Here is a 288,358-nt window from a genome sequence, read left to right on the forward strand (position 1 = left end):
GGCCCTGAAAGTGGGTTATTTGGCTCATTTTTACTAAGCTGGGCTTGGATGCAATTACAACAGCAGTGCTGTGGCAGAGGCAGCCCTCAGTCAGCAAAGAGAGGGTTACAGGGAGCTGGGGCTGCCTGGAGGCATCACCTCCTCCCCTGGCCCCAGAGTACCTGGAAAGGGTGCACAGACACCAGGTGAGCCTCGCTGGGGGAGCCCAGTTCAAACTAATTACTTCACAGGCAATCAAACAATCATCAGCTGATAACCACTTTTGGATATGGTGGATCTGACTGATTCACACAAGAGAGCAGAGCTGAAACTCTCTGTAGTCAATAATCAAAGCTCTGAGCCAGCTAATTCCCTTCTGTTAACACTGCCTACGCGTGCACAAACACATGCACATGTTTTCTCTCTCTTTTCCCTTTGTCTGCCACCTTGAGCTGTAGCTGCAGTTCTGAGACAGGGCAGGGAGAGCACTCTGTATCCTGTGCTATTATCCTGACATGCAGGGAGACCCACCTCTAGGTATTAGGGCCTGTAACATCACTGATGGTAGCAAAATCAAAAGGTTGATGCTATATTTTTATAACCCAGACAAATCAAAAGCACCTGTATAGTGAAAAAAACCTTTACAACATATAGCATCAAAAAAATGAGCATAAGTTATATTAGTAGGCTTATTCTTTTAAAATGCAATCACAGGGGCTCTTGTACATGCTTGCAAAGCAGACCACTTAGCATTAAAGATTGTGCTGTGATTGAGCAAGAATAAACAGGTCATTCTTTACTTTCCCATGACATGATTTCCAGCCCTCATTGTCTACCACTTTCTGGATAGTAAATTACTGCTTATTTAGTAAAGATTCAGGTCCACAGGCCTTAGCAGCCCCCTCTTAAACTTTCAACAGCATATTTAGAATAAATCTTATAATAAAAGTTACATAGTGTAGTACCACCCAAGTAACAATGTCATTACTTCCACATGGCCAAAACTTTTAGAAAAAGATTTGGTTTTTTAGAAGGATTCAAAATTCAGCCACAAAAGTGAGAAGCAGCCAACAGTTCTTACAGCAAAGAGGGACTCTGGGGGATGACTATTGAAAGTCTCAGCTGTGGACTGAACAGGAAACAAGTGCAGAGCTTCAGCAGCTAGGAAAAATGCAGGCATGTCCTCAAAGAATTTAACAGGTAATCTTGGTAAACTTCAGCTGAAGTTAACCACAAAGCACTCAGACTTGCATCCCAAGTCTCTTGTCCTGCAGAAATGAGCTGGAATGCCAGAAAAGTCAGGAAAAGTCAGGAAGGAATGAAAATGCAGTGTCTTTTTAGTCATACTAACAGAGCTGGCCCTATCACTGGTTCAAACCCAAAGAAAATCAACTCATATGATGGTTGCAGTTGTCTGTGCTAGAAAGGAACACAACAATCCACGAGGTCACTCTCAACTCAGTATCATTTTATCTGTGCAAGCTTAAATTTACTTACTTTGAGTCTGTGACTCGTTTAAGCATGTTGCTATTGCTTTTCAGGACGAAGGGTAACTGGTTTAATTCTGCTTAATTAAAAGTAACCTTAGACTTACATAGATTTGTACAGAAATAAGATAGTCCTAAATTACTGAATCAAACAGGCATTGCAATACTTGAAATAGAGAGAAAAAAAGTTAATTTTTCAATGAAACATCTAAAATAGTCATTAAAATAGATAAAAAATTACCAGCAGGCTTTAGAAAAGAAAAATAAATATTTACCAGCAATGCTTAAATAGAAGACATTTATTTGTTTAAGTAGGGATTCATCAATTTCCAGCAACTTTTCCAAAATCATTTAAGTAACTTGGGAACTTAAGATTATTAGATGGTTTTGGAAAACTTCTTATTTGAAATCAGATTGCACAAAAATCTGTGAAAGTTTCAAGGGATGTACAGACCAATGTCCAAATTGGTTTCTTTTCTGCATTCCTTGCTTGTAGCTTCTCCCTCTGTTGCCCTTTTTGCAATCACTTTTTTGGGAAATAAAAAAAAAATAAAAGAGAAAGGAAAAAAGCAGTGCTCAGACATGCAGCCTGGTTCAAAGCTCTGGTGGGTAGCAGGGAAATACTTTAGAGATCAGGTGAAATGAATTCAAGATGAGTGAAAATGGTCTTTGGTTCTGCTCTGCTACCTTTTACTGAAGATTCACTGCAGAGACGTGAATCATCTCCTTCCACGCTGTGCTTTGCTTCTCGCAGGCATTTTTCACAGATCCCTCCTGCTTCTTTTGTCTCCCAGTGTCAGACACAGTGATTTACCATTGGTCATTGTGGCATTAAGGGTTTACTACCAGTTAGAGCAAGTGTGAAGCGAAAGGAACCTGCTGCAAAATAAATAAACAACATAAGGGCAGACGCTTTGTAATAAGGAATAACAATTAGGTAATAAAGACAAGGGAAAATGGGAAAGCACAGCTTCTGTTCACTCGCCTTACAGCAAAAACCAACATTTTTTACTCTAGATCAACTAAAATCTCTGCTTAAAGCAAACTGAGAATACAATTAGATTCAGGCAACTGGGCCCTTTGTCTTTCTAGAAAGAAATCTCCTTCCCAGCCAGAATGAACAATGAAATAGAAATATGGTAAAAAAGTATTTTTTTATGAATGCATTAATAATCAAACAGATGTAATTGTACAAGACACTAATGGAAACCATTGTTCACAGAAGACAAATATCAACATGATAAAATGCTGGTTTTATAAGGTATTGACACTTCAGCTCTCTTCTCCAAGCTATCCCCTTAAAAAATAAATAAAGATCATGTACTGAATATAATAACTTTGATTCTATTTAGAAAATCAAAATTACTGGTTTTTAGAGAATTCAAAAAATCTAAGAGTGGTACCTGCTGTCTTAAATTTTATGTCTTCCTTCAGGTACTGTAAATAGTTTTTGTGTTTTATGCTAAAAGAGGTAGCAGCAAAAAATGAGGAATATGTAGGAGAAATAGGCATATTTTGAAGTTATATATTTTACCTGAAAAGGAGTTTTGTCCTCTTCATTTATATATAATAGTCCAGAGATCCCATATATATTTTATTAAATTTTAATGCTAATAGTATGCTAAGAAAAGCATGTACCACTAACTTACTATATACACTATAGTACAGAAGAGAACCAAATCACAGTTAAAGATCCCCCCATTTTTTCCCCAATACTTTGTACTTTGGTTTAAACTCTTAGATGTGACTCTGAGGTCTTTAAAACTCTCAAAAAAGACTTCAGCCAGTTACACAAGGGCCTGAGCATTGAGTAAAACAAATTTATTTAAAATTAAATTATAAATCATTAAAAAGTAAATAAAAAAATTAACTCAAACTAAACCAAATATAGCAAATTATTTCTAAAACTTTTTAAAATTCTGTTGGATGATACCAGAATCTGTTCCAACAAACATCACATTAATGGACTTTGTGATAGTGTTTAAAACATTTTCTGATTTTTCAAAGAAGCCTATTAGTACCAAGGGCCAGTGCTTATTTGTTGTTAGTAACATGGCTGTTATTTTCTGGGCAACTTACTGTGCATGGGATGGTTTTGGAGCATATTTTCCAAAAGATATTCCCCAAACTGTCATTCCAAGTGAAAAAATGTTGGAGGTATGAAAGCAGAATTATTTTCTTATAACTTCTATCACTCATGGTTTGTACCCAAGGATTTAGTTTATTCTCTCCCTAAATTAGGTGATATTCGTTGGCAATAGCCTGCTACCAGGCACCCAAGGAAGGCACTCACTCTCCTCTGCAGCTGGACAGAGGAGAGAAAATTTAATGAAGGGTCCACGAATTGAGATAAGGCCTGGGAGGGATCACTCTCCAAATACCATCACAGGCAAAACAGGCTCAACTTAAGAGACGTAAAGTGAATTTATTACTAACAAAATCAAAGCAGGATAATGAGAAGTAAAATAAGACCTTAAAAACACCTTCCCCCATCCCTCCCTTCTTCCAGCTCTACCTCCCACCCCAGTGGTGCAAGGAGACTGGGAATGGGGGTTATGGTCAGATCATCACCTGTGGCTTCCCCTGCTGCTCAGGGAGAGGAGTCCTTCCCCTGCTGCACCGTGGGGTCCCTCCCACAGGAGACAGTTCATTAACTTCTCTGCCCTCTATTCAGGGATCTCCCATGGGTCACTGCCTCCTCTCAGGCATCCATTTGTTCTGGTGTGGGTCTCCTCCATGGGCTGCAGATGGATCTCTGCATCCCTGTGGTTCTCCATGGGCTGCAGGGGCACAGCTGCCTCACCATGGGCTGCACCAGGGGCTGCAGGGGAATCCCAGCTCTGGTGCCTGGAGCAGCTCCTGCCCTCCTTCTGCACTGACCTTGCTGTCTGCAGAGCTGTTCTTCTCATGTTCTACCTCCACTCTTCTCTAGTCACTACTAAAACTGTGCCACCAATTTTTGTTTTGATTTCTTCTGAACTACATTACCACAGAGGCATTACCAGCCTCTCTCATTGGCCCAGCCTTGGCCAGCAGCACATCTCTATTTGGAGCCTCCAGGGATTGGCTCTGCTAGACATGGAGGAACCTTCCAGCAGCTTCTCACAGAAGCCACCTCTGTGGCCTCTCCATGCTACCAAAAAACAGGCCATGCAAACCCAATACAAGGGAAAGAAACCCCTTTCATTACATAATTCCAAGGGATCTCTGAGAAGAGATGCTGCACTGAAAGCCAGTAACTTTTCTTGCTTTTAGACCAGTCTTTGGCATAGTCTGGGCATAAGCATGATTCAAGACACATCAGCCAGCCAGAAATTTTTGAGGCAGCCTCTCTGTTTCAGCACATGATAAACTTCTTTGGTTTTTGTTTATTTTTTTTTCTTTTAAACATCATGGACACAAGCTGCTATATGCACATACTCTTATGTGAAGAACAGCCCTGGGAACTTCCCTCTTAGTAGTACAACTATGGTCAGAGGCCCCCATACACCACAGCTAAGGCTTTCCTTCGAGACATGCCTCCTGGGAAGAATTTGTGCTGTTCCTCCCAATAACTCTTCACTTATTTTTTTTCCTGTGGACTACAGGAACTATTGCTGAAGGCTACCACTCCAGGTTCTGCTGTGGAGACAGATCTGAGCCTCTTGTTCAGCCATGGAATATATTGCTCTTATTTTAGATAATTTTCAAATTATTTCCTAACAGCAGGAAAAGCAGAGGATGGAGACTGCAACACATGGCACGTGTATATCCACTTTCGATCCCCAGGACCCCTTTTGCAAATGAGATCTTGTACTTTATAGAGCTTTGTTTCCCCAGTAGTAAACTATTTAAATGGATAACCACATTTAAGCTACTCCTGGGGAAGAGCCAATTTAAGAAAAATCATCCAGGAATTCACTGCAAATGAGATGCAGCCTCTCCAAAGACTCTGTTCCTTGCCATCATGGTGACATGCTTGGGATTGGCTTCTAACAGAGAATACCAGAAAGATGGGAACTTCCCCATTGTAACTTAAATTAAGATGGTTGAAACTACATAGACAAAAAGGGTTCTTCCCCCCAGTTTTCCCCTAGAAAACTCCTCCAAAACTACCCTATGCATCTTTCATGGCAAATAAAGAACAGTAACCATGCTATAAATACCAGCTACAGCAAGGTGATTAAGATGCAACTCCTTGGGGGTTCTTATGGATTCTGTATTGCACTTCAGTCACAGAAAGGTGGTTGATGCCCAAAGCCTGTCAGTACTTCAGAAGAATTTGGAAAATGCCCTTAACTACATGTTTAACTGTCAGTCAGCCCTGAAGTCACCAGGCAGTTGGTCTAAATTATCTTTGTACATCCCTTCCAACTGAAATATCCTATCCTACATCTAGTTTTCTTTTTATAATTTTTATTAGACAGGATATTGCAATACTTTTATTATCATTATATATGTATTTATACTCCAGTTGAAGTCAGCAGTAAAACTGCTATGGATTCATTATCAGGAATTTTGGGATATCAGCTTTAAGATGTGTTTTGCATCCACAGTTGGGTCTATTCACAGGTGTTCACAGGCATTAAATCTTATAAATCTACTCACAACAAAAAATTAAGACTACTATTCACACAGCAAGCGTTCAAGCATTTAGTTGCTTGAATTGTTACAATGCAGAGGAAAATGCTGGCCAACAGAATCAAAAAATACTCCCAAGGAGTAACTTGGCTTTTTCTCTTGGGAGAACGTATGTAATGCTCATAGAGCAGTACCTAGAAACTGATGGACAGAAGAGTTGCTCTGAGTGGTCAAGAACACCCACAATTGCAAAATATGTCTAGCCTGGAAAGTGAACTGAGGTATAAATATCTCTTTGAAACACACAGAAAACTCTCTGCTACATGATGGGTTTTGTGACCTCTGTAGGTGTTGCCCATCCACTCAGCTTCCTCTTAGTGCATACAGGAATGTGTTACCCAAGAAATGAGAATGCTATCTACTGCAATGGTGAAGTGCCTCAAATTAGCCCAATGGCTTTAACTTTCTCTTCTGGTTGTTCTAAATTCAAAAATCACCAACAATGGACATATTTATTTTTGATGGATTCAGTAGTCATTACTATTGCATTCATCAATTGGAGGCATTTCCAGAGCACTGAAGTATATTAAATTGAAACAAGTTAAATCAGCAGTCATCTCTGGAATTATTCCTTTCATTTTCTTTCTTGAACTAGTTGGCCTTGATGTCTTTTAATTGAATTGCCTGAATAGTATTTCATTGGTATTTCTAATTTATTCCACTATTCTGTTAACAGCTATCCATAAATGGTCAGGGCTAATTTCCATCTGTGGACATTTTAGCAACACTCCTTTATTCTTTATTGTTTGCTCTTCAAAGAGTGAAGGTGCTTCTACAATGGTTTGCAAACTCTGGAAGCTTGCCAGCCTTACTCAAATTTTCAGCACTCTTAATGTGAAGAAGAGTTGGGTATAGTGAATGAATGTATGCCAAAATGGCTGGAAATCCACAGAGATTAAAGAAACTTGTAGGTCAATTTTTAAGTAGTTCAAAGAACCCTTTATTTCTGCACTTTTGAGATTTTGCTTACAGCTTCCTTATCTACCAAACTGAAATCCCATTTGGTACAAGCAGAACTTCAAAAAATAGAGCTCCTATTTGGGTCCTAGAAATAACATCTTTCCTTCTTTGGCAGCTACTGACCTGCTGGCCCTAGTGTCAGGAAGAAGTATTAATTATATTGCCACTTTTAATCGCATCAAGGGAGAGGTCAAATCTTAAATAGCACCATAAACAGCTTTGCACAAATCAAAGCCTCCTTCTTTTAGAACCTGTTAAAAACTTTAAGTAACAAATTCACAAAATCTATTTTGTTTCATTGTGGTGGGAACTTGGGAATTTTGCTATATCACTGCAAGTTATTTGAAAATCAAAATAACACAATTTAGATCTAGAGTAGAGTGCTTGTCTACTGGCATACTGTGACAGTTAGCTAAGGATTCACCAGCCTGGCCAAAGTCAAGAACCATCCTTGGAATTTAAGAACCTTTTTGAAGTTGCCATTTGACTGACCTTTCTTGTCTTCTTAATGTCACGCAAGCCAGTGAACTGGAGAGTAAAGTTCAGCTAAATTCAAAATTGGGCCAAGAGCCCTACACATGCACTTCCTTCAATTTGCTTTTCTTCCTGTCGAGCATGGCAAATTAATAGAGCCCTCTGAAGTTTACTGATGCACAGCACTCAGTTGGATTCTCTTCTGAATTCAAATAACAGTATTCTCTAGATCTTGATAATTTTTGAGAAATTATGAAATTACCACCCTTCTGGTTTCTCTGAAATAAAGGTGAAACCAATTCAGAAATACATGTCTCAGCTCTCCATGCCAAAGCCATTCAGTTTTCTTGCCAATCACTGGGATGAGAGCTGATTTCAAGACCTCCCACATCACATACAATATAATCACAGCTTATTCCTTGTCCAATATGGTAATTGCAGGCACAGAACTGCAGACACTGACTGGTAGAAACAACCATTCTGTATGGACCAATCTGGGAGGACACACACCCAGTCTGAGTACAGAAACTGTCAGTCTACCTGCTAGCATCACACTATGCCCAGTAAACCTTGTATTGCAAACACTGGTTTTTTTTCCACTGGTTATGTCTTCTGAAGTATCCTTTAAAGGATGAAGCCAATATGATTAAGGCTAGAGAAATTAGATATTCAGCTACTGTTTCGGTGTGACAGCCAGATACAGGACTAAACTACACAAAACCATCTGAAGTTTCACTGTTTTATTTCTGCTTCATGCTGCTTTTATCCGTCCATACTTGGGTATTTGGACTTGAGACTGAATTCTTCTAAGGTGTTGGAGAAGACAGGGCATGGGGAGATTGAGTCAAGAGCATTGGTCAGATATTTTGTTCCAGTTAAAGAACCTCCATTATACAGGTGTCACGTTACAGTGAAATATTAATGTCACCACATGAATGTTTTGATTTTTAAGAGAAAGAACCGCATGCCATTTCTCCCACTCTCAAATTAGTTTAACCCCAACCCATCAAATAAAAAAAACAAAACCAAAACCAAAAAACCACACTTATCCATAGAAATGTAACCATTTGAAAGGCAGTTTGTACAGTATCCTAGATAGAACAGGAGTGATTATTCCTCCCATTGGAAAGGTGGTATCTGTCACCTTCAGAAGGCATATACACTATGGTCTCATGAGAGAATTCAAGGTTCAGAATAACAAAAGTCCATATTGGGTTTAGATTTCCCCATTAATTGTATTCTGGGCCCTTACTGAACATCTCAAGAACAGGTCACAGAGCAGACACCTTGTTCCTCTATGTCCTCCTTGCTGACTCCAGCCAACAAGGAGTAGCTGTCCAAAGGAAGACCTGTACACAAGTTGCTGGATTTCGTAGTATTGTAGTTGACCCAAAAACTAAGTTGTAGATAATTCAAATTGGATGCTCAGAATTATCACACATCAATGACAGCAATTTATCTCTATTTCTCTCTATAAAAAGATAAGAATACCAACCTCTCTCATGTGAAAATACATTAATTCTTATTTGAAAGATACATGAAACAACAGTGATAAACACCACTGGAGAGACCCAATGGAATTAATAACTATCTCTCCATAACAAGACTTGGTGAGCCAGCAATAAGTGAGACCTAAGAGTATCAGTAACAGGAAAAATACTCAACAGCTACTTCACATGCATACAGGACTGGGGGTGCCCATGGGCTGGGTTAAAAATGGCCATGCCTGTGAATTGAACACTCTTATCAGGATGGACATACACACTAAAGCCAAGCTAAAACTGTACAGGCAACCTTAATTGTGTCTTTTCCTGACTTTGAAACTAAAAATGCAGAACGAGATTAAAAGAGCATTATTAAGATCTCAATGTCATTTGACAGTGGCACCATGAAATAAACAGGCACTATGATACAAAATGAACTTGATCTTAGCAGAAAAGAGAATCATAACACAACATATTTGGATCATTGTATTTTTTGTAATCATAAATATAGATGAAACAAGTACCAAAATTTAATAAAAATTGTTAACTATAATAAAGAAACTATCTTATAACCAGCAATCTCTATACATCTGCTTTTTTAGTTAATTATTACTTTGTAAACTATGTTTTCATTGCTTATCTATTCCACTTAGATGTAGTGTCGTCTGGTCTCCTAGTCAATCCATTCTTGTTTTCTGCATTTTCTACCTAAGTTTTTGGTGGAAGGCAGAGTCAACACACAGATATTTTTAAAACCTTAATGAAATAAAAACATTGCTTGATGCACCAGATTTATTTCCCAAACCTTACTTAAGCTATTCACCAAGTTCAACTGCTCATTCAGTACAATATAGTCTTAGTACTGCTTGAAAATCCTATACACATTAGAGAAAACAAATCCTCCCATGCCATTCTTGCCCTGGAACAGCTAGGAATGGACAGGTGTTTTTTAAACACCCATAACCACCTCCAACTCAGCCATCAAGAGCACCTATGAAGGGTTGTAACTACACTCTCTCATATCTAAGGCTGTATGAAACAATGGAAAGAAGAAATCTTTCCATCAGTTTTGGAAGAATCTGAAGGAGGACATGAGCCTGAACTGATGGCTTCAGAAACACACAGCCATGGCAAGAAGGTCTAAGAAGAAGCTGCAACCATTAAAACAGTCTGCAAATAGAAAACCTGAGACATTCCTCGCATTGCAGCAATTGGAGCATAGAAGAAAACATGGAGATTAACAAGGGAGTATCTGAAAAGAGGAGGGTCAGAAAATCAGACTCAGATAGGAAACAGCTATGCATTCTTTGCAAAGAGGACTGAAAAGATAATTGTACATGAGATAAGCCTTAATGGCTTAGGCAATAGTATCATAGCATAATTGCAGACTTATGTAAGAAAACATCGAATTTACAATTCATAACTATTTCCTTGTTCCAGTATGAATTATATATGCACATGAATTGTATAAATTATTGGGAAAACTTATGGACTTCTAGATGGACAAGAGCTTATCTAGAAACATGTATAAAATTTTAGAGCATTTTCCTTATCTAGTGCAGTTGTCTGCTACTACTAGGCCGATAAACAGCCCTAGAGATTAATTTAAATTAGGTCAAAAGCTGGACTTTTAAAATGGAAGATTATTATATAGTGTAATATCATTGTAGCAAGAATCCATTCTGAGGAATTATTTGAAGCATACTGAAATCACAAGAAATGTTTCCAAAGGTTTCACTGAATAACAGCTATTTTCCTCAGTTTCTGCTGCTATCATGTCCAGAGAAAACGTGCAGGACATGTTCAGTATAGCTGTCAGGTAAGAATCCAGTCAAACCAGAATTTGTCTCAAGATTATATGATTATGTGCAAAACATGCCTCCCTCTCTGGCTGCTCCTGTATCCTCCCAGGAACAGGTTGAAAATACATTTCAAGTTGAATGGCTGACTTTGTAGGAGAATAAATTTTTTTAAGTAATTAAGCTTTGTATTTTGTTGTTTCTCCTCCTCTGCAAATTAACCAGGAGTAGCTTAAAATTGTTATGTTTTCATTTAAATCATAATTCAGATATATAGTCTGATTCTAAGCAAGTTCAAAAATTCATTTATTGGATTGTTTTGGGTTTTTTTCTATTATCTGAATGGTTATACGTATTAGGATAATTTTACATTTGAAAGAAACCCCTCCTAAAACTATTTCCACAAATACTTACTTACATGTATTTAACATTTACTGTTTCTATGAAAAATTCTGCCAGCAAAGCTTTGCACAAAAGAATGTCCAAACTGGATGGAGGGACACAAACACGGAATGCAAGTAAATACCTGAAAGCATTTTCATGCTGTTCACCCACATTCCCTTAAAGGCAAGGGCAGGAGCCATTGTGTCAGCCACTTATAGCAATCAAGTATAATTTGTCACAGATGTCCTGGCAAGTTTTGATACAATATGAAATCAGTCAAGCTTCAAACAGGTCCTGGTCACTACTCTAAGGCATCCTTTAGAGACTTGCAGTTTTCATTGGCTTCATATCTCAGAAAATAAGTATTTCACTTAGTCTTTTACATCACCTAGCTATCCTTGCTCATTATCTACCTAGGTGTGTTAACCAGCATTTCTTATATGAAATAAAAACATGTTATTCTGACACTGCGGTTACTGTCTCCTAGCAACAGAACTTCTTCTTAATAAGGCACTTGTTATTTTCAGGGGTCTATCATGAATACTTTAAATAGTCTTAGTTTTCTGTATAGATTCCCTAACCTGATGAACTATTTTCTTCATAAGTTTGATGACCTATGAAAATGTTTTATAATTACCATAATAGAACAATAACATGATCTCTAAAACACAAATATCTTTGTACTAATGTTTCATTTCAACACTGCAGTTAAATTAAGTGAAAGAAAGTTATTTCTCACATTACCGGGGATTTCAGGGATTTCTGTTTAGCCAGTTTTATTCTCATGAATAAAGGTTCTCATAAGCATATTTGTAAATTATTACAGTAGATCACAAATAAGCACACCATCAAAAGAGATGACAGATTCATGTTGTACTAGTTCTTTTCAAATAAAAACAGTGATCTTTCTGGCTTTGATCAAGACATAAAGAGTAGATGTTTAAAGGTAAATTACAGTAGACAAGAAAGAAAAGCAAAAATCTGAGAAAATAATGGGAAAAGACCAACTGAAATTACTTAATATTTTGTTTTAAATTCACTAGATATCTAGTTTGCAAGTCTAAGGTAGCAGAACACAATATAATTTGTATCTGATGGACCATTTCATTCCTGTAAACCTTTTTTGTTCTTGTCAATCTTATAAAATTATATCTTCTCAGGGTAATTGTTGAATTCATGCAGAAATAAGTGCAATGAAATTTTACTTCTAAAGACAAATCATTCATTTGTGAGAAGTGAGTTTGAAAAAATATAATGAAGGTATTTATTACTTCAATAATTTTTAAAATTGGTCAAGGTGTTCTAATGTTCATATTTTGGTGACAATGTAGACATCACTGCAATTGTCACCTGCCAAAGACTGAACACACATATTAAAGTTAAGTATTTCACTAATGTACCGAGTTGCAATGTCAATTTGCAAGCTGTCTGACTGATGGTTTGTCTTCTCAGGTGGACCTAAGGAATGTCAATATACAGAATGAGTCATCTAAAGAGAGCAAAAAGCAGCCAGAGGACAGAATTGAACTACTGTCCAGCTCCAAATACACTGACCTACCACAAGGCCACAAAAGCCTGCTTGGGAAGAGCAGGCAGGACATTTCACAGGCAGAACAGTTTTCTTGGTTCCAGTACTGAAAAAGGTGACAAAGAGGAGTCCCTCTGGCAGCAGCTTCCCTTGGTAGTCTCTGACATCTTACTGATATGTGTTCCCCTGATCCTGGAAGACCTCAGGAGGGGAATATCTGGAAAGCTATGCCATAAATGTCCCTTTTTCCTCAAGAACCAGGAATTTGCTAAATCTGTAAGGCTAGCTGTGGGTGAGCTAAAATGTCACCAGGGGACTGAGAGGGAGGTTTGAGATGAGAAATACTGAAAAGCCTGCTGTAATAGAGGAGTTTCATGCTTCAGCTGGCTCCATCTTTCTCAAATCTCACTCTCCAAAGTCATAAACTTGACTGGGGAGCCCAAAAGGTTTTTCATTCAATAGAATAACTGGCACAAACACTGTGCTATGTGAGCTAGTCTCAGAACAACATAAATCCACTCCATGGAACTTTTCAAAGAACATACTTTAAAAAAAATTGCCCAACAATGAACACTAGTTGCCTAAGTGACAGGTGACACAAACCGAGGATATTAATATAGAGAGGAAAAAATCCCTAAGTATTGGAAATACAACTGAAACCCAGTGGAATGAATTGTAATATTAAGACTATGGAATTCAAGTTTACCAGTGACACGGTACATCACTGTGTCTACACCAGCTTTTCAGCAGATTATGTGGAATTTAAGAACTGCAGCACACAAACCAAACAGGGATACTGCAGGTCATCCACTCCTTTCAAGTAGCAACTATCACCAGAAAAATGAAATCTTTCTCTAATGGCTGCCTATGTTGGGGAGGATTGGACAAAACATTCTTATGCTGAATATCATTCAATAATAAACAGTTAACACTCAGATTTTTAAAAAAGCACACAATTTGTTTAGTGAGCATATGTGGCAGCAATAGAGATAAGGCAATACTGAGTTCCACTGATAAAAGAGTTAAAAACTGACTTTAAAAGTTAGTGGCTGGTTTGAAGAACAGTTATTATGTTGTGTTTCTTTCCTTCAAGCAGCATGTGGTACAGCAAATACTAAAGAATATAGCAAAAGTTTGTAAAAGGTAATGTTTCTGTCATGACTATGATCTGATACTTAAATAATAATTATTATTGTGATTATTGATATTAAAATTGCTTTGAAAGGACTGATGAAGGCCACAAATAGATAAATAATTAGAAAGTAATGGCAGCAGAATCTGCTATTTTCTAAAGGATACAGGGCTTTCCAAAATGTTATTAATTATTTATAAATCTGTTGGAAAAATAAGGTGATTTGTAAATGATTACAAAAACATAAAAATTGGTTACATTTTAAAAGTCTATTAAAAGTAAAATAAAAAAAGGTGGGAAGGTGGTTCTTATATGGCTCCTAAAATACCTAAACAGATAATTCAAGAATAGAGACTATCAACAACAAAAAATAGATGTTAAAATATAGAACTATTTCAGTCAACAAATTCCATGGTAACTAGGTGTTCCCAATTGAATCACTAACCTTTTCTGACAGATATTAGTTTAGTAATAACATTTCTGTTAATAAAACACTCAGATAAAAAATGAAATTGCTTAATATTACATGACATCTTGATTTTAAACTCTGTTTTAAGAATGACAGTACATACAAGTAGCAACATCTGACTTGTACTGAGGGTCTCAAAAACTACTTTACCAGCACATCCAAAAACCAAGTGACTGAACATCGATGAATTGGACAACTAAACCTTGAAGTTCTTTAAAGATCTTTTCAGGGTTAATTCTCATCAATATTTTTAATCAATAATTTGAGGATATTTTTGATGAATGAGAGTAGAAAATCTTTGGTAGCTAAATATATTAGTTGACAGGGATTCAAGGAGTGGTAAGTAATGAGGGAACTGCTTGCTGCTACAAACAATCTGAATCACTTGCTTAAGTGGACACAATTCATGAAAATGCTTTAAATAGATTCCTCCCCCCCCCCCCCCCCCCAAATTCCTCTGTAAAGAAACAACACAGGTTACAGTTAAGGGATTTTCTCTATTTTCTCTGTTCACTCCTTTTACTGAGGAGAAGACAGAAAGGATCTGGTTTTACAGGGTGGGTTTTTGTCTCATTTTAAAAATCAATCTACCCGCAAGGAGATTACATTCAGACAAACAAGGAGAAAACTACCCTCAGTGACTTAAATCTGAAGGGAGAAAAAGAAAAACTTAATAGTCCCTGCTCAACAGTGCAGTTTCCCCAGCTTCCCATTTTCCAAGTCTGGTGATGTTCTGGCTACCTTTCTTTTTGGGGGAGGGGGGAGGAAAATGGGCATTTTTCTCCTAAAACTTTGGTTACCTATTCCTGTGTTTTTGTCAGCCACAGAAGAGCCAGGAGTTGTTCTGCTGAGAACAGAACTCTGCACAGATTTCCTGTTCAAGAGCAGGTGCTCCAACCAGCCAGTGCTCAGCCTGAGACAAGTTGAGAGCATTTCCAGGTGAGTGCACAAGAGCCCACCACTAACAGCACGTCACAGCAAGGACAGGATGAACAATGGGTGGAGGCCCAACACACAAAAACTCAGTCACAGAATCATGCAACTGTTTGGTTTGGAAGGGACATTTAAGACCATACAGTTCCCAACCCCCCTGCTATGGGCACGGATGCTCAATATCAAGGGCAAAAAATACCCCTGCAGTGCACTAGGCCCAGACACCTGAAGTACTAAGTGACCAGGAAACAATATACTTGAAATTTCACTTTACTATTACTTCACTACTGTCTAGTTAATTGCAAAGACATAAAAATATCATCTTGTGCATGCTGGCATCAATACTGCTCTTACAAATGTATTTGCAAAACAGAGAAGTTTATGATGAGAGACTTGAAAAAGTGTCTTTTTTCATATTTTAATGAGAAATTCACATTCTAAGTCAGTTTGCAAGGTCCTGAAACTTGGCAAACGTAAAAGTAAGTAGTATTAACTGCAATAGTATTTGGCAACTTCTGTAAGCTGTCAGCAGTTTGAAATCTTCAAAGGAGTAAGAAATAGACAGAAAGCATACAACATAACCAAGTTCACAAATACAATTACTGGAAGGCATGTCTACAGTATGAGTGGATATCTATATTAAATATCTAAGCAAGCACCTTACCATGCTCATTTGTTTACTTTGCACAACAAACCCAGGTGAACTAAGCCATGACCAAAAATGTCAGTGCAGCACTTCTCTTCAGCCAATAAACCCCCTCTGGCAGAGCCTGGTAGCCCAGGTGCAGAGCTCACGTCCTTGCCCATCTCACTCCCACCCCTGGTACTATCTCAGACTTTCCAGGGGTGTCTCTGCCCTGCAGGAGGTTTATTGACTTGATCTAGAGGTGTTGTGACTTACACTATTAAGCACCAGCTGTGAAAGAGAAGGATGTTATTCTGATCCTCAACCTAAAACCTAGACCTGCTTTCCTGTCTTTCTGTGAGCATGGCAAGAAAAAAGCAGAGCTGTGCCACATCCATGTAGCTGACATTATCCACTGGGAAACAAAACATACACACTGATGGATGCAGCCATCATTAGCTGCATCTGAAACATTCTTCCTTTTGAATTAAAGACAATGTCCAGTTTCATTCCTGTGTTTAAATACTTCTTTATTTGCCTCAAACACAAACAAAAAAATACCCCAACACTGCAGAGGTGAGAAGGTGGAGGCAATGTGGAACAATCCAGAAATTATTTATTAACAAGAACAAAATTCATCAAATAAGTGTGTTATACTACAAATTTCTCTACTCTGGATGAGAATCATTGCAAAAATACTCATGTCCTTGAGTCAGCAGAAGCTTTCTCCACCAAAAACAGTGGTACCAAGGTTTAACTCAGAATGCCTGTTAATCACATGGACAGAGTAAGATTTATCGCATCTTTTATTTCTCACTTTTTAAGACTTTGGGATTAGTTTTCAGGGAAGACACTCAATTTAGGGGACTGTTACTTAGCAACCATAATCTGTTTTAAAACAAAGCTGTAGCCTGTGCTTTTTTTTTTTTTTTTAGCAAGGAAATAATAGATCTCTGTCCTTATGTGCTTCCTACCAAATAAATAGCTAAGCAAACACCTAGGCTGAACATCAATGGGAGGCTGCAAGCAAGCTGATTGTCAAAGAATCTTTACATTGCTTGACCATTTCCTCATTTTTTCAATCATGGCAAAGAAAGCCTCAGTTCTTACAAAAAAAACCCCAAAAAATTATTTGAAAAAAATGTTCTCCAGACTGGTTTCTGGCTTATTCAGAGCAGCCATGCCTACAGATATGGGAAATATGCTTTTGAAAAAAAATGGGAAAAATAGATACCTGGTGGGCTTTGTTCTCTGCAATAAAAATGCAGAAGATAGCGAGAAAAGCCAGGGAATATGTAGTGCCTAACTCTTAAAATCAAATATCAGACCAGAACAACTTTCTTCCTCTACCCATCTGAGACTCGAGCAGTGACTCCACAAAGCTGCCAAGCATATTGGAGCTAAGCTGGCCCCAGTTGTACACTCTGAAAGATTTTGATGCTCCTAATCATCATACATAACATCCTGAGCTACCCAAAGGCTTCAAGAAAAGGACAAGGCAACAACATATGGCCTAAACAGACTGTTCCTATCTTCTCCTAAACAAGGCACAGCTTCACCTTAGACTGACCTTGCAATTACAGGCTATGGGGAACAGTTAGGCACTTGAAAACAGTCAGCACAACAAATGGCAGGGACAGGGAAAGACTCAGCAATAGTGACTGCAGAGAGCCCTCGATAGGTAAGCTGTGAATTCTGGCCACAGTGTCTCAGACAATCCTGCTCCACTCAGACCACTTGCTATTGGAATCTTAAAATACAGCCTGGAAGCAGAAGAATCCTTTACACTATCCCTTCCTTTGCAGATGAAACAATGATAAAAGTTCCTCCAGAAATGAGCTTTTTGCAATTTGAGGACATAATTCTGAAAAAAAACCTCTCCAATGCTAGAAATTTAAATAAGTGCAAAGTAAGCAAAGTGGGTTAACATCCCAGCTTCCTCCAGCAGCCAGAACAGAATTTGAACAGTTTTTCCAGAGCAATTATTGAGTAGCTAAGGAAAAATTGCAATGCCACCTCAAATAACTCATGTCTATGTGACTCAGTTCAGGAATATTAAAAAAATCCACACATACAGAGCCTGAACTGATTAGAGTTTAGGAGATACTGGATTATGAGCAATAACCTCCCAAATTTACCGTAACTATTCTGCACCTAGTGTCATTCATGTGGGGCAAAAATAACTTGTCAACTTTTGACAAACCCCTAAATCTTAGAAATATGCTATTTTAAACTGTGAATTTGTTTTGGCTTTCTTAACTAGTCTTGAGCATAAAAACTTAGGGATAAGAATGTCCTTGTATCACTCCTAGACCAGAAATTGGAGTTGATGTATGATTTCTTTTAAAAGTACAACCCTTAACATACATGTATCTGATGTGCATCAAAAATAAACATAATGATTATTTGCAAATATGCCAAATTCCAAATTGATATTGTAATTTAGTGGAAAAAATTATATACACTGACCAATCTACAGGACTACAATTAGTAACAAATATGACAAGTAATTTGCATTTCTTCCCAGAAAACTAATACCCTTCTTTTACCCCCTCTAAATCAGAACTGAATTTACATCAAGTGCTAGAGCTTAGGAAAGCTAAAATATGTTTTCCTCTATCTCATCCTTGTGTTTCACTGTGAAGGGGTTATTTCTCCCAGAAACACAGTAACAGCTGCTGGCTCTTTCCTCCATGATTTCACATGACACATTTCTCACTGGAGCTCTCAGCAATTTATTCTTATTGCCTTACTGCTTTAAGGTTTTTTTTTCAACAAGTTCAGTGTTGTGTACATAAAAATTAGATATGATGAGTGTGGAAAACTCCCTTGAATTAAACAGATTGCTTGAAATGCCTCTATGACTGAAGATGCTACAGCCATAGCTGAGTTTTGGGTGCAGGGAAAACATTTATTTATTTTATTTTTTACAGGTGCAATATGTCTAGACAATGTCCATGTGGCGATTTGTGATTTTAAAATGGCCATTCAGTTTCCCACCTCCATCAGATCAGGTCAAGAATCTTGGAGAATTTACCTCAATGAGACAGGAAAGAAGTCACCCCATGGGGAAAGTAAGCCTGTAAAAAAGATTGCTACACAATCACACTGCTGCTAACAGAGGCCATTAGCCAGGGTTTGCTCACATTAATATGGCTAAAAAGCAAGGGGATAAAATTCAACCACTGATACAGCACCCGGATTTAACTTTCACAAGTTTCTGACTGTAAAAAAACATCAAGTGTTCACATTTTTACATCCTAAAATTAACATAACATCAATTAATTACAGTTTCAGCTTTGAGGACTCTGAGCTGTCGCAGCCAAAGACAAGAAAGGAAACCCCAGGAGACCACTCAACCCTTACTTGATCTTTCAGAACATGAACACTAAATCTCATTGATCTTCTGATCACTACAAATTATTGGTAAGCTCTGCATTAAACCAGGCTGTTGTAAATTGGAGTTGACAGTATTATCACTGACAGAAATGCATAAACTCTGTGTTTGCCAAAGTGTGACCTCCTGGAGAAGTGGTGTAGCACTGTAGCACTACAAGGAGTGAGATTTTTAATCCATCTACCACTGTCATGCAAATTATTTCAATCACACAATTAACTTTGCTAAATAAAAATTTTCAGACTAAACATGCAGTGCAACTTAAAAATTAAATAACCCAGAAGGATATCAGTGCAATATTCCCATCTTCAGGTGCAGGCTCAAAAGATTCACCAGCATCAGGACATTAATGCCCTTCCAGCCAGCCTCCTTCAGTGAAACCATCCTCTACAGGCATTCTCACACTAGCTTGCATGCCAACAGGATAAAAATTTGAAAGAACAAACCCAGAAATTAAATGTGAGTGTTTAGACCAGAGAAGAAACCCTATTAACAAAGTGAGCGATAAGAACTTTTATATTACAGCAAGTAAAGAGATTACAGAACATAACTGGCAACTGATTTGGGAAGCTGGCATGATTGCTGAGTTTGTAACCAACTGTATATGAACAACTTTCTCTGGTTTTGTCATGTTGTTGGGAGGTATTTTTGAGTACTTGAAGATTACACACATTGTTTCTTAGTCAGGGTGCTGTGTGACCTCAATGGCAAAGAATTACATAAGAAAATCAAGAAGGACAGAAGACAGAAAGAAAGAGTTACTGAATCCTCTGAAAGCTTTTTGTTGGCATGGACCAAGGGTAACATTCAACATGAGGCAAATTACATGGCTAAAATTATAAACAACAAAAATTCCTTTGACAACCAAATCTTTTATGGAAATGTGGGAACTGGCATACCATGTCTGAAAGGCAGGCCCATACCTGGGAATAAAGTGTGGACACTTAGAGGAGTTCCAGTTGTAGAAATTTGCCATTCTTGTATATTATTTTCCTTTCAAAACAGTTAATAGGAATGATGTGGTGTATTTACATACAAACATATTCATTTGATTAGTGACATGTTTATCTTATGTTATCTTATAATCAAAATAGCTCACTTCAGTGTGAAAACCCAGAAAAAATCCTCTTGACAAGCAACCTCAAGATATATCTACAGATGAACTGAAGAATTTTTTCTTTGGTTTGTAGTTAAGGGATAGAAACAGTGAGTGCCTTGGGAGTTTGAAAGATTGGCACCACAGCCCCCAGTTATTTTAGGCACCTGTGTTACAAAGGAGAGTTGGGATCCTCACTCTGGGCACACCTCCCTCCCATCCTTGAAGGATACCCTGATCAGAGCCTCCCAGACATCCCAAATGACAGCCAGTGGTACTTATGCAAAAATTATTCATCTCTTTGGGCCACAAACAGCAGTCAGAAAACAGGGCATGACTCTGCAGGCACAGAGTAGGAGGTATGGTCTCATCTTCTGGCTCCTGCTGCTTTGTGTTAGAATAAAAATACACCTGGTTTAATAATCTATTTCCTGCTATGTTCAGTTGGCCACAATTAGAGGAGAATATAAGAAATGGGATGAGAATAAAGTGATCCTTCCTGGACATATAATGTTGATTGCCCCAAGTTAGAAGAGAAAGGACTTTCTTAGTCAAAGGTTACAACTGTGGCAACTTTTAACGGCCAAAGCACTCTGCATGAATTCTTCACTAATTCCATTATTTTGTCTCTCAGACCATAATATATGACCAAGTTTCAAAATTTCATCTGTGCACAGTAACATTTTTCTAAATCTGGTTGCCTCTCAATTCTTTAAGTGTGAATAGTGAAGAGTAACCCTTTCCTCCCTTTCATGTTTTTTTTTCTTTGTAGGACCCTGTCAAGCACAGTAGTAGCTCCTTAACTCTTGATCATCTCTACTACCCTTCTCTAGTTTATGTAACATCTCTATTGAGACCAAAGCTGAGTCCAGCATTCCAGATATGATACACTGCAGATTTATACAGTGAAATAATAAGGTTTATTGTTTTGCTCTTCATTCACAGATGAGTATTTCCTAACATTTGTCTTTTTAAGCTTCTGTCTTTTTTAACCTTTTCTGAGCAGTAAGTTCAGTTTGTGAGGTGAAGGGGAAGACCAAAATTTCCTTTTCTGTACTCTTTTCCACATCTCCCTCCCTCTTTATCTTTAGAAAAATGTGCTAGAACAAAAAGAAAAAAGAAAAAGGTCAAATACTCTCTTCATCCTGAAATTCAAAAATTCACTACTGAAATAATGAAATAACAGCCCCCACAAGCAGGAAAGCAAGTAATTCTGATAATTTCTCTTTGTCAAACTAAGGAGCAATTTATAGTGATAGTCAGACATTACCTGATAGAGCACTTTTCTGTAGTAAAACGAAAACTCAACACTCAGATTTCTCAGAAAAAAAAAAAAAAAAAAACAGGGGGAGGTGACCCAGCTCCTACTTCTGCAGCTATTTCACAGCTCATTCAGCAAAAGATCCAAGGACAAGATACAGATTCCATCACATTTCTAGTGATACCAGATCTAAAAACTTCAGAAAACACCCAGTTTAAATATTTCCCAAACTGATTTTAAAACAATAGTTAAAAAAAAAACCAAACTCTTTCCCACTGAAATTTTGGACCTAAGTCTCGTTTTGGGTACAAGTTTTAGAAACATCAAGATTACAACAGGTGGCTTGACTGATCTCTTTATGAAGCTAAAGGAGAAAGTCAAGCCCATATTAGACTCATGCATCTAGTCAGGAAGCCATTTGGAGCACAACAACAACTTTATTGACTCATTCTGGACAATGCTGCATACATATATATTCTCCCTTACAGGTCAGTAGATGGCACTCTCTATATTTACTATCTAAGTATTTTGCACGCTTGTCAAAGAAATGCTGCTTCTCCTGGAACTGCACTAGATCACAGGTCCTCAGACAGCTTCTCTTAGAAGGGAGCTCTGTGCTTTACCTACTCCTTAGTGCAGATTTCAGTTTTCCCATGGCACATAATCTGGTCAAGTCTGTTGGTTAGGACCTGCAAACCCATGGAAAAATGAATTGCACATATGGTCTGTACTTTATGCAGCTAATGGACAATCCCACCTACAGTGGGACCTAAATGGCCAAAAATGGTTCAGCATTAACAAAGCATCTACATATGACAGCAAAATGAGGTCTATGTTAAAACAGAGACCTCTTCATTTACCTGGTCAGATCACTATCTATTTAAAGTCATATTGGCTTCATTTAATTGTTTGTCTTTCATATTTGTAAAGCCAGCAGAGTCATAGGAAGGCAGACCTAATGCCTTTTCTGTGCACATCATGTACATAAAGATCCTTCAAACGGAAACCACTAGAAAAAAATTTATTTACAAAAAGAATAATAAACTAGTGGGAAGGAAAGCTAACAGTTCCACAAGACACATTAAAATCCAAAAATAGTCCAGAAGAGAAAGCTTCTCTAGGGCTGACAGCTCACAGGGCACCTGGAGAAGGCAGGCAGCTCTGGATTCCCTGAGCATCAGCACCCTGCTGTGCAGAGCACTACTCTCATCTGGTCAGGCCTGCAAAGCATCACACCACTAAAGGAGTCTCACATGGGAGCACTTGGTTTCTATAAAAGCCCACTTCACACAGCATGAATACTGAGCAAGTCTAACCCCTTGTTTATTCCTTACAGATCAGAAGGGATCAGAAACAGAGATGAGAAGAAAATACACATTTCTTTTTTTGTTGTGCACTGTTATAGCAAGCACCACCCCATCAACCCAATGGTATGAACACATAACACCAATATAGTCCCTTAATACTTCCTTTTTGGAAAATGTTTCTAAACTATAATAATATATTAAATTTGATAAATACAATTACTACCAGCATTTAATTGATTCTTGATTACAATCAATTATATTTCTGAAACAATCAAGTAACCTGCAATTTAAAGTAATTTATTCATTAGCACACCCCTACTAGACAATTACACAAATGCATTATTTATGTAATTAGATACAAATACAATTCATTATTCCACTTTTTATTCTGTTGTTGCAAAGCTACACATGCAGAATCTTGCTTTATAACTCTCCTTGCTTTCTATTGACATGGAGATTGCACTTACTTTATTTACCCAATTTCAGCTTAGAAATCAAAACTGGAAAGAGATTCAATCCCTATTAAAAACAGTATTAAAACTCATTTGTCATTTGGGTGAAAAGTAAAGGTAACAAAATATTTTCTAGGGAAAGACTTCCTATTTGAGTTGAAAAAATCAGCTGTAAATTTTTAGAGGTTTCAAAATGGAAATTGTAATTTCTATGTGCTAAGGCTCTTATATGAGAATATGAGGGTAAGCACAAAAGAGGAGTTAGTAAAAAATTACTATGATTAGAGCTGCTTCCAAAACCAAAACTAACTTATGGCACATACTCTATTATGGCATAAAAACCAGATCAGAATTTAACAGTCATACCCATGAATTATGGATCTGATTTCCAGATGTTCTAGTTCTCTACATTTTTTACAATTCCACTTCTGGCTGCGATTGTCCAAGCTTGCTAAGAAAATATAATAAAATCCACAAACCAAAGCTCCACACCAAAATAATGTAATATTGTCATAAAATCCACACTACAACACCACAGCCACACCTGTTTACACCAAAGAAGAAAGGACAGATTTGTGAGAACTGGTATCTCTGGCCGGAGAGGAGAGGAGAGGAGAGGAGAGGAGAGGAGAGGAGAGGAGAGGAGAGGAGAGGAGAGGAGAGGAGAGGAGAGGAGAGGAGAGGAGAGGAGAGGAGAGGAGAGGAGAGGAGAGGAGAGGAGAGGAGAGGAGAGGAGAGGAGAGGAGAGGAGAGGAGAGGAGAGGAGAGGAGAGGAGAGGAGAGGAGAGGAGAGGAGAGGAGAGGAGAGGAGAGGAGAGGAGAGGAGAGGAGGTATACTGGAAGCTCACTGAGCAAGGCATGGTAACCTGTCTGCTAACTGATAAAAGTACTGCAATAGTTCCAGAAAGAAAAGAAATTAATGTAGAGAAATGCAAAGACCATTCCCCTGCAGAAGACTTAAAAAAAAAAGACCTGTTGCAATGGGGCTCTGAAGTAATGGCTATTAAGACCTCCCTTCTGATCCTTCATGTGGGGTGACTGCCACAGAATCTAAACCCCAAGATTCTAGAAACAGTGACCACATGAAAAACTCAAGCAACAGAAGTCTGCAAGTTTCTATGCTTAAGTTTCAGCAACCCACATTTTTCGACAGCATTACTTTACTTTCACTTACTTCATACAAATGTTTTTAATATTTATCATTACAATTATCATTAATAATTGCTTATCATACACACACTGGCATTAAAAAAAAATATTAGAAGAGTGAAGAGTTAGTATCTAACTGTTGTTGGTTTCAATTTTCTTTATGAAAGCTATGTAATAAAGCTCCCAGGGTTAATGGAGAAAACTGGCTTTTTTGGTAGGGCTCCCAGGCAAACCCCTGCTCTGATCTTCTTCTGGTGCATTCCTCAAGTGATCTCACTAAGCTTCCACTCTCATTTGCTGGACAAATGACTGAGCAGAAAGATATTCAATAATTGCTCATGCTTGCATTGTTTGAAAGTTTCGTACTGGGAATGGCAGGGAGTGTGTCAGGAAATAACTGATTGTTGCTCCATCCATAGAGACAGTTGAAGATGTAGCATCCTTGATGCAATCATCACAAATTATTCTTTCTAATTTTTAAGACACTCTGATGATGCTAAATATTCATTCATTCCTTCAAGCCTTGATGAATAATCTAGAATTTTGGTTTTCTTGCTTTGTTACACAAGCCAGTCAACCACAGTCAGAAGCAGACACCTGGAGAAAAAAAACCAGCAGAACTCAAGATAAAGAGAATAAATCAATAGTCAATCAATCATCATCATAGTTCTTCAGCAGCCTTGGTGCTGAAAGATAAGCCCCTACTTAGTCTGACAGTCAACCAGGAAAAGTATCATGGCAAAGAGAATCCTAACAGCTGTATTTATTTTATAACAATAACAGATGTGAAATGGATAAGCTACTTGAAAACAAATCTTGAAATGAAAAAGAACAGGCCAGCTACACACAGCAGAATCTGTTCATATATTACTCCTCTATCACACACTGCAAGTCCAAAACAATTGAGGTCAGAAAGGCAATCAAGAAAACCCTCAGGCACAACAGAAGCTTTCAGAGAATCAGCTAAGTTATAAAACAATGACTACAAAACCCCAAACAGGTATATTTAAATGATCATATGTTCATTCTTGAGCCTTCTGCATGGTATTTGACTGAAAAGGACAGATGTTATGCCGGGTATATGTTTATATGTGTCCAGCTTTTTTGATTGATTTGTCTCCACACTCTTCAAAAGTTAAATGCTTCCCTCATGCTTATTTCTCTACGGTTTCTCCATGGTTAGTAAAGCAAAGGAAGAAAACTATCTACCTCACTGCAACCTTGCTTTAATTCTGATGTTTAGACTGAGTAGGAATTTCTAAGCCCCACTGTGTATCAGTAATACAGCTCCAATGAAATCAAAACACACTAGTCTAGCCTGCAGTCCAATGTTATTCCTCATTGCATCTGGTCTCACTTACAAAACACTTCAAACTTCATCTGCAAAGAAGCACGGCTGCCTTCAAAGTCATTAAGTCTTAAAAATCAGAGGAAAGTTCTTCCAAGCGTGTTTATTTGATCCAAAACATTAACATGCTGACAGCTGTTGAGCTGCTTCATTTAGCTGTCACAACAGACCATGGAGCACCATAGTGAAATGGACACTTCTGTGTCTGACATCTGCCACTCTTCCATTAACTGCTGCTTCACCACAAACATTTTACCCAATAATTGATTTGGCGAGGTGTATGCAACAGAGTGTCTTTTTTTTCAATGCATTAAAACATCTGGGGTTTTGCACTGAAAGGTTCTGCCTAAAGTAATAAAGTCCAAATAGAAGATTTTTAAACTGCCAGTTTTTGGCTATGACACGAGAAGGATTCCCACAGAGAGGTAACATGCCTCATCTACTTAGGAAAGCATACCTTCTGTAACAGAAGTTGAAAAGCCTAAAAATATTAACATCCTAAGCTTTAATAGAAATGAAAATTCTTAGGAAAGCTTCATCTCTACAGGACTGTTCTTAAATCCAAAGTATCTGCAACTCAGTGGGAAACACAAGTCATATGAAAGCAATTCATAATGTTCCACAGCAGAGGCAAAATAGAGCAGTCTTATTATCCAGGAGGGAAAAATCATCACAGTAGACAGCTTTCCAAAACTTAATCCTGAGAAACACAAAGTTCTCAGGACTCTAAGAAGAGTCTCTCGTGCTTGAGAATCAACAGTTCTCAAAAACAGAATGAAAGTCAGGAGCCCTCCTGCTATCAAAAAAACCTAATGTCTGGGTTTGGAATTGACTAAAGTTAATACAAAAAGTCTCCTTGAACCAAGTTTGCCAAATTTTCAAGGTAAGTCATGGAATGCCTCTGACATACCTGTAGAACCTTAAGACTGCATAGCAAGAAACAGCCTTTGACTCTCACCTAAGATGGCAAAAGAATGGCTCTGTTTACTTTCTCAGCATTATAGAAAGCATATTTGTATTCCCAGATTTAGCTGAGTATCTGAAACTAAAGCATTGCCTTTTAAAGACTAAAATAACATAGGCTGAAGGAATAACTTAAAAACATAAGTTCTCTGTTATTTGCTATCTGTCTTATCCAATGGACACATATGAACTATCACTTTTGGCTTTATCCCAATGCCTGCCATTAATCTCCAAGATAACAACCTTCTTTGGAAACAGAAACTAAATAGAGAAAACTTACACTCTGCACCTTTACAAATTTTATGGAATTGTTTCAATCCCAAATGAAATTAAAAACAATGAAAAGTATTCTTTCACAGCAGAGCAAAACATACTTGGCTGGCAGTGCCTTCGGAAGGCATCCCTCAAACACTGCTATGTGATATCCCAAGGGTGTAGTACCTGATTAGGCTGTTGGAATCATATCCTTTGGGAGTTTGCAATCAACTCAGATGGTAATTCCAAAATGGGAACTCTGAAGAAGCTGATTTACTGTGGATGGGAAGAAAAAAGGATGAGGAAATAATGAAGACTGGGATTGCTGACTTGTACATCCCACACATGACAACTTTTCTGGCTCATTTTAGCTATGTTCTACATGACACTGGACCTAAACAATCTCATATGCCTTCAAAGTCAGATCTGCTCTGGGCACATTAAGCTAAGTGATCTCTAGAGCCTCCTTCTGGGGAGCATATAATAACAGGTACCACAGATTGAGGCCTCCAAACAGGAAAGTAGTTCCAGTTACAATTCTTAAGTCTTATCAAAGTGCAGCTTTGATCTAGAGTCAGGTGTTATTTAAAATAATTTATGAGAAATAGGCATAGCAATACTGGGAGCAATGCATACAGACAGGTGGGACTATTACTTGATTACTAACAGCTTCCTATTAAGAATATTTTCATCCCTTTTTAGTAGGCTGAGATCATTGCCTAAATTTCCTCTATGAATAAGTACTTTCACAGGGCAATTCATCATCAACATGCTAGGACAGGTGGGATGACTTGCTCTGTTCAGCTGGCCCTGCCTCTATGATGACTACAGAAGGAAGAGAAAACTACTTCAGTCCAGAAGTCTGGATTTGAGACAGACCAAACTCAATGACAAAAATCCCATAAGTTACTGACCAGGGAGGAACCAGTAACTACTCACTGGAATAAGGATCTCCACCCCTCTCCTTTGCACAGCTCTGAAGGTGGCAGAGAAACATAAGCTCCACCCAAGAGCTATAACTAGTCAATATTTAGAGGTAGAAGGAAGAAACATGGCTGTTGTGGGTTTAACTTGTGAACTGTTAACTGTGAGTACATTACAAAGCCAAACTATTCAGAGCTACAATATGCACATCTTTCTTATCTGCCCTGAAAATAATTTTCAGGGTTAAATTCTCCAAAAATACTGACAGAGGCAACTCCAAGTACCTTTAATATCTTCTTAGACTATTAGTTCTTATTTTACCTAATTTCAGTTTTCCTCAGAAGAATCACATCAGAGATATGCAAGGTACATTATGTTTATCAATTATATTGCCACTGAACTGTTTTATCTCGACAATTTAATGGAAAACTGAATTACAGTGGCTTAGAGTGGACTTTGAAAATGTTCCTAAGCAACTTACAGGTTGAAGCTTCAGGAAAAAACCAAATTAGTTAGTTTTGTTTCTTAATTAACTTTTGTGCTTTTAAAAAACCAACAAAGGCAGTGTAGGTGTTGCACAAATCTCTGCATCTACCAACATAAATGATGACTCTCTTATTTTGGTGATATCATCTGCTTTAGTACAGTCTTGCTACACACGTTACTGCCACACAGGGACAGATCTAGCCCCAAGGTAAAAGCAGTATGCTAGGCTGCCTGATGTGAAAAGGACATTTTAACTTTCTTAGGCACTCCCTCCCTACAAATCCAGGCCCATTTAAATGATAAAAAAAACCCACTAGTTCAAGTGCATTTATGAAAATTATTCGACAGTCATCAATGAAATAATTTGAGGTTTATGGCACACATCAGAGTAGAAACTGCTCCAATGTTTTTCAAAGATAAACAGAGATGGAGTTCTGCATTCACACATTTTAAAGGCGCTTCTTAGAGTGGAGATTTTCATCAGCTGCACAGCTCAGCAAGTTGGCATGAGTTCTTATTATACTGCCACGGGCTAAATTCAAAATCCTAGCTCAACACTGATGGTAAACTACAATTAGTAGTTACTACACTGGGAAAAAAAAATCATGAAATCCATAATTTTCATGGCCACTTAAAATTTTACCAGGAAAATGTTCAAGTCTTCTGACTTCTGTTCACTTCTTTTAATTTCCTTCTTTGGATTTCATATGAACTGCTATATTTTATAAAAGGAAAAAGAGCAGCCAGAAAAATTTGTGTAGAATTTTACATTGGGACAAAACCTGTAAGTTCTGATTCCTCTACACATTCATGGAAACATCAAACCAAATATACAAACTATCATTCCAGACAACAAATAATGTTCATCTAATTAAATATTTTGATCTGGACATGACCTAGCATCAGACATTCAGAAAACAACAGATTAAATCTATACTTTAAAAATGTATGTTTTAGATATTTGTGTCTGGACATAGAAAAAGAATTTATCCAGTGCAAATGCTCCCAGTATTCCCACAAAAAAAATAATACACTTCTGATCCCTGCTTCAATATCATCCTGCAATGAGTTACATTACTAAAATAAATATATTACAAGAAATTAAATAACAGCAGTAGAATATTTTATCTTAATTTTCTAAATTTGCTTCAGATTACCTTGAGTACTCTCTAAATTCCTGGTAATTTACCAAATAATATTCATCACAACAGTGAAGCCAAAGTATTTTAAAAAGAAAAGAGTTTGCACAGTAAAAGCCCTTTAAGTGTTGTTTGAGTGTCTTGTAGTAATTAAGGTAAAGTTCCTTATCACATAATCAACTTGTAGGTCTAAATATGTTCTTTTACGCTTGGAAGTTCACCTCTAAGATCATACATGAACATTTAGATAATAATTGGCTAATTATACATAATTTTAATGAAAGTCTTCTATATTCTTCTTCACTGATACAGCCAGATCTTCTTTTCCAAATTCTTCTTGAAAATACACACAGGTAGAGTTCAGTATACCTCGCTACATGTTTGGAGGAGAAGAAAATGGGAAATTCATCAGTTTGCAACTAACACTAACTTATTAATAGCTTTCATACTGTGATGGGTTTGAACAAACAATGGAAGAATGCCTAAAGGGGATATATGGAGAAGTCATTAAATTTTGTAATACACAGAGGAGCAGTGACCACTCTGTTCTGTGTCTACCTGCAGCTGTGAGCCATGCTCAGGCAGGAATACCAATATCTTGCCCATAGTTGTGAGCTGCACTTGAAAGAAGAGACATCTACATTTGTGCTCCAGTAAAGGCCATGAAGGAGATGTTTGGTTCGATGATACCTGTTGGTATGAAGCAAGGAGAGTTGAAAAGTAAGTCAGAGGTGTATCTGTGATGAGGAGGATGCCAAAGGACACAAAAGTCACTATAACAAATCACTTGAACTATACAGAACAGCACCTAGCCATAAAGATTAACCCAACAGCTCACAAGGAAGAAGCTGGCTGCTACTATTATATGAAAGCCAGGCAATGTTACAACCAGAAGCCATGAGTTTAAGAGCAAATACTCTATTCTACATAAAATTGGGACTGTACCCTATGGACGCATCTGACCTTTAATTCTTGAAATCAGGCATTAATGCCATTCCCAATGCACAGAAAAAAAGTAAAATAGAGTTGACAGCATGAGAGAGAACTAATAACTGAGGACAAAAATTCTCCCCATTTCCATGTAAAAGGACAGAAGCATTGTAAGAGATTAGCCTTGATAGATCATGACTTTCTCACTGACCTCAAACACAGGAAAGGAGCTTACCAACTAGGTCAGATCACTAAAGAAGAGCATAAAAGAATGGCACAAACAGCTGGAGCACAAGCAAAGAGGTCAAGACACAGAACATGACAATAAGAAACAAAGGAACCACATGATCACAGCTGAGCAGAGATCAGGTCAGGAAAACTTCTGAAGCCAATCTGCCAATAGCCTGCCCTTAAAGTGAGTGCTCCAAATCACCAAGAACTTGCAATATCTAAACATGAAGTAGAACAGTGTATTTTTTTTTTTTTTAAGAGCGAAGTCTCAGACTGGTCAAATAAGATAGATACAAAAGAGCTTTGAAAATTAAATCCCTTTCTCCCTGCCACATCTTTACATTTTTCCCGGTCTGTCTTGTTTTAATCCAGCAGCCACTCTGCCCTTCCTAGGTGTGTGAATACTCCAGCCTCCTTCTGACCCCTGTGCCTATCACCTGCCTGTCTCCTAAGCTTCTCTCTCCTCATTTGACCTGTTTCAAAACCAAGACACCACAGTCTACTTTCAAGAAACATATCCCTTCTAAGCATGCTCCTAGGAAAGGACCAGTATCCTTCTCCAGAAATTCCAAGTTCAAGCAACCACAAGAATTATGCAAGCTATTAAACACACAGTATCTAGGCAGTAAGCTGTGAACAAATAAATCAGGGTCTACAACTATAAAGATTGCATTAGCCAACAGCTCAGAGAGAATGCAGAGAAGATGCAGAGAGAGCCAGAGAGCTCTCCTTGCATTAGTCTATATGAACGAGATCTATTGTGTCAAGCTGAATTAACAGCAACAACAGTCAGAGCTCAAATGAGAACACAGATTATTAATTACATTTTTCAAATTTAATTGGCCTGACAAGTATCAGTAAAGATATATTAAAAAATAGTTGAACTGACACGAGGACTGACAGCAGTTCTGTGCAGTCTCATGTCCGTGCTTAGAAAAGCAGGAAAGAGGAGCTGAGAAACCACAGACAAGTCAAACTGAACCTCATATTCAAGAACATTTCTGGATGAAGCAATTGTGTTGAGCTATATCATAACACAGACATAAGTGACAATCAATATGAATTTGTTAAGAACAAACTGACAAAACAATCCAATTTCTTCCTGTGTTGTGGCTAAAAGGCCTTTTTAGAAGAAGAAGAGTGATTGTCATTCATCTTGACTTCAGTAAGTCACAATGAAATCTGAAAACAGAAATTTGATCACTGTACCCACAAAGGACCAATGTTTCACTGTCAATAGAAAGATGCATTGTATGTGCTTCAGAGAGTCTGTCCAGGGTCTAGTCTTTTTTCAGCATTTCTCTTAACAATCGAGATGAGAGAAGAAAATATTCCTGACAATAATAGGATTGCAAATATGTTGGAGGACATATGTTGGTGAAAGAGTCAAACATGTTTTAACAAGCTGAAGAAACAGCGCTTACTCAAGATAAGATAAAAATAAGCCAGTTAGTAAAAGTTCTGTTACTAACTAAAAGAAGTGGGGGGTTACACCTGGGGGCTATTTCTGATCTCTGAATCATAATCATAACACTGCACAATGATTTTAGATATTTAAGGAAATGCACAAACAGGAGATGTTCAAAAGAAGATCAGCAAGAACTATCAGAGGTAGAAAACCTTAGGCACAAAACAGAAAAAAAACAAGAAAAGAATCTGTTCTCCATATGTGTGATGGACAGAACAAGCAATAATGGGCTCAAATACCAACTAGAAAGATCCAGCATAGATTTTAGGAAAATCACTCAATTGAGACTAATAATGAAATACTGGAATAGACTGTCATCATCACTGATGATCTACAAAATGCAACCGGTCAGGAAAATCTGATTCTGCATGGTGCACAAGGATGGCTTCTCCAAGTCTTTTCCACGGCAGCTTTCCAAAACAATAAACAACTATTTCCTGTCTTAAGGACATCCTATCAAACAACTAAATTTCCTTTGTATAAACATGATTTATTTTACAACAGACACTGATGCAAAATTTCTTGTTCTAAATGAGTTTATGGATAGGGTAGTCCCAAATATGAGAAAACATTGGTGGCATCTTTGAAAGCAAAAGTAGGGGGGAAAAAAACCCACACTAAAAAATAAACTAATCAGGAGACACATTTTAGTTTTGATCTTTTAGCAGAATTAAATTTATCCCACATCCATTTCTCCCTTTCTAGTAACATGCTTTCTAGTAAGGGTTTGGTTCTAACTGTGAAGTGTGAATCTCCAACATGATTCAAAGTTTCCAGCCATAAAATGGGATCATTAATAGACTTTACCCAGAATTTTCCCTGATGATGACCTGTTGCTATAGAAGTCAACCTCCAGAGCAAAACTGGAAGGAAGAAGTATTATATCATTAATCACATCTCTAACACAGCCCTAATAAGCTGAGGTTTATAACCTCTGGACGCTCATGGAATCAGACAGACCTGCTCTGACCAATGTTTTAATCAACTGCAATGTTTGCTGAAGGCCATGGTAGTGTAGCTTATAAATATATATGTGCTTTATTACTTTACAAGGGAAAACACAAAATAAGAACTGAACAGACTCAATAGAAAAACTGCTAACTTCAATCCTTGAAATGTATCAAAGCCAAAGGAATTTGCAGGCAATGATGAGATGCTCCAGCAAGCTTCCTTACTTCACTAAAATTGTTGCGAAATAATTTCCAAGTATCAGGGAGATACAGTGCCATTCCTTGTTAAGCTTCAAGACTTCTGTCACAGAAGATTTGTGCTATATATCCTGTGCTATATATCCAATTAAGTTTGTGGTATATATAGTGTGTGTGTATATATACACATATATTGAAGTTCAGTACACCACCATTCTGCATTGTGGCACCCTTGCTGAGTACATCTTAGCATGCAATAGCATGGAAGCTCAAAATAATGCAAGATAATAACAGATTACAGAGAAGACATGACAGGTGAAGTCTCCAATCAGAGATTTTCAAAACAATTACACTCGTTATTCACCCACCACCAAAGCATCTGCTGAAAAGGAGAAGAATCCTTAGGTAAAACAATTTCTATTGCTTGTAATTGCTTACGTTGCTTATAACGTATCAGACTAGAACATGCCCTGTCACAAACACACACTTATTCTCACACTGGTTTTCCTTGCCATAAATGATCTGAGTAGCAAGCCTCCTTCTGAAGACTGTATCATTCGATATTAAGTTTTTCCCTTATGTTTTGCTGATGACAACTGAATTTTCTTGGGTAATTCTCTATTTTGATTTTAAAAAGATGACAACTGGATTTTTTTCCCATAGCCTAAGTCATATATAAAATTATTATTATTATAAAATCTCTTGTCAAAGGCAAAACTATATAATCTCTTGTCAAAGTCACAATTATGAAATAGCTTATTCAATTTATTTAAATGGAGAAGTGGCAGTAACATGTCTTTGGACGCTAAAAGCTTTTCATTCACAGTAACTGCTGGCTTCAGTGAATATTATGTATTATTGACAATCCTGAAACATATTTAGATACAGTTTCACTGCAGGGAGGGTGTCAGGAGGATGGAGCCAGGTATGGTGTTAAGCCGTAGGACAAGAGGCAACCGGCAGAAACTGATGCACAGGAAGTTTCACCTGAATACAATGAAGAAATTCTTTACTCTGGGTGACTGAGCACTGGAACAGATTGCCCAGAGAAGTTGTGGAGCTCCTCCCTCACTGGAAAAATTCAAGAATCATCTGGTTGCAATCCTGTACCATGTGCTCTAGGATGACCCTGCTTGAGCAGGAGGTTGGACAGATGAGCCACTGTGGTCCCTTCCAGCATCACCAATTCTGTGATTCACTCCAGCAAATAACCAAACAACTTAATAAACCAAACCAAACCAAACCAAACCAAAGCCCAACCAACCAAACCAAAAATCTCATCCAACAGGCTATTTCTTCACACTGCAAATTATCCTTAGACAGTAATCTGGAAATCAGTCTTTGATACAAACACATTAAGAATAACAGATATGTGATTCTCGAGTGGTATATAAATAGCTAATAAATAACGTAGTCTCCTAGTCATTTTTCAGAGTACAATAATTTCACGACCATAAGGCGCACCAGACTATAAGGCGCACCCCCTGGGAGTCGGCAAAATTCGCAACTTTGTAGATCATATAAGGCGCACTGGACTGTAGGACGCACTTTTATTTTGCAGCGAGGCTCCGCCCCCAGCTCCCCGCATGCGGTTGCTGGCTGAGGCCGCGCCTCAACCTGGCAGCCATGGGCCCCTGGGCCTGGCTGGACCTGACAGGGGTGGCGCCGCGTGCTACCGGGCCCACCCCCACCCGGCAGCCATGGGCCCCCAGGCCCACCTCCACCCAGCAGCCGGCTCCCCCCACGGCTCATGGCTCACACTTCCGGGGTGGCAAATGTTGCAACTTTGTCCATCATATAAGGCGCACTGGACTATAAGGTGCACTTCCGGGTTCAGGGGGAAATTTTAGTCAAAAGGGTGCACCTTATAGTCATGAAATTACTGTAAAATTGACAAATAACTGCTACCAGAATAGTAATGAAAGAATAACATACATTAGAAAAAGTCCAGCTCTTTCCCATAGTTATATAAATCTGGCACAATTGAAAACGGAAAAAACAAAATTACTTATTGAGCTAAAGTGTAAACCTAAAACCATAACAAACAAGAGAAATAAGTCTACAAATGGTGCTGGTCCTTTTTGATCAAGCAGTGTAATCCAAAGTGTTGAGTACAGTAATTTCACGAATACAAGCCACACCATTTTGACTAAAATTTTGCTCCCACACTGGAAATGCGGCTTATACTCAGGAGCGGCTAATATGTGAATAATTTTCTGACATTTACAACCCCGGAAGTACCAGCCAGGGTGCCGAGCCAAGCACCTGCCAGTAAAACCCAGGATTTCGCGATTGTTACAAATTGGTTACTGTGTTGCGCGGCGGGTGGGGACAGCTCAGCGCCAGCAGCGCGGTGTGGGGGGTGGGAGGCAGGGGAGTTCCCTCCTTCAAGCGGGGGAGAGGCGAGGGGCTCCGTGCTGCCATCCCCGCGGCCCGTGGGGTAAGTGGGGGGCTCCTGCCCCCACCTGCTGCGGCAGGAGCAGGCAGGCTCCGCCCCCACCCTCCGCCACCACGGCAGGAGCAGGAGGTGCTCCGTCCCTGCCCGCCGCAGTGGGAGTGGGGGTGCTCCGTCCCCAGCCGCTGCCACCACAGCGGGAGTGGGGGGTGCTCCGTCCCCGCCCACCGCGGGAGCGGCGGTACTCCGTCCCCGCCTGCCACCGCGGGGCAGCACCGGGCCAGGGCAAGCAAGCCCAGAGGCGGTGGCCAGCCCCGAGCGGCCCCGCCGAGCGGCCCCACCGAGCTGGGCCACCTGGCCCCGTCAGCAGCCCCGAGCAGGCCGAGCCTGCACAGCCTTAGTTGAGCCAGTAAACCCCCCACCGTGCCGCGGTTCTGTTACTATTTGGCAACTTTGTTGCACGCGGGTCCTTGCTGCGAACGACAGAGCGGCTTATACTCAGGTGCGGCTTATTTATGGACAAAGAACGAAATGTTTGCCAACACCCAGAGATGTGGCTTAGACTCAGTGCGGCTTGTATTAGTGAAATTACTGTAATTCCAATAATGTAACTATACAGCTTTTACACATTACCTTTTCTATTAAGCATACTTATTTACAGAACTCAAGATTTTTTTTTAAATCCCTATCTCCTATTTGAATCTCTTTTTTCACTTAAATGCTGTTAATTGAAATTGTTACCACTGCACTTAATTGAGGTCTTCTCTGAGCTTCCCTCTGAGGCCAAGAAATGGGTTTCTTTAAATTCAGTTAGTTTATAGGATTCTGATCACAGGACAGAAGTAGTCTCAGCTCCTCACTCATCTTGTGCCTGGTGAAAAACAGGGCCATGAGGGAAAGATATTATTTATCCACATTGGGGTAACAGGAAAGAAGCTAGCTTCCAAATTTCCCCATTTTTTTACTCCTGGCTGCATTTAGGGTTAGAAGGAAGAAGCAAACTAAAGATGTCAAGTGATGTAGCTCTAACTCCCAAGCACTCAAAGAGAATTTTATTAGGCTGAATATGCTCTCTCCAGGTCTCACAGCAATATTAAACTGATCTAACAGCAGAAGGAGCCTAACTATTCAACTTATTTTGTATTCAGTGTATGCTCTCTTAATTGTTTCCAATTACTGCACTACCTTTCCTGGAAACAGATCGTGCTTGCCTGTGCTTGGCACTTATTAACAGTGGCCTCAGCCACTGGAAGCATAGTGGTACATTTCTGTGCATCTGTCCGTGGATGCTAGATTTGATTGCATTGAAATCATGCTTGACTTGCCCAAAACTTGCAGTTTCACCCTACCAATGAAAGAACCTGGCTCATTTTTCCAAATAACAATGAATTACCTTCTATTATTTTCTAACAGCCTGATGGAGCTCCTCTCAAAAAGAGATGGATCTTTGGAGTTTGCTAATCTGTTTTTTTACATCTAGCCAGAAATTCTTATTTGCTCAGGACAGAGACATCTAAGTGCATTTTGAGATGTTATTTACACATTCATAATTCTAGAATGGTCATTCCTTAGCTGTATGCTAAAACTTAGCTGTGGAGTAAGCAAAGTAACTTAAACCAAAAAAACATCCAAAGAATATTAGTTAAGTGTTCAACCTACTGTCTGTAACTTCACTCAACATCACATTAGAGATGTGATTAGGAGATGTGATATTATATTATTTATATCACATTTATGTCTAGTTATAATTTCTTTCCATTTCTTTCCTGGATGCATTTGAATTAGCTTTTGAGCATATTGTGCTACTCTGGTTAGTAGAGAAAGTTTGTTTATTCAGTTATAAGATAACCTGAGTGATGCCTGAAAGTGGGTATTAGAGAGACCTGGGATATAAAAAAGTATCCTTCTCATTTTGTCCATTTTTTATTTGATAAAATCAGTCATATTTCAGTCAATGTCTGCTTGGGACTTCTAGAGAAACCTTTGCTTTCATGTATGGATATGATACATTTAAACTTGTTCTTTTAAATAACACAAACTTTTTTCTAAGCAAAAGATGCCTACAACTGATAATGGGTTTATCAAATTATAGAATTTTTAAGGTTGGAAAAAGACATTTAGGACGGCCAAGTTCAGTCTCACAAGCTTGTAATTCCCCAGATCCTCCTCCTGTCTTCTTGTAGCTGGGGATCGCCTTTGCTACCTTCCAGGCACCTGGGACCTCTCCAGTTAACCAGGGCTGATGATAAATTATGGTAAGTGGCTCAGTGAGCACTTCTGCACCTCCCTCAGTACCCTTGGCTGGATCCCATCCAGCCCCACATCTTGTGAATATCAAAGTGATGTAGCAGGTCACTGACCATTTCCCCCTGCATTATGGGGGCTTCATTCTGCTCCCCAGTATCTTCTGATGAGCACTTCAGATAGGTATCTTCCAATGAAAAGGTGCAGTCTTTAGCAACATGTACGGTTTGCTAAGAGATCTGAATGTAATAATGAAGTACTGTGAATGACAACCAGTGCCTTGCTTTCCTGTTTAAAACTGATGCTTCAATTAAACAACTCAGATTCTTCTCAGAATTTTTTCTGTACTCTTTACACTGCACCTTCAACATGTGATCATTCACATCCCCAGGAAGATCTCAGAAAGGTTCTTAAATTACACATTTTTGTTTCATACTTTGTCTTACATATTAAATATTTCTTTGAACACAGTGGTCTTAATTTACCTGTGCTGGCAATTTAAGTGAGGTAGAGCTTTGTTTCCAATGTATGGCCAAGGACTTCTATATTCCAAAAGATAGTAACATATTCTGTCTTTCCTTCATTAATTGATTTTTTTCTTTTAATTTTTTAGTATATACAAAGTTGTTAAGTATATACAAGAATTGTTCAGTACATAAAATTACAGCTATTCCTCATTGCATGAGAACTTACCTAGCTGCACAATAATACTCTTACCTAGAGTAACTGCTCAGGCAGTCTCCTATTCCTGAAGTAATATCATCTGGGGGGAAAAAAATAAAGAATATGAAAAAACAATGAACATTATTTATCTAATCAAAGAAAGAAAGCTTCTATGGCCACCCTAAGGAAAAGGGTTTCACTAATACATGCATGTTTTACCACACAGCCTGGATTCTACATCAAACCAACAGTTAAAAATGCATCTTCTCTTTAAATATAAAACCACTATCTACAGCAAAAGTACTCCCTACTATTTCTCCAGTCCACAATAACAGACTATTTTGTGCATTTCAAAGAAACTGTAAAACCAATTATTGCCCTGAGAAGTGGGAATTATGCAAGGAGAAATCCTAACAAATCAACCCCTTGACATCAGGAATGCAAAAAAAGACATGGTAAGTCCTTACATAAAGGTTGTATTTTTAAAACAGAAAAGAAAAAAAAAACCAGATTGTTTTTATGTACTGGTATGATACAAATTGATCTGTGTCTTTTTAACAGATCTAGTTTTGAGGTTTGATTTCAACTCTTTCATTTAATTTTGAAAGCTCTAAATTTTATGTTTTACAGAAAACCTGGGGGAAAAAGAATCAAAATTCTTCTTTTCATTTACTAGAACTTTTCAGTTCAACACAGGATTATGGAAATATATGAGAATGATGATACAGAACAGAACTTTCCCACATGCTCTTTCTGCAAAGTGGAGACAACAATTGATACAATGTCAAAAAGAAAAAAAATTAAGCAACCCTTTTATAAGTTGAAAACTTCCCTATGTATTGTCTCATAAGAAAATTCACAACTAGTGCACAAACCTTTCCTAAAAGATCACCAGCTGTTGGCTTGGTATATCCCAGTTCAGCCTGGATGGTTTGGGTTTCAATTTCTTTGCTAAGCATCGCAACAAATGTTTATTCATGTCATTAGAACTTCAGGCATGCCTCTTCCTCTATAGTCATTGAACAACCAATGAAAAATGCTAACATGTTAAATGTATTTCCATCCCTAGTGGGATGAAAGAGATTGGGGAATGTACTCCCTACTATAGCTTGGCTCTGCCTCCCACAGCAACGTTCAGATCTGGAATAGAATCAGCTAGAAAGGGAAGAACCTGATACTGCAAATACAGAGCCAAGAGTAACCAGCAAGGAATGGGGTAAAACAGGGATCTGCAGAGCTCAGCAGTGAGCTGAGTTTTGCCTCCCAGCCCTGAGTGCTGGTTACTGACAGTTCCTGCTGTGAGGCAAGGACAGGAGAACAAAGAGCTAATTGAAAAGAAGACGAAGATCCCTCACATTTCAGGGCAGGACCAAAAGCCCTGGTAGCTCTGCTCCTGCTGGAAGGCCAATGGCTGTACTTTGGGTAACACTGGATTCCCTCCTCTTAGCACTAATGGCCTCTCCTCAACTCTCTTCTGTCAACAGGGGAGATGCAGCAAACATCTGCCCCAGGCTCAGTGTTGTTGCCTCAACACCAAACATGCCAAGAGCTGAACCCTGGATCAAGGCTACAGGGAAGCACTGGAGTTCAGATTTCAGCATGAAAGGACGACACCAGAAGGATTACATCCCTGCTAAGTCACCGCAAACTTTTAAAGCTGGAACTGGCAGAGGGGGCCTACCATAAGCTACTGCAAATCCTTCATTCCAGCCAGGGTATAATTATATGGTTCTGCTTGACAATGTGACATAGCAGGGGCAATGAAATATCCATTTCACAGTGAGGCCAGAATGACATGGCTACTATGGATGGTTAGGCTACTTAATTTATGACTCAGAACTCATTTGAATTCATTAAGCATTGTCTGCTATATTCAACCTTGCTATAGATAGCTGCTTATAAATTTTATAAGAAATAAACACTTTAGGCATGGGCAATTTATTTCTTCCTGCACCAGACTATCTTTTGTGAAATTGCACACTAACTGAAAAATACTTGCAACATCTAATTTATAGAAAGCATGAAAACCAAAGACTTCACAAAGTTGCAAAAAGGTAGACAGAAGCAAATATATTAGAGGAAGAATAAAAACAAACAATCAAAAAGAAAACACTTAAGGAATTGAAGAACGTGCCTCAAACAGTGAAGATTAATGTTTTACAAGAAAGCCACTTATGACTTTCTGTGCTTTCTGTGTTTGAAAAATAATTAACCATGGGGTGGGATTTTTAAAGAAGAAAACAAGGCAAACATTTCCTGAATTCTTACAAAATAAGAAGGTAAATATGTGAAGACTTGACTGGAATGAAATAGAATCCCTCAACTTTGAGTGCATTGTTTCCTGTCCTTTAAAAACAGACTAACCCAGTGTGCACTTCATTAGTATTCTAATTATCAAGTAGTGCTCAGTGGTTGTCTCAGACTGCCTGATTAAAAATTAAACAAAATTAATTTTTTTCCATTACCAGATGCATTGAAGGTATGGGGGGGTTTAATTTTTTTTTTTTTAAATTAAACTCCCTTCCCAACACTTAGGATCACATGCTATCATAGTGGAGCAGTAACTCACTATACTTTGCAAGAAGTAGACCATGAAAATGACTTAATTCTGAATTTCAGTGCAGAGGTGTTATTCTTATAATGCACTGCTGCTATTCTGTTCAGTTCAGTTGATCTTTGTGCTCTCCAAGGGTGAAAGAAAAACTGATGGGACTGTGACTACAGAACATGGCACACAACTCCATGACCTGCAACTAGCTGTGGTACACATAAGACAGCTTGTTTTCATCTCTAAATAGACACTGTGCTTTGGTAAGGACATTCTTGCGGATGTGATCTTGGCTCCTGAGCAGACTCAGGCATTTAAAAGTATGATCTGGACACTAACTGTCGAAGTGCTCTCTTCCAATTCTACATTTATCTAAGATAAAACTGTACCAACAGGTGTTCCACTTAATCATGAGGACATTAATAAATATCAACAGAAAGCAGTGTTTCAATAATGCTAAAAAGGATGACCTAAAAAGTTAATTTCTGGACAGCATCTCAAGACCCTTGCAAAGATTTTCAGGCACGTCCAGAGATATCGTCTATGTTCAGAATACTGAGATTAATGGGACCCCAAGATACAAGAAAAATATACAGTTATTATTGTAAACTACAGCCAGCTAGAAAAACATGCCAATCAGTTTGATCAAGGACAAGAGAGAAGTCATGTTAGACTTGAGGTTTTTTGAAATGTAGACTATGGCCCATTGTTTCATTCATGTTATACAGGCTGTCAGTGACATTAACTATAGCATTTATAAAACCATTTTAAAAGACCAGGAAAAGTAGTGAACTTGCTAAAAAGCTGTAGTGAACACACTAAGGTTGCATTAACAAACACCAAAACCTTCAGAAAAAGTACAGAATGAACCTAGCAAGACAGATTTTCGTTTGTAATCAGGCTCTCTTATGCTGGGAGCAACATACAGAGGCAAATACAGATAATGTTATCAAGTCAGTTCTTTTTATATTTTGGAATATTGGTGGTTAAAAATTATTATTGGTCAGAAAACAGAGCTTAAGAATGGCAGAATTCTTCTTAATACAACCCAATTTATGCTCTCCTTCAGAGATTTTTGAGGGGTCGCAGATATTGCTATGATATTCAACTTTCCTGCAGTATTTCCATATGAGCTCTTCAGTGTCTTAAGAACACTCAGATATGCAGCCAGAGACACTAGAGTTAGATACATAATTTTTTGGTAAGGCTCAGCTGCATTATTCTTCCCCTGTGGAAATGCGGGTCTCATTTGCAAGACTATGCATAAATATTAAGGACAAAGTCTAGGAAATCCCAAATTTGTTCCCTTGCAACAGGGCCATATCCATATGAGAAGTAAATGTTATTTGCAGTGGGGGAGTGGAGCAGGTTAAGAGGAAAACAAGAGAGAGAATTAAAAGAAACAGGGCAACTCATTCAAAATGACTGAATCTATGCAAGTAGATATCAGATGGGGCCATGAGGCTGGGTTAACATGGATTTTCTTAAAATCAATTTGTTATCCTTTTAGAGTTGATCTAAACACTGTCAGACCTTCCATATTTTATACTTGACTGTCCAAGTCCTTACTCTTTGAACAGAGAAAGTGTTCAATGCCCAACTATAGCCCTGTTAATATAATGTTAAAAGGGATTTTATTATGGAACTAATAACAGCAATACACACAGGATATTTAGTGGCATTTAATATTTGTATCTTACAAAATGTCTTAAGTATGAAAAGCTGTTCTAAGGAAAATGTCTTCATGTTTGTAGTTAAACAGCTCTGTGAGTTTTCATGTCCAAAGGTAAAATACCTACTATGCCCAAAATTTTGCAGGTTTTAAACTGAAAGGATTTTTTCTGCAATGAAATAGTCTAGGCACCTTAAAACAAATTTCATCAGCTTTAAACATCCCCAGTGTCACCTACTATGCTTTTAAATTGTATAATCAACAGCTCAGTAATCAAATAAACAGAGTCCAAGCATGCCAAAACTTAAACTTCACCCACTTGTGACTTCATTCCCCAGGCTATGACTTTGCAAATTCTTTTTTGGGTGGTGAACTAAAGCAGATAGTGCTGGATTTGTAGTAAAGGGCACCTCTCTAGCATTACCATTTTTCACCAGAAACACCTACAGCTTCCCATTCCACCTATAAAGGAAACTGCCTACACTGCAGAGGAAGAACCAAGAAATATTGGCCTGCTCTGATGTTAAATCATTATGGCTATGACAGGCATTCCTACACATGATGCATGTGCAGCTGCAAATAAGGTGACCGTGTTTTCTCCTTGGCGGTAACACTACGTGCTGAACAGCTCTGCTTCCATTTTAAATTTACACTAGCTTCCCTCCCTTAAAAATTAGATGAAAAATTTGCAAAGTAATTAGATTTCTATGTCTAATTACAGAAGACTTAATTCACTACTGATATATTTCACCTTTCTGTCAGCTAGTTTAGCAATGACTTTCACATATTCAGAGTTTTCCATACCGCTGAGCTCCAAACTAATTTACAACCTTTGGATATTGTTATGTGCTTTTACAATAAATAACAGAATCCCCAGATTTCGCACTATATTAGATCCAGGTTCCCCTTACAACAGCCACATTTTCAGATAAAAATCAGAGCTGCTGGGCTCAACACAGTCATGGTGTAGGCACAAACGAGCTCCACGTTGTGTCTCCAGACAGTCCTGTATTTCTAACAGCACATGGGCTTCATCAACAGCCGGGTACAGGTAACATCCTAACCTAAACATTATAATTACTGTGAGAGCTCAGAACAGTGTCAGTGCATACACACACATTTCTGTCACCAGTTAGAGCAGATCAGTGTGGCACTGATAAAAATCAATGGCAATGAGCTTATTTAGAACAGACAGGAGCCTTGTCTTGAAGAACCCACCTTTTTGTCAATTACACGAATTAATTTTAGCAAAGCAGTGCTGTGGTATTTTCTAAAAGAATCTCATTAGTACTGGCTTAGCATTAGCTTGCCTAAATTTGGAAAAACAGCATTCAATTCATTTGCTTATTGCAGCAGTATACCCTGGCAAAGACAGGATTCACTAAGAACTACTGTGGAAGACAGCTTAGTGAGAGTGTGCTGATAAAAAATATTATTTAAATAATCTCACTACAAGACAGCATCTCTCATCATGGATGCTGGCCAAGTGCTTCCAATATTTTGTGAGTTAGTGCAGCCAGAGGCAAAAACAAACCCAACAGTCACCAGGAGGATTTGTGGGGCTTCCCCTGGTAGCTTCCCATCCAAGTACGATGCATGCTTTCTGAGATCTGATACTAAATGTGGCAGGGCTGCTGCTAAGAGGGTCACCATGGGATTATTTTAATGTTCACTGAAATGGAAGCAATTTATTACATACTGCAGTAGCATCGCTTTCATTCAAATTATAAGAGGTTGCAAGCAGCCTTTTAAATGTGCTCTGCCTTTCCCTCCGGTCCCAGCTTACCTTCCAGCTTCTTGGAAAGATGACGCACTGCAAAGCAGGCTTTGGAGGTTATACTAAGAACAGAGTATTCACTAAGTACTCTGTTGACCTCCCAGAGCATGCAGGGCTAGAAACATACATCTGCATGCCTAAATTCAGTTTCCCCAATGGTCCAAGAAAGGAATGCATCTGTGGAACAAGTTTCGCACTTACTTGAATATTATCATAAAACATTTACATGATTTAATTAGATTATGTAAATGCTTTACTCCAAGTTGAAGCTTTGAAAATCATAATGTCATGCTCTAAATTATGCAAATATTGAAAATGCTTTTCACAGCAGCAGAAGCAAAGACACAAGTGAGACAGTCCTGCCACATGCCGTTCTGCTGTTCTCTACTCACCGAAGACCACACAGAACGCATTACTGTAATCTTGACTTTTTCTATTAGGATTTTCTGCACAGGATGTAGTTATTTCGTGCCCTCATTTTATGCTAAGCCCCAAATCCAAATTTGATTTGGAAAACTGTCTGTGGTTTATATCCACATCCTGACTAAGCAGCAGATTTTTCATAATATCCTTCCCCCTCCTCTGACACAACATGCACTTCATGGCAAGGAGATCTCAGCAAGATGCAGTAAGAGTTATTCACTGAACCATATTCCTAAGTGCTGAGCAGTGAAAAAGGTAAGTAGGTAAAACCTTGGCAAATGTTTTTCTTTTAAGTTAACTTATTTCTGCTGTACTCCTGGATAGAGTAGTGCTGCCATAGTAGAGCACATGTCACTAAGAGATCCTGGACCTCACAGGACATTCTTTAGACAGAACAGGCCTTTATATGATGTACAGAAATAAGTTACAACAGGCAGGGATAGTACCAAATTATTTGGAGACAAAAGGAACAATCAGGTGAGTCAAAAGAACCATCATGAATAAATGGCAGGAATTAAACTGTACACCAGAGTTGGGTAGCTGAATTTTAGCAGCACTTTGTTATACAAAAAACTGCTTTGTTACTATTTTCCAATAAAAACTGAGTCACCAGCTTGTTCAATGCAGCAGTTCACTGTATCTGAAACAATGAAGTCTGATGCTGACAGGCATTCAATGCCAAAATGGACTCTAAAGCATGTACTACCCTGTTACAAATCTTTCTATACCATCAGAATACCTCACCTCTAACTCCTACTGGTTCCTCAATATTTGGACATCCCCCTTCCCCAACCTGATGATCATATCCAGATTTTTTTTTTTTTGTTTGAAGCTGAAGTTTATGAAAAATCCTAAAATGCTAAAATTCTAAGGCAAGGGAACTTTGAGAATATCATGTCAGAGAGAGACTTCTTCCTGTGCAAGTATGGCTTTTCCTCACACTGTTAAAGAACCTACCCTAGTGCTCTTCAGCCATGGGTGAGCAGAGTAGTTGATGTACTGCAGGCCAGGTTATGCCACATGGCTATTGGTATATCCATGCCAATACTAACCATCTAGGGTAACACCTATCTCTAGCAGCACACATTCCTGGCTAACCATAGAATAAATCTGTCCAATTTTATCTTACACAGATTATCGCTCTGGGGAAAGCTGCTCCCTCAGCAATCTCTGTCACCTCTGGTGTGCTGCCTGGCTATGATTACAGCTTCTGAGAAAGCTGATGTGTTGTTAGAAAAGGCAGTGTGAAAGTCTGTGGGGAAAAGCCACACAAAATAAACATAAAACTGCACATAAAGGTAATCCTATTTGTGGTGGGAAACATTAGCAGCTGAAGGGTTCAATAGGGAAAAGACACCAAAATAGCAAAGGTCTAAAATCCTAATGGGACAAATGGAGCTGGAAGATGGCCAATCTAGAACTCTGTTCCAAGCAGCAGAGGGGACAACATCTTCCTAGCAAGGAAAATTCACTTCAGCTGTATTCCAGACATGAAGAATGCACTAATGTTAGACCCAGCAACCTGCCTTTTCCACATACTTTTCCCTGCTTGCAGCTCTCAGATTATGATCAATATCTTGTTCATGAAAACAAGAAAATCCTTGTCTGCAACACACTTCACATGTTCCCTTGCTCTGCTGGCTAGGCTTCCCCATTGTCTGCTGAACTCAGCCAGTCATCACAATACTGCTCACACTACTGTTTTACAGCACCTTTTATATTAAATACTCTTCTTAGCACAATCCACCTAAAATGCCATTTTTTTCACCTATGTTGGAAAGTTGCAACAGACAAATACCAAACTCGTGGGGATAAATTTGTTTTTAAAAGTTTTAGAGTACTTTTCAGGGATGCATGTGTACTCTCTTCACTGTAAGGATAAAACCGATGCTCATCACTACTCCAGAAAAAGTGAAAACATTTCATAAAAGGGAAAGTAATTTTTTTAAAGCAAGTGGTAAGAACAACACCCTCTCAACTGAATAGTAAAGTGGTTTTTAAACACCAAGCAGAAATTCTCAGCAGAAATGATCCCACAATGCATAAACCAGACCTGCCTCAGCCTCTGTCATGGGCAATACCAGAAGAGCACTAGGTAGTTACTCTAGTTATGACAGGTCTCAAGTCAGGTCATAAGCCAGGCAGAATTAAGTTTCTCTTATTCCAGATCCAACAATGTCTTTTCTGTAATAGGAATCCTTGAAATGAAACTCCCTATCCAAAACTGCACCCTCTTGTGGTTATCAGACAAAATAATTGAGCACAGCTGACTGAAATTATTCTGATTCAATTATTTCAACTAACCATATTTATCAGCCTCCTAAACTCATAAATCATAGCAATCTCTGTTGGGAAATTCAAAATTGATGTGGCCCCGCCTGACTCAGAGAAGGCGGTAGGCATCTGACAGCCTTGAGGAGCAGCCTTGTGTGAGTTGATTGAAATTTCTAGCAGTATTAATCTTAATAACCTCAGGTAGCTTCCTCCCCACAGCCTATGTCTTTCTGCGCAGGCAGCGAGGGAGGCAGCACTGCAGCAATTACTCCCTCGTTCTCTCCAGCTGACTCTGTTTTCTGATGAATATGAACATGTCAGTCATGCTCTGCGTTCATCCCTTCTCAGCCCTCAGCAATGACCAGTCCAAAACCTGTAGAATTTAAATTGTGATTTGAGCCTTGAGGTGTAGGACACAGAAACAGAAACCAGACTACCTCTCATAAAGACTTAAAACCAAAAGCTTTTCCTTCTCTTTACAAGAAGTGTCTGTGAACTGCAGCAGAAAAAATGCAGAGCATTTTTCTAATTATTCACAAAATAGAGTGAAGATATTCAAACTGTATTATTGCTGAAAATAGATGATTAAAACACAGATTAAAAATATGCATCCATCTAGGAAACTGAACTCAAGTAACCACCCTTCACAAGTGACAGGATGGTCAGAAGTTGTTGAAATTCACTGGTGTTTGCTTTGTGATGGATTAAACAACTTCCATTGTGATGAAGCTTTCATTTGTGCCTTCAACAGACTTTCCAATATTAATATGCACCTGATATCTTTCACTTCACCCAGACTGACTTCCAGGAAAAAAAAAAAGCAACATCAAAGCATCTATGGCTCCATCTACCTACCAGCTGCTGTTGGCAGACATGTATCCACCAAGCCTAACTCCTTCGTACTTGAAAATAAATGTGTTATGCAGCCACTCTCATGATGATAAAGAAACATTCTTAAGAAGAATTCCTGTTTGTGCATATCATTATCCTCAGTAGCATAATCCTTTGTTTGGGAGCAGCTTTAGACAGGCAACTTCTCAAAATAATATGTATGTATATTGAGACACGGCTGGAAGTCCTCGAATGCTTTACCCCACAAACTGTATGCTGGAAAACAGATCATTCCTATTCACAACCTTTGCAAAATCAAGTTCCAGGCACTCTCCCACCCACTACTTTCCAGGCAGACTCAAAAGTTGTTCATTACTTGCCTTAGCAGAAACTCTTTAAAATGATGAAAACTAACACTTGCAGGTTTTTTTTTTCCTTCAAGTGTGTTTGAAGACAAGTTCAATTTACCATTATATACTGTGTTCCACCCATCCTCCTTGAAATACAGAGTGGTGTAAGGGAAATCATATAAACTGTTGGGCTAGAATTCTGGCTCTTTGTCTATAACAAAATACATAATCCCCACTTTGTTACATGAATGTGATCTCAAGTTCTGATATGTGCCAGTATTTTGACTGGTATTTATAAGAAAAACCTCTCAGTTGTAAACAAACAAATAAAACATTCATAATTTGGCTAAAATGTTCTCATTTTGAAACCCGTTTCCTTACCCAACTCCGTGCAATGATGTTCCACAAAGCTCCAATAGCAATACCATTTCTGCTATTTGCCAGTCTTTCTTGTCTTCTCAGTCCTCTGCAAATTTTTAGAAGCTGGCAGTGGCTCAGTGAGTTTGTCTGCCAAGTCTATTGGCGCCCCAGGATTCAGCTCATCTAGACTTGCCGATTAGTAAGTATGTGGTATCTTTGGGTTTTCCAAGGTTTTCCACATTCTCCTCAATTCATTCTGTTTAGGAGCTTTTCCACATCCCTCCTGCCAAAATCCTGAACTCAGCATGGCATCAGAATAAACGGACAATTTGCTGAGAAGGTACATTAGAGGGTCTTCCCTGCTCAGCCCAGCTGCTTGGCAGCTGTGCTTTAGCTCAAGGGCAATGGTAATCATTTGCCAGGCATCTTCACACTGGGCACTTGACTCCAGGATTTAGTAAGACTCATTCATCTCTTTCTCCCCAAAGCTATCTTCTGTGCTGGAGTACTAAGGCTCCCTTATGAAGCTGGAGCAGCCATAGCACCAAAAGCTGTAGCATCAAACAAGTTTTCTCAAGAATAGTTCAGAATTCTTTTGCTGTAAAGTAAGTTAGTATGGAAGGAAGAGAGGGCCTCTCTTTGTTTATTAATAGTTTATTAATCACATCTAATATCATGAGATGTTCTGACTATGACACTCTCTTGAAGTCATAAACAGGGGGATAAAGAGTGTCATAAACAAGTATTTCTGAAAATATAACTAGTGTGACTCAAGAGTAACAGCCCACTTGAAATTTTCTTCCTGCCTCTCACATTACTGCTGGCTTGGGTTAATTACCCCATCTGGTAACTTTGAACCGAAAGGGAAAGAATAATGAACAGCTAAAAATCCTAAACCCCTAGAATGTGCAGCTTGAACTAATAACTTAAGGAGTAATAACCAACCTACATGAACCATCTTCAATATCAGAACTAAAATGTTGCAACATAAATGGCAAGTCTCTAACACTTAAATCAGTTAACATAGAAAGATTAACATGGTCGAAATTTAAGGACTTTCAATATCATTGGGGTTTTTTTAATCCTTACCCCTCTATCCTTTTCTTCACTTCCTGTTGATTTCTTTGATCTTTCCTATTTCCCTCTTCCAAGGAATCCAAATATTCCTGATCTTGTCATTTTCAATTCACTTTTCATTCTGCATTTGTCAGTCTTTGTTTTTCTCCTCCTGTCTATTTTACTCTAAATCTGTGTATGCCATTTTCTTCTCACTTTGCTAGATTCTCACTGACCAAAGTGGCTGGTGGACTGAGCAGAAGCAATGTGCAAATTGTTCGGTGATGTATCCATGGCTTCACACTTTGCAGCTCCCTTTATGGCAAGGCCAGGCTTCGTGAAAAACTGATTTGCAGTTTTCTCTCAGTCACTTCACAAGCTATTCCAGCAATCATAGGCTTTCTGCAACTTCAGAACAGCATTCATATCTCAGGCATCACAAGAACAATTTTAAGCACTTTCTTCATATCCTCTAGAAAAAGAAAAAATACCCTGGACGTCTTCTGTGAAGCCAAATGGAAGCTCTATAGCACTACAAACTTGCATCCAAATGCTGATCTTAATGATGATTACCTACTTTTCACTGCTCTAGTTAAATCAAAGGCATATAAGACACCATGTGGTGTCATGTCAGACTAGTCAGACACTGTTGAAGTCCATCCTAGATCAGCTGCAGAATTTGTCTCAAATACTGCCAGAGGTACCAGGCTGAAAGACTAAGAATTCCAAACGCAGAGGCCAATCCAGAATTAATGCTTTCTGTTCCCTGTTGGAAAGTTCTATGTTTTGGAAGCTTAATTCTTTACAAAGCACCGTTCTAAACTAATTTTAGTGTTGCACATAATCCAGATCATATGGCTTCTTCTTTCCACTCAGCTTTAAAGTACAAGGTAAGGACTATAGGCCTAGAGCAAACACTCAGTCTACCTAAGCTATCCAATGTATGTTCTTCATTTATTCCGATGTTGACAAGCTATTCATTAACTCCCTGGGCTTCAGGATAAATCAAGCTAATTTTAGCACTAACACCACAGGAAAAGTCCAGGTCAGTACTGAGTCCTGTGGTTTGGTGTTTGGTGGTGGGTTGGGTTTGTTGTTTTTTTCCCCTAATATTTAACTTAATATTAAGTTGGCACCACTTTAATTCAAGTCAAACAGATTTCTATTTCAAGCTTCTCATCAAATGGCCATTACTTTCTGTGGAGTAAAAATACTACATATCAAGCAGTTTTGCAACTCCATACCAGAGACGTATTAATATATATTTGTGAAAAGAGAAAGATTTTCAGCATCAAACCTAGAAAGAAACAAAATTTTAGAGAGAAAGACTGACATTTTTAAGGAATACTATAACTCATTTTTTTAAAATCAAGACCTACTGAAGTTTCTTACCTGGACACAATCTGTAAAGAGAGAAAAATAATTTTAGAGGCATTTGAAAATAGAATAATTTTGTGCCTACCAATGCTACTATATGATTGTATAAACAGAATTCTCTGAGACACTGAAAGTGATCCAGAGCTGTGAGATTAGTCAGACCATGATTTGAACTTCCAAGGCAGTGATGGACTCCTTGTTCTCCAAAAACTTGCCTTCACTGTGTTATTGCCAAAGAGTATTTTGCAACAACATTGTTTCCAAACACCATACTAGGATTCTGTAAGAAATTCACCTGAGACATGAGAGTTTTCTGAAATCTCCTATAACACAACCCACAACAAAAGTAAATATACAGAAACATGCAAAGAAACACACAGGAGCAATGTGCTATCTTAGCTCTAGACACAAAACCTTACAGACTATGTTACTATTTTTAATTTTCCATTTTGTACCTTTTCTGGTAAACAGCATAAGTCCAGGTAGCTAATTAAAGACTGGACAACCACGTGGGCATTCTCTGCCAGTACTCTTTGTAGTGTCCACCAACTGATGGTTCAAAAGGATTTTTCAAAGTCAGGGGTGCTGACTTTACATTTATCAACCATTATTGGATTCATCTTTTAAGTACTGTTTCAGTTACTTTCAAGTCATGTAAACTTTAACATTGAGAGGTTTTTTTCCTTGTGCGGGTTTATGTTTTTTTTAATTTTTTTTAATTTTTTTTTTTTCTGGGGGAAAGAGTTGTGAAAGGGAAGTGCCACAGTGCTCATGCCTGTGAAGACTACTTTATTACGTATGCTTTGAGTCACCATAAGCACATTACATTCAATAACCTCTAGTTCTGGTATCAGGACAGACAGTGAACAATCACTCCCTATTCATCCTCTCCCTCTGCCACTTGTGATTTTATGGACTTTTGTCATTCTGTCTCAATCATCTGCCTTTCAATATATTTAGTTATCCTCATACAGGTGTTGCATGCTATCCCTCATTCCTGCCACTCTCCTCTAAAATCTTTCCATTTTACTACATTGGGCTGAAGATGGAAGAAACCACAGCTACATACAGTATTATGAATGCATATACAACAGAGATTTATAAATACATATTATTTGGGGGGATTAATAATGTTTGATTTTCTTTACTTACTTGCTAGTAACTCCCAACATTTTAATTAAATTTTGACCTTTATTAAGCTGTTTTTAAAGATCTATAAAACCCCCAAGATCTTACTTCCAAGTAATAGCACTATTGGTATTTACGCCCTACAGCACATAAAATAACTGGTTTGTCCCGTATTAGTTACTTAACATTTCCTGCACTGAATTTCATCTATCATTTTATCATCCATAAGGCCATTTCATAACTCTTTGTTCATCTCTACTACTCTAAATAGTCTCTGCAAACTTCGCCATATTTTTCTGCAGCCCTTTATCCAAAAGGTGATGAGTATACTGTGAAGCATATGCCTAGGCACAGATCCTCGTGGACTTCCCTAGTAATTTATTGTTTTGCAACCAAATTTGATGATTTATTCCTGTTTCCTATTTCCTTTTAATCAGTTATTTAACCATTTTAGAATCCTTCCTTTCCTCCTGTACACTTAGCCCAGATTCTGCTTTACAGACAGATGAAAATTATTAAAAATTGGCCCTTCTGCTCTCCTAATTCTACTGTAATGTGTTTTCATTCAAATTTGACCTGCTAGTCCCTTCCTTTCCAGTGTTCATCCACTCTCTTCTTCCCTATTGAACACACATTCAACAAGACTAAGAGACCTCAGTAGCAAGTAAGGTGATGGAACAGTTTATACTGAGTGTCACCATGCAGCACTTAGAGGATGGGCCAGGGTATCAGACCCAGCCAGCACAGGTTTAGGAGGGACAGGTCGTGTTTGACCAACCCGATCTCCTTTTATGACCAGGTGACCCACCTGGTGGATGCAGGAAAGGCTGTGGATGTTGTGTACCTGGATTTCAGCAAGACCTTTGATACTGTCTCCCACAGCACACTCCTGGAAAACCTGCAGCCCGTGGCTTGGACAGAAGCACTCTGTGCTGGGTGAAGAAGTGGCTGGATGGCCAGGCCCAGAGATCGGTGGTGAATGGTGCTGCATCCAGCTGGGAATCTGTCACCAGTGGTGGCCCTCAGGGGTCTGTGTGGGCCCTGTTCTGTTCAGTATCTTTATTGATAACAAGATGAGGGTATTGAGTCTTTCATTAGTAAATTTGCAGATGATACTAAGCTGTGTGGATCTGTTGGAAGGTAGGAGGGCTCTAGAGAGAGACCTGGAATGGTTGGATGCATGGGCAGAGTCCAATAAGATGAAGTTCAATAAATTCAAGTGCCAAGTCCTGCATTTTGGCCACAATAACCCTCTGCAGTGTTATAGGCTGGGGACAGTGTGTTTGGACAGTGCCCAGGCAGAAAGGGACCTGGGGGTGCTGGTACAGCTGACTGAACATGAGCCAGCAGTGTGCCCTGGTGGCCAAGAAGGCCAATGGTATCCTGGCCTGGATCAGGAATGGTGTGGCCAGCAGGAGCAGGGAGGTCATTCTTCCCCTGTAGTCAGCACAGGTGAGGTCACACCTTGAGTGCTGTGTCCAGTTCTGGCTCCTCAGTTCAGGGAGGACATGGAGATGCTTGAGAGTGTCCAGAGGAGGCAACGAGGCTGGGAAGGGGCGTGGTGGGATTGGGCTCTTTCACCAGGCAGCAACCGACAGAACCAGAGGACACAGTCTCAAGCTGCGCCAAGGGAAAATTAGGTTGGATATTAGGAAGAAGCTTTTAATGGAAAGAATAATAAAGTACTGGAATGGTCTCCCCTGGGAGATGATGGAGTCACCATCCCTGCATGTGTTTAAAAAAAGACTGGATGTGGCACTTGGTGCCATGGTTTAATTGAGGTGTAAGGGCATGGGCTGGACTCGATCTTGGAGGTGTCTTCCAACCTAGTGACTCTCTGATCTCTTCATATTATTTATTTATAGAGCTTTCCAGTTCATATAAGCTTACAATATTAAAGGAAATACAGCCAAATAAAAATTAAGCCTGAAATCTATCCTGCATTTATTACACATTAAAAATCAAGTCAAATCCCACACACTGTTAGGCAATTTCCCTGTTACCTTCACACTGCCAGCCATATACACTGCCAGACAAAATTTCATTAGACCTTTATTGCTAATGTGAAGAAACGTTTAAGGAGTTCTGCTGCATCCCAAAGATATAGTGCAGAGGTTTTCTCATTTTTTTTTCCAAAGGGGTGGGTGGGGAGGGTGGCACACAGGCAGGGCAGACAATACCCAACAAGATTTTGTGTCTGATGAAAAGCTCCACATAAAAAGTAGCAGCCCACCCAAGGTGTTTGATGTTCAGACGACTGAAGCACTACTGATTTGGAAATGTAGTTTTTCTTACAGTATACAGGTAAATAGCTCATGCCTAATTACAGATGCAAACAATTTGAAATAGCAAAGTCTAAAATATAAATGCTGAAAATCAGACAATCAGAATTTCCAACGAAGCATTCATTCTGGAGCAGATAGGCAACATCATTAACACAAATGCAAACAATAGTACAGATGATTTAATTGGATTACTCCTATGAATTTTTCCAAATAAGCTCCTTAAAAAAGCCGTAAGTGGAATTAACTGTCATCTTTTCTGGATGTTTTGGCCTATAGCATTCAGTCATGCTTTCCAAACGTGATTTCTGCAGCAGCTGTGTGTAAACAACAAATCACATTTGGATGTTTCGATCCAAGAGTGGGTAAGGACAAACAGAGGTGAGCAGCATGCTGCCCCTCACCACTAACACCAACAGTTGCCATAGAAACAGGAGGGATCACTGCAAGAGGCTGGTATCGATCTTTCCATCCCATGTTCATTGCTATTTCTTCAGAGTAGTCTTACACAATGCTACCACAACCAACACAGTCACACGTACCCAAGCTCTGAAGTTAAAGGGAAATAATAGTGTTGAAAAAGCAGCAGGGAATAATTAATATTACAGTTAGCCTGGGTACACAAAGAGCAAGAAGCAAATCTTCATCTTAGTGAAAGCTACGCCAGGGGAAGACAGGATGTCAATATGTACAGGAATGTTTCACCATGCCTTCCACCTATGTTTGAAATTTCCTGTGCATCCTCTTACAGCGCAGCATTGCCTGTTCTCAGCATTTGTAACAACATCATAACCAATGTCTAGGTCACCTATGGCAAAGAGTAGGGTATAGCAAAGGATATTTTGTGCTTAGTTGCAAGCCTTTTACATCATGCCAGCATACTGCAGATTGGTATGGATCCAAAAGGGTAAGACAGTCTAAGTAGACAAACATTAAAGAGATTTTTCACGTTAACAGTAGCACAGCTCCAGAGTCCCTCAAAGCACAACTTAACCTATAACTAGGGACAAAACATTACGTGATTGTATCAGAGATTTTGGAAAAGAGTAATATTATTTCCAGTAACAATACATAGCTGAGAACTGCATTTAGTTCACAAATTGCGGGATGTTACTTCGTTGATACTACCATACAGCTCAAATGAAAAATATATTTTAAGGTTTCAGTTTCACAAAAAACATTCCTTCTGAAGACATGCAAAAATGGGAGAAGTGTTTAAAATATTAGACAGTATTAAGAAGGCATTTTAAGACCACTCCCAACTCTATTTGTAGCCAGAAGAGTTAGTGGAATGTGGCCCCCTAAAAGCAGAAGGCAGCTTATACAAGAAATATAAAATAATATTCTTGAAAACAAGTAGATCACTTCTGCTACATGAACCCTACATTGTCCCAGTTTTGTATCAGCATAATAACATTTCTGTAATTCATTATATTTGCATTAAGCTGATGTAATAAAGCAATAGTATGGAATGTACCCACTATCTCCAGAAACTTTAGAGTTCACAAAATGATTAGCCACTCAAAAAAAAAATCATCTAGGTAGCACAGCCTTCAAAAAAATGCATCATAGTTTCTCAAGGCAAATATAAAAGACAAAATTACAAGTCTACATCAGTATAGATATTCCTAACAAAATTTTAACCTTTTTTCTTTAAAAAAAACAGATCCTGAAAAAAACCTTTTACAATACCTACCAGCTGTACATCAAGTTAACAATTCCAGAATAATTCAAACAAATTACAACAGTATATGATATTTAAGGGCTCTTGGAACCCTGTTAATAACCAGTCTCCCATCATAGCTTAAAGAGGCAAATAGCCATGGGTCTGCTGAGGACCATTCAACTGCATATACGCTATCTTCATGTTCTTCGTAGGTAGCTATTACACTGTCTTGAAGGGGCTCTTTAATCCTAAAATTGAAAACAAAAAAACATAGTAAGGATCTGTAAACACACTTGATTTTTAAAGGCTGTATTAAATGTCATTAACATCTAGATACATAAAATCCCATTTAAAATATAAGAACACAGTAGTAAGTTCTAAGGAAATATTCTATACCTTATGTTTAAGGTATAAAGTCAAGTCAGTGCAAATGACCCCATTTAAAGGGACAAAGTAACTCTTACTCTAAATTTCACAGCAATTCTTGCCTCTCAGAACCTAAACTAAACATCTCACTCTCTAAAGCAAGTGAAACTATGTGGCATGATGTAAATGCACAACTTTTTACAAACATCTTTTCTCTCATCATGTTACATCCCATCGTCTCCCCCTTCACTGTTCAATGAATGCTTAAAATAACACACAGTCTTAGAGATTCGTAAATGGGTAAGAAGCCCCTAACATCAGTCTCTCCTGTGCTGCCATCCTGGACCCATTCTTTCCAGAATTATGGAAGGGAGATGGAGCCATCACTCTGAACACTGATTTTATCTCCCACTGCTAGAATTGTATCAGCTCCAAATTCTCATCTATTATTGTATACCCCATCTCTTACTGCCACAGCCAAGCTCCTGCTCACCCACATCATAGGAGAGACACAGATTCCCTTCTGCATTGCAAATATTCAAGGTATTCAGGCAACTCTCTGAAGTCCAAACCACTCAAGAGTTATTGACTGTACTCTGCTAACTGAGCCCTCCCCTCCATTCCCAAAGCCAGTCTCTCCTCTCAGAACACCACTACAGAACATTATTCTGTAGCTACAGGGTAGGGGAGTTTTCAGAGGATGACCTCAGAGCTCCTTCAGCCACAGAGAATTGTCTCTGTCTGACAAGAATCAGTCAGCCCTTCAGAGTATCTGCTCATCTCCTAAAACAGCCTTGCACTACAGTTGCAACCCTCCTCGTGGAAAGCAAAGCCAAAGAGCCTTGTGAATACCACTCAATCATTTAAACAGATGCTGCTACTACAGAAATGAAGTGTTTTCATTGGCTGCCTTTGCCCTTTCCTGCTGCTCTCTGAAAGCAGGCAGTTCTGCAATCACAAAGCCTGGATGGAAGCACAGTAGGATCTTTTGCAGGGTATCGCTGTCCCACCCAGCCAGCTGCTAATCTAACACTGCCATAAAAATTCAATTGAGTTTAATGAAAAAACCAAAAGCAGGCTCCTAACTGTAGAATAGCTTCAGATGTGTATTTTCAAGGATTTTTATCATTTACTTGTGCTACAGTAAAGGTCAACTAAACAAAAAAGGTCACAGTGCAACCAACACCCAGCCCCTGGTTAATTGCAAAGAACAAGCTTCTTTTGCAGTTTTCCTGAATATGAGCTTTGATACAAATCATCTAACAGCAGAGAGCTAACAAACACATAGAGACACTTCATCTCCTGCAATGTGTTTTTCTAACTTCCTGCTAACTGACGTGCCTGGTTAAGGGAAAGTTGGTCATGTCCCCAGACAGCAATGTGCTTCATGCAGTGCTCACCCACTTACCCACAACTCCATTATTCTGAAGGTTTCAGATGTCTCTCTGGATAAGCAGGGGAGTAATGCACAGTGCACATGGCTGTCAGGGGACACGACCGACTTTCAGTTAACCAGGAATCTCAGTTAACTGAAGCTTGGATAAACAAGGTCAAATAAGCTTCTAGATTACACTATTTTCTGTATGCTCAGAGTTGTTTCAGGGTTTCATTTAAATAATACAGCTCATCTAATCTAATTTACAGCAGTCATAACGGGAATGAGTGTTCAGAAACCAAGTCTGTAGATGAATTTCTGTTTGGTATTTCCATTTATAAATACTACAGTTTTTAACTGTGTTTTATTATTGTCTATACACTGGATTTCCACTTAGATGTGAAAGTAAATTTTGTACCTTCCCAGAAAAAGAAAGATGTTATTCCATGTGGTTCTATAGGCCAATGGCACAGCCTTGAAACAGTTATTGAGAATCAGAGAAAATTCTTGTGGAAGCAATCACTTGGTGTAAAAGAGCTAGATATTATACAATCAGGATAGAAAAAAAAAGTCTCAAAATGACATGTGTCTCAGGAACAATACAGAAGACCCAAAAGAAACTGTCCATGAGTACACTTTACAAACATGATGAATGAAAATAGATTAGCCTTTAAATTATGCAATGGGTAATGAGCCCAGAAGGATTCTGCTAGTGGAATAAAAAGCAAAGTTCATTTCATGCATGTGAAAGACTTTCTAAAACATTTAAAGAAAAAACAAACCCAAAACTAAAGAAGGAGCTAATTTGTTTGTGGTAAGATTTCTTCCTCTTAGAGGCAGACTACCTTACCTGATGCTAAGAGATTTCCAAGAAAGCACATCATTTTTCTCTGCATTTTGGCTATGTTTGCTTTTTTTGGTAATCCAATAATAGGCTGAATTAATTTTTTTAATCTGTATCAATCTAGGGTACCTAGAATTGTTATGATCCTGAGTCACACAACGATTTATTTACCCAAATGAAATTTTACGCATCTTTTACACATCTTTGTTTATTAAAGAATTATCCCAGATTAACAAGAAGAGTAGCTGTACAGAGTTGGATATGAAACAAACTTTCTTCTATGCTACTTTAATATGTATAATTCACATTGTTGCCAGAATAGAGATACCTGTTTTTACTTAAAAGCTGTAGGTTGTGGGTATCAAAACAGCTGTTTATAGCTATATATATATATAGTATGCACATGTGTACAAAACAGCTATGCATAGCATGGATAGCTATGCCATATAGCTAGCTCAGTGCACCACAGTTGTAGGCGCTTGGCCTATTGATCTCATGATTGAGAGATGGTGCTGTGCAAGGCCAGTAGCTGGACTCAATGATCCCTTCCAACTCAGCTTATTCTGTGATTCTGTGACTGTATTTAATAACATACCCAGTAATCCCTTGTTACACCTGGCAAGCTTAGCAAGCTTCCTTGCCCCAGATCTTCTTGATCCTTAAAAAGCTTCTTTAGTTTCCTACTTTCCTATCCCTTTCGAAGATTTTATTTTGACCAGACTAAAATACCTTTTCTTCTCTAAGTTCTTGCACTGCATCAATTGACAATGCACCACCTTCCTTTTTGCCACCAAGACATCACAGTATGAAATGTGCAGTCTCTACCTACATTGTGCATAAATTTCAGATCTGTGCCACACAGAGCTGAATATGGACTGTTTTCTCTGTAGTCTTGTCCAAATAGCACGACCTCAACCAGCTTCTATGAAAGGAGAACTGATTTTATTTTACTAGAAAACTTTGAGGTTAATTGTGCAGCAGATTCAAGAAAGAAGTCTGTTTGAGCCTTGGATAACTGTTTTCATGTAGAAAGCTGTTATTTCCAATTACTTCTCATGGTAACAACCACTTAAGTTCACAGTGCTCACACTGTTTTGTCACCACAGTGTTCAATAAAATATGGTTTTCAGTCAGCAAAAATCATTAATTCCTTATCATAGTCAAAATTAAATCCTCTTTAATCTAAAAATCACTATGAAATAGAAATGAATCAATAGAGCAAGTAGCATGTTCTGTAGCATCCAAAAATGAATCCTGAAAAGCACAGCACTGGATTCTGGAATAAAACCATGGATGCACTTTCCTTTTGACTTGAAGAGAAAATTGTTTCTGGTAAGATTAGTCAACATACTATTTGCTTTTTCACTCATTTTAAATAGCCTGAATTCAAGTATGTTTATTCTTGAACACGTTTTTTACAGATAATAATAGGCCATTCATACTATTCCAATCATCATAATTTTTTTTATTTAAAAAAGAGCTTTGTGAACTGCATCCCCAGGAAAACAGAAGAAGAGTATTTTTAAATAACAGGTTTCACAGATGTCCTAATATGAAAAATAAATTAAGGAGGGTATACTTACTGATAAGGGTTAATGAAAGAAATACAACAGGAAAACAAGAAGCATTTAAAGAAAATAGTCTTGGAACTGGAAAGTGCTGCTGCACTACATTTTGTCCAGCTCCTTACACATCCAAAGTAGTCCTGAATCCTGGCATTCCACAAAACAAACTATTTCACCTGTTTTAATTAATTAGGTCTCTTGGTTGATTCCGTAGCACAATCCTATGACTTCTAGGTTTCTCCAAGATATTAATATCAAAAGCCAAATAGCATCAAATTTAACACTGCTGACAGCTGTGTGAAAATATCCTGAAAGCCTGCCTCAGCATATTTGGCAAATACTTTTCAAAATATCATCGCTGGCAAATCTCTCTCCTGAAGTCACAGATGCATATACAAAGGTGTTATGTTAGATTGCACAGTTCATATGTAATATTGTGAAACTACATGATTTGTTATTCAAAAAACCCTAAACTACATTTCTATCATGAAAAGTAGATACCACCAACTTCTTTAGACAGAATTTTGAAGAAAGTCTCCTTCTACAGAGAGGGCAGCCACCCTTTTCTCTCTGGTCCATTCCAATGGCTGAAGATGCTTCTACACATAATATCTCATTAAAAGCTTTACAATCTTAAGTGAGATAGTCTGTACTGAAAGAACTAATTTTTTATATCTCTCAGCTTTAAATATAAAATGTTGAGAAGTGCTTGTGTTAAATGTTCTGTTTGTATCAAAGGACATTATGGCTAACACCTATGACAAAAAAGATAGAAACATAAGCCTTCATGAAAAAATACACTGAAAGTGTATTTTCTGATAGGAATTTCTGGTACAATCTTCTTTATTCTTTTAGACCATATCATCAAAAAATGTAATATAAGGAAGAGGGCAGTATACTGACTTTAGTAATCAGTTCTGCCAGTGAAAACAGCAAACATCTTAAGCCTGTAAACCCCAAAGAAAACTAAGGGAGCCGGTAGCTTATACTGCAAAATGAAAGTTTTAGGATGGCTTCCTTTCCAGAACTGATGTATAAACTCAAAATGTTATTGAGTTATAAATATATACCATATAAATATTTTCATTGTTATAGATACAGAATAAGCTTTTTCTCTTAAAGAGCAAGTCCTCCATTACGAGTTGAACCTTGTCACAAAGTTCTGGCCACAGAAGCCATGAAGAATAAAAACACTGCTGTAGATGCAGCACGTACCTTGCTGCTGGTGCTCCTATGATATCAAATATTCTTCTCATGCTGTGTATCACCAGTACACCAGAGACCTACACAGTTCATAATTTAAATCTATAAGGCAAACAAACATATTGGAGTAACTGAAGAAAAGGAATCCTGACTGGCAAGTAAAGATAGCCACACTAAACTGCAAGAACCTAACAGCTTTCTTTTATTGCTAGAAAAATCAATGTAGAATTAAAATGACTATCACAATAATTTAATACAGTAACATATAGACTCACTCACTAACATCAGGATTTTGGATGACCAAAGACAAAAGGAAGGATGTAAGACAGTAACTACCTTCCTTAGGAGGAAGACAGTTCCCAATGCTGTCCTAGTATCTTATAGGGAGCTGACAGTCAGCTTCAGGAGATTTAGAACTCAGGCAAGTACAGTGTTGCAGCGAGAAAGTTCTTGCAACAACAGAGTGCAAAGCCACTAAAGAAACAGGTCAAGGAGAAGCCTGACAGGCAATTGCATCCACAGATGCGAAATGACCCCCATGTTTTAAAAGCTCTGTTCAAACTCAGGCATTGAAAATCACTCCTCATGTTCTTATCATCCAGGCACATTAGCTTTGTTTTGGGGATGAAACCCAAATGAACCCAAGTACTCACCCTCATCTGTTCTATTTTCATTTATTTTGTACACTTTTTTCTACCTATGATCAAAGTGCTAGAAACTGAACTAGTATTGCACTTCATCCTCAGCTGTTTGGTTTTTTTTCCATATTTAAACTGTGTGTTAAATAATCCAGACCAGGGACTTGATCAGAATATAGCATAGCTGTCCGTTGGCAACATGCCTGCAGCTTTCTCTGAGGACAACTCCAGCCTCTTCTTAGACTACTCATTTTCAACAGTGGCTTCGTGATTCCCATGCAGAAAGAACTGAAGCCTTTCTTAATTCAGTGCAAGAAAACAAACAGTTGGCATGTTTCCCCTAGATACATTTCACAAAAACCATGCATGCACAGCTGGCATGTTTTAGAACAAACAAAAACACAGTTAGTTAGAGCAGATAAACTCAAGAATATGGCTCATAGTAAAGGAAAACCATACAAGGAAGAGAAAGTCTTCAAAGATCATTCAGAGGGCAGTAAATGTCCCTGAACTGCAAATAGTCAGGGGCCAGGAACATATCCAGGGGAAGTACATCTTCTTTTCCTATTATTTTTCCTCCTGACTACTATAAGACACATGATACAGGCTAGGGAGACCTTTGACATGATACAGGGAAGCTGCCTGCTCTTACCTTTTTTGATTGAGAGAAACAACAGCAGTAGTTAAAAAGTAGGAAAAAGACAGACTTGACATAGAGTTCAATCTAAACCAGCAGGAGGAACCAGTAGTCACTTGATTTCAGCAAGAGACAGATCTTCATGCAACAGCCCTAGTTATATTGCTTATTTAAGCATGTTCTCATCTCTAAAATGGGAGTAGATAGGGCCAAGATGTCCACACAGATAAACACTGAAGGACAAAACCACTAAGAAGAAATCCTTAGTAAGAGTGGAATACAGCAACTTTTACTTTGTCTATTCATTATGCAATGAACTTGAATTATTTTCTTTTGAAAAAAACTATCTCCAAATAATTATTTACAGTTGGGAAATTAAAAACCAGGCAACTACTGCAGTAAAACTGGTACGAATAATGAGTGAGTAGACTCATGCATAGCTCTACACAGTTGAACAAGGAAGGGTTAAGGGTATTTGCTTTTGTTTCCAACCAAGAAATACAGCAAAAATTATGACATTTACTCTGAAATATATTAATATATTAAAGTTAACAAGTCCTTAAGATCTCAGGATGGAGTTTTAACTATGTAGAGCAGTATTACAAGTCAAAGTTTTCAAAATATGGGGCTTTACTAAGTAGACCACACAATAAACCTTTGAAAATAAATCTGGGACATACTCCTAATTTTTATATTTAATCCAAGGAGGATTTTTACAAGTGATTGTATTCAGGACAAATAAAATGCAGAGTCTTTTCCTTCCTTTCCACTTGATATTTTAACCTTCTGAGACAGATATGGTACTCAGTCTGAAGGTGACTGGCTAGAGACACCAGTTGTACAAATACATGCTCTTCCTGGTGTATTTCAAGATACACCTGAAAAAGACACTATCAGTGTTTGTGTGCTGTTTAATAACAAATAAGATGTTCCCAAAAACAGGATAAGTGAACCTTGTGCAACTATAACACTTGTTCAAAAGTCTAGAATATACCCAAGCAAAAAAAAAAACCAAAAAAAACCCCCCCAAAAAAACCCCCGACCAAACCAAAACTAAAAAACTCCCACACCCCTCCCCCATTAAAGCATGGAGTGAAAACTTGGATTTTACAAAAGAGACAGCACCCATGGAGTGGTGCAAGAGACTCTTCACAGAGGTCTCTATGAGGGTGTCAGAGCCGAAATATTTGGCACTAGTGGTTGTCTAACAAGAAGTATTCCCAACAGCTGTTATGCCCTACTTCATTTGTGCACTCAGAACTAAACAGACATTCATTTGGCAACAGTTCAAGGCTGCAGCAGCTTGCAAACATCCTTCTGATTCAACTCATAAGAAGGGGGCAGAAGGTGGAGCCTACAACAAGACTTTCACAGTACCAAGCAAAGGTTACAAATGTGCTTTCCCAGGTTTTATAGAAAACAGATGAGCAGCTGAAAAGCACATATTTAAAAAGAAAATGAAGAATTGATACTCTTGTAGCCTCTGGGAACAGGCAAGGGATCTACATCATTACTATACAAGTAATGATGTGGTTTACATCCATCCCATAGCCATAGGAAAAGATGCATTATATTTGTTGTATTGCATAGGACAACCTTGGATTCAAAAATTCCTATTCTAGTACAATGACTTGTGTTTTAATGAGGCAACCTACATAGCCTACAATCCACATAAATTCAGAATTCCAGATATCCTACTAGACAATGTCTGTCAGAATGCTATTTACATGTGATATTTTTAATGCATTCCCACAATATTAAAAAAAGTGATCTTTTTTTCATTTCCATTAATGCTATTTATCTTCCATCCATAACAGAATAAATTGCAATCTCCAATCAAAGATAAGGAACCAAAAGTTGTCCCTGCCCATGGCAGGAGACTTGAAACTAGGTGATCTTTAAGACCCCTTCCAACACAAACCATTCTTTGATTCTATATTTAAACACTGTAACATGGTTACATTCCAGAAAGTAAGTATATCCTGCTGATGTAAGCAAATTTTGAGGTATTTAATTGGATACTCCCTGATTTTTCAGGCACGTACAATACATAGAGAAAATCTTCTAAAGAAATCCTGTACACTTAAAATTAACCATTTTTATATACGGAATAAATTTCTTATATAGTATTAAGAAATAATAGTTTCCAGGTCTTTTAAATGAAGCCAAAACACCAAAACTACATGGAGCAAAACTACATACGTATTAATAAAATTAAGGTTCAAGCACAACCTTAAAAATTCAACTAAGAGAAGTAACCCAAATTCTATTTTGAATTTTAGCTGAAACATCTAGCAAACAAAGCCGAGCAACTAGGGGATCTTTCTTGTAATTTCCTTGTTCCTTATCACATCTGACTATTCTTAATTTTAAAAGATAATTCAGGAGTTGAATCAACCTGTGTCCCACCAAAATTCACAAGGAAAGTATGCGATTCCACAAACCAAATGTATGGGTTTACAAATGTTTGCCAATAGCAAGCATTATTCTCTACCAAGAGTGTTGAAACCAAGCTTCTGGTTTGCTTGATCTTGGTCTGATGAATTACCGGGCTCCAGAGCAGTCAGAGATATGAAGAGCAACATTTAAAAAAACAATACTATGTTTATACTTCCTTTCTTCTGCCTGCAAAAGCTCATCATTAGACTGGTAACATTTCCTAAGGGTCCTAACAATGCACAGAAAATACAAAAACATATTTTCAAATTCTCACTTAACCCAGATTATTGTACATGCTTGACTTGAACCAGAGCTCCCTTAAAGTGAATTTTTTCACCAATCCAGTGAACTTTAGGTATGATCCTCAGCATCACCATTCCCTTCCTGCCAGTGAATGTGGAGTGACCATGCCAATCAGGTTTAAAGAGTGCATTCCACCCAAGACTGAATAAAGAAGAACAAAGTGGGAATTCTAACTACTTACCTGAAAGGCCTGTACACAAAAATCCTAGTCAGTAAAAAAATAGCATGTAAACCATTACAATAAAAAGACAAATTACAGGCATCTACATAAAACCCAGGAAACTTCATACTTCTCTTCCTGATGTTGGTCCTCTTGGTCACTGAGCTCATCATCATCTACCATATGGCCAAAAGGTTCAGAAGAAATTGATACCATATTAGACAGGATAACTCTGCTATCACTGCTTCCTGTAAGGATCAGTTGATCATGAGAATGATTGTATCTGACATTCCAGACCCTAAAAAAGTTAAAGCAGAGAGAACAGGAGACTATTCATGGTAGGTAGTGCATCAGTGTTAAATATTTTTTTTAAGAGCAGCACTAAAAATTCATCGTTCCATTGTTTTAAGTAGGGATGGAAGTAACATGCCTCATCCCAAAGACTGTTTCTTTGCCATCTTCTTTTGACTTTTAAGCTCCCATGTCATCTGTTTTCTATGAGCTGTCTTTAACATTCAACAATTAAAAAAAAAAAAAACAAACACAACAAATCACACCATTCAATGGTATCATTCCTTGAGGGCACATGCCAATTCACTGTTAAGTAAGCCAGTTAAATACTTAAGTCCTAAATACAAAAATTTCCCCAAAGCAAAATATGGATTTAAAATAGCCTTTTAGACAAAAATCTCACAAGATTCTTACAGGGAAGTTTAAAATAGATCCTAAAACAAATGTAGGACTATATTTCTCTTCAATTTTTAAATTTTACATATCAAGTTAATACCAAACATCTTGTGTTCTTGATTTATTCTTTTTCTTTGAATATTCTGAAGAAAAATCGTATAAATGATGCTTCTGTTAATTCCATCTTCATTTCCCTTAAATTAGCTTTAGGGTCTGGATTTATTTTGAAATAATTACTCCAACCCAAATTTTATAAAATATGAATAATTCATCTTTTCTTAAGCACTGAAATTTGCAGACATCAGGAAAGATTCTCTCCTTACTCCAGCCACAGACCAGTGGAGGAAATACAGGTTCTAAAAGTTATCTCAGAGAGTAAAATTATTCACTTGCATATTCTGATTTAAGGACTATGAAGAACATAAAAAAGTGGAGCTGCATTACTGAACATTTCAACCATTTGACAAGAGAAGGATGGATAGCAGCTGCTTTATTACTGCACATCAGGTGCAGCACATCAGGCTCCATTTGGGAAGGCACACCTGTGTCCCAGCTGGGCCCCACGGGCCAAGTTCTGTGCTGTGATTCTCAGAGGTGTACCCCATCTCCCAAAAACGTTAACAACAGCTTCTTGCCAATTAGACTAATGTTGTCTAAATTCTTAATTTACAATTGCACAAGGAACATTTACATGATGAAAATTTTCCTCTGTGCAAAAAAAGATTATGCACAATAGCACAAACATAGTTAGTTTGCATTGTTCCTAAACAATAAAATAATTAGCTGAATAAATGATATAAGCCATCCACCCACAAAACAGCATGCAGATAATTTGTTCTACCAGTGAGAATGCTCCTCTAGTGTCTTCACTGGTTCAGTGACGTTTCTTGTGTCCCAGAATTTCACCTTGCAGTCATCTCCACAGCTAGCCAAGTAGTACTGTTTATTGGGATTAAAGTCCAGGTCTCGTACCAGCTGTCCATGGGCATTTTCTATACAATATATCTGCCTGTAAGACATTAAAAAAATTAAATGGTCTATAAAAAACTAACTGCATTCCACCCACAGAAACCTGTTTCCTTGGAAACTTGCACAATCCCCTTAGCACCCACAGACCTAGAGTTCCCATTGCAAGTGCAGAGTTTAGGGAATTCCCACTTGTTAACAACAGTGACCTGGACAGATTTCTCAGCTTGCTTTGAAGCTTTGCTCCATCCATGTTTCCATTTGAATCACGTGGAGTTAAAAGGAAACAGTAGTTCCAAATGATTCTAGCACAGCTCTGTAACAACTGTTATAAATGTCTGCTACTAAACCACAACAGTTTCAGGTAAGAACTTCTTCACCCCTAAATAGTTATACTAATTCCCTATTTATGACATCTACTTGACCAGTAGGAAAAGCTGAAATGCAAACGTTGCAACAGGTACCAACAACAGCTTTTTATTATTGCTCTGTATTGAATTTATCCTCCTAAGCTCTTGCAGTTATCACTAATTTACCTGTGATCCTTAAATTACTCAGCCAGACAACCTTATCCATCTGGACCACACCAGAAATCATCCGTAGTACAGCTAACAACCTAGCACACCTATTCATAATATCATGTGCATCAGTTTGTTTCCCTACTTTGTGTCTTAAACTCGGAGGTTTTTTCTGTTTCCACTATTGTATTACCAGTTTTCTCCAAGCCACCAATACATCATCTAAAGTTCTGCTCAGACTTGACTGTCTCCTACAATCTTCACTAGAACTTTTCAACACTTCATAAGCTTTTTGTTTTTCTTTAAATGAAAAGTATTATGAAAACATATTGACCAAAACTTCCTATTTCTAGTGAAAACTACATATTCTTACAGTCTTCTGTCATGATCAGATAGCCTCTTGCTGTTAATACCTAACTACTAATACAAAGCAAAATAGCTCCAGAAGGAGAGATTCAAAGTATTTCAGGCCTGTACTAAACCCTATCCTGACAGCTCTGGCCGTCACCAGTGAAATTACTAAGATATCTAGCATCAACACTATTCTTAGAGTTTGAGAGGCTAAGGGTATCATTCAGGTATGCCTTTCCACCAAGTGTTCTAGGAGTGGAATTCAAGCTTCCACTTATTTTCCTAGAATATGTATATGGAAAAATTTTAAGCATGCTTGCTGCAGTAAAACACTTCTTTCCTCCTTCACTGCACTTTTCACTTTTTTCTTGCATTGGTTAGAGATGTATGTAAGGGCTTAAAAATAATACTGTCCATTGTATATTCAGGACCACTCATCATGAAAGACTTTATCCCAACTTAACTATTACTCTGACCATTTGATCCCTTTCCTCCCCAAACACAATATTTTTTTTGTCACTTTTCATCCTACCTACAGCAATAATATTTACACTAAATTTCCCACTTACATCATAAGATTAATGCCAGACCACATGAAAATTTTCTCCAGCTATAGGCTCCACTTTCTCATATTATTCTTCTTACATATTATTTAGAATTTAGCCTTGGAGTCTGGATTTTCCTGATAGTTCTCTCTCTAAATCCAATCAGCCTAGTGTCTGTCTTCTCTGCTTCACGAGTTCTTCTCTGACTCTTCCTGCCAATTTTTTTTCTTCACCCCTTCTTTGTTCACTATGTCCAAAAGAATGTACTCCCTCTATCTTCCAGCTATCATAACCACACTCTGCAGGACCAGCTTTTCTAGTTACTTCCAGTATTTCTCTTCACTTTGCTGATAGAACAGTTTTCTGCCCTTGATTCCTCCCTACCCCCTCATTTTATGCTTCTAATACTGCCACAGCTTATATTGCACTGACTTTAAACTTCTAGCCTAACAAATTATTACAAAATATTCACACAATAGACATATTACAGTGTAATTGAAGATGGGACTTACTATTGCACATACTTTTTGAGTGTGTTGAAAATAGTTCTTTGGCATAGCCTAGTTATCAAACTGGTTTAAGGACTATCTACTCTGAACTTTAAAGTACAGTAATTTCACAATTATAACCCACACTGACTATAAGCCGCATCTCCGGGTGTCGGCAACTTTTCATTCTTTGTCCATACATAAGCCGCACCTGATTATAAGCCACATGTTACAATACAGAGTGTGATAAAAGATATCTATTCTATCACCATCTGTTGAGGGCGGGGGCAGTGATCCTTATCTCAATGGCAGATAATCTGCTAATGAGACACCCGTTGAAACCAGACGGGGCATTGTTCTTTATCTTTTCACAACCCATCCTTCCTCCAGCGAGTCATTTTCTGCTAATGGCCCATTGAGTCCCACTGTGGGACTGATAAAATTACTGCATCCCATTGGAAGTTGCTCCAGCCAGGGGGAAGAGCCCCATTTCTTACCAAGATAAAAACAGAGGTTTTGGGACACTAAGGGAGCCCCTTTCTCCAGAGGGAAACTGCACCTTCTGCAGGAGCACTGCTCCAACTGAACCACATCTGTCACTGCAGGAGGGTGCAGCCACCATTTAATGGGACTGCTACCAACACCCTGCCTGACGGGGTGTCAGGTTGTACTCTGACTTTGTCAGGGTTTGGAGTTTCTTTGTAGCACTGTATTTCTATTTTAATTTCCCTAGAAAAGAACTGTTATTCCTAATTCCCATATTTTTGCCTGAAAGCCCCTTGATTTCAAAATTCTAATAATTTAGAGGGAGGGGGTTTACATTCTCCATTTCAAAGAGAAGCTCCTGCCTTTCTCAGCAGACACCTGTCCTCCAAACTAAAACAGCAACTTTTCGTTCTTTGTCCATATATAATTCGCACCTGATTATAAGCTGCACTTCGGGTTCGGACCAAAATTTTAGTCAAAATGATGTGGCTTATAATTGTGAAATTCCTGTAAATAGAACAGTGGGGTTTGTTTCTCTTAACCAAGCTACTCCTTTCACTGAGGATGCAGACTATAATATCCAGATTATCTAGCCTTCACAGAAGTTACTCAGAGAATTCCTTTAATACAAGACAGAGATGCTTCTTCTAATGAGATAGAACGTAAAACAGTTACAATATTTAATATTTTCTCTTCAAAACACAGGCTTTAGTAAAGATCTGTATGCTCCATGTTAGAAAGAGGATTGCAAAAACATTACCAAAAAAGCAAATTAATAAAACCCTTTCTTCTTTGTCCTCTCTTTCCACTCTCATCTATATAAAGTTTCTTTATAAATCTAAGTATACACATTACATAAAATTAGATTTTTTATATATCATTTTACAAGGCAAAGAACAGGACTTTCAAACATAATGATAAGCATACAGGAAGTGACTTTAAATTACTGTATTTTTAACTTTACTTCATTAAATAAATCTTTTCGGCAAAAACACACAAGATTAGCAAACAAGAGATTTATTGCCACAACTCTGAGCTGGCAGGAACCACTGAACTAAATTTAAAGTCATCGCCCTTTAAAGCAACAAAAGTTATTACAAGACATCAGTCTTCTTGGTTTAGTGATAAATTACTATGTGCTAAGGGGATAAAGTGTACTTTTAAAAAAGCTTGAAGAGGCTTTAGTAGTCATGGTAACAGATGTGCACACCATCACTCCTTTGCTTATCAAAATCACAACTAAACAGGGGGGAATGCCTTATTAGGTATATTCAAAGCTTTTATTTGCCTATGATTTTGAAATATTCACTGATGTCTTCTACTAGTAGGTGACAATCTTTAATACGGCGTAGAACACTTCGTTAAAATCAGAAGTGAAGAGTGAACTTAACCCGTGAATTGCCTTTAATGATTAAAGTCACCTTTAAATGTTGTGAATATAGTTCATGGCATAGTCAGGACTGTTGTGACATCATTTTCAGGTTGAATTACAAAACAGCTTCATTCAGGTAATCTCTATGTATTGAACAAATCCTTGTGAGACTAGCACATAGTTCAGTAAAACTCAATACACAAGTCAGAACTGAAGCTGAGGGGGAATACCAGAGAAAACTCTTCATTAAATTGTAACTGCATCAGCTATGCAAGCCTTTCTATTCCTTTTATAAACTACAGGTTTGCCACCTATCATTTAAAACAAGAACAAATTATGCTAGGAGCAATGCAAAAATCTACCTCCAAAGGAGATGGTCTTTTCTAGAGAACATAGCTGCAAGCTCTCATTACCTCATGCTCCGTGTATCCCACCCTCGGACAGTGGTATCGTTGGCTGTGGCGATCTGGGTACAATTATGGTGTGGACTCCATCTTCCCGACGTAAATTTTAATTGTCCTTTCCCTTCCAAGGCTGCCGAGCTAGAGAGCTAAAATAATGAAACAAAGCTGGCAATGTTTCTAAATGTAACACTAAAATGAAATTAGTTGCAATGAAGACAAAGCTGCTCAATAGCCTATTGCTCCAAGTGCAATACCAAATCTGAAGACTGAAGAAAAAAAAAGTAAAGAAACAAGAAATAAATGCTAAAGTTGATTTTCTATCACTAGTTTAAAAAAAGGTTTATGCAGTGTAATGTATGCCAAAATATTAAAAGTACTATATTCTATAGTTTATATTCTATAAACTAAAACAGTTTGAGATCATTGTTGAAACAGTATGAGACAATATGGGTACACTGCACAGATTTGTAGCTGCCATGTACACACATGAATTTAGCTTCATTAACAGTCTTACAAGATTTTTTCCATGTCAAAGTGCCAAATTTTATCTGTAGTAACAGAATTATGGTGTCAAAGACTCTTTCTGAGAAATGTATAGCAGCTTTTAAAAATAAAGAACCTAAGGCCCAGGTGCCCACGTCACCACATGCATGCCTGTTACAATAACAGCAGATACTAGATCACAAACCTACAATCTGTGAGAAAAGTTTCAGTTCCAAAAACAGGCTTGCATGTCATGGAGCAGATAGCTCTGCATCTTCACACAGTTTTTGAAAAGAAGGTCCAAAGTAATCAACTTTCTCTTTGAAGTTGTATACCAAGTTATTCCCCAATTCCATGTGAACATGGCAGAAATCAAAACTGCCAATGCTGCAAATTACTTTTACTTCCAATCACTTACTAAAAATATTTAATACCTAAAGAGGAAAAGGAAAACCAAAATATTTACATTTAATCAGATATAAAATTTACACAAATTTAAAGCAGCTACACAAACAGCAGACTTACTTGGTTGTCTTTCACACAGCTTTCATATTTCAAAATGCTTATTATAAGGTATTTCACAAAAGCAGATTACTGCACTGGATCCTGTTGGATCCTAATGCAACATCAATATTCTCTTTAATAGCAGATTTCCCAGCATAAATATTATGCTTTGATGGATGAAAATGACTAAAACATACAAACTCTTTACATGAACTTTAACTGACATCAACAGAAAAATATCAATATCAATAAATATCAAAAATATCAATACTAAACTGCCTAAATCTATTTGTATATTGTAAAAATGTTAACATATGTATTTTGCTAAATTTTTATTGCTACAACTCCACTCAATATCATGTTTCTTTAGCACTATGAGGAACATCCTAGAAATTATGACTAGAAATTCTTTTTAAAGAACATGGAATTCCCACCATGCAAGATTCACATATTGGTCATGTGTAAATGCATAACGAACACTGTGGCCAAACCTACTCCTCTAACACCATTCCTCCTCTGGAACAAATACAGTCTGAAAGCCTTTCTACAACTCACAGGTTATTAACAGAAACAAGAAACGCTGCATAGGACACTGGACATAGGATAACAAAATTCACTTTTTATTTTTTGCACATACTAGATTCCAGGCACAACAGAATAGTCACAGCTTGTCTCGGTCATTTCAAACATTAAAATAACTTTCTTTAATAAGCAGACTTGGCCATTCAAAGCTTAGGCTGGGGGGAGGGAAGCAAGAGTTAACACTGACAGCAAGAAAGAACCAACAAAGGGAGTTTATTTTCTCAGGTATTTAAAAATCAGCTCTTGAGATGGTAAGCATCACATATTCAAAATATTACTCAGGGCAGAGAGTCTTTGCCAGCAGTAGATAACACTTTCTCCAGCATTCTAGAACATATATGGATGGATGTATATATATATGCATGTATATATATTTAAGTCTTCCCATTTGGGCTTTTATAATGTTAGCTACTATAAAAAGATGCAATTTTTCTTCTTTGCAGTCGAAAGTTTAGGGTTGAGGCCAGCACACACATACTGTGGTATTTATTAACAGCATATGAAAAAAAATCACCTATGTGCTAGATGGGCCAATTCATCCTTGTCTTCACGAGCAATTAATAAGTAAATTAAATGGTATCTTCCCTTATTCAGGAATATATAGAGACATATATTTTATATATATTATATATATAAATGTCCAGCTATATATATATATACACAGCCAAGTTCTTAATCAACTCAGTCTTCTTTTCCATGCCATCTATGAACCTGAAATTCACTGCAAGGATTAAAAGGACAGTTTGGAGACAAAGAAGAGAAATTTTTATACATAAAAATGAATCCTTATGCAACAGAAGGAAATCTACAAGTTTCCTTACCATAAATCCAAGAAATAAAGGAAACAAAGTTAGTAGTTCTGAATCACAGATGCCGGTTCAGAAACACCTTAGCTGTAATATTAATTCATAATTGAATATATAGACAGGGAAGTAAGTGCTCTTTTTGTCTTGAACTCTTTCCTCCACTTCTTTAAATGCAGAAAAGCTACACTACAAAAAGGAAGGAAAACACGGCATAGGTGCATTTTAACATTATTCTTGCATGAATATTAGATCTGTGCTGCCCAGAAGATGATGACGTGCAGGTGTGAGGGCCTCACTGGATATAGTGAAGGTAAACAATTCATGGTATTATCTTATAAACACAAAATGGGACTTCCATTAAGGAAAAAGGAAAGGAATACATTAAGAGTGAATGTCTACTTTAAGACAACAAAATTAGGAATTACATTTGCAATGCACAAGGATCACACTAATTTCAGAAAAGAAGTCTGGAGAAAATGAAATCTTGAACAGTGTAAAATGGTTACCACAGTATGGATGGACTTTATACTATTCCTAAATGCTTAGCTGGAACAACACCTAAATCTGGTGACACAAGAACAAAAACAGAAGGGCAGCATAATACTATACTACAGTTGCACAGAGCAACACTTCGAAATAAGAAAAAAAAATCTTCTAAAATAACTAAACAATGCAACATGATCAGAATAGAACTGTTTATGTTATCCTCAATAAAGGAAGCGGTTTAACAAAAACAACGTACCAAAATATGAAAAAATCTGTCCTAAGATATCATAGATCTAGGACTTATTTCTGTGCAATCAAATGAAAGTATCAAATCCTCCAACTTATTTTTGTCAAAATATCAAGAACTGAGGTTGATTTTCCTGCTTGAAAATTTGGTTACATAAGGGCTGGCTTGGAAAGAGGGAAGGACAAGCAGTATCCTTCAAAAACAAAAAACCAAAAACCAATATATAAATATATATAAAACGTTAAAGGGTACAGAAATTATCTAGGAAAACCACAAGTAGCATGGAGACAGTGAACCAACAGTTCATGCTCGCTTCCAAGAAAAGAGCTTTGTGACCAAGAATAGAAAAGGAAAGTACATGGAAGAAAGATATATTAAGGGTTACACTAAGTAGACAAACCCAAGCAGACTATTTTGAGATCGACATTAAAAGGCATGAGTGTTTTTCTGACTTGTTATTGACAGAAACAGAAAGGCTGATGAGGACGGTAAATTGAGTTCAGTTCCTTCAACTGCAGGAAACCATGCCACATAGTCCTTTCATAACTGTTCTTGACTCCTGAGCCATCTTAAAATTATTTGCCTTTTCAAATAGCATCATCATATTGGCAGCTCAGAGCTATTCTGAGAATAGCTAAGTAACAGAATTCACATATTTTTAAGTGCTGAATTTCTACATTACAGCAAATAAATATTTTCATTCCTTAAACTCAAGTTTTCTACTTTATACTACAAAAATTAAACTAAAAATCAAGTTCATCCCCTGAAATATATTGTTATTCCTATTTGCTGATGATGCATTCCAAGTTCCGCGAGCAATAATTTTCATTATTTCACTCCTACTTCTATTCCGTCATTAAGGAGACCATTAAATAAAATTGATTTCAACTCTATGAACTGGTTCCTATTCTCATTCTGATCCAGTAATTTCTCTTTTATTTTTCTTCAGACAGTTTTCTGCCCTCCTATAGTTAATTTATGTTTAGTCTAGTTGCAGTAATAATGCGGCACAAAATTTCTCTACTAAATTCCAGAAGGTATTTCCTGCCTTGAAAAACAGTAGCTATTTTGCCAAGAAAGCATCTCATGCTTATTCTTAACACCCTCTCTATTTGGATACATCATTTTTATCCAGATAGCCTGTGAAGTCTTCCCCAAAATATTTTTGTCTTGCCTGGAATGTCACTGCCTGATATCTGTTGTTCTGAACCAAGACCACATGAGTGCTGCTAAATAATCCAGATGGGACAAGAAATCTAAAAGGAATATAATTACAATAGTTTGGATTAAAATGATCAAAACCACACCTCTATTTATCCCCTTTATGAAAACATATTAAAACCAGAAAAATGTCTAGATTTTAATATCTCTATTTCATTCTGTTGCATTCATCTGTCATGCTAAACACGTTGCATTTACCCAAGGAAGAGTTCTAGCAATTAGAAGACATCAGACCCCAAATCTGTACACAGAAATATTAACTGTCATCTTCTCAGCAGACTCTATCCACACCTTGTGGATTGTCTGGGCTTCTCTTGGGTCCAGCTAATGATTATAAATGGCAAAGAATAGCTAATTTAATTGCAAAAGGTAATGATGCAGTGAGCATAAGATTAGTTTCACCACAGAAGGTAATGTCCTCAAAACAATAATAAAGGGAGTGATCAAAAGGACAGGAGAAGTTTATCTTAATGTAAATACAGGCTAATTGAATACTGTAGGGAGGAAACAAGTTAGCAAAAAAACATTGAAAGAAAATAAAAAACAAAATCCCAAACCAAAACCAAAATGAATGCTAGCAAACCCACTGAACTGTACAGTAAATTACAGTTAGCAAATGTTACTTATCCCAAGCTGACTAGATAATTCAGAGAATGAACACACCAATAATTTTATTACCAAGAAGCTCTGAATGCATAGGAACTCCAAAATTCTTCAGGCTAAATTTAATGAAACAATGTGACTTCTAAATCACAGGCAGATACAGAAAAGGAACCAAATTAGACTCTGAAGTTCTAGAAAAGCAGAAATTTTGGCCAATACAAAATTTTAAAGACACACAATTTTTCAGTTTTTCATCTATTATACCTGATTTTAAGATAAACTTTCATAAACATGAAATGTCTAAAAAGAATAACATTTCATTTAACTCTTGCAATTAAAGTGGCCTATAATAATATGCCTATGCAAAAAAGAGGAAGCAATTGAAGTGTGTTGTAAAACCAGGAAGACCAGTGATGCACCAGTGTAAGGAATACCTTCATACCTCTATTACCTGATATAGATACAGTGGACCTGATCTTACTTTTAGTTAACAGTGATATTATTCAACTTGAACACCATTGTGTGTTTTTCACAAAAAAGAGAAGACAATTCTAACACACTGACACTTCTATTATTTTAATCCTAGGCTCTTGATTTAATCAGTTATAACAACACATTTATACACAGAAGCACATTTTTATTTTATTTATAGGTCTATAGCAACATGTATATTTCGTAAAGACATTCTCCCCTTAGTAATCCCTACAGAATATATAAGTTTACTAGTGTTGAGGAAAACATTCAGTGGAGGTAGCTCAGTGTGCAGCTACACTGCCAGCTGCAGATTGAGCTCTGAATGGTGGAGAGAAATGAGGCAAGAGGCCAGGAAGAAGAGATGACCATTTGCTCAACAAAAGGCACAGAGTACCTTTGTGCCACTAGTTAGTTGACTGGACACTCAGAGACACAGCAGAAGCAGAGGACTGAGAAGGAAGATCCCAGACTTTTGTTGCATAGACTGGAAGGGTATAAAACCCCAGGGTTTTCTTTATTCAGGGTCCCTCGTGAGAGGCATCAGCCGAGGCTGTTGTTTTGCTGTTGCACCATGATTAAATGACTTGAAGGATCAAAAGGTTTCCCACTGCTATGGGAAACATGGTATGTGTGAGAGGGGCATGCAGGGAGTCAAGTGCGGACGTGTCAGCCCACTGGAGCTGCCCAAAGTCTCTGGCCATGGGAATGTGACTGCCATAGTGACTCCTGGATGGTCAGACAGGAACGTTTCCTCAACATCAGCTATGTCCTGGTTAGTCACTGCCTGCTTGAACCAAACAGCACATTAGGTGATAAGACATTAGGTGCCTAAGAGATTCCAAAAATGGACAACCTTTCATATTAAGAACAATAAAGACAACTTTTTTTTGTCTCTTACATAACACCTCTGTGGGTATTTGCATATAAAGGAAATGTGGGGATTGTTTTTTTTATTTGCCTTAACATGCCCCTTTTTAATGTGGCAAGACCCAATTTCTTTGCTTTAGGCTGTTCTACATCTGTTTTCTAGGCAAAAAAAGCTATTTTTATTAATATCTCAAGAAAGTCTCTCTCTACATTCTGAAGAAAAAACATTAAAATACAAATCATGTGCTTTTTAGAATTATGATATATTATGCATGCAACAATCCCTTATAAACAGGATATTCACAGAAAGAAATCACTGTTTCACCAACAGCTCATTAGCCTACAAACACTCCTTGTACATGGTGATAACCAAATAGAAAATATATTTACTGCTTACCCTTACTAATGTTATCTGTTTCATAACAAACCTTTTCTCACAGATTTCTTTCACATTCTAAATACTGCAGCAGCAAAAGTTGAGGCAGTGTTGATTTATGGAGAAGCATTTCACCTGTTTGTTTGTTTTATTTTAAAGAGAAAGCCAACTGTATAACAAAACATTTCTTGTTCTTCCTTTATTGCTCTTTGTAATTGTCAGCCCTACATATTTTTTTGCAAATATAAAATTGCTACATATAAAAGTTATTATTTTTCAGCCATATATACAGTTTAACAGGGAGTTAATCTCTTAGTCAGGACATAGTCTTCAAAGACTTCAGAAATGTACCACAGTTACTTCTAGTCCTGAAAAAGCCCATGATTCTAATTATCATTATTTTCATTACATTAAAGTCTACAGCAGGTCTCTTAAAGAGATGCTTATGATTTCCTCAGTCTTGCTCAGGTGGACTCCAGCTAGCTCAGGAATCCACAGACATGTTTAAGACAAATTTGTTGCAGACAAAAATTCAACATTCAAAAATTGAAAGAATTCCAATCATCTCAGAAGTGATTCACTGGGCTCAAGATTTTGATGCATGGAGATATATTTTCTGAGAGTCAAGCTTCAGTGAACTTTCTCTATCAAACTTCACTTTAAAAAAATACTAATTCCTGCAATCATGCTGAAGTCACAAAATTTGGTAGTCTATTCCTCTCCAAAATTATGCAGATCATAATACTAGCAATGGAAGGAAAAGAAAATGGAAATCATAGTTATCTGCACAAATATTTGTGTGACAGAATGGGTTTTAGTTTTGAGAAAAGGAATAGTATAAGGAAGACACAACATGCAAAATTCTAGTAAATAAGTCCCAAGCAATATAAAATGAGAAATAAAAACCTTATAAAATTTGGTATTCCTTACAAGATTTCCACACAGAGAAACTGATAATACACCAGACAGCATCCCAAAGGAAATCACTGAATCATAGAAGGGTTTGGGTTTCAGAGAGTTTAAGAAAAAGTCTGAGAGAGTTACGAGAAAGTGGTGAACACTGAAAATGCTAACTAACATTCAAAAGAATCTCAGCAAGTGAAGACAGAACTGCACAAGGAGTGAAAGTAGGAGAAAGGGAAAATGCTAAGTTGCCTAGAGTCTCAGTACTTCAAAGAGACATGAGGACCTATAGGATGGAAGCAATACCAGCCCCAAAGCAGTTTTTCAATACTGCAGAAAGGTTTGTGTATTATGCAAACATTAGGAAAGAGACACTGACTAATGCAGGTGTAATGCAAATCCAGGGGACACAATGCCATAGACAAGCTCCTGAAGGCAAGCTGTCAGAAACTTTCAACATCAATTTGATAAAAACAAGCACTAATTTGAAGCCTTGGAAGGCAATGTAACACCAATTGAAGGTGCAGGTGAAAAAAAAAGCTAAAGTTTTTTATCTAGAGAATGAACCCAAAGGGCTTAATTACAAACATCAAGTATTAAAGTATATTCTATTACATGGTTACTATGCGAAATCTAGAAAAAAACTAATAACTCAAGATCTCATTTATTTGCACACAGTCAGAAGGTACCAACAGGGAAGAGTTTATGGACACAGTGTCTTGGCTAAGTTGAAAAAACTGATTCTTCAGCATCTAAGAAAAAAAATTAACCCTGACCTGAGGAGTTAAAAGTGACAACAAATCAATTGAATAGTAACGTCCTTGACATAACGAGTTTCCATTCATAAGCAGACACTGCTACAAATGACTATACAGAATCATTCAAAGTTTTCAAGACACATTCTATGATATGGCATAATCGGACAAAAATCTATGCCACGACACTTTTTTCTATATGTTCCTGAACAAGACATTTTTAACAATAAGTGGAATTATCTGAATAAACTGTATATTACTAAATTAAACTAATATTGAGAATTCAAAGGAGTACATAGAAAATAGAGAAACTTATATTATGCTTATACAATCAAGAGTTGTAAATTAAATAAAAGGCTGCATGGTATTAATCAACATGAGTTATACACCATTATCTGAACTCAATAGCCTTTGGCATTACTGATCAATTTTGCCACTTGTAGACATTCACCAAATCAGCACTGCTTTATTACAAATTACTCACTACAAAAGCAGTAGGACGGTAAAGAGAACTCTAGAACAAAGAAAACAATTACTCACTAGCAACAGATACTAAAATACTACTCTTAAACACTCTTATTTAAGACAGTGGCAGAATATTCATTTCCCCCACCTACATTATAGGCAACAAGATACTTTTAAAGGAATACTTAAAAGATTAGCAAATTCTAGGCTAGAGAATGTTATTGTTTACACTATATTCAAGTATAGCATGTTTTATTAAAATAAAATTTCTTACCACAGCTTTGGCTGAACTTTCCTGCAAATCCCACAATAATATGTTGTTATCCGCCAGTGAAATAATCTTTTTACCATCTCCCATTGGTTCCCACATAACACTGTAAAACAGAAACAGAAAAGCAAAATAAACATCCCAACACTAAAATCCATCAGAATCTGAACTAGAAAGCCATTCTAATTCTGTGGATCTAATCAATACCAAAATATGTTAAACCATATTCCTTATGGTTTCCTTTAGATGAAATCAATCACATATTTTAAGTCCAAAATTTGCCCTTAACTAGCAATTTGTAGCAGTCTTTCTGCATACTGACACAGAAACACAACCAGAGACCTTGATGTATGCTAATTTCAGAAGGCTTTAGTTCGAAACCTCAGAGTTGTTCATATGGAGTGTTATGCATCGTTTTTGAAGGTGCATCAAAAATCATAAGCTTAAGTTTTGATGCAAATTTTTTCCAGCTCTGTAGCTGTCATCATGACTTAATCAACATATACTTTTAACCTGTGACTCACTTCATGTTATACAGGAAGGAAAGCAAGAAATCAGTCCTCCTCTCTTATTCAGTCTATGAAAAGCAGCATATTTAAGCCAGTTTATCAGAAGTCCATGACTAGACACAAGTTTTCTAGTTTGCCTTTTGCTTGAATCAATTCAGTAATTGGATGGTTAGAGACTGAAATGTTTTAATTTATGGCTTAAACATCCTCATGAAAGACTTTTGCCTATTACAGCAGAACTGTATAAAAGTTGCAGAGAAACCCAAACCCTGAATGGGGCCTTAGACTGCACACTGATGGAGATCAGATAAAGTGACTCAGGTCTGGGCTGGGGAAGAAGAATACATTCACAGAGGGATCAAGCTCAACAGCCCCAGAGCTGTCAGCTGCCAGGTTTGCACAGACCCTCACACCAAAGGGGAGAGAGGTTTTGGGTGTGTGGTGAAAAAGCCTCTGGTGAGAGGCAGTGAATGCCCATCCTCCAATGCACAGAGGAGCTCAGCTGTGGGAGCCCTTCACCCCCAGAAAGGTGAAAGGGGTGACATGGTCCGCCAAAGGCTCCCCCAAAGGGGTCCCCTGACCTGCACCAGAGCACTGCAACAGGATGCAACAGATCCACAGTACTGCAAGGGACAATGTCAAAATTGCCCTCCCCAGTGGAGGTATGTGGGCATTCCCACCTCAATATTACAAACATGTTTTAATCCACTGGATTCTATACTTTGTGGTGGCAGCAGGGCACCCTCACCACCAAGAAGGGCAGATGGAGGGGAGTCACAAGATCTCATTGGGACCCACAGAAGGCTGATATATTTCTACCTCACCCCTGTAAGTCCCCCCTGTCCCCCCCCACCCCCGCACACCTCTTTTTCTATTTCTTTCCTTTCTCTTTCTAGTCCTTTCTTTCCTATTTCTTGTTTTCCCTTTGCCTCTTTTACTATTAAATAAAATATATCAAGTGTTTTGACACCATGATCTAACACTGTTTGGTTTTAATCATGTTTTGAGGTATATTTGAAACCTTTCTGGGTTTGATCCATTTTATTCACAGAGACTTTTCCTTACTCTTCTGTGTTAATTCAGATTGTAACAGAGGGAACAGATGAAAGAAGCCTCGGGTAAGTGAGCCCAGCATTACGCAGCCACTAGCAACCGTCCCAACACTGCACTGCACACTATGCATGCTTCTACTTCATCCCAGATTTTGCTTTACTCCTATATTCCCATTGGATATAACCTGGCTAGTCCCAGATCTAAGTGATGGAACTTCATCTAATCTCATGCTATAAAATGCAAGGAAAAAAAATAGGAAGTCGCAGATGACAGAAAGAAGTGACAGAGTACCTTTTTTCATGCCATTAATACAACAAAACTCAGTTATTCTCAGCTGATGCCTTCCTCTCAAGTTATTCTTGCTCCTTATGCAAACAGTTTCATCAGTTTTCACTCTGGGCTTGCAGTAAAACAAGCATCAGATAGACAAGCAGATGACTGAACCTGTTTGCTGGTTTGTAAAGAAAAATCTGGAACTATAACTAAAAGGGTGCATTGGTTGACCCCTCACCCACTGAACTTTTCCCTAAGGCAATGCAGCAGAATAAATAAAGTACTAGCTTCTGCACCTATCTGCTGCTGCAAGCATGACCTGCATCCTTAGTGCGTTGTCAATCTATGAAAATTACCTACATATAAAAGCCCATTTGTAGTGAGTTTTCTTGTATTAGGACAAAAATCACTACACATTGAGCACATTAAGCTACCACCATGTTTTTAAATGTGTTTTAACAAGAACACAGTACTAGAACGATTCTCTGATTTATTTTAAATTTGGTTGTTTTGTCTGTAGTATTGCTTGTTTTATTTAGCAATACAGACTTGGAAAGTTGTATGGCAAAACTTGGCAAAAACTTAGAAGCAATTGAAAATGAGTGCTGATAATAAAAATTATGACATGTACTTTTAATTACATGTTCAACTACATTTTGCCCATAACAATGTGAGGAAACCAACTGGCACTGCAATGCATATTTCAAAATTTCTTGTAGTTGTGCTGCACAGATACATCAATTAGATCCTTCAAATAGATGAATTTTTTTTATGAAAACATGCAACAGGATAAAGAAAATTAATGCACTACAAACTGCACATGACCACAACTAACCTTCCACAATCCAGTTTTCCAAAGTGAAATTGAAAGATATCAGGACCACCACATGGCTGAAGAGGTAACTAAGAAATCTTCCTGTTGATTCTAATCACATTTATTTAAGTCCATGATTTTACTTACATATTGCTGAAAATATAACTGATATTTGGTGTTGATCTATGTAGATACGTATTTTTAATTATAGACAATGAAATCTGGTTTGACCACTTAATCCCTTAAGAGCCCTTGCATCCAGAAATCAGTATTTTTTAATGTCTGTTGGTGTATCTACACCTTTCCTACCCAAATCACTCAATTTTCAGTTGTAAAGTCTAGGTAGAAAACCATTTCTTTGATGTTTTCAAAGGTAAGAAGAAATTTCACATCTTTGAGTATCACTGAACTTCAAGGTAAAAGAAGTTTTACAGCTGAATACAGTGCACTAATTAGAGCCAAATATAACAGAGCTGACATACCTTGCAGTGAAAAGGTCTCTCCAACATTCACTCTTATCCTTGTGAGATGCCCATTTTACCTCTATTTCATTACTCATGTATGGGTGTGGTTGTAGTAATCATTCATTCAGATTTTATAATCTTGAGCAGAGGTTACTCAAATCACCCTTTGTAACATGTTCAGCTTTGTTCTGTACTCATGACTGAATGTTAAACATGAAATACTATGGAGAAGAGGCAGGCAGCACATATTGGTGAATGAAAAGAAAATGTTACTTTTGAAGCAAGATACAAATTTTAGGGAAATTGAAGTTTTCATTTAGAACAGTTTTCCGCATAGCAGAGATGGTGATAATGTTTAAAAAGGAAAACAGATAAAACAGGCAGTATCATTTTCCTCAGTGTGCCAACAGCTGCTGATGCTTACAGTTTTCAGAAATGGACAAGACAGTCATCAAATTTATAGCTGCCACTCAGAAACTGAGTGGCAACTTCAGGGTTGCTCTTTAAATAATCTACAAACTGAAGACAAGCAATTATAGACGTTGTATCTTACCCTATTTTGTTATTGTCTAACTCAGGATGCTTCAATTAAGCTTGCAGCTAGTTTTTTTGTATAAAAAATAAAATTAAATCCTACAGAGAACAATACTGCAGCAAAATATCCACTCAAATGCACACATGAAAGGACCCCATTTTCTTCTTCTATGCTGAAAAGATAGTTGACACCTTTATCAATAAACATACTGAGCTTTCACAAATGAACAATTCAAAGACCTCAACTGTAAACTAAGGAATTAAAAAGCAAAATGCAAACACTTTCATCTGCATGAACTGTAGTTAAGCCACAAGTGCTAGACAAAGCAAGCATTAACTACTGTTCAACTGCAATTACAGAAGTGATAACTGTTTATTTTTATAAATGGAACAATTTTGCTAGACTGAAAACTCTCATGCACTGAAAAATGGTCTACCATGCATTTGGTAACTCAGCAGACTGTCCTGCAGCTTCCATGTAGCCCACCAGAAAAACTCACATTAAGAACTCAAATCCTGCCTTCATTGCATTACAATTATTCCAATTTAAAGATGGAATCTTGCTTATCAGATAATCAGAACATTAATTCTAAGAGACAGGAGATCAGGCCAAGTACAACCTGGAACCCATGATTCTTGTTCCCTGCACAAGTGCTCTACAAAACAGCCAGAACTGATGTCATTCAGAAATGTGGCTATTTTACAGTGTGTTGAAGTCTGCTGCAGGGAACACAAGTTACACTTCATCTCAAAATTCTCAGACAATGAGATCTCATTCAGAATCCAACTCCTAAAGATGCGGTGAAATGAGAACCACAGCTTCCTAAAAATAAACACTAGAATGTAAGTTGAACATTTGAGCTAAAAAGCTGCTGAGAAATGAGAAATTATTTTGGACAAGAATCCCAAAGAAAGCTGAGCTTTATTCTGACTCTTACATTATTTTTACATTCAGAAAAATTTACAAACAAATACAAAAGCATCCCAACAAGGAGGTGCCACAGAAAAAAAACACTTATTTCTAAAATTTTTTTCCCATAAATTATCATTGTGTAGGCCTCTACAACACTCTACAACTCATGGAGCAGCTGCTGTCATAGACACCATTTCTTTTCTTGTTGCCTGAACAGGCTTAAAAAACACCCAAAGTGAATATTATGGATCTTCGACATGTTAGGAAAGAAGCATAACAGGTTTGTCTGTCAAAGATCACTAAGGTGGTCAGCCTAGGAAGAGGTAAAACTCCTGCCCAGCCCCCAGAGGCCTCAGGACAATAATATTTTTTTCACATACTAAGGCAGAAATTATGAAACAAACTTATTTGCAAAACAGTTGGAGTGAGCAGTAACAATCTCTGCAGACTTATTTTAGAGAAAACACATATCTACTTTTGAGAGGGACAATTTGAGTATTTTCATAAGGGATTTTTCAAAGATGGAAATATGGCTATAGCATGTCCTTAGTAATTTATGCTGCTTGTAACAAACTGCATGGTTGGTCAGGGGAATAATACCTCACAAAGCAGAATATTCCTCTGAGTATATTTTTCCAGTGTTTTAAAACACGTGCCTGAGAAGATTATGAGTGCCTAAATCTGCACTGATTGTAAAGAAAATCACCACTCACATTCCAAAGAGCAGAACACAAAAGGTTTACACAGACCTAGCACAGATGTACCCTCTAACACCTCTAATCCAGCAGCTGTTCATTCTGGGGGTATTTGAGGTGAAGAGACTGCAAGAAGCAGCAGGGACTGTAACTAATGTGGTCTCCCTAAGTTACCTCTCCATCACCATTGCCCAAGACTGAACACTGGGGTGGATGGACTGTGGGAGGCTGCAGGGCACCCCTTTGGCTCTCACAGACATTTTAGCAAATAGATGCACTTAATCACAAAGGTACAAGGGTAAATTTTTTCATTTAAAAGACATCTCAAAACCCTGAATTTTTAACTACTACGTAAGCAAGTCTCAGCAGCAACACTGTTACATCTATGGTCATCCCAGAATATTGTGCTGGAAAGAATTCTACTCTAAGGGATAAACATTCTAAATAATAAATGCTTAACAGAGTTTTGGAGAGCAAACTGGAGTTTGATACCAAGAAAACAGAGGCACCTGTTCAGTTAGTTCCTCATGAACATTTAAATTTTTCCTGCGTAACTAATTTTTTTTTTTCCCACAGTTCTGCGACACCATTTTTCTTTAATACTTCCCACTAACATTTTAAGCAATTCAGTAAGACTGAAAATAAAACTATTGGAATAAATAGAACAGTAGTAAATAAACAGAAGTATCTATTTCACCTGCAAAAACAGCTGTGACAGTCTCTAACCCTCACTTTTTCAGTGGTATGAAGAGCTTAAGTGACATTACAAAGAGGAAGAAAACCCCTTTTAAAAATTGCTCAATTTTCTTTCAGTGGGAAAAAATCTCAACTAATTTAGCAGTAAAACTGGGGAATATAACAGCATGGTGAGAACAGAAACTAAACTATGTTCAAGTTGGGATGGAGAAGTGAAACAATACAAACTGTTTTTTTTTAACTTGTAGAGTGATACAATTTCTGCACTATTTTCTATATCACGATTTATGAATACAAACTAAACATCAACAACATACAAACTAATTTCCATTCAAGCATATGGAATTTATTTACTTATTAGAAGTTATAAGTTAACTGAATACATACAGTAAGTTCACAAAAATTAATAAATACTTTTTCCCTCTAGTATTTGCTTCAGTGTCAGATTTTAGTTTGACTAAGTTTCCCTCTGCTTTACATGAGTAGAGCTAAATAAATTCTGATTAAAAGCTAACATAATAAACAGGACATATAATACAAAGTTCTATTACTTCAATATCCAATTAATGAACCATATTTATTCCCTAGAAAAGTGATTACACTGAAGAGCTTAAAGTTTTAAAATTGCACAATACTAAACACTCAAAATTACCACAAATGTTCAAGGGAATAAAAATGAGAAAATGAGTGTTCTAAATTACTCTGCTGGTTCAAGACATACTTTAGAGGATGACAAAAATGGAAAAGGAGATAGAAAAAGTAAGACAACTAATGGCTGAGCACTGAACATCTAGATTTATATACAATAGATTATTTTATTTACAGTAAAGAAGAATCAAAGATTCAAGAGAGCAAAATCCTGTGAAGAATTCAGGATCATACAGAATTATGAAGAGAGTAGAGACATAAATACAGTTAAACTAACTTAGAAAGGAATATAAAGGCCATTATCAGTACTGATAAGCAGTTGTTAAGTAATGCTCCCACTGAAATTACAACTTGTCATGCGTAAGTCAATCCAAAAAAATTGACCTTATACTTACTGTAATATCAGAAGTGGTTGATGGAATATGTGGAATGAACCAAGTGTGGAAGAATTATTCTTGAATACTGACAATTTCAGATAGCTTTGAAACTTTGTACATCATGTGAAAATAAAAATTAATATCTGCTGGGCAGCTGTTACAAAATCCTCCCCCCCCCCCCCCCCCCAAAAAAAAAAAAACAAACCAAAAAAAAACAAAAAAAAAAAACCCAAAAAACAGAGTTCAGTTCATACACCAGCAAATGCAGCTGACAGTCCTGACACTCTCAAAGCAACCTCCATACAAATAGCAAAGGCAGCTCTGTCCACACAATTATATTTCAGGGACTGGAATATATGAAGTGTTTAAATAAGACAAGGTCAAAAAAACTTATGATTGCATTTATTACATGTTTTGCTATAAAACATATATAACAGTTACTGTACCACATATTCAAGACCATACTATTCTTCTAAAAGTATTGGTACTTTCAGGTTTATATTCATTAAGTACATGCTATTAAATTGTTTTAGACTTTTTTTTTAATGAAACCCTAAGGTGGAACTTTTACACATATATCCTGAAGTCTACAGAGGGGAACTATAGAAGAAGTAACATTACCAACATCATGACAGGAAAGAAGTTCTACCTGAATAACACCTGAAAGTGTTAGCACTATTAAAAACACTATTTTCAGTTTTCTTTTGAGTGTCAGTTTCTCTTACTTCTTGGCTTTTTTTACTTGAAAATGTTTTGGGGTTTGTTTTTTGTGGGTTTTTAGTTTTGTTTTTTTAAAATACATTTAAAGGTCAAAAAAGTAAGTAAAACACTACTGGATTTCAGTCATCTGTCTTCAGAGCATCAATTATAAATGAGGCTAACTTTGATCAGGTGACTGTGTGTATTAATGGAATGAACATGATGAAACTGAAACAATAATATGTTCATGTATAGTATCTTCTTTACCTTAAATGAATCAAATCTCTACTCAAGTCGAAAGGACTAAGAGTGAATTTTGTACTTCTGTAAAAAGCCACCCTTAATGACGCTGATTTGTACTATGTATGGCCAAGAAGATACGGTACTTCTCTGTACTCTATTTGGAGACCTTCAGTGAAATACCAAATAAAATCTAAGTACTTAAAATCTCTGGGAATAGTTCATTTATAAAAACTTTCTCCTTTGTGAATTCAAAGTTCTAATCTAATATTTTAGTGATAAACATCCTGGAGTTCTTGAAACATCTGACTCTAAAAAAATTAATAATTTGTCTTCCTCTATATGTTCTCTTAGATTTGGTAATATTTGCATGTTCATATCTAGGATTGATTGAGTGGGATATATCAAAAAAACAATCAAACTGAGCAGCCTAATGAAGTAATCTATCTTTATTCCTAATATATTAATCCCTTTCTAACAAATTTTTAGCAGCTCTTGTTTTCTATATAATACATGAATTCTTCATTCCGCACCTTTCAGGCTCCTGAGAATTGAATCTCCACTTTTATTGTCTCTGTAACCTCCATCCATTTTCCTTTTACAGTTGCGTTTCACTGTTCATCTAACACTTTTCCCTTATTTATTTTCATTTTATTCCACATTTAGTCTATAGATCACAATGCAACTTAGTTCACTTCTCCTCTTTTGAAGTACATAGCTTAGTACTGAGCAGGATCTACCCTATTTTATGCCAGTCACATTTGGAAAGCAAGAAGAAGTAGGATATTAAGCATTGAGAGGCAAGCCTGCTTCCAGCAGATGCAAGAGAAACTCCAGGTTGCCTGACAAATTCAAGATCTCACAGATTATACTTTCTCTGAAGGTCTGTAATATCCTCCTTCTCCCAGGACTATCCTGTCAAGTCTACTCTCAAAGAAGTCTGCAGCAAACCAGAGAAGTAGAACAGTAGGTTATCATTCTAAATAGTAAATACAAGTCTTCAGGGGTTTAACAGACAAAAGTTCTGGGGATTCCCCCAAGCTGCACTCAGAGGAATAATCAAAATCTCGTTAACTGCTGTCCTATTTCCTTGGCCTCTCCTATGCAGACAGTACCTTGGACTGCTTCTTACAAGATACCCAGTGGCAAATGCCTTTAGTCAAATCTTACAACATTGCATAGATCAACATACTTACTGCTAGGTAGGTTTAACTCTGTATAAATACATATACCTGTGTACAGAAGGAATTTATTGCAGAGACTTTTTTCTTTTTAAACACAAATTTCTGTGTGTATCTGGGGTTTTCTTTCCACACTGAAAGCAATTCACTCAGGATTTTTCCACTTGAAATCTTTCCATTTTGGCTTACATGAGGAACAGCAAGCAGAGGATGAAAAAAAATCTTAGGCTAGAATCAAACAGAACAATTAACAGGCCTATTTGTTGGTTTAATTTAAGCATCTGTTTAATTTTCTGAACTAACTTTATGCCATACAAGAGTTTGAGTAAAAATGCTGATCAGTCCCAAATTCAAAGCTTGGAGTCAAAACTAAAAATTTTGGTTACTAAACGTAACTAAGAATTAATGGTTGTGCTAATTTTTAAACATAGTAACTCATGCAATCCAGATAAAATGGAACTGTAGAAAAGCAAATTTCTTTTTCACTTGCCTGTAATGTCTTGGAGACCAGATTTTTGCCAAAGGTTTTGTCAAGACTAGAAAATCATTTCAATAGATTTTGAGTGGAAGCAGCAGTGTTCAGTCACACACCAGCAAAGTTTAAGATTTTAGTCACAATCAATTGAAAACACTCTTTTGGTCTTGGTTCACAAAAGAGAGTTAGTATTAAATATGTCTCTTCTGGTTTTTAGTAAGAAATTTCAGAGAGATTGGAGCGCAGCATTTCATAAAGGAGATGAGATAAAGGTAAAAAATGCATAATCGGTTCTTAATATCAGTACAGAATTGAACAAAACCAATTCCTGACACAGTAGACCTGGAAAAATCCCCCCTGTGTGTTTTCTAGTGCATGATACTAGAAACAAAAATCTGTGAGGCAATTTTTCAGCTACCAGGTTCACCTTGAAAAAAGCATGATAAGGAATGAAACAGAGAGTAAACATGAGCAAAACTACAAGCAAATAAAGCCCTGAGGAAGGTGGTATATGTCTGAGTACATAACTAGGTGCATGTTCAAGATAGTTTTGCTTTTATTCCCAATTTACAATCAAAACTCAATTACCAGATCCATAAATCCCATGAAGTATCTGTGCTATGGATACCAAGACACACAAAAAATAACTTCCTACGAGCTGCTATCAGGACTCACTGTCACAAAAGCTGACACCAACATTACATGTTGTATCTTTAAAGTGTGTTGGCAACTCTGCCCAATCTTCCAGGCCCAGTATATAATGATAAAAGCCCAGGTTTTTTATTTACTTTTTTTTAGCATGCATTCCAACTAATAATATTCAAAATTAACTTAAAAAATGAAGCCTGTATCCAATCACTCATGGTTGCATTCACACTGCTCTACTGTATGCGGTAGATGAAGAAACCTCCTTAAAGTGCACATAGTCATACTAAACATGGGTCAAGTGCTCACTCTGTGGTTTTCCAGGCAAAACATAAAGGGTATGTATGCTCTAATGGCAAGGCAAATGACAGATCCTTCTTACTGCAAGTGTATGGTGCCAGACCACCACTGGTCTCATAGTGATTGGGTACACCAGAGCACTGGTCTTACACTGTGGTTTGAGGAAAACTCTTTGCATTGAAGAAAACTGTTTTTCTGATTTATATTTGGTTCCAACAACAACTGGACTCTTAGTGTCTTAATAGCTTCATGTTTTTCTAAACACCTAAGAAGTGCAATACAAAGAATATTTACATTGCTATTTGTAGACAACACACCACTCAGGGGTGTGGCCTGTTATGTGACACATTTAGCACAAAAGGTCCAATTTACTCATTTATGACCTGTGTCCAATATGGGCGAGACAGAAATAGAAAAGTCTGCTCTAAAACAAGATCCTCTAACTGAGCTGTGCTTTCCTGAGATGATGTAAGGCATACTAATGCTAAGTACTCTGTTTACACCTTTTATCTCCGTGTAACAGAATTTGAATTTTCCAATCTCTGTGCATATATATATACACACGCATGTAGATAAAAGCTATTAAATTAATTATTAAATAACAGCAGATATTTGTAAGCACCAAGAACTGAACAAAATTAGATAGCAGATGACTGAAAATTGTGCATGAGCTTGTTATAAGCTGTTATTAGAGGAAAACAAATTATTCTGGGCATTCATATAATTCACATCCTGATAAAAAGCAGTGATATGCATCCTATTCCTCCTTTAGTGATCTGGCTACCATACAAACTTCTGGCATTCCAACATCAGATAGAAACCAATTGTGGAAAATTATAAGACAAAAGGCACAAAGCTTAAAAGGGTAAAAGATAAAGATTAAAACAAACAACAAAATCTCTCCAATATAGTTGGGAATATTAATTATCAAAAAGTGTCAACAGTAAAAATTGAATTAAAATAGTAATATAATTACAAGGAAGAGTACTCAAAATACATAGCAAAGAATTGAGGGATACACTATGAAGAAATTTAGCACTCAGAAAACCTTTATCTTAGAAAAAAGTCATCTATACTTTTTTGAATGTACTGATATGCCCTATCTTTTCAAGAACTGCCTAATAAATATTAACTTCAATTTACCCTTTTTCTTTGGTTAAAATTTAATCTGCAAGGTTCAAACTAGAAATGGATGCTTAAAACTTATGCCCTGCATCTGCACAGGAAGCAGTGGAAACATGTCATACACACATCCATAAAGCACCAAACTTGCAAATACACAATGGACAAATTTAGCTTTCTATTAAATAACAGAAAGGGAAACAACAACCTCTGTAATAACCTCTGCTGTATTACAGCTCTCTCTCTACAAGCACTGTATAACATAATGAACTCTTATCCTTATGAAACAAGAAATTACACTTACGCTAGATCAGCTGAGTGAAGACTAAAAAAGAAAAACTTATGTGCAACATCAAATTTATATTCCACTAAAAGACTGAGATTTTAAGTATTATACCTTTGTGCAGCAAAGACTTTAGATGGGGATAGGTGGGGAAAAACACATTCAAACAATACACAGGCTGTTACTCCGTATGTGTATGCAGGACTATAATAAATGTTTTTAATCTATGAAACATCTGGGACTAAAAATCCAATTTATACTATTTTTTTAAGATGGAATACTTTTAAAGTGCATAGCATAGCTTCCACAATATAAATCTGCACAAAACTAACAGCATGGGTCTATCCTTTAGGCTTTTTCTAGGAGTATAAAATATGCAGAATCCTACCAGGCCATATTGCCATGGGCTGTGTTGTCAAGGTGACAGAGTAGCTCCAGGGTTTGAGTGTTGCTTGATGAATCATCAGGGGATTCATGACTGCCTGATTCCAATTCCTTCGGCATCCTCCAAACAGCAGCACATGTCATGACTTTAGTGTCTGAAGCTAAGCAACAGAGAATAATGTCAACAGATCATTGTATGGGAGATGTATTTTGTACACACTGCACCAACATTTACACAAATCTATAAGCAATGCACATCTGCTGTTTGAAATATTTTAAAATATTATACCAAGATGAATTTAAAGAATGCAGAATGTGGCTACAGACACAGACCTCAAGTCAGCAGTCAAGTTGCTACAAAACTCATAATTAGCGCTTATTTAATGTGTGTCTCCCTGAACAACAGCAAAATTAGGTGCCCATGAAAACTCTTTGGGATGTATGTTTTCAAGTTTCATTCTCCATATTGAGTTAATGAAAATGACCCACAAGTTACACTGCTCGATTCCTTAACAGCAAAGATACAGGCATCATTTAAACTTTTACAACAGCTATCTTCAGTTTAATCCAGAGTGTTCTCTCATATCCTTTACCACCAGTAGCTGTTTATTGCAAAATTAGGTTTCCCATGTAAGTACACGCCTCTAACCACAGCAAATAAATACAGCTTCCAAAGGACAAACTGAACTTACATGCATATAGCAAAGCATTACAATGTATGAAGAACATGGCAACTGTAGATTGAGGAGAAAATACCACATGGTCTGTGCACATATGGCATTGCACATCATCCAGTATAGCAATTTGAGGCAATGCAGAATGGGAGGAGACCAGAGCAGCAGTGCATATGTTCACACTGTTCCAGCCACTGGTTTGGGGTTCACCAAGGACGAACGGTGGGATCCACTCCAGCTGGAACAAAGGAACCAACCCCAGCCATGGCAAGCAAAAGCAGGGGCAGCCAATGCCCCTGCAGGATGAGCTGAATGAGAAGTCCAGAGGATAAGCAGCAACAAATGATACATTTTCTGTTCTGAGGTCGTTTTAGAGGCCTCTATCTCCAAGTACATTTTAGCTGATTCTAGTCAAGAGTGTGTGATTACAGAGCCCTGAGCAAACGTGACCAACTTCATCAGTGGAAAGTGGCAGCAGCTGTAATGAAAGTGCTTTCAAGAGGAAGGAAGGACACTGAAAAAGCCTTCTCAGGCTAAAAGGGTACTAATGGAGGGGAAAAAACATTATAAAGGTCACCAATCTGGATACTCTACATAGAAAAGAAGCACCCAAACAACACAGAATAGGACAAAAAGTAACCGATACATAATAAGTCTTGAATACAAGAATGTAGACATGCTTAAAATACATTCATATGAAATAAAAGCAAAAAACAAAAAGGTACTTAGGTCAAACCTGTAGGAGAACAGACTATTTCTGCAACAGGAAACAGGGATAGGAGGACTTTACATGAATTCAGAACACACAATCACTGGATACTTGATAGATTGTGCTGAGCATAAACTCTATGTATGATGCCTATAACTGTTCTACAGTAATTTGGATATACAAGTTGAATAAAGTAAAAAGAGACCACACATGTAAAGATGATAGAAAATCCCTTATTTATTAACACTCAATGGAACTTTTGCTAATTGTAGAGCATGCTAATTAAACAGCTATTCCTGAATCATTTCAGGCAAATTGTTTACTACACATCCATGTGCCACTGAGGAAGAGAAGAAAGCAGCAGTGGATGGCTACCTTTCCTTAGCAGAGGGCAAATCCACACACAGTGTGCTTTGTACACCATGCAAGTACTAAATAACTGAAAGTGCAATATAGATGAAGAAGGGGAGATTTATCAAACATTTCACTTCAATGTGACAGAACAGTAACGAAAGTTTCAATTCAGACTTCTTGTTTAATTTACAAAAATCTGCTGCTATTTCACTTTTCTTAATATTCTCTGATAATTGTGAAGCTGCCTGTAAGATTTTCATCATCACCATATTTTTTCTGAAAAGCAGGCCACATTCTTATAGTTGCAACTTTTCTTGCTTGGCTAGGTGGTCCCAAAATGATGTCATACAGTGGTTGGCAAAACATGGAGTAAGTGTATTGACATTTCTATGCCCTGCATCTATTCAAGAAGCAGTGAGAACATGCAATATTCATACACCCATAAAGCAACAAACTTGCAAATATACAATGGACAAATTTAGCTTTCTTCTGAATACCAGAAAGGAAAAGAATCCCTGTAATAATCCTCTGAGCTCTCTTTGTCTTATCAAGCAAGAGAAATGTGTAGTTACACAGGCACCATATAATATGAATTCTCATCCTTAACAATAAATTACTCTCACATAGGCCAAATCAGTTGAGGGAAGACTGAAAACCAAAGAATTGCACCATCAAATTTATATTCCATAAAAAGATTGAAATTCCAAGCGCTATTGTTTTGTGCAGCAAAGGTTTTAGATAGGGAGAGGTGGGGAGAAACACTTTCTCAAGGCATTTTCCCCTTACCACAGCACACAGTCTTAAAGATAGCCTTGAAATGACATGTTAGTTTCTTAAAACTGGAATATTAGTTCCCTGCACAATCATATTTCTAAGCCTGAAAATCCTAAAACAACTAAGCAAGCATTATTTTGAAGATTGAGGGAAGCCAAAGCATAAGCTTTGTTGATGTATGTGTATTTATATAGAGAGAGAAATCCCCCAGACTTGATGTGATCCAGGCTCCTATGACACTTTTGTGGTTTGAAAACTGAAGTACAGGTTGGTGCAAAATTTTGTGCAGTTCCATGCCTGTTTTTTACTTCACTGGGACTAGTGGTGAGGGATAAATTGCACATCAGAAAGGGATGAGACTAAAAGCCAACAAGCACAAAACTTCAACACAGCATAGACGATAACCTCTACTTTCAGCTGGGTTTGATGATGCTCAGGGAAAGTAACATCACTTTCCAGCTGCTGAATATCCATCCATCTCGAACAATTGCATGTGTATTGCAAATATTCTAATTTTAAACTTTGGAGAAATTCTGGAATTAGATACATGGCAGAAATCTGTAGTACAAAGACTCTATTCAGAGCACGAGTAACTTCTCCTTGGATGGTTCTGCCTCTTTGTTAATTCCCAGATGTGTGAAACCAAAACAGAATTCCCACAGCCACCCAGAGAAGCGATTTTAGATATGGCTGGCCTTAAGGAAGGCTTAATTTACCTTTATATAAGGAACTTTTTAAAAGATAATTTTCTCCCTTGTAAAAGAGAGGGCAAATCTAAGTGTGAAAGTGTCGCTCTTCTGATAGTTGAAGTGGAGCTTTTTCTGGGTCACAATTCCTCTTAATCAAATAACCACAAGCTACAAACCTATAGAAAACTATAAACACAAACAGGAACTCTCACTACACAGAAATCAAAGTCCCACAACAAGCTTCCCATTGCCACATGAAAAGCTCATTAACAGAATACAGTATTTGTGGCATTACCCATATAGCCTTATTTCCCAAGTGATCATATTAAAATTTAAAAATCCAGTGTTACTAGGTAATATCACTACCACCTCTGCAGTGCCATTGCTTATCTAGAATGCCTACAGGCAAAAAGAAACTCCAGGTTTTCCCATCTTTCACTATCTTCACATCATATTACTGCACATATACATACAAAACGATAATGTTTTTATCTACCAGCTCTCATATTATCTCTTTAAAATGCTAAAATACAAGCATGAAACTAATATTTAAATGACAATGCCAGTTATTCTCTAAAAGAAAGAAAAACAAGCTAAATACAACGTCTCTATGTTGTGCTTCTATGCGTTCCTTAAAACTATATAGTTAGAAACCACTTTTGCATCCCTACTTCATATTGAAACAAGATTTTTTTATTTATGTCACAGCACCAACGCAGAAAAGAATAGATATGGTTGTGTTGTAGTTTTATCACTGAGTGTATTAAGAAAAATGTTCCCATAAAATGATACAGAAATGAGACAATGAACTATTGAATCTTTGTCATATTTGTTATTCCTTATTCAAGAGGGGGAAATTTGTTCCTCCTCATCCTCTATCTAATTCATCATACACCTTCAGTATATATTTTGCTAGGTATAGCTAAGGATGGAGCTAAATGTACTTGTTCCAACTGCAACAACCCTCTGTTAAGCACCATTTCCCCAAGTCCATCAATATTGTCTCCAAGGCAGAGGATAATATCTGCTAGAGTGACTGCACATAGTTTCATCTACCTAGTTCTGTTAGGCTTACAAACAAGCAAAACAGAATTTAAGGAATAAGCAATCCCATCCTTTGACAGCACTGAATTAGGAAGCAACTACACATGAAGCTGGTAGCAATAAGGGTACAGTAACCAAATATAGGAAAACAACATTGGTGAGTTCAAGCTTTGTTGAATTCAGTCAAAGCCTAAGAGATAATCGTGGCTATAGAACATGATGCCATCTTTGGTGCCTACTTTACAAGTTGAGCAAGTAAGAAAATGCTCTGCATGCAGAGGGTACAATTTGCAAAGGGTCACAGCATGGTCAATCAATACCAATTTTCCCTGCAGCACTCAAAAGGACTTCTCAATGAGGACTCTTTCCACGAAAATTTTCAGCTTTATACTACCAGGTGGTTCCAACACCAAAAAAAAAAGTAAAAGCTGTAGATTGGTGGGACATCCCATTTATCTTCCTCCAAACACTGCTCCAACTTCAGTTATAAGAAATAAGCCTGGGGAAAAATATCTCCCTGAATTTCAAAAAATAACAAGAAGTTAGCAACCAGAGTTCCGAAAGAAACATATCTGTAAGGTTAGCTAAAAGTACCTGTTACTCCTTGATAGAGCTCCTTCATGCACAACAAATCAATTCACTGCACTGCTGCTGCTAGAACACAGTAGCCAGCAGACATTCCTTAAAAACTACACAATTATTTCTGGACTAGATGCAAAAACGAAAACCTATGGCTATAAGAACAATGCTGACTGCAGATGCAATACAGTTATTTGGGACACTGAAAGTCATTCCTGCTGTTGTGTCTTTTATGAACTGGTAGATCTTTAAGGTAGAAGGGATGGCCTATGCACTTCACACTGCTCTTGATTTTGCAGCAGCAATTCCTACAGCTGAAGACATGCAGAATGAAAGAAGTGAGCTTAGTCACATTTCCAGACTTAGACAGAAGAACCTGAAATTTTAATTAACTCAGAATTATTATAAAGATTCCTTCAGAAAATGCCACAGACTCCAAAACCACAAAGAATGCAACTGAACATCAGATATCATAAAATCTGCTTATAAAATCCTCTTAATTAATTCTCTTTAATAAATAACAGCTTTAAAAAGGACTTAACATAGTAAACATACTAAGAAACCAATTGATATCTGGACCACTGATGCAGTAAATCAGAATAGCCAAACAAGAAAGACACTGTCTAATTTGCCCCCAAGGCAAACAAACAAACAAGAAAACAACAACAACAAAAGGCAAAAAACCCCACCTGAAACTACTTTAGAGAGACTTTCATCAAATATTACTAAAATAAAGGCAAAATACAAAAAATCCAAGGAATATATGGAATATAAAAAACAATCCCTCAGTGAAAGTGTGGATACTAATTAATATTCTACAGTTTGGGCAAACGAAAACTGGACACTTTCAGAAACACAGCAACTCTGCTCACTTTCCTCTTTTAAGTGTGGACAGATGCGCATTTAGGACTTGCTAAAAGTCAGTATTATTGCTCACTCATATTCACTCACTGGAGCTGCTTCTCCAAGAGGGAAGCTACTACCTTTTGACATAAATACAGATACTAGAAAAAATTAAGGAGAAACTTATTTTAAGTTTTAAAATTAGTATTTAAAATAATCTATTATTTCACAACCGAATTTAAAACAGTATTTTAAAAAGTTAGCACTCCTCTTAAGCCAAGTGGTAAATGGATATTACTATAATATAAAAGAAGTACAAGAAAAGAGTTAGACATTTATGAAATGCTGCCACCTGTCCCTCCCACCCCTCCACTCTTATCCAATACATTCAAGTGGATCTTAATCCCAATTATACAGGTCCACATTGAACCACATTACAGTTCACTACTGTTCAGTCATCCACCTTTCATGCTTCTGATATTACTTGCTGAATAAAACTCACCATGTTGCTGCACACCTGACCTGTCAGAAGCTTACAGCAGACTAGGTATGTCCTCCACAGCCATATTATTTTACATACCACTTTAATCTTTGTGTTCAGCCATTCTTTATCTTTATGGTCTTTCTTAATGAAACACATGATGTACCACCCTTGATTATTCTTCCTTCTCCCAAAATTCAAGCCAATTATTGCTAGCCTCCCAGTCTCTTTTTGAATAATTCCAAGACATTTTACATGTACACCAGTAATTTAGTATTTTAAAGCTAATTGTCAATCATCAATAGCTATACACACCTGACTATACTATCTACAGGAACAATGTTTTCATATTACTTTTTGTTGTCATTCTACTTCATTCCCCTGTGTTTAACCTTGAAACCTGAATGACAATGCCTCCTACATCACTGCCTGCAGACATTCACACTGAAGCTGGAGGAGCTGAAGTATCAGTGCCTGACAGGGTTTGCTCTTTGATCAGCTCAGGTGGTGCAAAGCCAGCTGTCTGCAGTTATTCTGTTGCCCAGGGAACAACAACTGAAGTGTATACTTCCTAAATCTGCACAGGAGGCCCTTCTGCAGCATTGCCACAGCAGCTCGTGCTGTGCAAGGCTGAAGTGGTGAAGCTGCTATAGCTACAGCCCAGCTGGTGCCCATTAGTGCTCTCGGTATGACAGGAACAAGCAGCTAGTGCTCAGAATCCTCCTCCCTTCCACTGACAAACAGTTAGCAGTCTTCCTTAGCAATCAATGTCAACATCCTTCAAGTTCAACAGAATTAAGAAATAAAAACCATATTACTCAGGTATGCACATTTTGTTTTAAAAAAAGAATATGCCTTCTAGCCTTTTAAATTAATGAATTAAAAATTAAACTGTATTCTAGTTATTCAACATCATGTCCTTCACAGGCAAAAATGAGGGCGGAAACAGACTATTCATTTTCTGGCTTAGTAACTTCATCTTTTGTCCTAAAACTCTGTGTAGTCTTTGATTCTACATTTTTTTCTGAAATACACAGGGTGAGAGATATCTAGGAATAAGAGCTACAGGCAGTTTAATTTCTCTTTCCATTATTTAAAAATGCACCTTTTAGCTACCCAAAACTAGACATTGATTTTCAAAAAAACAAAAAAACCCCACCCAAAAACAAACAAAAAACCAAACAAAAACAAAAAAAAAAACAAAAACAAAGCATGGAAACACAGCAGCTCACTCTTTCTCTTAGTAGTAGTATATGATTGCATTGCATATACAGATGTCCAAGAAGGTTTTAAAAACTATGCCTGCTGCACACTAGCACAGATAGAACGATCTGAGAGTGTGCAAAAAGGTGTGGGGTATGACATGGAGAGGCAGGTAAACCCATCATTTTCTATGGAAGAACAGGAGACAGTGTGCAGAAAGAAAGCAGGTAGACAAATTGGAAAAGGCATAAATTCAACTTTTTCAGTCTGATACTTACGCTATCCCAAGGTGATTTGAGACAATGTTTCAGCACAGACCTTTTTTGATGTTAGACTCTGCTTTGAGGGAGGTCAAAATTTACTGATTGCACTTCTGGAACTCTGCCATATGGGGACAGCCCAAGCAAAGAACTGCAACCATCACTATACCAGTGAGCTGAACTCTGCTCTTCAGGCAGAATTTGGCTGCAATAATGTAAAAGCTGCAATGGTGAGAGCCACACAGGTAAAAAGGTACTGGTTGGCCATATCAAAGTCATTTGTGAGATTTAACTCTGTGCTGAGCAAAGCTGCACAGTACACCAATAAAACTTAATGAGGGATATTTACATGCTGGCTTCCATCATCACAAAGGCGAGTGGAGCTGAACAGCGCTGTCCACATTGCTACTTTTACACACACAACAGTTGTCTCATTGAGGTAACTCACTTTCATGACCAACAAAATCATGGCAGCTCTCAGTGAAATAAGGTGAAAAGAAGCCAATGCACTTAAATTCCCACTTGGTATTTCATGAAGTATTAAAAACTGTGCTCCTTAACAAGTTGATGGGAACTGCTGACCACTTATCTCCCTGTTGAATCATGCACCTTAATAGACAGTTATATATTCAACAGCATATCTAAATAACCTCAGGCCTTCCTATTCTACTCCATAGGATTCCAAAGGCAAATATAACTTGTATAACAAGTCTACCTCAAGCAGGACAAATGCCACACCATCCAACATGAGTAGTTTGGATGGCTGCCTCAAGCTTGATGAGCCAAGTTCTAAGCACTAGCTCAAGTGGAAAATGTAAGTTCACTACCCCTTACATCAGCCTTCCATGGTCTCCACTTGGGTCTCCCCCCAACAGAAATCCAGATGTGTGGCCACAACCAACATATACAAAATCTCTTCCAGCAATAACTTGGGATTCCAAGCTTAGATCTCAGAACCATAATCTGCTTGTATCTTTAAATCTGTCAATTTGGATAGCTAGCTTCCAGATGTGCTCACACATCAAGCAAAAGTAATTAATGGAAGAAAATAATTATAAACAACTACCAGCTAGATATACTATTTTGAGATCACTCACTTTTCTGTTCATTATGTCAGTCACAAATGCTACAATAAGAAAGGTATTTTTACTAATACAAAAAAAATCAGTTGCAGTTGGGATTTTTTTCTAGTTCAAGGTATCAACAATTAGCACATCCAAAAAGTCTAGAGAAAGAAAAAAGATTGAATGTTGCCCTCTGCTAGTCAGTAGTTTTCTCAGCTTGGGCCTTCAAACAACACATCATGTTGTTAGTTGGCTGCTAAGAACTACACAGTTCTCATTTGTTTACACCTCAGAAACACTCAGGAGAGAATCCCTACCACATTTTATTTATTGAACTCAAATGGAGAAGATATACAGCTCTTTCCAAAAAGGCTTATAATCTAAGAAAAGTAATTACAAAAAGGTAACCAAATAGAAACAAATCCAGAAATACCTCGGTGGTCAAATCTTCAGCTCAGGAATGGGGTACAATCCCTTTGCTAGTACTGACCAAGTACACCTCATGTTTATTTCAAATGCAGAATCTTACTGGTGTGTACAATCTTGCTGGGATTAGAGGTATGGATCTTTAGGAGGGATGGATCAGGAAGGTGAGAAGAAACAATCTTTATGAACATCAGCAACTAGAGTGCATGGAGCTCCCAGCTCAAGTGAGGGATTGTGGTTTAGGATTAGAAGGTAGACTAAAGTGGCAACACACAATTGGTGTCTGCTAGAAGGATGATTTAAAGGATAGTAACACAACCTTCTGGCAATGAGAAGGAGTTTCATATTTATAGTCTTGGTCCTTGTGTAGGACTTTAATAAGCTCAGTGTCTAGTGGAAGAGTCTTTGCTATCCCAAGGATTGAGGGATCTCAGGCTGCTAAAATCAGTGGGAAAGTCAAGTTAGGGAATATTTAAAGAAATTAGATCCTAGTAATGCATCCACAAGAATTGAGGAATGGCCAGTGTATTTATGAGGTTGGTTTCAATTAACTCTGAAAGGTCATGGTGCTGGGAGAGAGGTTCCGGGGGACTTTGAGAAAGTAAATGGCATTCTTATATTTAAGATGGGCAAGAAGGATCTATACACTAATTAGTCTTCCCTTAGTTCCCAGGATGGTGACAGATTAAGAGCATCTGAAAAATATTTCTAAACATAAGGTGACTGGGACTACTCAGTACAGATTTATGAAGGAGACATCATATCTGACAAACACGATGGCATTCTGCAGTATAAATTAAATTAAAAACAGGCTTGGTAAAAAACAGGAGGAGCAGTTGATGTTAGTTACCTTTAACAAGCTTTTGGTCCATTACATCCTCACAGACAATCACATGAGGGTTGGGTTCAAAACTGATTGAACTGCCATTCTCAAGGAGTTGTGATCAGCGGCACAAAAGTCATCTGGAGCCAGTCACTACTGGTGTGTCTTAGGGGCTGGCATTGTGGCCAGCATTGCTCAGCATCTTCATAAATTACCTCAGGGAACATCAGAGGCACAGAAACAGGCTGGAGAAACAAGACTAACAGGAACCTCAAAGTCCAACAGTGCTCTGCAGAAAGGGCCCTGAAGGTCTTGATGGCAGAAATTTGAGCATAAGGAACAGTGGAGAAGTGCTGTTAGTTTACCAGACGGCATGTGCACCCACAGTGGGTATCATAAAACTATGCTGAGCTGCAAAACAGTCTTCACAATATCAAAAGGGATACAGATATTAACCTCAAATTCTCATACTTCCTGTAGCTCTGCCACTCAAATTGCTGCAGTAGCAGAAATGCTCTGTTTTATGCCTAATGGTCAGAAACATCTTGTTTGATGACACAAAAAAAACCTCACACAAGAGAATTAAGGTTGCTAACTGTCATGCAGAATCAGGAGAAAAATCTCAAAATAAAACAGTCCTCAAAACATTTTAACATGGTTTCATATGAGGACATGCAGATAACAGAATATGCAACAGAACCAATGCCATCAGATAACTACAGGGACTCAGGACTTGCTACTTTATAAAACAAAAAATATCATTTTGCTAACTATTTAAGATATTGCTCGTACTCAAATTGTGATGTAGATTATTCAGCAAGAGGGGAAAAAAAATTAAAATATTTTTTCTTATTTCTTCATCATTCTCTTAAGGGCATGAAACAAGACACTCCTTCGGCCCCTCCAGCTTTCCAGGAAGGATGGGACAATGGAAAATGAAAGCAGGCTATCTTTTCCAGGTAGAAATGAAAGCAGGCTATTTTTTCCTGGTCGAAAGAAGGTCACAAAATATGGAGTCCAAAAAAAAGTTGAGGCTGCAAAATGTCTTAACATTTACTGGAAGGAACTCGCACAGTATACTTGGCTACACTTGCATCATTTGGGAATAACTTTGAAGTCCACTATAAAACTAGTCTAATACAGAGAAAAGCAAGACTTTAACTTTCACTAATGTAATGTAACAAACTCATTGCATAATTCCTAATCACAAACTGTAAGAAGTTATGTGTTTCTGCAAAATGTTATTTACCGCAACAATAGCATTGACTGGAGGTGGCAAAAGAACAAATTCTCTCACAGTCTTTTATATTAGTTCAGACTGATATTTTAAAATAGAGTCAAAACACTACTTCAAATTAGACAGAAAAACACTTCTTTTATTCTAAGCTAAAAAAAAAAAATTAAAAAAGGGCAAGAGAATTAAAGCTTCTAACAGTGAACGAGAGAGCAGTTTGATAATTCAAGAGATTATCCCTCGGTGACAGCACTAATTCAGAAGCATTTTATCCACTTTCTGCTTTTAAAGCACTCTTTTCAATATCATGACCACTCTGTAACACCCAAATTTCTGTCATTTTCTCTTCTTCCTCTTCTGACATTCATCCACTTTTGCTTCATACCAAAAGTGTTGCAATTATCCTGATAATCACTGTCAAATAAAGAAGAAATCCTAAATCAAGGGATAACAAGGATCAGTGCTTCAAGTTAATTATATTATACATGGCCCATGGTCCCCCAGTTCTTACACTGTTCACTATGCATCTGCTCTTACACACTGCCTGAGACACTACTAAGCTTAACTCCTACAGCAGTCTTACACATAAGATTACAGCACAGGCTATGATATGACAGCTGTTACCTCTCATCTGGACAGAGCTCAATATACTAGGCATAGTAACTCAATAATCTAGGCATAGAGGCCTTGAAATTCGAACAGAATTAACATGGAACAATTTCTCAAGCTGTTTATCACTTGTGCAGCATTTTTTTATCAGGTGGATCAGACAGTCAACCATTTCACTGAAAACCTAACTGCAAGCTACTTGTAAAGGAATACTCAAATGACATATAACAGCTAGAATTCCTAGGAAAAAACATTAAAAGAACATTAGGAGAACACCAAGGACATTTATTTCTTCCTTCAAACTATGGGAATAAATCTTCTGTACATCCCACCACTACTGCTGAGAAGAGGAAATATTTAAAGATGCATTCCACTCCTGTGCCCATTTTAATGGCTGCAGCATATCCCATGGCTGTACCAATGATTTCCCTACACAGAGGGCTTTCATTACAGCAAAGCAAGTGTGTCACCTGCTGCCTTCAATACTAGGCAGATGAAGCATCACCAGCAGCATTATTTCCAGAATCCTTACTGATTAATTTTCTCTGCAGAAAGTTTCTTTAATACATGAGCTCACTGTGTGTAAGTGCAATGTACCAGACAGCCACAACTCATTGCAGATTTATTATTTTGAAAAAGTGGATTTTAAAGGCAAACTATTTTCAACAAAATTAAACACCAGTTTTGTGTTTGTATGCTCTGGATCTACAAATGCAACCTATTTGTATGAAGTCTTCATAACCACTGCACCAGGGCACCTATCTTGTCTGAAAAAAATCCAAGTGAAAACCAGGATGTGTGCACACACATCTGCTTGCATGTAGAAATTTGCAGGTAACAGCTTTGTCCAGTCACACTTCCTTTTGCCCTCTGGTGGCTTTCTGTGTTCCTACATGAAACAGAAGTGAAGAACCTATTTTTGTAGAAGTTTAAAAATACATTTGAACTAGGACAATAAATACACTTCCACATATGTTTCCACGGATTTGGAAAAGAATTTGAATTCTCAGGAGAAGCAGGGGCAAGCACAACTACAAAAGATGACAGCAACACAGAAACTTACTAATTATGCTTTTAAATTTAGATTAGATAAAGATTTTGCTTTTAAATTTACTTTTACCTCTTCCTAGTGAAAGGAATTAATCTAGCTTTATCTCATGGATCTAAAACAAAGATTTATCTGAAAGGCTAAAGTTAAAACCAGAGGAGGCATTCCACTGTGAGCTCCTGAAACAGCATTATTTATTAGTGTAACAGTGTCAACTACCTAGTCTTGCAGACCTGACACTTTAAATTAATTTCATGCCATACAAAAAGTGTGAATAGAAGGACTAAAAAGATGAGCTCCTCTGTTTACAAAAGTTAGTTCATGCATGCAGAGAGAAACAATTCAAGCCATCACAACATGATGTTGTACTCTAAAGTGGTAGTTACAGTTCAGGAAAAAGCTCGTTATATCAACACTGGCAGTGTTCTGAGCCTTATGCGCAGCACTAGATGGGGAAGTCAGCAAAACATCAGTATCCTTACAAAGGGCACTGAAAATAAAAGAGAAGTGATTATTTCACAATGGAAACCTGGTAAGTCTTTCTATAAACTCAGAAATCACCAAGCTTACAAACAATTCCAGTTCATGATCTGATTCAGCATTTGGTACCTGAAAGCAGATAGAACAAAGTACTTTCTTAAGAAGAAAGAACTGGTACAGATTAAGACAATTATCATTTCTAGAAACTTAATTTTGCCTCAATGAATGCGGGCATGTTATACCCAGTAATTAAACATTCTCTTCAAATTGAGCAGCATGAAGTTTTCGCTTTAATTTATCAAGATTCTTTAAAATGAACCTAGACAACACTTACTAATCCCTATCACAACAAAACCATCCCACAGCACCAGACACTAAAAATGCTATACAAAAAAGGATAACTGTTTCAAAATATCCTATTCTCTGGAAGACTGAAATTATCTCTAAAATGATTACTCTTAATTTTGTGGAATAAGCCATTCAACAGAACCACCATATTACTGAGAACAGCAGAACAGAAATTCTTGACCAGATCTTCATACTGTAATTTATTTCACATACATCTCTGTCATGTTTTTCATCTAATTTCTCAAGTACTTGCATGTTTCCCTTCAACACATTCTCCAAATCAAACTGTCTGTATTTTATAGAAGTCTGCAATGGAGAACCATGACAGGTATTTTATTTTTTGGCAACTTAAAACAATGTCAGGTACAGGTCTCCAGCCCTGAGGTCAGAAAGCACAATCTAGCTGAGTTTTTCGGCATGCTAAGTTAAAAGAAGGAGGCTAAACTCCAGCTACTCATTAATTTCTTAGACTACATTGAGGCATCATTACCTGAAAGTACACTGTAACCTGGCCCACACCAAAACTGCTCAGGGAGTACCCTCATAGTTTAACAGTAACAGTTTAACATAGTTTAACAGCTCTACTGCAAGTCACTCCCTAGGTCAATGCCAGGGCCCTATTCCAAGTTATTGGAACATATATATAACTTTAAAATCATAGTTTAATATCCTGAGATTATTTCTTTTATTCTACAGGTTACAATTTTCAGCAAAAAAGTCATTATAGCAATATTGCTGTAAAAAAACAACCAACCAACACCCAACAAACCTGCAGTCAGATGACCGATACCAAAACCTGATTATTCAACATTAAGACTTTCACAGTCAGCAGGTTCCTCACAAACTAGCAGGTAAGGGCTGTTTTCTTAAATGGTTTTCAGTGTTGATACAGCTCACACACACACTTTCCACATCAGCTTCCACCCCACCTAACATCATTAGAGTAAATAATTCCGAACATCAGACTTCAATGCTGTTATTTTTATCGCCGATATTGTGACATACTAATTTTCAGGTTTTCAACTACATAAAAGTACTCCTACGGTCGTGAAAATAATCTTGCAACCCAATTCACGATTGCATAAACTATCAGCATAATCATTCTGTTTCATTTGCTAGTGCAGTTTAAAACAGCTAAAAGAGAAGCTGAAGTCTCTGGACCACTGCTCATCTAACAGCAACATCAAGACAAAAAATTAGATCCAACAATACAAGACTTGGCAAATTATTTCACTGATCCTTTCAGCAAATGCCATGGAAAAGAAGAAAAACAATGTTTCAGGAAAACAGTGGAAATTGCCATAGATAAGAAACAAAATGCAAAAAAAAAAAAAATGCTAATTAAAAAACCAAAAACATGCAGACACTTAACCACAACAACAGATTTTTGTATGGACAGACAGTAAAAGTCTGCTAACACCTTGTAAGAGTGTAAGGGCCATATCTTATCTCTAACATTTCTCCAGCCTCTCACTGACTGCCCAAAAGCTATTTTACCACCTCATGACTTCTTGTGCTCTCACATACCCCTTAGCTGTTTTTGGGACCTCCTTCCTCAGGATCTCCTTATTTCTCCAACTCTACCATTGCCTTATTTTCCTCACTTAGTCTTTCAGCAGCATTTCCTCTATTAAACCTGTGATGGCAACAGTACAATTGTCTACAATTATGTTGTAAGACATGGTCCTTTACTTTTGCCCTTCCAAGCATATCTTTTCCCAGCACCCAGAGTAGCTTCATACAGTCAGATCCTGAAAATTCACCTTTGTAATAAAGGAGACCCTACCCAGATCCAGCTGCAGGTTCAGCAGGTAAACAATTTTCCACCTATGCAGACTTTTCGTTCTGGATCATTTTTCTATTTCCTCCCCTTTATCTCCCCATCATGTCACGCAAACCCACCGGCAGTTTGCCTTAACCCTTAACTTCTCAAACTGTTACCATCTCTAAGGATCTGTAGAGCATCCAAACCAACCACTAGCTTCTCTGCTGACATGCTAAACAGATTTATCTCTATCTCAGAGCAAGGCATAAATCTGAGGGTTAATTCTAGCTTATAGGATATAATTAAAACTATATTCAGGTTTTATAAATAATGCTGTATAAACTATAGTTACATTTATAAAACAATATTTTAGAATGACAGCCTTCTCCAAATTCATCACCATGATCATTCATCTCAATCTCTTTACTTAGTATTCTTGATCACAGGAGACCAGATCAAAGAGTCACTCTGAAAGAAGCCACCACTGGCAAATGGTGACAGAGCTCTTTAAATAGCTTACAGAAAAATCCCCCTGAATTTCCCATTGCTTTAATGATGTAGATGAAGTCTACTTTATAAGTCCACAGGAAATAGTCTGCCTCCATTTTTTCAGCATCTGAAAACAGCAGGTGATAGACAGGGAGGGATGTACAAACAAGGCAAGAGATTAAAAAGAAGTTCTGTATGAAACAAAGCAATTGCAAGGCATGACCTCCTCTCAGCCCCCAAGCCCACATACAATACACACCTACCACTGCACATACACCTAACTTGGTAATTTTTCAAACAACTCATAACAATGTGTGATAAACTGGAATGACAAAAAGGGCATCATCAACATATTTTCAAGTATTACGTAACATCGTATTAATCACCGTATCAATGCAGGGATCCAAATTTTATCAGCCATTTCTAGAGCTGAGGCTCCCATCACCTACTTTACATACACAATTATTAGAAACACCCGATTCCATTGACTGTTGGTATTTCTGGTTGCCTCAGAACACAATTAAAAGTCCATAAAATGGCTTTCTGAATTCCCCCCTTGTGCAATTTTGAGACTGGATACTGATAATTTCCCAGTGCAATCTAGCACTTTGTCAGATCTCCCTTGTTCTAGTTCCCAAGTGTGATTTACAGGGTTTGGGTATTTCACATTATCACAAGGAAAAATTTATCCTAGAGTAGGCTAGAATGCTCTTCTGATTAGTGAAGCAAGCTTCTTTCAAACGTGCAGTAGGAATACACATGTGAAATGATTTTCCCCTCAGCAGTTGAAGAGAGCACTTGGTTAGTTATTAACTTCTTGAAGACTAATTTATCTGCATTTTAAATCTTATTATATTTAGTGTATCATTATTCACATTGGTTCATATCATTATTTGGAGGGTATGTTCTTGAACCTCAACCCACCTCACAATCCTTCTTTTCTGATATTTAAATGTGAATTTCTACGAAGAAATGCTATGATCTCCTTAATTACTTGGTCACCTTTCTTATTCACTTTTTACAAGTGCCACTCCTGTCCCATTTTGGTTTAATGAAAGCAATAAAGAACAGTCAACTGACTACAGCTGGTCAGAACAGCAAAAAAGAAGAAAGGTGTAAAGTTCCTAGAATTGTTCTAACAGGGATTTTCCACTAAATACAGCTTCCACCATTTTAATTCTGGGCTACTGTAAAGCAAATTATATGATTTCTGCTTTGCTGAACATAACTTTAGGATATTAATAAGTATCATAGGTAAATAAGCACATGTAAATTTACAGAGATTAGGCATTAGACAAATGACGATGCAACTGTAGCACTCTAGGTTATTGTCACTTTTATTGCCATCACCCAAAAACCATCTCTAAATTGTGTTGTTCTCTCAAGAATTCAACCTTTTAGTTTTTTTAAGACCTAATTAGTCTCATACCGAACTTTAACAATCTAATTTAACTTCTAGAGCCAGAAGACTACCAAACTCATTTCCCCCCTTGACTTTTACTTAAATCTGTCAGTAACAATCTTATTCTCTTCAAGAGGAAAAAAACATAATCCACGTCCCATTTTAATTCAGCTGATTTGCTGGAGTTGAAGAGAAAAATGATGCATCAACATGTCACAAAACTGAGTAATAGTGTATGAGTTCTTCTGGATACCTTAGACACTAATTTTACAAAGAATCCTACCCCTGAGACATTTAGACTATAATCCTTCTTTTCACCTCTTATACTTCGCTTTTTCCACATATTTATGCACTTTCTCTCTTTTTTTTTTAGGGAATCTCTGATAAAATTCAACAACACTTATTCAACATCAAAAAGCTGCCAAACACATTTGCAAAAACAGGAGTTACTTCTCAGGGTCTCCTCAAGACACATCTTGTCTCTTAGCAATGCCAGTTACATTGGGATGGTCTTAACACTCATAATAAATTTCTAGCACACAATATTGATGCCTAAGTTAGAAATGCGTAGCACAGGCAAGTGCCGTGCCACCAGCATAGTAAATTCCTGATCTTTTCTGGAGGTTGGACAAGATTACACGTAACTAGTAAGTCTATCACTTGAGAATAAAATTATCTTCCTATAGTATCAATTGTACAGTGTAAAATTTCCTAAGTGGCATATTCATGATAGGTGAGGGGGGAAGATAACTAAAATCAAAGCAGGAATAGTCTAATAAGTTCTCCCTGTGTAACTATGTGATAAAGTCAGTATTAAGTCAGTATTTTTGAAGTGTGTGCATGAGCAGGGACAGAACCAGTTTCACAATTTTTTCTTTGTATTAAGAAAAAATGTCCTAGAAAATGGACCTTCTGGTTAATACCCAAAGACAACATTGTTCCAAAGTTACTGGAGTCAGTATTATTCTAGTTAATGTCATAATTGAGAATGCATACTTAATAAAGCTTTGTATTCTTTTAATGTCAAAATTAGACAGAGTTGTAAATACTGATGCTAACAAAAAAAAGGCAGTTTCCTTAATTTTGACTTCAGAGTCAGGAAGGTATTTTCCTTTTTAAAACCTAATTGTACATTGATACACTAGTAAAATATCTTGAACAAAGGACACAGAGTACCGTTTAATTTAACTTTACTGACTATTTAGAGAATATAGTTCTCAAATTGCATATTCAACAAAGATTTAAATTTTTCTATGACTTCTTGTGAACAAGAAAGTTATCTGATACATCTTATTTTTACATTTTAGGGAAACGTTCTTTTCTTGAAAGCATAGAATTTAAAGACATGCAGAATCAATGTCAGTAAATAAGAAATATTCAGATGGGCTTTATATAAAAGGGTAGTAAAGCCAAAAATAAGAGTGGAGAGTCTGCATCCAATCATCAAAATGTGCTAAACTTGGCACTTTGGACATATTTTGCCTAGACTTTCTAAAAGCAAAAGCTCATCTCAAAACAATAACTAAATTGTCATCGCTGCAAGTTTAGCCATTTATGGGAGAAAATCTGATTTTATCAAAAGTAAGCTCTTAAAGAAAATAATCTAGTGTACAACAAGGAAATTATTTTTCACTGACATAGAAGCATAGCTGTTATGACTCATGAGTACATGACTTTGTTCTTCACTAGGTGCAATAATAATAAAAAATATGTTTTAAGTATGATTCAAGAGAAAACAACCCATACACTTTTAAATATCCACACACGGGAAAAAAGCTTCAGATCTGAGCACGGTGGTATGGGATTTTACAGAAGCAGTTAAAATACTCTTTGCAATTAAAAAAAACAAAAAAAAACAAAAAACCACAACCAAAAAAAAAAAAAACCAACAAAAACAAACCAAATGTAGGAACTCACCCATACAAGAGGATTTTTTTGAGTTTTGATTAAGACTTCTGGTATATCAACTCAAGGCACCTCTCAACCAGAATAGTAAAAACTTCCAGGCATTATTACATCAGCCCAAACACAGACGACTTAAACTTTTTGTTAAAACCTTGACCCCAGAAATAACCCATTGCTACCAGCTGAATGCACACACCCATTTCTCATGCAGAATTCTTAGCACTCAGCAGAAGTCATCAAAAAGCTTCGCATATTGCATTATTTTGCTAAGTTTTGTCCCCTTGTGAGAAAAGAGAAGAAAATACCAGCACCTTATTTGTATTTCAAAACAGAAAGCAAGATTGCTGGTGTCATCTGTGACTTTCAGGCAGTAGTATTAACTATCCCGTAGTTAAGTAAAAAAATAAACTAGAGTCCCAATGTCTCAAACTCGTAACAGGGGATGATAACAAGTGGATACCATGGAAAGATTTTTCACTCTATTTGAAAAAAATGACATTTATATTCCCCAAATGTCCTATATAAAAGGCAAATTCATCTTAAAATCAAAGATCAGGAGAGTTGCGACAAACTGCTCTTCTACTTGCACTCGTTGATCTTTTTTTCATACCTCAGTTATGATAACCCTTTGCAAATGCGAGAGAGTAAAAGAAAACTCAGTATCTTTCCCAATACAACAGAGAAAACTTTACCCTATTCCATTAGCTCGTCCAGTGAGTTAGGAAACGGCAAATGTATGTAATTCCACTTCTCTTCAATGCCACATTTTATCACTTCTTTAGGCAACTTCCAAAAACAGCTGTTAATAAGGGACACACATCCCATTTCTTCAATATCCCAGCTTCAACAATGTTCAGGTCTTGACAGGAGTGCTGGGCCCGGACACAAGGCATGGGCACAACACTTAAAGCTGTTCCTGAAAACATCATCTCATTTGACTTGTAGCTCAATGAGAAAATGAACTAAGAGTCTTTTTAAAACAACAAAGAAATGCAATACATTAAGTGCTGTAAAGGTTTTGATTGTTTAATTTGGTTGCATTACTGCTTGAAACAAGTTGTCTGCTGAACTCCGTATTCCTTATTACAGAACTCCACACTGTGTGCTTTCAGTTCCATACACTGCTTTTAGAGTCAGTAATCACCATTTGAGAATGGGATCTTGTTTTCAGCAGAACATTAATGGATGATAATTCTAAACAAAGATGCATGAAGAATAAACAACAGTGCTTAATATTAAGAAATCAAATAAACTAAATCTAGAACAGAATCTGGAATAGAAAACATTCATATGACTTATTAGATCCAATAAAGGAAATTGGAAATCTCACAGAAAGGCTCAAAATGCCCACAGTCATTTCAATTGGAAAAATCTACTTATCTTCCATCGTTGGGTTTAAAAGACCACCCAAGATTTGTGAAAGAAATTCAAATTTTAGTAGTTTTATTTCAATCCAAGAGAATTATGAGAACTAAGCAATCCTGGAATCCTCTCCCTAATACAACCAGAAGGCTAGACAGCAGGAACACACATCTCTACAACTGTTCACAGATGTACAAAGCCTGAAATTCACTCCTTAATTTTTATACTCTTAGACTGTATATCCATGAAAGAACAGACTAATATTTACTAGAAGAAATAACATTTATTTCAATTGACACCTCAGATTTCTTGTCAGAGAGAAAAACCTCCCCTTTCCCCAACTGATGCAAGTGGATTTTTCAAGACTCATGCCAGAAAATCTTCACACCTGCCTCACTCTGGAATTTTACAGAGATCCTTAATCTCAATTAGTTGTGGACTTAGAGTATGGTTAGACAAGGAGCACTCCTACTGAGGAAATATTTAGATAAGAAGATCTCCGTGGCATAACTGCATTTCACTTATGAAAAATAACATTATATACAAACTTTACTTAAAGCTTGACACTAGCATATTTTGAAAGACATTTAGTTGCACTTTCAAAGACAAACATATAAACCAATAAAAATTATGCTTCAAGTAACAGGAATATTTTATTTGCCATGCTTTGCATTCATCAGCCAAGCATAAGGTTTATTTTGTTGCTTTTCTTAACATGAATGCACAAGTTGACTTCTAACCAAGATAATCAAAGGATGGGACACAAACGAGGTACAGGTAAAAGTGTTGCAGATTTTTTTAGAAATCCTTGCGTTGATAATTAAAACTAAAAGTGTCTACACATAGCTAGAGGTTCAAACTTTACACATTCAGAAATATCAAAACACTTGTACAAGTTGAGCATATTTAAAAAGGACTTACTTTTATTGTAGCAGGTTGCTAGCACACCTTTATCTGCAGGACTTGTACTAATGTGCCAAATTTCACCCACTTGATGAAGGAGAACATTTTTGTTTATAATGTTATTTTCATCATCAAAATCTATGATGTGAATCTGCAAATACAATAAAATAGAACATTAGGGTTTCAAATGTTTTCCTGTGGGTCTTAATTATACACAATGACTACATGGAACAATTTAATGAGATTTTTATAACCAATATCTACTTTAATTAATTGTTATACTAACAACTTACTATATCATTGATTTCATGCAGGATTAACTTTTCCAGGAAAACACAAGCAATTTCCCTGTTTGAGGAAATATCATGCTTATTCTCAATTTTCAACTTAAAGCTTGAAGGTGATTTTTCATTTTATGGTTAATAGTAAAAACGCCACATATTACAATTCAACACTTCTTACAGCAATAAACAAAAATAAAAACATTACAATCCTTAGTCTAAATGTCTGCACCAATTCTGTATCCAAATCACCTAATTCAAAATCATCTATAAAGAAAGAAGGAGAGAGGCAAAGGACTCTTCTTTGAGGCAAGTACTTTACACACATTAAGAAACTTTTGAGACTTCACTTATGCAGTCACATATCTTCAAAGATACAAATCTAATCTTTTCATACTACATGGTAACATGAAGTACTGAAAGATGGAAGAAAAGCAATAATATTTAAATTTATAGATAATAATTTTAAAAGACAGAACCAAGTTTGCTTCTAAGTATTTTAACTTTTGTTTGTTGCAGGTTTCTTTACTATTTTTTTTTCTAATGGCTCTATATTACTATCATTTTTTTCCTCCCTTTTTTTTAAGTCAGTTGTTTTTCTACAGTTGCCACAGAAATACAAGAAAATTAGGACGATTTTAGCCTGGTATCATGTACAGAAGGAACTTTACTAGTTTACTAATTCCCCTAAGCTCAACAGTGGACAAATAAATTTAGAAGATTCACAAATTTTAAAGAACTGTATCCTCATTAAAAATAAATTTTTGAAGCTGGTGCGAACATTGAAGATGGAAAAAAAGCCGTGTTATCATCATGACTGAATCAAGTTAACTAAACTAACTACTGAATCACTGCAAAAACCTTAGCTATGCAGAAATACAGAAGACTCTTAAAATACAGAAGCTGCAGTATAGGTCTCAACTTCATCTAAACACTATTATTTTTAAGAGGATGACTTTGCACATTACCTTTTCCTTTACTGCCCAAACAATCATCAGAAACTCCTCCTTCAAATATAATCCTTGACCTCACCACCTATATTATTCTTCCATTTTGTCATCCCAGGCATAGAACTGCCTTTGCAGTTGATCAGCATGTTGTCTTTTGAGACTTCATTTGCTGCCTTGAACCTAGGAATCTATTCAAGAATCAGAACACTATCCATCTACCCCAACAACTGCATATCCATCTTAAATAGTGACAAAAAAAGATCAGTTTAACATCACACCTTGTTTTTGTTTGGCCACTCCTTGGGCAGCTCAGGCCAAGTCTCTCACCCAAGAAACTGAACCATAAATCCAAACCCCACTTACTACAGTCACACACAACCCTATCCACACTAACCAGGTTAAAAGTCACTTGGCACATAAGGGAGTGCTCTTTATCCCATCTGAAACCATTTGAATAACCAATTTCTCTGCTGTTACATTTCTGGTTCAGCTGACAACATGGACAGCTGTAACCACGTGGAAAACACAGGTAACTTATGAAATGCACAGGCTGAGATTTTTGGGAAATATGAAATTAATTCTTATGCAGCAGTATTGTTTACACCTTGTGAGTTGAAAAGTTACACCCTTCACAGCTATGCCAATCAACACCACCTACCTGAGTAAGTTGATCAGCATAACAGAAAGAACTGGAAAAGTTCCCCCAATGTTTTTTTGTTAAGAATCTTCCTAATTGAATACACGATATACAAAATAGTCACTTCACTAAATACTAAGGACAACAGAAATCTCAGAAAGTATTCTAACACCCAATACTGTACACCATCATGTTCACCATTAAACCATGTCCTCAAGTGCTATACTGACACTTTTTTGAGCTCTTCCAGGGATGATGACTCCATCACTTCCCTGTGCAATCTTTTCCAATGCTTTGCAACCCTTTCCATGAAAACATTTTTTCTAATATCTAGCTGAAACCTCTCCTGGTGTAGCTTAAGGTTATTTCCTCTCACCTGTCCTGTCTCCTGCCTGGGAGAAGAGACCAACCCACATCCAGGTACAATCTCCTTTCAGATAGCTGTAGACAGTGATCAGACAGCCCCAGGCCTCCCCCAGCCTCCTTTTCTCCAGATTAAACAACCCCAGCTCCCCTAGCTGCTCCTCCTAACAGCTGTGCTCCAGACCCATCTCCACGACCCTTCTGTGGGCACACTTCAGCAACTCAAAGTCTTCCTTGCAGTGAGGAGCCCAGAACTGAAGGTTTGAGGTGCTGAGTACCACAGATGCAATGAACTATACAAATAATGCAAATTAGTATTTTAAACTCTAAGACACAAGACTGAAAATAACTTGAAGAGTTCTGTGAATGAGATGAGAAGAGAATAATTTACATACTTGGATATTTCCAGGGCATACAATAAACACATTAAGTTTAGCAACAATGAAAGTACTGAGGACGAAAGTTCCAAAACTACACCGTGTAGAATACACTGCTACTAAAATCATTTGCAGCATGTTATGAGGACAAAATGCCAATTACAATACACTATTAACATGTCAAACATTAACATAATGTAAAACCTTACAAAAACTTTCCTTTCCTCTGAAATACTAGTATTAATAGGAAAATATTTTCACCTAAAATATATTCTCCTATGAATACCTAAAATTGCTTTGTACAGCAATAAACCTCAATGAGTGAAAAATTATCATGCCAGCTGTAAAATTATTGCTCTTTCATTTGCACTACACCTGCCCATGACCAGAAGGGAAGAAATAATCTGCACATGATAAAACCTCTCACTGTGCAGGAGTTAGGAAAGTATTAAGTGTTGCAAGAAAGCTCGTAAGTTTGGTCAGATAACTAAAAAAGTTTTTAAGCAAATGAAGAGAATCTAGTGCTGAATTAAGTTATAATGAGCTGAGGCCTAGGGCACTTCTTGGGGACTGAGGAACTAGCTGAGAAGAAATGATGGCCTGAGGCACAGCTAAAGGCCAATAACCTCCAAACATATGTGAATACACCAGAAATTGCCCTGCATTTCTATTGTTAATGTTATTCACTGAAAAAAGAAAAGCATGCTCAAAGTTGAAACATATGCAAACATTTCTAAAATACATAGCATATACCAAATAAACTTACCAAAATCAGAAGATTTAATTTATTAAAGATCTATCGGCTATCAACTGCTAAGTGAGAATCGCTCTTTAAAAACAATTTTGTATCAGAATTGAATTAGTTGGGCAAGTTGTAAAACCAGTACAGAAATTACAGTTAAAAAAAACCAAAAACATTAAAACCAAATATTTGAAGAGCAAGAGACACAAAAATATAATTGTGTGTGTCAAACTCCTAACTAAGTTTGTCTGCCACTTCTTTTGTTACTCTTTGCCCAAGTACTACTTTAAATGTAAATAAACTGAATACTCCATCCCCCTTATGCCTTGGAATAACTTTTCTTGACTCTGATCCAGTATTACCATTGAGTAATGAACGCAGAACCTCACTGAGAATTGACAGCTTACATGTCCCAAAGCTATAGTTCCAAGTCATTTTGTGCAGCCCATTACAGGCCATCTCAAAAGAGTCCATCACTCTATTCAATTCCAGGGACTTCTGTGGGGGTGTTAGCCTTGGCTAGCAGATCCCCATGCAGATAGCTGCCCTCCCCAAGAAAGACAGGGGAGAAACCAGGAATAATAGGAATGAGAGTTTATGTGCCAAGGTACAGACAGGGAGGTCACTTACTACCAAATATTCTGGGCAAAACAGACTTGACTTGGGTGAATGAATTAGTTCATTGGCAGTTAAAATCAACAAGCACCTTCTCTCCCCCACTTTCCAGGCTGAACTTCACCCCAGACTCCTCTGACCCATTCAAGTGGAGCGGGGGGATGTGGGGCAGGGGTGGTTACAGGTGTTTTCTCTCTGATGCTCTCTGCATCTCACTCTTTTCCTCTGCTTCAGCACAGAGCCTTCATTGCAAACTGACTCAGCTGTGTCCTGAAGTGCATTCACTGGAACCAGCCACATGGGGCACAGGCAGGCCCCCCCTCAGGGGCCACCATTGCAGCTCTTCTGCTACCCAAGCCTTGACACCCACACTCAGCACAGCCCTCTAACCCTTTCAGCCTCAAGAACTTGCTCCAATATGATTTCTACTGAAATTCAGCCACAACAATTAAAATTGTTGTACAATTACAAATCACACTTAACTTCAGAAGAAACAGCCTAACAGAAACCAAGCCATGAAAGTCATTCAAATTCTCGTTTGGATTGTTAAACTCATGATCAGAAAGGACACAGATGATTTCCAATAATGAATATTGAAAAATCCAGTTTATGAAGCATCATGTACACTGAACTGAGCATGTACCAAGAGTCCCATTAGAAGCAATTAAGGCTTAAAGACTTTTGTTTTACTTTGCAGCGCTTCAGGGATTTAAAGATAGCTCCAGAGTATGCAGAGATTCAAATTAACAAAAATATGGCAATCTTATTACTTATTAATATTAAATTAATAAGACTAAACCAATCTGGTTTAGTCATGCAATATGATTTTCAAAAAATACACACAGCTTTAATTCACCTACATTCCCTACCAATATCTTTACATTCTACCCACAGAAGTCTTCAACTTGACTACCAATATTCATATTTAACAGCGGGAAGAAAGGAAGAGTAATGATATTAGAACAATGTTAAAAAAGTGGTAAAAATTACATTTGACATTTGACAGAAAAATTACCTGATTATCATATCTAAGAGACTGTGTTCCAACCAAAAATCTTATTGCATCTGTTTCTGCTGTCTGAGGTGTTAAAGCCCGTGCCTAGGGAAGAAGAAAGCCATTAGAAAAATACAGTTAATAAAATCCATTAATTTCAGAAAAAATGTTGAAACATATATCAATTGTCATTTTAAGCATTACATTCTTACAAACAGCAGACTTTCCTGGCCTGCCCATTTTGCTAAATACATTTTTTGTGTAATTTCTTGTATTTGTGAGGATTGAGGAACACGGGTGCTAAATACATTACCCGATCTTCATTTTAACAGGGATAACATTAACCCAGCATCTCTTACAAAGTAATTTTCCTTTATCATATGAGAAAACTCCATAGAACAGTGGAAAATGTTTAACTACTGTTCAAAACTAATAGGACATCTGAGAGAGACACCATCAACCACCAAGTTTAGAAGCAAATTAAAAACCAAGCCTCCTCTTTTCCACTGCCGCCCATTAGAGATAAGAATTGCCTGAATGATGGGAGAAGCAATTTGTTATTTATCTTTAAAACTTCAGTCAACGTTATTTCTTTGTTGTACTATGTTAATGACATTGCTAGAGGCCCTGCCTTGCTTCTTCAACTTATACCAACCAGTCTTGGAAGAAGCAAAACAAAGCAGTTAAGGGCCATGGGAGACACTGATAAATAAAGCACAGCTTGAACTAAAACCACAATCACTAGTTCGCACTAGTCATTAGTAGAGACTATCATAGATAATTTTGAGTAAATGGAAGGTAAACTAAAAGACATTTTTAGCAACTATATATAGTGAGGAATATCTACCATTTCTACATGCAAAAGATACCTTAATATTGTTTAGTATGAATTTTTTTTCTAAAAATAAATCTCTGCAATTCACATCCTGTTTGGCATAAAATAGCTCAGATCCCTCCAGACACTAAGGCTAATACTGGAAGCAAATACTTCTGAAGGATTCAGGTAACTGCTGAATGGCCCTTCTTACTGACATCGAGCAGCTTGCTACCCTCTGGATTCAGAAACACTTCCATATCATTCTATTTGAAACTTCTTTTAAAATTGATGTTAAAAAGATGCCTAAAAGCTTGGAAGGGTATATCTAGAATATATTAGATCCCAATACCTAAATTGAGAGCAATTTAATTATAGAAAAGCAACTTAAAGATATTTGACTTTTCCTAAATAAAGCAAAGCCATGCAAGCCATCATCCAGGAAAAGCAATAAGAAAAAACTAATTTTTCAGAATCATCTCTGGACTTGTATACAGAGATAGTCCTTTTCTGGTATCTGAAATGTGTAATTTAAACAGTATAATATTTTTGGTAAGATGGAGCATAAAAACCTTCAGAATGCAACAAGCTTAGTAATTGCTTTGATAATTGATACATACAATTATACATTGATCATATCTATACAGGGGGAAAAAAAGAAGAACTAGAGAACATAATGAGTAGTTTGCATTCTAAATACTCAAATGCAGATCAAAGACCAGTGTGAATCCATACCAATTTAGTTTACTTTCTTAATTATGCAGCCTTCATCTACAACGAGCCTAGAGTGTTCCTGATTCACAGAATCACTAGGTAGGAAGAGACCTACAAGATCGTAGAGTGCAATCCGTGCCCTTACACCTCAATTAGCATTGAGTGCCACATCCAGCCTTTTTTTAAAACATATCCAGGGATGAGTGAAAGAGACCAACCTCCACCTGACCACAGCCACCTTTCAGGGAGCTGTAGAGAGTGATAAGGTCACCCCTGAGCCTCCTTTTCTCCAGGCTGAACAAGCCCAGCTCCCTCAGCCGTTCCTCACAGGGTTTGTGTTCCCAGCCCTCTCTCCAGCCTCGTTGCCTCCTCTGGACACTCTCAAGCGTCTCCACGTCCTCCCTGAGCTGAGGGGCCAGAACTGGACTCAGCACTCAAGGTGTGGCCTCACCAGTGCTGAGTACAGGGGAAGAATGACCTCCCTGCTCCTGCTGGCCACACCATTCCTGATCCAGGCCAGGATACCATTGGCCTTCTTGGCCACCAGGGCACACTGCTGGCTCATGTCCATCCTGCTGTTGACCAGCACCCCCAGGTCCCTTTCTGCCTGGGCACTGTCCAAACACACTGTACCCAGCCTGTAACACTGCAGGGGGTTATTGTGGCCAAAATGCAGGACTTGGCACTTGAATTTATTAAACTTCATCCCATTGGACTCTGCCCATCCATCCAACCATTCCAGGTCTCTCTGCAGAGCCCTTCTCCCTTCCAGCAGATCAAAACGTGCTCCCAGCTCAGTGTCATCTGCAAATTTACTAATGAAAGACTCGACACCCTCATTCATGTCATCAATAAAAAAAATGAACAAAAAGATTGAACAGATACAACTCAAGTCCACCAAGATGAAGAAAATCTGCAGAAAAGCTTTTGTCTTTAACAGAATTTACATTTTCACATCTTTGCAAGTATTTATTTTCATTTAAAAGACCTGCTTTGAATTATTTTGAGAAAATACTAGAAATGAGACAACAGCTATGCATCTCCTTCAATCAAAGAAGCTTCTGTTGTCTCTGTACATGAGAGAGAAGTAGAGACCACCAGGATCTTTAATAAAATAAAGAAATAAAAGACTTTTCTAGCCCTTTCAAAGCTTTTCAAGTAGGTCTCATCAGGGTGCTTTCAAAAATGCATAAAGTTGGACACAAAGCACCCAAAATAAAGTTGTGTAAATAAATAGTAACATTCATGTCATCAGCTTCTCCAGCTCTTCCTTAAAATAATTTTTAATTTCTCAGAAAGAAAAATTTAAAAATAAATGCATGAGAAAAAATATTTAGACATCTCACAAGAAGAAACAAGCAAATGTTTATTCCCTGACAAAAAACCCTGCAACATCCATACATAGGATACAAAGTTCAAACTCATCAAGGCATCATAAATCAGGAAGACTCTGATTCATAATATCAATATCAGCACAATTGACTTCCACTTCACAAAGATATGTACAATTTTGTCTACTCTGAGTTACTTTGAGAGAAAAATAACTTCTTTCAACAGATGAAGATACCAAGTAATCCTTGTAATGTACAGTTGAATCTGGAGTGCTCTCAGGATCAAGGAAAAGTGCCTTAAATTTGTCATCCTGTATTGTAACCTGTCAGAGCTGGTTGCAAACTGAACCTTTCATGAAGGATCCTGCCTTATGACTGCAGCTTATAGATAGAAAATAAGCAAAAAAGTGTAGTAATATGAATATTGATTAATCTAAACCAATGGAAATTATTATTTTCTAAGTCTGAACCCACAAAACACAGAACTGCATATAGTCCAAAAAGAGTTCACTACCAGGTTTATGTGGAAAGGGACTTTTCACAGGGGCACATAGGGACAGGACAAGAGAGAATGGCCTTAAGTTGAAGGAAGGCAGGTTCAGATTGGATATTTAAAAAAAAAAATTCTTTATTGTGAGAGTGGTAAGGCACAGAACAGGTTGCCCAGAGGTTTTCCCTGGAGTTCAAGATCCACATGGATGGAGCTCTGAGTAACTTGGTCTGGTGGAAGGTGCCCCTGCCCATGGCAGGAAGGGGTTGGAACTGGAGGATCTTTAAGGTCTGTTCCAACCCAAACAGTTTTATGATTCTAACCAAAGTATTAAAGTATTACTTACTAAAAAAAAACCTGCCATAATGCTTAGAAAATAACCAGAACACACATTGGAAAGACACAAGCAGCAAGAAAACAAGTAATCGTTACACATGCTGTCACCATCCTACCTAACTGAGAGTGCTAGACAATGCAATTGTCTAGAAATTAGTTAATTTCATTTTTTAAGAAGGCCTAACTCTGGGGAAAAGATATTAGCACAGTTTAAAACATTGTGGACCACAAATTTTTTGGCTACATGTCCAAATTTCATATTTATCAATAACCCCATGAGGAAATGTACATAGTTTAAAGCAAGCAGTTTTACAAAACTGGACAACTCAACTGCAAATCCACTACAATAAATAGACATGCAAAGGACACTCAAAAACCCAGAGCACAAGCATGACAGACAGCAGTATCAAGATAAAGCAAAAGAAACAACAACCATTGTAGTGGAATGCAGGTAAGACTGGAGACTGGGCATCTTGACTATGCCTACATTATGTTCAGCCTGATGCTGCACAAAGATCACCTTCTACCTTGCCCTTGACAATTTAGGCCACCTGCAGAACAATAAAAACGTTGGACAAAAAGAAATACAGTCTATTGTACTCGACAACACCAAGAGATGATCCAGAAGAACACAATAACAAAACTCAAAAAGGTAAAAAAGGTTAGTTCAAAATAAGTGCATTATGGAACTGCAATGCACTGATTCTCTACACTTTGTTCATAATTTCTTCTGAAAAACTTTCACTCCTCAACACCTTTTGAAATACCAGCCAAATGCAGAAAGTTTTTGCTTGGTTTTTTTGTTTGCTTGTTTTGTTAATTTGAATGTTCCTATTTAGGACATTAATAGACAAACAAAAAAGAACTTGTTCAATACATATGTTATTGTGCTGATGCATTGAACTGGTTTGGTATTAAACAAAAAAACAGACAGACCCCAGCATTTGAATATTTGTATTACATTTAATTAAAAACAAAAATTCTGCAAACTAGGCATCATTTGAAATTCATACAATCAATCTGTACTAAAAAAACATGAACTTGCAATGCAAAATGTAAGGACACAGTATTTGGCTTGCAATTCCTAAATCTGAATTTAAAGTTATTTGACCATCTGCTTATGCTGAAAACCAGGACTAATGTACTGTTACTTAGGGTGAGGAGCTGGATTTGCTGATGCCTCATTCTGGAGGCAGATTACAAGTTCCCTGTTCCCCCAGACAAGCCTCAGGCTGCTAATGTCATGAATGTTATTTTTGCCTTCTGGCACATTTTCAATTTTCAAGTAAGCACACTTTGATTTTTACTTAGGTAAAGACAGCCTTGTTTCTCCCACCACAGTAGGAGACTTTCTCAGCGACTCTAATAAGATGCAGTGACTATCAGTGAAAAGGTTGGCAGCACACATGCCCAGCTGACCTTCACTGCTCTCAGACAGCTGCTTTCCCTGAATCTTTCACAGCACAAGAATTCCCACCACTGACGTATTTGGTGCATTGACCCTATCCTAAAAATTGATGGATTCTGTAAACCCTCACAGCAACAAATGCAATCTGCACTCAAAGACCTGCACAGCACCATAATCCTCAGAAAATTCATTTGTCATGAAGGTAACAATCATCATGTAAAAGTTCCTTCAAGCTCATCTAACTGTATCTTTAAATTATCATTATTCTGTACCATACCTAACATTAGGAAGATCCTATAATTGCTTAAGGATCCTAAAAAATACTTTCCAACTGTTCCACTTCAAGCATTATGGAGATCTTTAGGGGATTAGTTAAGAGGGCTTTGCCACTTAGCTACTTTTGTTCTTCTAGTAACACCTCAAACCACAAAGGTTTCAAATATACAGGATTGACACTCATGAGGCAAGTAATCTTAGAGAAAAAAGAGAACTGACACAAAAGCCAGGAATTTTAGTAAGACATTATGCAGTTTTTTAAACTGATCCAATTTTCAAAGTAAATCTTCCTAAGACATTCTGCTTAGGCCATTCTCTCTGAATCCACAGAAGACCACAAAAGTTTCCCCCAGGGAGAGAACACCACTGCCAATGGGAGCTGTATGCTCTACACTCCCATACCAGAACAGAGCTGAGTCTGAAGGCCAGCACAGCTTTGCCCAGGTAGCTCACAAATGACACACATCTTCCAAGGAAGGCCCCTTTCACTTCTAGTAAATCTACACCTGGCTTTTACTTCATCACAGGTAAGTCAGCTGAGCTATTCTCAATACATATTGATGACAATAGGTCACAGTCTTCTACAACCTGTTTCTGTTGGTATTTTGCTTTAAGTTTCTTACTCTAAGGAAACACATTTGGCTTTAGGAAAATTAAGTTTCATCTTATTCTTGCAAGCAGGCAAGTCCTAAAAATAAAGTGTCTGTCCAGATTCATAAAACCTGTTAACAACTAACAGACAACAAAAATGGGACAAGTATTGCTCATCCAAGAATCATGATGCCCACAGTGCAGAACACTAACTCCATCAAAGCATCAGTGCATTTTTTCAAGCCTGCTTCAGCCAGACCCTATTTCAGGGAGCTGCTGGAGCTGCCCATGAGCAGTGCAGCTCTGTGCTCAGCCAGGCAGCTTTCTGCTGTCCTTATCTCCTGCTCATCGTCCTTCTCCCTCACACGTCTATATACTTTTGACATGCAACATAAAGTAGGAACATTCAGCTCAGTGTTGTGGTATCCCCAAAATCCATTAAATGTGCCAAACACATGCAGCAAAATCATCACTCTGGCATAAGTCATGCTCCTGCCTCATCTCATGATGCTGGCTGGCTTCTGCATGCTTTTAAACAAGCAATATTTAGGCTTGAGTCAAATGCCTATCCCAGAAAGCACTCTGCCCACTGCACATTTCCAGGGCTATAAATGTTATCCAGTCAACCTTAAGCTAAGGCAAACACAGCATTTTGAGATGTTCAGTAGTGCTTTCACACTAGCTCAAAATGTCACTGTTTAAACCCTCAAGAAAAACATGGGGAAAATTGTGACTCCCTAAAAATGAAAGCCAATTCAATATGGGGTAGACATACCCTATATTAGAGGTCAGAGAGTAAACCCAGGTCAACTCTACATGGGACAAGAACAACATAATTTCACTGCACTTAGTGATATTCCTGGGACCTCATGCATCAAGTTCTTATAATTGAGGATATTGATTATTTTTACCAAGATTACTTTTAGAAGAATCACCTTGGTATTGACATGTTCTGCTGCTGCTGTTGCTTTGTGTTCATCACCATGAGCCACTGTCACATCGCTCAGTACCTTAAGCAGTATCTCACATTTTCATTCACCACCCACTATAATCCTCTCATTTTCACTGCAGCCAGACAATCAGAGCAACTATGGTGAGACTGCCTTTTTAAAAGTTACAAAAAGAGTCATACACCCTAAAATTCACACATAATTTGTGTGCCTGTACAAAGTTCATATTACTCACAGATGCACTCAAGAGATTAAAAAAGAAAAAATATATTTGTTCATTACTCTAAGTTACCTTACATATGCCAATATATCAGGACACATTCTGTACATGGAAATGAACAGAAACCAGGCAGAAATAATTTTAAGTTAATTGGTGGATAGCACCTAGGAGAAATCAGCTTTATGTTCCTATAAACATAGTTATATTAGATCAGATGAAAAGCACATCTACACGACTACACTTTCTCCATCAGTGGTCAAATATGGACTTTTATTGACTGCTGGAGCCCAAACATAGGAAGCAAAGCCAAAATTTTTAAAACTTGGCTGAAAAATTAGTTTGAAGCGATGCTTTCAGACAAAAAGCAGTAATTGCGATGATACAGCTAACCATTATTATCTAGCAACACAGAAGAAACTATATTTAAAAAAAAAAAAATCTTTCTTATTAGACCTGCAGATGGAAGTTGGATAAACCAGATAGTTTAGGTTTAAGGTTTAGGTTTAAGTTTCTGTAGTAGTGTATCCATTTTCAAAAACCACAGAGATGCAAACTGTTTTAAAGCCACACTGGGAGTTAATGGAGATCAGCAACAGAGACTTCATCTTTACGCTCCCTTTCTGACTTACGCACAAATCATCTCTTCTTTCCTCACCCTCTCCCTAAGTATTAACAGCAATTTCCTTTTATTACAGCCACTTTATTCATCCATTTGCTTTACCCTCCTGCCAGACAACTCCAGCAAGTTGCATACTTCACAGGAGAGAAGTCTGTAGGAAATATAGTATGGGAGAGGGCAGGATACACAGGTCCACAGAGGTTCCAGACAACACACACTAGCTTGCCCTAATTCCTGGAGGATGGATTATATGTGACTTACTAGAAATGAATTTTATTAAGTACAGGATAAATCTCTTTTGCAGAAGAGAATATGTAAGTATAAGTTTCATTAATTTTGAAATACAAGTTAGAGCCATTTCAAGCCAATCACAAAATACTATCACACAAAACAGATGGCATACTATCAGAGTTTATCAGATTTCAGTAACTTCAACATTTAATGCAGGTGAATATTACATAGCAGCTCCTATACAAGAAGAAACCAAACAAATACAAAATCTGCTAATGAGATCTATTGGTATAGTCAGGACTGCAGAGCACACTAGTCAGTATGCAGGACATTTGTTACAAAGAGCCTTTGTGCATTACTTTTCACTAACACTTTAGCAGAGGTGCCAAAAGAAAAAAAAAGTGTACGTGTACATATTTCTATTACTAATCTGCTGTAGAATTAATTGCTTTGTTAGAAGGTGCTGATTTTTTTCTGCAGGTATTACTGCTATAACAGCTAGTGATGATAAGCCAGCCGCTGCCAAAGACAGTACATAACCAGCAAAGCAAAGCCCTTGAGTGGAAGGGGAATGAATTAGGGTCCTCTCTCTGCTTTCCCAGAACTTTCAGAAACCTCATTAAACACAACACCTGTGCTCCTCTAAGAAGATGATCAAGAAGATTCTAAGTCAGACAGTTCCATTTCCTTGCAGCCATGAAGTACTGATGTGCTGGACAGACTCATCCCATGGGACGAATGCACATGCACAAGACCTTACAGGGAGGTCCCACAAAGTTCACGCAGTTTTACGGTAGGGTATAACCAGCTAAAATTCGTAAATTACTGGAAACAGTTTCATGCCCTCTCCCCAGAAAAGCAATTTTTAATATATTTTTTTCTGACACGGCAAAACCAAGGATGTCTTTGACAGTACTTGGGTACCACTCCACCGGCAGACAAAGCCTTTTGCAGAGGCGGAGCAGGGAGCGGTGACCGGGCAGGAGCCCCTCAGGCAGGACGGGAGCAGGAGCCCGGCCGGGCCCGCACCGCCCTGCGAACAGCGCGTTCGGGAGCGGGGAGCCCCTCCCGGCCGCTGTGCAGCCACCCTCAAACCCCCAGCGCGGCTGCCAAGAGCCGCCACAACCCGGCGGTGCCCGTGGTGCCGCCGGTCCCAGCTCGGGGAAGGAGGGAGGACGCCGGTCTCCCCCGGGCGGGCTCTGCTCTGCCACACTACAAACACCCGACCCCATGGCCAGCGCCTTTGCGGAAACGGGACCGCCACCTGCCAACCTTGCCTTAACATCCCCTCTCGCTCACCTGGAACTCCAGCCCGTAAATCACCGGCGCGTCGTCCTCCATCGCGGCCCCCCCCAGCCCAGCCAGGCACCCCTCGTCGCGTCCGATGCTTTTTGACCCTCGGCGCGGCCCGTCGTCGGCCGCTTCCGGGAGCTGCGCGTGCGCAGCCCCGCCCGGCCCGGCCCGGGCGCAGGCGCAGTGCGGGGGGAGCGGCGGCGGACGCGGCGGCGGCGCGGAGGTGACGGGATAGGATGGGATGAAATGAAACAGAGCGGAGCGGTCGGGCGCTCTGAGGGGCGTCCGGGTGGTCGCTGGGGCTGTGCCAGGAGGAAGCCGTGAGGGAGACTGGGCCCACACTCCGCGGGGTGTCCGGTCCGGGGGGCCTGCGGTGGCGGCGGAGGCAGCGCCGAGCCCGGCCCGAGGCTGCGGGGGCTCGCAAGCGGCGCTGCCGCCGCCGAGCGCTCCTGCTGCTTAGCCGGGCCGTGCTCAGCAGCTGCGCTGGTGATGGCCCTGAGCCCACGCTTCCCTGTGCTGAAACCGGGACCTAGCGGGTCTCTGCGACCGGGAGAGCAAATGTTGAGTCACTGGAACAGGTTGCCCGGGGAAGTTGGGAGGTCCCAAACCTAGAGGAGTTCAAGGTCAGGTTGGGTGGTGCTCTGAGCAACCTGCTCTGGTGGAAGGTGTCCCTGCTCGTGGTAGGGGGTTTGGAATCAGGTGATCTTGTAAGGTCCCCTTCCAAACCAAACCATTTTCTGATACGATTCTATGATACTGTTTTATGTGTGTTTAGTGGAAGGCATTTGGTCTTCAATCTCAATAGTTTTATCTTGTAGGAAAGATAAAGAGAAAATATTTTCAGAATTTATTCTGTGATTGGACGTTAAATGAAAAATATCAAAGGGAAGATCTGAAATAATGAAATTACTATGTTTTTAAAGGAAGGATTTCATTATTTATATGATACTTACGAGTTTAAGTATGACACCTGAGCAATATACAAGTAATAAAACTAATTCTTGTTTTGGTGGGGGTTTCTCCTTTTTCAGTTACTATGGAGAATAATGAAAGCAATGCTAAGGATGCAAAGAGCACCTCAGATGAAGATGACAACAGAGATGTAGTTCAGCAGAAAACTCAGGAAGAAATTCTCTTTCATGAGGAAACCATTGATCTTGGTGGAGACGAATTTGAGTCTGAAGGGAATGAGACCGTATCAGAGGATTCAAATAATTTTGTAGATAAACTTAATGAGCAAATGATGGAGAGTGTCATTATTTCAGATTCTCCAAACAATAGTGAAGATGACACAGGTGAACTTGGTTGTCTTCAGGAAATTGTAGACCAAATGGAAGCTAAAGATAATCAAAAAACACAAACAGAAGTGGATAAAGAAGAGTTTTTAAGTAATGAGAGTGAAACTGAACATGAGGAAACTCCTAAAGACATTTCTGAGATTGGAACGGATGATCAGGCATCTTTAAAGGAAGAATCAATTCAGGAAGCAGTGAAGGAGGAGCCAAAGTTGGGAAACAACGTTCCTATTGAAACAAAACCAAATAATATTGATGAAAGCACACCTGAGGACCAAATATTGTCACCCAGTACTACCAAATCGTCTTCTGAGGCTGAGCCCATTCCTGTGTGCACCATCTTCAGCCAAGCAAACAATGCTAGTTCTCAGCCACAGTTGTTCCTACCTGATGGTTTTGAGCCTCAGATGGTGAAATCTCCCAGTTTTAGTAGTATAATAGAGACTCCAGTGAAGTCTAATCCACAGGTAGTTCAACCAAGTCCTAGTCTAAGCAAGTTCTTTGGTGACACTGTTAACACTAATACTTTAGCTTCTGATTTTTTTGATTCATTTACCACATCCAGTTTTATTTCTGTTAGTAATCCCAATGCAAGCTCTTCAGTTTCAGAACAAATGTCCTCTCTTTCTAATGGTGGCGATAGTTCTTCCTCCAACTCTACTTTCTCTGTGCAAAATGGGAGACCTGAAACAGGTGGTTCCCCATCATCTCTAGAAATAACTCAATCCCCCAAACCATTCTCACAAATCCAAGCTGTTTTTGCTGGGAGTGATGACCCATTTGCCACGGCCTTAAATATGAGTGAACTAGATCGAAGAAATGATGCTTGGATTCCTAGTGAGGAGACAAGAAATGTTCTCATTTCAGTTGCCACACAACAATACAGCGCCGTGTTCATAGATAAAGAGAATCTCACCATGCCTGGATTAAAATTCGATAATATCCAGGTAAGAGTATTACTCTATCATCCTCTACGATTATATTTTAGAAATACTGTAGAAGAGCTGTCCAATAATCTCTATATCATAGTGCTTCATATTGTTACTGATGGTCACCTTGTGTGTATTACTTCAATCCTAATTAGAAAATGCAGTGTCACTGCTGCCTTGTACAGGAGGAGGCTAAAACCAGATCTCATTTATTCATAGTGTCATTTGTTTGCAACATTGAAATCCAGTGTTGACAGTTTCTGTAGAAGCCAAAGCTGTTTATATTTTTAAGTACTTTTTTCCTAGTCCTCTGAGTTAGTAAGGTAATACTCACGTTTGGAATGGATTCACAACCTCTAAGCTGTGCTACAGAGTCTAAGAGCAGACAGCTTTGTTTGTGGAATTCCCTGTTGTGATTGAGTGGGAGATAATTTCACTCATGTTCATGGTCTCAATAATGTTAACACTGACTGAAACGGTAACATTTCAATCTTCCCTAAGCGATGGAAAGGTATAACCTCTGAGAAGGATTGAGTGCTGCAGGAAGCTGCTGGGCAGGGAAAAACACAAGATTAAAAGAAAAAAGACTAGAGCAGGTTACAAAGCAAACAACATAGTAGTGAAAAGTAGTTTTTTGTCATTTTCAATTTCTAACAGGTGAGAAGCATAAAGCATTTTTTTCAGAATTTGGGAAATTTTACTCACATCTATTCAGAATTTCTCATGAAATAGTTTTATCCTGGCTGCTTAGCCAAGCTAACCATCATAATGTTTTGGTTTTTTCTTGAAACAGGCTAATCCTACTCTTTGATATCTGTGCCTCTGGATAATAGAATTGTTGTGTGTTGTGTAGATGGATGGTGTTGAGGGTTTGGATTCTTTAATCCTTAATTATGCATAACAAAGACCATCAGTCAATAGTCAAATACAAGCAGAGAGCAACCTGCAGTAACTTCCCAATCTGCAGGAGCTATCAGAAGAGTTTCTGGAGTGAATCAGGTCCAGACTTATAGATGAATTGTCTGAAAAATCTTGGGTTTCTGTCACAAGCAATAAATACCAATTTAGACATAATGATGCTTCTTGGGTTTGCTTTATCTTAAAACATTAGTTTGTTATCACAGAGCCAAATAATTAGCATGAAAGAAAACACTGTAACAGGAAGCTATTCCTCCTCCGGTTGTGCCCAAAATATCTCTTAGACCTTAGTGAGTTATTCCAGTCTGCTGACACCTAATCAGTTAGAACAATCCCTCCTGCAATCTCCAAGGATGATGATCTCCTTTTTGCAAGTTTCCTTTTTTACAGTAGTTCTCTTTCACCTTCCTCAGCTCAGTCAGGGTTTAGGCTCATTTCTGCTGACAGTTCCCTAAATCGGGCATGTGCAAATATGCAGATCTGCCCTTTAGTATGTAATGGATGGGAAGATCTTTGACAATGTCCATTTCTACAAAAGACCTGATGTAAAATTATCAATAGAATTTAAGGAAATCCTACTGCTTTCTTAATTGTTTATAATTTATAAGAGTCTCCTAGATATATCCACAGTGACAAGTTTTGAAGTGCTTTATTTTTAGAAGACTTTCCTCACTTTCAGTTACTGCTTTTCTGTGGCCTGAGTGCATGCTTTGACTGGTTTGACATCCCTAATTTGGTATCATTGTTCCATAGTATTGCAAATTCTGTATTGAGCTGAAACTGTAATTGTAGAGTACAGTAATTTCACGAATACAAGCCGCACCAATTTGACCAAAATTTTGGTGGAAACCCGGAAGTGCGGCTAATATTCCGGGGCGGCTAATCTATTAACAAAATTCTAAAAGCTGCCAACACGGAAGTGAGAGCCCGCGGCAGCCCCAAGCCAAGCTGGAGCCCGGCCGGCCCCGGCAGAGGTGGGAAAGCCTGGCAGAGGCGGGGCCAGCAGTGTGGGGGGCGGGCGGCAGAGCCTGAGCCAGCAGGGCGGGGGAGCCCGGGAGAACTGGGGCTAGCAGTGCAGGGGAGCATGGCAGAAGCAGGAAGGCCGGCGGGTGGGGCTGCCTGGCAGCGGGGGAAGCCCAGCATAATCGGGGCCAGCAGCGTGGGGGAGCCCGGCGGTGCGGGGGCCTGCAGTGCCAGCCAGGGCGAGGAAACGCGGCGGCGGTGCAGACGGGAGGGGGCGGCCGGCGAGCGTGGTGGCGGCGGCGGCAGCCCTGCCGGCGGGGCGAGCGAAAGCGGCGCTCGCGAAAGCGCCGCCGCGAGCCGCGAAAGCGCCGCCGCGAGCCGCGAACCGCGAGCCGCGAGCGCGCCGCCGCGAGCCGCGAGCGCGCCGCCGCGAGCCGCGAACCGCGAGCGCGCCGCCGCGAACCGCGAGCGCGCCGCCGCGAGCCGCGAAAGCGCCGCCGCGAGCCGCGAACCGCGAGCCGCGAAAGCGCCGCCGCGAGCCGCGAAAGCGCCGCCGCGAGCCGCGAACCGCGAGCCGCGAGCGCGCCGCCGCGAGCCGCGAACCGCGAGCCGCGAAAGCGCCGCCGCGAGCCGCGAAAGCGCCGCGGGGCGGGCGCGGCGCGGGGCGGGCGCGGCGCTCGCGAGGCGCGGCGCGGGGCGAGCGAAAGCGGCAGCGGGGCGGTGCTGACGGGAGAGGGGGGCCAGCGAGCCCGGCGGCGGTGGCAGCACCACCCGGCCAGCCCCGCCGAGCCGTGGCGCTGAGCTGGGCCACCCGGCCCCGTCGGCAACCATGAGCGGGCCGAGCCTGCCTGGCCCCGCCCCGAGCCAGTAAAGCCCGCTATGCCGCGATCCTCTTACTAATTGGCCAATTTGTGAAAGCTGCGCACGGATTCTCGCGACGAACGAAAGTGCGGCTAATATTCGGGGTGCGGCTTATCTATTGACAAAGACAGCAACATTGTCGAGGCACCGGGGGTGCGGCTTATAATCCGTGCGGCTTGTATTCGTGAAACTACTGTACATTAAATATCAACTGAAACCTTATGGGAGATATGTTTTCAATGTTAAAGCAGCTTCCAACAAGGGTCGTTACAGCTTTGCTATGAGTAGTTTGCTCATGCAGAATGTTAATGCAAGATGTTAAACCAGGCTACATGCAGTGGACAGAGAAGCTGGTTGAAAAATACATTGGCAGTGAGTGAGCTCCAATTGTGTTTTAAGGAAGGACTGAAATATCATGTACTGACAAGCTTGGGGCTTTAATTTTTGCCCTGCTTGCTCAGAAAGGGTACAGTAGTATAAGTCTTATGTTGACAAAACACACCAAGAAAAATACTGAATTATTTTTATTTCAGCTCATGCTACTTTTTGACAATCATTTAAAAAACATTGTTTTTAAACATGTCTTGGGTTGTGTACAGTAAAGATTGTCTGTACCAGTGTTCTCCACGTGTAGGAACAAATCTGAGTGCTGCTTTTTATGCTCTTTCTGTTACGCCTTTTTCATGAGTTGCTGTCTTCTGCCATTGTTCTTTGTTTCCTTACATTCATTTGTACTGTTTCTTACGCCAAAGGACTGTTGGATCCAAAGTACTGTTAGGGGGAATTAAAAATTCTTCTGTATTTGTCATTTGTCTTTTCTTAATTATTTGGCCTCTTCTGTCAGAGATGCAGATATGTTGTTAATGCATAGGGTAAGTGACATCATTAGAGGTAAAAAGTTTCCATGTAGTGAAGCAGTAGTTCTCTTTCCTTAAGAAACTAGACAGAAAACACAAATATATTTCCCATCACTGTCCATGGGGAAAGTTGAAACACTTAATGTCAATTGTTTTTGTCATAGCTAAGCTCTGCTGTTATTATATGCAATTCACTCTCTTTTTGGGCAAAAAGCTACTGACTTATACCTGCAGCTAGTTCTTTTGAAATTCAAAACACTTGTTAAAGGGTTACTGTTTACTTTGGTTTACGATTTCTCAGAGTTTATTTTCTGTGGATATTTAAGGCCAACTTACTCTGTGTATGTTTATCTTTGATCTGCACCTTTCAGTGTTACCATACATTACAAAAACCTGTAAAACTTTCCGGTTTTTGTAAGATCTTTAAGGAATATTTTATAAGATCTGCAAATATTATTATACTATTATAAGAAGCAAATAAACTTGAATGTGCCAATGCTAACTGAAACCTATACATGGAAAAAAACTCATAGCAAATTACGTGGAGTAAATGTCGAAGTTTTCATTCCAATGCTGTATATACATGTGCAGTTATATTTATTTCACACGAAATATACTGGAAAATACGTATTTCTCTGGAGGAAAGAACTCTTTTGCTCAGTTTTAATTCTACATTTTATTTTACTGAAATAATATTTTAAATAGTCTTGTTTTCTGTTTTTCTGTTCCATGAACGCCAAGGGAGATGCAGTAAAAGACCTGATGCTCCGCTTCTTGGGGGAGCAGGCTGCAGTGAAGAGACAAGTTTTAAATGCCAACTCTGTAGAGCAGTCATTTGTAGGCTTGAAACAGCTAATTGTAAGTAACAATCATCATATAATATATATTTCATATTGTATTTCCCTGAAGATAATTGGGACCTCCTGACTGAGGAGGAACTGGGGAAAAAAAATCTGTGTGTTAGTCTACTCCTCATCCTTCTACAGTAATAGCCAAACTGCAATAATCTTTAATGGGAATGACACTGGGGTTTAACTATTTGGGCTTAAATCACATAGTACACATTTTTTGCATGCAAAAGATGCAAAAAATTATTTTTAGTGACTGTGAGTTTTTATGTAATACAAATGGTTGCAAAACAGATTTTAATAATGTTATTGTTTACCTGTGTATATATTTATGTTTTCACCTGAGTGTTTTACACAAAGACATGAAAGTTGTAAATGGCAAACCAAACTGGTATGATAATTGCCCCTGCCTAATTTTTTACTTCAGTGCAGAAAACTAAAGCAAATTATTTCCAGAGGAAAGCTTAAGTTAATCCTTTCATTAATGTAAATATTTCTGTTCTTAAAATAGTTGTGTCTAGCAGCATTGTAAACCTTGCCTTGTTCCTTTAACCATTGTGTTCATGTATAAAATTCATTACTATTGCATGACTGAGCCTTACTGAATCTGATGACATAACAAGATGTTTTGGACTAATTTTATCTTTGGAAAAATGGATGAAAAATTACTGAAAAAAGGTAGTGAGGAATTATCAGGATAGACTGTATTTAGTATTTAACATCTTTTAATTTAATCATGTAACTTTACCTATAAAGCTCCGAAAGACATGACTTTTTTGTCATGTTAGGATCTCTGAGGAGTTCTCAGCAAGCATGGTTAAAGGAATTCAGAGGAAATTTTAGAAACTAAACATGAAAAAACATCGCCATCCTAGACACATGTTTTTCTGTTTATCTCAATGTTTTGCTTGACTGGAGAGGGAAAAAAAAATCTTGTACAAAAGTCTTGTAGCCATCAATGTCTTAAGTAGGAAAAGCTTTTTTGCACATTTACTTTCCATCTTCAGCAGAAAATTTTTGATGTGTGGGAAAAGCTTTTCTATGTAGCCTGGTAACAGTGTCTATTCAAGCTGTTCTATGCTGCAGACTATCTTGTACCTTAATTACAATGCTGCTGCTGATACTGTTTTTGCTTTGAGCATGCTCTTAAGCTTCAGAAGAGTAGTACTAAAGCTTTTAGGCCCAAGGCAGTAAAGCTAGGAGGCTGTCTGCGGCTACAGGATTTTTTGTTGCTTATGGCCCTTATGGTTACTTCTGTTCCTTATGGCTTTTTGAAAAAAAAAAACTTGCCTTATTTAGTAGGGTGGGGTTTTTTTATAAAATCAAAACCATTCGGGTAGAAATCACGATGTTCCTCAGTTTTCAAGGCTTTCAATCATTAGCTGTTGATTGGGTTTGAGTGTGCAAAATAACTTTCTCAGTTTCATTTGTACAACTCGTTTCTTTTATGATGAGAATTAGTTGATCTCTTTTTATTCCCTTGCAAACATTGCCTTTCTTCTTAAAGTCTGAATGTAGAAAATTTATTTCTGATTGACTGTAAAGGGATTTTGGACTTAAAAGCATTAAAATCCTGTGCTAGATGATATTAATTAAAAAGATATGTGCTTTTTACATACACATAATAGCCCAGAATGGCATGTAATAAGTACTCTGTTACTCATCATGAATCTTACTTTTTTTATGAGTGAATTCCTGACCAAATACGTTCAGTGAATAAATCTTTTAATGCAAAGGACACCTTGCAGGCAATATTTATATTAAGATCTGGTTAAAAAACTAGTGAATATTGGGAATATTTCTGTGCAGTTTCTATAAAGATTTTTTTTCCTTAGCTGTTTATTTGGTATCCTTTTGTACTACATGTGAACATGAAATTTTTTTGTCACCCAGTTCAATCTCTTGCAGCAACTTAGAAGAGTGCATTTTGAATGTGTCTACAGTGCATTAGAGAAATGCTTTGGATAAATTTCACCTGCAGACTGATACCTATTATTTAGGTGTTTACATGTGAGTTATCTGAATTCTTAAGTGAATAGAGACCTAATAGTGCAGCCCCTGATCACAAGCTAAATTTACGTGGGTTTACATCTGAAAGTCCCAACAATTATCACATGTCGTAGGAAGACACTGGTGACAGCTGAAACCAAAAGTGAATGTTAAATCCTGTTATGAAGAATTTTGTTAAGTGGGGGAAAAAAATAAAATCAGTATTCTAAGCCTGTCTGCCTCAGAGGAAACTGCTTCCTTAGTGTCTGGTTGCTGTTTTAATCCTGTGTGGATGGAAAAATATGTTCACCAGTATACCAAATCTTAAAACCACAGGTCTTCAGTGGCAATTCTGAAGATTCTCTATTCTACCATATGATGAATTATGTTAGCTTATTTGGCTGTTTTAATAAATACAGACACACTGCTTCTGCTTTCAAAGGCTATTCCAGAAGTTCATTCCTTTGGTTGTTAATCAAAGGCATTCTAATCAGTCCTCTCTCAAAATCTTTTTCCTGATCAAAGATGAAGTTGTTTACAATAATTTAAGTGTTTTGGTCTTAGGCTGCTTTTTAAGTAATTTTTCTTTTCCTTAATATTTGCTTCTTCTCCCCTGCTGCTTTGTGTGAGTAGACAGCCATGGCATTTCCACTTCTCAAGATTTTCTTTCTAAAGGAAAATACAACCTTTTTCTAGTCGTTTTGTCATGGATGCCTTCATAATCATCTTTGGAGGTCTTCTCAGACTCTCTCCCGATTGAAGCTAACATCTTGTTATCACTGCTCAAAACTCAGCACATAACATTGTAAATTACATGACTTGCCTTGTGTTTTACCTTTTCTGTTGTTCTGATACTGTTAATCATCTGATCGCCGTGTAGTGGTACAGTCCTTGCAAATTGGCAGCACCGCCTCCTAGGTCACATCTTCAAATGAACGTACCACCTCTTTTAACCAGGGCCACAAAGTAATACCTTATATTGAACTGTTTCCAGTGTGCATTCTCAAATAGTACCTTCTCACATCCTTGTAAAAGTAAGAAACATTTAAGCAAAAGCACTTTTGTGGGTAAGATGCAGTTGGTGCTTGCAGCAAAGAATGTTGGAGAATTATGTCCTTTAGGGAGCGTCGTAGTGCAGTCTGCAAAAGCCTCCTCAAGTACAACTAATTGTCAAAAAAAAAAATTTATCAAGAAATTGGTAAGCTGAACTTCCAAAGGTGCACCTTTTCTGATGAAATCACTAACAGTAACATCATGTCTGAGACGAATAGTTTTTCACTAGGAACAGAACTGAAGTTGTTAAACTTTACTAAAAAAATTGTTCAGCATCAATTTGGTCTGTAGATGATTTGAACGAGATTTTTGCCAGTAAGCCAAAGATGGATTGAACAACTGTACTTTGACATTTTCTATTTCTTTATAGGATGGGCAGCAGTGAATTGGAAATTCTCTACTAGGTAGCAAAATGGTGTGGAGGGGGTGTCAGTGAATTGGTTTTACAACTTTAGGACTTTAAAGGGGCTGCTGGAGCAGTTCTGCACAATAATTCTATAACAACTTGTGAATAGAGTTATACATCTGTACTGGATATTTTGTATTTTTTAACTGAAAACAGAAAATTTGGGTTTGCAATTTCTAAAAGTTTTATCCATCTGGCATAGGAGCATGCATATACATCTAGAGCAAATAAATGTAAGCAAGGTCTTGTCACAGTGTTGCTTTGTTTTACAGCAGCAAATACAAGGTGCAAGCTGCAATTATGTTAGTCCTTGTTATTCCATATTTTAGACTAATTTTTACCCTCATTTGAACAAATAACACAATCTTGCTTACCAGAAGCCCTTCTGATTCTTTTAAGTTGTAAGGTACCTGCAACCAGAGGAAAAAACAGTCTTTCCTAGTTATCACACTTAAAAAAAGACTGCTGTATCTTGCCACTATAAATATGTAATGTTTCCTCTAAATATGGAATTATTTCTTCAAGATGCTAGACCAAGAAAGGGTTACTAGCTACATTTTCTTAACTGATGGGTAAGTGCTCTACCAATGTAATTTACAGGTGAGAAACATGTCATAGTTAGTGGAGGAGGACATTTTAATCACTTTAATGGTGTTACATGTGGAGTTAATGACTCCCTTTGAGTCTATTTTTAAAAAGTTGTATACTGTTGCTTTTGCTCATGACTAATGTTGTGCTTTTGCATATATTTTCAAATATAACACATCTGGATACAGTGGTATAACATACATATTCACTTTAATAAGTTAGACATCATCCTTAAAAATAGGGGAGGGGATTGTTCTTTTGTTTCTAAGTCAGTGAGCAATTTTCTACATTTTTATAGCTGATTTGAGAGAAGGTGGGAGTAGCACAAACTGTAAAGTGTGTGCTTTTGTGAAGAGATTGGATTTCTGTACTAAGAAGCAACTATTTATTGGATAAAATTTCAGTGCTTTTCCTGAGAGACTGAATAATGTTATAAATTGTCTTTATGTATCAGAGGAGTTCCCTTTTCATCACTGAACACATTTTCTCTAGATTTCTAGTTTGCGTGCCTGTCTTTGCTTGACAGAAGAATTACATTTGAAATCTGTTTTACTATGCAGTTTCCCTGTCTGTATGTATACCTCCCCCAGGATTTCTGGATTTTTTTCAAGAACAGAGAAGTTCTGCAAGAAACCATGCATTGTCTGTTGGGTGGCTGATCTGCTTGGCCTAACTTTGATGTGTGTACAGCAGTCAGTACTGAGATGGTTTGGATTTTTGGTTATGTGTATGGATTTTTTTAAAAATTCACTAGATAAACGTCTAGGCTAATAGTGTTTAAAAAGTACAGAAATCATGCAAGGTGGTGCCTTTCATTAAGAGAACAACAGCTACATACTTCTGGGGGGAGTGGAAAGATAATACTAACATAGTGTGGAGAGAAGATCTTTTCTTCCAGGCTGTTGCTGTGTTAGTGAACTATTTAGCAATAGTATTTGGTTGACAGTATTTTTCTTAGAGAAATTAGTGTTTTCACACAATTACAGCGAGACAACCATATCCTGATCATCACAGAATAGTTATTTTTTCTTTGAGAATGTTCTTCAGTATTTTTTATGCTGTATCTGAAGCTGTAGTAATTTGCTTTGGGTCTCTACTTACAACTTACAAACAAAATTCAGGTATAAGGAACCTGGATTTTTAGAACTGTGTGATTGGAGACCATAGGAAGCACAAAAATTACCTGTAAGGTTTTGAGAGATGTTTGAAATGGATAAAGATTTCAGGTAGGCTGGCAACTCTTTAAGTCTGGTACAGTTTGCCTGAGACAATAATGTGTCCAGGTAATGTCAAATTAAGTTGTACTGCCAGCAGCCTTCTATTAAGCTTCCACAGAGAATTATGCTCCATCACCAGCAGGCAGCTCTAATTTTGAAATCATTGCAAATATTGTGTTTCATTTTCCAGCAAGGACTGTTTCCACAGTAATTCTCAGACTTGTCTCTCTTGGCTGTCTTGTTTGATAAAGTATTCTTTGTCCCTACCTGAAATAGAATTTAAAAAATTGTAGCAACTAAGTTGGTCATAAATGATCCATTATTATTTTTTTACCCTAACTCCCATTTGGGAAGAAAAGTTTAGCAGTTTTTAGTCTGTGTTTGGTCTTGTTCTAAGGATAATAAGAATTTAATTTGTCTCTCCAGAAGAGGAAGGAATTTCAGGTAATCCATGTCAGTATCTTTATGCTTTTCTAAGTTGATAGAGGTAGATGTTGGAGGATGTTATAATGCATTATCAATTCCTGCTCTTCTGTGAGAGTGTAGATAGCTCAGAGTCTGCCACGCTGTCTCAGGGTCTTGCTGTCAGCCAATTTTTGCATTTCCAGTGGAACTCAACTTTGTCTGGCATTTGGCATTGCAGAGAGGAGAGGTGAAGTGGTTAGTGCATGGTGACCTCTGTGTTAGCCTGTGTGGCTGCAGAATGGGAGCTAGAAAGTAGGGAAACTCTGATTTTTCAGTGTGACTGCTGTATCAACACTTTTTCTAAAACATTGGAGAGAAATTAATAAAATGCCAATTCAAAATTAGTATCTGAACTTTGCAAGCACCAATAAAAATGTATTTTATTCCTTTACATTTCACCAGACAACATTATTTATATTACAGTTATATTTTTCTATGTATTAAGAAACTATTTGAAAAAAAAATACTACTTTCAGGAATAACATATATAACATATACTTTAGAATGACGTGCTGGATACATGTCTCTTTAAAAACTCCTCTATATAATAGAAAAGTATGATAGCATAAAATCTCTGAAGTATTAGTCTGTTTAAAGTTTTTGGTTTGTTGCATTAGACTAGACAAGGCAGAAACATTATTGGGGTATTTCTGTTGAAAAACTGATTAACAGTGTGTGAGAACACGGTTTGATTTGTCTAACTAGGAATGTTTTTGTTCTATGATTAAAAAAATAAATATAAGAGTATTTTGAAATTAGCCATGCAGTGGAAATCCAGATATTTGTTTTATAGGTGAAACAGTTGTTATTGTTTTGAATTTATCATTTATGCATTGTATTCTTCCTTATTCTTTGTTTTTGATTAAGAGGAATTTTGTGTCCTGGATGATGCTAAAAGTTTTTTTTTCATTAAGTGAACTGTACTAGGGGTTATAATCTGGGATACTAAAGTCAGTGGGATAAGAATGGGCGTTGAATACTTTATGATTGTAGAGTATTGATAATACATGGCAATTTTTTTCTCCCAAAGCTGTGAATGTTATAGTATATTAATTTATATAATCAAACATTATACAATTTTAAGTTTAGAATTGTGTATGGTATTGTATATTCTTTTGCTTTAGTGATCTGGTAATATTAATACTTGATTTCCATTTTTGCCTAATTAGACGTGCAGCTTTGACAAATGACATTCTGCTTCTCACTGGCCAGCTCTCCTGGCCTTGTCATTATTACTGATGGGTTCATGTTGCTGCTGCAGGCAAAATAAGCAATTCTGCATTGTAGGGACTTTATGATTTTTCTACTTTGTTCTTCTTCCCAGAGCAGTAAAAACTGGAGGGCAGCAGTTGACTTGTGTGGGCGGCTTCTAACTGCACATGGTCAAGGCTATAAAAAAAGTGGATTACCTGCTAGCCATACAACAGATTCTTTACAGGTATGTTTAAAGGTATTCCCTTGTCACTTTTTTCCCAACAATATTCATAGTGCCTTTTTGTTTTTGACATGGTCAAACTCCTTTTCCTAGCTGTAACATAGAAATGGAGGTTATTTAAGTATTTTAGCAAGTCACTTTTTCTGTTTATGTAAAGGCCTTCATTAAAACAAACTTGGTTATTTAAAGAAAATCCAGTCTCAATTCTATGTTTTTAAAGGTTTTTACACTAGTAAAATGGAATCTATTTTGCTGTTATGAAAGACTCACTCTGCTAAAGTTCATAGAACTATCTAGATTGTGAACTTCATAGTAAGATTCCATATGTTAGAAATGTGTTTCATGTTGCTAAGAAGAATCCAAATTAATAAAATACTTCAAGTGATTCAAATGTGATCAGATAAAAACTCATGTTTTTGACCGTAGTGATTATAAAGCTCAGAGTTTCACTGAAAGATTTTTAAGAATACCATAAAGTTGGAAAAGCAGTTAAAATACCAGACTGATAATTTGTACATGCCAACTCATTTCAGAGAGGTGTTCTAATTTTGAAGCAGGTTAGTTTTTAAACTTCATCTTAAAAATCTTACTGCCTTTACTAACAAACATCGGTCCTTTGAGTTTTGTTTTAATGATTGGATAAAAAGTACTATGTAAAAGAACAGGTAAGTATAGATCCTGATTCTTTTCAGGAATAGAGAAAGTCTTAATTCATCTTTTATTAGAAAAAGTTGAAAAGTTGAAGTTGTATTGGATGCAGCTTTTGATTGAAGCTAATAACAGACCTTCTCTTTCCTTTTTTTATATGTATTAATTTTTAGCTGTGGTTTGTGAGACTAGCACTGCTGGTAAAACTGAATCTGTTCCAAAATGCAGAAATGGAATTTGAACCATTTGGAAATTTAGACCAGCCTGATCTTTATTATGAATATTACCCTAACGTATACCCTGGACGTAAAGGTAAAACACTTGATTTATTAAATGCTTTTATTTTTTTCCATTTTGACCAGTCATTATAAAATATTGGTTGGATTCAGAAGGTTTTTAAGCCTAAAGCATTGGAGAGCTTTGGATAATATTTGTTTTGGTTTGTTTTTTTGCCCAGAAGAACATGATTGGTTAGTATTTAAAGTATTGCTCGCATTATGGACGTGGCAATAAGCAGTAACAGCAGGTAGAGCAATATAGGTAGGCAGTATATTTCGTGATGCTGCTACAGAGGAATGTTTTTAACAAGTAAATAAAATATTATAATATTTTATTATAAATTAAAAACTACCAACCTTGAGTAGTTCATTTTACCCAAAAACAGGCTTGAAAGATGATCAGAGAGTTTGTGGAAACAGTATAAGCTTTTTCCTCTTCAGTTCATCCAGGTAATATCACTGTGTTATTTTTAACCCTTGCATACCCATACACTACTGCAGGTGTTATTTCCTGGTTTCTATGATTAAAAGAAAAATCCTAAGTGTAGAACAAAGTTAATAATTCTTCTTAATTGAAATATGATTAAATGTAATATTATTTGCTAAATAATTGAAAGTAAGTAAAAATCAGAGACTTACTATATATCTCATTATTGAAGAGAGCAAGAACAACAACAGCTTCAATTCCTTTTAAACAGTTTGTGTCAAGTTACAAATGCACTACTTCCCACTGCTCCAAATAGCCCATAGGTTAACCACATAGTTCAACTACACCAGATACTCTAGTTCTCCACTTGTCTGGGTTTGAAAAATTGCTATTTTTGAGAGCAATTTTGCTCCTGTTCAGGCTATTTCAAAATTATTTTTTTATATCTGTTGTTTAGAAAAGAATAACTCTCTGATGCAAGTACACTGTTGAGTGTTCTTAATGTTCTTTAACTTTCGTGTTTGAGCCACAGTGTGTAATAAAACATTTGTAAAAAGCAGTTGTTACAGGCAGTGCGACTCTCTGAAAAATTACAGTCCATTTTCCATGAGATGCTGATAACCTTGATGGCTAGAAAGATAGAAGATTTTGAGGTTGTTGAGGAAGGGAAGTTGGTGTCAGAAAGTTCACGATTTTTTGCAGAGTATTTTGCTTAGTGATGCAAAAGATCAGTTGCAACCCAGCAAAGCAAACATGGACTTCCTAGAACAACTCTCTCCGGCATTACTCATCGTCCTTCAGGTAATCACAGGCAATCCACTGGGAAGGAACTGTGTTGGTTGGAAGAGTGAAAGAGGTCCTGGTCATCAGATTGGACAGCTTTTTGTGCCTGGTGTTCTTAGGGCAACTGCACACATGATGCTACAGCAGTAGTAGTCTTCTGCAGGACATACGTATGTCTCTTTTTCAATATTAAAAATAAGCTATTTTGTCTAAGAAAAATCCTTGCAGTTTGTGTCAGTATTTGAGGCTTGTGGCACTTGAGTGCTTGTGCCACAGATGGTGCAGGGAGCAGCAGTTCTGGACAGTCTGGCCAGGTGTTGCAATCACCTGTCCTGTGATTGAGCTTTGGATCCTGGAGCAATCTCTCAACCACTGTGGCTATTTCATGCAAGTTATGAGGACATTGATGGTAGAAAAAGGTGAGCTTAAGGAAAATAGTCTATTTCATAATTATATGCTTCAGTTAATTTTTAACAGTTGAACATACCAACTGGGATCATAATCTGATAATTTATAAGGAAAATAGGATGAAGGTTGAAAGGAGCTAACCTGCTAGTTGTAGGTAACTCATATGCATATGGTTATGAAGTGGGAGCAGCTATCAAACATTTCTTACATTGTTTTGAGGAGAGAGAAATGCCATTTGCAGGGATGTAGGAGAACACACTTTTTCATCTAACATTAAACTATGCTATGCTGGATTATGGATAGAGAAATTTAGTATACATGCATTGTTAACCAACTAATTTAAATAATAAAATACAGATAAATCATTCTTATGTTTGGTTGAAATATATTAGTATGAATACACAATCCACTGCTATTTGGCAATTTTGTGTATCATTTTGTGGTGTAATAAGCATAAAAGAAAGGGCTTAATTCAACATTTTAATTTTGATTCATGGTATATTAATGGAGTAAGCACTTAAAAGTCAATTTAAAAAGTGAGAGTACAGATATAAATAATGTACCCATTAATTGTAATGCAGATAATACTTTGCATAATTCCTTTCTATTCAGTATATTCATAATAAAAAATGTAATACATGTGGAAGTTTTCTGGGTTTTATATGTGAGGTAGGGAAAGTTCAAAACTTACAGCAGTGAGAATAGCCCCACATCCATTAATCTCTGAGAAATCAATCTCAGAGAATTTACAGTAATTTCACGATTATAAGCCGCACCATTTTGACTAAAATTTTGGCCCGAACCCAAAGTGCGGCTTATAATCAGGTGCGGCTTATATATGGACAAAGAACGAAAAGTTGCTGTTTTAGTTTGGAGGACAGGTGTCTGCTGAGAAAGGCAGGAGTTTCTCTTTGAAATGGAGAATGCAAACCCCCTCTCTCCAAATTATCATAATTTTGAAATCAAGAGGCTTTCAGGCAAAAATATGGGAATTAGCAATAACAGTTCTTTTCTAGGGAAATTAAAATAGAAATACAGTACTACAAAGAAACAAACTCCAAACCCTGACAAAGTCAGAGTACAACCTGACACCGTCAGGCAGGGTGTTGGTAGCAGTCCCATTAAATGGTGATTGCAGTCCCCTTGCAGTGACAGATGTGGTTCAGTTGGAGCAGTGCTCCTGCAGAAGGTGCAGTTTCCCTCTGGAGGTCCAGTGGTGATGTGGAGAAATCCGGTTTTCCTCTGGAGTCCAGTGGAGAAAGGGGCTCCCTTATTGTCCCAAAACCTCTGTTTTTATCTTGGTAAGAAATGTTGGGCACTTCCCCCTGGCTGGAGCAACTTCCAATGGGATGCAGTAATTTTATCAGTCACGCAGTGGGACTCAATGGGCCATGAGCAGAAAATGACTGGCTGGAGGAAGGATGGGTTGTGAAAAGATAAAGAACAATGCCCTGCCTGGTTTCAATGGATGGCCCATTAGCAGATTATCTGCCATTGAGATAAGGATCACTGTCCCCACCCTCAACAGATGGTGATAGAACTGATACCTTTGATCACACTCTGTATTGTAACATGCGGCTTATAATCAGGTGCGGCTTATATATGGACAAAAACCAAAAAGTTGCTGAAACCCAGAAGTGCGGCTTATAATCAGTGCGGCTTATAATCGTGAAATTACTGTAAGTTACAAGTAACTATATGAAAAGTAAAAGATTCGTTTTCATTAATTTAACTTAACATGGCCAACATATCCTCTTAATTTCCCTCTGAAACTCACCGAAAGTTGTTTCCCTTTCAGCTGTGCTGCTAATCTCCATTTCCTCCTCGTATTTTGTACGGTATTTGCAGCCACGATGTGCATTGATCCCATTATTGTTGTCTTTATCATGGCTGTGAGATCTAGTCCTTCTGGAATCTTCCAAGTTTCTTTGGGCTCTTCGTTCAGTTACCTGCATTGCCTGTAGCAGTGCAGCCTGCCAGGACATTAATTCTCCTGCGATCTTGGTGTTGGCCAGCGGCATTGGTTAAGGCACTCATAGATTATCCCTGATTGATGAGGAGCAGAGGACAAACTGTTCTCATTTTCTAGTAAAATCTTAAAATTCTTTAGTTACAAATTTATTTATTTTTAAACTCATCTGTGTAAAGACGCTAGAAGTCCTATTTTTACATATAATTTTTTTGTTTCGTAATAGGTAGATCCTTAGGTCAAGAACCTTGTTTCAGATGGCTTCCTGCACATCTCCATTGTACTGTGTGGGATAGATAAGGCTGAATTTTTGTCATTGTTCTCATGACAGATGGATTTCAGGAATTTTTTTAAGGATTTTAACTTTATATTTACACGGTCTGACCCACTTCTATTCATACCATTTGTGTGTTCCTTGTGATATATAGTAAACTCTCATATGATAGCTTGCCTAACCTGAGACAGCCTTTCCATTGTTACTGCCAGTGTGTTTCTGAACCTGTGAGAGCCAACAATTAAAACAGAACATTAAAATGCTATTTCATTCTTTTATGAGGTAATTTGGTCTTGTTTCTGGTTAATAGAGCAGAAAGTTCCACAAAAGTTAATGCTACCAAAAACAGTCTTCTAAAGCTACAAAACTTGTGAATAATGTATTTTGTATTGTGAAGGAGGAAAAAAAATAAACTATGCATAAGTGAAAATTTAACTTCTGCTCCCCTGACCAGAAGCTTATGTAAACATGGGATGGGGTTTCTTTCCCTTTCCCCTTTTCATCTCTTTGTGATGATGCAGCATCATCTGTATTGTCTGAATGAAATCAGTTGTCTGTTCTCTGGTGGGAAGAGCCTAAATAAGGAACATGGCATTAACTAGAAATTTACTTCATAGTGTATTCCTTCCCTTGAGCTTCGGTTTCAATACCAACACAAGATTTTGAAAAGTGTGGCGGTGTTGGGACTAGGAATACACTAGGATACACTAGTGTGTCCTGCAGTAGGATGGCACTTCTGGATAGTGATAATTTTAAAAAATAACATAAATATTACATGTATCTTTTTTTTTCTATCTGTATAAAACAGTGTGAGTCTAGATATCACAACTTCTTTAGCACTTTTCAGTGTTGATACTTTTATTACATTATTATCTACTGTATTTAGAATTTTTATCAGAAATAATGAAAAAGTTTATAGAAAAAAAATCTGTGATTTCATTTTTAATGTGTCCTTAGTTAATTATAAATAATTTTAATTTTTTTCTTTTATTCAGTTTTGAAATTCCAGTTTTTCTAAAGGAATCATATCATACATGGTCTAGAGCTGTCACACTAACCCATGTTGTTAGTAAGTTTTCAGTGCTGATGTCTAAAGTGAACTGTAATAATTGTAACTACATTTTGTAAACTTATAAAATAGCAAATTTTGTAGTGATAAACTTGTTTTATGCCTGTTGATACAGAGATACTGTGTTAACTATGAAAACATTTATCCAAAGTATTTCTCTAATACCCACAAATGATATTTTACAGGTGTCTGGACTGTGTGTAGTGCAGAGGACTCAGTACAGTTGCAGGGTCTACTTGAAGCTTGGTCCTGTTTCAGCCTATGCCAGAAGTAAAGACAGGCTTAGGTTGGGGAAATTCTCCTTTATGTGATGCCTCTACATTGGTGTTTGGCCATTTTGAGTTTACTGTCTTCCTTTCTTTTCTCTTCTACATGTCTATGCTAGTAGGAGGCAGACTGGCTGAAGCTTCCCTTTTTTAATTTATGGGGTCTGAGGATGCTAAAAATCATCCTTTTTTTCACACTCATCAGATTTGGTTAGTGGGATAACTGGCAGAATGTGAAGTGGTTTGGGGAAAAAGACTAATAATAAAGGATTAATAATAAAAGATTGTGGTAGGTAGAGAAACAAAAGGAAGTAATCAATGTAAAAACAAGGAGAAGAAATGCACAGGATAAAGAAATGATGTCTTAGAGAGTGCTCCTCTTTGTGAATGAATTTTGCAGGACAGCAGAAAAAAATACTCCATTGTTACGCGTGGTACTGTTTTTTCTCTCGTGTGTTACCACAAGTACTGCCTTAAGTTATCGCTCCCATGCCAACTAATTCAGTTTTGACAGTTGCTCAGGAGAGTTCTTCATTCAAGCTTGTGTTGACAGTTAAAAACATATGAAAACCTCTAGTGGAACTGGTTAGCCATTATTTTGTTTGCATGATTGTGTACCTCTCTTCTGCCTCTTTAAATTCACTGTTCTGTTGCTTCAGAGCTACTGTCTACCTGTAAAATCAGCTAATACAGCTTGAATAAATACCACTCAAATGTTGTGACTCCACTTGGTTATTCAGGCTCCTCAGACATGGAATTAGAAATTTTTCTGAAATGATACAGATATTTTAGTTAAGAAATATATGTATAATCTAAAGGGGTAGAGTACTGCTAAACTACTTAGTTGTGCATTCTTTCCCAAGGCTACATAGTCTCATTGTAGACAGTGCCAACTTTACATAGGATTTCTTAATACTATGATCAATTTCTAAATTCTGCCGTATTACAGTTATCAGTAGGTAATATTTAGGGTGATGTCTTTGCTTCAGGGCAATTTTTGTAGAGTTTTCCTGCATTCTTTCTGTTACATTTTCCTTTCTTAGATGCAAGTAACTCCAAATTACTGAAAGGTATTTTTGAAACTTTTTGAACCATGGTTCAGAGTTTCTATTTTTAGGTCATGTGCAGTTAAATTGTGAAGTACATGCAAGCATGTAATTTCAGGTAAAATTATCAAAACATTTTCTTTAAATAGTTGCAAACATTTAGTCTCCTATCTCATCTTCAGTCTCTCTGTATTGAAGATAATAAACAGGTAACTGTTTTTTTACCTTCAAAAATTGGAGGTAAAAAACTTGGAAACTAATAGTTGAAATAGAATTTTTAAGTGTACTTTTAATTTCTAGTCATTGAAGCTAGGATTTGAAGTTTGCTACATTATCCCTCTTAAAAATCCTGTTAAGTATACAAATACATTGTTGGTAGAGGTACATTTGTGGATATAAAGGCAAGCATATATATATCTCTCTACGTATATGTGTAAAGCAGACTATTTTTCAGAAACTCCATTTTGTGTATTTCTCTTTTACCCAGTGAAGGAAGGAATTGTTTCTTTTGTTTTGGTTTGGGGATTTTTACTATTGTAAGATCCCACTTTATTCTTTCAGTAATTGATAATCTCTTCTATTGCTTTTTGGTGTTTGAGATTTGTTGAACACGCTGTAGAAGGCAGATCAGAAAGCATTTCTAGATACTGATTTGCAACAAGAGAATTCAAAGATAAAATAACTGGTCATTGGAATACTCTGCTCCAAAAGGGCTGCAGATGAGGACTGCAGTTTGAATTTGATTGACATGAGGTGATGTTTATGTTTTGACAGTTATGAAAATCTGCAGCTGTTCATAAAGAAATAGAAATTGAAATCTGTGGTCTTAGAAAATTCTACCTGATCTTGCTCTTTATTCCATCTGTTCCCATGCTTTCAGTGTATCCATTTTCCTTTCAGCAGGCCATTTTTTCTTAGTTTTGCCTTTTTGTATGATGTTAATACATATATATATATATACGAATGATATTAATTCATGTGAAAGTGACAATCAAACATCACATTCTTTGAAAAAATCCCCAGTGTATTTAAAAGTGATTGCTAAGAAAATTGTTTTAAACCATTTTCCATTATAATTTTTTTATACATTATTATGAAACCCCTAAAGAAGAGCAACAGAGGTCAACTGTAAAACATCAGGCTAGAATAAGACCTGTTTAACTTAAAGATAAAATTTCAATATATCACAGTAATTGTAAGGTATTGCCTTCTGTGGAAATTTTCTAAGCTTAGCTGGCATAGTTTTACTGTGTAAGAGGACGTGACTGTAGAAATCAGAAGTATGAAGTAGAAAGCAAAATCCATTCTCCTCTGCTGACTAAACATTTTAATTACAGGATATGCTGTTTGTTTTAAATACTTCCTTGACATGTTGCCCTGTTAAATTCAGTGCTAAGTGAAATATAATAGAGTACACAGGTTTAATTCAGAGTAGTTTCTTCAGAGTTTCAGACTGTAGAAGGAAGTCTGATAAATTCAGTATTTATAAAATTTTCTTGTCCCTAGTGGGATGCCACAGGAATAAATACATATGCCTGCTTGTAATAGAAACCTGTTACAAAGAAATATGGCTTTGCCTGCGTGTTTTAAGTGGCCTAAAAGTTAGTAGGTGAAACTTTTCAGAAAAAGATAATGTAATCCTTAGTCTAACAAACACATGTATTATTTCTGTTACAGCTGAGTGTTAATCAGTCAAGTGTACCTTCTTGGTTTTGTGGGGGTTTTTTTCCCAATATAAGTATGCTAATTGAGGGAAGTATAGAGTTTTTTTCCCTGCTAATCTTTTTTTTTTTTCATTAAATTTTCTACTCAAAATTCTGGAACCTGCCTTTCAGACTTTCCTAATACTATTATTATCAATGTATTTGAGTCATCAGCAAATGTCATTTACTTCTTCCCAATTGTTTTCTTGTTAAACTAGACAATGTACAATGAAAATCAGTGTTTTCTGAAAATCTTCTGCCTCTTTTAAGTCCACCTCTTGTCAGTTCTCAAACAGCTGTTAATCAGTTACAGAATTACATTGGTGAACAGATCTCTTTGCATACATTTTCTATTACAGTAATTTCACGATTACAAGCCGCACCTGATTGTAAGCTGCAGCTCTGGGTGTCGGCAACATTTAGGTCTTTGTCTGTATATAAGCCACACCGGATTATTAGCCGCACTTTCGTTCGCAGCAAGGATCCGCATGCAACTTTCACAAAGTTGCCAATTAGTAACAGAATTGTGGGATCACAGGGTTTACTGCCTCGGCCCTGCTCGGGGGGCCCACGAGGGAGTGGCCCCGGCCCCACTCACTGCTGCCACTGAGAAGTGGGGCTGTGGCGTCCCCGACTGCTGCCACCGGGAGGCGCTGCCGCGCTCCCCAGGGCCAGGCAGCGCCACAGCGCCCCCCGGGGTCAGGCAGCGCTGCCGCTGCCCCGCCGCTGCCCTGCCGCCTGGGACCGGGCGGGCTCAGGCTACAGCTCGGCTTGGACTTCCAGGTCGGGAAATTTCTGAATTTTGTTCATGTATTGGCCACTCCTGAGTGTAAGCCACACTTTCAGGTTAGGAGCAAAATTTCAGTCAAAATGGTGCGGCTTATAATCGTGAAATTACTGTACTTCCATGTGTTTCTTTTTGAGAAGTGTATGTAAATATGCTTGCATGAGTAGCACTCATTGAAAACTTTACCAGATCTAAGTAAATTTATGCCCTTTATTTAGCCAGAAAATCAGTCTATTACTGTAGGAACTGAATTAGATACGTTACCCATACCTCATACAATTTAACTAAAAAGAAGTTTACGTGTAGACGGGAGCATATCTGGGAAAATGCACTCAACCAAAAATCTAAAGAGTTTATAATTTATGAGGTCTGTATTTGGATTGAGTGTATTTAAGGTGTGTATTTGGATTGAGTGGCTTGAGTAGTGCTACAGGCTTTTTATGAGCCATTTGCTCATCTGATTTGACCTGAAATTACACAATACTGTTCACATGGACTGGTAAGAAAGCCTCACCAGTGGTGAAAGGGCATTTCTTTTCTCCCTTCCCTAGTTAGCACATTTGTATGAGAGCACATGTAGTTTTGTGCATTCTCAAAAAAAAAAAAATCTGCTATTCAGAAGGATTACAAGGAAACTGAGAAAGAGGGCAGAAAGAGCTAGTGTTTCTGATATCTTTAATAAAGTTAGTAACTTGCTTAATAAGCAATAAGTAATGGACATTGGATGGATTTACTGGATGTTTATAGTAAAATTTCTTCTCTTTGTGTCATGAGTTTCAAAGAGAGGAAACAGATGCTAGAGTTTTAGATCTTCTTTTGAGACATTGTAATACAAAATCTGGTTTGAAAATTCTTTACAGTAACTAACCTTACACCCTGAGCCAGCTTTCTTCTGGTTTTGTTTGAGAGATCTGTCACCACACTTGCTGTACTACTGAGGATCTCACTGGGATGTTTTTGGTCACAAGCTGTGAAGGAAATACTAAATGGTTGAGAAATAATACATCCATACAGTATATTTTGAAGTAATATAATTCTGAATGCTTGTTACAACTGTGGATTTAGTTATAATAGAAGAGAAATCAGATTCTTATGGAGTCTAAGTTGACCTGGAGTTGCATTCGTCATTCTGACATCCTCTGACACTACTTCTGAAGATGTAGATTGGTAATGAGTTATTCTTTCCTCCCACAGGGATTGTAGTAGAGTGGTTTCGTTCAGCAATACATAAGATCAATGATTTACAAAATACGGAATTTTAAAAAAACCATATCACAAAACATCATGTAAATTTTATAAAAAATTGATAATGTGAGATGTTTTCGTCTGTCCTTCATTAAATACCTGTCTATTTGTATGTTGAGTTCTGGTACTAATTCAGGTTTTCTATATAAGTGTTTATTTAATTGACCTTTTGTTGCATTTTACAAGAGGGTGTAAACATACAAAGTTGTTCAGAACTGGCAGTGCTGCAACAGTCATGAACCAAAACGTTGCTAAACCTTTAGCTTCTTTCACTTTTTACAAAATTTTTCCCCCTTTTTTTTACCTTTGCCTCAGAATTTCCATTGAGTGCAGCAGAAGATGCATCATCAGTAAATTATGAGTACCTTCTCTCAAAGAGCAGTACCAAACTAACTGTTTCTAGGCACTGGTGGGTTTTTTTTGGCTGGATCACTGTTTGATTGTGGAGGTATTAGAATTTGGTCATTGGAGAGACTCATGATAGAGATAGAACCAGCCAGAGCTCAGATTTGCTTACATAAGTTTGCAGTTCAGTTTGCAACATGTCTGCAAAGCAATTTTTCTCTGGTATTTTGGCACAGAATTTACTGTTAAATTATTTTCAACTTCCTTTTTGTTGTTGTTCACTGCCTACACTGTGTATCCTCTGTCATACTAGGCACTATTCAGAATACATACATAAAATATTTTACATCGTTTGTGACTGGCTAAATCAACTTCTACATGTCCTTTAATAGAACTTCAAAGGCAGTTTTATTTTCCTAATGTGTCCTCCACGTATGATGATGCATGAAACTCCTGTGTGCGTCTATTACAGGAACACTGCAGTCAGGGAAGCCATTGGGAATAGTTAGCATCAGCAAAAGAGAATTTATGTAGATGTAAGTGGCTTACTGTGAAGGTCATAATTAGTGAGTCTTGTGATTAAAATTTTGTCAACCTTTAAAAAAAATTCTAGAAGCAGTGACTCATTTTGTATAGCATTTACTTCTTTGACATACAAACCTGTTAAGAACAGGTGCAAAAATCTATTTAGAAAGCTCCTGAGTCCTGTTTTTGAGAAAAGATGAGGCAAGAGGTAACTTGAGAGAGAAATCCCCTTAGAATATGTGTATAGCAAATGTACATATTAAAATATTAGCAATGTTATGATGCCTTGGCATGGCTACCTAAAGCAGAGGATAGACAAAATTAAGAGAATAAATCAGCCAGGGTGCCCATAAACATAGAGAGTGAGGTCTTTGGCAATACTACTACTACTACTTCAATAATTTAATAATAACAGCAATAACCACAACAATAGTAGTAGTATTAAACTAGTGTGAATTTCTTTTTCTCCCCAAATATTACCTAGAATTTCCTATTCTTTGATGTTTTGAATGAATCAGAAGTTGCATAAAAATATACCAAGAGGTTTTGCAGCCCCAGTTATATCTTTTTCACAAGCATACCTTGAAGGCCAGTAATTGCATCTTATTTCTTCTACATTGGTTGTAAAATATACATAATTATTAAATGCTAGTAGTAATGTAGCTGCAACTTGAGTAAACTTCATTTTTTTAATCCTTCATTTTAATTAGTTTAAAGAAATCTTCAATGAAATGTATTTCCCAGTACAACTTGTTTTTGAAAATTTGAGATAGGTACACCTTCTTCTTGCCTTCTTGATTATGATTTACTTGTGTTTGCCTATTTAAAATGTTTTAAACATGTTACATGATATAGCTGAGAAGAAGTTTCCTATTTTCTCATCTCCCACATTTTTCATCAGGAGAAGAAAAAGATATAAGGGCAAAATGGACTTTGTGATATAAACACTAGTGAGACATACCTTTTTTAATGTAGGCAAATCACAAACTGATCATTATAGCAAACACACATAACAAAATTAATTGTTTTTCTAGGTTCCATGGTTCCTTTCTCCATGCGCATTTTGCATGCTGAGCTTCCTCAGTACCTAGGAAATCCTCAGGAATCACTTGACAGACTGCATAGTATGAAGATAATCTGCACCAAGGTAACAGCATCTCTAGGCACTAACATTTCTTAACATTTAACAAATAAATGTTATTGTCCTAATAAAGAACATTGATTTTCAATTATGGTATTTTTTACTCCATCTTGATGCAAATAAGAAATTTGCTATTAAAAGTAATGAAATGCCTCTTCCATTTTGAGAGAGATCCTTCTCTGTGGTAGGTCTGGCTCAATTGAGCACAACAGAGGACAACTTTCATGCTTTTTCCAGACATGATGTGGAGCACAATAAACAGATGTGTTTAAGGGCGAGTAGGAGAGATTTCTTTCCTTCACTGAGCCATGTCCAGCTTGCTGAAAACAGTTGTTAATGACCTTGATCCTTCAGAAATAGTCCAAATAACTGGTTTTAGAAACAACAGCCATTTAGGAGTATAAATACAACCTGCTGAGTTTGGTTGGGGTTTTTGTTTTGTTTTGTCAAATGGTATAATATAAAATTATGGCCTAAACTCTAACATGGGATTTATTGGTGCTGAAACTGGAGTCATGGTGTTGTGTGCACTGACTTTATCCACTAAAACCAGCGACCCTGAACCATAAACATTTGTCCTTAAATGTTTTGTTTTTTTTCACAGAAATCTTTCCCTGGTAGTCCATTGCACCAGTGACCATGAGTTGTACAATGTGGTGAACTGTAGAAGAAATGCAACATTATTGCTTTAGCTATGACACTTGAAAGTTCAAAACTTTCAGATAAGATAAACATGTATGATTACTTTTCAGTGTTACTTGCAAGTTTCCTGTATTTCCTCCTTAAAGTAACTGGGATAAGGGAAGTGGAGGGATTTGATAATTGCCCATTGTGTAGCTGTAATGGCATTAGGTATATGAAATCGGCTTTCTACTAGCACAGTAATGTGTAGGAAAACCAAATATTTACAGTAAAAAACCCAGTTCTTTTTATTATGAGGGGGAAAAGGGAATGGTTTAGGTAATAAGAGGTGAAAGTGGCATTTTTTTTGTAAAGTTGGAAAGAATTGATTTGGAAACTGTTGAGAGATATATCTAATTTGGCCAAGAAGTGGTACTTCTTAGCACTTGACAACTGCTGTTACCTCTCGTCTAATATCACTGGCCAGCTATTCTCTCCAGCCCTCTTCATAAACAGTCCTCAATTTGAAGTAATTCTGCTCTTCTAGGAAATGCCACACATCTCCATTGCAGGATTTCATGGAGCTTCTACTAACATTTGCCTGCCTCAGTGTGCAGCAGATTGGCTGTTTCACATCTTGGGTTTATGCATTCTGGTATTAAGTGCTGCACTGTCTGCTCTCGGTCATGAAGGTTCCACAAGGTTCCAAAACTAAACTGGTTTCTAAGTTCCTTAATCTTGTAACAAAGAGAAAACTGAATGTGAAGGAGGGAGTGACTGGTGAGCAGGGCATCTTAAAGATTGCTGGTCAATAGGGGAATGAAATAAAAGGAAATAAACTCCATCCCCACAACACTCCTTTACAAGTCCCTTCAAGTCATCTACAGCCTCAAGGTGGCTTTAGAGGCCTCTGGTGTTTTTCTACAAGTGCATATTCACTGTAGCAAGGAAGCTTTTAAATTATAATACAAGATTTTGTTGAATATGAACTAGGCTGATTATTTGTTTAAATAAGGGAAACTGAATATAGTGGAGAATATTAAATAGAAATAAAGGAGAATTACAAATTGATATACACATATTTCCCTGCCCACTGTTCTTTAAGAACAGGTCTCTTTACTCATGTTCTCAGTCCATCAATTGCTGGTGATCTGGGTCACTGCAAATTCTGCGTTATCCCTTGGACCCTTGGAGAAGGTTGCTTTAAGCTACTCCACAATCTTCCACGAGCTCTTCTGAGGAGTCTCTTGTTCTCTGCACTTGGTTTTGGTTCAGAGGTTGTCACCTCTTTGCCTCTGCCTTCCTGTGTCTGAGTTTGCAAGGTTTCCCCTGTGTTAGTGTGTTCAGTTGCAGCAAGAAAGACAACAATATCCCTTTGGTTCTGATAGCTTCCTCTAGAGCCAGGATACAGTCGCCAGGACAAGCTATTGTCTCTGCTGATGGATGCTTATTTTTAAAGTACAGCAGACAGATAACTACTAACAAATAAAACATCCTTCTTGAAAATATTTCTGATTGGTTGTTCTAGATACCTCATTGCAGATTACTTCCATTTGTTTGCACTCATTTAAGTAGCTTTGTTTTTGGAGCAGTTCAAGGACAACTGTAGAAAGAAGAGTGTAAAAAAGTGTAAATATAATTGTGTTTTTAAAAGACAGTTGTAAATTTGTGGTAATTTAGCCATTTGAAGTCAGGGCTGGCTGATAAAAACATTGCTTTTATATGTTTTGATTTTTGTGTAGAATGCTGTTTGTCTAACAATCTCAATCTCAGCTGGAATGTTCAAGAATATGGTTCTAATACTTAAAAAACTCATGGCATAACCAAGAAAATAACATAAAGGATGTACACTCATTAGTCTTAATATTTGTATGTGACACTTGGGAGCCATTTGGGTTGTAACAGAATTAATTGGGGAGCTTTCAACCAAAAGCCTCTAGTGTTTTACCTCTCCATTGTAAAAAGTGGAAAAATAATCTTTGGTCATCCGTATTTACAGAAGGGCATACGAATCATCATTATGTAAATGAGATGATCTTGGAGTCATAAAAGCTAGAAGAAAGAAAAGACCTATTAGCTCACCTAGTCTGTCTCTCTGCAATGCAAGGTTGTTTTGTAGTTTTTAATGAGCCAGCCTATGGTGCTGAGGCCACATCCCCTGGGAGGTTATTCCAGGCTAATGGTAGTGCATTCTGATCATAAGAAAATTTGTCTTCCTGTTTAATTTCTCTTCCTTAATGTAATGGTGAGATTTTTTTCCTACCCAGTACTTGCTTTTAATCTGCTAAATTCTTTATTGCTTTTTGTTGTATATATTCTACAGACACCTGTCAACTTTAGATTAACTATTCCACTTAAAGATGAAACTATTTATTTTGTTTACTTGGTCTTTACAGCCTCCTTCTACTTACACTTCTCTGGTACCTGAAGCAGGATTGGAGGTTGGGTGCAAAACTGTTTTTTTTTAATTTTTCCTGAATATGTGTTTCCATATATATTTTTTCCTGCAATAATGTTTTTACATTTTCGAGTGCTCCTGCAAGTGTCTAATCAAGATCTGGTTAGGTATTTTACATCTTGTTCTATATGAACAACAGATGGGAAAGAAATTATCTGTAGTACGAAATGGGTTATAGCCTGGGAGAGGAATCCATTGAAATTGCTGCTGTCTCTGGGTTATTGCTGGTCTTCCCAACATAAACTGCCTCAATGAGTTGTTGCACCTCTAAGTCTGCCTTGAAATAAGCGGTCTTTGAACAGCCAGGCAGTAAGAGTAGCAATAGTAACTTAAATCGTAAAAGGATTTGTTCTTTTCAAGTTTATTTAAAAACATTTAAAAATTTGATTACTTTAGTGCTAATAATGCTGAAGACATGCTAAAAATGCTTAGCTGGAGCCCAAAATGTGAAAAGGACAACTGTCAGGCTAGATCTAAACTCCTCTTGTTTGTACATACCTATGCTTCCCTAGATGTTTGAGGGAGAGCTCCTGGAAATTCACACATTTCGTGGTATAATATATTTCACTTTTAAGCCCTAATCCCTCAACTGCCAGAGCCGTGTTGGGCTCTTCTGCCAGGTGGATGGAGCAGCAGCAAGTGCGTTAACAGCTTCCTAAAAATGCCTCTGCAACTGTTATCTCTGCAAAACTTGTCAAAAATACTTTGTGCCACTTGCCCATCAGCCACAGCTTTGGTAGTTCCACCACTCTCCTTCAACTCCTGAAGATGTGTTCTTCCTTGGCCTTTTCATACACACTCTTTCAAATCTGGCCTTCCATGTCTGTTTTACTGCCAAACTGGTGAACTTTTCAGTCTCTTAGGTTTGATTACTCTAAGCTTCTAGTTGCTAAGGTGACAGAAGTTTTCTTCTTCTTCAGTCTAGAGGGTATTTGTCTTGCCACCATGGTTTTTAAGATCATCGAAAATATGATGACCCTGTACCAGTCTGAGTAGCCAAAAAGCCACAGTTCCAGAGGCACCAAAAAAGGCTGAATGGTGGTATGATGTATTAGTAATTGTGGCATACAGGCAATAGATAGGGAATGAAACAGAAGACTCAGTGAAGTAGTACTACCGGTGAAACTAATTAGTGTGCATAACAATAAGTGTTCAAAACAAGAAAAAGCACAGGTCATATGTAAAACTGATGAATTCAATGGTAGAAGTGTTCAGTCATATTTTTTCTTTTTAGTAAGAACATGAGTGGTTAGAGCTGTGTCATGTGACATTGCTAGAATAAACAGTTTACCACCTAAATATTTCATATTGACTGAATGCAGTAACTTACACTAAGGAACTGTCAGAATCATTAATGTTACTATTAAACAATTCTTTGCAAACAGAGAAATGCCCAAATACTGCAGGACAACTGCAGGTGATGTTTTTGTACTTAAGGGCAAAAGAGAGCTAAACCTAGGGAATAAAACAATTAGCCTCAAATCATCACCGAGCTCTGTTTTAATGATGTTGAGCTTAAGGTCACGGCTGGATATCCCCCAGTAATGTCACAGAATGGTTAATGTAATACTCTAATTGTATGCTAATATCTAATTCTTCCTTTTTTGATTATGTTAGTGAGAATTTTTTCAGAGAAATCCGTTGTCTTTTTAAACAAGACAGCATGTCACCTTGATTAAGGCCCCTTGTGTTTGTACCATTTCAAAAGTAGAAATTTTGTGCCTTACTGAATCTGAGAGGAAATCACTAGGTATTTTGTAGGGGAAGAGAAAGATCAGGGTTTTTAGACCACAGAAAGTAGATTATGAAGTGGTTTGGATTTGTAGAAGAGAAGAATGTGAGGCTTTTTTGACAAAGGTGTCTTATTATACATTAGGCATTTAACACTGAAAGGTGGCACTTTGGTTTCTAAGTGATTCCTAGGAGGTTTTGAAAACCATCACTGCTTTTGAAAGTGGGACCAAGTGTCAGTCTTGCAGGTGTGGCACTGCCAGCTCATAAATTGCCACCTGTCAGCTAAGCTGCAGTATCTACTGGTGTATGCTCATAGCCTCTCGAAGTCTGAGGTAAGGCAGCTCAGTCTAGCTCTCTGACCAAAGTTTGCAGTAAACCGTATGACCTTGTATTTGTCATGGCCTAACACTTCTTACCAGGAAATTAGCCTGGCCCAGCTGGCAGGTGGTAAATGTCCTACATTCATTGTATGTCTCTCCATGCTCTTAAGTTCTTTGTAGCTGAATTTATGAACTTAACTTCAAAACCTCACTCTAGTCTGTGAAAAGGGCTTAGTATCTCATAGGGCAATTTCTTCTTAATTTATCTAAAATTGTTGGCACGAGATGACTTTCTGGAGATAGAGATTATCCTGATTGGCTGTAGAAAACGCCAACACACTTTCCAAGGCCAGATGAATTCTACCCATCTTTTTTAAGGACTTCCTGTGTTGATTTGAAATGAGCTTCGTTGATTTAGGAAAACACAATTATTTCTTATACTGCCAGAAACTGAAATCTCTTTCTTTGGAAGTGCACTCAGTCCCTAGAAGAGGCAGTGCCTTGTATTTCCTTCATTGGGTAACCGCAGTGGCTGATTAAACAGCAAGTAGCCCTAATAGACATTGTTCCACAACAAAAGTTATACATCTGTAACAGGGAAAATGGGGTCATCTGTGGGAACTGGAAATTTAATTTGGAGAATTGTAATGGAATTAGGAAAAGGAAAGTTGACTGGTGTTTCAAATGGAGCCTTGTTAAAAGTGCTTCAGACACAATCTTCATTAAGTATACATTTCCACTCTTCCCATAAAACAACAAATGTTTCATTCACTCAACAATTTACATGATTTTAAAACTATGATAAATTAAAGAAAACAACAAACTCCAAAGTTTGAGAAGGAAATTACACTAAGAACTAAGAGGAATACTTCATTAAAGACAAAAACTAATGAATCTAAAGCCTATATTAGGGTGAATAAGGTGGGAGGCTGTGGCCTTCCCTGAAAAAAAAATTGGTTTTGACTTCATTGTGGTCATTAATGTTCATTCCCTGGTGGAGCATGTTCCCTGTTTTGCTAAACAAAATGTGTATGACCCTAGAGTGTGCTGACATTTAATGTTCTGTAAGTATCATAAAGTGAACTCTAACATCCTTCTACAGTACAATGACTTTTTTACTTTATACAATTGATCTAGCTATGATAATAACCAGTAATTTTGAAATGTATCTAGGTGAAGCATTCCTGCATGAATTGGTTTACACAGAGACTGTCCATTGTAGATAAATGTAGCATTAAATATAGAGTGCTGTTTAAACTCATGTTGGTTACTTTAAAAAAATTACTGCAGATCCTAGAACATTTGGAACAAGGCTTAGCTGAAGACGGAAGTATGACTAACATTACACAGGAGAACAGACAAGGTAGGTATTCTTTAAACATTTTTTTCACAGACAGTGTGTTTTTATTGCTTGCTTAAGTGTGCCAGCAGTTTTCACAGGACTGCCCCAGACTGGTCAAAACTGTAGTTTTGTAATCTTACAACCTACTCAGCCCCTGAAATGATACACCTTGTACTACTTTTTGCTGGAATTAATTTCACAGTTTTGCCCTTCATCAAACTCGTGCAATAAATCCTTTTTCTTACTTAGGAGAAACAACATGGCTGTTATCCTTTAGTGATGAATATATAAGTTTATTGCTATTGCAGTTAGATGGGAGTTTCATCTTAAGCTTTGGCTGACTCCTCTCAAACCTCATGTCTGCCATCCACTCAGTTTTTTCAGATTGAACCACTGCCATACAATGGCTACTCTGGTTTAGGGTGCTGCTGCACAGATGGATGAGTCTCACTGTAGCTGCATAGTACTTAGACTCCTGAAATATCTAAGGCACTTATTAGAATAATATTTAGATTATATTGAGCTACGTCAACATTTTAATGATTTTATATCCAGTTATGTTTTCTCCTGTTCTTTCTTTCTTAGTGGTGTTACTCCAATAGTATAGGGCAAATACTGCCCAAAAAAGGATGATCAGGACAAGCTTTTATTTTTTTTAACAGAATTTATCCTTATGAGGTCATTTGAGTACACTTGAAAATTAGACAAGAGGAGATATTTTAGGCATTGCTCTGTATTGTATGGACCCCTCATGATACCTAGCAATTTCAAAACATGCACCAAGAAAACAAAAAACTTTCATATTTACCTAGTCTAAGGAATGTTGCCAGGTTCTTTCTAGTATACCATTCACACAGAGCCCGTGGAAAGTGAGAGTCTGGCTCTGAGACAGAAGAGGCTGGATAGAGTTAATAGCAGAAAAAAAAATTAATATTAATTCCTTAAAACTGTATCTGCATGGAAGAGTGCAGACCTGTCTGAACTATTTTTCTACCTGCTCTTCAATTTTACTGGATGTAAAAGTTGCTTTAGTGTGTCACTGTACCTGACTTGATATGCCTTTTGAATGCACCCTAAAAGCATGAACACATGTGACAGCATATATGATAAAGGTATTTGCACATATAGTCAAATGAATACATTTACTACTCTTGTCAAAAGGTTTAGGAAAAAGGAAAGTCATCTTACACTGAAGTTAGACACAGCACTTCATGTCTTTCATTTACCTAATATTGTATCTAATATTCTTTTTGCCTCAGTTCTCCTACTTACTTTTCCTTGTTAGCACTTTCTGCCAGAATTTTCATCCTTATCTCCACAGCTGTTGTTTTTTACAGCTTTCAAACCAAGGTATTGATTCCCCATTTAAGGTACAAAGACTTTTTCCTAGCTGTATCATAATCCTGTGTCCTGCAGTCTGCTTCACTCACGAGTTACTGGCTCCTTGCTTTTCCTCTCTGCTTCTGCTTCAGAGCTCAGATGAGCTCAGAAGGAGGCATAGTTAGAAAAGCAGCAGCTAGTAGTTATCATGGGACATGGCTGCAGAAAATTTGGAGAGATCTTTACATGTCTACTATGCAGCTGCCTCTAGGTTTAAGACTGCCAGAAAGCCCACGGGGCCTTTGCAGAGGCTGTTGACTGCTGTTGTCTGTAGAGGTCAGCCAGGTCTGCTCCCTCTCTGCTTCATTCTGCGTTTGGAGCTCCAGGAGGCTTAATAATGGGTTTGCTTTTTTTCATCTGAGACTTGCTGAAGCAAACCTTATTAACTTTTTGAGAAGACAGGCCTAATTCATTATGGGGATTATGCTTAGCATGTAATTTCCATGCTGCTGGTGTAAAAAGGTGCAACACTGATCAATTTACCATGTGCATCTCTAGCCTGGAACAGAGCACCTCATTTGCCAGTTTTTCAGCAGGCAGAGAGATGTAGCATTGCACCACTTGCTTGGTAACGCAGTCTGTAAGATGCCAATTTTGTAACTTCACAGTGCCTATTGAAATGAATGGCAGCGTGGAGTACAGAGCCCTGATGAAAACAAGGAAAAGCAAATGCTTAAAGTGGAAGCATGGCTGCATGGACCTGCAGAGAGTTTTAGGCGTCTCAGTAAAACACAGTGATCTGCTGTTGGGTTTTGTTTTTGTTCACTGCTTTTCAGGGGTTTTTAATCCCTTTCTGCCAGTGCTAAGAAGCCTCATCCCACAGAGCTATAGAATTTTCAGACCAGGTTCCTGTTCAGTTTATAGCACAGGCTGAAGACATCTAGTTTGCCTGCTTTGCAGTCCTTTATGGAGAACTGTAGCTGGTGCTATCTCATTGTTAACATGAAACCCGGATGTCTCTGGTGTAGGAATCAGCATCTAGTTTGTTGTCACCTAAGTCCTGAAAAACTGAATGTGTTACCAAACTATGAGGATGTGCAAAAAAGGAGATATTTACTAAAGTGAAATAATGAAGGGCAGTTGTTTAATTATGTTCAGGTTTTACAGATAACCCACAAAGAAAGAAAAAAAGGAAATGTATAATGAAGTATTTGTTCGTGGTTTAGTATTGTCTCCATTAGTCGCACTTAGGATGTGTGGTCATGGGGGAATTTCTAAAACAAAAGCTAGAAGTAATGAATGATTATAAGGTATAGTGGATTAAGTACTCGGTTCATTCTTGGAGCCTACATTATAACCCTCTTTTTGACAGAGATAATTTGAGAATATTCATGGGTAGGATTTTTTTGTTTTGTTTTATTGGTGAAGAGGATGGAAGGAGTTTTCCTTTTAAGGAAAGACAGTAGACATTTCACCAAGCTCTTCTTATTTGTAATGACTTCTTTGTGTGCTGAAAGAATTATCTGTGTAATCTGCCATGCTTTTATCAGTGACTACATTAATGATACAAATGAGTGGTCTCAGTTATCACAATTTTATTGAAATAGCCTCTTCTCCCTTCCCCCCACTCTCTTTCAAATCATTACAGTGACCTTGGCAGCTGATTGACTGAGATACATATATTTTTCAAATGTGCTAAATGAATAGTCCTAATGTTTATTTTTGAGGATTAGAGAAATATTTCTAGCCTGATCTCTGCTACTGTAACACGAGAGAAAATAAGGGTCTGTATGAACTGTTCTCTTACAACATCAGGAGTCTGTCTGCAAAACAAGAGGGAGAAATCTGCTGCAGTTTTTAATGCCTGCAGCTCCGGGAGAATAGGGAAAGCAGACAAGCTTGACAGATTTTTTTCGGCATATCTCTCAGCCAGAGGCAAGCACAAACAGACCCAGACTCAGACATTTCTCACTCTGCCTGTTTTGGCTCTGAAATTACATTCTAGCTATGTTTGATTTTATAATTTATCACATTTAATGCTGTAGATTACATGTTTTTAAACTGTTGCTCATTATCACTTGAATCCTTTTATGCACCTTTTGCTCTGATCTTGGAAAATGTGTGGCTTATTTCAGTGTTTAATATTTGGCCTGAGCAGAATGACTGTCCATTGCTCTGCGTTGTTGCCTTGTGTATGGTACCCAGAGCTGCTCGAGCAATTCCCATGGAGAGATGCAGAATTGTCTGATGCTGCAGCAGGGCTGAGGATTAAAAATTCTAGGCTGAAACCCAGTGGTGTTAACGAGGGGGACCTTTCAAAATCATAATTTATAGGACCAATAATTGATGGCAAGAAAGAACCTCTAATTTATTTGTGCAAATTCACAAGCTGCTCTTATTTTGCAGCCTCTGTTCAGCTCTGGAGGTCACGTCTGGGCCGGGTGATGTACTCCATGGCAAACTGTCTGCTAATGATGAAGGTACGTGGGTGGCAGAACTGCAGAGGTACCGTATATTGCAGAATAGAATGTCAGAGAAAATGCAAGTGAATTACTGGTGCAGAGATAAGGGAAGACTACCTGACAGTACATGAAGGTTTCGCTTAGTGAAGAATTAATTAGGCTTAATAATGTCTTATTTAATAGATAGCTATTCGCAGTAATATTCTTTGGGAACATATCTGTACTTATTTCTCCCCAAATCATCCTAGAGAACATGCAATAACAATACAGAATTTGCATTTTTAAATTGAATTTTTCAAACACTTAACTAAATGCTCTAATTAAAAGCAATTATGTGCTCTGCCTTTTTCAAACTGTGCACTAGGAATGTTGCTCTGTTTGTGAGGTTTAATAATGCTGTAGCTTTTGTATCTGATAGAGATCCAAAACATCTAAAATACATCCTCCCTTGTCAACTGATCTCACTTGTAATGTCTTCTTTCAAGTTTAAATCCTCACTAGTGGGTAGGGATGGAAGAGAAAGCAATAAAAGCAAAAGTGACTAGTTTTCACTGCTGGGGTTTTCCCCCCTTGATTCCTTGTTAAGTTTTTTAACCAGTTGTGCTCCATTTGGTGCAACACTCTTTGCTTCTCCTTGTATTCAAGAAGTAGAAATAAAACAACTTCTGCCGATCATGTTGTGGTTTTGATCATGTTGTGGTCAGGAAAACGGGTGTTGCCATTCTTGCAGCAAACTGCTGTTATCCTGAACTTAACTGTGCTTTACAAATCAATTAGCAGCAACAGCCTTGGAGCAGGGCTGTGAGCAGTAGAAGCTTCACAGACCAAGATTTGCACTCCTGGCTCCCTGCACTTCAGTTGCCCAAGGTCATGCCAGACCTGATCCTCTGATGTTTACTTAGCTACTTCCCAAACAATGCTCCATTCTTAATATAACAATATCTCAAAAAGTATGGTTTCTTCTTTCTTTTTTAAATTTTTTTTTAATATAAGAGCCAGCTATACAACTTTACATGAAATGGAATATTCTTGTTATGAGATTTAGGGCAAACATTTGTTTTCATGATTATATTGTAATAAGAACATTTCTGTCTTGCATAGAAATAATTGCTCATTAAAACAATTTGTCTTTTAAAGTAGGTATATGACATAGGTTCATTTTTTAAATAATTCTGTTTTTCAGTAATCAAGTGAAGAAAGGCATGAGCTGCTATCCCAAACAAAGTAGAATATATAAATAAAAAGTATTGGTATATATATTTTCAAGAACTTCACTTTACTTTTTGCTGTGAATTCTTTTTTAACTCATGTTTTTCATGTACACACAAACCTACATTCACACTCAGTTCTCACCTTCCTCTGGTTTGGTCTTGTTAGTGCTATTTTATTTGAGTAACAGAAATATATTTGTAAATACCAATTATCATCTTTTTGGAAATGATATTTCAGAAATACTACATCTCAGATACTTCTTAAGATCAGTTGTATTTAGGGCGTATCTCACAGAAATTTATGGTTCACAATAACTTCCAAATTACCTACAATTGCATGTCAATGCATAATTACTTCCCTCTGAAATCTGCATTTCAGTGCATTGGCTATAAGGTACTCGTGAGTCTTTCAGTTTTCAGGAATATCCCCAGACTATTCTCACATGCAGCAGTAGCGTAGTCATCTTCTCCACCTTCCAGAGTGTTCAGCATGAATCTATTCAAATAAGTTTTAAACATTCTTTTGTAAGTTCTCCCATGAACAATTATGTTAATTTAACACGGTTCCACCCTTTTTGCTGTTTTACCATATACTTTAAAAACTGCATTTGTTTTTATTCTAGTGTTTCAGGTGTATGTAATGTAAGAAAAACCAAGGATTTCATTCTCCAAGTCTGCACCATCTATTGCCATCTAGTGAACATTTACAATATTGCAATACTATGCTTCATCCCCGGGTACTGTTAGGTTTTGGGCAAGTAGTTGATGATAATAATAATAATTTATTAAAGTAAAAATGTGTATGAAAAAAAAAAACCCAAAACATATTATCTTACTTTTACTGACCTCCTCCTTCAGCCAAAAAAACAACAGTAGTATTTAACAGGGAACAACCTTGTCAGGATTGACACTTGAAAATTTAAAAACCCCACTTTGATTAGATGTTGGCCCTGTAACTATTTAAATCTACTTTCTTTATCTTCAGCTCTTAATTAGGTTTATTTCATGTCATATCTTTTCGCATTACTTACCTGAATCAAAAATTTCTGTTCATGTAGTACAATGATTTTTGCCTTTTTAAATATGCTTAATTTGTTTCATAGTTGAACATCTCCTTAAATTTTGAGATGGAGTGGTACATTATTTTGGAGATAGTGACTGAAGGCAAAGTGGTTCACCCAGACCTAGGAAATCAGTCATGTCTCCTACAGCCTTGGAATATCTTTCCTTGGTACTGAACTCTGTCTGCTGTACCCCTTAGTCCATGTGACCAGGGACAGTTTGGTAGCACTTCAAGGCAGTCTTCCTTTCCTGTTCATCTCCCTTTCTTCGTATAACCTTTCTTAAATGGGTTCTTCTTACTTTCTGTGCGCCACTGTTGGACTTAACCAAATGACAAACAAATGGTGGATCATAGTTGTATCATTTGATATCAAACAGCTTTCCTATTTCCTGTGAATAAGGGGCAACTTAAGGAAAGAACTGTGGGCTTATGTCACTGTGAAAGCATATTGTAACTATAGCAGCATGAGGGAAATATTAATTTAACATACACCTGATGATGTGCATTGTTTCATTTCAAAAGTCTATCTGCAAAATGCCTGTCACTTTACTCAGTCACCATGGAAGTGTCTTAAAAACTTTTGAAGTTCTTTTCATCAGAGCTAAAATCACTTTTGACATTATTTTACCAGACTTTTATCTCTCTAAGGAATAAACACTTAAGTATTTTCCATATATATTACAAATGCACTCTAATTAAAGGCACATTTTGTGCTTTTTAGTTTTCTTCAGTGTTGTTAGCTTTTGTGAAACTTACCCTTCATAAAACAAAAGCATTAGAATTGATTTTCATCTGGGTATATAATACAATTAAAATGGTACCAAGGAGGAGGTAACAGCTTGTGCTAGTGACACAAGGGACTGATGCCTGAGGAGTTTGGTTCCTCTATCATTTAAAGGAGAAAGACTGCATGAATCATCATGTCTTTTGCCTGAGTGCTGCAGTACAACTCTCTGGATTCATAGCACTGTGAATCTCTGCTTTCATAACCCTTCCACAATTGCACCTGATAAGAGAGGAAGGATAAGTTATCCCTGTCCTCTCTCCCCAAAATGAAGTATTTATGAACTCTCCACTCCTTGTAACTAAGATTTTTAGTCCAAGGTTTCTTGAACTTTCAGCATTCTACACATCATAGTCCTTTACACTTATTTCTAATTAAGTACTTAAGGTGGTGATGAGGGAAATCTGAAAATATGTAATGCAGTGACCATGAAGGGAAGTGCAGTTATACTGTGGTACATTGAAGGAAAAACATACTCCAGCAAGTAGGTCCAGTAGGTTACTAGAACTATTTTGGATTAGTATATGTAATGTTAGCCACAAATTTTCGTAATAAAAGAGGTATTGAGTTAGAAAACAGTAGGCTAATTCTTACTCATATCCTAAATAGTGTAACTTCAGAACTTCTGTGGGGATTTTTTTACTAAGGTGTGGAATACTGGAAGGCTCTTAATCTTTTTAAATTAAAGATCATGACAATATGTCAGCCCCATCTCTAAGTCTTAAGATCACAAGCTGTAGTCATTGGGGTTTTACTGGCAGTACTTAATATGTTTTACTCCTCACAACCACACCGTGTATCAATCAAGACTTCACTCCTCAGAGGCGGTGTGTATTTATCATTCCATCCGACAATCTTCGTTGTATGTTCCCACATTAGCAAAACTGTGAATGACAATAGATTTAGTGAGACCAAATATCATCTATTTTACAATATGTTCCATCTGAAGGAGCTGTCAGATGAGATGCCTCTATAACTCACCACAGAATAGTATCTTTCTGTATCACATGTAATATATTCAAGAAATCTCCTCTAATGCTTTCATCATAGTGTGGGGAGAATAATAAATGCATATTAAGCTCACTGTGGGATCCGTGGGTGACCACAGAATGAGACTGTATTTAGAATGAAGATGTTTCACAATTTCATCCTGGGACCATCCTTGCTTCTGTCTTTGGACATACATAATTTAGTCCCTTGTCATCTTCTGGAAGAAATGGGTCCTGTTCCTGTGACAAATACTGCAAGGCAAAGGGTGGTAAGCACAGACGTGATGTGCTGTGCCATTTGTGGAGGAGTGCAGTGACTACCAACAGAATGCACAGACTCTTAATGTTCACCTCTAGTCTCACATTTCAGGAGCTGTCAGTGTTTAGGTACTTGTAGCTGTAATGCATATGGTGTTGGAGATAAGGAGTGCAGAAAAAAAGGAGAATTTCTTTCCCTGACTAGCCAAATCCATGAAGCCCCTGCAACATGGGCCTCTAAGACTTGGCTGCTTGTTCCTACCAGGGCTGGCTGCTATGTACACCAGGGAGCCTGTGCTGCTGGGATGGTGCAAACACAGCTCACTCGTGCAGCTTCTTGTGGTTGAGGTTTTTCTGCAGTCAGTTCATGCTAAGCTGTAAGCTGAGCTGGCAGAAGCACTTTTCTATCAACTTGCTTCATGGTGTCCTGGGAATTGTTTCTGCATCAGTTTGGGGATGTGATTGCAGAGCCCAAATCCCTCATGGTTGTTCTGTGCATCTTTGTTGTGTAGCCAGAGCCTTGGAGTGTACACAAAAGTGGGCACTGGGTAAGGGGCAGCCTCAGACCACAGAATTTGATACAAGAAAATTATTTTTCTAGTGACACATTTGATGCTTGCAGGGATAAAAATCACAGTTGTAGACAGTCCTTCAGATTTAGTAGATTTTACTCTTGGAAGAATTAATAGGTACTACAATCATGGCTGGGATTCCTCTAAAAAGCTAGATCAAAGGGTCCCTATTCCTATTTTTTTATGCCTGCCTAACACAGTTGTACTCCATGATCAGTTAAGTCCTTTACTGAGAACTGTAACAATGAAAATTAAAGTTTTCCTAAGTCATAAATTTGTGAATAATTATGATTGCTTTAATTTCATCACATTTGAGTTGTGAATGATAAATACAGCAGCATTTAAATAAATATACTTGTGAATGTGGCATGCTGGTTTTCCTCTGAACTCTTTTTATTATCTATAATAAGTGTGAACTTGTCATGGCGCATTAGAATTGTAATAAACTCTAAATGTTAATAATTAATTGTTCCAAATTAATCATTATACCCACAGCATACAAGTTGTTTGCAATAGAAAGGTCCTGCAGAGGGTTTTCCTGGGCTAACTCATCTCCTACTATTACATGACATGTAATTTTTCTCATATACAGATCAGACTCCAAAGGCTTATCTTGACTTTTTGTTTGTATGAAGTAGTATGTTTCAAAGAGAATAGTTTGGGTCAGAACAGACCTTTAAAGGTCATTTAGTCTAACCTACACCTGCCATGCTCTGGGACCTCTTGAACTGGATTGGGTTACTGAGAATACCAACCAATCTGGAATGTTTCCGGGGATGGAGCATCCTCCATATCTGTGGGTAACCAATTCTAGTGTTTCATGCCCTCATTGTAAAAAATTCATTCCTTAGATCTAGTCTAAATCAATCCTCTTTTAGTTTAAAATCATTACTCCTTGTCTTATCACAACAGGCCCTGATATATAAGTCCATTTCAGGTTCTGAAAGGCTACAGTGAGGTTTCCCCAGAGCTTTTTCTTCTCCAGGCTGAACAACCCCAACTCTCTCAGCCTTCGTTCTTGAGAAATGTTCCAGCCCTCTAACCATTTTTGTTTCCCTCCTCTGGACCTGCTCCATTCATGTGTTTCCTGTGCTGAGGACTTCAGAACTGGGTACAAGGTTTACTCCTTTTAAGTATATCCTCAGGAAAAGAAATTCATTACACCTGGGGAACATTGCTTTCTTAAACCAAGTGGGAGATGAAGAAAAAAACCTTTACTAGTAGCTATGATCACATTAGGGACAAGTTAAATGAGTACTATAGTTTGACTAAGAATAATGGTAGGGCAGAGAGTATTCCACGATACCTGTGTAGGTTTGTAATATTGTTCTCTGTTGTCCTTTGCTTTCTAATGCCCACCACAATTCTTGTATTGAGTTGAAGGGCAGGATTGTTGGGAAGGGAAGCACCAAAGTGTTACAGCGCAGAGAATCCTCAGCCTTTGCTTGGCCTGGCCCTTGTAAGCTAAGGCAGGTGCTCTCTGCCTCTGCTCACATTTCTCCAAGCTGCAGCAACTGAGGCTGGCTCAGCCCTGGGCCAGTGGACTTTCCTACAGTGATTGATAGAAATTCTGTCCCACTGACAAGGTGCAAATACTTTAATTCTGTTGGACTGTGTCTTTACAAAGAAGGTGACACAAAGGCTGAAGTATTCTGAGCTTAAATACCTGATTGTGATTGTATGCTTTTCACCCTTAGGACTACGTACTGGCTGTAGATGCTTACCACTCTGTCATCAAATATTACCCACAGCAAGAGCCTCAGTTGCTGAGTGGAATTGGAAGGATTTTCCTTCAGGTATGCATTTTATTCTAAGTTTGCTAGGTGGGACTGCTCTTGATAGCTATGTAGAGAATAATCACTGCATTTAAAACAACAGCTGGTTTTGTAGGGCACATGTCAAATTGTAGAAGTAGTGCTCAAAACAAAAACCCTTCTATCATGTCATTTTAGGTACAATTAGGAAATATGAAGCACCTGTGGTATTAAAAGTGCATTAACAAACAAAGAACGTGCTGTAGAAAGTTATTGCTAGTATTTTATTTGAAAAGTGACGTTCTGCTTTCTCTAAAACTAAGGGTAAAGCTCCCATTGACATTAGTGAGACACAATATCACTAAAAATCTCATGTCTCACTGCTTCAAACTGCATGCAACTCTCAGTCACACCGTGTAACTGCCATCTTCGTTTAGAAAAAATTCAAGAGTGTCCTGCTTTTGTCCAGATCATATCCCTTAGAAGACAGGGGAAGGTATCTTAAAAGAAAAAAACAGTATCATTAATGTGCCTGTAACTGTATTTAATGATAAATAAAAATAGGTGTCTTTTTATTTTTCATAATATGATACTAATTAGCCATCTGATTTTTACAATTTTTAGTATTTCACAAGTTCTTTGCAGTTCTTTCATATTTCTCATACTAACAATTCAAACTTTTCCTCTTTTATCTACTTCTGTTGTTAATAATAAATCTAATTTTGGATTGTCAAGTGTTTACAAATGGTCTTATTTGTGACATTCCTGTCATAAAATTATATTGAAATTGAGTCATTTACTCTTAATACATAATTATTAACGTTGCTTGCTGAAAATCATAGAATGTCATTCAAATTCAATTATGGGATTTCAGTTCTCAGCAGGAGCATGGTTTCACAATGTGTTAGACAGGTCTGTCTTTAAAAGTCTCTAGTTTAAAGTGGATCTCCATCACTGTGGAGCAATTTCATGATATTGGCTGCGTGCATTAATTATTACCTAAATAGGGAACATAATAATTATGCTTATTAAAGAATGGTACTGTAAATATGCAAAATACTGGAGGCAGTACAAGTTATTAATAGTTCTGGTCTTACTGGGAAAATGACTGGGTATGTTACTGGCACTGCCTTTCTGACAAGAGTGTCTGCCATGATGTCACACCCAAGGTCTGTTTGTCATTCCATTTGCTATGAAGAAATTTTCACTCCCATGAGGAAAGCATCTTGTAACTTACAGAATCATTTGAAATCACTGACCTCCACAATGCTGGCTGTGACAACAGGTCTTCAGTTCAGAGGGCTTTTACTGTCAGATGTGGACATAGCAAAAGGGGTTATGAGGAGTTCTTGATATTTTCATGTGACCTGGATAGAAGTTAAAAAGAATAATTTCTAAATGCAAATGTTTTCCTTTCTTCTAGCACCTTAAGGAGATAAGGTTTTATTGCTTGGCTTGGTGTCTTTTTCTGTGACAAAATTTTCAGCTCTGTCTGGGGGATACTGGTGCAACAGATGCAAGATTTTGATATATTAAGAGAAATAGGCAGTGTCCAGGTAATCAAAACCAAGACATTTGAATTAAAGAAAAATAAATGTGTTGCAGTCCTGGGCATCATCATTTGATAAGATCACTCTGTGGTAAGTGTGCACTCTGACAAGGCACTCTCTGGAAAAAAAAGAAAATGTCTTTCAGGCAATATAGAACAGCAATTTTCTCGTATTCAGGTGTCACAACTTCTCAAAAACAAGTAGTAATTCTCAAATAAGTCAGACTGTGCTGCTAACTTTGGACATTTACCAAGAGAGGTGTAAGGCAGCCATATTCCAGTTGTTTATGAATCACAGTCACTGTTTTACAGTAGACATCCCACATACAAAGCAAAGCAATAAAGTAGAATAAAGTGTAATTCGGGAGTTTAACAGAAAAAAGTTACAACCTTTTTCAACATGTAAAACTTTGCTTTATTTATTTATTTTGCTTTGCTTTATTTTTTTTTAATTAAATTAAGCTAACTAGTCTAAGGTATCATGTCCTCCTTGTCTTCACATGTAAGTAGAACATAAGGAGGTCTAGATCTGATGTACAGCCTTTGGCTGTTGCCTTAAAAATTGGCAAATGAGAATTATAGAAGTTCAGAATGGATGAAAAGACAGAGGCTGTCACAAAGAAATTTTCATAAGGAGTATAATTCTTTCAGCAGTCACCTGACCTGTAAAACAGAAATTCACATGAAGTAGAGAAACAGTGAATACATTTTAGTCTCTAGGATTACATTGTGTAGCTCTCACTAGCTGACCTATCCAAAATTTCCATTTGAATAAGTACATTATGAAAAAATTTTAAAAGCTGTGTGACTTTACCTTCTGCAATAAATTGCTGCAAAACTGAGTCAAAAGCAATAAAAAATTCCTAGAAGAAAAATAATCTTAGTTTCCAGATGAACAACGAAGTTAAGCACAGTATATTGGAGGCTCCTTGTTAGAGAATATGATTATTTGAGGTTAATAGTAGAATCTCCATTTTCATTTGATGTGCTAATTATTATTAGATTCTGAAGTCATACTTTCTGAACTAAGTTAAATAAGTGATAAAGTGATAAGTGAATAAGTGATAAAGATCACTTAAATTGGTTAAATTACTTATTAAAACTAGTTATTTCTTTTAAATTATATTTCCCACCAAAAAATTTTAAAAACTAAACTGTTTCCCCTCTGTGGGAAAATGAGATTTAAGAGTGTGGGATGTTTGCTGAGAAGATACAAAATTCTGCTAAGAAATCAGAACTATTCATGGATACAAATATTGTGTGATTAGTATCAAAGCATACTAGATTTGCACTCATCAAGCTCCCAGGAGAACAAACTGGTTTGGAAATGGATTGTTCTCATGGTTAAGGGATTCCCAGGCTAAAAATACTCAAGGACATACTTATTTACACTTTTCTAGCATTATCCTCTAGTTAAATGTAATTATTTTCTTGGTGGTTTACATCTTTAGTGGGATTTATGGAGAGAAGTTGTATCCTTTATCATTATAACTGAATGTATGGTATTTTAGAATGAATAATACTCATTTTGAGTCCAGTTACATCTGAGAGAAATGCATCTGTGTCATTAGAGAAAGACTATTAACAGGTATTTCAGAAATGCTTGGTAGATGAACAGTAGCATCTTTGACTGCAGTCTTCAATTGGATCATCTCCTAAATTTACAAAAAGAATAATTTCCTTATGTTGACAAGGGATACATCTCATGGTTAGAGGTGAAGCAGTATGTGTTATATTAGTGGTGTAGTAGGGCTTTGGGTACTGCCACTGTGATATTCCCATAAGCAAATTGGGAAGAAATTTAGATGAAGCCTTCAGATGGATGGATGTTTGCTGTCTCTGAAAAGCGCAGTTGGAAAGTCATTTGCTGATGACTAGAAGTCATTGCTAGATGATCTTTTCCACAAGGATCTCTTTAGGGTTTGTCATGTTTGTATCTTTTGTTTAGGTAGTATTTGTATGAAGAAATGTGAAGCATGCTTGTAAAATGTACAGATGATGCCAAGCTGGGAGTGGTACAGACACTATGAAGGGCAGGATCAGAATGCAGAATAATCTTGACAAGTTGAGAAGCTGAAATGTTAAATTGGCTTTGATTCAAACAGCAAAGGCAAAATGCTACCATAGACTGGGAGTAATATACAAATACAAAATGAGAAGCAACAACAAGCTGATTTCCTGTAGAAAGGAAGTAGGCTGAGAGTAGAAAACTACATAAGGGTAAACAAATTGCACTTCGATATACTTGCCATAAAAGCAAAATGCATATTCACGTATGAAACATAATGTTTCAGCATTATCTGAACACTGTAAACACTGCTTTGCCTGAAAATTGATTCTCATTCTAGAATAAAAATGTTTCAAGTATGCAAAAGACTGTAAAAAAAGAGCAGTTGTACATTCTCCCCCACCAATATGGCCAGGACAAAAAGCTGAGGTTAAAAGTGCAATAAGATAGAAGGTATTTTCTAATGCTAGGGCAATTTAAGAATTCTGGATTAAGTTTCCTAGTAAGACTCAGATGTGTATTATCCACCATCTGAGAGCATTAAGGAGAACTCAACACATTTGTCACAAACATTTTTCATGGTGTTCCTAAACAAATGGGTGGTCTCTTGAGGGCCCCCTTGAATTTCCCCACCTGAGGACTGCCTGGTTTCCATGGCTGTATGCTTCTGAACTAGTTTAATTTTACTCCTTTTGCTATATTCTGATAGATTTATCTTGCCCAGTAGTAAGTTTTCATCTTCTTCCATCTCTCCAGCCTGAAAAATATGCTGCTAATTTATTTTCCAAATAAGTGGTGTTCTTCAAGTATTTTTTTATGTCAAAGAGCAATGTATGTGATACACCTTTATGTGAAATACTCCTTCCTTTTTAGAAATCCCCTTCCCCATTCCACCTCTCATCAAATCTGTACTTCTTTATGGCAGTTTTCAAATCTGTTATTCCTTCATCCTGCTCAACTCACTCTTTGGTGGTTTTTTAATCTTCCCAATATCCCCAGTGGCCCATTGTACTGGAGTTGTTTTCTGACATGTGTGATGCACTGAAGTTGCCTGGTGGCCCCTGGCTATGACCCAGAGGCTGTGGGTTGACCAGGTGTGGGTCTTGTGCTACCTGGTGTCTGTCTTCCCTTCCTGTGGACTAATGCCCCATCTCATTGGAAGTAACTCTGACCTTTTCTCATTTTCAGCTACTTTTTGGAACTAGTTTGGAGTTAGTTACAACAAAGGAGCTAAACGAGGATATGGGGCCTCCCAGTCCATGAAAGCTCCACAGCCCCCAGCTGAGAAACTGCCTTGGGCAAACTGAACATGCTTTTGAGGTGTTTTTTATTACCTTAATGCGGCTCTTCAAATACATTGTTTGATAACAGGTGTTACCCAGTCACCTTGGTGTAAAGAGATTGATAATTGACTTTGATGCATTATATATGCTTTTGTGTCCTTATAAGATATAATCAGGATGTGACTCTTCTTATTGTAATGACTTACTTATGATTTTTCTGTCTAGATTGGAGACATAAAAACTGCAGAAAAATACTTTCAAGATGTTGAGAAAGCAGCTCACAAATTGGATGGACTACAGAGCCAAATTATGGTTTTAATGAACAGGTAGATAATTTAATAGCTAAATAAACTTCTTAAAATGTAGTTCTAAAAGTATGCAAGGTGATTGCTAAACTACCCTTGAGACAATCCTGTTCTCTTTCTCTCTTTTATGGGACTTCATTTGTCATAAGTGAGACTGAGTGGCATGCAGACTCAGGAGATCTCTATAACTTGGTACAGTTGTATTATCCTGCATTGAAACTGCGATCTTTCAGTTGCTTTTACAAAGCTTTTTCTCATTCTTTCAGGCACTGCATATTTTCACTGTGTTTTTTCAATATACATTTGCATAAATAACTCTCAGGAGAGGAGAAGTTATTTTGGGCAGTTATCCTACAATCAGATCTGCCAGGAAAGTACCACCCGGTAGCTTCAAAGGATGCTTGAACACACAGTAGTAAATCGAGCTGTGTGATGGGGGACTCACTTTGCAGTGCTTAGCACATTGGCTTAATATATTTCAAAGATACTATTCAAAAGTGCTCTGAAAATTATATGGCTGATTTCATGAAGAGAAATAATTCTGGGAAGAGAGTATCTGCATTTAAATTAATAAAAACACAGTGAAGACTGTTGCTTTTGTAGGCAGAAAGTACAATAGCTGAGTGATCCAAGTTGTCATTCCATTTGTCTGTAAATCAGCGTCTCCTTCACACTGCAAAGAACAAATGTCAGAAACTCACATCTGTAACAGGGAAAATAAAAATGGTGTCCATTCTTTTTTAAATGTATTATTACCTTGGGTTTTTGAGGAGAACTTATTTGTATGTCACTTACTTTCTAGAGCATTTCTCCACCTTGGTCAGAATAATTTCGCAGAAGCTCATCGATTTTTCACAGAAATTTTAAGGATCGACTCATCAAATGCTGTGGTAAATCTTCAAATTGCTACATATATAATGAACACCTAAATTATTCCCATAATAGTTCATGCATGGATTTAATTAGTACCCAGAGTATGCTCAGAGCTTTACAGAAAAATGGCATGTGGCATGTGTGCCAAAACGTTTTCAGTATACATAAGGGAAATGGGATGGGAAATGAAGAACCAGTCTGTATGAAGGGCATGAATATTTAGGCATGCATGTAGAAATTCCAAGACACTCTTATGGGATCTTTGCAAAAGCACTTTTTTTTGCACTCACTGTTTTTAGCATAGACTTGCATGTCAGAAAAAGAAACGGCAGCTGCCAACATGTATAAAATTAACTTGATTGCACACAACATTGAAAGGATATTGTAATTCTAAACATGAAATTTTTAACACGTTGCATATCAGAGCATTGGGTTCCTGTCACAAGCTGAGATCAAAGAGCTGTTTATTTACCTTTGGGTTTCTTACACCTGGCAGTTTTCAGTGCATGGTCATGTAAGAGTGTTCCTGAGAAGTCAGACAGCTTACCTGCTCCAAGGCCATTTACAGACTGAGTGGACTGAGTTTAAGGAACACATGAATTGCATTATTTTGCAGGCTGTAAAATCATGTGTATTATACATCACACAAGATTAGTATGGTCTCCTGAATGGACAGAAAAATATTTTTTTCTAAAAGGCCATGTTCTTCCTTTATCTGCAGCTTTCATAAAATATGAAAGTTTCTGGTGCTAAACGTTATATCACTTTGTACTGTTTCTGTACAGTATCTTTCAGTAACTTATAAAACCTGTGTTGTGTAGTAAGGAAAATGGAACCTGACTTGATCATTTATTATGTGTTTAGACTGCCCTATCTCCTAGATTTACATGAAGTCAGCTGTAAATGCCTTTGTGATAAGAAAGAATTTTCCTGTTGCTTATGTCGATATGTAAGCCAGAGAGAGAGAAAAACACTTCTGAAAATATTGTGAAGTAATTTTTTTTAAAAATTATGAAAATGACTGTATGTAGAGATTCATGAGCTTTCTGAAATTTGTTTCACTTGGCTTTCAGAATTAACTGACTAATGTCCTGTACTATTTATATTTCATTTTAGACTCTATCTTTTAGAGTTTCAGCTCTTAGAAGTCAGCAGGTTATTCTGGCAGAGGGTAAATCTTGAGAATTATAAGAAAAGGATAGCATTGTATAATTGATAATATATTTTAGTTTTGCACACACATGCAGAATAATAATTCTTAGCATACAGTAAATATGTTGTAACTGCAGATGCTAGCCTTCTTTTCCTTCTCTCTCATCACTTGTAAATACATACATAGATATATATATATTTATAAACACACTATTTATTTACAATATGTTTTTCACTAGGCTAACAACAATGCTGCTGTTTGTCTTCTTTACCTGGGGAAACTGAAGGATTCCCTCCGGCAGTTGGAAGGAATGGTTCAGCAGGACCCTCAGCACTACCTACACGAGAGTGTCCTCTTCAACCTGACTACTATGTATGAACTGGAGTCATCTCGCAGTATGCAGAAGAAGCAGGCACTTCTAGAGGCTGTAGCTGTCAAAGAGGGTGATAGCTTTAATACTCAGTGTCTCAAGCTGGGATAGATAATTTCCAACTAATTTTTTCCCAGCAAGGCTGATTTTTTAAATTGTATATACTCTCGCCAATATGTAAATGTGAAATAAAATCTATTCAATTATGAATATTCAGTGGCATTACTACAGAACCTGTCATCTCTAACAGGCCTGTCATTGCAAAGAATTTGTGCTGAATTAGAGCCATCTTCATCCCTACAGGTCTGTTACTGTCCAGTTACTTCTCATTACAGTGCACTGTAATATATATTATATATATATATATACAATCAACTACTCAGATTCTTTTATAAGAAAAATTGAATTTAACCTTATGTTGTCTTGATTTTTCAGTAGTCAATGAGCAAGCCACATAAGCTTATTTCATCAGCTAGGAGTTATTGACACAATATCAGTACATGTATTACAGCAATTCTGAATGCACCTCTCGTCATTTGCTTCTACAGTGTGTGCTTCATTTTGTCCCCATCAGACTCCTGAATATTACACCTTTGTGTGTCTGTGGCTGTCACAGGAGGCTGCTTGATAACCACCATTCAGTCACAGCATGGCTGAGGTTGGGAGGAACTGCTGGAGGCCATCTGGTCCAAGTCACAGTAGCACAGGAACATGTCCAAGAGCATGTGAGGGAGTCATAGAGTCCTGCACAGTATTAGTTTCCCATGGTATAAGGGACTAAATTATTTCCCTGTACTTCCTTGGTTTCGTGTTACTGTTTGTGTTCAGATTAAAACACATGGATTCTGCAAAGCTGCTCCACTCTGGCATTCATGTGGGTAGAGAAAGGAGCAGTGCCAGTTGAAGTGGAAACACAGTGGATTTCAGCTCAGTTCCTCTCCCACCATAAAGCAAAAACACTGAACACAAAGTATTTCCCAGGGAAAATGATGCAGAGCCTGAGGCAGAGGTACAGAAGGGTTGGGCCGCACAGAGTGGAAGCAAATAGGGCTCAGGACACAAGGCAGTTATCAGTGATGCAGCAGTATCAGCATACACTGATTTTGGCATCCCTCAGAACAGAGATTTTTTGAATCACAGTACCATTGTGCAATACCAGTGTATTTCACATCTCTGCCCACATTTCTCCCTTCATCAATATCTTAAAGATTCAGTGCAGGTACTCCCACTCATACATGAACACAATATATGCATCTGTTCATAGGGATGTTTTATTGTTTCAGATTTAATGCTTAGCAATTGGACTAGTTTCTTGCCATAAATCACTGCCATAGGACAATTCTGTAAATGTGTTACATTTTTTAATACCATATCCATCAATTAATTCTCACTCCCTTTAAATACCCCAACTTGTATTTTTAAGTAACCAATAATTCATTTTTATGCTTGCCCATCTGGAAGTACTGTACAGGGGCCAAACAGTTGTCCTCAAAAATCAGGTTGTTTGAAAGCTTCTGCAGTCTAGACGTGCAGAGACATAAGGATGTTGCAAAGTCACTGGTCACCTGAAAAGACATAAACCTACAGCTTATACAGAAACAGAATTTTCTCCATTTTTACAGTATATTTCTGTTTGACAGGCCATACTTGTACACTGAAACAACAGCTAGTTGTGTACCAATCAACTGATAAAAAATGAAAGCAGTTGGTATTTCTGTTTCTGACTTGGCCTCTAGATTTAACAGCTGGATCTGAATTAAAACTTGTGCAGCACCTGGGTAGACTTGTCCTAAGGTACCACTACTAAACTCAAAAATGAAATATTCAGCACCACCTGCTTCAGCTAGGCTTAAACACCATTTGCATAACTTTAGTGAGTATTAAAATAGTAAATTAAAAGTAGTTATATTGGCATTATTCTTTACATTTGTTTTAATTGCTGATAGGATTTTAGACAAGGTTTAACAATAATTGTACAGGTTCTCAGTTTACATTGATAACTGACTTGAAATCACTATCGTTTTCATTTTGTTACAGCTGTTAATCTGATCAGGTATGTTACACCCTGTAGTCTTTATTTTAAATTAGTAGTATATTTTCTCCAGCACATGTCCCTTTTCTTGGGCATGGGGTTTCTTTGGAGGTAAAAAAACAGTTGATATGTGACACCACTGTTCTCAAAGATGCTGAGAGCACTGAACAGTTTACCAGAACATGTAGTGATAGGACAAGGGGCAACAGTTTTAAACTAAAAGGAGATAGGTTTAGCTTGGACATAAGGAATATACAGTAATTTCGCGACTATAAGGCACACCTCCAGGAGTCAGCAAATTTTGCAACTTTGTACATTATATAAGGCGCACCAGACTATAAGGCACACTTTTTTTTTGCAGCGAGGAGCTGTGCCATGCACAACAAAGTAACGAATTACTGGCAGGTGCTCAATTTGCAAACATTTTTCACAGATTAGTGTAGCCTTTAAATGCAGTCCCAGGCACCCTCCCCATGCTGCGGGCCCGGCACTCCCGCCCACCCCCGCGCCGGCTGGCACGGCTCCCAGCTCCCACCGCGCAGCCGCAGCTCCCACAGGTCCCAGCTCAGCCCGCTGCTCGCACTTCCGGGTTGGCAAATTTCCCAACGTTGTCCATATATAAGGCGCACCAGACTATAAGGCGCACTTCTGGGTTCAGACCAAAATTTTAGTCAAAAGGCTGCGCCTTATAGTCGTGAAATTACTGTTGTATTCTTCTTGGTGTAGCACTGGAATAGTTTGCCCAGAGAGACTCTCCATCCTTGGATGTATTCAAGACAGAGACTGCATGGGTTTTAAGCAACCTGTTCTAGTGGAAGGTGTCTGTGCCCTTGGAGAAGGTTGAACTAGATGGGCTTCAAAGGCCCTTTCCAATCCAAGCTATCTGTAATTCCGATTAATGTTTTTTATAGTAATATGTAAAATAATACAAAAGAGATACGGACAGATTTAGCTGAAGTGTCATGTTGTATTGTTGTACTGTTGCCTACACTTTCAGGAAGTGTCATTTGTCTGTTCCAATGCTAAGGGAAAGTAGCATAATCCATCATCATCCAGCATGCTGAAGCCACTTGCCTCTTTATAACTGAAGTTAAAAGCTGCCTTTTTGGTTCTCCAGTGCCTGATGATACTGCGCATGTAAATGACAGTCTGTATTCTGATTGGCAGAGAATAAAAATTTATTATCCTAGTCGGAGTCAAATAACCATTATAAAAGAAACATTCTGAAAACAAAATCCCCTGGTCTCCAAATTTCTCTACATTCTAATTCATGTGTATTACTGCATAGGTCTCACTTCAGCATGTTTGCTGTGTTCTTAGTAGAAGCTTTTACTCAGATAAAAATGCCATTAGAGGAGACTTGGACTGGATGACCTCTAAGCTCAGTGAGCCATTAAACAAGTGACATCCTGGTAGACTTGCAGAATAATTAAAATTTAAATGCAAAGGCATACTATCACTGCTGGATGTATGCAAATTGTTAACTGTTTATGAAATGCAGGCAAGACTCAATGTCACTTTATGGTTTGGATGTAACATACATACAAGTTAAGCGTTCGACTTCCTAAATTCTGCCTGTTACACATCTGAATGCTCTATATGATGTTAAAACATTAAAGCTAAGGACAAACTTTGTCCTCAAAACATTAATTACACCAGGCAATCCTGTTAAATTCAATGATTTCAGCTGAATTTAATGAGGGTTCCTGGTGTAAATGAGGGCAGAGCTCAGTTCTAAAACACAGCATGCATATGTCATCTGGCTAAGTGAGAAAAGCTGTGGAAAGCAGAGCCTGAATGCACTGATTGTTGTATTCAAATCTTAAAGCGTAATGTGCCTTAACAGAAGTTTTGCATTTAAATTCCCACTTTTATTAAAAGAGGAGAAAAGAAGCTGTACTTCAGACATTCAGATAATTACATTATGCACAAAGACTCTAATCCTCAAAAGAACTTGAGCATCTCTCTGGCATTTGTAATACTTAACTGCATTTCAGGTGATAATGGCATCCCTTTACCAGCTGGTCACCAACGTGTTCCTGGTGCCTCAGTTTTCAGACTGGACACATTGAGTGTTCCCCAAAGGCATGTGCAGACATGGCCTGAAACTCCACAATGGACTTCAGCCAGTGTTCTAGAAAGGGTGTCATTCCTTCACCTACCCCATCCTTCATGTCAGCAGGAGCATTCTGCACAAGCTGGATGAGCTCATTGACCTGGTGGAAGAACTCACCCAGCCAGCTAATGCCCTCTTCATCCTGAGTCTTTCAACACAAGGATGTGCTGGGAATTGCCAAGCTGCCTGGGTAGGCTGCTGGGCTTTCTGCACTATAGGCCTAATGAGAGGTGCACAGACAGCCCCTCTGTGAAGCCTTTGCTGCAGGTGTTTTGCAAATCCACTCAGAGAGGGGGATAAGTGGGGTGTGATCTCTGTGCAGCTAAGTTCTGTCTCTCTCATTTGAGTGTCAGCTGACACTTAATCAACCACATGTGCTGGAGCCATCTGAAAGAGGAGTGCAGGAGGTGTGTTACTGCCATCCAGCTGCAGTGAGAAACACATTCCCTCACTGCTTCAACTGCAACCAAGCAACGTGGCAAAATGAGACTGAAGCATGAAATACAGATGTAAATGGATTTCAGACAGGCAGGGTCAACTTCTCTGAGGTTGCTCAGGTAGCACCTTATATTCTGCTGTCCTGAGCAGAAGCCAGGGCAGTTAAAAATGTTAAAGTGAGCTTATCCAGTACGTCACACTTTTAAGAGTTCAAAGGAAGATTCCATTTACTTCTTCCATCCTGCTTTCTACCCATTTAATTAAACATTGAGGAAGGATTTTTCTTACCAGTGAGGTACCTTACAATGTAGGAACCTGCACAGAATTTCTGGCATTTGAACAGCAGTTCTGTAGTGCTGGATACAAACAAGGTACAGCACTAATTTTCAGGAAATGCAAGCAGAAAGCTGCTTTCCCACTTAGTTCTCCCAGCCAGTCTGGGGATTACAAATTTAAAGATTCTCACCTTCAAGTGGTGTGAGATATGGTCACAGCCCTGATTGTAGGGAGGAAGAGAATGGTGTGGATGGGGAGGAATACCTAGGTGCTGCCTTTCCAAGCTGCTCTGGATCAACATGTAAATTTTCTGTCCTAGATTTGGGCAGTCATCTGCAGAAGTTTACTATGTATGAGAGTAATTAAAATGAATCCACCTGAAAGGAAGCAATAATGGCTTATAATTTTTCTGCAAAGAGGGGAAAAATTTGGATGTTACTATTTTGAGGCAAGGAAGGAAGGGGAGAGAAGGTTCCTCTTTGGCTTTGAAAAACTGTCAAAACTGTCAGTACTAAATTGAAAAAACTGAAGTAAAGAAGTTGAGCTGTTTATTGAAACCCACAACAATCCCCATCCCCACCCCCCCACCCCCAAAAAAAAAAACAACAAACAAAAAACCCCACACTATTTGCAATGCAAGATGTGAGCAAGTACTTCAAATTCTGGGACACTCTGCAGTGGCAGGCAGCAGGACTGAGCCCCCATCCAGGGCTGGGGGAGCAGCTCATTGTGCATAACCTGGCCACCACTTTGTTTTGTTACAGCATCACCAAGCACAGCTCACCTCTTTCCCATTAACAACAGGTCAGCTTTAAGTTGCCTGAATCATTTGGGGGAAAAAATAAGCCTGAGGGTGGGCCCCAATCAAATTCTCCCAGCTCAAATGCCTATGATCACAGGGGAAACCAGAGCCCAGAACTCAGCTTGGCTGCTCTGGGCTGTGTCTGTGACCAAAGGCAATCCCAGAGCATACCCAGCCCAATTTTCTACCAGCCAGTATTGACAGGCACAACAGTTTTTAATTGGTACTCTGAGAAGCAGCATAGAGAATAAAACAAAATTAATGCAGGTATCCCAGAGAGAACTGCAGCAGGGGAGGCCAGAATTAAAAGAGATTCACAGTCCTTTAACTGTTGAATCTTCCCCCAAGCATTTTGGTTTGTGAAATTTTACTTCTTTGCCTTTTCTGGATATTTATACAGTTAATAAATAATGAGAGCTAGTGACTCAGTTGCACAAAAATAGGTTTTTCAAATTGCAGGTATAGGCATAGTATTACCTTTTTGCAGCCACACAAAGTGTTTTGGGAATTAAGCTGTAAAATCACAATGAGTACAGTAAATCAGATGAAATCTGCATCTTTGAGTCAAAAATATTTAAATTGTAACACCAATTAATCCCCCAATGAGTTGATATGTTTATTTGGCTTCAGGAAACAGAAGACAACTGGCAGTGACCCTATTCTCAGACTTCCTCCCCTATTTGGAGGGGAGGGAGGGAATCTGAGAATTTCTATCATTTTCCCAGGAAAGAGTCCCAAACAAATTATGTCATTTTCAAGCACAGCAGCGCAAGTCAGGTCTACAGCTTGGCCAAATTTCTAAATCCACAATTTGGCTACAAAGAAATATTCTTCAAAGCAGTGCTCAGTTTGCATCTCAGGCTTTATGTGTGCTGGTATTTGCCAGTTGATATTCAATGACTGCCTTTGTCAGGATACTGTCCCTTCTCCTAAGTTCCTAGTTCAAGTTCTGGTTTCTGGAACCAGAAATCCAGCAGGATTCCTGTTCTGCCAGTAGGACCCGATGCTCTGAGTACATGAAGATTTATACCAGTCAAGTTCAGCAGCCAGGACAGGCAGCTGCCAACTCCCACAGCTGCAGGTAGCAGCACAGCCCCTGCTCTCAGGCAGCCCAGGGCAACACACTCATCACCAGCAGCACTTCCCTTCACCTATTTTTAGCCCCCCTCCCAAGTGGGTGTTACTAGTTAACTACCAACTGGCCACAAAATGTCTTTTCATTAAAAAATCCAGACAAAGAAACTTGCCCCAGGACATATAACAAGGGAGACAGCCACCAGTTTGCCCACCTAAATTATTAAAGATCCTACTGTCCATCCACAGTTTGCACTGAATCCCCTTCAGAAAAGCTCTCTCAAGATGTTCATGAGAAAATGAGATATATGCCACCTTGGAAAAGTTTGGATTAAAGCAGAAAATAATACATAGGTACCAAAAAAAGCTATTTTAAAACATCTCAGTTCAGTACCATTTCTCCTATTTTTTAAAAACTCTAATCCTGGAGGAGCTGAAATATTTCCCAAGCCTGAGTTAATGCTGCCAATCTGATGTTGCTGGAACTATTTACATGAATTTTCATACTACATCAATATACCAAGGTTTTCCACTAGCTGTGGTAAAACAGAACTATGTTTTTGGACCAAAAATCAATTTCACTTGGGGGGGAGGGGGGCATGCAGAGGGGGCAGGAAGGGAAGAAAGGAAAAACCCACAAAAATCACAATGCAAATAAACTGCATTTTTCATCTGAAGGAATGGCATGGTCTCCTTCCCATCTCTCTGCTTTCTGGAATGTTTTCTATTAATATTAACATTTTTTTCTGCCCAGCTGTTTCCTCCCACTGTAATTTCCCACATAACCTCTTTGCAGGTGTGGAATCTTTATACCAGCCCCAAATTGCTTTTTTCCTGGCTGATAAAAACCACTTTCAGAGTGCAAAGCTTTCACCCTTTCAAAGACACCTATAGCACTAAAGGGCATGGACTCCAAAGTGTTGACAGTCAGACCCCCACAGCCCCTGCCACCTCTCAGCAGCAGAATGCATTGTGCTATGAAAATGATGAACGATCTCCAGTGGGGTGATCGTGTGTTATTCTGACAGCCAGGAGATGGGAGCTGTACTGGGTGTATATATTCCTTCAGAGAGGCAACAAAACAAGGTGGTTCAGTCCTGCTTCCCAGGTCACACCCTACATCAGTAGGCTGCTGAAAGCAATTGCTGCGGGCAGCCGCTTTACTGTCCATCCCTCATCACTGCTCCACACTGTAAATCTCTCCCGAGGAGAATGCATTACCTGCTCTCTCTTCCCAGTCGCTCCCCCAGCCTGGCAGGGGACGGCTACTCTGTAAATGGGGGTTTCTGAGGGCCTGTGCTGCTGCCCCACCTCTCCTTTTGCAGAGAGAGATCAAAACAGAAAGGCCCATAGGAGAAATGAACAGTCTGACCTTGGCTTCTGTTAGAAAAAAAGGAAACAAAAGCTTAGAAGGGGGATGAATTAGATGGCATACCAGGGACTGATACCAGCACCAGGAGAAAGCAGTCATTTTACTTTACATTCAGAAACCAAATTTTCTGTGGCATATAAATCAAAGGAATAAAATCTGCTGCAGGCAATGACTGTCATTTATTCCTGTATTTGTACCTTGAAAAATCCCCAAAGTTTGTTCTGGGAGCAGGAAGCCCCACTGTGCTATACAAGAGGATATTCAAGTGCTCCCTTCAGACAAGTGGCACACAAATCCCTGAGCCAGTAAGGCACATGTCACACAGCACAGCCTCCCCTGTGTGTGTCTGACTACAGCTAAACGTCCCATTTGTTCACACCACCGATTTTTCAGACAGGCTTATGGACCACAGCACAAAAGCCAGTCCTGGCTGCATGGAGAGCTTGCCGAGTCTCAGTTTTGCAAGCGTGGGTTGTGCCCACACTGGCAGACTAAAGGGTCAGCTATGTCCCCACATCTCATCTAGCTTGCAACCCAAACCCCAGAAAACACGACTTTTTTCTTCACCCTTTCCAACTTGCAAGTTTAGTACAATTTCACTCCAAAATTGCAACTTCACTTTGAGAAACACTAGAAGAAATAAACACCTAGAAATAGTTAACAGTAATGCTGCTACAAAGTGAGAAAAACACTGTTACTTACTGAAGAAGGGTGGTGTATGCACTCACAGGAAAAAACAGTGGGAAAGTTCAATTATCATCGTTTGCTACACCAGGAAGACCCAAGTAGGGCCATTTCAACTTCTTTCTTGAGTTTTTTATTTAGGAGACTGCAAGGCAGGAGCATGCACTATATCTGGCTGAAATCAGCACACAGGCTGCAGCTCATCTTCCACCGAGAGCTGGAGCAAGCAGTACATCTGCCCAGCTGACATAATTCATCACTGAGAAGAGCAAAACGCTCCAGTGCCCACTGCTGGGGAGCTCCATGTCCTGTGTAAGCACAAGGCATTTACTGAAAACCAGCCTAGTGTGCCTAAGCCTACTCCACAGCTCAAGCAAATGAGTCACAGTCAGTGATTTGTCCCATGTTACAGAACGAATCAGTGCCAGCACAAGGAATAAAAGCTGATTAATAATTATAATAACACTGCTGTTCAATGGGTCCTAAATGTCAGCAAAAGGAATAAAAAAACCCCAAACAAACCAATAAAAAAATCAACATACCCAGGTCAAAGTAATTTTATTAATAACTCACAATTACATTTTACTGAGAAAACCATAGCTTTATGTACCAGGGCAGAATTTGGAAAGCTGCATACTAAAATGCCGATTATGCAAATTTATCTTATGAACATTTTTAGACAAGAATGAAGGAGGGTTTATTTTCTTTAATTAAAATCAGAATCCTACGTAGTTCATTAGCATGGATTCTGAGCAAAATGAATATTAATGTAGCCCACCTCTCGCAATTCTACCTGCCAGAAACACCAAGAAAAAAAGGTTAGAAAATGGATTCCTGAGCAACTGTAAATGCAGCTAGCTAATGTCACTGCAAGGCTGCTGGCATCTTTGAAAGGTCACAGAGATCAGGAAAACCTTCTCCAGTGGAAAAAGGCAAATAAGACCACCACTTTCAAAAAGGCACAAAAGATCTGGGAAACTCTAGGCTGCTCAGCCCTACTTCAGTCCCCAGGAATGTTACAGAATCAGCCATTATGGGAGGTGTTCCAGGCACAAGAAATACCAGGTGATGAGGAGCGACCAGTCAGTGCCAATTCACCAAGGGCATGTTCTGCTTGATGCTGACCGCCAGGGCCAATGGCTCTGTGGCAGAGGGGACACCATAGGTGCCATTCACCTTGACTCCAGCAAGGCTTTCACTAGCCTGACCCACAGCAGCCATGTAGCCTGACTGAGGATACAAATTACTGGGTGGATACAGCCACCAGAACTAGGGCAAAACACATTGAACATCTTAGTTAACAGAAGGGAGCCCAGCCAAGGGCAGTGGTTTGTGCAGCCTGGAGAGGAGAAGGCTCAGAGGAGACCCAACTACAGTTTCCTGCTAGAGCAGGGACTGTGAAGAAGACAGAGCCAGACTCTCCTCAGACATGCAGTGAAAAGGCAACAGGCAACAACTGCAAACTGCAACCAGTTGGCCATGAAGAACAAATGCTTGGCCATGGGAGCAGCTAAGTGTTGGAACAAGCACCCAGACAGGCTGTGGGACCTCCACCACCAGAGGTTTCCAAACTTCAGGGTCTTGAGCAACTTGGTCTAGCTTTAACACTGGCACAGAGTTGGACTAAATCACCTCCAAATGACCTTTCAATCTGAATTTTTCTAAGATTCTGTGATTCCAATGTCCTATGTAAATATAAGTTTAATCAGTGAGAAGCAACAAGGCACATTTATTCTGGCAGGGCTTCAGATGTTCCACCTCTCAGGTCTCAGACACCATTATGTGCTTCTTCAGCCAAAAACTTCATATACTGTTTCCGAGCAGGAAAATCGTCAGCTGGCCTGTTGTATGCAGTCCAGACGGGTTCTCCAACAAACAGCCTCATTGCCTTCACGTAATTCTGCCAAAGAACAAGAAGTGACAAATAATTTAAGAGCTCCTTTTCAAGGGATCTTCATTCCAAAGTTAAGGTTTCATGCACTTCTGCAGACATTTTTGAAACTGTATCAAGATGGACTGGAAGTTTCACATACTCCACAAAATGACAGCACTACACTGCTGCTCCTGCTCCCATCTGCAGTGGAAGACTCTGGCACCTATGCAGTGATCCACTGTGTCATGTTCAGTGCCTTCAGCTGAGTCAGAAGCAGTATTTCTCCCAATTCCAAAGAAACCACACTGGATCCACAATACTCAGCAGTGCAGCATTTAAATCCTATTTGCTTAGTTAAACAGCAGCAGTCAGAGTACCCAAGATGTTTACACAATGCTTTTGGGGAATACCAGAAGTGTCAAAGTCACAACCATAAAAACTGAACAGGGAGTGCATAAACTACCCAAAAAATAATGCCTGCAGCAAGTGAAAAGTCTCCATATTTCAATAGGAAAAGCAACAGCTTCTAACACCAGCTAACCAAAAGAATGCCTGGTGCAAGGTACAGCTGTGGCAGCAGAAAATGGGATTTTACATCCTGCAGAAGTGCTCCAACCATGAGGTTATGGGGAAGTCTCCTCTTCTGTCCACTGTGGTATAGATTTAGACCCTACTTAATCTGTAAAACATGGATACATTATTATCTTACACCAAGAGTTCAGCAATGGTAACAAAGTTAGGTACCAAAAATTTAGCTGCAAAATGCCAGGGTCTAGAAGCAATAGAGATTTATTTTGAAGATTGGACTTCTGGACTAAAGCTCCTGAAGTGAATAAACACTTAAGACTTCTTGGGGATTCAACCATAACCCCTGACATTTTGTCTATATAAAAAATAAGCCTGAGAATAGTAAATGTAACTTATTTCCTGTGGATCTCAAGAAGCAGATGGGAAAAGTCATGTTTTTCACCAAAGCAGCATCTCCCTTTTTCACATGTATGAACTGCTATTTGGGCAGCTGATTCAAAACAAAACCACTCTCTTCACCAGAGATGCAATTTCACCACACAGGAGACAGCATGTGCTCCCCAATTTTGTAGGGGTAATGCCAAGGTGACAAACATGTTTGTAAAAGCCCACAAGAAGAGAAACACAGATCGGGACTACAATTGCCAATCTTACACTCCCAATGACAAAAATATCTTTCCAAAGGAGGTCACCACCTGTGAAGCAGCATAGCATACAGCTTAGCATACAGTAGCTGCAAGCAGTGGCTCTGGACCTTTAAATCTTGCTTTGCCCGACGGTGGATGTAACACTTGTGAAAAAGGTCACTGCTGGACACAGACATGCTCTTCTATCCCCACAAAAATACACAACAAGGCAATACAGAATGATCCATCTAGACCTTGTCCACCTCAACTGACAGCTGGGGCAATTGTGGCAGGGACAGCCCAAGGCTTGATATGCCACAGATATCACGTGGAATGACTTACAGTTACAGCTGAGAAGGAGCTGAGTTTGTGACCTGGAGATGAAAGGTTCAGATGCTGTGAATTATTTAGTATTTTTCATTCTCCTCCTTCATATTTAATATGTTTTGCTAATGAACTGCAAGTCTCAGGGCATGTAGTTACTAATGTGATATACATTCACACGGATTTGTCACCAAAATTTATGGTAATCTACAACAACATACGTTCTCATCCAGTGTAAATCGGTGATATATGCCAGCAGGGAGGGTTATCATGTCTCCCTTTTCCATGGAAATCCGAATCCATTTGTCATCCTTGTCTCGAACATCAAAATAGCCAGATCCCTCCAGGATGTAGCGAATTTCATCATCAAGGTGTAAGTGTTCTTCATAAAACGTTTTTATCTAGGAACAGCAAATATTTTGTAAAACTACTGAACATGGGAAACTGCAAAGAAATCTAGTAAGAAGCACAGAGAAGCTGAGAATGGCTTTCAGAGGGTAACTGTGTTTCAACTAACAGGGGAGACCAACATGGTTAAGATGGCCAAGCTAGGCAGCCAGCCAATCTCAGGGCACATCTAAGCGGGTCCTACATTTCCTTTGGAGGGCAGGAACTCCTCTGACAAGAAACAGCAGCTCTAGCTGTACATAACCATTCTCTGAATAACAGTAATGCTTACACCCATTTGAAAGAGAGATGGGTAAAACTTCCCACTGCAGGATTTGGTTCTTGTGCTTGTTCAGTTTGATCATTTTGTGCCTTTTTTTTTCCCCCAACATGCAGCACCAAAACAAAGCCACAGATTATCCTCCCACTTTTACACTTATGTAGAGCTGAATTAGCTGCACAGTGTACTACTAGTGTCTGTGAAAATGCAGCTACTGCCAAACATAGCCCATCTACAGCAATCTGATGTAAACAGTGTCATGCCTGCCCACACACAGAGACCCAGCTCCAGGCTCTCACATTCAAGACAGTGGCAGCAACATTCTCTTTTTTCTGCAATGGCAAATTCTTCGTGTAAACACAGAAGATAAAACAAATTTTAAAAGTCCAATTAACAGAGACCTGAGAGGTTTAGTGCACAGTGAGCAGTGCAATGCCAGGTACCATTACCACCTGCTCAGGCCTGGATGATATCTAGCCACACTTGTGCAGATGTCCTTGACCAGAAGTGATCCAGCATAGCAGGATGAGCAAAAGTCCCCATGTCTTGTAAAGAATGGCCCATCTTTCTGTCAGATAGAGCCTACCTAGGCCATCTGCCTAATGAGTTACTACCTAATTCACCTTCTCACCAAGACAAAACCGCTAGAACACAATGGGTTTGAAACAACTGGTAAATGGAAATTTAATAATTTGTTGTCCCCAAGCCAGAGCAGCAAGCCAGGAGCACCTGGAGGCTGGGATGAGAAAGCCCCTTCTAGGAGGCTCACCTGAACACCACTGAGCTGTTATGAAATTGCCAAGGTACGAGCTCCCTAAAGTAAAAATCATCTTGTACAGAGTATGTATCCCTCCAATTCCGTGGGGTTAACACTCACTTAAAAAAGATGCATTATGCAAGCAGCCATTAGGATGTAAAAGCCTTCAAAGCCCAGGCCCAGCTGGCAGCCACTTGCCTTCATCCCAGAGAGGCTTTCTGAGGACATGTCAGCATTGGCAGAACTCTCCTGGTAGGAGTCTTAGTTTTGAAATGACAGCGACAGAAATGATCCTCAAAACCTTTGAAGGCAATCTACAGAAGCAAAAGACCTCTGCTATCTTTAAATAATATCAAAAGCTCTTTTTTAGTGTTCAGGCCTTCGGTACAAGATGTATTTTAGACGTGGAAGCCTCATCCCCGTGCCCCGCTGGGCTGTGCAGGTGTCCCGCTGCAGACGGCGCGGAAACCCGCGCTGAAAGCAAAGCTTCGCGTACCTTCTCCTCATAATTCGGGAGCTTGTCTTTGTGTATGGTCACTATATCCATCCAAGAATAATTTTCTGCCCTCCGAATCTCTTTCAAGCATGGATCAGTCTCATAGTTATCAGCATCCAACTAAAAAAATAGGCAGAGAGGGGAAAAAAAACCAAAACAAAACCAAAACATTCGGACGCCATTGCTAAAGAAGGAACTCAGGGCACGCGTGGGAATCCCGAGGCGCCGGGGCGGGTCGGCCGCTGCAGGGGAGCGGCCACAAGGACACGGGGAGCCGCCTGCCTCCCCCTCTGCGGGCGGCCTGGCCTGTCCCCGGAGCTCCTGGTCGTACCCTGAGGTACCCCCCGCCTTGGTCTCGGTAGCCCCCGCCGTGCTCTAGGTACACCCTGCGGTACACCCCGAGCCGTACCCCCGTTCAGCCCTCGCCGTACCCTGCGGTACACCACGCCCTACCCTGGGTTCAACCCCAGCCGTACCCTGCGCTGCACCACGCCATACCCTGGGTACACCCCCCGCCATATCCCCGGTTCACCCCCCGCCGTACCCTGCGGTACACCACGCCATACCCTCGGTACACCCCCCGCCGTACCCTGCGGTACACCACGCCGAGGCGGCGCAGCTGCTCCAGGCTGACGGCGCGGTTGGGCCGCTGGCGGTGCGGTGCCCGCTGGTCCTCCTGGGACTCGTCCATGTACCAGGCCTCCACCATGTCGCCGCCACAGCGTCCGCAAGGCCGGGCTGGCAGCGCGTCCCGCCCCGGCAGGGCTGCGGGGCCCAGCAGCGAGCGGGCCGGGCCCGCCCCGCGGCCCGGGGCAGTGTAACAGGGGCCAGGGCCGCTCCGAACGCGCTCACCGGGGCGCGGGGCGAGCTCACGTTTGAGGGAACAGCCCTAGGCTGAGAGCCGAGAGTCTCCCCGAGACACCGGCCGGGCTTCGGCTTCTCACCCGCACCAGCCCCCCGGGCTAACCCGAGGGAACGGCCGTGGTGTTCGCAGCTGCTCTGACGAACTACTGGTACGCCTCAGGCTTAAAGGCCTGCATTGCAACCCCACAATACGGCAAAATGAAAAAGAAACTAGGAGGAAAATAAAGTGGCAAGAGATGCTTGCACAGGTCACTTGTGTTGTCTCCATCCATGAAGATACATCCTCAGCGCCCTCTCCAAGCTGGAGTGAAGAGAGCCTGCAGTGTGTCCCCTCCAGCCTCCACACTTCTGCATTTACCTGACTCTACATGGCAAATAAGCCATCAGACAGCTAAGCACAATATAAGAATGGCCAGGCAACTAAAACAATTCCTCCTCAGAATTTTTCTTCCTAAAAAGAGTTTACTTACCAAAGTCTCAATCACTACTATTCCAATTCTTGTTAAAAGGTACTAGATCACTTTAATGTACAGTATTGATGTTTAAGAACTACTGGTTATCAAACAGATACTCTAGAAGTTGTACTAGGCACATGGAGGACAAGTTGGTGTTTTGGGACAACCAGCACAGAATACTATGACTGCTAAATGCCAATATTCCCCTAAAATTGCAGTTCTCTGAAAAGATGACTTGGACATCCACCATCCTCTGCAGGCTCTTGAGCCCCTGTTAAGACCTTTTGAGACATACTATTTGTTTTCCATCCTTTAATCAGCCTTAATCTTGTAACCTTCCTCTTGGCTTTCTTCTGTCCTGAATTTCCAGAGTAAGAATAAACATTCCTATCAAATGGATATAAAACTCTGTCTTATCAGATTTTCTATTATAATCTACCTTTTAGATTCAGGTAATCAAGTGGCCCTCCTTATCTCTAAATGAGCTTCAATGTACAGTTTTGGATGAGAGAAAAGATACAGATGTATTAACTACTGGATAGTCAGTCTCCTCCTCCTACTACAACCATGTGACTAAATATGTAAAACCTTACACTTCGCCTCAGGAAAGATATTGTAATGCATGAGAACTATTAAGTAACAAACTTCTGCAGCTCTAACCATGTGTATAGAAATTAACAAATAAAAAAACATTTCAGTGACTCCTACCTTAAGCCCTACTATTCAGTAGTACAAATATAGAGAAGTTGACACAGATAACACAACAAACCTGTTTGCTTTTCCTGTATACCTGCATACAAAATAAACCCATGTTGATTACTGGTAATTACTCTCCAATTCAAGTGCACATTAGCCATTCCATTAATCTCATAATTGACTGGAAAAAGTGAAGTCAAACACTTGAGATCCGGAAGATACGGAGAAGCTTATAATCTTCTAGTCCCTTTCAGATGAAGTGGTCAATTACTACCGTTGGGACAACACTGAAGAGGAAATAACAATACTAACAAGAACCAGTATGCATAAAAAATAAAACAAAAAAACAACAAAAAAAACCAAACAAAAACCACCAAAACTAAAAAAACCCTACTTAATGGAAACAGGAAGCCAGAGATGAAGAGCTTGAACATTAATGAGGTAAAGAGAACAGTAAAGATTAATTGTTCAATTTTTCTTGTGACTTGTTTTTTAGTTTGTTCAAGCTACCCTGCAAAATAACATAAAAGAAAACTACTGGTGCTGTAGCTGACACTGTGAGGCACATACAGGTCAGTGTTACAAGCCCATCTGTGGAGCAGTTACTGCCAGTAGCAGAATGCCAGAGCAGACCAATGGACATGTGTGTTAGGTGACCTCCTACCCAATAAACCAAACCCAAAGACTGCCCCAGGCCCAGCTATTTTGGGCTGCAGTATATACTTCTGTACAAAAAAAAAAAAATATTTATTTCACTAAGAGTAAAATACAGAATACTTTGATTTAAAATCCGTTCTTCAGAAGCCTGTCTTTAAGGTGAATTAATAAGTACACAAGACAGCTAGAAACACTGACCACAGCCCTTCCAATAGATGGAGAAAAAACAAATACTCAGTAGCATCAACTAAATATTGTCTCAACTGTAAAACAAATGCCATAGATTAAAATGTGGGGCTTTCCTTCCTAGAAGTTGGTTTATATTTAGTGCTTCAGGCCAGAAAGAAGTACAGCTCAAAGTTCAACTCCAAAACAATTACAGCAGCTGCTGCCATGTTATGCCTTTTCCTCCCAGTGCAACAGTCTCTAGTCCCAGGACAATCAGCACTTTGGTTGACAAGCTCCTTCTCTTGCTAGTCTGTCAGCTTCTTCATTTCCTCGGAAGCCAGCATGACCAGGAACATGCATCTGTCAGGACAAAATATAGGAGTGTTAGATATGGAAGAAACCAGAAAGAAGTAGATACATGAAATTTGATCAAGCAATGTTCTGTCATTGATAGTACAGGAGCATCTCCTCAGAGGTACTCACCTATATATATTCACCTAATATTTAGCCCTTAGGTTTTCTTCCCAGGGATTTTCACTGTCTAGGGAAACTCTTGCCAAACTGTGAGTATCATCTTAATGGGAATTAGTGAAAAGCATGAGAATCAGCTAACCTATCCTTTAAGAAATGCAGACAACATCTCCAATTCAAAATTCCCACCTTCCTGCATTCAGTGCTTAAACTGAAAACAAAAGCCAAACAAAAGCCAAAGACCTCTATTCCACTAAAAGCCTTGGTAGTTACAGCACTCACTCAGGATACATACATAGAATATTAAAAGATTCTCTTAGTTTTCAGATCAATCCATCAATCAGGAACTGAAAAAAACTTTATACGCTAAGCCCATCCTTGTCAGAAGTAAGGGTGGAGTAGGAAGGTGAGGAAGAAAGTCAAGCTTACTATTTGACAAAATCTGAGAGCGGACAAGCATGAAGTGTGTGTGAGGTGACATTAGATTTACATGGCAAGGTTTTGGTACCACGTGGGGGGCTGCAAGTGTGGATTCTGTGAAGAGACACCACCACTGCCCCTGCATGAGAGAAAGCCAGATCCAGGCAGCTCCAAAGGGACCCACAGTTCGACACAGCTAAGCCCATCAGCAAAGCTGATGGCTCTTCTGTAATAACATGTTTAAACAAGGGTAAAAATGCAGCACAACAGCTAGAGAAAAGAGTGAGAATATGTGAGAGGAAGAGCTCTGCAGACACCAAGGTCAGTGCAGAAGGAGGAGGTGCTCCAGGCACCTGAGCAGAGATTCCCCTGCAGCCTGTGTTACAGACCAGGGTCAGTGAGCCTGTCCCCTTCACAGCCCAGGGAGAGCCACAGTGGAGCAGAGGTTCACCTGCAGCCCATGGACAACTCTGTACGCATACACTCCTCCTGAAACAAAATTCCTCCCACCTTTTTTAAGAGATTCAAGTTTAAGAAGTAAGTGTGCATAAAGAATTATCTTTTAATTATGTAAAATATTCCCAAGAACAGCTGAACTTAATTGGTCTTTACATTTTTATGCTTTCTCCTCAATAGGAAACAGGAATAGCTATAGAAAATCTAGTCAGCCCTGTAAACTGCAGTCTCCTACTTTGCAACACAGAATAAAACAAATACCTGCAATAAACGCCCAACAAAAATTTGCACATTAAATATCTACATGATCCTGTTTTCTACAGAGTAAAGATAGAAGCTGAGTAAACATGCCATTACAGCTACAAAGTCAACTGTACACACATTTTCTCAAATCAGTGGTCTTATACCATAATTCAGCTAAAATTTAAGAGCAAAGGAATATATTATGCTCTATACAAGTCTTAGTTATGATCACGCTTTTAAAGTTTCTACCAAAGACATGTTGAAGATGTCATTAACAAAAAGAAACAAGAAACTTACCCATTGAATTTCTATGTCTTTTGTTAGGTTATCAAGTCTTTCAAAATCTTCTTTATTTATTACACTTCCTCCTGAACTTGTTTTCCAACCGTTTGTTTTCCAGTTGTCAACCCAGCTTGTAATACCTGTGCAAAGGGAGTATCACCATAAGAGTGCTATCAAAGAAGCCAGCAAGGATCAAGTTGCAGCAAACAACCTTTTAACAAGTCATTACCTCTTCTTTGTACTACCTCAGGTACAAAGTCTCAGGCAAAAACACTGGAGACAAAAGATAATTCTTGTTTGGTTCTCTGCTTCTGTCTTTCACGATTGTATTTTTTCATTATTACCTAAATTACCCAACCAGGGTTTTCCCAACAGGTATTTAATTTAAAGACTGCAATCTTATATATGCATTGTACACAAATTATCTCATGAGCTTCAATAACTTGAAGCTAAGGGTTTGCTTGATGATACAGTAAGCAAAGCCTACAGCTCACCAGACAATTTTCTATACTACTCCTTAAGTAAGATTTTTTTTCTTTTAATATCTTTGCTGGTGTGGACAATGTAAGACATCTTTACTGCTTTCATGATCTGAACCAAATAGGAAATCTCCAATCTTGCATGCAAAACCTCCTAAAAACCTAATTACATGCATTTGTACTTAACTACAAGCCTCCTTCTCTCTCTGGCATTTTTTAATAAAAACTCCTAGACACATCTACAAAATAACTTTGGTTAAACAAGAACAGAACCTGCATGTCAGTGACCCAAAACGCAAAATGAAACTGCAAGCAAAATCAAAGAGAGTAAGATAAAACCAAAAAGACCAATATTTAATTTTCAACCATAAATTGCACAAAGTTTTTGTTTAATGCTATTTTAAAGAACACCCACAAAAATCACATCTCCAAAGTGATCTGAAAACAACAAAAACACATACTGCTTTTGTAAAATTGAGAAAAAACCCAGGAAAAAATACTTATGCAGTTCCAGATTATCACAGGAAAAAAATCTGAAGATCTTGAGGAAAGAGGAAGAAGTTTCTCTCAAAAATTAAGTCTTATTGGCTGGTTCATATGGTATTCATAGAGAGAAAAAATTTCTAGGTCTTTTAATACATACTCTGAGTACATATCTCTGGCTAGTTATCCAGTGTAGCCTAAAAGCTTGGAAGCAAGAGAATGTCAATGTACTTCACAGGTGTGTGTTAAATACAACCTATTCAATATGAGCAAAACAAAAACTCCACAGGTTACCACAGCAGCTTCCAAGTAGCTTCCTGAGTACAGACTTAACAGCCTATACATGAACAACATTTTTTCTAGATTTTGTGTAATACTGAACACCTCAAGACACAAATCCTGTTGTTACTTCTGTCAGCATTTACTATAACAGACACTTTGACTCTACTTCTATTTCATGCAGTTAGCAGACAATGTCTCATACTCTGAAGTTTTCTCCCAAGCAGTCATGAGTAGTAAGTTAAGTACTTCCTCCTAACATTCCTCTCTCCAGGGCTCAGAATGTTCTGTGGGTCTTACACGATGAAAAAGCATGCAGTGTGTCTTTAAGGATCTGGAAAATTAAAACCATTAGCTTACCATTAATAGTGAACTTGCTATCAGTGTAGATTATTAACTTCTTGATGTTTTGACTCTTGGCTTGCTCTATTGCTTTGCAGGCTGCCTTAAGAACATTTCAAAACAACCATAGTTCAGAAAGCATTTTGACCACATTAATTAAAATACCAACAAAGTACATGATGCTAACACAGAACTACAGAGTATTACTATAACCTCTCCACCAATGGTTATCAACATGTTTTAGTGTAGAGGATCCCAAAATTGTGTATTACAGATGATACTTTTGTGATTCAGGCAAACAGGCAGGCACTTGAGTTTCAATGGCAAACAAAACCTCATAACATTCTGATATTCAACTCTGTGCTGAAGGAGTAGCTCTCTGATCCATTTTCTAGCTATCAAAACCTCTATCAACACCAAGTCATTTTCTCTAAAACTTTGAGAAGGAAGAATTCATGTCACTTCCAACAGTCTGGAAGCCTTAACAGGTTGGGAGGTTTTTCTGGTGCTCTGAAATACAGCAGGGAGAAGTGGCTGGGTGTGGATTTAGAACTGAAAAGCTCCTTACTGACAAGTTTGACTGCTGGCACACCAACACCAGTTCTAAAAATGAACTTTTTAGTTTTTAAGCAGATCAATTGCCCATTTTGGTTCATCTCCAAACATGGAGTGTGGGATAGCAGCAATACCACAATTAAGAGATGAGAAGACTAAATCTGCTGTTGCAAACAGAAGTTAGGAGCCTAGAATTGTTTTTTGTATTTATCTAAGGATTACGATACTCTGATCCCGCCATCATAATATGCTGACTCTCCTCTTAACCAATACTCAGCAGCCCTCACTCTAAGGTCTGAAACATACATTAAAAATGCAAGGGAATCTATATAGATTTGAGAACCAGACTTTCCTAATGTAAGACTGTGCTTGGACATCTGGGAATTCTCAAGGGGAATTACCTAGCTCAAAGCCAATAAAGACCAATAAAACATGAAGCTAACTATTTGTTTGAAGCCATAACTCTTAATATTTTGCATGCTTCCCTTAGAGTTCCATACTGGTTTCTAGAAAACAGAGTTGAAATAGGCATGAAAGTGCAGCTGCAGTCTAACATGGAGAAGCATTTCAGGATATTTGCTACTTACATGGATTTCTGCTCTTTGATTAGTCTGCCGTCCAGGAAGTCTTTCACTGGTATTTCTGTGTCCAAAGAACAAATAGTAGATTAGTTATCCCAGGTATTCAGAATGGTGTGTAATGGCTACACATTTAAAAAATAAAGACAAGAGTGCTACTTTTGTTTTTACAAAAAATGACAAATGGATATTCTAGCTCTAGCTTTCCCCTCCATAGAGCAACCTGCATATGTGGACCTGACATCAATGTGACAAGACATTTGCCATCTTCTGTGCACACAGACTCCTATTTTAAAACTTTCCACATTACTTGAATTCTAGCTTCAACCCCTGAAAATGTTATTTCCAGGTGATTTTTCCCAGAGAGGCTGCTTTCTCAGCTCCCCTCAGTATCATAACACTGTCATTATGAGTCTCAACAGAGTTTCGTATATAAAAGGAGGCTAGTATTGTAAATCAATCAGAATATATTAATGAAAAAAAAATCCATTGAGGTACTTACAGCGGGTGGCCTGGTCCCCAGTAGACACCTATTCCAGCACGAGCTCTGTTACGTCCATTACCACTGCAACAACCGTCCGTATAAACAACTGCAAAGTCACCTACAAAAGATTACCAAAATCACAAGTTTAAGGACTTATTCAAAAACACTATTTAAGACAGAAGAAATGTTTGCCAGTACAATAATCCCCAAAACTTCTCTCTCCATAGAGCACTTCCAAAAGTTAACTGCAGACGCCATGTGAACTGGCAGCACAGAACAGCACAAGTCCTACTGCAGCTTGACACCCTCACTGCTATCAAACCAGTCAGCCTCAAGAACAACTTCTGCTCCAAGTCCCATATTTCTCACTACAGTTCTTGTCTTCTTCAAAACTTCCCAGCTACATCCAAACATTTTAATATAATCTGTAGCCCAGACACACTTAAAATCACACCTATAACAATATGATTAAAACCAATCAAAACTACACTGAAAGACAATGTGAACAAGTTGATTATGGTTCACGTTTTCATTTCAAAAAGAAATAATAGGCCTGAGGCTGCCATATACAAATCTCCCTAAAAGCCTTCTAATAGCTACACTTATTGCTTGTCACAGAGAATAAACAAATGAAAATAAACAAATGAAAATAATTAAAGGAATGATCATAGACCTCACCCATATATGAAAACTTGTCTTCACTGACTGTTGGTGTTGAGCACACTGAATGTACCTCATCATGTTTTACACGCTTTGCAATCTGCTCTTCGTTTGCAGACTGTTCATATGACCTTTTACATGTACTGTTAAACACAGTATTTAATTCTGGTTCCTCTCTCTGGCTACCACTTTCTTGTGTTACAGCTGGAGGACCAAAAGCCCCTTAAATAAAAACAGAAAAAAAAAAAGGAAGTTCAGCAAAATCAATTTTTATTTGAAACAACTGCCTTTAAAGACAACAGTTGTTAGCAGCTATTAGCAAGGTTAGGCCGTTATCTGACACCACCCTAAACTATAATCGAAAAGAAACAGAATGCACCAGTCATTCTTCATCCTAAATCAAAGTGAAGAGGAAACAGACACGCAAGGGCCTTTACACCTTAACACGGACACGGAACAAGCAACGCTCTCCAAACACCCACGGAAACACTTTCACCGCACTGGCACATCCATGGCCGTGCCCGGAGGCCATCGCCACGGCGCTGCGCCAGTGACCGCAATGAACGGGGCTGGTACCCCGCGTTTCGGCTGCAGCCGCAGCGCTGGCACAGCCGCCGAGCCTGCCCCGAGCCCCCGGCAGGACACCGCACCCCTCCTTCCCCTTCTCCCTCCGTACCTGCTGGCTCGGGCTGCTGCTGCTGCGGCCCCGGCAGGCCGGAGCGCACGAAGGTCCAGGCGTCCTTCTCGGTGGCGAACTTCTTGAAGCTAGCGGAGGGGAACTTGTTCACCTGCTCCTGGCACTCCGCCCTGCAACACAGCGAGCAGCGGTGAGGCCGGGCGGGGCGGGCTCCCCGCTCCACCACGGCCCTTGCTCACCAGGTGCGGTAGACGCCGGTCCGCCGGCCCTTGCGCACCGCATAGAACATGGAGCCGTCCCTGGGGACAAAGCAGGAGTGGCTGAGCACGGCCACGAGCCAGCGCATCATCGCGCGGCCCGGCCGCCATCCGCGCCCCCGCCCCGACCCACGCCCACCGCGGCACCGCTGCGCCTGCGCGGCAGCGCCGGGGCTTCCTACGGGCCGCCAGAGAGGCCAAATACCAGAAAACCCCACAGCGCGGGGTTTCGTGTGGCTCGGCTTTTTTGCTTGGTTGGTTTTGTTCCCTTCCCCCGCCAATAATGGTATTTTAAAAACCTAAATCAGCTGTTGTTTTGTGGGTGGGGCATGAGGCGGGTGAGGTCCCAGCGGCTTTGCACAAACCAGCTCATTCTGGAAGCCCCATTTGCTAACAGCAAAGGAGACCTCTCGGGTGCGTTGACACGTTTAGCACGTCCAAAAGGCTGGAGCGAAACAAGGTCATTCAGCTGGTTCTCATACTGCTGCCCAGGCTCCAGGTGCATGTGTTCCAGCTGAGCCCGGTGTCCAGGCGGGCTCTGGAGTGAGGAGAAACGCCTTCACGGAATCGCAGGGTGTTAGGTTGGCAGGGAGATATCTGCCACGGCAGGGTCAGCTGGTGCAGCTGGCACGGGAGCATGTCCTGCTGGGTTTTGAATGTCTCCAGAGGGGGAAACTCCATGTCCTCCCCAGGCAGCTGCCACTCTCAGTCGCTTCCTCATGTTGAGGTGAAACTTCCCATGTTTTAGTTTATGGCCACTACTTCATCCTGTTGCTGAGCACCACCAAAAGGAGTCTGGCACCATCCTCCTAGCACCTGAATTGGAGACCAAAGCTGGGGGATGGGTGTTACAAATTTATTCACCACAATAGGGTACGTCAATCAATAAGGCAATTTATTAATTCATTGGTAAGGAACAAGCAGGCAGCACTGGGGATGTGGGCAGTCTGTGCTCCACCAACATATCCGTGCTACCCCTGGTCACTGCCCCTTTTATAGACAGTCTCTGGTGGGCTGTGACATGCCCACCGTGCTGGGGTACAAGTCTAAGCAAGCCCCCAGCAGGTCTGGACAAGGCTGGAACATGTTCTCAGGTTACACTCCTAGCGAGTAGGTAACAGCAGTGACAAGCCTTTTCGTGTTCGCACAAGCTTGCATTTTCCTTATACATAAAAAGTGGATACAGTTCATAATTATAGTGGCAAAAAATACATAACAGCAAAAAGCCAGTAATTCACAGCAAAGTGATTTTAACAAATGGAATGAAATTATTATATTTTCCTTTGTCTCATGTCCGTGCTTTCAGTATTTTTGTTTATACTGATCCCATGGTGTGTTTTTATAATGACAGAAATCACTAAGTAAGATCTCACATGGGTGTGTGCCAAGTTCAGTACCTCAGTTGCTGACAAGACTGAAGTAGCAAAGATGGGGGCACTGGTGCAGCTACCTCCAGAAATAGCCCAAGGTATCCAAACTGCTTTTGTACTTCCCTCATGGCTCTAATACAGATCCCTGTGCCACAGCTGAAGAATGTTGTTTTCAGATTTACAAGGGTGGCCCAATAAAATGTCAAGAATGTGAAACACTGGTGTTACTTTTGCCTTCTGTTGCAAAACCAACAAATCAGCTCAACATAACGCATAACTACTACGTGTATTAGTTGGATAACGCTTCTCTTAAAAAAAAACCCAAACCCAAAGAGCTTATGTATTTTACAGGCCTTGTTAGAGCAGAGAAACAACTTGGTCAGGGTCATATGAAAATATAATTACTGCATTTTCCTTGCTTCTTCCAATGTATTCATGAGACTTCACATACTCCTAGCATCCTACTGCTGTTGGAATACTTTTGTTACACAATCTGACTAATTTATTCTTTCCACTTCTTCACTGTGCCTATTCTGAGACTGCACGGCATAAGAACTTTCTTAATTACATTACTTTGTAGTGACATAACTTATTTTAAAGATCACAGGTCCGCAGTGACTCTTAAAAACCTGTCAGATATTTTGAGTACCAGGCATGATTGGGTACCAGACACACTGATCACTCTACATCCTTCTCCTAACATAAATTCAGTGTTCAAAAGGAAACATCTCTCTACACCTTTTTTGTCATTGCTGTTTTGCAGCATCCTGGTCTGTTCAGTAGTACTCACAGCATGGAGATGGGAAGCTGCAGATAGTCCCATTGCATCTTTATTCATTAATGCTCTGAACAGTCCTGTTTTGATCTATCCACACATGACCTGCTCTCTCTCCCTCTCAGGAATGGCTTCTCAGTATAAACTGAGTGCATGCTACTGGACTGATGAGATGATTCCTTGTTATCTTTCTTTTTGGTACTCTTCAATCAGGTCCTAACCACTGTTGTTTAGCCAATCCAAATCTCTAGAAAAATTAATCCTGGCCATCAGTATGAGCTGAGCAGTTTTTCCCATTCATTGAATTAATGCTAGGAAAGAAGAGTGACTTGGGAGAAAAATGGGCACTGAACAATCTGCTTTTCTGGCTATCATGAATTTAGTCAAAAGTCCACAAATGTTAGAAAACATGATGAGCTGCCTTTTGCAGATGCTGAGGTTGTTTAGTCTGGGATGTTGGTGTCTTTGTCAGTTTTTTGTTTACAAGAGCTTATTATTGCACTATTGCATTTTGTAAAGTAACAGACTACACACATCATTCCATGGTAATGTAATGTGTTTGTACAAGCTTAAACTGCTGCTCTTGGGGTAATCCAGGGAATCTGAGCACAGAATCAGTGCTCTGAATCCCATCCTTGGGCCTAACATCCCTGGACACTACGTACAAAGAGCTGCACACCTGCCTCCAAGTGGGACTTTCCTTTGAGCAAAAACCTGAATCAGCCACAGGAGAAGTGTCAAGATGGGGATTTTTTATCAAGGCAAGGTTTTCGCTCCACTTCAGATAGATATACAGCCAGGCACTTTCACTTGAATCAACATGCAAGTCACTTTCAAAATTAAAAGTGCAGCTTGTTCTATTTATCAGTGTGCAAATGTTATTAGAGTATTCTTTGCTAGATAATAACACAGTGTATAATGAAGAGCTCTTCCACTGATGACAGAGTATGTTGAGCCCAGAACTCATATTGAGTTACTACCTGAACACAGCTGAACACTCATGCATTATTTCTGGTCTAGTAACTGTGATACTGTCTTAGCAGAAGCAACAGAGACGTAATGCTTACAGAGGCAAACAAAAAAAACAGCACCAAGGCCAGGCTGCCCTGTGCTGGCAGGCGATCGCCCACACTCCCGGGCTGCCAGCAGGCTCCCTGGCATGGTTTTGGCCATGGCTCTCCAGCTGCAGGCCGGGGGCGACTGTGCCAGCACTGCTCCATCACGTCTGCTCCGCCTCGAAAGGGCTGAACTCCCACACCACCAAATTAACGCGGAATGATGAAACGGAGGGCAGGGAAAAGCGCTATCCACTCTCCCACCGTTGTTGAGCGGTGGCTGTGGCCGTGCTGCACAGCCCTGGCGAGAGGGAGGGAGGGATGGAGGGAGGGAGGGATGGAAGGAGGGATGGAGGGAAGGATGGATGGAGGGAGCTCCGCGGCGCAGGCAGAGCCGCGCTTCCTCCGCGGGCAGCGCAAACCGAGCGCACCGCGGTGCCCAGGCCGAGATTTTGGCTCTGCACAGGAGCGGCATTTCGACACCAGAGGCCGAGAGTTCCGCCTGTGAGAGGTGCGGGCGAAGGCTCGGCGTACCAGCGAGGGACAGAGCAGAACAGGCTTCCCGTCCCTCTCCTCCGCGAGAAGGGCACACGGCCGAGGCGGGACGGGACAGAGGGCAGCTCCCGCCGCACTCCGCGGCACTGCGCGTGTGCCACCCGCCCTCCCGTGCCAGAACTCGAAATGTCCGCTCGGGCTTCGCTGCAGCGGATTCGCGGAGTGTTCGCAGCGCCCGCCCTGCCCTTCTTCCGGCTCTGGCTTCACCCGCGGTGGGCGGGGCAGCGCCTTCCCGGGCCGCGATCTGCGCTGCTCTCGCGAGAGCTCCCCCTTTTCCCGGCCGGCGCGGAGCGAGGTGGGTGTCCGGGCCGGGGCCGCCGTTTCCCTGCTGGGGCCGCCGTGATACGGGACAGGACGGGGAGCGGCGCTCCCGGCGGCACCGCGGCGTGGGGATGCGCCCGATTACCGCCCGCCCGGGGCCCGATGGCCGCCGGGGCGCCCGGGGCCGGGGGTGGCCGGCCGGCGGGGTTTCCCTCCTCTCGGCCGGCGGCGCCCCGCGGGAGGAGGGGGCCGGGGCCGGGAGCAGGGCCCGGGAGTGCCGCTCGCCCGTCGGGCGGCTCGTGGGGCTCTGGGAGTGCTGGTGCCGCTCCCCTGGGCTCCCGGGGCCTTGCAGCGGGCAGGCCCCGCGCTCCCTGGGACGCTTTTCCTGTGGCCTGGTCGGCACCCTCTGGTGCGACGTGCTGGGGCTGGTCCGGCCCGTGGGGCGTTCTCTGGCTTAGTTTTGGAGCGTGTGGCTGCGCAGCCGGATTGCAGAGTCCTGGCTGTGTTAGGAAGAGGTGACACGTGCTTGGTGACAGCCGAAGTGTTCTTTTGCGTTGCAGAAAGGCCATGTTCAGCTCTAGCGCCAAGATTGTGAAGCCTAATGGCGAGAAACCAGATGAGTTCGAGTCTGGTATATCCCAGGTATGTGGCTTTTCCTTGTGCTCTTCAGTAACTCATTTGAACTTGTAGAGATAGTTGTCCAAACCCTAAACTTTGAGGTTGATCTTGCCAACGTGTTTTCTTTTTTGGTTTTACTTGGGAACTGAGTCAGCCTGTTTTTTTCCATCAGTTTGACTTGTTGGATGTTGATGTCTTCCAGGAAGTTGTCTTTGATATTGCCTGTGGTTAAAAGTCTGTATCTGCTCTTTGGGACTGTCGACACACTTTGGTCTCAGGTGCTCTCATGAATTGAAGTGTATGTAATGGATTTTTCTGCAACTTCACTTTTGTAGGCTCTGCTGGAGTTGGAAATGAACTCCGACTTAAAGGCTCAGCTGCGGGAGTTGAACATCACAGCAGCTAAGGTAGGCTGGACCTTCTTCACTAAGAACTGGGTGGTGACTTGTTCTGTGTGTGTTTAATTTTTGTGGATGTTAATGTGCGAGGTGAATGGTGTCTTAAGCCCTTATGGCCTGTGATGGTTTTGTTATGTGCTGTTGTGGCTTATCTTCTGGTGTTTGCTGCTAGCACACAGGATTCCATGATAATGTTTTTCTTAGGAACTAGTCTGAAAAGTCACTGTAAAAGCCCAAATAGCAATTCAGTGTGTTAAATAAAAGTGTTTAAAAATTACTATTCTGCTTTGTTTCTGCAAACTGGGTTTGGGGTCTGAATCTGGCTGTTCACATGTAGATGTTGGCTAAAAATGTAGGTGTTGTAGAAACTTAGAAACTTAAACTGCAATACTCTTTGTAAAAAAAAAATTTCTGAGTCTCTTACGTACAGTTAATGGGTGGTAGGTGGATTAAGGCAATAGACTGACTTGATCGTGTACCTTAGCCTGCTTGTACATTTCAGTTTTAGATCATTCAGGCAGCTGAGACATCAAGAAGGAGAAAAAGAAAGCAATTATTGGAAAAGGAGAAAGAAAATTAGTGTTAGAATTTGTCATCCTGGGAGACTGGATGGCAGCAATGAAGCTGCAATCAGAATCTTTAATGGTCTGCTTTTGGTTCTTGCCCAGGCCACCAGTACAGACACAGGGGCCTGTCTGCTTAGAGTTCATTTGAATCTCTCTGGAAGTACAGCAATGCCAGGTATTCTTAGCAAAGGGCTTTTAGAAATGTCCTTGTTGTTTGCTTAGCTGCCTGATTTTATTTGTGAGAAATCTCTCCTGGGCATCTGAGTTGCTTTGTATGAGAAGGTAGCTGAAGAGCAATCCATCCTTCCATTCTGTTGGAGAATGAGGATGTCTCTGCAGCCAGTTTCATGGGAGAAGTGCCTTGTGAGCCTGTGCAAACTTTGGGTTTGATCAACTACTGGGGAGATAAACCAAGGGAGAAGTAACCTGTCCTAGTGTATTGTAACCCAGTTGGTATTTGGAGGAGTGACAAATGTTTGCATTGAGTAGTGATGCAGGCCTAGGCAAGTGGTGGACAGAAGGTTATTTCCACGAAGCAGTAGATGAAAAGTAAAAGATTTGTTTCCCTAAACTTTATCTGAAGTCTGAGTTAGAGGCAAGTAGTTTTTGAAAGTTTGTATCAGCACAACTGCAGATGTGATGGTAAGCATTCAGTATAGTTACAGTTCTAACATCTGAGTCTCATCCTGCTGAAGGAATGGGCTTTGCAGTTCAGAGGATGTGATTCTGAAAGGGGTGATGGGATTTATTGCCCAATCACTCTTTCACAGTGAAACAAGTGCTCTGATAAAAGTGTTTCTGTTGAGTGCTTTGTCTGTAGAGCATTAAGGCAGGTACTGCTCTCTCATGCTCTCCCTGCTCCACAGAATCAGAAGCAAGACTACCAATACCTGTGCTCAGAGGATTCACAGTCAAACCAAACATTACTTCTCAACCCCCAGCTAATGTTTACTTTGCACTTCTCTTTCAGGAAATTGAAGTAGGTGGTGGCAGAAAAGCCATCATTATCTTCGTACCAGTTCCTCAGCTGAAGTCCTTCCAGAAGATTCAGGTGCGGCTAGTTCGGGAGCTGGAGAAGAAATTTAGTGGAAAACATGTGGTGTTCATTGCTCAGGTAAAAAAAAAAAACAACTTTAAAATCACGAAAATGTTGATTTGAAGGAATATCTGGAGGTGCTCTATTCCAGGCTCACACATACTCCAGTGTTGCATTACCCACTCAGGGTAACAGTGATAGAAGTTCACTGTGCCTGCAGGAAATGTAATGAGTGTCTGGTGGATGTTGGCTAAAATGTTTTCAGGTGATAGCAGTGGAAGCTTGGTGAGATACAAAGTTTTCTCGTGGAGGATATAACTTTCTTGTTCTGGCCTCTGTTACTCCTTCTGAAGTTTGATGCACAAACCTTAAAATAAAAGGGAGCAAGTATTGATAGGAACTTTGCTACACTTAGACAATCTAAGCACTTAAAGTTACTAGGAAAGGAGGAAAAAAAGCAACTCATGCAACTTCTAAATATATGGCAGGAGCTAGGGTGAAAAAGTGTTGGAGTCATCTCTGGGTGGTACTTAAGGGTTGGACAAACTAGGGATCTGTGTGCAGAGTGAACAATTGGTTAAACTCAAGCAGACTGAAAACTTTTAATATTATTTTAAGAGCCAGAGCACCTTACCCTGAATCTTTATATGGCCAAGATTTATTTTAAGTAAGTATTCTGGCTCACTTCACCTGAAGGTTCTTCTCCGAGAGAGTGGTTGAGCACTGGAACAAGACTCCAGGGGAAGTGGTCACAGCACCAGCCTGACAGCACAAGAAGTGTTTGGGCAGTACTTTCTGGTACATGTGGGACTTGTGGGGATGTTCTGTGTAGTGCCAGAAGCTGGACTCAATGGTTATTGTCAGTCTCTTCCAACTCAGCATATTCTCTGATTCTGTAATCCCTGGAGGATTCCTTATTGGTTCAGTAATCTGTATTTTAGAAGGGAACATGTGCTTTTGAGTATGACATGACCCAGTTTGGATTATGGTGACCCCATCTTGAATACAGTCATGGAGAAGTTGTGATGTGATCATAGAAAATATTGCAGGTAGCTAAAACTGTGTCTGGAATGTTTTAAAACATCTACCCTTGCAGTAGGGAACTAGAAAGTAAGTTTTACTGACCTAACATTTAGATTCTAATTTAGGGACAGATTATATTTAAGCCAGGGTTTCATCTGGATTTTGCAATAGATCTTATTATTGAAACTAGCATTTCAATCTCAGATGTCACCTAGCTGTCTGTGGAACTGAACTCACTACTCTGGTTTGCACCAGAGGCTTAGTCTACCAAAAGTTTAAAATTCCTTGGGGTTTCTGTTCCCAAAGAAGTGTGTTCACAGTGCTAATGAGGCACAGTAAACTACTGTGATTTTATTCCTGGGGATAGGGATGAAGTACAAATCTTTTATTTCAGTGCACTGAATACAGGAGTAGTAATTGAGAAATAGAACACTTCACCTTCTGCAGGCAACTCTCGTTCTCTAGTTTCTAATACTGATGTAACTTTTGGCATACTTAAGACTACCTTCTTGGCTTTTCATGCATTGGTTTTTAGTGTGGGGGGAGAAGGTGCATGTGCTGGGAATGTTTCTGAGTTCATTGTAACCACCAGCTACTGAGAAATGCCCTTTTTTTTCCTCTTACCTTACAGAGAAGGATTCTGCCCAAGCCAACAAGAAAAAGCCGCACAAAAAACAAGCAAAAGCGTCCAAGGAGGTTAGTAAATGATAGTCATTCAATATGACAGCCTTCTTTTGTACTTGATAGTTTAGTCAAGTAATGGTTAGTTGAGTCTTCGAGTAGTCATGTAGTGATTGGGTGGTCTTGTCCTTTCTCCTACTGCTTGAAATAGTATCTGTCATTTGACTGCTAAAGTGTTCAGTAGAAAGCTCACCTTTGGGCACTGTGTTGCATTTCTTAGCACTCAATTTTTATTTTCAGCTACAGCTGTAGCAAATTTTTAGGTAGCAGTGCTGGCTTAAGGAACCCCAACCTGCTGTCTCTGTTACTGCAGTGTGCTGACAAGAACTATTTTTTTTCAAGTTGTAGGAAGAGCCTCTTCCACATCACATGTTAGACTGTGCAGAAGTCAAGGCTGGCACACTGAAGGGGATGCAATGAGGGAGAGAGTGGCTGAGGAGGGGTGTAGGTACGAGTACTAGTCCCTCTGAATATGAATTTGATAGCAATAGCATAGTCATTTGTGTTAAATGGCCTCCCTGCTCTCATCTAGTCACTTGATTGCTAGACATGCAACACTGCTATGTATCTGTGGATGTCAGTACCTCATCTGTATGTTGCTATATCATTGTGTAAGTTCATGTCTTAAAAGTTTGTCCTCTTTATGACATGTGGCATGTCTTGTAGCTTCTCCCTGCCCCCTCCCCAGTATTATACCAGTGTGATGTGTTACTGTATTTTGCAGTCTTTGGGCATGAATTTTAAAAGTACAGTTTCACAGTACTCATTTAGCTGCAGTCCTGCCTTTGGAGGACTCTGCCTGTGTTCTATTAAAACTAGCCCTGCACAGTGGTTAGAGAAGTTGGCATTTGTGTCTGAGTTGCACGCTGCCTCTTTCTGCTTGAGAGAAGGCAGGTGTGCAGGACTACCCCTGTCTGAGCCTGAGATGAGATCAGGCTGCTGTGTTGTTGTGGATGTCTGTCTCCCTTAGCTATGGCAGGTGTGAAGTGCTGCTCTAGACACAGGTGTTGGTTACTAGTGATACTGCGCTCAAACCGCAGATTGGGATGCTGGAAGACTTACCAGTTCTGTAGACTCATGTAAAATAACCTGGGCCACCTTTTCTTATGTTGGCTTACTTCTGGACAGTTCAGGAACACACCTGTAGATTTCAAATAGTCTTCTAAATGTGGACTCAAAGGACCAGCTAGTCTTTTTCTGTATTATATTAGTCTTCTAAGCTGCTTGAGTTTAGGCAGATAAACCAGTGTTTCCAAAACTGGATCTTCCATTAATGTACTCTGTGCAGCTGAGGATACTTACACACTTAAACTCTTCCAATCAGTATCTGGCAGAGTTGCAGAGCAACTTTTGTTTTGGAGCAATTTTGTTTTGATTTAAATATTTATTAAATAGGGCTGTTGCCACAAAACAATGTGTGCTCTAAAAAGTCAGAAACCTGGCTGCTTTTTGTTGTGCAGTCATTAAGTTTCTGCAATCTGTAGAATTTAGCTTTTCTTTTTGCATGTCCCATGATAGTGTTGTATTGTCACACTGTGGCATTAAACAGAAAAAACTGAATTTTTAGCCAAAGCATGCTATGGAAGATTTAAACCTTACCAAACTGGAAAGTTTTCAGAAGGATGTGTTTTAACGATACGTATGTGACATTTCAGCCGTACACTTACTGCAGTGCACGATGCTATTCTTGAGGACCTTGTCTTCCCAAGTGAAATCGTGGGCAAGAGAATCCGTGTAAAACTGGATGGCAGCAGGCTTATAAAAGTCCATCTGGACAAAGCACAACAGAACAATGTTGAACACAAGGTAAATTAAAAACTTACTTCCTCATGGGGTGAGGGTGTGACATTCTGACATTCCTAAGAGACTGCTTAGGGATACCTTGCCTTTTGGCTTGTGGAGATGCTTCTGTTTGTATTTGGAGAAATGTGAAATAGAGGCAAGACAGTTTTGAACTAAAGCTCTAGTTCAGCTTGCCAGAGTTCCTGGATTATAAAGTAACTATATTGGTTCCCTCATGGGACCAGACAGTGTTTTATCGGGTTTTTTGTATGTGTAGGGGTTGGTTGGGTTGTTTTGGTTTTTTGTGTTTTTCTTTTTGTTTTTTTCAAGTGAAGTGCTTAGTTTTGACCTTAAACAGATGTGCTCAGTAAAGCCTGCACTTTGCTTGTTTTTTTGTGGTGGAGGGAAAATGGGAGGCTTGTGTTTGGGCCTCCTCAGCTCTCGGGGTCTCTTGCAAATCAGAGAGGGCCCAAATACTCTAGAGGAAATGTATTTTTTGTGTAAATGCTCAGCTACCTTAATGTAGAAGAAAATAATTGGCATCAGAGTGAAGATGCACTGGCAAATAGTGTAGTACCTTAAGTATGTTAACTTTGAGTTATTTGTTTACACAGCATGTATAAACAAGATTTATTTGTCTTCACAGGTGGAAACATTTTCTGGTGTGTACAAGAAGCTCACAGGCAAAGATGTGGTGTTTGAATTTCCAGAATTCCAGCTGTAAAATGCAAAAAATGGCTGAATAAACAACTGTTCATATAACAGAGTAATTTCATTTAAATTTTGAATACCATAAACACAGACGGGGATTAACTGGTTCATGGGACTTCGCCACTGTCTGGAGAGTGACACCTGTGAATCAAAGTATTAAGTCCCCAGCATTTTAATGGTAGCCCTCTTTAGGTTTTTCTTGGCACTGTTGCAACACAACTGGACAAAAGAGTCCAGAGTCTGCAAAAGAATTCATACTGAAAAATCTAAGTATGCCAAGTCTCACCTGGGAAAAATGTGGAGAATTACTGTAGAGCAGTGGAGGTCCTCAATTTTGCACATGAGATACCAGTTGGAGACCTACATGTTCATACATGGCACTGGAAGAAGTCAGCAGGTGGTCTGTGACTTATGAAATATATAGCGATGACATAAGGGGTTTGAATTCTTGGGAAATAGGTTGGGGGAAGTATTAGTTGATTTTGAGGAAACTTAACTTACTCTAAATGGCAACATTCCTTACCAGTTCTTACCTAAAAGCTGGCTCTGTAGCTTCTCACCTTTCAGACCAAAATGGGAAGGAATTTTTACTTCTGAGTGCTTGACTACATCACTGGACAAAAACTGCGGGCTTTTTAGGTATTGATCTTGCTTTCAGAAATGCTTTTTTTTAAGATGATATTTTAACATGATTCTGTACGTGCTCAGTGATATAGGGAGATGTGGGGAAGGAGTAGATGTGTCAGCATCTGAAGGCTAATAGTGTCTCAAACACTACATTTTTGACTTCAGTTTCTGTGTTAAAGAACACTTTACTCAAGCTCAGGGTGGTGTTGGTCATGTGAAGTTCAGAGCAAATAACATTAATTTAGTACTTGATTGTACTGAACATAATATTAGGAGTAAGCGTTTAACACAGTAAAAGACAACTAATTTTGGAGTCAGTGTATTAAGTAGAGAGCTAAGTTGGGAAGAAGTTGTGTGACAGGAGCACTGAATAACTTGTATTTTCCTGTCTGAGTAGATGGAGGACGAGTACCACTCACTGAGGATCTTTGTACCTTTACTTTTTCCATATACAGTAGTTTTGGTTGCTTCCCATTTGACACCTTTAGCTACGGAGAGCTAAAAGGTTAAAACAAGTTCTGCATTGTTTTTGCATTGAAAAAATGAAGACTTTAAAAGTTACAGCATGACAGGGCAGGATGAATAGCCCTGTGCTGTTACCATTGGTGCCAAGAATGCAAAGAGAAGGAAAACGTGCCCTGTTGCAATTAGTAGTTAATTTCCTGTTACTTGCTGACAAGGCTTGAATACTTGCACAAAAAGCAAGCTGTATCTTTGAAGAAGTTTGTTTACCTTAAGGCCTTTTCCTATTTCCTTTTCAAACTTCTGTCTCTGGAGTATAACTTATTTATTTATTTATTTATTTATTGACTATTTATTGTTCATCTTGAATGACTCAGCAGAAGTGAATGCATCAAGCTTCCCTTAGAATCAGATGAGAGGAGTTGTAGGTATTTTATAACCCCAAATCCTGTCTGCTTGTGTGGAGTAAGAGGAACCACAGCTTTTGAATTCAAGTTTTCATTGCAAAAATGGGTATTACTCAGATTGGAAATGCCACCTCATCTAGGTCCCCCAAAAATATAGTCTTGAGTCAGACACATTACTAGCTCTCCACTAAAACAGTCACAGATGGCAGCCTGTGCAAATACACCTTAGCTGGTGTGGGCTGAAGAAGCAGCTTGGGGAGTATTTGGAGACTTACCAGGTGTTGACTACCTTTAGTTAGAGATTGGTGAGTCTGCTGGGACTGTGTAACCTCTGCAAGGAGAGGTGATCCTCAGCATGCTTTGCTAGACAGCATTTCCTGTTTTATAGGGAAATGTAACTCAGGTTTCATCTCTTCATAATAATAAAAATGTCAGTTGAGTTTCTTTTGAAGTACTGGGAGGGGGTAAGCGGGGGAGGAGAAATCCAGTAAACAATATAAAGATTGCAAACCTTCCCAGGCATTGCCAGCTGGCTGTAGATTTTTCTTGGCGCTTGTTGCAAGCCCTCTTGAACTATATGATATGCAAAGGCTCACGATGGCCCCATAGGCAAATTCTTGGAGGGAAAGGATAATGCTGTCAAAGCTCTATGGTTTTTACATCAACTAAGCTACAAGGAAAGGTGAATTTTTATGGCATAAAAATACAAGGCTGTGTGTTTGCAAAAGACTTTAGTCTTAGTTTGCCTTTATTTACAGACTCCCTTGTGTGTTTGTGTCAGTGATAGAGTTGGACAACTCCCTCTGTCCCTTGACAAGCATACTAAGTGCATGCCTGCAATCTGGAAAGTCAGTTTGATGCCATCTGGTCAAGTGCTAATGAGGCTGCTGGAATGCTGGTGTCAAATGTTACCTTAACCTAAGCAAACTCCGTGTGAGACGATGCTAGACTTTTCCTGTACCTTTCATATGTTGGCACAGTTGAACTCTGAACAGGCGATTGATCACGAGTTCTGTCAGCTGCTCTTAGTGAAAAAGTGGTGGGGTATTCTGTACCAAAACTGCAGCACTAGTGTGTGGGTAGTATCAATGTGGAGACAGCCATGTACTGAAGTTCTTTCCTGTAATAGCTCCAAATGAGAAGTAAGGGCTTTACATCTGTTAAGTGCTCATGAGACTTTCACCTGATCTTAGAGCTTCAGTTGTTTATTTGATACGAATCCTTTCACACTACCTTCAGATATTTTTGCCTATGAGGAAGACTGATCCCTGGTGACTTTTCTTCAAAAAGGTCTGTGGATATATCACAATTCTAGTGTAACAGAACTTGCTTGAGTTTTTGGGTGGTAAGTGCTTGACCTATCTTGTATTAATAGGGTAACTTGATATATGATAACATCATGTCTCAGTTGTCCCTCTTGAGTATTAAGTGGGAACAACTGCAGAGTTTCAGTGTAGTGATCTCATGCCAAGCAGTGTTCAAAGGAAATCCTATCACTCCTGCATTGTGGACTGAAATAATCTATTTCCTATTCCTTTGTTTTTCCTGAATTTTCCAGGTGGGAGGTTTGAGCATCTGAAGGTCAGGGTAATGCTGAAAAACTAGACCTTTTCCAGTTTATGGGATGTGCTCTCTAGGCCGCTAGAACTTTATCAGAATGACAGGGAAAAAAAATGTCGATTACTGAAAGTCATGAAGCTTCATAAAATGAAGGCTGGTGGTCAGGCTGAGGGACTGTGAGTTTCCCTGTCTCCAGTAGGGGCTGACTGCAGCACCGGTCAGTACGAATAATTCACTGCTGTTTAACAAAGTGCCTTTGCCCTGCCCCTTGTTGCTGGCCTTCAGGGTGCTCCTGTGAAAATCCTGCTGACATGAACATCTATGTACTAGTACTCTATTCCCTACAGAGATACAAGTGAAGCACCTTATTTATGTATTGCCATGAGGAGGAGAAAGTTCATTGGATTTGTTAAGTCTATGAGTTCATGTATGCACTCTTCTACCAGTTACTCTTTCTTGTTTTCAGGAAAATTGTTCTTAAGCTTAGTGTCATGCAGTTGCTACTTGGTGTTGCTAAATGATTAATAGCTAACATTGGGCTCAGTTGTGATCTGCCCCTGGAGCAGCAAAAATGGAATTAAATCCAAGCACGGAGGAGATTATTCCAGTTTTAGAGATGACTTAACAGAAAAAAGCACAATTGCTGCAGTGAATGCTGCTTATAAGTTTTTATACAAAAAACAATTAGTTCAACATCACTAATGAAGTAGAAGGCCAGGTTTTGCACAGTTGCAAGTTAATCCTGTATGGATGTGGCCACGCTGATCTTTCCCACCATACATCTCAGGTACTGCGCAGAGGAGTCAGTAAGGAGAGCTTCTGCTCTGTGCCCACAGAGGGCAGAGGTGCTGGGGCAGTGCTAAAATGTTCAGATGGCAGATGGATATCTTCACAGGGACAGGTCTACAGACTGGTTTTTTACCATGATTGTCAACATTTAATAAAGTTGTTTCCTATTTTCTTGGCTAAATGGATATTGTTACATGAAGCCAAGGGGACAGGACACATCGCTGTGCTGCCCTGAGAGCAGAAGAGGGGTTGCACCTGGTGTGCTTGTGTGCATATCTGGATCTTGGAGGAGTCCTGTATCTGCTGCATCTCCTTGCCACTTTTAGGAGTTTCCTGGGGGTGCCCTGGGAGACCTAATAAGGAAGGGCTGGTTAGTGAGGCAGTTCTTACTTTCAGTAACTAGAACAGCATTTGTGAGGCCTGCAATAAACTGAGCTCAGGCAATTGAGCTCAGATACTGATTTCTTAAGGAGTTTGGGTATTGGAAATTTTCATCCTTTGGAAAAGTCTAATTGGGAAATGCTGATACCATTGGATGCTTTGCTAAACCAAAGGGAGAATCGGGGCATTGTCATCTTCTCTTAAGGTTTTTAAATAACCATTGTGTTTTTAAATATGTATTGTGTTTAATCCTCTTACAGATACAAAGATAATGCCAACTGATTATGCAAAGTATAGAAAAACTTTCTTGGCTGCTCCTAAAATGTGTGAGCATATTTTTTCTCTTTTCTAAAAACTTTTTATTGTCCTTTTAAAACCAGTTGGATTTTATCTGTATAGCTTTGGTGTAGTTTGAATCCAAGAATTCTACTTGTAGTAGTCTCAATATGGTATTCAATCTGAATTTAAAGACTGAGAAGTTGTTAGTGGCTTAAGCTGAGGTAGCTGACCTAACTGGTATCTTGCTGTATAGAAACAGAGGATGGTTTGGTTTTCAAGGAACCTTTAGGATGATCTACTCTAGCCCCCCAGCTGTGGGTGGGGACACCTTCCTCTAGATAATGTTGTGTAAAAGCCCCATCCAACCTGGCCTTGAGGATCTCCAGGGATCAGGCATCCAAAACCTCTTTGGGAAACCTGTTCCAGTGTCTTGCCAGTCTCACAGTATCTATTCACAGTATCTAATATAAACCTGTCCTCTTTCAGTCTGAAGCCTTTCTGCCTTGCCCTGTCACTACATGTCCTTGTAAAAAGTCCCTCTCCAGCTTTCTCTTAGCCCTATCTGCCTTTAGGTAAAGGGAGGTGCTCTGAGATTCCTTAGGAGCCTTCTCCAGGCTGAAGAAGCCTGACCCTTTCAGCCTGTGTTCATTAGAAAGGTTCTCCAGCCCAGCTCTGATCATGTTTATTAGCACTCCTCTGGACTCATTCCAACAGGTCCACAATTTCCCTGTATTGGGTGTCTCGTAGCTGGATGCAGGACAGTGGGTAGGCTCTCATGAGAAAGGAGGGACAGAATCACTTCCCTCAACCTGCTGACCATGCTTCTTTTGATGCAGCCCAGGATGTGGTTGGATTTCTGGGCTGCAAGGGCACATGGCCAGCTCATGTCGAGGTTCTCATCAAACAACAAGTTCTTCTCAGGGCTTTTTTTGATCCATTCTCTTCCCAGTCTGTGTTTATGCTTGGGATTGCCCCAACCCAGGTGCAGGATCTTGCACTTGGTGTTGTTGAACTTCATGAGGTTTGCACAGGCCCATCTCTCGAACCTGTCAAGCAAGTCTCTTGTTTCCTTGCAGAGGGGACTCACATTTTCCTTAGTCTTCCTTTTATCACTGATGTACCTAAAGAAGCTTTTCTTGTTGCCTTAGATGTCCCTGGCCACATATAATTCTCTCAGGGCATGTTAGCTTTCCTAACATGGTCCCTTGTTGTCAGACAATCTCTATCCCTCCCGGGCTACCCATTCTTGCTTCCACCCTCTTCAGGCTTCCTGTGTTTTGGTTTCTCCAGGAGCTCCTTGTTCCTCTACTGGTATACTGTGGCCTCTGAAGGCTGTCCCTCTCTATCCAGCAAGAGGGGGCTGAAAAACTTGGGAATCAGCTCTTGAAGTGCTACAGTGTCCTGGACAGGCATATTAACATAATAAAGAATTTAATAACCAGCAGCTGTTGTGACCTGGTGATGACCTAAGCTGCTCCCACATGGTCCATGCATTAGTACCCCAGTTTGCACATAGTAGCCTATGTGATTTAGATGATGCACCAATACGGCTACACAGTTTCCAGTTGGTTTTGGAGGTGGGAAAAGGTTACTTATGCCCTTCTGTATGGGGACTATGCCTTTCTCTCATGAGAAAGCAAACCATGTGCTTACTTGTTCTCTCTGTTCCTAGAGAAAGCACTTTCACTGGATTTGTGATGTTTGCCTTTTCCTTTTGAACTCTGGTCATTTATGTTTGTTTTCACTTCTGCTTCCCCATTGCTAAGCCCTACCTGTTCTTCCAATTTTCCCTCAGTTGGATTCTGTTTCTGGCCTCAAAGTTATTTGCCTGTGTTTACAGGGAGAGTAGATATGTATGTAAATGGAGTTGTCTTTGCCATGGTAATATGATCTTCAAAGGCTGGGACTACAGTCACATTGCTGCATTCTTTACATAAAATAAATAAAATGTTTGTCTTGGCAAGTTTCTGCCAACAGAGTACTGCAAGGGCCCAGTCCTGCTAATTGCCTTCTGCTCCCACTGAATTGATGGGGCCTGTACACATAAAAAATGGACTTTAAAGTTAGAGTTGCATGGTCCTTAGGCAGTTATGTTCATGTTCTACCATTTTGCTCTTTCTTTACTGGGGTAGTCTGGAAGTGATCATTGGCTCTTAACTTTTCATGACCATTTTTGGTGTGTGTTAAAATACAGGAGTCCATAGCAGTGGAGGAGGGTAACTAGGTTCCAGTCCAACATGGAAACCTGTATGTAGGTAGTCCACAGGGAGTCTTGAGTATGAGGCATCACTACCTCTTTTTGTATCTGTCTTTGCTTTTAAAGCTGGTCAGTGTGTGCTGTGTTGTGGGCTAACAAAACAGGAGCTGTCATGGCTGCACACCCCAGGCTTAGGAAGAGGTTTGCTGGGAGAGGGGATATATGTAATGTCAAGAGCAAAGCAGGAAGAGAGTACATCAGTACTGTCATCAGCTTGTACTGCCGGCCCCACCACAGCACAAAATTTTCAATGGGGTGGACCTACACCTCAAAAGAGATCTGAAAAGTGATAAAGATTGATACAGATGACTACTGCAGCATTTTCTAGCCCCTCAGTATTTTTTGTGTTTTGATACTTTCCTGATCTTGAGACTGTGCAAGATGGAAAGGAACCTCCCACTACTGCCTTTAGCTCTTGTCCTAGTTTTCCAGGAAGAGGTCCCATATTGGGGGGTTACCCAGGCTCCCAGCCCACTGGGTACTTGCTTATAGCATGACCCCTCAAACATTACCTGGAAAAACTGGGAGGAGGGAACAGTGGCATGAGATAGATGGAGGCAGATGATTCGCAGATTTTTTTTTGTAGCTATCAGGGCTACAATCTTATAAATCCAGCAGGTTTTCATCAGAGGGTGTTAATTGATTTAGTCACAAATGGTACTCTCTATTTGCCCTGGAAATCGAGAGTGAAGGTGTTTATGAAGTATAAGCTGCTGTAACTGAGGGGGATGTTCTCAAAATCCCACTTCCCAGGATCAGCTAGTCCAGATTTTTACTGCTTGAATGTGAAGTGTTTTATCGAGGCCTCAAACTAGTCTAGTTGTTTAAGGTAAAAAACAGAGGTGTACAATTACTTAGAAGCTGTAGTGAAATAGCACTAAAGTTGTATCAAAAGGTGTTTCAAAAAACCCCACAATATTTCGTGATGATGCCCACCATGTGGATAATTTAGCATTTTCATTGTTGTGGGGTGTTCAGACATGGCTCTGAAATAGTTGCCTGTTTTACTCAAGTCAAGAATACTGTAGCATATTCTTGCAATTGCAAGAATAGAGAGAATTTCAGCAAGGAAGAGTATGTTAATTATCCACACAAGATGATCACATTCAGTGCTGTTTCATGTGTTTTCATATCTGCTGAAGCAAAGCAAGAAGAGTGTTGTGCTGGGGCAGTGTGCGTGCATGGCTTAGAGCTGAATAGATGTAAATGGTTAAAAAGGGGTTCTCTGCTAGAGAGGAGGAGGGGAAAGTAAGTGTGCATTCCCAAAAAAGTACATTCCCAAAATAAAAAGCTTACATCATGGACCTCTTCAGTTTTCCCACACTTCTTCCCTAATTATTGTCCTGCAGGACAGCTGATCTATTTCAAACAGGAAGCTGTTTACAGATAACACTTGCAACTGTTTTGTCTGATTTGTTGAACTGTCGAAAAGCAAAAGACAACCTCTTTTCAAATTAAAAACTGTCAGACTTCTGTAAACAGCAGCAATGAGGTTCATCTGTGCAGTGTCCCTGCAGGCACAGAGCGTTGTGCAGCTCCCATTCTCTAAGCAGCCATAAGGTAAGAGACTTTTATGCTTTCACTCTGTAAAAACATGTAGAGGAAAAAGTCTGGATGCTTGTTAGGGGGCTGCTTTGTATACGGCAAAATATGGTTGATAATCCCCAAATAAAAGGGGAAGGTAAAGGAAAAAGAGCTCGCTCGAGTCAATTGGATGATGTTGTATTTTTCTATTGAGAAGCACCCATGTGGGTTAGATCACTGAATGCCAGTTTAGTTTAGTGGGGGTTGTATTTAAAATGTACAAATGACATTGGAAGTGCTCACTTTCCTTGTAGCAGGGAAGGGCAAAACTGTATATGAATTTTAACTTTTCCTACAATTGAAACTTATTTTACTTCCTTCATGAATTGTAATTCCCGGTAACAGACAAGGCAGTTGTCTGTTTTCCACTTTAAAAAGTAATCTTTTAATACAACTGCAAAGCAGAGAATTAAGATTGGCATTGCAGAAGTGAAGGTCCAGTAAGGGCTGGAATTACATCGCTGGATAATTAAGAGCAATCTCGGTGAAAACCAAATCATGTTGGGAGTAGTACCATGCAGAAATGCTTAGTGTGATAAAAGGGTGTATAATGATACAAAATCTTGGTCCAAGTGAGCAGGAATATGAGAATAAGTCATGCCTGAGTAAGCAGTAGGGCACATGCCTGCTTTTTAGTCATGGGCTATGAAAACTAGGATTCATAATGGACTTGCAAGTTTCCTCTCTGACCTCTATGCATACATGTGTATTCAGTATAGGCAGTGGAATTCTGGAGGGAGATGGTTGTCTAACAAAATCAAATCACTGTGCAGAATTGAATACCTAACTTTACTTGTCATACAGTGAAACGGAGCAGCTGGACTGGAAATACTATGACTTTGTCTATTGGTGTAAAACTCTTTGATTCCTGGGTAGTGAAAGATTTCTAAAATGTTGCAAATGTAAAAACTGTTGCCCTATGTTTTCCTCTCTGCAGCTGAGATCTTTTTATTTCATATCTATGTGATTGTTTACATTATCATGAACATTTAAGGTATTATAGTAATCAGAAAATATAAAACAAACACTGATTTAAAGATCACACAATGATACTATCCCTAAAATTTTAGTATATTACTGATGCAGCATATAAAAGGTGTTCCAGTGTTGTAGATAAGAAGTAAGACTTCCAAGCTGAGTATTCCTTTTGAAAATGTTTGGACTAACTTTCATAAAATTCTTAGATGTATCTGTTAAAATTAAATTATTGTTTTAATTAATACATGAAACATAATGTGTAAGTTAAATTCATAGTCAAAATAGCATTTTGGAATTCTTTACAGTCAATAGAGAATTGTTCTGTGGAAGCAGCAGAAATCTACTATGTAATTTCTGATTGTATGTTATGTTCAAGGCTATTTTTTTCTGATAATTTTGAGTGATTTTACACTGTTTCTAAAGCTCTTTTTAGTCATCTCTGGGGCTGTCCAAAAATTCTTGAACCAGAATCCTTTTGAAGTAGGGAGACTTTTGGCAGAGTAGCTTTTTAAAGAAAAGTGTCAGTTTTCTGGGATAGTTCAGTTCTTTTGTCAAATTATTTTGGCTGAAAACCAGGACAAGTTTAGCCAAAAATATTCTCATGGTATCTCTTGGGAAGTGTAGTTTGTGCTTTGCACTGCATTTCTCTACTGGCTGAACCTCACAGCTGAAGCACGCTTTCCCGTAAGGCTGTGTGGTCAGGGTCTCACTATTTTAATTTCCCTTGATGAAAGGAGTGTTAGGGTGTATTTTGGAAAAGTTAGTCTCGTGAAAGAGGCCCTGATTGGGCTCATAAGGCATCAGCTGATTGATAACTAGTTGGCAGCTTCTTAAAATTTGAGTGTTTCTTTCTGGTTTGCGTGAGCCACAGTCCATCCTGGTTTTCAGCCACGAGAGTAGGACCCTTCAAGAGAGTCTCAGCAGAAGCTTTAAAGCCTTTTGATGTTTTTAGCCATGCAAACACCTGTACAAGGGAGAGAACATTTAATAACATTTCCAAGGCTTTGTTAATGCTTCTGCCAACTTTTGTGCTAAAAGTCTTCCATTTTATATATTTGGAACTGCAAAATGCAAGAGAGTATGGCTGGATTTTAAGAACTTTTAAGAACTCTTAAGTCAAAAGGAAAACAACCTACTAGGAGCCTGAAGCTTTAGAAAGAGGTGGTTTTGAAAATCCGGCAAGGTGTCATCTCACCCATCTAAGTGCCTCTTCAGAAAAATCTAGTCCTGGGTAATTTTCCTATAGTTGTATAAGATGTCTGTAGGCAAGAAAAGAACAGAAGTTAGTCTGCTTGAGTACTTTATTAGTGTACCAGTCTCTTATTTTTTTCTTAGGATCCAAGGATCCTTAGCTTCTGGGACTATTGGGATGCTGCTTCCTCAAAACTTTATCAAAAGATTGGTTAAGAGATCCATAGGGTGTCCTAGGGGCCAGAACAGAGCAGCATGACAAACAGTGAGGAGTTATAGGGTTTACATTGGTTTCCTTCTGCACTGAATCATAGAATGGTTTGGGTTGGGAGGAGCCTTTAAAGATCTAGTCCAACACCATGTGAATGAAACATAGACATGAATAAATAGTTTCACAGTGCTGTAAGTTGGATACCAGACTCCAAACCAAGAACTAACTATGCTTATGTGCAATATGGAGTGAGTGGAGGAGGGCTAAGTGCTGAAGAAAGTGACTCACCACAGTCAGGCAAGTGTGTGATGACCACAGCAGCCATCTGAAAATCACTTGTGAAAACTGTTCCACAATTCCCTCTTCTGGATGTGGAAGTGAATCAATTCACCATCTTTAATTCCAAATGCTGCAGGAACTAGAGCTTGGGAAGGTGGAAACCTACATTGAATTTGTGTGTTGAGTTGTCCTTCAAGCATGGAGATTCTGAAAAATGGCTCTGAGAAAACTGTTTTCTGCAGTTTTCTTTGAAAAATAGACAGATTCTATCCAGCTGTCACATAATAACCTACTGTCTGGGAGCACTTACCTGGGAAATAGAAGGTCTAAATGCAACTCATTGCACTGCTCCAAACCTCTACCTCCCATCTGCTGGAAAGGTGCCCTGGTAACTAACCAACATAGTCATTTGGTGTGCTTGGAGGAGACTGAATGATTTTGGATGTGTTTCCTTCATGGAAATGTGCTAGGTGGATGAAGAATTATTATTCTCCTCAGGCAAGATGTTGACTGTCTCTGGTCTGTGCAGTGAGAAAAGCTTAGACGCTCAAATTTTCCAGTAAAATCACAGGAACCTCCTACCTCTTAAGGTGGCTGAATTGTCGGGGGATGGTTTTGGATGCTTGAACCTGGGATGAGGCCACAGAGATTGATTCAGAGATAGTGTTGCCAGTATTGAACTTAAGCAGCTCTCACTTGGAGGTTTAGGGGTGAAAAATGGGGAAAAAGCATGGTGAGTGGAAAGAGAAATTGCTTCAGCTTTGGCTGGTTTTTGAATAGTAACCTTGAAGAATGAAGCTGTACCTACAGATATGCTTAAGTTCCTGATGCCTGTCTTTGGTCTTAAACATGGCTCTCTGTGTGACTATTTTCTTTTTGTCCTGTTTGCTAATTGCAGAATAAGCATAAATAACAATACAACAATAAACAACACAATAAACAACAATAACAACATATCCTTTAAACAGTGTTCTAAGATCTTCTGTTTAATTTGAGTGATTTTCAGGCTTAGTTGTGGACCACTTCAAAATCTCCTGTGATGATGCTGATGATTTTAGCAAATACTGAAACTTGCTGACAGTAGGTATGCATTTATTCATCTTTAGTGGCTCTTTGGAAATGGTCTATGGGCCTGCAAGAGATCATGGATGAGATATTGATTTGATCTCCATCTGTTCTGAATGCCAAGGCCAGTCTGCTCTTTGGAAGGACAAAATGATATCAGTGATTGTATAATTTTAATTTTGCTTATATATAGATTTTTTTATTATCATCAGAGAAAGTTTTGTAAGAGATCTAATTTTGGGGAATTAAAACAAAGAGCTTTAAAAAATTGGTATGAAAGAACTGGCATTGTTAGATGGCACAGTAATAATAGCCAATCAACTAAAACCAGATAAGAATCTAATGAAAGCTTACCACAGGAAACAGGGAAAAAAAAGTGTCTTATTAAATAGGAAAAGAAAAATGTGTATCAATGAGCTTTCTTGTCAGAATGGTGTTAATAAGAAAACGTATCTGATGGCTCACTGGAGTGATGTTCAAGAAATGTTAAGGAAACAAATACTGAGAACATGTGGCAGAGCAAGAGAAGGACTAATGGTGCATGCTGAGAAGATTCCAGGGTGATGGATCTGTCCATCGTGTCCCTCTGTCCATCATCTACAGATGCACTTGCAGTGTTTCTCTCCAGCTATGCAAAGAACTTGCAGTTTTTAAAGCTAATGTAGAGATGAAGTGAGATGATGTAGTGAGAGCCATGCTATGATCTGCAGCTAAAAAACTCTTTATTGGAGGTTATCTTCCTTTGCTGTTTAGTATCTTCATGAATTTGGTTTATTCAGCCAAAAGAGAAGGCTTTGGGCTGACCTTCCAGAACCTGACGAGACCTTACAGGAAAGATGGAAAGGGACTTTTAGCAAAGGCCTATAGTGACAGGACAGGAGGAGAGGGCTTCAAACTGAAAGAAGGCAGGTTTAAATTAGATATTAGAAAAATATTCTTTACTGTGAGGCACTGGAACTGGCTGCCCAAAGGAGTTGTGGATGCCCCATCCCTGGAAGTGCTCAAGACCAGATTGGAGTTCTGAGCATCCTTATCTAGTGGAAGGTCCCTGCTCATGGCAAAGAGGTTGGAACCAGATTATCTTTAAGCTCCCTTCCAACCCAGGCCATGATAGGCTATATGATAGGATATGATATGATATCATATCATACGTCAGAATTGTCTTTTATGTAATTGTGGAGTGTCAGAAAGTCTCTATTCTCGTTCTCTACTTTTATAGGTGTTGTGCAAAGCCCATAGAGGGGCTTGGTGGGCAGCTGGTATCCCGCCAAGGCCAACCCACCACGTCTGACAGACTGTCTCCTAAGCAACTCTGAATTTAAATGTGTACTTGCCTATTTACACTTCATGTACACGTGATTGCATTCACTCTGTTCCTTGATTTTAGGGAAGATTAAACATTGCTGCTACAGTACTGAGTGCTGCATGGACTTCCTGTTTTGTATAGAACTGATGCCTCTGTACCTTTTTGGCAGCACTGAGTAACTGTGGCAAGTCTTGGTTTTGTTTTCATTGTTCACTTTCTTAAGTCAATGGCAGATGTTGGGATTTCAGGTCAGTGTACTCTTCAACACCGCTGAAATCTCTTATTTTATTGGTAACTGCATAATCAGAACAGTAGCATTAATTTTGTCTTCTTTAAGTGCCCTATAAATTCTGAGCAGACAAACGTGGAGGTTCAAGTGATCGCTGCTTAGCTGTTCTGCAGCTTCTTAATTGGTGCACAACTGCCCTCTGGTCATGTTCTACCTTTGTGAAAGGTGCATCCTCTGCTACCGTTTGAGAATTTGCTGAGTACCAAAGCAGGTGGAAATGCTGGTAGTTATCACTTACTTAACAGAGCTTGTTATATTATTCCCCAGAAATGTGCATTATTAAAATACAGAAATCTCTCAGGGCAGTTGGTTAGATGGAAGGACTTTAATGAAAAAATTTCAAAGGTGGTTGTCATCCTCAAGAATCTTTCAGTAGTAGAAGCATCATGGTATACAGTTAAGGGAAGTAACACCTCCAGTTTATATGAATTCAGATAAACACCTTTGCTTGCAAATTGTGTTCTACACATTCTGTTTCCTTCTGAATTCATATTTCATTTTGAAAATGAGATGAGATTATCAAAAACATCTGAAATTGCATGCAATCCCTTGTACTCCTCAGATTTTAACAATATTTGTCAACCAGTGCATTGTAAATGGTAAAGTATTTTGAGTGCATGCGTTGTGGTGTGTGTAAGAATTGCTCTGGGAGGTTTTGGTGCTCAAAGATATTTCAACTGGGTTCCTTTTGGCAATACCTTTTACATTGGATCATGCCAATGATCCAGACTGATGAGTGAAAGTCTGCTGTAGCATACTAATGCAAGAATACTTTGACTTCTGAGACCTTTGTTAATGTTTAGTTACGTACAGGAATCGAGTGCCTTTGTGTGTGCTTCTACTTAGTCACATCAGACACATAGAAACCTGTTTATTTTCCCACAGCATTTTGCTTCCACAACCATTTCTGTGTACCAACCATATATTTTCAATTTTTGTGGGCAGTTGTTTTGAAAAGTTCTCCTTTCTTTTAACTTCTTTCCCTTATTTGTATTTGGAAAGGTGTGTCAGAACTCTAAGAATAAAAGGACATTGGGTAGTAGTGTTATTATCAAGATCACCTGTCGATTGTCAAGTGAAGACATTATAGAAAGATAGAATGACCTGGATTGGAAGGAACATTTATAATCATCTAGTTCCAACCCCCCTGCCATGGACAAGGACATCTTCCACTAGACCAGGTTGCTCAAAGCCCCATCCAATCTGGCCTTGAACACCTCCAGAGATGGGGCATCACAGCTTCCCTGGGCAGCCTTGTTCCAGTGCCTCACCACCCTGACACTAAAGAATATCTTCCCAGTATCTAATCTAAACCTAAGTTTCAGTTTGAACCCATTCACTGTAGTCCTGTCACTATATGCTCTTGTAGAAAGTCTTTCCACATCTTTCTTTTAGGCTCCTTTTATGTACTGGAAGGCTGCAATTAGATGACTCTGAAGCCTCCTCCAGGATTTGCAACCTTTCCTCATAGCAGAGGTGCTCCACCCCTCTGATCATCTTGGTGGCCTCCTCTGGACTCACTCCCACAGCTCCATGTCCTTCCTATGCCGTGAACCCCAGAGCTGGAGGCAGCACTGCAGGTGGGCTCTCACCAGAGCAGAGCAGAGGGGCAGAATCCCCTCCCCAGCTGCCTTTGGTCAGCCCAGGACACGTTTGGCTCTCAGGGCTGCAAGGGCACATGGCTGGGTCATGTCCAGCCCCTCAACCCCCTGGAGCCCCAAATCCTTCTCAGCAGGGCTGCTCTGGCTCTGTTCATCCCCAGCCTGTCCTGGTACCGGGGGTTGCCCTGACCCAGGTGCAGCACCTTGCACTTGGTTTTGCTAAACCTCATGAGATTCCCAGGGACCACTTCTGCAGCTTGTCCAGGTCCCTCTGGATGTCATCCTGTCCTTCAGGTGTGTGTCACTGCACCACAACTTGGTGTCATCTGCAAATCTGCTGAGGCAGCACTTGATTCCTTCATCCGTGTTATTAATGATGATATCAATTACAGTAATTTCACGACCATAAGGGGCACCGGACTATAAGGAGCCAACATATTTCGCAACTTTGTAGATCAGATAGTGTGCACCAGACTATAAGGCGCACTTTTTTTTTGCAGCGAGGAGCTGCGGGACACGCAACAAAGTAACAAATTGCTGGCAGGTGCTCAATTTACAAACATTTTTCAAAGATCGGTGTAGCCTTTAAATGCAGACCCAGGTGCCCTCCCTGTGCAGTGGGCCCGGCACTCCCGCCCACCCCCGCGCCGGCTGGCATGGCTCACGGCACCCAACTCCCGCCATGCGACCGCGCTGCGTCCTGGCTTCTCTGTGGCGGCGGCGCTTCTCGTCACTTTCCTGTGACCAGCGGCGGCGGCTGCGCTGCTTCTCTCCGCTTCCCCGCCGCTGTCCCCAGGGCTGCACAGGGACTTTTTGGAGGCCGCAAAGGGTTCGGCCCCCGCCGCGATTCGGCGGCCGCAGGGGCTTCCCCGCCACCGCTTTTTGGCGACCACAGGGGCTCGGCTGGCGCCGCGATTCGGTGACCGCGGGGGTTCTGCTGCTGCTTTTCGGTGGTCGCAGGGGCTTTGCTGCCGCCACTTTTTGGCAGCTGCAGCGACTCAGCCGGCGCCACTATTCGGCAGCCACAGGGGCTCGGCCGGCACCGCCTTTCGGTGGCCGTAGGGGCTTCCCTACCACCGCTGCTCCGATGCCGCCGCCGGGCGGGCTCTGCTCGGGGCTGTTGCAGGCTCACACTTCTCGTTCCCTCCGTGCCCAGGCCAGGGCCGCCCAGGTTATCGTTTCCCCCGGGCCGAGACCGGCACCACCTGGCTTCTCATTTTCCGCCGTGCCCGTGGTGGCGCCGCCCGGCTTCTTGTTCCGCCCGGGCCAGGGCTGGCGCTGGCTTCCTCCCTCCCCTCGTGGCTCCTACCAGCCATGGCCTCCCACTCCCTCCCCCTCCTCGTGACTCGGTGTTCCCGCGGCACCATTCCCCCATTGTGGCTCGCACTTCCGGTTTGGCAAATTTCGCAACTTTGTACATCAGATAAGGCGCACCGGACTATAAAGCGCACTTCCGAGTTTGGGAAAAAATTAAGTCAAAAGGGTGCTCCTTATAGTCGTGAAATTACTGTACTCTGGTTCTAGTGTACACAGACCCCTGAGGGTCTTATCACTTATCATTGATGTCCATTGGGACACTGAGCTGTTGGCCACCACCCTCAAGATGTGATTGTCCAACCACTTTCTTGTCCATCTAACACTGCACCCATCAAATCTATTTCTCTCCAATTTATGGAGAAGATGCTGTGGGGCACCATGTCAAAGGCTTTGCAGAAGACCAGATAAATGACATCTGTAGCTCTTCCCTTATCTATTGATGTAATCACATATAGGATCACATGTAGAGTGTTAGATGGTCTCTCAGCCTGAAAGTAAAAATAACCTTTTGTTGAAATAGCATTGACACTGCCCCATTTCAGATGCAAGATTTTTATTATGAATGCTTACGTGCCCCACAGTGTTTTGTTAAAGATTGAGGACATCATTCCAAGAAATGCGTCCTTGTCATTTGAGGATAACAGTCTTGGATCTTTTCCATAACTCTTGGTGGCTTGCATGCTAGTACATGCTAGCCTGATGTTGTTGTATTTCCTATGTTCTGTATCTTTTGCTGGTTATTATTTTCCATTGCAGCCTGGTATTTTGCCATATCTTTCCTTCTTTTAAAATGTTCCCACTCTAATTATGTGCTCGTTTTTGGTTTTAGATGGGGTTTTTTTTGTGTTTTTTTTGTGTGTATGTGTGGTTTTTGTTTGGTTTGTTTGTTGTTTTGGTTTAGGGGTTTTTGTTTGGTTTTTGTGATTTTTTTTGTTTATTTGTTTGTTTGCCTGGTAATTTATTCCCTTGAATTATTTCACTTATGCATCTTCCTGTTTTCTGTATGCTGCTGGCATGCAATGCACAGTTTATAACACACATCTCAGCTGCTGCCAAGGGCATTCCTTTTGTTGGCTGGCATAATTTTTCACAGGAATTATGGCCATTTTATCCTCTCCAGGAACCAAGGAACTAAATCAACTGAAAAACAACATTACAAGCAGAGGAATACCTTACTGCTGGACTAGCAGCCTGTGCTAGCTGGAATCAGCTGGCCATTGGTGACAGTACAGAGAAGGGGAGGCTAATGTGTGACTGCAGCAGGAAGCCAGGCTGCTGTTATCCCTCCTGTAGATTGACTTAGCTAATTAGCAGTGATGGGACACCCCTCACCTAACTTTGCATACCTACAAGACTGAACTAGTAATACTAGACAATCATAGGTACCTCCAGAGTCAACTACTGATTCTGTTCTGTATTGGGATGAAATGAATCCCTGTGCCAAGATGCCTTTCTCTGACTTAGTTACACAGAGTGCTCAGGATGACTTTCTCCGACTGACCTCCTAAGCCAGAACAGTTAAATCCCCCCATGGATCTGTTTAAAACTCATCTCTGCTAACTTGGGATCTAGACCTAAGCAGAGTTATCCTGATAAATAGGCATCTCCTAATGGCAGCTGTGCTCTGTCTTGTGCCTCATTTTTGAGGTGTCATACTTGCAGCATTGGGAAGAACTGGACAGCAGTCAAGTTGCTTCCCTTTATTCTTAGAATGTCCTTTAAATGTAGTTGTCACTTATCTAATGTATGAGAAAAGGGGGTCAAAAGCTGTTTCTGCTCTACCTTGTTTTTTCTCCTCAATGAGAAGTAGGATATTGTGACAACCAAAAGCAAATCTTTTTCCTGTCCCCTTGCCCTCTGGGATGGTGCCATTGCTCCTCTGTCCTTTCTCTGCTACTCTCCCTTGTCAGACCTCTGCTTTTTCACTTTTGCTGTATGTCAGCTAGTAGTCTATATCCTGTATCTTGTCTTTTGTCTTTATTCTTCTCTAACCTCATAAACTGCTTTTCTTAGATTTTTCTTCTCTCTGGATATTCCTGACCTGTCTCTGTGTTTATAAATGACTCAATTGTGGGACATAAAAACAGAAATCAGAATACTCATTTTACCCAGTTTTAGCCTAGTGTCCTACCGCTAGACTTGAGCTGGCTTCATCATCAGGTTTCTTCTCTGCTTCCTTTCATCCTTTATGGTAGCATGCCTGAGTGTAATTAATTTCATTTGTTGTGTCCATCCAATGTGAGCAATTACTGTCTTGGGGAACTGGAGCTGTGTGCTTCAATCCTTTTGAGTTTTGTAGTTGTTACTTCACACCTTTTGGATCAATATTTGAGTGGCATTTGTGTTGTGCAAAAGGCAGGTGCCACTGCTGGCATGGCTGGGACAATTGGATGGGGCCTTGACAGATTTTTCTGCCTCTTCTCTACACCTCCCAAAATGTGGCTGCAGGACTGGGACACCCCCCTCCTGCTCAAAGGGTGAGTTTGCCTCACCCTTTTGGCAGTGCCCTCAAGAAGACAAAGGTCAGGCCCACCTAGGAAAACTTCAAGACACCTCAAGAGTGAGAACATACTGCAAAGTGTAAGTTGGTAGAGTGGGCACGGTATTGCACAGATATCCCAACTTCTGCAGCTAGTCCTAAGCCTCTGTGGGATGGGAAGGACTGAAAAGCAATGCATTAAAGCTTCATAAACAAAATTACACATTCATTTTAAATTCACATTACGTATTTATTCATGTAAGGAAATGTTCCCTGTAGCATTCTTCACATCATTCACTCATTCCTGGTGAATCCTTGTTTTTTTATTTCCTACAGATAACTGTGTGGGGATAGTATGAGGTTCTCATGCTTTATAGGAGTGGGAATGAGACATTTTAGACCCAAGTTTTAGCATAGCAAACCTGATTCTTAAATTAGAGCCCTGAACACCTTTTTTTTCTTGTGTGTGTGTGTGGTTAAGAATACCAAAATTTTGATCTGACATAAAAAATTGATGGCACCCAAAATCACAAACTATTTTTATAAAATATAACTGAAGGCAGAAGAGATCTTGTAATCTAGCATAGACTTTAAAACATTGCATGAAAAATTCTGTTTAGTATTTCTAGTTGTCTCTGATCACCAACTTACATAAAAATAAAAATGTACTTGATTGTTATTTTCTAAAAATAATCCATAGATTGTCTAAAAATCCATAGAGAACTATTGTGAAAGATTTGGCACTCAGGTCCCATCTCCCTCTACTTAAAAGTTTTGAAAACTTGCCCCTTTCTGGAACTGCTTTGTCTCACTCTTGCTGAAGTCTTGTTCTTATATTTTCAGCACAGATGACAGTAAGTTAATTCTAACATGAACTCATTGACTTCAGCAGAATAACACCAGGAGGAAATTTGTCCCAATTTTTAAAAGCATTCTTCTTGGTGAAAACTGGGACTACAATATTTAAATCTGATAAGGGCATCTATGTTGACAAACTAATCATACCTTACACCTCACAAACATTGTCTAAGGAAATGGCTCTGTTGTGCAGGTATTAAATGTACTTTGGGGTGTAACCAAGGACTTACTGTCAGTTTGGTTTTTAGGTAATGCTAGTTTCCCATCAGCTTAGACTCACTCTTTTGTCCTCTACAGCAAACCTTGCTGTTCTTCAGCATCATCGGGAGCTGAAATGTGTTGTGTCTCTGCTTTATGCTACTCCATGCTCCATAGATTTCACAGAGACTTGATAACCACAGCAGTTATGGTCCTTATTTTTGCAATTCTACAGTATTAATATTTAGGGATTTTTTCCAGTCTTTCAAGTCCATTGCTTTAACCTTTAAATCAACACATAGGATTTAACTTGAGAGCATTGCAGTGTTATGATAACGATCACCCAATGTTAAAGCAGCTTTGTAATTGATTCTGATTTTTATAGTCTAGCTAAATGGCAAATGTTTGATTACCCAAGGTAATGTGCAAGGGAACTGAGAGGACAAATGAGAAAATGCTTAGATAAAGTAAAAGCATAGCTACACTAAACATCTGTAGGCTAGGAAGATTAGTAAGGCTGTAATGGAGAAAGATGAGGTCAGTGACACAGGTTTCATCTCCCATGTGAAAGGCTTCTTCCCCAGGGAATGATCCACATCCCTTGGGCCAAGGGCTTGTGTGAACACTGTCCTTTCTGCTTCTCCTTGCTTCCTCCAGAAACCTGTCTCTGGTCTGCAGTGGGTACTGGTGGTAGCCATGGGACTTACAGTAATTTCACGATTACAAGCTGCACCTGATTATAAGTCGCACCTCTGGGTGTCGGCAACATTTAGGTTTTTGTCCATATATAAGCCGCACCGGATTATAAGCCGCACTTTCGTTCGCGGCGAGGATCCACGTGCAACTTTCACAACGTTGCCAATTAGTAACAGAATGGCGTGATCGTGGGGTTTACTGGCTCGGCCCCGCTCAGGGTGGCTGCCAGGGATCGCCCCAGCACCTCACGCCACTGCTACCGGGAAGCAGGGGAGCGGCGTGCCCGGCTGCTGCCGACGGGAAGTGGGAGAGGGGCGTCTCTGGACGCTGCCGAGCCCCCCGGGGCCAGGCAGTGCTGCTGCTGTGCCGCCGCTGCCCCGCCACCGCTCGGGGCCGGGCGGGATCAGTCTCGGCTCGGGGCTACTTTGGGTTCACACTTGCGGGTTGGGAAATTTACAAAATTTGTTCATATATTGGCCGCTCCTGAGTGTAAGCCACACTTCTGGGTTGGGAGCAAAATTTTAGTCAAAATGGTGCAGCTTATAATCGTGAAATTACTGTAATTTTTTTTTTTGTCTTTTATCTCTTCAAATTATTTGAAATAGCATGAGGTCTGTGTCACAGCCTGCTATTTTGTGGGCATGATTTGATGATGTGTTACGTCTCCTAGAATTCAGCTTAGGGCCTGAAGGTGCTTGAGGATACATGAGCTGCCAGGGAGTTCTGCCAGAGAGGTGTTGAGATGTGGATGACAAGGACTTGAAAAGTTGGGTGAGTGAAAGTTATTGCTGGGCCTGTAGTGCTGACTCAAACCAGTTTGGGAAAGTCACCAAACGTGGCTGTGGCTCTGCAGATTAGTGTGTCTGCACCAGAAGCATACTCAATTCAGCATATTGATAATTCAGATCAGACACCTTAGAATGAAGTACAGTTTTTAAAATAACTGCAAAAAAAGAAAAAAATAGTTTCATGACAACTACTCAGTGAAATAAAACCAGCTCAAAGATGAGTCCTGTTGGATTATACCGAGGATTACAGTTACTCTAGCTGTTGGCTGGCTGAGCATTAATGCCAGTGAGCATCATTTGTCATCTACATTTTTCATCCATTTGGTTTCAGCTTGGGAGATCATCTGTGTTGTTTCTTCCTGGTCCAAAATCTTGGCATGGAATTAGCCACTGGCACTTGTGGAGCCACTGGTAGATACAGGGACTTCATGCATGAGGCATTAACTGGCTCAAGTGATCTCCAAGCTTTCCATCCAGAGTTGGAAGTGTGGGAACTCAGTGAGTGCCAGCTGGCCTGGCTTGTCCTGCAGCGGTTTTGAGCGAGCCTCTGGGGCCTTTGGGATTCTCCAATGACCTCTCAAGGACTTGGCATTTGAGGCTTGGCTTGAGAAACCTATTCTCTCTTGGCGACCAAGGCGGATTTCCTAAAGCTGAGAGGTCTCAAAAATTGTTTTGAGATTATTGTGCTGGTTGCATTGACATGTTTTCATTTCTAATGGAAATAGATGCACTTCATTACTTTTTATTTTGTAAGGGCTACTTTTTTCTTCTCTTTTTTTTTTTTTTTCCAAATGCTTTCGGCTTTCACTGATTTAATAGCTACTGTTAATGGCCATAAATTTGACTTTTGATCCCTGCATAGGCAGTGAGAAAATATTCATACTTTTACAAGTGCTGAATTGTCTAGGTTTTTCTCTAGTTTTACTGATGCTGAAGATGCTCCAAATACCAGGGCCAAAATAATGTTTGAAAATACAGGCCAGTCCTCCTTTATCTGAGGACCAGTTTCAGTGGGATTTAGTTTTCTTAAATTACTTTATGCATAGATACAAGCCCATTTATGCATGTAAGCCCATACAAGGGCTTGAAAGTAGGTCAAAAACACAAGACATTTTCTAGGGTTTTAAAGTGAAAGGTACTGATGTAGCACATACCTGGAGATCAGACTGTTATTTCAATCATAGAAAGAAATTTTAGCTGCAGAAGGTTTCTTTAGAAAGCAGGGAGAGATGAGTAAAATTATACACAAAGTGCTTTTGGCTTGATTTCTACTATTAATGTGTCCCTTTACTGCAGCCACAAATTCTCTATAGTATTTAATGTGCAACCTCTTCAGAGATTCCTTTTGGTAATGGCTCTTCTCAGACCAAGGTAATTTTCCCCAAGTATTCTTAGGGATCTGGGTATTGTTACCTGAATGATGCTAAACAAACTGCTTTTTCTAGAACAAGTCCATTTCCTCTGTGAGCTGAACTAATACAAGACAGGGGTTATATCCTCTCTGTCTCTGAGACATGGAAGCCCAACAGCAGACAGCAGGGAATGTGCTGAAGCTTTGGTGGAGAGTTTGTTTTCCCCAGAAAATCCTTCATATGTGGCTGCTGAGCAGAGCCAAGAATCAGCCTTGACAGTTCTCTGCTGCTCGATGTCTGTCTCATTTCTGAGCTGTATGAATTTGTAAAGGCAGATTAATATTTAACATACCTGGAGCCTTTGATCTTTCAGTTGGAGCCTGGATACATCTAAATCCTCATAAAATGCAGACAGAGATGATGTTGCCTTTTATTCACTAATGCAGAGTCTGGAGCACCATTGTAATTTCAATTTCTTCTTCCATCTCAGGCCATTTCATTCTACTCTCCAATGTGTCCGTCAAGAATCCTTATCACCAGTCTGCCAGGTGCTCATGCTGGAACTGCCTCATTTCCAGGCTTTTCAGCTGGGTGTCTGAACCACTTGGCTTGAAAGCCTCTTTGTCTGATCTTCTGAATCCTGAAGTGCTCCCACCACATAAAAGAGGTGGGATATCCTGCCTAGGATGTCCTGCAGGCTGGTGTCCAGGTGTTCTCCTGCGGTGTAGGACGGGTCCTGCAGGCTAAGGCAGGTAGGACCCACATCCTCTTTTTGCTCAGCCTGCAAACCCTGTCTCTCGAGGGTGGCTGCTGCTCAAGGTGTCTGAAAGAGACTTCCAGGCACATCCTCCTGGCTAGCTGAGGCAACCACAACTCACTGCTTTCCTCCATAAGGGAGCACTGGCTCCTCATTTGGCACTGCAAATTGTGTTCCTGCCAGGGACCCCTTCATTTTGCAGTCAACCAGTACTGACTATTCAAATGCCAAGACTGGCCTTAGAAACCTTTGAAGATCTGGAAATCCTCAATCTATCTCATTGACTAGTTTTTGTTGCTCCCTCTTGCTTGCTGACTGTTGTGAATCAGAGACAGAAAAGAGAGGCAGGACTGTCCACAGTGGGCAAATAAAACCCTTGTACGCTGGGGTTAAGAATCTCCTTCTGGGGAGATGTAGCCAGATTCAAGCTTAATGCTTCTGAAGTAATTTTAGTGTGCACATGAGGATATTTTGGAGAGAAGTGCTCTCACAGAAAGCACTTTTGATACTTCAAAACTATCTCAAGACTGGTGGTCAAATAGTTTGCATAACCTTAGGAAATACCTGTAAAGTAACTGGTGACCTGACCTGGTTTCTAATGCTTGTGGCTCCCTTGTGCATAGGCAAGGGAGGCTGTAGCCCAGAAAAGCAGAGTTCAGCAATATGGCAGATGTTTTCCTGATGGTTTTATCTGTCAGAGCACTGGGGAGCTGGCCTGGTTGCTGCTTCTCCATGGCATCCAAATTTACATTACTTTCCCCCCCTGACTATTGCAGTTCTTTATGTCCACCTTTATCATAGAATCACAGAAAGGCTTGGGTTGGAAGGGACCTTAAAGATTTTCTAATTCCAGCTCCTCTGCCATGGGTAGGGCACCTTCTACTAGACCAGATTGCTTAGGGTCCTCTGCAATCTGGCCTTGAACACTTCCAGGGATGGAGCATCCATAACTTCTCTGGGTAACCTGTTCTGTCTTATCTAAATATCTCCTCTTTCAGTTTAAAGCCATTCTTCCTCGTCCTATCACTGTCTGTCTGTGTAAAAAGTCACTCTTGCTCTTTTTTACAAGCCCACTTTAAGTACCGGAAGGCCCCAGTGATGTTTCCTCTGAGATTTCTTTTCTCCAGACTGTTCCTATAGGAGTGGTGGTCCAGCCCTCTGGCCATCTTTGTGACCCTCCTCTGGACACATTCTAACAGATCCATGCATGGCTTTATGATGCACCTTCTCCTCTAGCCCTTGTTCTTCACCCCTGGGTGGCAAAAATCAACTTTGCCTTTGTACTCTTGAGAAGCCTTGAGTGATAATTGCTGCAATTGTGACAAACCTTATCACGGCTTAAATATTTGAGCAGCAGTTCCACACTCTCCTAGGTATTCTTTCTGGTTGGTAAAGCTTGTCTGTGAAGTATTTTATGCCTGACCCATCACAGGACTGCAAGGCAGGCTGTGGAAGTCCTCAGATAGCCCCTGTTCCTCCCTTGGGCCATGGGACAATGACCCAGCATTACCCAGGATTACCTTTTCCTTTGGATTTCCTGCCCTATTTTAGCCCATTAGACTATGACTGTATTGAGATCTCTTGACCCAAGAGCTATTCCCAGCTCTGAGCATAGATATCACTTTTTAAGGTGCCATTCTCCAGTTGCAGGTCTCTCTCCTTTGGCAAGAAATCTGAGGAAAAGATCTGGGTCAAAAGGGACTCACAGCATATGCAAGACTTTGCACCAGATCTGGATGATCAGTAAGAACTTACGGGTGTATTGCGGCATCCCCCTGTCCTACAATGTGGATGTAGCAACAGATGGTGTGGCAAGGGGGTTCTGAGGCAGAGAAAACTGGCCTGTAACTCACACAGTGCCCTCCACACATGAGGAAGGAGACAAAGTCTGCTCCCATCAGATTCCCTTGCTATGGTCTCCTAGGGGATAATGGAAGCACAAACTGTAGTAATTCAGAGGGACAATTTATTCCCCCAACTCCAAAGTCATCTACTTGACCTTGCTGCTAAGACATCTGTTATTTCAGTTAATACCTTCAGGCCATCCCAAAAGTAACAACTCCACTCTCCTACATCCCCAATATGTTGAGGCATACAGACCCACATACTGGTGCCACACCTGTGCCTAATCCTAGCTGCCTTATTTTTGAAGGGATTCAGGGAGTGGAAATTAATGTAGATCAATCTTCTTGCTCTAGATATAAAATGCACATGTCCTTATGGTGGCTATAAAAAATGATAAAAAGCCTGTTATGACTTTCAGCTTATTTGTGTAGTACAGAGCTCTGGTTAAGGACAAACTGGAAAAACATATCAGAAATACATAAATAACACTTTTGTCAAGGTATTCTTACAGGCCCCCTAAATACTGTCTTTTGACAGTCCTTTCACACAAACTCCATTTCTGTTTGGTTGTTTTTCTGAGACATCTCTTCACAGTCTAATTTCAGGCAAGCCATTTCACTTGTCAGCTTAGACTAGGATATGTTTCAAAGGTGATTCTCTTCAGGAGTTATTGAAGATTCTGATTCAACTTTATTGAATGATACAGTGAAATATTACCTGCCTTCCACCCTCAATGACTTATATGAGGGCTATTTTATCAGACAATTTGCCTGGGCACAATTCCAGTGCTCAGGTAGATGGGAAGTGAAGTTTCAGAGCTTTGAGTTGGTCTCATCTGTTACTGAATTGCCTCTTTAGAGCAGTATCCACTCTAAGTGGGAACTTAGTTGACGACTTTCAGGGTGAGGCCAGGTGGCCAAGAAGGCCAATGGCACCTGGCCTGTATCAGCAATGGTGTGGCCAGCAGGAGCAGGGCAGGGTCCTGTGCTCAGCACTGGTGAGCTTACACCTCAAATCCTATGTTCAGTTCTGGGCCCCTCACTGCAAGAAGGACATGGAGGTGCTGGAACATGTCCAGAGGACAACAGAGCTGGTGAAGGGTCTGGAGCACAAGTTCTGTGAGGAATGGGGCTTAGCCTGGAGAAAAAGAGGTGCAGGGGAGACCTTATTGCACTTTACAGTTACTTGAAAGGAGGTTGTAGCCAGGGTGGAGATGGTGCTTTTTCCCATGTTACAAGGAATAGGACAGGAAATGGCCTCAAGTTGTGCCAGAGGGAGTTTAGATTGCATGTAGGAAAAAATTATTTCATGGAAAGGGTTGTCAAGCACTGGAACGGGCTGCCCAGGGAAGTGGTTGAGTCACCATCCGTGGACTTATTTCAAAGATATGTAGATGTGGCACTTGGGAGCATGGCTTAGTGGTGGACTTGGCAGTCCTGAGTTAATGGTTGGCTGATGATCTTCGAGGTCTTTTCCAGTCTAAGCAATTCTGTGTTTCTAGGCCTGCATGCAGTATTATCTCCTTTCACCTTTCCAGGTTGCTGCTTCCAAAGACAAATTGTGAACACAGAATTGCCTATTATTGCATTGTTTAATCTCCTTCTTGCTTAAATTTCTCCTGAGCTTTATCCCATCCAGTCTAACATGAAGAAAACCTGCTAAATGTGCTGCTACCTGTTTCATGTGTGTCTGAGGAACACATAACCTGCTTGGAGGAGCTGCACATGTGCCTCTCAAGCAGTGTGGGTTATGGCACACAAATATATATTGTGTTTGGGGTGGGATGCTGCATGTGTTCAGAAACGTTGAAAGCCTTTGGAATTCTTATAACTGTTTATTCATTCTTTTGTCTAGGAGTCAGTGACCTGTAAGTGCTCATTATGAAGAGAGATCTGGTTTTCTTGGTGACTCTAATTAGCCTTGCCTTCCTGTCACTGCTAAGATCTGGATATCCTCAACACATTGCAGAGGAGTCCTGTTCTGTTCAGATTCTTGTTCCAGGCCTCAAAGGTAATGTGAAAGCCTACTCCATTATTCAAATATTAATCTTTTTGTTCTAACAGGCTCATTTGCATAACTGACAATTTTAACAGGGACAAAGAAGGTGCCTCTCAGTTGTCCTCTTATTTGCCCCTGTTTGTGGCCTCCTTAAAAATAGAGTTTTAAGGTCCATAAAGTGAAATTACATGGTTCAGAGAATGCATGCCAGTTTCCCAGATTTGCTTGTGATCACTACTGCTTGCTACTCTGATACATTGCCTGATTGTTCTCTCTGTGTTAATACTGAGCAGTGGTACACATACCCAAAAACTGTAAAATCAGGCCATACTTTATACCTGGAAAGTTTTTAATTTTCATTTTGCAATGTAATAGGAATTATTTTGTGTTTTCTTGTCTTTTGTTTGTCTTCTTTTGGTTTTTTAAAAGCTCAAATACCTCTTAGAAGAAAGCAAACATTAGATAAGTTTTTTGGCATTTCTATAATTTTTGTGGAAAAAGGCAACATTTTTACAGAATATGACCCCAAACTCCTGCCCAAAGTAGGTGGTGTAATAAATTATTTTAATAATATAATATAATATAATATAATATAATATAATATAATATAATATAATATAATATAATATAATATAATATAATATAATATAATATAATATAATATAATATAATATAATATAATATAATTAATATATCTTTTCTTATGAAAAAATATATCTTGCATAAGAGATCAACTACTTGGAAGAATTAGCATTTAGAGCAACAGCATCCATTATAGTTGTTGAAATCCCAGCCCTGTTTATTCAATAACAATAATTCCCCTTGTGGATGCTATGAGATTTCTGTTGATATATAACACTTTTGAACATGGGGAAATACATTTTAACTAAGGACAAAAAAAACCCAAAAAACATGGAAACCACCAGTTTATCATCAACAATAATAAAATAAAAGCATTTAAGAACCACAAAACAAACCTTTCAGTTTTTCTTGTAATTATGCTTGTAGTGTCACAAACCCCACCTAACCAGAACTGGTGCCATTAATCTCATCTGCACAAATCTGGGCTTTCCCGAGTTTCCTGGGGGCCACAGCATGGACTGCAGGCATTGTCTGTTCTGGGTAACTGATAGAAAGGGTGAGGCTCAGCTCTGTTCTGCAGTTCACACAACTAAATGTGAGCCCAGCTGGGCCAGGGGTTTGGGATGTGGGCTGTGCTTGGCCAATTGGCTTTAAGAATATGATTATTTTAAATTATTATTGTTCTATCTATCTATCTATCTATCTATCTATCTATCTATCTATCTATCTATCTATCTATTATTATTATTATTAATAATTATAATAATAACAACAACAATAACAATAACAACAACAACAATAATAATAATAATAATAATAGTGCAGCATTGGATGCCTAAACTCAACCAAAAGCTAATTTTTTTCTACTTGCTTCAATAAGTTGATCTTAATAATATTTAGATCTTCTGGAGATGTTCTAGTTAGAACAACACTTTTTCCAGGCTTCTGAGGTTTGACTAAGGTTTGAGTAAAGTTGTTTAATTTGTTTGATATATTTAGTTTGTAATTGGCATAAGATAGTGATTTTAATGTGACTAACAGAGGAGAACAGAATCCAGTTAAACTTGTTGTCCAAATTTGCATGAAAGATCAGCCAAAGGGTCAGACTCCACAGGCCTAAGCTTTGAAAATATTTTTGATATCAAAGAAGTTGACAGGATGAGTTTTGTGACTTCTTTGTATTGGTTCCTTATTTTTATAATTGGTCAAAATTAGCATCCATGATTACCATTTTAATGCAACAATCATTATTATCATCAATAATGATCCTTGCATTAAAGGATCCTTGCAACAGAGGTTTTTAGGGTGTGTAAACTGTGCAGGACCCTTTGGCAGAAGACAATTCTGAGCTTGGAAACCAGAGAGAAGCCTGAAAACCATGATGTGTTAATGATTTCACTCAGTTTCATAAGATATAAGCCTTGCAAAATTGAGAGAGATGGATGTGTGTCCTAATTTGGAGGACAGATGTCTGCTAAGAGAGGCAGGAGCCTCTCTTTGAAAGTGGAGAATGTAAACCCCCTCCCTCCAGATTATTATAATTTTGAAATCAAATGGCTCTCAGGCAAAGACATGGGAATTAGGAATAACAGTTCTTTTCTAGGGAAATTAAAATAGAAATACAGCACTACAAAGAAACAAACCCCAAGCCCTGACAAAGTCAGAGTACAACCTGACACCCTGTCAGGCAGGGTGTTGGTAGCAGTCCCATTAAATGGTGGCTGCATCCTCCTGCAGTGACAGATGTGATTCAGTTGAAGCAGTGCTCCTGCAGAAGGTGCAGTTTCCCTCTGGAGGTCCAGTGGTGATGTGGAGAAATCCGGTTTTCCTCTGGAGTCCAGTGGAGAAAGGGGCTCCCTTAGTGTCCCAAAACCTCTGTTTTTATCTTGGTAAGAAATGTTGGGCTCTTCCTCCTGGCTGGAACAACTTCCAATGGGATGCAGTAATTTTATCAGTCCCACAGTGGGACTCAATGGGCCATTAGCAGAAAATGACTGGCTGGAGGAAGGATGGGTTGTGAAAAGATAAAGAACAATGCCCTGCCTGGTTTCAATGGATGGCCCATTAGCAGAATATCTGCTGTTGAGATAAGGATCACTGCCCCCACCCTCAACAGATGGTGATAGAATAGATACCTTTTTATCACAGCCTGTATTGTAACCCAAGACAATGTACAAATTCAGTGAAGCTCAAAATGACCTGATACAGACCTAGTTAATGTGAAATCCCTAAAAAGCTTTCAGTGCTCCAACTATGCTGTCAGTGGGACTGGCGCAGAGAGGTGATGATGAGATACTGCTGTCCCCCACTGGCACAACTCCAACCCATTTCACTGGCCAAGGCTTCCTTTAAACTGAGAACACGTGTGGCCACGTGCCCAGATTTCAGCTCCCGTGCAGCAGGGTTTGCTCCCTGCAGCTTTTAGATCTGCACATCTCCTCCCCTGCTGCAGCAACTTCTCCAGTGGTGGAGGCACAGAGTGCCACATTGCTGCTGGGCATGGCTCTGGCAGAATTTGGGAAAAACAGGTGCAAGGGAAAAATGCAAGACCATGGGATAGGTGAGTGGCAGAGGATAGACACTTAAGAGGTGATGCAAAAAGTGGAGCCCAAATGGGGTGATGAAGGAGAAAATCATCAGGGAAAAGTACACAAAGCAGGGGAGTGTAAAGGAGGAATACTAGAGGAACAGAAAGAGAAAATGGGGAAGAAACAAAGGAAGAAGAGCTCAAGAATGAGACTGGATGGAGAGACTGGAAACTAAATAAACGTAAAATGACACAAAATCAATTAAGATCCCATAGAGTAAAAGAGGAAATCAGAGAGGGCATGAGTTGAGAATGGAGGTGGAAATGGGTGAGGAAGAAAGCCAGTAAAGACAGCAAGAATAGAAAAAGCAGAAATGAGATTAAGGTCGGAATCTAAGGTCTTAGGGACTGGTTTTGGTGGTTTGTGGTGGGTTTTTTTTGGTTTTGTTTTTTGTGGGTGTTTTTTGTGGTTTTTTTGGTGAGTTTATTGATTGTTTTATTTTGTTTTGTTTTGTATTTGGGGCATTTTTGTTTTGGTTGGATTTTTTTGTGGATTTTTTTGTGGATTTTTTTGCTTTTTTTTTGTCTTTTGAGGTTATTTTCGTGGGTTATTTTTCTGGGTAGGTTTCGGTGGGTTGGTTACTTTATTAACTGAAGAGTATAAAGAAGTAAGATGAAAAGTGTAAGGGAAAAAACATGGCTCTGAGAATGCAGGCAACAGACGGAACTGTGTTTTATAAAGCCAGCAATATGAATAATAAGAAAAGTGTGCTGTGTCTGAAAAAGCAATGGATCATGAAGCCTCACTACACAGCTCACTCACATTCTTCCTGAAGTCCAGCTTCTTTTGATAGGCACATGAAATTGATGTTATTACTATTGTGGAGAAAAAAATAACATAGAGCAATCCTTCAAAACTGAAATTCTTAGTTTGCAATCTTGTTTTGCCTTCCTTCTAGAGTCTAAAGCAGGACTTGTCTAAATGATGTTCAGCACATAAAAAAGTGGATTCTACGTTAAAAAAACCCAGATTTTTAACCCCACACTTGATGCATCTACTCATACACAGGGAGTATGAGTAATGGAAAGAAGTCATCACCAACCAGAAATGCTTAATAGCTCACATAGTTAATATCTGGTGTGCTATTTTCATTGCACATTGTAGATGGTACAACTTATGGTAGGAAGTTGCAGATACAAACATAGACAAATAGTGTCCCAAAGAATTCACAAAAAGAGGCAAATCAACAGCAGTTTTAAGATATATTGTCTGAATTAAGAAAGATCTCTCCCAGACATGATGTAGGAAGAACTTGTAGCAGTATCAGGGCCTGATACCCATAATCCTACCACACCTCATGTTGGTGGCAGGGCTAAATTTCTTCCAGGAGCATGGGGCATCTCAGCACTGTGGAGCACTACTGAGTACATCTCACCCTGTCTCAGCTGCATAGGGAGTGCTGCACTGTGCTGACAAAGGAAGTTCTGTTTCTGGGCTGGAGTAAATATCCAGGAGGGGATGGAGAGCAGACTGAGAAGAGGTGCAAGTGCTAAGGGACTGTGGCTGGTGGAAGAGACCACAACAGATCAGTTGGGTAGGGACCATAATGTGCAGATCCCAACCTGTTCTGAAGGGACTTGGCTGTAGATTGAGGGACTGGACGCCAGACTTTCTGGTTATCTTTTCTGGTATCTGTCTTTATTTCACAAACCAAGAAGTTAAACATTATTGGTGAAAGATTAAATTGTTTTTTTCTTGACAGAAAACTGTTTTGTTACCCATGACACCTGCTCAGTCTTTGCTTCCTCAATTTGAACAATGCTCAGGGTACAAAGTGCAAGAATGGGGACTTACACAAGGCATAGCTGAGCTGTACTACTGATCAGTCCCTCTTGGCCAAGGTCTTGCTCCTTACAACAGCTGATAAGAAAAAAATGTTGACTGGTCTGTAGCTGGGCCTGTAATGGAGTAATCTCCTCCTGGAGAAAGTTTTTAAGACACCCACACTAAGGAATGCGGTGTCATCGTATTATAAGAATAAATGCAGGCAAGTGTAATGGCCTGAAGCAAGAGTGATCTATTTTATTGATCCCTAATGCACAGCTTTCACTCTGAAGAACGTGTAAAGCAATAGGCTGTAATAGCCTGCTCTCAGCCTCCAGAGAGCAAGGAAAAGTCATTGTCAGGATTTATCTTTGGGAAGCAAAGAACTCATAACCAGCCCTGAGGGGTGAAAGACAATCATACAAAGCCTATTGGTTACTTGATAATAAAAATGCGACGTTCCCAAATGTGCCAAATTATAGCCTGTTTCATACTAACAATATTATTCACTGGGGATTATGTGAAGTTTGTCCTCATTAAGGTCAGAGAATGGCCTATTTTTGCCTGTCTGAAGGCAGGGAAGATGGTCTGGAGCAGCCTGAAGAATGAAAATATAACAGATGGAAGGCTGAGTTCAGCTCACAGCCACCTAGGTCTACAATAAAGAGAGAGATGGAAGAGAGCTGGAGGCTGCATATTTGAAATGTGCCATGGTGTGACATGTTTTTACATGTCATCTCTGTGACTGCTCTCTGAATCAGCTGCCAGCTATGCCAGAGAGCTGGGCTTGTGGGGTGCATTGACTTTCCTGCTGTGGTACTCCCATCAGCTTCCTGGAGAGCAGCTAATGCTCACTCTGCTCCATAGAAATACAGTGTTGGGACATCGTATGTGCTGTGCTAACTCTGAAATTTAAATACCAGGGCTTTATTCTCTGTGGAAGCGATAGAACCTTCTTCTTCTTCAGCATATAAGTCCTGTTTTGTCATGGTGGCTGTATGAATAATTCTTTAAACTTCTGTTTGTCAGAGATTTTAATTTTATGTCAATGGCAGACTACAGTAGTAGTACAGTTGTAGGTGGCAAAACAAGTTAAGCATCCCCAAATTTTTAGTGAAAGGCACCAGAGAGGCAAACACTTTTTACAGAAATTGATGTTTAAATATGCTGAATATAATGATACACCACAAACTATGTGCATGTAAATACACTACACAGTGGTTCATACCTCAGAGATTAAAAGTATATGGCTGAGGATATGGAGTAGGGAGTTAATGCTTTCATGCTTAAAAATGGTCCTCTAATGATGGAGGTAGCAGTGCCTTCTTATAGGTCTCAAAAAAGACATTTTTTTCTTTTAATTCAAGGTCAGAGTTAAGCCATTTTCACTTGGGACTTAAGCAGGTCCGTAGCAGAGGCTCAGAAAGAGTTTGGTGAACACAGAATTTGGGGTCTGATTCTGAAGCTTCTACTTAAGTGAGTTGTGCTGTTAGCTTTTTGGAGATAAGTGATATAAGTAACATCCACAAAACTAGACCTGTTGTATAAGACTTCAGTAACATCTTGACTAGTTTTACCAGTGTCTACATCAATTGAAAAAAATCTGTTTTCCATCAGTCAAGTAAAGCCATTAAATCAGATCACGTCTGCTTCTGTTTTTTTCACTCAAGAGAATGACATTCTTGTCACACTGCTAACAGAAAATAGTCCTGGTTTAATACAATTCTTCTTTTTGTTTACTTTTTTATCAACAGGGGAGGCTGGAGAAAAGGGGGAGAAAGGTGCTCCAGGTCGTCCAGGCAGAGTTGGACCTCCAGGAGAAAAAGGTAACCTTGATAAAGAAGATGTCTTGAAAGTAGTTTCTGAGAAAATGCTGCTTTTTCTTGTGAGATGATGATGATGGGGGTCCATGCTCCCTTATCCAGGTGACTAATTCTTCCTTGGGCCTTTCTGTTTACTGCTGTCATGGTTTAACCCCAGCCAGCAGCTCAGCCCCACGTAGCCACTCACTCACATCCCCTGGTTTGGGTGGGGACAGAATCAGAAGGGTAAAAGTGAGAAAACCCATGGGTTGAGATAAAGATAATTTAATAGGGAAAGCAAAGGCCACATGCACACAAGCAAAGCATAACAAGGAATTAGTTCACTGCTTCCCAAGGGCAGGCAGGTGTTCAGCTATGCCCAGGAGAGCAGGGCCCATCACACATAACAGAGACTTAAGAAGATGAACACCATCACTCTGTTGCTTCTTCTTCCCCCAGCTTTAATACTGAGCACAATGCCAGAGGTCAGGGAATTTCCCTTGGGTCACTTGGGGTCTGTCCTGGCTGTGTTCCCTCCCAGCTTCTCGTGCACCTCCAGCCTCACTGATGGGGTGGGGTGATGAGCAGAAAACGGCTTAATCCTGTGCAAGCCCTGCTCAGAAATAATGGATATATTTCTGTGTTATCAACATTGCTTTGGTCACAAATCTCAAATATAGCACCCACTGAGCTATGATGATAAAAATTAATTTATTTTAGCCAAAACCAGCACAACTATATGCACTCATTTGTAGATTAAGTATTACCTTTGGTTAAAAAGATATATTTTGGAAATAAAAAAAAATTTGATTTTTAAAAACGGTATCTATGAAGAAAGGCATCATAATGTTTCCTTCATAATTTACCTGCTGCAAATGAAAACCTCATATTAGATCAGAGGGAAAAAATTAACGAGGCTCAAATTTCTTGTTTCTTTTTTTTGGTGAATTTGAGCACTCACAATATCTTAATTAAAACCATTGAGGGAAGGCAGTAAGCCATAATAGGCAAAGATGAGCATGAATGTCCTCACTTTTTTTTCGATATGGGAAAATGGTGATCAAGTTGTTTGCATTGTAATTCAAAAATATTTTGAACTCTTGAGAGGAATGGTGCTCAACAGTGTTCGCTTATGCAGCTCAGAGAAACAGCATTTCTGTCTTGCAGGAAATTCTGTCTTTTCACATTTGTTTTCCTCCTGAAGCAAGGAAGAAATTTGACCTTCATAAGTTTTCCTGGACGTTTCTGTTCTGAAAGGTTCAAATTAGGAGGAGTCAAATCCTTTGATTTCAATATTGAAAGATTGACATTCCTGTCATTAGAAGGTTGGAGTTAGTTTTTACTGAACTGAGTTTACAATCTTTCTTTCAAAGCAATTGTAGCAATAATTTCCCTATGATGATGCATGATCCATTATGTTGCTCTTTTAGGCAGTTATGTAAGTCTGATACTGATTACCCTGGGACCAAAATCCATAGCTAGAGCTCTTCCTCCTACAATGCATTGAAAAATTTATAGCTTTCATGAGGTGTATGTGTGTGTTCAGTCAGTGTATTTCGCTTATGTAAGCGTACTTTCAAGGGTGACTCTTTGAAAAAAAAAATTTGGAAACTAAAATTTTGGCTCTTGCAAGGCAATGCAGTATGAAGTGAAGTATTATGGAATAATTTAGGTTAAAAGCTTGTGAAGAACTCGTCTAGTCCAATCTCCTGCTTCAAACAGGGCAGACTTCAATATCAGAACAGATTTCTCCAGACCTTGTCCAGACTTTTGAAAATCTCCGAGGATGGAGATTCCACATGCATTTTGATCAATCTGTTTCACTGGTGTAATTGTGAAAGACCTGTTGTAACTTGTAATCATTGCATTTTGCCCTTTCTCTGTGTGTCTCTGAGAAGAAAAGGCTGCATCTTCCCTAGAAACTGCCTGTAAGTAGTGGAAGACTGCAATCAAGTCCCCCCTTACTTTTCTGTATTCCAAGCTAAATAAAACCATCTTCCTCAGCTGGACTTCGGTTAGCTTCTTTTAGGGCCTAAAAATCACTGGGTCTTCTTAGGCAAAGGAATTTTTTTACCCAGCCATTGGTCAGACTTCATCAAAGCATCACAGGAAAGGAACTTAGGATCTGTCTGAACCTGTGATATTCCTGTCCACACAGTTCTGCAGCTTGTCGAGCTCCTCCTGGCTGGCAGGGCCGTCCTCCAATGACCAACCATTTCTGCCAGCATGGAGATCTTCTACTTCTTCCTCTCTTTGCTCCCTAATGAGTGAAGCTTTGTTAGCAGCTGCTGGTAAGACTTTGGCAGCCTTGCAGCACAGCCCTCTCAGCAGCCTTGAATGCCATGCGGGCAGGACCATGGGCTCATGGACATCCAGCTGAAGTAGTCCCTCGCTCAGTTGTCAGCTGCCAGGAGTAGCTTGTCCTCCCCAGATCTTTGCTACCAGCCATGCAGAGCTGGGAGGCCAGAGAGCAGACCTTGCCAGCAGAGACAAAGGCAAAGAAAGCACTAATTGCACTAATTGGCTCAACCTTCACTGTGTCCTTCAGCATGAGGTTGTCTTGACAACTTCTTGAGAACCCCTCTCATGCTGTCCTGCATGTTTCTCTATCTTGCATTTTGTCATGTCACTCCAAAATGCTTTGGACCCTCTGAGATGTGGAGGTACTCTTTTTCAGTGAAGGCAATCTATGATGTAGCATTTCATTTATTTATTTTATACTGCAAAATTGCACTTGTTTGGAAAATAGTTCTCATAAGGTGTGCTTGATTAATGCTAATTACAGTGGTAATTTTCTAGTTTTTCATACCTGCAAAAGTCCAAAATTCTGATTAGACTGAAAGAAGAAACATTGAAGTGGAAACTTTCTGCAAGAAAACATAAATGAAACAGAAAAGAGATTAAAGAAAATTGAATATCAATGCATCCTATATTGGTATTTTTCCAGGCAGTACTTTCAACTAAACACAGGCAAAATTTCTTGCTATTTCTGTAGCAGCATGTTTTTCTGCTTTCCTTTTTGCATCCAGAAATTTCTACAAACAAGCTCTTGTTTAAAATAAGTTCTAATTAACTAGTTTTTTCATTAGTACTGTGCATTTTGTGGATATTTGTCTTCATCAACTCCTTTCCATAAGTACTTTGTCAAAGAAAAAACACAGATACCTTAAGAACAATTTGGATTTTGTGGCACCACTTTTCAACATGATACTATATCAATTATACTTTGAATGTCAGTGACAGGATAAGCAAACAGACTTCACAGATGTAATTTCTAGTCTGTGGAAAGGACACAGAAGACTATCCAACTTTGAACTGGAAAAACCTTTCAGTCTCCTGACCTTTCAGTCTCTGGCTAACCTTCACAGACTGTATGTAGTGAGCAGACCTGTAGCTAAGTTCATGCATAAATACTTTTCTGTACTCTTGAGCTGCATGAGACTGAGTATATTCTCTTCCAGCAGAACAAGGATTTTCCTATTTCTTATCCAGAAGATGGAACATTCAGATAAAAATAAAATATAACAACATGTTTGGCAAAAATCACTTCAATTTGCCTTTACCCCTAAAAACACCCATGGACAACAACCCTGCTCCTATACAATAGTCTGCTGAATTTCAGTCGGTGTGTTAGCGTGTGTTCAAACCCTTGTATTTTTCTTGCAACCTGATAATTTTTGTCTTGATCTAATATTTGGCTCCTTCTGTTGGTGAAAGCTGCTAAATTTAATTTTATTTTTCTCCTCTTGTTAAGTGATGGTTTACATGAGGGAGAAACTGTAATCCTTCTGCCACATTTGTAGAGTTTTCTATTTTTGATCTTAATTTACATTATCAAAATCACACTAATCTCTTTTCTTTTCTTTTCTTTTTTCTTTTCTTTCTTTTCTTTTCTTTTCTTTTCTTTTCTTTTCTTTTCTTTTCTTTTCTTTTCTTTTCTTTTCTTTTCTTTTCTTTTCTTTTCTTTTCTTTTCTTTTCTTTTCTTTTCTTTTCTTTTCTTTTCTTTTCTTTTCTTTTCTTTTCTTTTCTTTTCTTTTCTTTTCTTTTCTTTTCTTTCTCCTGTCTTTGTTTCATTTTTCTAGCAAGTTCATGTTCAAGAAAATGTATTTAGTTTCTTTGAACCTCATAGGTGTATAATAACCATAAAATTGCTTACGAAAGAAACTATCTTCTTATGGTATATTTGACCTAAACAGCTCAAGATCAGAAAGTGTTGCAAATGTTTTTATCATATCCTTTCCTCATGATATTTTCAGATTTGGTAACTCAGAAAAATTAAAAACTAAAACTTTCTGGTGCTTATCTGAAATAAATCTTGCTCCTGCTGTCCTGATGCTTCAGGGTGACATCAGAAATACTGATGTCTTTGGGTGCTGATTAAGGTTAAATTCCACTTACTTTTCTCATTGCTTTTAATTAATTGTATAGGTCAATTATGTTGCATAGCATGTCAGCAGAATATAAAACTGTGTTGGCCTTATGTAAAGCATGGAGCACTGGGTCAAGTACAATGGCTGTTTCAGACGAAAGCAGTATGTACTGCAGTGCAAGTTTTGGGCTGTGAAGTTCACAGAATTAACTTTCCCCACTTGCACTGATGGCTGTACTGTGCTCTCCCATGCTGGGAGTAAACTCAGTTATTTAAATAATAAATTTAGTTATTTAACTGAGTCCTGGTGCAGTCTGTGAGGCCGTAACTTCCATGTTTTGAAATTCCACACAAATAGCTCAGGAACAGTACTGTCCTGTGAATATTCCAAGTGCCTTACAGCAATCAAAATAAGGAGGGCAAAGTGGATTTACAATTGGAATGTAACATCAAAGGAATAGAACATTAAAAGTACGTTCTTCAAGATATTTCAATTTTCTTAAAGCCATAGCCATTTAAAATGTATATTATTTTAGTATTTTAATTTCAGCCTTTATGCAATTGTATTTAATTTATATACAACCATAGTGGCATGTGATACAGAGTCACATAGTGTTTGTGGGCTTGGAATTCAACTCTTTCTACCTTAGCAGAGTTAACACAGTGAATTTGGCTTTTGTCAGCCTACACTTTCCTGGGCAATTCTTGGGCATATTGTGGGAGCTAACACAATGAGCAGCTTGCAAGATTATCCTAGCTTGAAGAGTAAGACAATTTAGAATCATGGAGTGTCCCATTCTTGACTACCTGTTTTCACTGCCAGGGAATAGTCCCAGGCATTTAGTTTACTAATACAGGCACAGCCTCTTAAGTAGAAGAGAAGACTCATTAATTTAACTGGATTGGAGCCAGAGTGCTCAGTCATTTGTATAATCAAATTCTAAAAAGAGGTAATAATATCTTAATTTATATTTTATTATTACTGATTGCTCATTAATATGCAATCAATCAATCCTTTGCATTTCTGAGTCAATTTCTACATGAATTTATTGCTCGCTAAGGAGTGCTGCAGGCAGTATTCCATGTAAAAGTCCTGACATTGACAGCTGTGAATTCACAAAGTGGGTATCTGGTTCAAAACTGTCTTACAGTTTCACCTGAACTGAATAGGATTTTGAGAAAATCTTGCTAAACTGAGCGGGCAAAAAGGTGGCAGATGGGCTTCAATGTAAATAAATATATTGCCTAGGGAAATTAGGGATGCATGATTTAATCCATACTTAAATGATGCCAAAACCCCAAACTGTCACTTAAAACTCAAGGACTGCTCTGAAGTCATTAGCAAGAGTCCCAAGGCCAACAGAACATTGCCCATCATCACAAAAGGATGACAAAAGGACAAAGGACAAAACAGGAAGCTTCTTTTTGCAGCTGATTTTGTTCAGTACAAAAGCCGGACATACACTGTCTCTGTCTCCCAAGAAGGACTTGAGAGGTGAGAGATGGGGACCAAAAATGTGAGAAAGAGGAGCTGCCTCATAAGGAGAAACTGGACAGGCTGAGTCTCTTGCATTTGTACAAAGCAGTCTGAGGAGGTTGTAATCAAGATTACAGAATCACCAGATCCCATCATACCTGAACTAGGAGGCACTCTCTGAAGCTGCTGGGGACAGATCCAGCAATCCCACCTGCAGATAAGGGCTGTGGTTGTGGGGTCTTCCTGTACTGTACCTTCTACTGCCACCGCAGGACACAAGGTCTTGGACTAGAGGGACCACTGGTTTGAAGAAGTTTTGTACTGTGTTGCTAACATAATTCTAGGAAAACAATATTTCATGAGGGCAGTTGCTTTTCTTTGCTTGCCTCCAAATAGAAACTCCTCCATTCAGGAATGTACCATACTATTTTCATTTTTGTTTTGAAAGTACTTTTAAATCCTTTAAACTTTGTTGCTGCCTTCCTAGATTAGATTTTTTCTCACTAGCTTTAATTTCCTTTGCAAATTTTCTAACTATTCTAATTTCTAGTTAGTATAGATTGATAATAGTTTGTCTTTTTTCCCCCTCTCCTCTTTGTTATGCAAGGCTTTAAGAGTTTCACTTTGTCATTATGATACCTGTCTAACATGAGTGGGATGGATCACTACTTGAGAGGTGTTTATTTTCCATTGCCTAGTGTGGGAGTTTAGATAAACATCTTAGACTAAAACCCCTACTTTAAGATGGCTAATGCCAGGTGAAATTGATTTGCCCCAGCTATATAAAATGCCTCTTGTGATTATGCAGTGTTCATTCATATAAGAATTTAACATTGTTGGTGACACAGATGTGGGATTGAGTTTACCCTCAGCAAGTTTGCCCACATCACCAAGCCCTGTTGCCCCATCAACATGCTGCAGGGAAGGAATTCCCCTCAGAGGGACCTGGACAGGCTTGAGGTGGGCCCGTGAAGTTCTACAAGACCAAGTACAAGGTCCTGCACCTGGCTGGGGCAAACCCAAGCACAAATACAGACTGATCAGAAAACGGATTGAGAGCAGCCTGGTGGCAAAGAACTTAGGGGGTGTTGTTTGAAGAGAAGCTCAGGGACCATGGGCCCCTGAAGCCAGAAATCCAACCACACCCTGGGCTGCACCAACAGCAGCGTGGGCAGGAGATTGGAGAACAATTCTCCCACTCTGCTCTCATGAGGAGCCTGGCTGGAGTGCTGCATCCAGCTCTGGGGCACCCAACATGAAATGGACATGGACCTGCTGGAGCAAGTCCAGAGGAGGGCCGCAAGGAGGATCAGAGGGATGGGACACCCCTGCCTTGAAGACAGGCTGAGAGTTTGGCTTCTTCAACATGCAGAAGAGAAGGCTCCAGGGAGACCTTAGAGCATTTTCCAGTAAAGGGGACCTACAAGAAAGCTGGAAAGGGACTGTTTACAAGGGCATGTGATAATAGGACAAGGAAGAATGGCTTTAAATTGAAAGAGAGCAGGTTTAGACTAGATATAAGGAAGAAAGTCTTTACTGTGAGGATGGTGAGACACTGGAACAAGTTTCCTAGAGAAACTGTGGATTCTCCATCCCTCAAAGAGTGTCAAGGGTATGTTGGGTGGAGCCCTGAGTAAACTGGTCTAGTGGAAGATGTCCCTGCCCATGGAAGGGGGTTGGTACTAGATGGTCTTTAAGGTTGCTTCCTACTCAACCCGTTTCATGATTCTGTGATAAGATGTAACCTCATGTAGCTACTGTTCCCTCACCAATCACAGACCTTCATTGGTGTGCATAATTCAGATTTTTCAACGTAAAACAATTTTGTAGCCTGTTGACATATTTGGAATTTTCTGATTTCCAGTTGTCAATAGGTTTTTTTTTTTTAATTAAGTGTCCTGAATGTAGATTACTACTATAGCATAGTTATATCCTATTAAAATATCATTCTCATTCAAGTCAGGCTAGCTATTTGCATTGGAAATGCTGACTGCTGCAAGACTGTCGAGGTGCACTGGGGGAAAGGCTTTTTAATCTTGATCTATATCTTATGTTCTTTTTCTAAGTATCCTCTGCAGATACTTGCTGTCAAAGATGGCACTAGATTCAAGAGGCCTTTGGTGTGGATTGTACACTTCTACTTTCCTTGTTAGGTAGGTTTCTGTGTCAAATCATGAATTTGATTTGATTTGTCTTAAAATCCTTAAGTTTGTGAAGAAAACTACTGCTGTCTTCTTTTTAACATGACTCAAATTTGTCTGTGACATGGTGAATTTGCATTTTGGATAGATTTGTCTTTGATGCCTTTTTCTGTTTCTAGGCAGGTTTAAACTTTCTTGTCTGTTCCAATTAATTCTGAAGAGATTGCCCATACTCTATGACCCCCATTTATAGTATTGTGCAGAGTCAAATCCCCCATTTTTTCACTTGTTTTGCAGCCCACCATTCATCTCTTCATTTCTTCACTTGTTTGTAGGCCTGGAAAAGTCACCAAGCAGATAATTTAAAATTTCCTTCTCTTCAGTTCCTTCCCAAATCCTTTAAATCTTCTATAATTGGTTCCAGTGTATGCCACCTTCATCTGAGAGATGGCAGATGACTTTCTTCAGTTCTCTATTCACTCTTTGTGTTTGATTTCCTATTTTTGGTCTGTGGAGACTTAATTTCTTTTATTGTCCCCATTTCTTTCCAGCTTTCACTTCCTGATTTCATTAAGACTCCTCCGACTGCATTTTTGACAACCATAGGGCCACTAAAAAGGGCTTTACAAAAGGTATTAAAACTTTTGAAGCCCTCAAGGCAGATGGGTGTCTCTTGAAACTTTGTGATTTATTCTGCAGAAGAAGCAGAATAAGCAAGCCCCTGAAGTGGAAGCAGGGGTTAGTCACTGTAAGAGAAACCGAAATGTGAACAATTCTTTTAATGAGGAAAGGAGACTTAATGTATGTCTTCATTGCTTGAGATAACACACTTTCCTTCTACTTCTGAGTAGAGCACATAGTTTTACTGTCTGTGACTAAGAACAAGTTCATTTGCTGGGCAGTTTCTGTGAGAAAGAAAATGAAATAATTTAATATATTTTATTTATACATTAGACCTATGAGTTTATTTAATTTCAGGTAAAGCAGCCTGAAAAGAGAAAGCATTCAAACATCTCATAATCTGTAATGGTAATCCCAATTTATTAATATGCAAAGCAAGAGACATCATTTTGAGAGCAACATGATAGACTGATTACTAGCTGGTACTTCCAGTAGGAATAGATAAGAGAAAAATATTTTTGGTTTCTGGTGAAAGCCTGTGTCCACTAGTGCCTGAATTTGATACTTATTAGAACAAAGGAAAATCATTGATTGTAGGACTTGCGAATAATTAATTAGACCAACAAACCACACACATTTAGCTTCTCTCAGTTCGGAGGAGATTGTTTCTTTCTTGCTCAGGCCATCAAGTGGCAAGTGTTGCTTAAGACTTCATGGAGTAATAGAGATAACATTTCTTAGGCCAGCAGTGATCAGTTTATATTCTGAAACTTGTTATTGATTCCTCTTTTAAGTTAATGACAAAATGGGTCATAAAATTATCCAGCTTTCAAAAATACATGTCCAGCTGCAGTAGCAATGGGGGGCAACAGATCTTCAGTTGTCAGAGATCCACAACTGAGGCTGAGCTATGACAGTTTGCACAAGCCCATTTGCTGGATCCTTATGGTGGATTTTCCTCCTAGCTTGTCTCATTGCTTCCTTGCACCTGTGTAGTTGACCAGTGCATAGCTGATGTTGCCTTCAGCAAAGAAGCAATTTTTTCAACAGTCATTGAAAACAGCTTCATAAATATTTCCTAAAGCAGTCTTGGGCTTGGATTTCTGCAGGATGGGAACCTCAGAAGGCATTAATCCTTGTAGTCCCTCCATACCGCCTCTCCTTTAATAGTGTGGTACAGAGGGAAACTCATCCCATATGACAGTATTTACATTATCTAAATGAGTCACTAAACCCAAAGCCAGCCCTCAGTTACAGTGGAGTCACTGTCTGAGATGAAATGTCAGTTGTGCTTGGATCCTTTATGTCTTCTCAACTCCATGATAGTTTTAATCTGCTGATCTGTGTTTGAATGCAACAATCCTCTTTATTTTCAACATAATTGTCATGATCAGCTGAAGAAGTTTGCAAGAGCTTTTTCAGTGGTTTTCAGCCAAGAGCTATTGACAATTGCACCTTCATGCCTTGTTAATGTCAATTGTTTAGCAAAGATAAAATCACTGTCTAGGTTGCTACGTGTAAGTTCTTCACAAGGATTGAGCTAGACCTCCAGAGTTCAATGAATATTTGGGATATAGCATGGTTTTTTTCATTGTAAAAACTGATATTGCAAACACAGTATAACACAGAATGAATCAGACTACCTTGTTACCTTGTGCCTTTCATCCTTCTGTTATGTACAGGAGAAATGGGTGACAAAGGACAGAAAGGCAGCATAGGACGGCATGGAAAAATTGGTCCTATTGGTTCAAAAGGTATGTTTAATTCAATTGTTCCTCCATTTGTGTTTCAGGTGAAAAATGTGTGATCATTTATGTTTGAGAAAAGTTTAGGGGCTTGAAAAATGGCTGGCGAGTCTCGCAGTTTGCTTTACCTTAGTAGGAATTTTCTTACACTGTAGTCAGCCAGGTCACTGAGATCTCTCAACCAGTTATCTTTTGCTGTGACAGTAGTATATTTAGCACTGTGATTATCCTGTTTTGAGGGTAAATAAAGAACTTTGCACTATCACACAGGTGTGGACAGTTAAAGCAGTGGGAAGATGTGCCGTATTTTGACAGGCTTTAAAGAGCTAGAAGATCTGTTTTCTTGTGTTGACTACTCCATAGGCTTCCTATGTGACTTTGGTTAAATAATTTGGACCAGTGTTTACCTAATCATCTAGATTATGATTTGAAATTTAGGTATATCCAGCCCTTTGCCTTCTACAGCACCTGAATTTACTGGTTCTGTGAAGTTTATGAATGTCAAGGAGTGTATATTGTTACATATTATTTGGGTTCAAGTTTCATTGGCTTTGGCTGGCCTTTACTGTGGAATGACTAGGACAGAAAAACCTTTATTTTTGCTTGGGCATATTTCTACTTTCCACACTTGAATTTTACTAGAGAAAAAATAGATAAGTGCTAAATGCACTATTGACAGAAAAGGCTGCATTAACATTATGTTCTTTTTCATGTCTTCAGGTGAAAAAGGAGATAATGGTGACATAGGACCACCAGGTCCTAATGGTGACCCAGGTAATCCATTACACACCTTGTTTATGTGAAAGACTTGTCTTCACTAAAAATGCATCTGTTTACATACTGAGGGAAATAAGTAATGATTTTTAATAGGTACTGTGATATTTTCAAATGACTTTAAATCATTGAAGTTGCAACAGCTGCTGGACTTGTGATGTATGTGCTAAAACAGTATGTCATACTTTCTCAGAGGAGTAATCTCTCCAGAAGTCTAGTGGGAAGTGAAGTCAGACTGTCTGTATCATTTATCACCAGGGCAAAAGGATGTCTCTGTCTTACAGTCAGCACAAGGGAGAAGGCTGGATGCTCCTGCCCCTTCATGGGTTATGGTTATAGGAGCAGGAGATGGTCAAGAACACAGATTGCAGAAAGGGTCAGGTTGGAAAGGACCACACTGGGTCACCTGGTCCAAGCTCTGCTCAAGCAGGGTAATCCCAGAGCACATGGCTCAGGGTTGGTCCAGGCAGTTCTAGAATATCTCCTGTGAGGGAGTCTCCACAGCCTCTTTGGGTAATCTGTTCCTATTCTCTGTTAAACACAGTAAAGCAGTTCTTCCTCATGTTCAGGAGGAACTTCCTGTGCATTAGGTTCTACCCATTGCCTCTGTCCTATTGCTTGGCATCACCAAGCAGAGCCTGGCTTGGTCTTCTTGTCACCCCCACCTCAGATTCTTGTATGGAGGTATATAGATCTCCCAGAGGTATACAGCTGTTCTAGAGAAACAGCCTAGCACAGGAAGTGCAAGCCTTGCAAGAGTGGTAGGTTGGGATTTGACTGAATTCATCCCTTCCTGACAGAGTGCATTGGAGGTGCAACAGATTAGATTTCTCATGAGAACGCAATTTGTCACTCTAATTCCTGAGCCAGCGTGCCGTGCACCTGGCCAGCCTGCACAGTTTTGCAGGGGAAGTACCCTGTGCTTAGACTGCCTTACACAACTGAGCTGAGTAATTAGGTAGTCCAATGCACATTCTAATAATTACATAAAGAACTGCAAACTGTAATAAATGAAAACAGTAATTGATTCTCATTTTGAGATTTGTGGTCAGAGATGTGACAATTATCCTTTTAGTACTCACATTCAGATTATCTTTGTCAAACCAATACCAATTTGGGTTAATAGATGGTTTTCTATTGTCTAATGTTATTGTCAGAAGTATTGTAAATTCTGTACTTTCAAAAACAGAACTGCATTTTGCAGGTAATTATGTGCATTATGTGGTTGGAATTTAGGATCTGCTGTGATATGTTACTTGGGAAAAATTTGCAAACAATGTTTTTTGCTGCGAAAAAAGTCTGAGAAAACCAAAGAAAATAATTTTATTAAAAATGGGAATTTTTGGAAAATGTTTTTATTAAAAAATATTGTGGGGTTTTGTGTTTAGTATAGTGTTAAATATTCAGGGCTGAAGATTCGTAGGAAGTGAACTGAGCTATTTTTCACAGGCCCAGACACCCCTGAGAATCATATAACGGTGTAGGGTAGTGAAAGCTCTAATTTTCTGTCTGTTACTTGCAAGACACCTTTCTCCAGGGCTGCCACACTGGGCCTTTTCATAAAAGTGTTGAGATGATTGTTGAAATAAGGTAGCTTTTTGATTTGGGTGTATCTATATCATTTCACAGGCATCCCTTGTGAATGCAGTCAGCTAAGGAAGGCTATTGGTGAAATGGATATTCAAGTAGCCCAGCTGACGACAGAACTAAAATTCATAAAAAATGGTAGGTTAATTTTACATAGCTGTTCTCCTTTCCTTTTGCCTCATTTTATCGGTGTAATCGCTCGCAAAGAGCGTCACCGCTCCACCTCTGATTTGTGAAACTCTTTTGGGGTGTGCAGTACTTGGTTTATAGAAACGCGAGTGCTCACTTTTCAGCACTGCCCTCCCCCGCAGCTGTCGCCGGCGCGCGTGAGACAGACAATAAGATCTATCTGCTGGTCAAGGAGGAGAAGAGGTACAAGGAAGCCCAGCTGTACTGCCACGGCAGAGGAGGCACGCTGAGCATGCCCAAGGACGAGACTGCCAACAACCTGATTGCCTCGTACATCAACCAAGCTGGGCTCACCCGAGTCTTCATTGGGATCAACGACCTGGAGAAGGAGGGGAATTTCGTCTACTCCGACCGGTCGCCCATGCAGACCTTCAACAAGTGGCGCAGCGGGGAGCCCAACAACGCCTACGACGAGGAGGACTGTGTGGAGATGGTGGCGTCCGGAGGCTGGAACGACGTGGCGTGCCACATTACCATGTATTTTGTGTGCGAATTTGACAAGGAAAATGTCTAAGCTGCTCTGCTCTTTCTTTATTCTAAGGAGAATGTTTAAGATGATTGTACGAGTTACTCCGTGTTTAGAGAGTACAAGCGGAATTTTGCAAGTGCGCGGCGTCAGAGTTGTACAGCTGTAAATACAGTTTAGGTATTTTGAATATCAGAATTTACCCTTCAGAAGGGAAGAGCAGTAATAAGGTATAGCTTGGTTGGTTTGTTTTTTTTAATGTAGAATAATATGTCTATTTAGATTAAAATGTGCTTTTTGGGCTAAATTTTGCCCTTACAACAGTTAGCAAATGTGATTACATGATCGTAAAGGAAGGCAGAATTTGGCTTCTAGTTGTTGGAATGGTTAGAATTAGATTCTTGATATTCTTTTATCTTAGTAAAATTTTTAGTTATAAATGCTAATTACTAGTAGTGCTACAGGGATATTTTGGCAACAAGACATTTTATATACTCCAGTTAATAAGTACAACTATTGCTGTAGGTTTTTTGAATGTTACAACTCCTTTCTTTTAAATTTTTTTTTTTCAACTGGCCAATGCAAACCAAAAAGTTATTATTCCTACCAATTTTGTAATCCTTCTTTATTAAACAGTTCACAGATATATGGCCAAGAAGCATTTAAGTAAATTGAATTTTAGTGCTGAGAGAGGATAAAGTCTAGTGGAAGGTGTCCCTGCCCATGGCAGAGGGGTAGAAATAAGTAATCTTCAAAGTCTCTTCTAACCCAAACTATGCTATAATTCCATGGTTCTATGCTATGACAACTCTTATAATTGAGTACTTAAAGAGGGTTTCCATCCAGATGGTGTTTTAGGGTTGGCTAAATGTAAAAGTAACAATTCGATTTTCTGCATTCCTTAGTTGAAAAGGATTCAATGCATAAAGTATTTCAGACCCTAAATAATTCCCTAAAGTAAACGTTTCACATTTTTTAAAGATAATCTTGGTGCATCTTGTCACAAAACAAGCAAAATACCAGCCCTCCATAATTTAAGGCAGACTTCATATATATGCAATTAAGCTCACGAAAACACATTAGCTATCAGTTCCTTTTAGTAAGAAAACAGCTTACATGTTTACACAGATTGTTAAAATAATCCCCTGAAAAGCAGAAAAGTTTCCACAATTTTCCTGATTATGTATATAGCAGTAATAGATAACTTTGCACAAATAATTTATGTACCAAATTTACAATTGCACGTAATGGAAAATGTTATGTGTATTAAAAAACCCCAACAAAACAAAACCAGCATAATTTCACAGAAGAAATCTTCCCAGATCCAGTTGCATGCCACCTCATCTCACTGTTAGGCAGAGAAAAATCTACAAAATCTCTGACTGTGTTTCTTTAGGAGTACCTTGCACAGTGTTTTAAGATGATTTTTAAGGATAACTAATCCTTGCATAACATTCTGATCACAATGCATATCTGATCATCATGGCAGATTGGCATATAGGATATCCACAGTGGATTTGGCATATGGTCCCAGAGATTTCCTTACAACATGGAAACCAGCTCCTATCAACTCTGCTGTGCTGTGGCATGTAAACAATCAATGACCATACAATGCTGTTCGTGCCCACAGACACTGACATTATTTGATTTATATACCTAAGAGAACAAACTCTTTTGCTTGCCATATTTACTCTGTAAATCTCAACCTTTTCTATATATATATGTTTGCTGTTAATTTTGAAGATCACTAGCAGTACTATAATATCCTATAGTATTTCGTTATCAGCCCAGCTCCAGAGCAATCACTCAAAATGAATGGATCCTTTGATTGCTTTATTTTCTTTTAATAAAGATAGGTATGATACCTGTGTGTTAGTCATTCTTCCAACTGCATATTGAAATCTATTAAATAATGTGAATCACTTTCTGTGCTAATATTCAAAGACTCTATAGAATTTGCAGGGAGCTAACAATTCCAGTAGAGCAATTTGTTTAGAGTAGTGCCTTTTGAATATCATGATTGTTTCCTGCCTGCTATAGAAATCCTCAGAAACCATTTAAATCTCGAACATAGTTTTGTCAAATCATTGTTGCTATATTAAAACAGTCCAAACCTGTGAAACAGATATTTGAAGCTCCCCCATTATGTGTGCTGAAGTTGCAGTTTTTCACCTAGGTTTTGAAAGTTTCTACTGTATTGTTCAGTTTCCTCAGAAAGATTAAAAGAGGCCTTTTAGGCAGAGGGGAAGCTTTTTGAGATGCCAAATGCTCCTATTTTAGCTGAAGTCACACTACATTTTAAAGAGTGCCCCAATATGCGGAGCATTTAAACAGTCTCAATTTCTATTACAATTTAGGATAAAAAGTAAAAGCAGTGGAAAAACCATTTATTTTTCCTAGTTTTCACGTTGTTGAGGATGTTTTTGGGGTTTTTTTTTTTTTTTTTTTTTTTTTGCAATGCTTGGTATGTGAGGCAGAAACTAAATTAGTTTAATTGTCAAATACCTGTACACTGGCTGCAGCAGCCCTTATTTCCCCATTTGGGGAAATGAGCAAAGCTAGTGTTTAAGGTCTCTAGCTGCCCTTCAAGGGGCAACAACAGCACATCTGATATTTACCCCTTTGAGGAACGGGGTGAGAAATGATGGAGGCATTGGAAATGAATGAGCCCTTCATAATTTCTTTCATCCTCTAGTTGCTGATGCCTGTAGTTAGACCCTTGCTGGAGGCAGAAATCAATGTTGCATGTAGTGCTCAGCCAGCTGACATGCTTGGTAAGGTTTCCATTACTCTCCCTGGAATTTGGAACTATTGTTTTTTTTAAAAATGAAATGAGTGATAAGTTAATTTTACTTGGGATGTTTTCCATGTGCATTAAAACCTGTAGTTGTAATACAATTACTCATTTTGTGTAGCTCTGCAGAAGCATTTGGAACATGTCTGTCTGGCAAACACAGGTGTTTCCCAGACTATTCTTATATGCTCTATTTTTGATTGATAATTTTTCCTCACAAATATATCCCCATAGCCCTTATTTATTTTATTCTTGAATAAAGGGCACTATGTGGCATTTTAAAAAGGCAACAATAGCAGGGGTTTTTTTTGTGTAGTCACCCATTCACATTTTTGAATGACTTCTTCCCATAAAATGTGGATTCCATTCAACTGTACTCTGCACCTCTAGCTGCTGTTGTAGTATTGATGTCATGGCAGATGTGCAACCCCTTTGGTAAAGGTAAAGCATGTGACTGGCTGAGTCCAAGGGGAACTCCACTGCCTGTGAGAGCTCTGACTTGCTGTGGACATCGAGGGAGAGCACTGGATCCTGTCTGATCCTGATCACCATCCAGATTTGCCACTCCACAACCTCACTGCTTGGTGGGAAGTGCAGCTCTCACTTGCCTTGTTATTCTGCTCAGCTCCTGGCTCACCATCCCTCATGAACCAGCTGCTCCTCACTGTGCTCTGACAGCTGCCATGATTATCCCTGGAAATATGGGTTTGTTACAGGTTTGTTAGCAGCAGAACTTCTCCCTGACTGAGAGTTTTAAACATCCTTATATCACAGGGAAGAACTGTAAAAAAATTAATATTCATATGTGGAATATAGAGCATCCTTATTCATGAAGTAAAATGGAGTACTTCATTTTTCATAAGCTCAGGAAATGCCAGTTCAAATATGCTTTGCAAAATAGCAGCTGGTTGGACCTTTTTTGTTACAGTTCTTGATGAAAAGCGAAAGAAGACGATATTAAAATAATTTTAATTGTAAAAGATGATAAAGGTTCATGTCAGAGGCAGACTTTTCAAGTAGACATTTTTCAAGATGTTTACTTTTAGAATTTTTCAGAATTTAATTTCCAAGTCCTAAAGCTTTGTTTTGACCCATAAAGGGATTTGATTTTTATGATGTTGTTCATATGCTTTACACCATGTCAGTAACAGTGATCTCTATAATGTTTGAAATATTTTGTTTTATTCTTTAGGTCTTGATTTCCAATGGGAACAAGTTCTCTTTTTGAGACTTCTGTTTGCCATGCTGAAAGACTGTGACAATGGAATTGTTTTTTCCTCCTGAGCCTGCTATGACACTTTACGTGCTTTGAGTACAAAACAATATATAGTTCAACCTACATTACATAGAAGATATTCTTACTGATTATGAAAATTATTCATTTAAGTATTATGCCATATAACTAGTAGTTTATGCACTATTCCAAATGTCCCAACCAATCATTATATAAAATAAATATGAGCCTTTTGAAACCTGAACATCTTACAAATCTACTTTCATCCTGAATTAAAACAAAAATTTGTCAAAGTAACCAAATCTACAGCAAACCAGAAATTCAGGGTTTCCCCATGGTCTATATCCAGATCTAGCTTTTGTGGGAAACTCAGTGACTTGGGATTGTCCTGGCTGAATCAAATCCGTGAGTAGAGAATTAGCAAATAATGCAATGATGTGTGACTTTACCCTTTGCACTTTCTGAACTGCATCCCCTTAGCTGTTGTTGGTGCAAGGATCAGTATCTTTCCACTGGAGATTCTGATTTTCAATTATTGGCTTGCCTGTGGTGCCAACAGGTTCATCACTCTACATGTCTGCCACAGATTACGTGCACAGACATGGGATTTTTTCCACTCTGGGCACCTGGAAGTGCTTTTAAAACTGGCTGTGATGGGAAAGGTATTGTGCAAAGCTGGAGCTGGCCCCTCACCCCTTCCTTGGGGTGCACATTCCTGGCCAGGGAGGGTCCGTCCAGCCTACCAAAAGAAAAAATGACCTTGTTACTGTGGGCAAAAAGAAACCAGACTTTTAAGATTTACCTAGGGAAAAAGCGCAGTGAAGGGTTTTGACTATTTACTTTACCGTGTAGCTGTGAGAAGGAACAGTTTGGTTTTAATTTTGCAGTAATAGGAGAGTACAAACTATGTGAAATGTGAGAGAAAGGGTTTGTGGAGAGGATGCAGTTGTTTGCTCAAGGTGTTTTTCCAGATGCAATTATCCTCCTAGCCCAGAGCTTTTCTATTGGATGAGGAGGGAATCCTCTCAAGAGGGAGAGCACAAAATGGAAAGGGTGGAAGAAGCAGCAAGTGGATGTGCAGAACTGGCAGTGAGTGGGATGCCCATGAGGCAGAATGTAAATGTTACCTCAGCCATCCTCCTGCTTCCTGCTAGGGAAATGTAATTATCTTGCCCTTTCCGTCAAAATGTCTCACTATAGCTCTGGATGGGTAACTCACAAAAATAGAGTGAGGTGACCAATTTAGCATAATATCTGTGCCTAAATAAAGCCCAGTTTGGGTCTAAGGACAAATAATAGCATCCACCACACTCTGAGTACATTAATGCATGAAATCACAGGGGATATAATTAAGCACTGCTATTCAAAGGCTAGCCATGTAGTATTGATGAGCTTCTGGATATTCCTTACATATAAAAGTGTGAATGCTGCCAGGAATTCAGCAACAGAAGGTCTGGAATGCAGCTGAACCATACAGGTGTTACCATACTATCATCTAGTGGCAATAAGAGTAAAAATGCAGGAGCTGAGTGGTATTTTGCTTCTGCTTGCATCAGTTGCCGTGTTGCAACCACTGATGCTGTATTGAACAACTAACTTCCCAGCTCTGAAGTCTTTAGTCAGCTTTCTTCTTATTATTTTCTTTTTTTCTTCGTGCAAAGGTTATTTTGAATTACTACAAAGAGACGTGCACTGATTTTGAGTCCAATTCTCAGGTGGGAGTTTTGACTAAGAAGTGAGAAGTATGCCCAAATGAGCTCAATTATCAAGCCTTGGAGTGAAGAAAAAGAAAACAAGTCAAGCTGTGCTCTGCAGGCCAGCATCTAAATTGCAGGTGCAGATCTTCACCTGGCATCAATCAGCTCCAGTGAAGCCAAATTGATTTATACCTGCTAAGGATTTGAGACAGTATTGTCATCAATTCTAAATCTATGCCTATTTTGGAAAGAAAGAGAGAGAAGTATTTTGATATTTATAATTTTTTCTGTGCACTTTAAATGTTATTCAGAGTCTGAGCCACTGTAATGGGTGCATCTCCCATGAAGATTTCTGGGCAATAATCAATTTTGAGACAAATAATCAATGTAAAATAATTGAAGTAGGTCTATGATGCAGAACTTTATCCTTGCAAGTACACAAGGGGTATGATGTAAAACACAAAAGAAGCAGTAAAAGCATTCAACACCAAGAATAAATCCTCTATCATTTTATATTCTTCTGTGAAAATGAAACCTTTGCTTTTCGCTGTATTCAACGTTTAGGAGAGAAGACAGGATGCCATCTAGTGCAGAAAAGATTTGTTGCATATCTAAAGAACCACAAATTCAACTTTGTTCCTGCTTTATTCTTTGGCATGAAATGAATGATATGGTCATTCTGCAAGAGGGAAAGTGTGCAATATGTTAAGTCCACTGTGTTTGTAGAACACAGAAATAAAAGAAGGTATAAAAATTCAAAATACTAATTTCCTTATTGCAAAATGCCCTGCACATATGCATGTCAACATCTTTTACTTAATCCAACTCCCTGCCTCTTCTCCAGCATTACTACTCTTCTGTTCTACATAAATAAATCTAATACAGTAACTTGTGACATGTTAGGTAAAGTTCACTACCTTTTCCCAATATCCCCATCTGTGTTAGCAGAAAACGTTTAGTTTTCTTCATTCAGGAATTCCTTTACCATCCTGATTTTTGTCTGCAGCATCTGAAAATGGAAGATAAATGCTGTATTCCTTAAACTTGTGTTGCCAAAGTATGAATGCATTACAGCTGATGTGTTGACATCATGCTTTACACTCAGTGGTTACACCTCTCTTAAGAATATATTCTTTTGAGACTACTGTCCTGGTTTATACAGTGCCCCATTTCCTTCTTAAAGCTTTTCTTCCTTTTGCATCTGGTCAGACCCAAAGTGAAGTTAATTGTGTATGTTGATTATATGTTCCATACTGTAGTTTCTTGGGAATTTATCTGTCTGTGCAGTTGTTTTAATTCATAAGCAACCTAAAAAGGATTCTTTGAAAGTATGGTTTAAATTGTTAAGAAAGGCAAATCTCCTTTCAGTCTAGATATTTTTTGCCTTATAATAAATAGAATATCCACAAATCTAACCTATGAGACAAATCTGCTTTATGATTTTAAATTAAACCAAAGTGGGCTGGTTTCTAACAGATGAGAAGTCAGTGAACTTTAAGCTCAGGCAAAGCAGTGCTTGAGTTTCCTGACCCCAGGGTTTGCTGTGGCATGTCCCCTCTCAGCTGACACCAGAGACACCTGGTCTGAGGCTTTGTGGCCAGTTTTGCATGGGCCCAAATCTCTGATTTTAGTGCCACTTGCAGATCATCATAAAGCAGCTCCTGTCTCGGGTGCTGGCTGATCAGCTGTGTTAACCTCCTGTTTGAAGAACACAGCTAATGTGATTGCATGGTATATTTCCCTAAAATAAATCTTGAACCTTTTAGCCACTGTCAACTAGGTGTGACATGAGGTCTCTGGGATTTGCGGTTTTTAAACACTTTATGTAAAAATGTGAATGGGTAGTAAAGAAAGATTTTCCTCCTGAGGAGATGGCTGCAAAGGGAACTCATCTGTTGTTAAACACCAGAGACCCATCCTGGAAATAGGCTATACACAATTCTAACCACAGGAAAAGACTTGATGAGAAATTGTCCTTTCTAGGCACTGAAGACTTGAACTAATATTGATGGATACTATAGGAAAGCAGCCTTTCTGCTCTTTCAAACATCTCACCTGCTCTGTGATGTCCAGTTCATATTATGTTGCAGGGAAAAGGGACCATTAGATCACCTCTCACACTAGAAGAGAACATTTTCCATCCATCTCATTTTGAATCAGCTTTGCCGCGATTTGAGTGTAATGGTGTTTGTTCATATTTTTACTTAATCCCACACTGATCCTCTGCCTTTCTCCTCCATTGTTGAGATCACTAATGAGGGATAAAGAAAGAATTTTCAAAACCACTCAGCATTGTCCTTGCTCTCCTGGGAGCAAGAAAGGCAAAGACAGAGCTGGACAAGAGAGTCCTGTGCATCCCACTTTTTATGCTGGATGGGTTCTGCATGATTTATGTTTGCATTTATACAATGTATAATGCCTTTTCCCACTGGATCTATTTTACTTCCCTTGCTCTTTACTTATTTATGCAGAGATGTGATATAGGAAGAAAAAAAGGCCTTTTCTGCTGTTTAAACAAGTAATGTATATATGTGAATGGAGACTACAGAAATCCATTTTGAATAGTGAGTAGGTAGGGAAAAATCATTTGTCATAAGATTACAGGGGGGATATTTAAACCTGTTATGAAATTTTTAAAGGTCTTAAGGAACATGATAATGATTATGCAGACTTGGTTTATTGCTGGGTATGTAGTGAAAATGGAAAGAAATAAAAAAACCCCACAGTGGAAATCAATATTAACTGAGGTATTATGTATGAAATTAGTCTTGAAAATAAGAAAGTAATATGACATGTAAAAAGTTTTAAAGGGAAGCAAACATGGAGCATAATTAACTGGGTTGTCCCTTACTGCTGAGGATTTTGGTGAGCCTATTTTACCTTTAATTGCCTTGAATTGTTCTTTTTTAAAAAAAATGTCTCTTTAAAGTAGGTACTGTTTTTTTGGTTTATTCTTACAGACTGTTTTGCGTGATCCCCATCCCTGCTTCATTACCAGTCTTGTGATGGAGGATGTTCACACGCTGTGACATTGTGTAGGGTTCACTGTCCTGGGAGCAGCACTGTAGTGAGCAACCTGACCTGGCAGTTTGCTTTACCGAGGTCAATTTTGCATCCCTTGGGCAGACGCCAGGGGATAAATTTGCTGAATGTCTTTGGATGTCCTAGGGTGCCTAACAGGGCACTAGGCACCTCTGTATGAGGCAGTTGAATTGAGGCCATCACGATGATCGGTTCAGCCTTCTGAATTAGCCAGAACCCTTGGCTGACCTGTCTCCTCCAGTTTTAAACATCAGCACTGTCGATATATGAGCTAGTCACACTGTCTCTCTGGTCTGTAGGGAGAAATAAGTGCATTCAGGGTATGATTCATCTGGCTTATTTTAGATGTCTAAATTGGGATAGGAATGTTCCTTGTTCTGACTCTTCATTTCTTTCATTTGCTCTGAGGTGAGACCAAGGTGACAAGCTAAAATGCAGACATTTCTGGCTGATCAGATGAATCCTACCCCTCAAATCTCAGGAGTTTCCATCACAGAATCCCCATTATGTGGAACTGCCACTCAAATGTTTCTTTTGCTGACCAGTGGTGCTTGTCATGTAAGGTTGTGAGGAGAGGTTGTAAAAGGTTTTGAAGGAGGTGACATCCAGTGGAGGAGCATGACCTGTGACAGGTGACTTTTTGTCACATGGTGGATTTGGATGCCCCTTCTATCATGCAGCCCAGTGTGGTACAGGCTCATGAGTCACACTCAGGAAAAAAATCAATGCTCTGCCTGCAGAAAATAACTCTCCTTTCTTCCTTTCTCAAACTGGCAGTAATGATCACTGTGTGAGAGGAAAGCTGAATTTGTTCTTCTCTTTCTTGCATGAGAGAGGCAATGATGGTTACCTGCATTGTTCCTTCCTTCCCTGCAAACTGTCATGTTTGCCTTTCCTTGTTTGTGCTGCAAAGCAATAAATAGCACCTCCAGGAGAGACAATGGACACCAGAAAGAAGAAACCACAGGCACAGACACGGCAGAGGCCATTTCAGTGACTTCCATGCACAGATGTTCTCACTTGACTAGTTTCAGTAGTAAAAAATTCAACAGAGAAGCACGGTGTGTGTGCTCCATAGCCCAGATGGGAACCAGGTTGAATATTTTAAAAAGATTACTGATTATGCAAAATCAAACAATCGTTTCTGATCTGGAGAAGAGCATTTGAATCTCTTACATCATACACTGTGTGTGGTATCTCTGCCTTTTCAAGTGTGTGCTGGGGTAAAATGCCCTTGTGGAGGAGTGTGAGACATCCTGTGCTCCTGACACAAGAGTCAGTGCTGATCAGCAGAGAGGGGCCAGGCCTGCAAATCCAGCAATATCACTGGGGTGCACAACTGTACTGTAACTACTGAGAGGACAAATGTCTGGTGATGCGTAATGAAAATGCTTTACTGAGGCGCTGGTATTACACAGACAACATATTTCTTTTTAATTTGACTGAGTAAGCTTTTGTATGCTGTGGTGACATAGGAGAGGCTGAAAGATTCACTCTCCCAAGGTTAATTGCAATCAGGTCTTTGATGCAATTAATTTTAACAAGGGAAGAGAATCACAGGTCAGAAGAGAGAAAGGGCAGGTTAAAAAATATTTAGATGAATTAGAAATGTTCTAGTCAGCAGGGTCAGGTGAAATCTGGTTGAAGGTTGCCAAAGCAGTTGCTGAACTATTAGTGATTGTCTTTAGATGCTTGTGGAGGATCAAGAGGTCTCATAGCCCTCCAGACAGTACCTTTATTTAAAGAAAAAGAAATACAAAGTAACTCATCAGGCAGATAAACTGGTTTACCAGAGCAAATGTCTAAACAAATAAGTGAAAGCACCACGTGGATGATAAAGTGGTGGAAATAATAATTATGGATTTGTCAAGGACAAATCACTTTGAATCCTCCTAAATATTTGGCTTCTTTGCTGATCTGGTAGATGTAGAAAAACAGTAAGATTTGTATTCTTAATGCTCATATGTCAAATGGGATGGAGCTTTGATTCATTGCTATAAAGTGAGTGCACTGCTTAACGAAACCTGCTAAGAAACATTATCAGTGCTTTGGGGTAAAAATGAGAGGATGTTTGAAGTTAAAGTTCTGTGAGGTTCATTCTGAACCTACTCAGAATTCATGTTACTGTTTTCAATGACATAATGAAAGAGTAAAGAGGACTTCAAGACATGTGGCAGACAGTATCATGTTTAAAATTGATTTTTACTGTATGGAAAATTGCCAGATGTTAGTGAATGAAATGCTATAACAGAAAAGGAAAAGTATTATACATAAGGAAAAGTGACCAGATGCCCCAGAATATGTGAAAGACAAAAGAGGCTTGGAGGTTTAGGGTTCATATCAGTGCTAAATTGCAAAAGATTTAAAGATTTTTTTGTTTATCAAGATATTTCAGTCTGGGATATACTCATAAAGGACATGGAAGGGAGTTAATTTCTTTTGTGTTGTATAGTTGGGGGTCTCAGCTGGAGTAATGGGCTTCTGAGCAGTGGATGCAGACAAAGTGTAGGGAATCCAAAGATGAAACAATAAACTGATGAAAAGCTGGCAAATATCACCTGTGTAACAAGCTCCATTTGATCTAGAGAAGACTTAAGTAAGGAAGTGTATGATGCAATTGTGTGATGATGAAGAGCAAAGACACTTTATAATAACTGTTTATTTTCAATGAATGATAACTGTTTCTTTTCAATGTCTACTCACAATGTGGCATGAAAAAATTAATTAATTGTGAAGCCAACAAGATTTGATTTGGATACCAGAAAAAAAAAAATAATAAAAGGGACACTTAAACTCTAAAACAGATTTTATAATGAATCAGTGCTATCTACCTATTATTGTTACTATTACTGTCATACTTCTGCATTCTTCATGGAAGTACTGCCCATTATTTGCAAAAATTTCTTCTTGCCATATTTTAAAGGCAAGATGAGCTGAAGCTGGTTCCTTCCAGGCCCATGTGTCCAGTGCCATGATGCTACAGCTTCTTTCAGTGGCAGAGTGTAGTGTGGCAATGCTTGACAATGAGTGCAATGCAGAACTGTGCAAAAAGGATTTTGAGCTTTCTCAGCCAGCTGTATGCTGGTCTGGCTGCCTACCTGTGCCTGCCTAGCATCAAGGATGCACAATTTTGTTGACTTCCAGTAGCTGTGAGGAATTTGTTGATTTTCCCAACCCCTTGCAGTTCTCATGTGTAGGTCAGGCTCCTTGGGCCAGCTTAGTACCAAGGGCAAATCAAGCAGTAAGAGCTGAGCTGCTGTGGGTGGTGATGCTGTGCTGTGCTCTTGGCGTGGTGCAACACACGGCAAAGACAGCCAGGAGAACATGCCCCATATGAAATCTTGCTACAAACATATTGGGCTAACTTCTGCAATGCTAATAAGGCATTAATTTCCAAAATAAGGAAACACTAACAGTTAATGTTTGGCATTTTAGAATCAAGATTAATTCCAGGGATTGTTTGCTTCTCAGAGGTGTAACTTTGCTTTGGGATCTCCACAGTATTTTCTAGACTTTGATCTTCCAACAGAAAGTCTCTAGCAGATACTAGAGTGGCAGCAGGTGTAAAGTAGTTATTATTTTTAAGGCTTCTAAGTAATATTTTTGAGAGGATAAAAATATAGAAATACAAGGGTAATTATATTGGAATTAGTTGTTCAACCTGAATATTTGTTTTCTACAGTAACGTCAAAGAACCATTGTAAATGTTTCAAGTAGAGCTTCACAACATTTACTTTTGCTGAGGATGATTTCAATTCACTTTATCTGACAGCTTTTGGTACTTTTATGGGAAGAGCCCATGAAAAGTTGGTCCTTTCCATACTGTGGGTGCTTCTCACAAATCCACAGAACTCAACTGTAAACTCATCCCTCTTTCTGCTCTATTCAGATGTTGCTTCCCTGTTCCAAGACTGTATGGCCCTATCACTTCTTCTTCCTCTGCCACTGCCCTGCTCCTTTTCCCACACTACCATCCATCCTCCTGCTCAGGAAGTAAGTGATGGATGGCATCAGCTGTTGGACTCAGCCAAAAGAAGAGTCAGAGTTAATATAGTTTTTCTTAGAAGGCTTCAGTGGGCTTTCCAGTCTCCACATGGATTGCCCTGTGCTCATCACTTTAGTTTATGTTCTCCAAAATGGTCTTCTGGTAACTGATGATAAAAACACTGAAAATAAATTAGGGTCTGATAAGAAAGTAAATAAGTCTCTGATTGAAAAAATATCACAGCATTTTCCTAAATCTATTGTTTGCATCTCTGATGCAGACAATGTCCTACACCAGCACAAAAAAACTTTCCTAGGATAAACTTGGGCCACCTTAAAGTCTAAGCTATGCAGGCCATGGATTGAGATCCCCTTTTGCCCTGTGGTTCTAAAACAGTCCTTCCTATCTGGTCAAGTGGGAACTGGGAATCACCCTTACGAGGAAAAATCATGGCTGTAGTAAGTACAGTAATTTCACGATTACAAGCCGCACTGACTATAAACTGCATCTCCGGGTGTCGGCAAACATTTTGTTCTTTGTCCATACACAAGCCGCTCCCAATTATAAGCCGCTCTGTTGTTCACAGCGAGGACCCACGCGCAACAAAGTTGCCAAATAGTAACAGAATTGCGGGATGGCGGGGTTTACTGGCTTGGCTCGGGCCATGAGGGCTCGGGGCTGCCGACAGGGCTGGGTGGCCCAGCTCGGTGGGGCTGCTTGGCGGGGCTGCTTGGGGCTGGCTGTCGCTGGGCTCACTCACCCCGGCCCGGCACTGCGCTGCGGTGGCAGGGAGGCACGGAACCCGCCAGCACCCGCGGCAGTGGTGGGAGGTGGGGATGGAGCCTGCTGGCACCCACGGCGGCGGCAGCAGGCGGGGACGGGAGCCCCCCACCTTCCCCCTGGGCCACTGGGATGGCAGCACGGAGCCCCCCGCCTCTGCCCTGGGCCATGGGGTCAGCAGGAGGGAGCTCCCCCGCCTCCCTCCCCCCCATGCTGCCGGCACTGAGCCGGCTCCACCCACCAGCGCAACAGAGTAACCAATTTGTAACAATCGCTTAAAGCTGGGTTTTACTGCCAGGTGCTTGACTTAGCACCTTGGTTTGCACTTCCTTTGTTGGAAATGTCAGAAAATTATTCACATATTGGCTGCTCCTGAGTGTAAGCCACATTTCTGGTGTGGGAGCAAAATTTTAGTCAAAACAGTGCGGCTTGTAATAGTGAAATTACTGTATATGTTTTTATAACATGACTCTGCAATAAAACCATAATTATTTATCAGCCTTTCATAATATAATTTTAAATACATACTTTTTAAAATTCTACATTACTTTGTCACCTAATACATACCTCTTACGTTTTTCATTAGCTTGTATTACAAAACTTGTAGATAGTAAAGCAGTATCTTGAGTAGATGTGTAAGTGCTTTTTGAAACTAACAGCTAATTCCAGTCATAACAGTTTTCTTGACTGCTGAAAGGCAGAGAAAAGTTGCAGACATATGAAACAAGTGACCTTTTATAGATACAGAAAAAAGTAAACTTCTGCTTCTAGGTGAAGATGAAAAAGTGTTTTATAGACCATAAAAATTAAGGTTCTCAGTATCCCTGTGAATTAGGTAAGGATCTAATTTTCCTTGTGGGAGAAACTAGGGTACAAGGAAATAATCAGATTTATCAACCATATCATTGCAATTCTGTGATAAAAATCAGAATAAAGTCTAAAAACCTTCAGCACAGTATTTTGCTTTAATTAAAACTGTTTCCTAAAATATGTGGTTCTCAGCAATTTTAGTAGATGTACAGGTTGAAATTCTGCTAATATAACTCACTGAAATTTATATTGAATATTTTGAAGCTTGGAAGTTAGGTTCTTCTGAGGATGGGCTCGAACAGCCTACAGCAGAGCTCATAAAAAGAAAGTTAATTTTTGTTTGCCAAAAATCTCTCCTCCCTGTACTTTGCCATAAACTAGGGTCACTAGCATAATCCCCCTCTTTTTATGTGCCTTTGAAGTAAGTGGAATTATGTGCTATAACGTCAATGAAAATATGAAAAAAATATCCTGCTGAATTGCTTTGTATATGAAATCTCATGTATATACCCATGAAAGAAGAGAGAGTTTATTCTTTAAAATTATTTGTAATTAAAAGATAGTTTTTATGATGCATTACGGACTCATTACAAATCAAAAAGGGGAAAAATCAAACTAGCTGGTAGAGAAGTGGCAGGTGGCTGCTGTTAGTGGCAGATGTGTATCTTGGAACTGAACTCTTTGCAAATGTCATGTGAAATAACTGAACTTATTAGAAGTAGGAATTGCACACACAGAAGCTGATGACCCTGAGAAAATATGTAGGCAGCAGTGGGACTGCAGGCTAGAAACCCTTCCTATCTGTATTAAAAACCTGGGAAAATGCTCTAATAGATTTAGCTGCAGTGATTTCAAATGCTGCTGCTCCTGCCTGCCCTATTTCTGGAGCAGAGCTTACCTCTTGAGCAGAAGAGGCAATAAGGGACAGGTTGTGCCCAGTCCGGGCCACACCTTGCATGTTGACAGAGCTCACAGTGGATGGGGTTACAATTCACTGAGGTGAAACTCGGATCCAGTTCCTACTGCAGGGATAATGCCAGCACTTTCTATCAGCAAGGGAGGACAGCTGGACCAATAACATCATTGCCAGCAGGAGACAAGCAGCCCTGCTGCTGCAGTGGCTCCATTCCACAGGCACCTGGCAGGCTCCTTTTGCAGTGTCAGATGTGCCTGTGCTGCACTGCCCTGAATGGCAGAGGAGCTTGGACCGACTGCTGGAGCTCACCTGGTCCAGGCTCCTGCTCAAAGCATGGCTAACTTCACACATGGCATGTGTGCTGGCAGACTTGACATTTAACCTGTAAACTAATTTAATGGAGCTTTTCTTTTTCATGTGATCTTCAGGACTAGGTCACCTTTAAGGAGTAGGTACATGGAGCACAAAAAGCTGGGGTTTTTTTTAAGTGAGAAGTGAGTGGTCATAAATGAAAGTGGATGTGTAGGTGATTTTGTTTGTTCATTTTACTTACAAGATTTCACAAAATATTAAATTTGTTTTTTCTTTTCCTTTATAAACATTGGTTACATCAGGCAAGATTTTTGCTACATCAGAAGAGCTATTAAAGGTATGTTAGACTATCCTCAGTTTGCCCAAGAGTACAGAGCTTGCATAAAAAAAAGTAGGGTGGGTGAGTCAAGAAGTAATCATGATGTGCATATGCAAAGAGGTAGTTTACATATCTAGTTTTATGTTGGTATTACACAGAAATTGTCAACTCTACAATGAATTTTAGGACTTTTTAACTCATATTCTTTTACCTCTCATATTTGTTATTCTTGGATCTCAGCTTTCCAGGTGAGGCAGGTTAACTTTGTGTATTCTCTATAACCAGAAGTAAGATTGGATGCCAACCTCTCCTGAAGATTATGTGTGGTCCTGGAGATCCACTGAAAGCTTGAAACCTCCGGTTGTCATCCAATATGGCAATAAACAAAAGTTTTCTGAAGAAAATTGAACCATTAAGTATATTAAGAAGGAATGATTCTAGAGGGTGCATCAATAAGATACAAAAATGATGGCCAATTTGGCAATCAAGACTTTGAAATTGTACTTGGAGTAAAAATTTATGGGCTTTAAACTTATATTTCTCAACTGCTCACTTCAACTGTGAAATGAAGCAGAATGTGGTAAGCAAACTTCAGTGGAGGATGTGCTAATCATTTGAATCATATTTGTATTCTTGCTCCAACATCCCCTTTCATTTTTAATAATGACTGTTTCAGGAGCACTCTTACTCTTTGGACAAGAAAAACAGGTAAGTGTATTTTGGACTGCCACCAAACCTTTGAGAATTGCAAGTTTAAAAATGAGAGAAACAATGAAATTTCACAATTGTCAAGATCAAAACTAACCTCCAGTGGGCCAGAGGACTGGCAGACCCTTGTAAAACCCCCTTATTTTAAGTTTAAAACCAAATTTAACACAAGGACAAAATTCCAGAAGCACAACAATTAGTATGAGGTATAATTTATAGAAGACAAAAGAAGCAAAATTAAAATGATTTTTTTCAATTTTTTGTCCATCTTGTAAAAGAGAATCGATGAAACAATATTGCCAGTAAGGTGAAGAGCTGAGAAAGGAGCACTGGGAATGTCTAGAGAGCTGAGTTATTAAGGAGCTCGTTACCCATGTACTCAGAGGGCTTGGGAAGATGCTGAGGTAGGATGTTTGCTGTTGCCTGTGGCATGTGGAGCCAGCTGGCTGCAGAGTAAGGCAGAAGCTCCAGAGAGTTCATCTTGGTTGTATTATCTTGATTTCCAGCTTTCCAGGGAATTGCTAAACCTTACCAGCTCCTTTACGAGCTTGGATGGTGGCTGAGAGCTCTGCCAACCAGACTGCTTATAAAAATCCCACAGAGCTCAAGAGATCACACAGCCAGGAGCTGGCTGGAAAAAGGACTTCAGCAGCCAAGCACCCAGGAGGTGGGCAGTGGGTTGAGTGACCACAAATGAGCAGATTTGCCTCAAGGGTTACAACTGAGTTGGCATAACTCTGCAGAATGCTTTGATCCTGCCAAATCCACTATTTTCTGGTGACTGTGGGGAAATTTCTGAAAAGTTCCAAATCCTAAAAAAACGTGCCAAGTAAAAATCTTCACATGTACGTTCTTATTTTTCACATAATGCAATGATGAAAAGCATAGATTTTTTGGTCCCCTGAAAATGCAAATCATCAGCTTTTATACATTCTCCTGTTTAACTGGTAAGTAAAATTAATCTGTGTTGGGCTGTAAAGAGTTTTGTGTATACATGAGGATTTCTTGTGGTGCCACAAATCTATTCTAAAATGGTCCTTACAGTGAGGAAATACAGTAATTTCATGACTACAAGGCGCACTGGATTATAGGGCGCACTGCTGAGTGTCGGCAAATTTCCGAACTTTTGCCGATATATAAGGCGCACCGGACTATAAGGCGCACTTTTTTTTGCAGCGAGGATCCGTCCCCAGCTCCCCCTGCACGGTTGCTGACCAAGACCCCACCTCAACCTGGCAACCATGGGCCCCCAGGCCCCCCTACACCCAGCAGGAGCAGCACCGCGGGCCCCTGGGGCTCGCCTGTACCCTGCAGACGCTGCTCCGCGGCCCCGCCTCCACCTGGCAGCCATGGCCCTGTGGCTCCCCCTGCGGCTCGTGGCTCACACTTCTGGGTTGGCAAATTTCCAAACTTTGTCCATATATAAGGCACACTGGACTATAAGGCACACTTCCGGGTTCGGGCCAAAATTTTAGTCAAAAGGGTGCGCCTTATAGTCCTGAAATCACTGTACTCATTTTTTCCTACTTTGCACTGAAAAATATTAACTCCAAAAATTTTCCTCAACTTGACAAGTGGCCATAGTGGTTATTTCAAAATACAGGTGCTTTCAGTCTGAAGGTCTGCAACTGAATAATTTCATTACCCAAATTTAGATTTTGGAGTGAATGTTCAAAATGATCATTTTAATAAAATAAACTGGTCCAAAAGTCCAGAGAAAACCAACCAAATCTTCAGCTTTTTTCCTTAACAGATCAGGATTTCCATGAAGACATTTCTCTCTCTCTCTTTTTTTTTTACATGTTTACTATGAATGTTTTAAACCATACAAATCTAAATTTTAACATAAATACTTTTTTCTCAAGAGTTTTTCAATTAAACTTTTCCTTTCACATCTAAAGACAGTTTGACCACTCCCCTTTTCCCTAGTCTAGTAGTTTTCTGGAAGCCAAATTAGTAAGTGAATGTTACCCCTTAACAAGAAATAAATCTAATATAAATATTTTCAGAAGGTCTTGATTGTATACAAATTCTTTGAAAGAAAATTGGGATATCTTCTGGGGTTTTTGATTGCTTTGCAGACGTAATTTGATATTTGTTCCACAACTTACGTGTGTGATTATTCTACATGTTGCCACACTTTCATGTGCTAAAAATATTACTTACATTTACGTTTAGAGACTGTACGTATCTCTTTATCTTAGTTAAAAACAAAAAAACCCTTTATATTCTCTATATTTTTCCATTAACAGGAGTGATTAATCCATAACCCAGCTGGGAACGCCTGGCATTATCTGTTGTGATTTAAACCTTTCTCTGCTGGAAAGTGTGTTCCTTTTGTACCTATTCAAGCAGCATGTTTGAAGCAACATAAAAGATTTGTTTTGAAACAAGGTAAAAGACTAGTTTCTGAAAACTTACTAGACTTCATAGAGAAAGAGTTATTGGATCAATACATTGTATAGTTAAGGCCACAGATATGGTATTTTTGGAGGAATTGGATTTCAGTGTTCAGAGTTGGTGCAAGTAATTCCTTAAAATCTGATGCCTGGATAAAAATAGTATTGCAATAGCTATGTCTTATCAAGGACAAAATGTCAATAGGAATGAAGAGAGAAGAAAGAGCAGCTGATTTCATTGCTTTTTAAAAGGTATGTTTTATGCAGTGTTTGCCATCAATAGGTGTTTTGAAAGTCAAATCTTGTGGCTACAAGAAGAAAAATCCTTCATGTAGGATACAAGGCCAGCAACGAGTGGCCCTGCAGAGAGCCATTTTCCTTACAGGATTCCTGAGCTGCATCCATAAGAGCAAATGTACCACCCTCATAAGAAGACTGTGAGGTTAGTGCAGGGCAAATCTGCCTGTGTGCCTCTGTCTGCTTTGTTCTCTGATGGCTGAGATGTGACAGCTTGAGCACAGCCTGGCCCACACAGGTGATGGGTACCACATGGTTTTCCTTCAACACTTTTTTCCATAGCCCTCTCTGAGATCTTCATCTTGACTTGCAGATCTTCTCCAGCTTCACTGCCAAGGAGTGTTTTGTGCTTGGAAAAAGGAATTTAATTTTTAAGAAAATATAAAACCAAAGAACTCAGGTGCTTTGAAAGAATTAGCTAAGATTTTTTTTCCATTAGAGGTAATACCTCAGATGGGCCTTCATACACAACATTACGGTGAACTTTTCTGTTTGACCATTCAGATGAGATGCAGTATCACTTCTTTAGTTGTGTGATAACTATGGAATGCAAGTTCTTTATTGTGCTTACACTATTTTGAACCAGCATCCCCTTAAAAAATGGTGTTAACTTATTTTGCTGTAAAGTGCAATATAACATATTACATTGTGTTTTCCAAACTTGCATTTTAAATAGCACCAGGCTATTTAAATACCACTGAAGGTATATTGTGAATTGTTTATTATATGGAGATCTAAAAAAAAAATCTCTCAAGAATTAGCCATTTTATACATTTAAAAATTAGTCCTGAATAATAATGGTTTGTAATATATTTTGATTTGTTCCATGCATGAATTGTAACATGAAGTATGATTCCTGTAGTTCACTTTTTTACATACATAAGAATATTTATATTAAAATACTACATTCTGATTATGTAACCATGTAATAAAAACAATATAATATTAAAGTAGTAAAGTTGTAAAAAACAAAGTAAGAATTAAGTTGTAAAATGGCCCTCACGTGTAACATATTTCTGCTCAGAATACTTTGTGTAACAGATAAGCACCAGAATATCTATTTTGTCCAGAGAAATAAGACAGAAACTAGGTGATATAGAGACAATAAACAGGAAGTCTGGAGGAAATACCATATTTGATTCCACAGCTTCACAGCCAGGTTAGCATTAGAGCTTTTATTCCTTCCCAATAATCACAGATATTAATATCTCATGGTAGGAATGGCCTGGTTTTCATAGCTGTTCTTCATTCCTTTCTGGTTCATGCTACTGTTTCTGTCTGTGTTGCAATGAGTAATGATATCATTAACAGTATTTATTTTGATTTATTGCATTTCCATTTTCTGTGTTTCTATTTAATTATATTGTTCTTTTCTTATTATAAAATAAGAAAAACAAATGTTTGTGTAAGGACAAACTTTGTAACTCACTGTGTGTTTTAGTAGTCCAAAAGACACTTTTTAGATATTGTCTTTCATGTAAGGACTTCTGGGCCTTAGAACCCTTTCCTGTGCTGACTATCCTATTGTAAAGGAGTAAAACTGTTGAGGAAATCTAGACAAAAAAAGAAGCTCATCACGAACGACATTCTAAACTTGTGACAAAAGGGAACGGAAAGGCATCTCCACACAATCCCCAGTTGAATTCCTTAGATCTTCACTGTCTCTCCTCCAGGGAGCTGGCTGCCCTCCTCAGTACTCCACAGGCACTTCAGCATCTGTTAGGGAAAAGCTGTGAAAAAGAAATGCAGAATTAGGAGAAAGGAATGACTCATGCAGAGAAACAAAAGCCTCATATTTCAGGGAGGTCTTACCAATTTTAAAAGCTTTTTTTCTGTTCACTGCAGAGTGCTCTCTAACATCCACCCCCAGAACCTGGTGCTATTCAGGACATTTGACACGTTCAGCAATTAGCCCCAGGAGACTTCAGTATTCCCACCACCTCTGTGGGTCTGACCCTGTGTGCAGAGCACACCCAACACGTCCAGCTCCTTGGGGTAGAGCAGGTGAATGGCAGCAGGAGGCAGGAGGTGGCGTCTGGCTCCTGGCTGCCTCAGCTGAACCTCCAGGGAGGGATGGGCTGTCTGCTCCCCACCCTGGGCTCACTGGGGTCATGAGGGCATCAGTGTTTGGGATGAGGGAGGGGAGAACACATCCATGGAAGCTGCCAGTGGCTGCTCTTTCCAGCCTTTGTCCTTAACCAGCTATGCCATCTCTGTAGAAGGGCTGCCCTGGCCCGTGAGTTTACAAACTGCCTTAGTACTGCCAGAGTTTCTCATTATGAGTTACTGTGGACCAACTGTGCTTGAAAGTGCAAAAAGGAGAGGGAAAAGGAGGAGGTATGGAAATGCTCTTCCCTACCATATGTTACATTGGAAAGGCAAATTGCCTGCTTGAGAAGACACCTAAGTTTTATTCAGCCAAGTTGCTCCTCTGGGAAATAGTGACGATCAAAGGATTCTTTTCTTTCTTTAATACAATAATTAATTTGTCACCCTGCAAAGCTTTTCAGAGCTGATCTTGGAACTGTCTGCTCTCATGTGGGGTGCTGCAACAGAGTTCAGCTGTTCCTGCTCTGAGAAGGCAACAACGGGGCTGTCAGTAGCAGCAAGATAAAACTCTGATTTTTTTTCACCGGTGAGAGTAATGGTGTTCATAGCAGGCAGTGAATTTGAGCAAGAGCTTTTAGAATTTTTATCCTGAAATTCTGTGCAAATAATGAACAATCTTCCCAAATGTACACACAACTCTGTTAGGTCTCTGTTTTTTCAAGGAAGTCAAAACAGTAAGATTTATTCAGTTTTACTGTTGCTCTGAAGTCAGAGCACAGCAAAAACAGTCAAAAGCCTCATAATCTTCAGACATGTTTTGCTACTACTGCCTTAGGGAAAGTGGACCTTTGTTCATTCTTTTTTTTGTTTTGTTTTTTTGAGTAGTGATAGACCTTATGGATTGCTTCAAAACAGAATTCAGTAGTTTGAATTCAAATTCAGAGTAACCAATAAACCAGATTTGTGTGCAATAAATTGTGTGAAATTAAGGAATTCCTTTTTTCATTAACAAGATTAACTAGCTGGCAGATCTCAACTTGAGTAAAATTAGTGTAACTAGTTTAGACATCCAACATGACCTGTTGCTCAAGAAAAGATTGCACAGAAATTTTGGTCAGATTTTGTTGAAAAAGAATACTGCAGAAATAAAGTCTGGCTATATGCAATGGTGCTTGTCTTCTGTTACACACATAATAACTCCATGGATCAGCCTCTTCAGATAGCAAAACCTTTTTCAAAAACCATGTTATGATTGACCATTTACAGACATCTCTTCTGGAACTGAATAAATCCAGCCATGAAACTCCCACTCTGTATACTTACATATACACATAAATGCAATGTATCAGAGTAGACATCAAAAAATCACTGTAGAGCACAAGTTAAACCACAGTGATTTAGTACAAGTGTTAGTCATTGTGCTGCTGTGCTGGAGATGGGTGGTGCTGTCACTACCTACAGCCATGAGAAGATGCCCAGCAGTTTTCAGGGAGAGGGTTAGACTCAGGGCTGAGAGCTGACAGAGGACATTCTCTCTCCTGTCCTGGTACATTAGTGTGTGCAACTGCATTTCCTACTGTCACATGTGGCTAGTATCTCTTACTGGCCATCAGAAGGCAATTCCTGGCAGAATGGGATTTCTGAGCAGCCCTTTGGAAGTGTCTTAAAGCCTCCAAATCTGTGGAGTCCCGTGCCTGATGGGATTTTAGATTCTGTGGTGGTGACAATGCATTACATTCAGTTTTCACTTGTACTAAGTTGAAGTGATGTTACTCATGTCCTTTTTTTGTGTCTCAGTCCTCAGATAAGGATTTCATAGTGAGGTCAAAGTATTTTTAGATTGTCTATTTAATTTGAATACAAATGAACATACTTTATCTACTGTGTCTTTTTTTCCCTCTACAGTTACACTGAAATAGGAATTAAAAAGCCTGAGGGGAAAAAGAAAGAAATGATAGTAAGTGTTTAATTATGAATACTGCCTGCTCAAATTACTATGAAAAAATACCCATTCATTACTTTATGCTTGTATAATTTATGCTTAACTGTTAATGTATGCTATTTCAGGGAAGAGTATGATATGATAATAATATCAATTTACCTGAGATTTGTTATGCAAAATTTTGCATACAAAGATAATATTACTCTGTCCTAACTTTCCATTGTCCCTACTGTGCAACTATTTAAACATCAGTTGACTGGCAAGAAATATTTTCAGGAATTAGGAGTAATTATTACTCTCTTACATTCCTTGTTGTAGAGTGTAAAAGTAGAAGTTCAGGCAGTGTAAACTATAGATAGCATTTAGTGATTAATTGCAGCATCATGACATTGTTGAGATTGGAGGTGACCTCTGGAGGTCATCCAGTCCAAAACTCACTGAGGGGAGAGCTAAAGCAGGTTACTCAGTGCCCTGTCCATTTAGGTTCTAAATGTATCCAATGGATGCAGACTGTGCAATCTGCCTGAGCAACCAGCTAATGTTTCGCCACCCTCACTGGAAAAAAAAAAAAGAGTTTTTCCTTCTTATATGATCTTGTGTGGCTTTCATCCCAGCTGAAACTGATGCCAGATAAGTAAGATTTTCTCATTCTTTTGCTTATGTGGAGCCAGACACCAACAAAATCACATAGGTGTTAAGTTAGCTTATTTGGATTTAAACTACTACAGCAGATAAGAAACAATCAAAATTAGAATGTAAGTACAGTAAATCATAAACCTAAATCTATATGACTGTCACAGAATAACAGCCCATTTTTCTAACTGTTTATTTTTCAAACAGATAAGTTTTAGTTATGTATAATTTATCTAGTATGAATTACAGGGAGTTTTTATGACAGTATTGATACATATAATGCAATGTTAAACTATACATCCTTTTGTAGTGCTTTTTGGCAGTTTGACCTAGCTAGCACATGCACACTTGCATTGTGACATCTCTGCTGTATTTATCATTATAATAGCTTGTTACAGCCAGGGACAGAACAGGCAACGTGGAATGCTGGCACTAATGAAGACCCATTTATATCCTCCATATATAACCTAAGTGGTTCAAGTGGCTTATGTTGGAATTTAAGCAAACCAAATGGTGCACTATTTTTAAGATTGTGGGAAGCCCTGAGTACTGTGTGCACATGCAGAGTAAATCTGTTTCATACCTCAGAGAATTAACTAGGTTGGAAAAGACCTTTGAGACCATCAAGCCCAACCTATCTACAATGACTCTGTTCTTTCTTCTGTCTTCTCCCTCTAAAGAGAAGGCAGAGCCGAAATGACTGGATATGGATATTCCCATCTCACTGAATATGTGATTTTGATTCCAGTGCTACTGTATAGTGTAGCCTCACTCAATGTGATATGGATATGTTCCTTTGGACAGGCTTAGCCAGTCAGCCATTATCATTCTCAACAGGGTCTCCTTATTCTCCAATATGGCACTAAAGACAAACAGGATTGGATTCATAACTGTTCAAAGAGAAAGACTTTTGATAGATTTCTATGTTTTAAATTATAATTGGATTTTTATTAAAAATAGAGATTTACAGCAGTTATTTTCTTCCTCTGTCATTGCTTTGTTTAAAAAATATAGTGAAAATGAATTGGACTAGACTACTGACTTTACTGAAACTGTGCCGTTCTTACTGAGAATAAACAAGTAAATAAATAAATAAATAAATAAATAAATAAATAAATGCCCCTAAGGACTGGCAAGGGGTAGAATGAAATCTCCAATCTGCTAGTGCAGTCCCTGACGCACTTCAGGTGAATGTCACTTGTCACCATTTCAAAGTTCTTGTTTTGAGATTCACAGGTCCAATGGGGACAGTTGAATATCCTCTGAAGAGTGCTCAGGTAAGGATATGAACATAGAATACTGTGCTTTGTGGCATGCTGTTCCTGGTTATTTGTACAGATATGCTAATGGGGATGACTCCAGGCTAAAGACAATGTGGGTGTTCAAAGAGAAAACATAGGTTTTTATGCCTAACAAATTCCTTGCCTTATACATTTGCTGATAGAATCCCACCAGTATAGAACCCTTTCTCACTGCTTATTCACATTTTTTCTCATGTAACACTTGCAGATTTTGCACCTAAGGACAGATTTTATGCTGGAGAGAAGATTTAGCTTTCCTACCTGTGCTGTTACACTAGCAGCCTATCTTTGTTTCTACTGGGTTCTCATCAATAAACACAAATTTATTTGAATTAACAGACTGAAGTTATATAGAAGTTTGCAATCACTGCAATATCATTAATGATATCAGGGCTTTATACAGCACAAATTAAAGCAAAAGGGTGCCTGCAATATTTTTTTAGTAGGTGAGGAAAGCAGGTTTTAGAGTTACTTGACTATAATGATAAATATTTAACTTTTTTTTTTTTTTCCTGATTTGAACTCCTGTGTGGGAAATCCTTTTTAATTCCAAGACTCAATTTTTCACTTCTTGGCTTAGCAGATAGTGGAAAAGCTGTGGTGGCAGCTTATTTTCTCAGGGGAGAGAGTGTATCAGTCCACTTGACAGTGACTTCTCTGGTTGATTAAATTGTGTCAACCACTTCCAGACAGAAAAGTCTTGGACAAATGGTGAAAGAATATGACACAGGTTTTTGAGGATAGAAGACATGAAACAGTGAAAGCCTTAGAATTCCTCAAGTATGACAGATTTTCCAGAATACTGACAAGTAACATATTGCATTGAACAAAGATAGTATTTGACAGTGGGGCTAGTGTTTATATTTAAGGAATGCTTCTGAGAAGAAAATATTTTAAACATCTTACATCAGCTAATGATGTATGATTTATTTTTTCTGCAGATTAAATCAATAATTCACAGTGCTATCTGCGGGCCTTCCAGATGGCAATTTATCTGTAATAAGTCACATAATATCAAGTAAATATGCTATAAATCAGACAGTTTTCTTGGTTTTAAGTTTTCTGCCCTAATGCATACAAACTTT

At 39.0% G+C, this 288,358-nt stretch overlaps 6 protein-coding genes across 7 annotated transcripts; 3 read left to right on the forward strand and 3 right to left on the reverse strand.

Moving 5' to 3' along the window:
- Positions 1-54,367: 54,367 nt before the first annotated feature.
- Positions 54,368-128,998, reverse strand: EIPR1 (EARP complex and GARP complex interacting protein 1). The gene is made up of 9 exons (XM_033056050.2): positions 128,873-128,998; positions 119,615-119,698; positions 114,653-114,785; positions 93,171-93,327; positions 80,868-80,967; positions 71,831-71,967; positions 67,533-67,700; positions 66,135-66,302; positions 54,368-56,722 (listed from the first exon to the last, which is right to left on the reverse strand). The coding sequence occupies exons 1-9, from the start codon at positions 128,912-128,914 to the stop codon at positions 56,548-56,550; spliced, it is 1,164 nt and encodes a 387-aa protein (XP_032911941.1). The 5' UTR covers positions 128,915-128,998; the 3' UTR covers positions 54,368-56,547.
- A 57-nt stretch (positions 128,999-129,055) lies between these two features.
- TRAPPC12 (trafficking protein particle complex subunit 12) lies at positions 129,056-180,243 on the forward strand. 2 transcript variants are annotated; one of them, XM_033054750.2, is made up of 12 exons: positions 129,056-129,089; positions 129,898-131,108; positions 135,431-135,547; positions 142,580-142,693; positions 143,512-143,650; positions 155,498-155,610; positions 162,028-162,100; positions 165,806-165,879; positions 172,436-172,534; positions 177,558-177,658; positions 178,440-178,527; positions 179,902-180,243. In XM_033054750.2, the coding sequence occupies exons 2-12, from the start codon at positions 129,903-129,905 to the stop codon at positions 180,142-180,144; spliced, it is 2,367 nt and encodes a 788-aa protein (XP_032910641.1). In that variant the 5' UTR covers positions 129,056-129,089; positions 129,898-129,902; the 3' UTR covers positions 180,145-180,243. The 2 variants fall into 2 exon arrangements, with proteins under 2 accessions (XP_032910641.1, XP_032910642.1); XM_033054751.2 differs by lacking the exon at positions 129,056-129,089 and adding an exon at positions 129,289-129,426.
- A 9,125-nt stretch (positions 180,244-189,368) lies between these two features.
- ADI1 (acireductone dioxygenase 1) lies at positions 189,369-194,868 on the reverse strand. The gene is made up of 4 exons (XM_033056498.2): positions 194,688-194,868; positions 194,099-194,218; positions 192,400-192,579; positions 189,369-190,727 (listed from the first exon to the last, which is right to left on the reverse strand). The coding sequence occupies exons 1-4, from the start codon at positions 194,805-194,807 to the stop codon at positions 190,596-190,598; spliced, it is 552 nt and encodes a 183-aa protein (XP_032912389.1). The 5' UTR covers positions 194,808-194,868; the 3' UTR covers positions 189,369-190,595.
- A 1,968-nt stretch (positions 194,869-196,836) lies between these two features.
- RNASEH1 (ribonuclease H1) lies at positions 196,837-203,699 on the reverse strand. The gene is made up of 8 exons (XM_033056438.2): positions 203,547-203,699; positions 203,347-203,477; positions 202,689-202,892; positions 202,029-202,128; positions 201,536-201,590; positions 200,412-200,496; positions 198,826-198,950; positions 196,837-197,298 (listed from the first exon to the last, which is right to left on the reverse strand). Exons 1-8 carry the CDS (start codon positions 203,654-203,656, stop codon positions 197,212-197,214), a joined length of 897 nt encoding a protein of 298 aa, XP_032912329.1. The 5' UTR covers positions 203,657-203,699; the 3' UTR covers positions 196,837-197,211.
- Positions 203,700-207,504: 3,805 nt separating this feature from the next.
- Positions 207,505-214,446, forward strand: RPS7 (ribosomal protein S7). Its single transcript, XM_033055876.2, has 7 exons — positions 207,505-207,614; positions 208,141-208,222; positions 208,534-208,605; positions 210,133-210,276; positions 211,853-211,917; positions 213,558-213,708; positions 214,331-214,446. The coding sequence occupies exons 2-7, from the start codon at positions 208,148-208,150 to the stop codon at positions 214,406-214,408; spliced, it is 585 nt and encodes a 194-aa protein (XP_032911767.1). The 5' UTR covers positions 207,505-207,614; positions 208,141-208,147; the 3' UTR covers positions 214,409-214,446.
- Positions 214,447-222,050: 7,604 nt separating this feature from the next.
- COLEC11 (collectin subfamily member 11) lies at positions 222,051-263,866 on the forward strand. The gene is made up of 7 exons (XM_033053703.1): positions 222,051-222,717; positions 241,806-241,961; positions 248,638-248,709; positions 258,977-259,048; positions 259,760-259,813; positions 261,443-261,538; positions 261,712-263,866. Exons 2-7 carry the CDS (start codon positions 241,832-241,834, stop codon positions 262,101-262,103), a joined length of 816 nt encoding a protein of 271 aa, XP_032909594.1. The 5' UTR covers positions 222,051-222,717; positions 241,806-241,831; the 3' UTR covers positions 262,104-263,866.
- Positions 263,867-288,358: the final 24,492 nt, after the last annotated feature.

The sequence above is a fragment of the Catharus ustulatus genome, chromosome 3 (genome assembly GCF_009819885.2).
Source record: "Catharus ustulatus isolate bCatUst1 chromosome 3, bCatUst1.pri.v2, whole genome shotgun sequence".
Taxonomy (NCBI): Eukaryota; Metazoa; Chordata; class Aves; order Passeriformes; family Turdidae; genus Catharus; species Catharus ustulatus.

Excerpts from the sequence above, each read along its gene's own strand:
- EIPR1 (XM_033056050.2), bottom strand. The coding sequence starts at position 128,914 with ATGGAGGACGACGCGCCGGTGATTTACGGGCTGGAGTTCCAG. Across the intron at positions 119,699-128,872 it reads TTTACGGGCTGGAGTTCCAG|GCACGGGCTTTAACACCTCA; the intron begins GTGAGCGAGAGG and ends CTTCTTCCCTAG. Across the intron at positions 80,968-93,170 it reads GCCCATGGCAATATGGCCTG|TGTTATGTGGGAACCAATGG; the intron begins GTAGGATTCTGC and ends TCTGTTTTACAG.
- TRAPPC12 (XM_033054750.2), top strand. The coding sequence starts at position 129,903 with ATGGAGAATAATGAAAGCAATGCTAAGGATGCAAAGAGCACCTCAGAT. Across the intron at positions 143,651-155,497 it reads CGTATACCCTGGACGTAAAG|GTTCCATGGTTCCTTTCTCC; the intron begins GTAAAACACTTG and ends TTGTTTTTCTAG. Across the intron at positions 155,611-162,027 it reads TGAAGATAATCTGCACCAAG|ATCCTAGAACATTTGGAACA; the intron begins GTAACAGCATCT and ends AAATTACTGCAG.
- ADI1 (XM_033056498.2), bottom strand. The coding sequence starts at position 194,807 with ATGGTGGAGGCCTGGTACATGGACGAGTCCCAGGAGGACCAGCGGGCA. Across the intron at positions 194,219-194,687 it reads TCGGCGTGGTGTACCGCAGG|TTGGATGCTGATAACTATGA; the intron begins GTACGGCGGGGG and ends CTATTTTTTTAG. Across the intron at positions 190,728-192,399 it reads GATTTACACTGGATGAGAAC|AATTACGTGAAGGCAATGAG; the intron begins GTATGTTGTTGT and ends GTTCTTTGGCAG.
- RNASEH1 (XM_033056438.2), bottom strand. The coding sequence starts at position 203,656 with ATGATGCGCTGGCTCGTGGCCGTGCTCAGCCACTCCTGCTTTGTCCCC. Across the intron at positions 203,478-203,546 it reads ACCGGCGTCTACCGCACCTG|GGCGGAGTGCCAGGAGCAGG; the intron begins GTGAGCAAGGGC and ends GCTGTGTTGCAG. Across the intron at positions 197,299-198,825 it reads AAGACATAGAAATTCAATGG|ATGCATGTTCCTGGTCATGC; the intron begins GTAAGTTTCTTG and ends TTGTCCTGACAG.
- RPS7 (XM_033055876.2), top strand. The coding sequence starts at position 208,148 with ATGTTCAGCTCTAGCGCCAAGATTGTGAAGCCTAATGGCGAGAAACCA. Across the intron at positions 208,606-210,132 it reads TGAACATCACAGCAGCTAAG|GAAATTGAAGTAGGTGGTGG; the intron begins GTAGGCTGGACC and ends CTTCTCTTTCAG. Across the intron at positions 213,709-214,330 it reads AGAACAATGTTGAACACAAG|GTGGAAACATTTTCTGGTGT; the intron begins GTAAATTAAAAA and ends TTGTCTTCACAG.
- COLEC11 (XM_033053703.1), top strand. The coding sequence starts at position 241,832 with ATGAAGAGAGATCTGGTTTTCTTGGTGACTCTAATTAGCCTTGCCTTC. Across the intron at positions 248,710-258,976 it reads TGGACCTCCAGGAGAAAAAG|GAGAAATGGGTGACAAAGGA; the intron begins GTAACCTTGATA and ends TGTTATGTACAG. Across the intron at positions 259,049-259,759 it reads TGGTCCTATTGGTTCAAAAG|GTGAAAAAGGAGATAATGGT; the intron begins GTATGTTTAATT and ends TCATGTCTTCAG.